This window comes from Oncorhynchus nerka, linkage group LG2 (assembly GCF_034236695.1).
Source record: "Oncorhynchus nerka isolate Pitt River linkage group LG2, Oner_Uvic_2.0, whole genome shotgun sequence".
Classification (NCBI taxonomy): Eukaryota; Metazoa; Chordata; class Actinopteri; order Salmoniformes; family Salmonidae; genus Oncorhynchus; species Oncorhynchus nerka.
The window spans coordinates 51,776,556-52,064,913 of record NC_088397.1 but is presented as its reverse complement, the minus strand read 5'-3'; the positions used below and the strand labels follow the sequence as shown (position 1 = coordinate 52,064,913).

The following is a 288,358-nucleotide window of genomic DNA, read 5'->3' as shown; positions in this document are numbered from 1 at the left end:
TCTTTGAAATCCAAGTTAACAAACAGATCACCGACCATTTCGAATCCCACCGTACCTTCTCCACTATGCAATCTGGTTTACGAACTGGTCATGGTTGCCCCTCAGCTATGCTCAATGTCCTAAACGATATTATAACCGCCATCGATAAAAGACAGTACTGTGGAGCCGTCTTCATCGACCTGGCCAAGGCTTTCGACTCTGTCAATCACCGTATTCTTATCGGCAGACTCAACAGCCTTGGTTCACCAACTACTTCGCAGACAGAGTTCAGTGTGTCAAATCAGAGGGCCTGTTGTCCGGACCTCTGGCAGTCTCTATGGGGGTGCCACAGGGTTCAATTTTCGGGCCAACTAATTTCTCTGTATATATCAATGATGTCGCTCTTGCTGCTGGTGATTCTCTGATCCACCTCTACGCAGACAACACCATTCTGTATACATCTGGCCCTTCTTTGGACACTGTGAACAAACCTCCAAATGAGCTTCAATGCCATACAACACTCCTTCTGTGGCCTCCAAGTGCATTTAAATGCTAGTGAAACTAAATGCTTGCTCTTCAACCGATTGCTGCCCCCACCCGCCAGCATCACTACTCTGGACAGTTCTGACTTAGAATATGTGGACAACTACAAATACCTAGGTGTCTAGTTAGACTGTAAACTCTCCTTCCAGACTCACATTAAGCATCTCCAATCCAAAATTAAATCTAGAATCGGCTTCCTATTTCGCAACAAAGCCTCCTTCACTCATACTGCCAAACATACCCTCATAAAACTGACTATCCTACCGATCCTTGAATTTGGCGATGCCATTTACAAAATAGCCCTCTACTCAGCCAACTGGATGTAATCTATCACAGTACCATCCATTTTGTCACCAAAGCTCCATATACTACCCGCCACTGCGACCTGTATGCTCTCGTTGGCTGGCCCTCACTACATATTCTTCCGCAAACCCACTGGCTCCAGGTCATCTATAAGTCTTTGCTAGGTAAAGCCCCGCCTTATCTCAGCTTACTGTTCCTCATAGCAACACCCATCTGTAGCACGCGCTCCAGCAGTTATATTTCAGTGGTCCTCCCCAAAGCCAACACCTACTTTGGACGCCTGTCCTTCCAGTTTTCTGCTGCCAATGACTGGAACGAATTGCAAAAATCACTGAAGCTGGAGACTTATTTCTCCCCCTCGAACTTTAAGCATCAGCTGTCAGAGCAGCTTACCGATCACTATACCTGTACACAGCCAATCTGTAAATAGCACACCCAACTACCTCAACCCCTTATTGTTATTTATCTTCTTGCTCTTTTGCACCCCAGTATCTCTACTTGCACATCATCGTCTGCACATCTATCACTCCAGTGTTAATGCTTAATTGTCATTATTTTGCCTCTATGGTCTATTTATTGCCATACCTCCCTACTCTTCTACATTTGCACACACTGTACATATGTTTCTATTGTTATTGACTGTATGTTTCTTTATGCGTAACTCTGTGTTTTTGTCGCACTGCTTTGCTTTATCTTGGCCAGGTCGCAGTTGTAAATGAGAACTTGTTCTCAACTGGCGTACCTGGTTAAATAAAGGTGAAATTGAAAAAAGTATTTTACCCGTCTCCTTCCCTTCATCTACAGTGATTGAAGTGGATTTAACAAGTGACATCAATAAGGGATCAGAGTTTTCACCTGGATTCATCTGGTCAGTCCATGTCATGGAAAGAGTAGGTGTTCTTAATGTTTTTGTACACTCAGTGTATATACCTTTACAAAAATATTAAATATAAATAATAATTTCAAGAGAGGAAATATATTCATAACAACAACAAAAAAATAGAACAATTATAATAATAAGTCAGGCTGGTATTAAACACCCACAAAGCAGTAAAGTGGAGTTAGAGGGAAAATAACGGCTGCCACATTCGGCAGAATTTGTCAAAGGAAACCTGTACGTAGGGTTGTCTGTGTGTCCAGCGAGTGTGGTGGAGGATTTTACATCTGCAAATAGAACAGGAGTGAACACAGTACAGAAAACCTTTCCATGCGTCATTAGTAAACTCATCAACTAGATATTTCTTCCAATAAAGTTTGAATAGATGTTAATGAACGATTGTGAAGAGAGTAGGTTTTATCATAGTTATAAGAAATAATACCTTTTTATATTTGGGGATCGTGTTAAAAATGCATCAGTGGAAGGGCCCACAGGAAGACTGGGGAATTGAGAGGTCATGTCACGGACAAAGCTGCTCACCTGTAAATAAATAAATTACTATTTGGAAGGTGAAATTTTGCTGAGAATTGTTGAAACAATGCAAATGTGCCGTCACAATGCATCAAATCATTCAATGATTTGTAAAGGTTAAACCACATGGAGAAGGCTCCATCTACCACGGAAAATGTGATTCTGAATTCTGAGTAGTGGGGTCCTTAATGAAGAGGTTTGTAAATCCAAAGTTTACATCTAAACTGGTTCCAGCTCTTAAAGGTGGTTTTTACTTAAATGTTTTTGGCTCTGTTATAACCTGAAGTAGCAGAGTTAATAGAGGAGTGGCCAAAGCCGCCAGTGAGGATTGGCACACAGGAGGAAGCATCTACAGTTGAAGTCGGAAGTTTACATACACCTTAGCCAAATACATTTAAACTCAGTTTCACAATTCCTGACCATTAATCATAGTACAAATTCCCTGTCTTAGGTCAGTTAGGATCACCACTTTATTTTAAGCATTTTCAGAATAATAGTAGAGAGAATGATGTATTTCTGCTTTTTATTTCTTTTATCACATTCCCAGTGGGTCAGAAGTTTACATACAATCAAATAGTTTTTGGTAGCATTGCCTTTAAATTGTTTAACTTGGGTCAAATGTTTCGGGTAGCCTTCCACAAGCTTCCCACAATAAGTTGGGTGAATTTTGGCCCATTCCTCCTGACAGAGCTGGTGTAACTGAGTCAGATTTGTAGGCCTCCTTGCTTGGATCACACTTTTTAGTTCTGCCCACAAATTATCTATGGGATTGAGGTCAGGGCTTTGTGATTGCCACTCCAATACCTTGACTTTGTTGTCCTTAAGCCATTTTGCCACAACTTTGGAAGTATGCTTGGGTCATTTTCCATTTGGAAGACCCATTTGTGACCAAGCTTTAACTTCCTGACTGATGTCTTGAGATGTTGCTTCAATATATCCACTTCATTTTCCATCCTCATGAAGCCATCTAGTTTGTGAAGTGCACCAGTCCCTCCTGCAGCAAAGCACCTCCACAACATGATTCTGCCACCCCTGTGCTTAACGGTCGGGATGGTGTCCTTCGGCTTGCAAGCCTCCCCCTTTTTCCTCCTAACATAACGATGGTCATTATGGCCGAACAGTTCTATTTTTGTTTCATCAGACCAGAGGACATTTCTCCAAAAGGAAAACTTTGTCCCCATGTGCAGTTGCAAACCGTAGTCAGGCTTTTATATGGCGGTTTTGGAGCAGTGGCTTCTTCCTTGCTGAGCGGTCTTTCAGGTTATGTTGATATAGGACTCGTTTAACTGTGGATATAGATACCTTTGTACCTGTTTCATCCAGCATCTTCACAAAGTCCTTTGCTGTTGTTCTGGGATTGCTTTGCACTTTTCACACCAAAGTACATTCATCTTTAGTAGACAGAACACGTCTCCTTCCTGAGCGTTATGATGGCTGCGTGGACCCATGGTGTTTATATTTGCGTACTATTGTTTGTACAGATGAATGTGGTACCTTCAGGCATTTGGAAATTGCTCCCAAGGATGAACCAGACTTGTGGAGGTCTACAATTTATATTGAGGTCTTGGATAATTTCTCTTGATTTTCCCATGATGTCAGGCAAAGAGTCAATGAGTTTGAAGATTGGCCTTGAAATACATCCACAGGTACACCTACAATTGACTCAAATGATGTCAATTAGCCTATTAGAAGCTTCTAAAGCCATGACATAATTTTCTGGAATTTTCCAACTGTTTAAAGGCACAGTCAACGTAGTTTATGTAAGCTTCTTACACACTGGAATTGTGATACAGTGAAATAATATGTTTGTAAACAATTGTTGGAAAAATTACTTGTGTCATGCACCAAGTAGATGTCCTAACCGACTTGCCAAAACTATAGTTTGTTAACAAGAAATTTGTGGAGTGGTTGAAAAATGAGTTTTAATGACTCCAACCTAACTGTATGTAAACTTCCGACTTCAACTGTACTTCAGCCAATCATGTTGCAGCAGTCTGTTGTTTACCCTTGGTTGAACACTGTACGCAATGTTAGAAAGTAGCAGTAGCCACCGTAGTATGGTGGTTAAAAATTGTGTTTAAAAAGAAAGTATTCATATCCCCCCAACCCCCCCCCCCCCCTCACCATTAAATCAAGGTAAGGAGGAATTTGACAACTTTGCAGCCTGAATGGAGAATGTTTTATGTACGAACGGGTCCACGGGGGACTGCGAGTATATAGATGGCTCCATGCATTCCCTTTCGATTGAAAAATAAAATTACTCAATATCACCATTTACCAGCCCTTTGGCTACAAGTACACCTTGCGGATCCTTGAATTTTGTTTATTCCAAGGGAACCCTGAGATAATCCCATCTAGCTTTTTTATACATTGAAAAAAAGTAGGAGAATTTCGGAAGGGTATTCATTTTTACAGAGTTAATTCAACCAGCTAATGATAGGGGGAGTCGTGGTAATTATATAGTTTAGGTGACATCAGATAACTTGGAAACTCTCCCACTCTGTCCCCTCTCATATGTCTCCCCGCTTTCTCATACCACTGTCTATTCTTATAAAACAAGACAAATTACAAAAGTGGAATTTCACTCTCCTGGACGGCAGGTAGCCTTGCGGTTAGTGAGACAAGCCAGCAACCGGAGGGTTGCCTGTTTGAATCCCAGGTCTGACTGAAAAAAATCTGATGAGAATTTAGCTGGCAACGGGAGTGTTGCTGGTATCAAATCCTAGATGACATTGCCTGTCGGTGAGCCATTGAGCAAGGCACTAAACCCCTCACAACAACTGCTCCACATGCACCCAGTGTGGCAGCCCACTGCTCCAACCTCTGCGACCTGCATGTGTGTCTTTCGGAGCGTTTAGGATGAAGTGAAAGTAACATTTTGGTTGGACCTTCAGTGTACAACTGACGAATATAGTGATCTTAATCTCTTAATCTTAAAAAAAGACAGCCTGAGGTCATTGTGGTAATGTTTTTCCTTCATTAAAATGCTTTTGTTCCCACCTTCTGAAAGAAAAGCGATTTACTTGAATAAGTATTGAAATCAAAAGGCTTAACAGGTTAAAGCATTATCTTCATGCCTCCTTTACAGTAATAAGCAATTGGCAAAGTCTGCACCGTAATTACACTTAGTCCTTAATTACTTAATTAGTCCGTAACAGCTCTATCCTTAATTCAACTATGCAGCCACAGGTGCGTACAGAAGCGTGCCCCCTCAGATGTATCCTGTTTAAAAAATACAGTATATATACAAAAGTACAGTATAAATACAAAAGTATGTGGACATCGCTTCAAATGAGTGGATTCCGCTATTTCAACCACCCCATTGCTGACCGGTGAATAAAATAAAGCACACAGCCACGCAGTCTCCATAGACAAACATTGGCAGTAAAATGGCCTCACTGTAGAGCTCAGTGACTTTCACTGTGATGGTGTCATGTCCCAACAAGTAAGTTCATCAAATACCCTGCTAGAGCTGGCCCGGTCAACTGTAAATGTTGTTATTTTGAAGTGGAAATGTCTAGGAGCAATAGCGGCTCAGCCATGAAGTGGTAAGCCACACAAGCTCACAGAATGGGACCGCTGAGTGTGGAAGTGTGTAGCGCGTCTGTCCTTGGTTGCAACAATCACTACGGCTAATAAATAAGGATATTTAAATTATATTATGATGAAATAAATGATACATTTTTTTAAAACCTACCTGGTTTTCCCCATGTACTGTAGGCTACTGCAAAATCTGTCAAAGAATTTAGCCTGGAAAAATATTGATTGTAATGGAGGATATTTCTTCCAGAACAACACAATTCTTCCAGAGCAACAGCAAAAACAACAACACAATTATTATCAATAAGTATTCACACATTATTAATAAAGTAATATGCTAAATAAAACAATACTAACAAATTAGTAATACCACCAATAGTAGGCTAATAATAATAATTAAAAAAATAATGTGGTAGTATTGTTACTATTAGTATTATAATAAAAATAACGAAGTAATATGATTGAAATTAAATCATGAAATGATGTAAAACGAACACAAGGCCACACAAATACAATTTGCAACCCATGTTCAGATCACACCATGTTTACATGATTAAAAGTCCATTCCATCCCAATATATCCCTGTAGACCTACATTAGTCTTTCATAAACAACAAAGACAATACCAAAATCCCAATTTACACAAGAGCGTTATTTTCGCCTCTGGTCAGATTTCTTGAAGAAAGTCGGGGGCAAATCCGAGTTCTGCTAGTAGTGAACTTTTACCAATCACGAATAGTTCAGAACTAGCGGAATTCCAGACTTACCCTCGAAGCGATGCAACATCTTATGGAGGAGCTCGATGAGGAGATGGCAGGTAGGCTTTACAAGAAGTTCCTTAAATTTAATGGTTTAGTTGTGCTATAGTTGTGCCCCCCCCCCAAAAAAAAACTATGGCGTAACAGGATAAAGGAGCATTTGTCAATCGTAACACAGCCAAACAGCTAAGAATAGTGAAAGTAGGACAAAAGAAAGCACAGAGGTAACACTTTAACAGACTGTTCTTGCGCGTCATCGTGTTTGCTGCTTCCATCCTCTCCCATTCTTGGAGGTCTTCTGAAGTCTGTTAGTTAAACGTCTCATTTAACAACTCTAGAAAACGGAAAACGATACCAGGAGTTAAATAAAACCCTTAACCATGCGTGTGTTCTACCGCCAGGGACTAAATCTGTCTCCATTCTGGGTTTTGGATAAACTCGGCCTCGACAAAATGAATCATCAATCAGGAGAGATTAAGACGTTTCTAACTGGACTCCTGTCAATACTAATTAGACTTTAATTGGTAGGCTAAATCCTGCAGAACCCCATTTGTCCAAATAAGCTGCTTTAGTCTGTAGACAAATCCCTCCATGCTTACATCTGTCTAACCCACATACAGTGCCTTCAGAAAGTATTCATACCTCTTGACTTTTTTCACATTTTGTTGTTACAGCCTGAATTCAAAATGGATAAATATATATTTTTTCTCTCACCCATCTACACACAATACCCCATAATAACAAAGTGAAAACATGTTTTTAGAACTTGTTGCTAATTGGTTGAAAATGAAATGAACAGAAAATCTAATTTGCATAAGTATTCACACACCTTAAGCTATGACATTCCAAATTAAACTATACCATGAAGTCCAAGGAACTCCATAGATTTCTGAGATATAATTGTGATGAGGCATATGGGGAAGGGGTCTCTGGGGAAGGGTATAAAACAATTTCGAGATTGTTGAAAGTATCCAAAAGTACAGTGGTCTTCATCGTTGGGAAACTGTAAAAATATAGAACTACCTAGACTCTACCTAGAGCTGTCTGTCCGACCAAACTGTACAACTGGGCAAGAAGGACCTTGGCCAGGTAGGTGACCAAGAACCCAATGACCACTCTGATAGAACTACAGAGTTTCTTGGCTGAGATGGGAGAACCTGCCAGAAGGACAATGGTCTCTACAGCACTTCACTAATCTGGGCTTTATGGAAGAGTGGCCAGACAGAAGCCACTCCTGAGAAAAAGGCAAACGAAAGCACGCCTGGAGTTTGCAAAGGCACAGCTCAACACCTGTCTTTTTCAGCGGGAGGGACTGGGAGACTGGTAGAGGGAACAATGAATGGAGCCAAATATAGGCAAATCCTTGATGAGAACCTGTTTCAGGGTGCAAACGACCTTAGACCGAGGTAAAGATTTCCGTTCCAACAGGACAATGACCCAAAGCATACAGCCAAAGCAACGCTGGAATGGCTTCATAACAAGAATGTGAAAGTATTTGGTTGGCCTTTCAAAGCCATTAATTGAATCCTATTGAAAATATGTGGAAATACTTGAATATTGCTGTTCACAGCTGCTCCCCATCTAGTTTTCCCAGAAAAAAATCTGCAGAGGAAAAATGGGAGAAAGTGCCCAAATCCAGATGTGCAAAGCTGATACAGACATACTCAGTAGTGTAAACTACTTAAGTAAAAATACTTTCAAGTATTAAGTCATTTTTGGGGGGCATCTGTACTTAGCTATACATTGTTTTGACTACTTTAAATTTTTCTCCATACATTTTCACTGACACCCAAAAGTACTCATTACATTTTGAATGCTTAGCAGGACAGGAAATTGGTTCAATTCACATACTCATCAAGAGAACACATGGTCATCCCTACTGCCTCTGATCTGGCGGACTCACTCTGAGTGTTGGAGTGTGCCCGGGGCTAGCAATACATTTTTTAATAATAAAATGGTGTCGTCTGCTTTGCTTAACATAAGGAATTGGAAGTGATTTATACTTTCACTTTCGATACTTAAGTGTATTTCAGCAATTACATTTACTGTTGAAACTTAAGTATATTTAGAACCAAATACTTACAGTAGTATTTTACTGGGTGACTTTAACTTTTACTTGAGTAACTTTCTGTTAAGGTATCAATACTTTAAGTATCACAATTTGGTACATTTTCACCACTGGACATACTGTACCTACCCAAGACGACTCAAAGCTGTAATCGCTGCCAAAGGTGTTTCTACAAAGTATCGACTCAGATGTGTGAATACTTAAACTACCGGTCTTAAGTTTTAGAACACCTACTCATTCAAGGGTTTTTCTTTATTTGTACTATTTCTACATTGCAGAATAACAGTGAAGACATCAAAACTATTGAATAACCACAAATGGAATCATGTTGTAACCAAATAAGTCTTAAACAAATCAAAATATATTTTATATAACAGATTCTTCAAATAGCTACCTTTTGACTTGATGACAGCTTTGCACACTCTGGCATTCTCTCATCCAGCTTCATGTGGTAGTCACCTGGAATGCATTTAAATTAGCAGGTGTGTCTTCTTAAAAGTACATTTGTGATATTTCTTTCCTTCTTTATGCATTGAGCCAATCAGTTGTGTTGTGACAAGATAGGGGTGGTATACAGAAGATAGCCCTATTTGGTAAAAGACCAAGTCCATATTATGGCAAGAAAAGCTGAAATAAGAAAAGAGAAACGACAGTCCATCATTACTTTAAGACATGGAGGTCAGTCAATGCGGAAAATGTCAAGAACTTTGAAAGTTTCTTCAAGTACAGTCACAAAAACCATCAAGCACTATGATGAAACTAGCTCTCATGAGGATCGCCACAGGAATGGAAGACCCAGAGTTACCTCTGCTGTAGAGGATACGTTCATTAGAGTTAATAGCCTCAGAAATTGCAGCCCAAAGAAATGCTTCTCAGAGTTCAAGTAACAGACGCATCTCAACATCAACTGTTCAGAGGAGAATGTGTGAATCAGGCCTTCATTGTCGAATTTCTGCAAAGAAACCACTACTAAAGGACACCAATAAGAAGAGACTTGCTTGGGCCAAGAAACACAAGCAATGGACTTTAAGACATTTTACATTTACATTTAAGTCATTTAGCAGACGCTCTTATCCAGAGCGATTTACAAATTGGTGCGTTCACCTTATGACATCCAGTGGAACAGCCACTTTTACAATAGTGCATCTAAATCTTTTAAGGGGGGGGGGGGTGAGAAGGATTACTTTATCCTATCCTAGGTATTCCTTGAAGAGGTGGGGTTTCAGGTGTCTCCGGAAGGTGGTGATTGACTCCGCTGTCCTGGCGTCGTGAGGGAGTTTGTTCCACCATTGGGGGGCCAGAGCAGCGAACAGTTTTGACTGGGCTGAGCGGGAACTGTACTTCCTCAGTGGTAGGGAGGCGAGCAGGCCAGAGGTGGATGAACGCAGTGCCCTTGTTTGGGTGTAGGGCCTGATCAGAGCCTGGAGGTACTGAGGTGCCGTTCCCCTCACAGCTCCGTAGGCAAGCACCATGGTCTTGTAGCGGATGCGAGCTTCAACTGGAAGCCAGTGGAGGGAGCGGAGGAGCGGGGTGACGTGAGAGAACTTGGGAAGGTTGAACACCAGACGGGCTGCGGCGTTCTGGATGAGTTGTAGGGGTTTAATGGCACAGGCAGGGAGCCCAGCCAACAGCGAGTTGCAGTAATCCTGCGGAAATGTGTCCTTTGGTCTGGAGTCCAAATTGGAGATTTTTGATTCCTACCGCCGTTTCTTTGTGAGACATGGTGTGGGGGAACGGATGATCTCCGCATGTGTATTTCCCACCGTAAAGCATGGAGGAGGAGGTGTTATGGTATGGGGGGTGCTTTACTGGTGACACTGTCTGTGCTGTATTTAGAATTCAAGGCACACTTAAACAGCATGGCTACCACAGCATTCTTCAGCGATACAGTCCCACTAAGCCTAATCCAGATGGGATGGTATCATTTGTTTTTCAACAGGACAATGACTCAACACACCTCCAGGCTGTGTAAGGTCTATTTGACCAAGAAGTGATGAGAGTGATGGAGTGGTGCATCAGACCTGGCCTCCACAATCCCCCAATCTCAACCAAATTGAGATGGTTTGGGATGAGTCGGACTGCAGAGTGAAGGAAAAGTATCCCTTAAGTGCTCAGCATATGTGGGAACACCTTCAAGACTGTTGGAAAAGCACTCCAGGTGAAGCTGGTTGAGAGAATGCCAAGAGTGTGCAAAGCTGTCATCAAGGCAAAGGGTGGCTATTTGAAGAATCTCAAATATAAAATACAATGTAAAAAATAGTAAAAATAAAGAAAAACCCTTGAATGAGTAGGTGTTCTAAAACCTTTGACCTGTAGTGTATGTAAATGAGATATTTCTGAATTTAATTTTCGTTAAATTAGAAAACCTTTCTAAAAACATGTTTCCATTTTGTCATTATGGGCTATTGTGTGTGTGTATGGGTGCAAAAACATCTATTTAATCCATTTTTTATTCAGACTGTAACCGCAACTGTCTATATAAGGTCCCACAGTTGACAGTGCATGTCAGAGCAACAACCAAGCCATGAGGTTGAAGGTATTGTCCGTAGCGCTTCGAGACAGGATTGTGTCGAGGCACGGATCTGGGAAAGGGTACCAAACATGTCTGCAGTATTGAAGAACCCAAGAACACAGTGACCTTCGTCATTAATAAATGGAAGAAGTTTGGAATCACCAAGAATCACGTCTGGAGGAAACCTGGCACCATCCCTACTGTGAAGCATGGTGGTGGCAGCATCATGCTGTGTGGATGTTTTTCAGCGGCAGGGACTGGGAGATTAGTCAGGATGGAGGGAAAGATGAACAGAGCAAAGTACAGAGAGATCCTTGATGAAAACCTGCTCCAGAGTGCTCATTAACACAGACTGGGGAAAAGGTTCACTTTCCAACAGGACAACGACCCTAAGCACACAGCCAAAACGATGCAGGAGTGGCTTCGGGACAAGTCTCTGAATGTATTTTAGTTGCCCAGCCAGAGCCCGGACTTGAACCCGATCGAATATCTCTTGGAGAGACCTGAAAATAGCTGTGCAGCAACGCTCCCCATCCAACCTGACAGAGCTTGAGAGGATCTGCAAAGTAGAATGGGAGAAACTCCTCAAATACAGGTGTGCCAAGCTTGTAGCGTCATACCCAAGAAGTCTCGAGGCTGTAATCGCTGCCAAATGTGCTTCAACAAAGTACTGATTTAAAGGGTCTGAATACTTATGTAAATGTGATATTTCAGTTTTGCAGGTCTTGCACAGGTCAGTACAGTGCCAGCACTGTTATTGCAATGTGCAGGGGTACTGGAGAGATTGTACATGTAAACAGCGGTAAAAGTACATGTAAACAGGGGTAAATGTGTCTGGTAGCAGGATAAATACTAATGATAATAATAATCGTAATAAACAATATAGTAGCAATGAATGGTAATATTAATCACTATAATAAATACATTTATTTTGGCAGTAGGGTATGTGGTGTGTGTATGGTAATGAGTGAGTGTGAGTTTATATCAATGGAGGCTCCTCAGAGGAGGAATAGGAGGATCATCCTCCTCAGTGAATTTCAGAAAAATAAAAATAGTAAAACATTGAAAAAGTTCTACTTTTTATCTTAAACTGAACTAAATATATTCACATCACCAAATAATAGATTAAAATGCAATGAAGTTCTACAGTAGCCTCAACAGCACTCTGTAGGGTAGCACCATGGTGTAGCCGGAGGACAGTTAGCTTCCATCCTCCTCTTGGTACATTGACTTCAGTACAAAACCTAGGAGGCTCTTGGTTTTCACCCACTTCCATAGACTTACACAGTAATTATGACAACTTCCGGAGGACGTCCTTCAACCTATCAGAGCTCTCGCAGCATGAACTGACAAGTTGTCAACCCGATCAGAGAATTAATCTAGTACTGACAGCATAAGCTACAGCTAGCTAGCACTGCAGTCCATAAAATGTGGTAAGTAGTTGACTCAAAGAGAGAGAAAGACAATAGTTGAACAGTTTTCAAGAAATTTGTTTCTTCAAAAATGAAGAAGAATCGAGTAAGAGACAGAGAGAGAAAGATTTTGTCTTCTTTTTTTCACTTGCTAGGAAATGCAGCTGGCTAGTTACTTAAACACACTGCTCAAACAGAGCGATGCTATGTTAGCTAGCTGGCTATGACTATCCAACACAGCACTGGAACTCTTCCAAGTCAAGGTAAGCTTTTGGTTTTATTAATTTATTGCCACTGAGGCCCGCCGGTGTAACTGCTTACTGACTATACACTGTAACGTTACTGCAAGATTATAGCGGGTTTACTAACGCATTAGTTGTATTAGTTATGTTGATTAGGATGTTACTTTAGCTAATATGGGGATAACAATGTAGTCTGTGTGTAGCGGTCATGACAAGGTTTGGCTTGGAAAGCTTTTTTTCACCTGGTCACACAGCTGATGTGTTGTTCATTGAAGTCCATAAACAAAGGGAAAATGTGAGAGGAGAGTGCATAGAGGCGGGAAGGAATAAAATGAAAGTGAACTGTGTTTATGTGTGATTATGAGCCGATTCTATTTGAAAACTGCTTCTTAAACGGAAGCAAACGAAACGGGGATAACAATACCTGAATTTGTCCAATGGAAACTCTCGTTTGCAACTGTTGGACTAATGATTATACCCTAGATAAGCTAGATGCATACAAGAGTGCGCAATGCGTTATTGAACGTGTTAATGTCTGTCCATGTGTCACTGTCTGTCATCTCAAATTTTTGTCTCGACCTGTCAAATCAAATAAAATCAAATCAAATTTTATTTGTCACATACACATGGTTAGCAGATGTTAATGCGAGTGTAGCGAAATGCTTGTGCTTCTAGTTCCGACAATGCAGTGATAACCAACAAGTAATCTAACTAACAATTCCAAAACTACTGTCTTATACACAGTGTAAGGGGATAAGGAATATGTACATAAGGATATATGAATGAGTGATGGTACAGAGCAGCATACAGTAGATGGTATCGAGTACAGTATATACATATGAGATGAGTATGTAGACAAAGTAAACAAAGTGGCATAGTTAAAGTGGCTAGTGACATAAGAATGCAGTCGATGATCTAGAGTACAGTATATACATATGCATATGAGATGAATAATGTAGGGTAAGTAACATTATATAAGGTAGCATTGTTTAAAGTGGCTAGTGATATATTTACATCATTTCCCATCAATTCCCATTATTAAAGTGGCTGGAGTTGGGTCAGTGTCAATGACAGTGTGTTGGCAGCAGCCACTCAATGTTAGTGGTGGCTGTTTAACAGTCTGATGGCCTTGAGATAGAAGCTGTTTTTCAGTCTCTCGGTCCCAGCTTTGATGCACCTGTACTGACCTCGCCTTCTGGATGATAGCGGGGTGAACAGGCAGTGGTTCGGGTGGTTGATGTCCTTGATGATCTTTATGGCCTTCCTGTAACATCGGGTGGTGTAGGTGTCCTGGAGGGCAGGTAGTTTGCCCCCGGTGATGCGTTGTGCAGACCTCACTACCCTCTGGAGAGCCTTACGGTTGAGGGCGGAGCAGTTGCCGTACCAGGCGGTGATACAGCCCGCCAGGATGCTCTCGATTGTGCATCTGTAGAAGTTTGTGAGTGCTTTTGGTGACAAGCCGAATTTCTTCAGCCTCCTGAGGTTGAAGAGGCACTGCTGCGCCTTCTTCACGACGCTGTCAGTGTGAGTGGACCAATTCAGTTTGTCTGTGATGTGTATGCCGAGGAACTTAAAACTTGCTACCCTCTCCACTACTGATCCATCGATGTGGATAGGGGGTGTTCCCTCTGCTGTTTCCTGAAGTCCACAATCATCTCCTTAGTTTTGTTGACGTTGAGTGTGAGGTTATTTTCCTGACACCACACTCCGAGGGCCCTCACCTCCTCCCTGTAGGCCGTCTCGTCGTTGTTGGTAATCAAGCCTACCACTGTTGTGTCGTCCGCAAACTTGATGATTGAGTTGAGGCGTGCATGGCCACGCAGTCGTGGGTGAACAGGGAGTACAGGAGAGGGCTCAGAACGCACCCTTGTGGGGCCCCGTGTTGAGGATCAGCGGGGAGGAGATGTTGTTGCCTACCCTCACCACCTGGGGGCGGCCCGTCAGGAAGTCCAGTACCCAGTTGCACAGGGCGGGGTCGAGACCCAGGGTCTCGAGCTTGATGACGAGCTTGGAGGGTACTATGGTGTTGAATGCCGAGCTGTAGTCGATGAACAGCATTCTCACATAGGTATTCCTCTTGTCCAGGTGGGTTAGGGCAGTGTGCAGTGTGGTTGAGATTGCATCGTCTGTGGACCTATTTGGGCGGTAAGCAAATTGGAGTGGGTCTAGGGTGTCAGGTAGGGTGGAGGTGATATGGTCCTTGACTAGTCTCTCAAAGCACTTCATGATGACGGAAGTGAGTGCTACGGGCGGTAGTCGTTTAGCTCAGTTACCTTAGCTTTCTTGGGAACAGGAACAATGGTGGCCCTCTTGAAGCATGTGGGAACAGCAGACTGGTATAGGGATTGATTGAATATGTCCGTAAACACACCGGCCAGCTGGTCTGCGCATGCTCTGAGGGCGCGGCTGGGGATGCCGTCTGGGCCTGCAGCCTTGCGAGGGTTAACACGTTTAAATGTATTACTCACCTCGGCTGCAGTGAAGGAGAGACCGCATGTTTTCGTTGCAGGCCGTGTCAGTGGCACTGTATTGTCCTCAAAGCGGGCAAAAAGTTATTTAGTCTGCCTGGGAGCAAGACATCCTGGTCCGTGACTGGGCTGGGTTTCTTCTTGTAGTCCGTGATTGACTGTAGACCCTGCCACATGCCTCTTGTGTCTGAGCCATTGAATTGAGATTCCACTTTGTCTCTGTACTGACGCTTAGCTTGTTTAATAGCCTTGCGGAGGAATAGCTGCATTGTTTATATTCGGACATATTACCAGACACCTTGCCCTGATTAAAAGCAGTGGTTCGCGCTTTCAGTTTCACGCGAATGCTGCCATCAATCCACGGTTTCTGGTTTGGGAATGTTTTTATCGTTGCTATGGGAACGACATCTTCGACGCACGTTCTAATGAACTCGCACACCGAATCAGCGTATTCGTCAATATTTCCATCTGACGCAATACGAAACATGTCCCAGTCCACGTGATGGAAGCAGTCTTGGAGTGTGGAGTCAGCTTGGTCTGAACAGCGTTGGACAGACCTCAGCGTGGGAGCCTCTTGTTTTAGTTTCTGCCTGTAGGCAGGGATCAGCAAAATGGAGTCGTGGTCAGCTTTTCCGAAAGGGGGCGGGGCAGGGCCTTATATGCGTCGCGGAAGTTAGAGTAACAATGATCCAAGGTTTTACCACCCCTGGTTGCGCAATCGATATGCTGGTAAAATTTAGGGAGTCTTGTTTTCAGATTAGCTTTGTTAAAATCCCCAGCTACAATGAATGCAGCCTCCGGATAAATGGTTTCCAGTTTGCAAAGAGTTAAATAAAGTTCGTTCAGAGCCATCGATGTGTCTGCTTGGGGGATATTGTCTGCTTGGGGGATATATACGGCTGTGATTATAATCGAGGAGAATTCTCTTGGAAGATAATGCGGTCTACATTTGATTGTGAGGAATTCTAAATCAGGTGAACAGAAGGATTTGAGTTCCTGTATGTTTCCTTCATCACACCATGTCTCGTTAGTCATGAGGCATACGCCCCGCCACTCTTCTTACCAGAAAGATGTTTGTTTCTGTCGGCGCGATGCGTGGAGAAACCCGTTGGCTGCACCGCATCGGATAGCGTCTTCCCAGTAAGCCATGTTTCTGTGAAGCAGAGAACGTTGCAGTCTCTGATGTCCCTCTGGAATGCTACCCTTGCTCGGATTTCGTCAACCTTGTTGTCAAGAGACTGGACATTGGCAAGAAGAATGCTGGGGAGTGGTGCGCGATGTGCCCTTTTTCGGAGTCTGACCAGAACACGGCCTCGTTTCCCTCTTTTTCGGAGTCGTTTCCTTGGGTCGCTGCATGCGATCCATTCCGTTGTCCTGTTTGTAAGGCAGAACACCGGATCCGCGTCGCGGAAAACATATTCTTGGTCGTACTGATGGTGAGTTGGCGCTGATCTTATATTCAGTAGTTCTTCTCGACTGTATGTAATGAAACCTAAGATGACCTGGGGTACTAATGTAAGAAATAACACGTGAAAAAACAAAAAACTGCATAGTTTCCTAGGAACGCGAAGCGAGGCGGCCATCTCAGTCGGCGCTGGACTCTGTGTCTGCACCTACGTTGTGAACTTCATTCATAGGCGAGGTTGTAGCAACCCCATGATGGGTATAGGGAACATTTGAGTATCATGTAGTATCCTAAACCTATCGATGTTACATTGAACTGGGTGAACGGAATATGAATGACAGTCATCCAACATGCTGTAATAGAAATAAGGCCATGCTCATGAAGAAAGAAATTGTCCTCCCTCATCATAAACGGCAATGTCCACCACTGGTGTATATGTAAGGTGTCAATAGTGAGTGTGTGAGAATGATTGAATGTAAAGAGTGTCAATGTAGGTGTGTGTGGTTGAGAGGTAGAGACCTGAGGATGGGCATAGGGTTCGTGCAGATCGTCTGTGGGACAGAGGGAGGACATGGGTAGTTAGCTATTCAACAGTTTTATGCTATTCAACGGTCTTATGGCCTGGGGAAATAAGCTCTTTCGGAGCCTGCCGGACAGGAGAAGAGAGAACAGTCCATGGTTCGGGTGGCAGGAGTCCTTTGCAGTTTTTCGGGCTTTTCTCAGACACTGCCATGCATGAATGTCTTGGATGGCTGGGAGGTCGCCCACTTTTGCAGTGTTTAAAGTACATTTGCTGCAATTCTACACATTTTGTCATGGGGTGTAGAGAAAGTGTTGCAGTTTTAAAGCACATTTTCTGTCATTTCTTCACATTTTGCCATTGGGTGGAGAAATATTTTCAGTTTAAAGCTAATTTCCTGCAATTCTTCACATTTTTCCATGAACTGGCAAGAAACTTTGGTAGTTTAAAAGCGAATTTCCTGCCATTCTTGACATTTTGCCATAGCTTGTACCATGTTCATACAGTGGCTATTTTACCATGTGAGTCTTGGTGCTGAAAAAAAAAGTGTGATGCATGCTAGCAATGCCACTATACAACACAACAATAAACAATACATGAATTGCTCTATAACGGTGACAAACGGTGCCCACAAACTGTTAGAGCCTACATAAAGCTGTCCCAACAGGAGAGTTCCAACAGCAGTCCCAACACCTGACCACAGCTACACATGGCTATCACTGGAACCTTGTCTGGCAGCGAAACAGTTCATTCAGCCTCATTTACAGCCTTTAAAAAAAACATAGCTGAATATGGCCGACTTGCTGAAACAAATGTGGTTTCTACTGAGATGTACAAACTACGGCATAAGGGGAAGACAAGCGAATAAGAGGCAATCCGTAATTGAGATTAAGACATTAATGAGTGAGCTAGGACGGACGTAGCCAATATAACTATTTGTTCAGCACTTTTGAAATGTACAGCGACAGAATTCAGAACAGCCGTTCTTACAGTGTTCTCTCTGTACACCAAGTCAGAACTGTAGGATAAATAAAGGGGGCATATAAGCAGCCAATGAAAGCTCTTACAATATTCAATGATTACATTTCTCAAAATCAGGTTATAGGCTACATGTGCACCACCAAGTCAGAACAGTAGGCAAAATTAAGAGGTGAACATATACCAAATTATTAGGGTGAGGCAAATGGGCTACTAACAGCTTACTACACAACATAAACTTAATATTACTTTCTTAGCTGCAGTATACATATCCCCCTGGCATATTACATAATTTATGCAGCAGCATACAAGACATTTTTGGACTCACCTTATCGTGCGAATAGCAGGCTAATGATTGCTTGCAATACTTGCAGTTAGCCACTGATTCCTTCCAAACCACTCATTGTTGAATTTGCGATTTCAAACTTGTTGTGTAATGTTTATGTCCAATGGCCGATGAGCACCGATATCTGTAATTTCTCTTCATTATTTATCTTCATATAATAAGGATTAACAAGGATTTGCCAGTAGATTGTCGACTTGATTCATGATGATGACTACTAGCTAAGATTTTGAAAGTATGATGTTGACATGATCAGTCCAATCAAAGCTACTGTAGATATAACGTGATTTGATGTCATTTTATCTGTGGCCAATGACCTTGAGCCTTCTTGAATGGGCACTTCTAATGTAAATCTATGGCAGCACCCAAGGGGCTTGAATTTTCAAGCTCTACCCTTAGACTTGGAGGTGACGTAGTGTCCCCATGAATGACAGAACACTGAGCCAATCACAATGCAATGCTTCGTATTTTCTGCTGGCTTGCCCCACCACCACCGCAGAAAGCACTGAGCTAGGCTGAAACACCTGCATTTTGGAGCTCCCTTACTCAAGAAAACAAAAAAGAGACCATGTTTGTATGCAGCTTTATTAACTCAATTATATATATATTGTTTTACCCCTGTTTGCAAACTGATATGTGACACGTGTTAATGGCAAAATAACATGCAAAACATGAAAGCCCATTTGCTAAAATTGTGGGGCTCTGCACCAGCGACTCTGAATGACTGTTGGCCACTGTGTTCATATGATATATATGTGAGAGTGACTAACAAAATCAATGGGGGCCTCCTGGAGGTCAGGTCCCCTGAGCACATGCCCTGCATGCCCGGTTGGTAATTTGCTAATGACAAGATTTAGATAGCTGGCTAGACTACCTTACCAAGCAATCAACAAAAATAATTGCTGACATGAGCTAATTTAGTGACTGACATAGCAAGTGGAAAATGTTAAGAAAAGACAATCAAGTCCATGCGATTGCACAAATTATTACATGGCCCCTGTGCCAACTCTGCCCTAATTCCTCCAATGCCATAATCCTTTCAAAAGACCCAAAGGATGGTATATAAGCCCTAGGGTAGTTGAGAAGAATGGATAGGACTTCAGCAGTCAACTTCAGGAACTCCTGTTATCCAGTCCAGGAAGGCAGAGCTAGGAGTGTTTGTTGCCAGGGGGCACGGTGATACAATGAGAGAATCAGGCTCCGCCTACACTAACAGCAATCACACCGAAGGTACAGTACATTTTGTACAGTTTAGTGCCTTGGTTGATATCATTTGGTAGTATTGAAAGAGCCTAATTATGTGCATTCCCCAAAATATTGTAGTTATTGTAGATTTACAGAGGGTAATGGTCAGAGGTGGGACCAAGTCATTGTTTACAAGTCTCAAGTCTTAGCACTCAAGTCCCAAGTCAAGACAGGCAAGCCCGAGTCAAGTCTCAAGTCAAGACCAACAAGTTTCAAGTCAAGTCTCAAGTCCTAAACTTTGAGTTTTGAGTCCTAAACAAGTCATAATGTGCTCTTCACCAAATGTAATAACATTTCATATTTTTAACAAGAGTAATAGTTAGTATATTACAGTTACGCAAATCATGAATGCTTTTAATATATACAGTGGGGCAAAAAAGTATTTAGTCAGCCACCAATTGTGCATGTTCTCCCACTTAAAAATATGAGAGAGGCCTGTAATTTTCATCATAGGTACACTTCAACTATGACATACAAAATGAGAAAAGATTATTGGTGTAAAATAAGTATTTGGTCACCTACAAACAAGCAAGATTTCTGGCTCTCACAGACCTGTAACTGCCTCTTTAAGAGGCTCCTCTGTCCTTCACTCGTTACCTATATTAATGGCACCTGTTTGAACTTGTTATAAGTATAAAAGACACCTGTCCACAACCTCAAACAGTCACACTCCAAACTCCACTATGGCCAAGCCCAAAGAGCTGTCAAAGGACACCAGAAACAAAAGACCTGCACCAGGCTGGGAAGACTGAATCTGTCCACCTGGCCATGCTGCTGCTCCAGTTTCAACTTCCACCTGACTGTGCTGCTGCTCCAGTTTCAACTGTTCTGCCTTATTATTATTCGACCATGCTGGTCATTTATGAACATTTGAACATCTTGCCCATGTTCTGTTATAATCTCCACCCGGCACAGCCAGAAGAGGACTGGCCACCCCACATAGCCTGGTTCCTCTCTAGGTTTCTTCCTAGGTTTTGGCCTTTCTAGGGAGTTTTTCCTAGCCACCGTGCTTCTACACCTGCATTGCTTGCTGTTTGGGGTTTTAGGCTGGGTTTCTGTACAGCATTTTGAGATATCAGCTGATGTACGAAGGGCTATATAAATACATTTGATTTGATTTGAATAGGTAAGCAGCTTGGTTTGAAGAAATCAACTGTTGGAGCAATTATTAGGAAATGGAAGACATACAAGACCACTGATAATCTCCCTCGATCTGGGGCTCCACGCAAGATCTCACCCCGTGGGGTCAAATTGATCACAAGAACAGTGAGCAAAAATCCCAGAACCACACGGGGGGACCTAGTGAATGACCTGCAGAGAGCTGGGACCAAAGTAACAAAGCCTACCATCAGTAACACACTATGCCGCCAGGGACTCAAATCCTGCAGTGCCAGGCGTGTCCCCCTGCTTAAGCCAGTACATGTCCAGGCCCATCTGAAGTTTGCTAGAGAGCATTTGGATGATCCAGAAGAAGATTGGGAGAATGTCATATGGTCAGATGAAACCAAAATATAACTTTTTGGTAAAAACTCAACTTGTCGTGTTTGGAGGACAAAGAATGCTGAGTTGCATGCAAAGAACACCATACCTACTGTGAAGCATGGGGGGTGGAAACATCATGCTTTGGGGCTGTTTTTCTGCAAAGGGACCAGTACGACTGATCCGTGTAAAGGAAAGAATGAATGGGGCCATGTATCGTGAGATTTTGAGTGAAAACCTCCTTCCATCAGCAAGGGCATTGAAGATGAAACGTGGCTGGTTCTTTCAGCATGACAATGACCCCTAATACACCGCCCGGGCAACGAAGGAGTGGCTTCGTAAGAAGCATTTCAAGGTCCTGGAGTGGCCTAGTCAGTCTCCAGATTTCAACCCCATAGAAAATCTTTGGAGGGAGTTGAAAGTCTGTGTTGCCAGCAACAGCCCCAAAACATCACTGCTCTAGAGGAGATCTGCATGGAGGAATGGGCCAAAATACCAGCAACAGTGTGTGAAAACCTTGTGAAGACATACAGAAAACGTTTGACCTCTGTCATTGCCAACAAAGGGTATATAACAAAGTTTTGAGATAAACTTTTGTTATTGACCAAATACTTATTTTCCACCATAATTTGCAAATAAATTAATTAAAAATCCTACAATGTGATTTTCTGGATTTTCTTTCTCACTTTGTCTGTCATAGTTGAAGTGTACCTATGATGACAATTACAGGCCTCTCTCATCTTTTTAAGTGGGAGATATTGCACAATTGGTGGGTGACTAAATACTTTTTTGCCCCACTGTATATATATTTATAACTTATATTTCCATGGAAATACATGGGTAGCAATGAGAAAGACCCTGTCGGCTATATTAGCCACGACTTACCGTTCTTTGTGCAGCTTCAAATGTCGAACAAAGTTGGAAGTTGTTGCGCCTCCATCTGCCATTTTCTTCACGCATGTTTTGCAAGTTGCAGTCTTGCAGTCAAGTTGTAGTCTTTATATCTGAAAATAATAATATTGGGTATCATCTTTCCAAGGGCTCCATCTGAATTCACCCGCTGACATTCCTCTGCACTGCCACGCCTAACTTTTTCTCAGCTGGCACAATTTGATTGGCTGCTGCCCAATTCAAACTGTAATCCCTTAAATGAAGAGTTAATGCGCTACACACCTTTGGCCTTGGGGAGGGTATCAAGTCAGTTCGAGTCAAAAGGCTCAAGTCCAAGTTAAGTCACGAGTCATTGGCGTTAAAGTCAAAGTCGAGTTGCGAGTCATCATATTTGTGAGTCTGACTCGAGTCCAAGTCATGTGACTCGAGTCCACACCTCTGGTAATGGTTTTAAACTAAATTGATGTTGCTAAAGGTCTTTTGTTGCAGTGTAGTCTTGTATAAGTTATTTCACAAACAGCAGACCTGCCATTTGTAACTGGCACTGGCAGTACGCACAATACATTTTGTTGTATAATATTTCAAGACTTTGAATGATCTTCGTGGTCATTGCCTCAGCCTGGAGACAAGTCCTACATGATTACTCTCATGATTACATGCTGCTTCCTCCTCCTGGCCATGGTCATTTTCTGCTACATTTTTGTGTGGCTGTCCATCTGTGATATTTAAAATATGCTATACTGTAGCAAGCAACTATGCTGTTCAATACAGTAATGGTCAAGTGTACCTTTTGGAAATGCATATTACAGGGATAAATCAAACCATTTGGTATTCCTTCTGAATGGCCACAGGTTACCACACAGCAGAAAGGCTGAAAATTAAAAATGAAGTGTCCAGGATGGTTGTTGTCATGATTATCACTTTCTGTGTATGCTGGGGACCTTATACCTGCTTTGCTGCGGCTAACCCTGGGTATGCTTTCCACCCTCTGGTTGCCACAATCCCTGCCTACTTTGCCAAGAGCACCACCATCTACAATCAAGGTATATATACAGTGCCTTGCAAAAGTATTCGGCCCCCTTGAACTTTGCGACCTTTTGCCACATTTCAGGCTTCAAACATAAAGATATAAAACTGTATTTTTTTGTGAAGAATCAACAACAAGTGGGACACAATCATGAAGTGGAACGACATTTATTGGATATTTCAAACTTTTTTAACAAATCAAAAACTGAAAAATTGGGCGTGCAAAATTATTTGGAAGGCATTCCCTTCACTCTTCAGTGGCTAAACTAGACAGCATCACTGCTAAGGAGAACTGAAATGAACTGCCATTGGAAATCTGATCATTTCAAAACTATGTGAACAATTTATGGTTTCAAAACCTCTCACTTTCAAAGTAACTTGTGAGGTAAACATTTTGTAGCCCTCTTGCAAAAACAAACAAAAAAAGAATACATGTAAATAGATAACTGTGTATATATACAATGTATTTAACAATGTTTTTTTCTGCTTAAAATAAACGTCATGCATGCAGCAAAATGAAAATACCTTCTGATCTCACTTTCTATGTTTTTCAACTGTTTATTCAATGTTTATTCACTGCTACCTGTTATGAATGATTGTTTAAAGACCAAACTCACATGACACACCCCATATGAACTCTCTTGTAAAGCGGATAGGATAGAGATTATCTCTCCAATCAGCCTAAATACCCAAAGTGATCCACTTTCCTCATTATTGGTTTGTATTTACAGCATGAAAAGCTTGAGCATGGAATTGTATTACTGTATTGTCAAAATACATTTTCTCTAAGAATAATTGTTAAGTCAACAATTTTCTTGCATGAAAAGGATAAGCAATTTCGCCTGAATGCTGAGGAACGCGACACCAAAAGCACTTCTTATCCAAGAAGGATTAACCTTAAATTCAAACCTTGGTCTTCAGTTCTTCCGGGTCAGCATACAGTAATTGAACTTTGTGTGTGTGTGTGTGTGTGTGTGTGTAACCATTTCTGATTTAGATCTTAATCTCGATGAGGACGTAGCTGGTATAAAACCCCACAGATTGGGGTACACCATTTTGTTGGTTGCTAACACCACAACAGGTGAAGAGCAAGAGAAGCAAACCAGAAGACAGAAAAAGCTGGCAACAGTTAAAGGCCAAAAAATGTGGCAACAAACAACTGGCAAGGCGAAAATGTTAGAACAATTTAATGACTGAAAGGGATATAATATATTGTCTTCTTGATTTGCATATTCTTCAGATTCCTTCTCAGAAATGGCAGAGGGTTGGGGAAATGCAGCTTATGCAGCCAGGCGACATAATGAAGAGACAACAAGAGAATCGTCCTTCACCTACACCAATAGCAATAACACCAAAGGTGGGAGAGAACAAGCAACTGCTTCTGCCTTGATTGCAACTTCCAATTCATATATTTTATTTGATTTAAATCATGAGGTTATGTTTCCTGTATGTATTGATGATATATACAACATGGATGGCATAAGTGAACTTGTGCTTCATACATAATAATTTTAATGAATTAATATTATTGTTGTAATTTGCATTGCTTTTGCATCTTCACTGATCATTTAAAAGCATGTAGCTCATCTAACCAGGCACTTGCACCTGTCATTTTCTTCTTCTGACAAAATTATTTTCAATTTTTTTCTCTCAGATCCCTTTGAGGGCCCCAACTATCACATTGCTCCAAGATGGGTGTACAATGTTTCAACACTTTGGATGATCATAGTGGTCATCCTCTCAGTCTTCACCAATGGCCTGGTACTGGTGGCCACTGCAAAATTCAAGAAGCTCCAACACCCTCTCAACTGGATCTTGGTCAACCTTGCTATTGCTGACATTGGGGAGACACTTTTGGCTAGCACCATCAGCGTTATCAACCAGGTTTTTGGCTACTTCATTCTGGGACACCCAATGTGTGTCTTTGAGGGATTCACTGTCTCCGCTTGTGGTAAAATGCAGTTTTACATGGACAACAATTTGATCTAATATTTAACAAGGAAATTCTACATTTCTACATAGTGCTGGGAAATAGTATTTGGCAGTTGCTAGAGCACCATAACAATAATCAGAATGTCTCTTTTGTATAATGTATATGTAAATCTTATACAGGTATTGCTGCTCTATGGTCTCTGGCTGTCATCTCCTGGGAGAGATGGGTGGTGGTGTGTAAGCCCTTTGGAAGTGTCAAGTTTAATGCCAAATGGGCCATGGGAGGCATTATCTTCTCCTGGGTCTGGGCTGCTTTCTGGTGTTCTCCGCCCCATCTTTGGCTGGAGCAGGTGGGGATTTCTCTTCTTATTGCACAGAGGATTCAAGTTCAAAACATGTAATTATTTAACCAATTTCTCTATCTCTCTCTCCCTCCACCAGGTACTGGCCTCATGGCCTGAAGACTTCATGTGGACCTGATGTCTTCGGAGGCAATGAGGATCCTGGAGTCAAGTCCTACATGATTGTTCTCATGATTACATGCTGCTTCTTCCCCCTGTTCGTGATCATCTTCTGCTACATCTTCGTTTGGCTCGCCATCCGTGCTGTAAGTGATATTTTAAATATACTATAATGTAGCAAGCAGCAATGTTGGTAAATACAGTAATGGTCAAGTGTACCTTTTGAAAAGGCATATCAGAGGGATAAATCTAACCATTTGATATTCCTTCTGAATGACCACAGGTTGCTGCACAGCAGAAAGACTCTGAGTCAACACAGAAAGCTGAGAAGGAAGTGTCCAGGATGGTGGTTGTCATGATTATAGCTTACTGTGTATGCTGGGGACCTTATACCTGCTTTGCCTGCTTTGCTGCGGCTAACCCTGGGTATGCTTTCCACCCTCTGGCTGCCGCAATGCCTGTCTACTTTGCCAAGAGCGTCACCATCTACAATCCAGTTATATATGTCTTCATGAACAAACAGGTAAATCGTAATAAGATTCTCAAATCTCTTACCGATTTCATGTTACAAAGCTCTAACAACACACATTTTTCTAAATGTTTCACAAATGCATTTCTTGTGTACATTTATTTTATTTGAAAAAGCATCAGATGACGATGTGTTCGCTCACTTTGTAGATAGACATTCCATTTCAAAATCTTCTTATGTTTAATTATCCCTCTCTCTCCAGTTCCGTACTTGCATCATGCAACTCTTCGGCAAGGCAGAAGATGATGGCATTGAAGTGTCTACATCCAGAACAGAGGTTTCCTCTGTTGCACCCACATAAACTTTCCATATTCATCAAACTGATCTGGAAACAGACATGTAGGAAAGGAAACAAAAAGGAAGTTCTCTACATTGAACTTGTATGTATGTTTTGCTGCCATGTGTTTAATCTATTTCCAAAAGCTAGTACAGGCTCAAAACATCATTTGAATCAATGTTGATCTGGGGAGAATTGTACATATTTTAATTTGAAGATTATTTATACCACACTGAGAATTGAGCATGCATAAATTTGTTTGTTCATTTATAAAATTTCTGCCATGAAGCAAACCTTCAATTTTAGACAGACTTGCAAATACACAACATTTATAAAAAATATATATTTGTATGTCATGTTTTCATTTGACTGTTTTATGATGAAAATAAAATATGCAGCAAACTGGAAATGACCATTTAGTTTTATGTCGTTTATATTACAATACGATAACCAAGGATAACCCCCATCTGCTACCTTCTCATTGTAAGCCCCTGGAAACTATATCATATATGCAGTATACAGTATATAGGATTTTTATTTACATCAAAAACATAAATGTGAACGAGAGACGGACTCTGGTACAATTATGATCATTTCAAATCTCACAAACAAGCCCACTTCATTTTTCAATTCAATATCAACACTGAGATGGTACAAGATGAGTTAGAATTGAAAGTGAATGCGTGATTTCTAAATAACTGATTTGGTATGGAGTCTGTAAATGTAAAGGATTATACAGCGACATTGGATTGGTCATACCAATTGAAGTGGCCGTAATCTTGACCTTAGAAACTAAAGTGGATGGAAAGGTGACCCGTACTGGCCGGTTAAGTCACACCTTATGCACACCTCATTATTACTTCCGGGTTGGAGCGAGCGGTCGCATCCGCGCTTCGGTCTGCTTCGGTCTGCAGGTTGTATAACTTTTCATTACATTTCATTATAGTACAACGGTTTGATTTGTCTAATCTTAGCAATTTCTTCTTAGCTAGCTACATAGCCGTCTTTGTATCAAAGATAATTGCGTAATTATCGTATTTCGTCGTCCTCCTATCTGCCCAGCAGCTAGCCAGCTAGCTAACGTTCACCGTCTACCGTAGCACTGTAGTAACTATCACACTCAACTGAACGACTTGATTAGTGTAGTGTTAGCTAGCTACATAGTTGTCTTTGCTGTCTTCGTATCCAAGATAATTGTGTAGTTTAGAGTGTGTAGTCTTAGAGCGATTATCTTAATTTACCGAGGTTAGCTAGCCAGCTATTTGTCGTCCTTAACGTAGGAGTCACTCCTAGCTAGCCAACAGCTAGCCAACGTCTACTGAATAGAACTTTCGCATTCGGTCGCATTCCGCTTCGCTCCACAGGTAGTATCACATTTTCATTTCATTTCATTACAGTCCCAACGGTGTGATTTGTTTGATCGTAGCTAGCTACATAGCTAGCTACATAGCCGTCTTTGTTTCAAAGATAATTGTGTAGTCTAGAGCGATTTTCTAGGTTAGCTAGCCAGCTATTGTCGTTCTTTTAACGCAACGTAACGTAATCAACAATGCTAGCTAGCCAGCTAGCCCCCGAATAGCAGCATTGTAGAAACTTTACACTCAACGGAACGACTTGATTAGTGTAGTGTCAACAACGCAGCCACTGCCAGCTAGCCTACAAAGTCAACAACGCAGCCACTGCCAGCTAGCCTACCTCAGCAGTACTGTATCATTTTAATCATTTTAGTCAATTAGATTCTTGCTACGTAAGCTTAACTTTCTGAACATTCGAGACGTGTAGTCCACTTGTCATTCCAATCTCCTTTGCATTAGCGTAGCCTCTTCTCTAGCCTGTCAACTATGTGTCTGTCTATCCCTGTTCTCTCCTCTCTGCACAGACCATACAAACGCTCCACACCGCAAGGCCGCGGCCACCCTAATCTGGTGGTCCCAGCGCGCACGACCCACGTGGAGTTCCAGGTCTCCGGTAGCCTCTGGAACTGCCGATCTGCGGCCAACAAGGCAGAGTTCATCTCAGCCTATGCCTCCCTCCAGTCCCTCGACTTCTTGGCACTGACGGAAACATGGATCACCACAGACAACACCGCTACTCCTACTGCTCTCTCTTCGTCCGCCCACGTGTTCTCGCACACCCCGAGAGCTTCTGGTCAGCGGGGTGGTGGCACCGGGATCCTCATCTCTCCCAAGTGTGGTCATTCTCTCTTTCTCCCCTTACCCATCTGTCTATCGCCTCCTTTGAATTCCATGCTGTCACAGTTACCAGCCCTTTCAAGCTTAACATCCTTATCATTTATCGCCCTCCAGGTTCCCTCGGAGAGTTCATCAATGAGCTTGATGCCTTGATAAGCTCCTTTCCTGAGGACGGCTCACCTCTCACAGTTCTGGGCGACTTTAACCTCCCCACGTCTACCTTTGACTCATTCCTCTCTGCCTCCTTCTTTCCACTCCTCTCCTCTTTTGACCTCACCCTCTCACCTTCCCCCCCTACTCACAAGGCAGGCAATACGCTCGACCTCATCTTTACTAGATGCTGTTCTTCCACTAACCTCATTGCAACTCCCCTCCAAGTCTCCGACCACTACCTTGTATCCTTTTCCCTCTCGCTCTCACCCAACACTTCCCACACTGCCCCTACTCGGATGGTATCGCGCCGTCCCAACCTTCGCTCTCTCTCCCCCGCTACTCTCTCCTCTTCCATCCTATCATCTCTTCCCTCTGCTCAAACCTTCTCCAACCTATCTCCTGATTCTGCCTCCTCTCCTCCCTTTCTGCATCCTTTGACTCTCTATGTCCCCTATCCTCCAGGCCGGCTCGGTCCTCCCCTCCCGCTCCGTGGCTCGACGACTCATTGCGAGCTCACAGAACAGGGCTCCGGGCAGCCGAGCGGAAATGGAGGAAAACTCGCCTCCCTGCGGACCTGGCATCCTTTCACTCCCTCCTCTCTACATTTTCCTCCTCTGTCTCTGCTGCTAAAGCCACTTTCTACCACTCTAAATTCCAAGCATCTGCCTCTAACCCTAGGAAGCTCTTTGCCACCTTCTCCTCCCTCCTGAATCCTCCTCCCCTCCCCCTCCTCCCTCTCTGCAGATGACTTCGTCAACCAATTTGAAAAGAAGGTCGACGACATCCGATCCTCGTTTGCTAAGTCAAACGACACCGCTGGTTCTGCTCACACTGCCCTACCCTGTGCTCTGACCTCTTTCTCCCTCTCTCTCCAGATGACATCTCGCGTCTTGTGACGGCCGGCCGCCCAACAACCTGCCCGCTTGACCCTATCCCCTCCTCTCTTCTCCAGACCATTTCCGGTGACCTTCTCCCTTACCTCACCTCGCTCATCAACTCATCCCTGACCGCTGGCTACGTCCCTCCCGTCTTCAAGAGAGCGAGAGTTGCACCCCTTCTGAAAAAAAACCTACACTCGATCCCACCGATGTCAACAACTACAGACCAGTATCCCTTCTTTCTTTTCTCTCCAAAACTCTTGAACGTGCCGTCCTTGGCCAGCTCTCCCGCTATCTCTCTCAGAATGACCTTCTTGATCCAAATCAGTCAGGTTTCAAGACTAGTCATTCAACTGAGACTGCTCTTCTCTGTATCACGGAGGCACTCCGCACTGCTAAAGCTAACTCTCTCTCCTCTGCTCTCATCCTTCTAGACCTATCGGCTGCCTTCGATACTGTGAACCATCAGATCCTCCTCTCCACCCTCTCCGGGAGTTGGGCATCTCCGGCGCGGCCCACGCTTGATTGCGTCCTACCTGACAGGTCGCTCCTACCAGGTGGCGTGGCGAGAATCTGTCTCCTCACCACGCGCTCTCACCACTGGTGTCCCCAGGGCTCTGTTCTAGGCCCTCTCCTATTCTCGCTTATACACCAAGTCACTTGGCTCTGTCATAACCTCACATGGTCTCTCCTATCATTGCTATGCAGACGACACACAATTAATCTTCTCCTTTCCCCTCTGATGACCAGGTGGTGAATCGCATCTCTGCATGTCTGGCAGACATATCAGTGTGGATGACGGATCACCACCTCAAGCTGAACCTCGGCAAGACAGAGCTGCTCTTCCTCCGGGAAGGACTGCCCGTTCCATGATCTCGCCATCACGGTTGACAACTCCATTGTGTCCTCCTCCCAGAGCGCTAAGAACCTTGGCGTGATCCTGACAACACCCTGTCGTTCTCAACTAACATCAAGGCGGTGGCCCGTTCCTGTAGGTTCATGCTCTACAACATCCGCAGAGTACGACCCTGCCTCACACAGGAAGCGGCGCAGGTCCTAATCCAGGCACTTGTCATCTCCCGTCTGGATTACTGCAACTCGCTGTTGGCTGGGCTCCCTGCCTGTGCCATTAAACCCCTACAACTCATCCAGAACGCCGCAGCCCGTCTGGTGTTCAACCTTCCCAAGTTCTCTCACGTCACCCCGCTCCTCCGCTCTCTCCACTGGCTTCCAGTTGAAGCTCGCATCCGCTACAAGACCATGGTGCTTGCCTACGGAGCTGTGAGGGGAACGGCACCTCAGTACCTCCAGGCTCTGATCAGGCCCTACACCCAAACAAGGGCACTGCGTTCATCCACCTCTGGCCTGCTCGCCTCCCTACCACTGAGGAAGTACAGTTCCCGCTCAGCCCAGTCAAAACTGTTCGCTGCTCTGGCCCCCCAATGGTGGAACAAACTCCCTCACGACGCCAGGACAGCGGAGTCAATCACCACCTTCCGGAGACACCTGAAACCCCACCTCTTTAAGGAATACCTAGGATAGGATAAAGTAATCCTTCTCACCCCCCCTTAAAAGATTTAGATGCACTATTGTAAAGTGGCTGTTCCACTGGATGTCATAAGGTGAAAGCACCAATTTGTAAGTCGCTCTGGATAAGAGCGTCTGCTAAATGACTTAAATGTAAATGTTAAATGTAAATGCAAGTATGCTTGATCTGAAAAGTCATTAGTCATTCCCTTTTCGGACACGTGTGCCCTCAAGATTTTGACAAAAAATGGTCTGGTCTGTTTACCAGGCAGTGATCATCCTAACTCTCCTCAACAGCTGCAAGACCTTGACCATCTACAGTCCCCACATCCATAGCCGCGGGAAGTAGAGGGGCTGAGTTGAGGCACTCACCTGAAAACCCTGGATAAAAAATAAAATAAATGTTTTTCACAAAAGTAGTGTACTGGGCCTTTAATAGTCATTTTCTTTGTATGGCCGACTGCACCGCGGCCACTGCTCTACAAAGGGCTACAATGATTAAATAAAGACTGTAATGAAAAAGTACAGTATTAACCCTACTCAGATGGAGGACACAAGTAGCAGTCAGATGTCTTTGTCTTGTCTTGTCCTGTCCCAGGTATATATCGTTTTTCTTCGTGTATATATTTGTAAGATTTTAAAAAAAAAAATATATATATATATATATATATATATATATATATATATATATATATATATTTACCCCTTTTTTCTCCCCAATTTCGTTGTATCCAATTGTTTAGTAGCTACTATCTTGTCTCATCGTTACAATTCCCGTACGGGCTCGGGAGAGACGAAGGTTGAAAGTCATGCGTCCTCCAATACACAACCCAACCAAGCCGCACTGCTTCTTAACACAGCGTGCATCCAACCCAGAAGCCAGCTGCACCAGTGTGTCGGAGGAAACACCGTGCACCTGGCAACCTTGGTTAGTGTGCACTGCGCCCGGCCTGCCACAGGAGTCGCTGGTGCGCAATGAGACAAGGACATCCCTACCGGCTAACTAGCTACTAGCTAGTAGTCAGTTAGCCACTGCTAGTGGTCATCACCGTTAACTCGGACATCAGCCAGCCTCAGCACGGTCAATTCCTGCCAGTCTGCACAGCGCGATATCAACCCAGAGCATATCGGACTGATTTTTCTCTACCACATCTCCGGATTCCTACCTCAAGCTCTGAACCTTTACACCGGATCATCGCAGTTAGCTTGCTGCTATCCGAGTGGCTACTCATGGCTAACGTCTCTGTCCCAAAGCAAGCACCAGTTAGCCTGGAGCTAGCCTGGGGCTAGGCCAATCTCCCGGCTAGCCGAAGAGATCCATCAGACAATTCCTGGGCTTCAATACCTCTTTGCCAATTGGCATGGACCCTTTGCTGCTGACACAGAGCCCTGCTTATCCATCACGACTGGTCTGCCGACGAAACCGTTCGAGGGGGTTTCAACAGGCTCTTCCGTTGCGACGTCCCCCTGAGTTCCATCCTCTAGCCTGCTAGCCCCGGCCTGCTAGCTGTCTGAATCGCCGTGTCTCCAGCTCCCTAGCTACTCACTGGACCATATGATCACTCATATATCACACATGCCTCTCCCTAACGTCAATATGCATTGTCTATTGCTGTTTTGGTTAGTGATTATTGTCTTATTTCACTGTAGAGCCTCCAGCTCTGCTCAATATGCCTTAGCTATCCCTTTTGTTCCACCCCCCACACATGCGGTGAACTCACCTGGCTTAAATAGTGCCTCTAGAGACAAAACATTTCTCATCATCACTCAATGCCTAGGTTTACCCCCACTGTACTCACATCCTGTTACGGAGTATAGTTGATAGGTATTCGACTAGCCGGACTGTTCCCCGGACTCCATATGTAGGGATTTGTACAATGAACAAACAAGGCTATTGAACTTGACATTGGTGTCAGTCTTTATTCCTTTATCCAACATATCATACTGAAACATATCCTACCATACCCTTGTCTGTACATTATGCCTTGAATCTATTATTCCGCGCCCAGAAATCTGCTCCTTTTACTCTCTGTTCCAAATGCACTAGACAGCCAGTTCTTATAGCCTTTAGCAGTACCATTATCTAACTCCTCCTCTGTTCCTCTAGTGATGTAGAGGTTAGCCCAGGCCCTGCAGCCTCCAGCACCACTCCCCTTCCCCAGGCACTCTCATTTGTTGACTTCTGTAACCGTGAAAGCCTTAGTTTCATGCATGTTGACATTAGAAGCCTCCTAGTTTTTTTTATTCACTGCTTTAGCACACTCCGCCAACCCAGATGTCCCAGCCATGTCTGAATCCTGGTTTAGGAAGGTGACCAAAAATCCTGAAATTTCCACCCCCAACTACAACATTTTCCGACAAGATAGAACTGCCAAAGAGGGCAGAGTTGCAATCTACTGCAGAGACATCCTGCAAAGTTCTCTCATATTATCCAGGTCTGTGCCCAAACAATTTGAGTTTCTACTTTTAAAAATCCACCTTCCCAGAAACAAGTCTCTCACCTTTGCCACTTGTTATAGACCCCCCTCAGCCCCCAGCTGTGCCCTGGACACTATATGTGTTAGGTGCTGTTAATATGCTGTTAAGTGTTTAGAGTTGGCTATAACTAATTTATTGATGTAATTATGATATGCTTTAGGTCAGGCCCTATTGTACCCTATTCAGATGGGATTAGTTTTACTGGGTCAGGTCGGGTAATGCAATTATGTACACGAGCACAAAAGCTCACATCTGTAATTTTAGTCCCGTCCTCTGATAATACTGTGAATCGACATCCCTGTGTTTTGAGGGAACGAGTTTGACAGGTGATTCGCTGGACGTAAGCTATATGAATGGCCGACATGTAGCCTGTCAATGTCACGCGGGACTAGGTGGGTGAAGGAATCAGACGCAGATAGTTCCACTGGGGTAAAGTGCTCTTTACTACGGCACACAAAATGATAAGCCCAACAATACAGGGCGCGGACATACAACGTGACAACCCAAAAAAAACACAGGGTGTCAAGTTCAGAAAATAAATCCACCTCTACCTAAACTGCACACATGTAACATAAAGACAATCCCACACAAAACAAGGGCGGGTCTACCTACTAAATATAGGGAAGCTCATTAAACCAAACAACAGAAACACAGGTGAAACTAATAAGACAAAACAAACAGACAAACGAAAAAGGGATCGGTGGCGGCTAGTAGGACGGTGACGACGACCGCCGAGCACCGCCCGAACAGGCAGGGGAGCCAACTTCTATTAAAGTGAATGCTTTTGTGTATATGTTTTCTGCATATGAATTGAATATTGCCAAATGCATCAGTAAAAAATATTGAGCATATTTAATGCAACCCTTGCTGTTAATAGATTGCAATCCACATACAACTGAAATAATGGAAATTATAAATTTACTTTCTCATCCATAGACTTAACGTGTCTCAAGTGCAATGTTTATCATCTGAAGATTGGAGGGCATTTAAGGACGCACTGCAGATCACTAAAATATACTAATGATTATGATCACACTTCCTCAATTCAAATATTATGGCGACACTAGACCAAAGATGGTTTGGTATGGTTTAGAAACTTGGGAACCAAGCTCGAGTTATCACCTGTACATGTTGAAATACTGTATCTTCAAGACTATAATAAAAACCTCCAGGATTCTATCAAAACTGTCAATTTATATATATATTTAAGAAATAAGGGGGCAGTTTGGAGAAAGCTGATCCCATCCGAATTGTCCTCTGGAATAACGGGAATTCTGGAATAATAATTATGTACCCAAAGTTCTCTAGTAATACTAGTCCCGCGCAAATAGGTATTTGGTCACGCGTATGCGATACGTACATGTATCACGTAAAGAGAGCAAGGGTTGAGGGAATATGGAGGGATTTCGATAACAGAACTTTTGAGTCAGAAATGGCTGTAATTTATGTTGCGTGAAAAACAATTTGATGTTCTGTGGTGGTTGCTGCAGTAGGGAGGTGAGCGAGAACGGGTGCTAGTTAGTCACTCGCTGTAAAAAAACAAACATTTCTTATCATTTTTTTACATTTCTTTCATGTATTGTTTCATTTTTACAGTAGTATTATGACTTGGGCTGTGGCCCACTTCAAAGTCCTTTGATGAATTGAATCTTAATATATGTTTATTTTTCTGTCACACAAGTTCAGGGGCCTGTTGCACAAAAGTAGAATTAAGACATCCGGGATAAATGACTCAGCTGAGCTCAATGAAGCCAAAACATGTGCGTCCAGGCTTAATTGGTTGCACAAAGACCAAGCCAGGATGAGCAGACACGGATTCATTAAGCCAGGTGAAACCAATCCTGGATAGGTGCGCGCTCACGGCTCACTCAAATAGACCCCGCCACAGATCACAGATTAACTGATTTACCATGGCAACTAGAGCCGCGTACTTTTCCCCGTCGGAAGCACAAATCCTCATGGAGGCATACGAGGAGGTAAAATATATAATTAAGAAGAAAGGCAACACCGCCACAGTGATAAAGCAAAGAGAAAAAGCGTGGCAAAGTATTGCAGACCGCCTGAATGCGTAAGTAGTGCACAATTACACACTCACCGCTCCGCTGAAACATCACAATTACAATTCAAATATTTAATTCACATCTCCAAAAATGCAGTTGTACTGTAATTATGAAACGGTTAAATTTTTAATTGAAATGCACTGCAGATATGAGTGAAATTGTGTAAAGTAACTCCATCACACTGTATAAAGCTATGATACATTTTTTGATATTTTTACTGAAAACAAGACAAAAATACCAAGTAATTTTTGCAGTGTGACTCCATTAAATGTGTGTGTGTGTGTAGATTAAACATGAACGGGCCAAAACGGACATGGCAGCAGGTCAAAATCAAATACAAGAACATTCTGCAGAATGGTATGGTCCCTGACTAATATTTAACAAAGCACAAGCATATATTGTACCCAGAAGGTGCCTGCTCACACATTGTCTGTACTGTTTTAGCAGTGAAAAAGAATACCCACAGACAAGGCACGGGTGGTGGGTCACCAAAGGCTGACCTTACACCAGCAGAGGACATGGCCTTGGAGCTAAATAAAGGCAGGCCCGTCTTAGAGGGGATCCCTGGGGGGAAAGAGACGAGCATAGGTTCCTCCCAAGATGCCACCCGCTTCATTCAAGGTATGTCCTTCCATCTCTACATGGGATACAACCACATTCATATTGAATCAATTTGGACTGTCTGACTTTGGTTTACCTATTGCCTTGCAGTGCCTGGCAGCACTGTGTTCCTGTTAGAGCCACCAGCACAAGCACCAGACAATGCTGATCCAGTGAGTACTCCATCAAAGGCATACTGTAGGCCTGGCATGTCTTGTCTACTAGCTTCAATATGAATCCGATTAAATGTGATAGGGTGAAGGCCCCAGTGCAGCAGCAACAGCACATGATGGAGACGATGATGAGGAGGAGACCATCTCTGGATTCCAGAAGGCATGAGGTATCATGTTAAGACTGTGAAAGTACTATTTACTCTACAATGGTGAGGAGTCCTCATCAAAATCAAAAAATCTAATTTCTTTTACAGGACCCAGATGCTATACAGTGGGAAAACCAGCCTGGCAACATAGTGCGTATTAATAAAAGGACACCACATCCTGCCAAATTCCAGCTGCGCTAATTGTATTGTGTTCACAGAGCTCACAAGCTATCAGAAAGTTGTATGGCAACCACCTCCGGCGCCAAATAGAACTGGCAGACATAGACATTCAGTACAAGAAGAAAAAGATGGAAAATCTTGCACTGGAGTCCGAAATAAAAAAGAGGACAATTAGGAAACTGGACCTTGAAATAAAAAAACTTGAGAGGGAGGTGAGATATGCCTTCAATGTACACTGTATGCTAACTGTAACACAAATGCATTATTCATTATTTTTCTTTCCTCCCCCAGCTCCAAGAAGATGACACAGCTCAAAATAAAAATTAGGTATATTCTCGTAAAGTCAAGTGAGCCATGACATATGAGCTCTTATTGTGAGCACACAGGACGGTGGCATCTTTCTAAGGTTTTTTTTATTTTCCCAGCAATCAGTACAACCAAGTCATCGTTATAAGGCATCGCCCTCTTTTGCCCACCCCCCCAGCACCAGGTGTGGCCACTAGCCTATATGAAGGCCCAAAATTGTGTGTTCCTTTCTGCTCTGACAATGGCATGCCCATTCGTGCGAGATGTGGTGGATGAAGAAGCACTTGTGCTGAGGAGAGCCTTCAGGCGAGAAAGGGTCTTCAGGGACCGGTTGGACCCACTGGCCTTCCCTGATGACCATCTATATGAAAGATACAGGTTTTCTGCAGATGGCATCAGGTATCTATGCAGACTACTGGGTCCCAGGATTAAGCACCGCACTGCACGGAGCCATGCACTGAGTGTGGAGCAAATGGTTTGTGTGGCCTTGCGCTTTTTGCTAGTGGAGCCTTCCTGTACTCAGTGGGGGATGCAGAACAGCTGAACAAGGCCACAATTTGCCGCACAATAAGGAGTGTGTGTCTGGCTATCAAAGCATTAGCAGATGTCTTCATCTCCTTCCCTGGCCACAGAAGACTCTGTGACATCAAAGAGGAGTTCTATAGGATTGCAGGTAAGAGGATCTACAAATTACAGGACAACTGTTAACACATAGTAGGATACTCATTACTTTGTGTGACAGGTTTCCCCAATGTCATTGGTGCAGTGGACTGCACACACATAAGGATAAAAGCTCCCTCAGGTGCCCATGAGGCCGATTTTGTGAATAGGAAATCCTTTCACAGCATTAATGTTCAGGTGAACATAACTTTTTGATATTGTCCATTGACGAACACTCTGCATTGCCAGTGATGTGCATTGATTGGTGTAATATTCCTCATCTTATGATTTCAGATGGTCTGCAATGCTGACTGTGTGATCAGCAATGTTGTGGCAAAATGGCCTGGCTCAGTCCATGACTCCAGAATCTTTCGGGCCTCTGAAATCTATGCCTACAAGGTAAGCCACACAACCCCTATTTATAACCATCATGGCTGTGTCAAGAATATCACTGTGTTTATGAGGTAGTAATGATGAGATTTTGTGTTGACAGGTGAATTCTCTGGTGTGTTGCTGGGAGACAGGGGTATGGCTGCCAGCCTTTTCTCCTGACACCTTTCACAGACCCCCAGGAAGCACAGCAGGCCTACAACCATGCCCATGCCAGGACCAGGGCCAGAGTTGAAATGACCTTTGGCCTCCTGAAGGCACGCTTTCACTGCCTTCACAAATTAAGGGTCAGCCCTGTTAGGGCATGTGATATTACTGTGGCTTGTGCTGTCCTCCACAATGTGGCCTGCCTGAGGAAGGAGAGGGCCCCCAGAGTGCCACCAGCCATGGACTGGGACAATCCGGCAATCTTCCTGATGACGACAGTGGTCGGCTGCTGAGGGACCAATATGTGTTGAATTATTTTAGTTAGTATGTGTGCTTTCAATTTTGGTTAAATATGTCCTGCGGTGGCAGAGGAATTTGGGTTTTTTTTGGGTTTGTTTTTTGACGAATTTGGCCTCTTATGATGTTTGTGCGGTATACTGTGTGTAATACAAGGCTGCAGGGAGGCTACTGCATCCATTCATTTGTCTGTTCAGTTGATGTGTATGGATTTGTCCTGCATTTATTTTAGTGTGCAGACATGCAGGGTGTGTTATATACAGACCTTTGAATGTGTATGTATCATTTTGTATAATATGCTTGGATTCTGTGCTTTCCATCTTGTAGAGTCAGTGTGACTTCAGTTTCGAAAGGAGCTGATGGTTTACCTGCTTTGTTTTGTCCTTATTCAATAAAGGAACATAATGTTACACATTGTGTTTTTATATTCATATGGAATGTGTATTTGTTTATATGACAGAGTACTAGGGCCACACTGAAGAAAAAGGATAGTCATAAATTTATGAGGCTGGTTCTTTCTGCAGAAAAGCTACATATTGTTTTGATACTTATGACAATGTGATACTTAATATTCTGGCACATCAGCATGTCTTTGTTTATGAAACCATACTGAAGTACAATTTCACGAAATGCCCCACATCTGTCATTTTAACAACTACTGTCCTTTAAAACAACTGGTTACAATATTATGACTTGTGTTTTTTTTCCCCTCTGTGGCCCTAATATTCTATCATTTTATATATAGCCTTATAGTCTATGGGAAACTGTAAATTATCTAATGATAGCAACATCTAAAAATCATTTTTTTATCCAAAATCATTGAAATTAATGATCACAAACGTTTAAATAATAACAGTGGGTCTAGTTATATGTGATAACAATGTATAGTGAGCAGTGAAATAACTATTGGTTTCCATTTGTGGTGACTGCTGACTGACATTAGGGATGAGATTAAATAGATCCTGGAATTTAGCCTGGTCTGGAGCAGGCTAGCTCCACAGAATAAATCTCCATGGTAATTTATACCATAACATATCCTCCTGCCCCCTATCCATCTTTAGTGCAACCGGATTACGGATCAATTGAGCCAGGATCACCAAGATATCCTGGCTTAATCCCTTATCCTAGTTTTGTGCAACAGGCCCCTGATCTATGACTGTGGAGATAAAAGTGGAAAGGGCAAAGACGGGTGGTTCAGCTGATGCTGCTGCCCCCAGGGCCGTGGATTTAAAGGATATTTTGAACGTTATATTTTGCCTTACCTCTCTTATCCTACCTCATTTGCACATGCGGTATATAATTTTTTTCTACTGTATTATTGATTGTATGTTTGTTTATTCCATGTGTAACTCTGTGTTGTTGTATGTGTCGAACTGCTTTGCTTTATCTTGGCCAGGTCACAGTTACAAATGAGAACTTGTTCTCAACTAGCCTAATGGTTGAATAAAGGTTAAATAAAATAAATAAAACAATTCAGCAGGGCCAAGCACTCATGGTTGCTGGGAAGAAAAGGAAAAAACAGCAGAAAAGAGCTGGTATGTCTTATGTTCTAACATTTTGTTGGGTAAATTCTTGGTTTGTAGATCACATGACAATCCTATTTTGTTACTTTGAAGTTAGTTTTTTTGTTTGTTATTCTACCGTTAGTACTGTAATTGATAGGTTCATCTGTGAGTTTATCCAATTTCCCATTTCTCACCATTTTTTTTCAGACAAAATTGCTACCGAACTCTGACAGCCTGACAGCCTGACAACAGCAATGAACTTTGCATTTTCAGATGGATGAAAAATAAAAGGTAATCTAAGACAGAGTGTTTAAAAATATATATAATAATAATGATATCGGTTCAGTCGATATTGTTATACCATTTTCACAACATCCCCTAGTGGTAGCATGACGTGCAATTCAGTCAACATTTTACATTTCAAAACTTGAGTACAGATAAAGACTTGTTGGTTTATCAAAGGCAGAAATGACATTAGTAGCCATGTGAACTTGAACCTCACCGGCATATCTAAAGCGTGTGTCTGAGGTCGTGCATACGGAATATATGATCCTAATATTTTTGACCAACCTTTACTTGGCGATACTTAATTCACTCTCGATTTGGAAGGAACCTGTGTCAAACAAACTGTTTCTTACAGGTGGAACTCGGATAACTACAGAAATTACAGGCTAAGACTGGACAGAGAGAGAGGCCTATGCATTAATCTTATATTTCTCCAATGCCAAATCAGGAAGAGTGCCCACATTTTGTCTTGTCATCGTGGTCCGAGTTCCATTGATTTATTTACAAAGGTCAATGTGAGTGATTAATTTGTGCACCCAATGATTACAGTAGAACAAGCTAATCAATTCCAGTCTTGAGTGACCACCTGTTAAATATTGGCACGTGAGCAGTTTACCAATACATAAAAAGACCTTGATGTGCCACCACACCTTCGAGGAGTCGCCACAGGATGCAGTTAGCAAACCTTAGAGCTATGAAGGACCAGAGCTTTCCCTATTGTTGTCAGTCTTTGTGGCCTGCGGTTAATACTGAATCTACAGAGGACTCAAATGTTGGTGAAACAAAGGGGCCAACAAACAAACGTAAATAAGGGATGTTTTTGGGAAACGAACTTGTGTGAGAAAACATATTAGACAAAAAGAAATGTCTACCATGTCATTATTGTACTTTTGGAATGGTTTTAGATTTATTTTCTGAACAGTATTATGCTCCTGAAGGTTTTCACTCCAAATGAGCAGACCTACATGAGGGTAAATATCCAGGAAGATGTATGGAATACCTTGGTGTAAATAGTTTATCAAGTCATTCCGATTACACAAATCAGGTAAATTAAAGGTTAATTGTGAGAAACAAGTGTCGTGACTTTCATTAATCTGATGACTATTTATTTAATCCACTAACTATGTTTAATTGTTACCTGATTTAAATGAATCATGTAAAAATGTACTCATTAGGATTTGGGGCACCAAGGAAGAGGTTGTTTAGAGTTAACATCTCCCGAATTAAACACCATAACGTGTATATATCTATTTAATCAATAAACAGTCATCTTATTAATCACTATCTCTTATCATATCATCATTCTGACCAGTCGTAACCTTCTTGGATCTGCGAAAACCCCAGCCTTGCTCATGATTCAGAACTACACCAATTGATTTAATGATTTATTTACTAGCAAACTAAATAATAACACAGAATAAACATACACCCTTTACATGAGACAAAGGTCCCTAATTTTCCTGACATGATACTGTGGGGCAAAAAAGTATTTAGTCAGCCACCAATTGTGCAAGTTCTCCCACTTAAAAAGATGAGAGAGGCCTGTAATTTTCATCAAAGGTACACTTCAACTATGACAGACAAAATGAGAAAAAAAATCCAGAAAATCACATTGTAGGATTTTTAATGAATTTATTTGCAAATTATGGTGAAAAATAAGTATTTGGTCAATAACAAAAGTTTATCTCAATACTTTGTTATATACCCTTTGTTGGCAATGACAGAGGTCAAACGTTTTCTGTAAGTCTTCACAAGGTTTTCACACACTGTTGCTGGTATTTTGGCCCATTCCTCCATGCAGATCTCCTCTAGAGCAGTGATGTTTTGGGGCTGTTGCTGGGCAACACGGATTTTCAACTCCCTCCAAAGATTTTCTATGGGGTTGAGATCTGTAGACTGGCTAGGCCACTCCAGGACCTTGAAATGCTTCTTACGAAGCCACTCCTTCGTTGCCCGAACGGTGTGTTTGGGATCATTGTCATGCTGAAAGACCCAGCCACGTTTCATCTTCAATGCCCCTTCATTCCGTCCTGGTCCCTTTGCAGGAAAAACAGCCCCAAAGCATGATGTTTCCACCCCCATGCTTCACAGTAGGTATGGTGTTCTTTGGATGCAACTCAGCATTCTTTGTCCTCCAAACACGACGAATTGATATTTTACCAAAAATATATATTTTGGTGTCATCTGACCATTTGACATTCTCCCAATCTTCTTCTGGATCATCCAAATGCTCTCTAGCAAACTTCAGATGGGCCTGGACATGTACTGGCTTAAGCAGGGGGACATGTCTGGCACTGCAGGATTTGAGTCCCTGGCGGCGTAGTGTGTTACTGATGGTAGGCTTTGTTACTTTGGTCCCAGCGCTCTGCAGGTCTTTCACTAGGTCCCCCGTGTGGTTCTGGGATTTTTGCTCACCATTCTTGTGATCATTTTGACCCCACGGGGTGAGATCTTGCGTGGAGCCCCAGATCGAGGGAGATTTTCAGTGGTCTTGTATGTCTTCCATGTCCTAATAATTGCTCCCACAGTTGATTTCTTCAAACCAAGCTGCTTACCTATTGCAGATTCAGTCTTCCCAGCCTGGTGCAGGTCTACAATTTTGTTTCTGGTGTCCTTTGACAGCTCTTTGGTCTTGGCCATAGTGGAGTTTGGAGTGTGACTGTTTGAGGTTGTGGACAGGTGTCTTTTATACTGATAACAAGTTCAAACAGGTGCCATTAATACAGGTAATGAGTGGAGGACAGAGGAGCCTCTTAAAGAAGAAGTTACAGGTCTGTGAGAGCCAGAAATCTTGCTTGTTTGTAGGTGACCAAATACTTATTTTCCACCATAATTTGCAAATAAATTCATTAAAAATCCTACAATGTGATTTTCTGGATTTTTTTTCTCATTTTGTCTGTCATAGTTGAAGTGTACCTATGATGAAAATTACAGGCCTCTCTCATCTTTTTAAGTGGGAGAACTTGCACAATTGCCCCACTGTATGTCTTGCTCCCCCGAGATTGAGAGGGAAAAAAAGAGAGACAGAGTAAAGGGGACACTTAACGTGGACAAATTCTATAACTATTCTGCCACCCGTTTGGAATAAGAAAAAATGAATGTACAGTTGAAGTCGGAAGTTTACATACACTTCGGTTGGAGTCATTAAAACTAGTTTTTCAACCACTCCACTAATGTCATGTTAATTAAGAAACTATAGTTTTGGTAAGTCGGTTAGGACATCTACTTTGTGCATGACATAAGTCATTTTTCCAACAATTGTTTACAGGCAGCTTATTTCACTTATAATTCACTGTATCACAATTCCAGTGGGTCAGATATTTACATACACTAAGTTGACTGTACCTTTAAACAGCTTGAAAACTCCAGAACATTATGTCATGGCTTTAGAAGCTTCTGATAGGCTAATTGACATCCTTTGAGTCAATTTCAGGTGTACCTGTGGATGTATTTCAAGGTCTACCTTCAAAGCCAGTGCCTCTTTGCTTAACATCATGGGGAAATCAAAAGTCTGATTCATCCTTGGGAGCAATTTCCAAACGCCTGAAGGTACCACATTCATCTGTACAAACAATAGTATGCAAGTATAAACACCATGGGACCGAAAAGTGCAAATCAATCCAAGAACAACAGCAAAGGACCTTGTGAAGATGCTGGAGGGAACAGGTACAAAAGTATCTATATACACAGTAAAACGAGTCCTATATCGACATAACCTGAAAGGCCGCTCAGCAAGGAAGAAGCCACTACTCCAAAACAGCCATAAAAAAGCCAGACTATGGTTTGCAACTGCTCATGGGGACACAGATGGTACTTTTTGGAGAAATGTCCTCCGGTCTGATGAAACAAAAATAGAACTGTTAGGTCATATTGACCATTGTTATGTTTGGAAGAAAAAGGGGGAGGCTTGCAAGCCAACGAACACCATCCCAACCGTGAAGCACAGGGGTGGCAGCATCATGTTGTGAGGGTGCTTTGCTGCAGGAGAGACTGGTGCACTTCACAAAATAGATGGCATTATGAGGATGGAAAATTATGTGGATATATTGAAGCAACATCTCAAGACATCAGTCAGGAAGTTAAAGCTGGGTCTTCAATTTGGACAATGACCCCAAGCATACTTCCAAAGTTGTGGCAGAAAAGGACAACAAAGTCAAGGTATTGGAGGGGCCATCACAAAGTCCTGACCTCAATCCTATAGAAAATGTGTGGGCAGAACTGAAAAAGCATGTGCAGGCAAGGAGGCCTACAAACCTGACTCAGTTACACCAGCTCTGTCAGGAGGAATGGGCCAAAATCCACCCAATTTATTGTGGGAAGCTTGTGGAAGGCTACCCAAAACGTTTGACCCAGTTAATCAATTTAAAGGCAATGCTACCAAGTACTAATTGAGTGTATGTAAACTTCTGACCCACTTTGAATGTGATGAAAGAAATAAAAGCTGAAATAAATAATTCTCTCTGCTATTATTCTGACATTTCACATTCTTAAAATAAAGTGGTGATCCTAACTGACGTAAGACAAGGAATTTGTACTAGATTTAAATGTCAGGAATTGTGAAAAAATAAGTTTAAATGTAGTTGGCTAATGTATATGTAAACTTCTGACTTCAACTGTATTTACGTATGGGTGTCTTTGTCCTAAACAGAAATAGAGAGTTCACTCTTCCATTCCCTTCTGAAGCTGCTTATTTGAAGATAAGCCAGCCGTGCCGATGGTTCCAGTGGGTTGATTTGAGACTCGTAGTAGGATGGGATGGGATGGTTTGAAGAGTTCAAGATATTTGACTCAGGACAGCTAATCAGCTGTACCAGTGATTGTCTGAAAGGGGAGTTTGTCCTCTCTCCCTCGTTGATTATTCAGGGTTAAGGATTCAGACCACTATAGACATGAGCTGAAGCTCTTCGTCTCTCTGGTCTAAAGGAAGGTGAGTTTATTTCTTCACCTTGTGTTGAGGTTCAAAGTTTCAACCATTTCAAACATGTAGCTAATGCCTCGTTTCCTGGTGTAATGTTAGCTCTCCGGCCTCACTCAGGCCGTGGCTACAGTTTTTATATGAAAGAGTTTCTCTTATACCTCCTATAATCACATCTGATCTTAACAAAAATACTTTCATAATTTTTCATATGCAGAATGTACCAATGCGCCAGAGGAAACACTGTGCACCTGGCCACCTTGGCTAGCGCACACTGCGCCCAGCCCGCCACAGGAGTCGCTGGTGCGCGATGAGACAAGGACACCCCTACCGACCAAGCCCTCCCTAACCCGCTAGGCCAATTGCCCCACGCGGCCGGTTACAACAGAGCCTGGGACTCTGATGGCACAGCTGGCGCTGCAGTACAGTGCCCTTAACCACTGCGCCACCCGGGAGGCCCCTAGTTACTGTATTTCATCCATACAGTGTTTAATGACATCACAATATGAAAACCAATATTACATTATTATTATTTAGTTCCCCATTGACCATATCCCACATTATGTTAGAAATATTGTTCCAGTATTCACTTCCTCCACCAAACTTTTCAGTTGGTACTATGCATTGGGGCAGGTAGAGTCCACACTCCAGTCGATGGTTGCCATTGCGCATGTTGATCTTAGGCTTCTCTGCGGCTGCTCGGCCATGGAAACCCATTTCAATAAGCTCCTAACAGGTATTATGTATTGTGTGGCCTACCGCTTCATGGCTGAGCTGTTGTTGCTCCTAGACATTTCCACTTCACAATAACAGCACTTACAGTTGACTAGAGCAGATTTAGCAGGGCAGAAATTTCACGAACTGACTTGTTGGAAGGGTGGCATCCTACACTATATTAAACTGATGCATTTGGCAATGTTCAACTTCAATTCACTGGCACTATGAAGAATAGCTTAACCGTAGTTATTGATAACCTATTATACTTTAGTTGAATTTACAAGGCATTGCTAGATTACCAGACTACCAAGATATAGCCTATGCGCACGGTTCTGATCCCTCGCCTGCTCCTCGCTATAAAAAACGCCAGTGTGTGTTTGGTCTGTTGTGTGTCGAATAGCTCAGCCTACTCATTGATAACCCCTACTTTACTTTAGTGAACTTGCTCAAGACATTGTAGGCTAAATGTAGCATTGCTATATAGCTTACATCTGTTGATTACTGATGCACAGTTCTGACTGTCTACCTAGCCATCACTAGCACATTAGAGGCTGCTGCCTATAGGCTACCTATAGGCATAGACTAAGAATCACTGATCACTTTAAGGAATGGAACACTAGTCACTTTATAATAACGTTTACATATCTGGTATTACTCATCTCATATGCACATACTGTATTCTATACTATTCTATGGTATCTTAGTCCGTTATGCTCTGATATTGCTTGTCCTTATGTGTATATAGTCTTAATTAATTCCTACTTACATTTGTGTGTATTGGGTATATGTAGTGTAATTTGTTAGATATTACTGCATTGTCGTAGCTAGAAGCATAAGCATTTCGCTACACCCGCAATAACATCTGCCAATAACGTGTATGTGATCAATTCTATTTTTATTAGTGTCCAACATCCCAGGCTGTGCCCCTCCCATCTCTCTTTCTTTGCTGTGAAAGATGCGAGACCTTGTGTTTTCGAAGGAGATTACGGAAAATAGTTTAGTCGTTGCAAAAATACTGAATCGTAGGAGTTGATTGAAGCTTGACACCGGGAAATGGGAAGAGACGGGCAAGGACTCGAGGAATCGATTGTTTTTGAAGCGACACCCCACCACGACTCGTTGCTGGCATTTTCCGCAATTGGCACATTATTAGTTAGATACTGTATCTAGCTCGACAGAATTTGAAATTCCACGCTAAATGCAGACATGACATGGAACACGAATTCTCCAGTTGTTATTTTGACAAACTAATTGTCAAGTTTGACAACTTCCTGCCCCCCCTCCAAAAAAAACTCCCTGCTAACGTTGGCTAATGCTGCTCACACACAGGTGCCTCATTCTGAATTATTTGAACTGAAGTAAAGGTATGTTTTTGTCTTGTTTATAAAAGTGTTGAAGTGGTAACACTGTTGTATTATAGTGGCCACACTGACCAACTTGTATTGTTTGTTGTCCAACACTTTGGAAGCGTAGCTGTTTTCTCCGTAACGTTAGCAGTTAGCTAACTAGCTAATATGTCCACACATCTTTACGTAAGTCGTCATTATTGTGTAACTTTAGCTAGCTAGCCAGCCAGCCAGCCAGCCAACGTCGTTATGGTCTAGCAATCCACTGCCTTTAATAGAAAAGGAGTAAGCAAACTGAAATGTACAGGCTTTAATCTGATTAACAGTTTGGGTGAATTCCATTTGAATTCAGTCAATGCAAGAGCTTAACAATACAGATAGTTAAATTCTTGAACTGGACTCCACATGTTGGTAAACAGCAGAGGGGAAGCGAGAGGCCCAACTCGTCGGAAAATCGGTCTCCCTCCTGTCGCCAACCAAGGAAGTTGTTTTTGCATGGAGGTCAATGAGTGTCGAATTTGGTCAACACAAAATAAATGGCTTATTTGCTACGTGAGGTTTATTTGATCGAATAAAAGTTTTGTAATGTTTAAGTTGTTACGAGTGTGCTGATATAAGCAACTTTGAGGAAAAAAACGTTTTTCGCAGATGGCGAGGCATATTGATGTCATGAGGATAGTAGCATAGTGTCTTCTCTCGCCCTTGAATTACAGGCGGTTGACGCCAACAACCCTCATCGAATATATATATTTTTAAAGTATTACAATGAGATGTATCCACCAATTTTAAGAAATGATATGCGGGAACTAGACAGCCCACCGCGCAGCTGTGTGGACAACGTTTCCCATTGTTAGGGCGGAGAGACGTGTATCTTGTCAGTATATCCATACTCTAAGTTATTGGCATGGCTGTTTTGACCTTTTGCTTCTGGGGCAGTACTATTAAAGTCGTGGTCGCAGAGGGGACGTAAAATATATATTTTTTTGGATGATTTAATGGGACAATATACAAACGTTTTTGAGAAAGATAATTTGAAAAATAAAATGTTATTGAGTAAATGTATTTATTGGTTTCTTTGATGAACATGTAATTAATTGAAGGTTATTTGTTGATGTGTCATTAGATTTGGGGTGGAAAAAATGCTGTCCCCAGAAACTCTGACTGGGAAAAAAAATGGGGTCCCCACTGAACAAGTTTGAATACCATAGCTCTGGGGACATGTATCTGCAGCCAAAAAGGGTTGATGGAAGTAAGGCCCATAGGTTAAGTCATTGGTCAGGAAGAACTAGAGTAAGCGAACTAACCATATGAGACCCTGCACCAATGACTGCATTACCTACACAGAGGGGTAGTTATACCACAAAGCAGGATAAATGAAAGGAGCCCAGCAAGTGAGAATGTTGAACAAAATCCCATTTCAATTTATTCTGCTGGTTCATCTGGGTGTTGGAAATATAATCTTGTTCAGGAGTCTGACTTCCAGAGCTTGCTATCTGAGGATGAGGTAGACCTATACAGCCAAGCCATATAAAAGCCAGAGCATATTGTACATGTATATATTCTTACCTCTCTCTTCCCTCTCCTGTTTGAATGGAGGCATACAACCCAACCGAGCTATGTCGTCGCGTGTGCTGCTTCGGCAGCAGCTGATGCGGGAACAAGCCCAGGAACAAGAGAGACGGGAGGCCCAGCAGCAGAACTCTGTGGCTCAGCTCAGGGCAACTGACTCCACCCCTGCCATCTATGTCACTCTGCCCCCAATGGCTGCTCGCAAGCCACCCGCACAGGTGCCCGTGGAGGTGTTGAAGGTGAGACTCCACTTCAAATAGCTTCTCTCCAGGGAACTACACTTGCATGGCATGCCACATCATGAAATGGTAGCTTACAACCTCCATATTAAATTGGCATGTTACAAGTTGCCTTCTTAGTTGGCTGTTTGACTGACATGTTTTTTAAATGTGTTAGGTGCAGAGCCATCTGGAGAACCCCACCAAGTATCACATCCAGCAGTCTCAGAGGCAGCAGGTGAAGGAGTATCTCTCCACCACCCTCGGCAATAAGGTGGCACCTCAAATCCTCGGTGTATCTCCCTTGCCACTGTCTAGCTCTGCCCCTGAGATGACTCCCACGGCCCTCAGTGCTCCAAACAGCCCAATGGCTTTACTCAATCTGGGATCCAAGAAAGAGGAGGTATGTGGGATGACTGAAGACCGCATTACACTGCAATACACCACTCACATTGGCTTGATGTCTTAAGTGGGATGGTATCATGCTACTGTTTGTATGGATGGACCTACTGCCTTTTGCGGCAGGCATCAGATTTGTAACTAATTTGAACTCTCACAATTTATAGACGTTTTGTTTAGTCTAAGTGGAATAAAGCTATGCGAAGTCCATGGATAAAGCTCACAATTGAACGGCTTCTCATTGTCTCAGACATATTTTCAATGAAAGTTTGGGTTGAAGGCCTAACCTACTGATCACGTAATTACTTTTTTGTTTGTTCTGTAATGCCTCTTGTCATGTTGCCATTGTTGGCTTAGTTGCACAGTTTGCTGTTAAATACTACACTGGCAGCTTAATGATATCTGCACCTCTCTTAGACACATGCCTTTTCTTTTGAAATCATTCTTCATTAGGGCAAGATAAGTACTTACTTTGTGTCATTGTACCTTCCATATATATATACAGTGGGGCAAAAAAGTATTTAGTCAGCCACCAATTGTGCAAGTTCTCCCACTTAAAAAGATGAGCGAGGCCTTTAATTTTCATCATAGGTACACTTCAACTATGACAGACAAAATGAGAAAAAAAAATCCAGAAAATCACATTGTAGGATTTTTAATTAATTTATTTGCAAATTATGGTGGAAAATAAGTATTTGGTCACCTACAAACAAGCAAGATTTCTGGCTCTCACAGACCTTCTTTAAGAGGCTCTTCTGTCCTCCACTCGTTACCTGTATTAATGGAACCTGTTTGAACTTGTTATCAGTATAAAATACACCTGTCCACAACCTCAAACAGTCAAACTCCACTATGGCCAAGACCAAAGAGCTGTCAAAGGACACCAGAAACAAAATTGTAGACCTGCACCCGGCTGGGAAGACTGAATATGTAATAGGTAAGCAGCTTGGTTTGAAGAAATCAACTGTGGGAGCAATTATCAACTTGTCGTGTTTGGAGGACAAAGAATGCTGAGTTGCATCCAAAGAACACCATACCTACTGTGAAGCATGGGGGTGGAAACATCATGCTTTGGGGCTGTTTTTCTGCAAAGGGACCAGGACGACTGATCCGTGTAAAGGAAAGAATGAATGGGGCCATGTATCGTGAGATTTTGAGTGAAAACCTCCTTCCATCAGCAAGGGCATTGAAGATGAAACGTGGCTGGGTCTTTCAGCATGACAATTATCCCAAACACACCGCCCGGGCAACGAAAGAGTGGCTTCGTAAGAAGCGTTTCAAGGTTCTGGAGTGGCCTAGCCAGTCTCCAGATCTCAACCCCATAGAAAATCTTTGGAGGGAGTTGAAAGTCCGTGTTGCCCAGCAACAGCCCCAAAACATCACTGCTCTAGAGGAGATCTGCATGGAGGAATGGGCCAAAATACCAGCAACAGTGTGTGAAAACCTTGTGAAGACTTACAGAAAACGTTTGACCTCTGTCATTGCCAACAAAGGGTATATAACAAAGTATTGAGATAAACTTTTGTTATTGACCAAATACTTATTTTCCACCATCATTTGCAAATAAATTCATTAAAAATCCTACAATGTGATTTTCTGGATTTTTTTCCCCCTCATTTTGTCTGTCATAGTTGAAGTGTACCTATGATGAAAATTACAGGCCTCTCTCATCCTTTTAAGTGGGAGAACTTGCACAATTGGTGGCTGACTAAATGCTTTTTTGCCCCACTGTATGTATATATATATATATATATATATATTTACACATTTCATGTAAGTAATGTAATACAGTTTAATTCAAGCTGTCCTTTAACTTTCCACATAAAAAAATATATATTTTATTGGCTGTTCTATTATGTCTGTGTGTCTTTCCAGATAGATGGCGTAATTGACGACATCATCAGCCTTGAATCAAGTTTCAATGATGACTTCATGACGTTAATTGACTTGGGTCTACAGCTGCCTAGTACAGTATGTGGAAATGTGTATTTGTCAATTGCAATTGGGCTAATATGAAAACACAAGTATGGACAAATGTGTGGATCTGTCAAATTAGTGACAATTATGCAGTGAAATTCAATTAACAACTAGCCTATCATTTTTGGAAATATCTTGCTATATCTGCTTTGTCTTGGTTGAATTTCTCAAACTGGAATTCAGTGGTGCTGTAGGAGTAAACATTTACATTTAAGTCATTTAGCAGACGCTCTTATCCAGAGCGACTTACAAATTGGTGCGTTCACCTTAAGACATCCAGTGGAACAGCCACTTTACAATAGTGCATCTAAATCTTTTAAGGGGGGTGAGAAGGATTACTTTATCCTATCCTAGGTATTCCTGAAAGAGGTGGGGTTTCAGGTGTCTCCGGAAGGTGGTGATTGACTCCGCTGTCCTGGCGTCGTGAGGGAGTTTGTTCCACCATTGGGGGGCCAGAGCAGCGAACAGTTTTGACTGGGCTGCGCAGGAACTGTACTTCCTCAGTGGTAGGGAGGCGAGCAGGCCAGAGGTGGATGAACGCAGTGCCCTTGTTTGGGTGTAGGGCCTGATCAGAGCCTGGAGGTACTGAGGTGCCGTTCCCCTCACAGCTCCGTAGGCAAGCACCATGGTCTTGTAGCGGATGCGAGCTTCAACTGGAAGCCAGTGGAGAGAGCGGAGGAGCGGGGTGACGTGAGAGAACTTGGGAAGGTTGAACACCAGACGGGCTGCGGCGTTCTGGATGAGTTGTAGGGGTTTAATGGCACAGGCAGGAGCCCAGCCAACAGCGAGTTGCAGTAATCCAGACGGGAGATGACAAGTGCCTGGATTAGGACCTGCGCTGCTTCCTGTGTGAGGCAGGGTCGTACTCTGCGGATGTTGTAGAGCATGAACCTACAAGAACGGGCCACCGCCTTGATGTTAGTTGAGAACGACAGGGTGTTGTCCAGGATCACGCCAAGGTTCTTAGCGCTCTGGGAGGAGGACACAATGGAGTTGTCAACCGTGATGGCGAGATCATGGAACGGGCAGTCCTTCCCCGGGAGGAAGAGCAGCTCCGTCTTGCCGAGGTTCAGCTTGAGGTGGTGATCCGTCATCCACACTGATATGTCTGCCAGACATGCAGAGATGCGATTCGCCACCTGGTCATCAGAAGGGGGAAAGGAGAAGATTAATTGTGTGTCGTCTGCATAGCAATGATAGGAGAGACCATGTGAGGTTATGACAGAGCCAAGTGACTTGGTGTATAGCGAGAATAGGAGAGGGCCTAGAACAGAGCCCTGGGGGACGCCAGTGGTGAGAGCGCGTGGTGAGGAGACAGATTCTCGCCACGCCACCTGGTAGGAGCGACCTGTCAGGTAGGACGCAATCCAAGCGTGGGCCGCGCCGGAGATGCCCAACTCGGAGAGGGTGGAGAGGAGGATCTGATGGTTCACAGTATCGAAGGCAGCCGATAGGTCTAGAAGGATGAGAGCAGAGGAGAGAGAGTTAGCTTTAGCAGTGCGGAGGGCCTCCGTGATACAGAGAAGAGCAGTCTCAGTTGAATGACTAGTCTTGAAACCTGACTGATTTGGATCAAGAAGGTCATTCTGAGAGAGATAGCGGGAGAGCTGGCCAAGGACGGCACGTTCAAGAGTTTTGGAGAGAAAAGAAAGAAGGGATACTGGTCTGTAGTTGTTGACATCGGAGGGATCGAGTGTAGGTTTTTTCAGAAGGGGTGCAACTCTCGCTCTCTTGAAGACAAAAGGGACGTAGCCAGCGGTCAGGGATGAGTTGATGAGCGAGGTGAGGTAAGGGAGAAGGTCTCCGGAAATGGTCTGGAGAAGAGAGGAGGGAATAGGGTCAAGCGGGCAGGTTGTTGGGCGGCCGGCCGTCACAAGACGCGAGATTTCATCTGGAGAGAGAGGGGAGAAAGAGGTCAGAGCACAGGGTAGGGCAGTGTGAGCAGAACCAGCGGTGTCATTTGACTTAGCAAACGAGGATCGGATGTCGTCGACCTTCTTTTCAAAATGGTTGACGAAGTCATCTGCAGAGAGGGAGGAGGGGGAGGGGGAGGAGGATTCAGGAGGGAGGAGAAGGTGGCAAAGAGCTTCCTAGGGTTAGAGGCAGATGCTTGGACTTTAGAGTGGTAGAAAGTGGCTTTAGCAGCAGAGACAGAAGAGGAAAATGTAGAGAGGAGGGAGTGAAAGGATGCCAGGTCCGCAGGGAGGCGAGTTTTCCTCCATTTCCGCTCGGCTGCCCGGAGCCCTGTTCTGTGAGCTCGCAATGAGTCGTCGAGCCACGGAGCAGGAGGGGAGGACCGAGCCGGCCTGGAGGATAGGGGACATAGAGAATCAAGGGATGCAGAAAGGGAGGAGAGGAGGGTTGAGGAGGCAGAATCAGGAGATAGGTTGGAGAAGGTTTGAGCAGAGGGAAGAGATGATAGGATGGAAGAGGAGAGAGTAGCGGGGGAGAGAGAGCGAAGATTGGGACGGCGCGATACCATCCGAGTAGGGGCAGTGTGGGAAGTGTTGGATGAGAGCAAGAGGGAAAAGGATACAAGGTAGTGGTCGGAGACTTGGAGGGGAGTTGCAGTGAGGTTAGTGGAAGAACAGCATCTAGTTTTTTAAACATACTCTTCTGGCACTTATCTAAGACTCGTCAGGCCAGTGTTGTCTGGGTGGGGTAGCAACCAGGGGAAACGGGAGAGGAGGAAAATTCATGCAGGGCATGGCAGTATGTGAAGTTGGAATGGTGGACAATTCAGAGGGTGCTCAAAATACGTTTTTAACAGTTGAGTTGTTAGATGGAAAGAGATTGAAGAGATTACTTCCCGCATCAGAACATTGGGATTTGGGTTTTGCTTCAGGAGCATGAAAAGAAAGAACATTGAGGTAAATCAATTGGGTTGTTTGGCAGCACATGGCAGAGTGGCCTTGTTAAAATGTCTTCAGGATTGGTGGGTCCCCTGTAGAACGGTTGCGCTAATGTAGGCTAAAGCAATTAGCATGCGGTTGTAAGTAACAAGAACATTTCCCAGGACATAGACATATCTGATATTGGCAGAAAGCTTAACTTTTTGTTAATTTAACGGCACTGTGCAATTTACAGTAGCTATTACAGTGAAATAATACAATGCTATTGTTTTAGGAGAGTGCACTGTTTTGAACATGAAAAGTTATTAATAAACAAATTAGGCACATTTGGGCAGTCTTGATACAACATTTTAAAGAGAAATGCAATGGTTCCTTGGATCAGTCTAATAGTATGCACATGCACTGCTGCCATCTAGTGGGCAAAATCTAAATTGCACCTGTGCTGGAATAATACATTCTCTTGCATTTCAAGATGATGGTACATCAGATGATGGTATTATCTTTTACCAGATCTAATGTGTATATTCTCCTACATTCCTTTCACATTTCCACAAACTTCAAAGTGTTTCCTTTCAAATGGTACCTAGAATATGCATATCCTTGCTTCATGGCCAGCGCTACAGGCAGTTAGATTTGGCTATGTCATTTTAGGTGGGAAAAAAAGGGGTGGGTGGGGAATAGACATTTAGCAATATTTCTCACATTTATAAGGATTTATAGCCTACCGCAACACATGTCAGATTTGTTTCAAATGCGTTAATGCTTTTGGATAACTTTTCCATAATTGAAGGTTCAACAAGGTATTAGGCTTATAATAAATTGTGATGACTTGCTTGAAATTATATTCCATATAAACCAGCCAACCTGTCGTATGGTAATTTAGTATCCTTGTGTACAATCATTGAAGGTCAAATATAATACAGTACTACAATGTAGCTTATCTTAAAAATGTTCTACTTCTACCAGGTTAGATATACAAATTTGAGTTATTGGAAATATAGGATGTTGGATTCCCATTATCAAATTGTATTTGTCACATACACAGTTTACAGCAGGTATAAAATGTGCAGTGAAATGCTTATGTGCTAACTCCCTCAACAAGGCTGTACATTAGTCAATAACAATAATAACAACGGGTCAAGTCAAAAATGACAAGTAATAAGGAGGGATAGTATGCATAGTAATAATGGACTGTATTACACTGCATTTACAAATATAAAGTGGGTATTGACTTGGATCCACACAGTGGAATAAATAGTATATAGGTAGCCTAGCGGTTAAGAGTGTTGGCCCAGTGACCGAAAGGTCGCTGGTTTGGATTTCCAAGACGACTAAGGGAAAAATCTGTCTGTGCCCTTGAGCAAGGCAGTTACCCAGAGCAACTTACAGGAGCAATTATGGTTAAGAGCATCTGTTAATTGTCTAAAATGTAACAATAGAACGGCAGCGTTGAGTGTGTGCTTGTGGGTGTTTGTGTGGGTAGTCAGTGCAAATAGTTTCTAAGATGCAGGTCTCTGTAGGGAGACCACTAGAGTTAGCTGTTCAGCAGTCTCGGAGCCTGCTCCTGTACTCCCTGTACACGACTGTGTGGCCACGTACGACTCCAACACCATCATAAAGTTTGCAGACGACACAATGGTGGTGGGCCTGATTGCCGACGGCTATGACACAGCCTGTTTTGAAAGTTATGACAGTTAAATGAGTATTCTGATACATGTAGAACAAGAAAACGTATGACAATAGAAAATATATTGAGTTGAATTTTTATGTTTCATTAGTTTCTCCTGGAAGCTTGTCCAGGTTGTCAGTGTTAAACTTTGTTTGCTTTGATGTTAATGCAGTGGTTTCCCTTGCCTCTTACAGCTCCCTGGGAACCTCCTGGATGTATACCATAGTCCTGGAATGGCAGCACCTACCCTCACCGTCAGCAACTCCTGCCCTGCGGATCTGACCAATATTAAAAGGGAATACTCTGGTATGGCCTTGTTCCTTTCCCTGTACTAGGTCCATGATCCTCACTGTCCAGTTCCTCCATATTTTCTATAGCTCTGGAGATAAGAATGTTTTTGGGGGGGATTATAAACTTCTTATGTTATGTCCTATGTAACTTTCCATTTTGTTAAATTGTAAATTGTTAGAATGGATTTTTAGATTGCACAGCAGCACCTCTAAAGTATATGTTATGTTCAATATGCAGATACCAAAGCGCTGGTGAAAGAGAGACAGAAGAAGGACAACCATAACCTCAGTGAGTCATACCTTCTTTTTTTTTTACTCACTTCTGTATTGTTCTTTACCCTCTATGATGCTAGACAGCTCTTGTTCCTCTTGGAGTGGCAGTGAGTTTCATTTCTTAATCTCTTTCCCCATTGTTTCTCTTGACAGTTGAGAGGAGGCGGAGGTTTAACATCAATGACCGCATAACGGAGCTTGGGGCCATAATACCCAAGTCAAGTGACCCGTGAGTTTGTCGTTATTGTTCTCTTATTCAGGACATTTACTTTGGATGACTTGATCAGTGGTGGTATTGATACAAATAAATCTCAAATCAGATTTTACATTTTGTGAATGAAAAGCAATATTAAAAATTAAAATAATTATTGATGCAATGCATATCCAACCCGGAAGCCAGCCGCACCAATGTGTCGGAGGAAACTCTGTACACCTGGCGACCTGGTCTGCCACAGGAGTCGCTAGTGCGCGATGAGACAACGATATCCCTGCCGGCCAAACCCTCCCTAACCCGGACGACGCTGGGCCAATTGTGCGTCGCCCCATGGACCTCCCAGTCGCGGCCCGCGGCGACAGAGCCTGGGCTCGAACCCAGAGTCTCTGGTGGCACAGCTAGCACTGCGATGCAGTGCCTTAGACCAATGTGCCACCCGGGAGGCCACTGAAAAGCAATATTCAATTTGTATCAGATTTGATATTCCTCTCTAACAACCTTCTCTCTTTTTCTCATGGCTGTAGGGAGATGCGCTGGAATAAGGGCACCATTCTGAAGGCCTCGGTGGACTACATCAGGAAGCTGCAGAAGGAGCAGCAGAGAGCCAAGGAGGTAGAGATGCGTCAGAAGAAGCTGGAACATGCTAACCACAGCTTGATGCTGCGCATCCAGGTCAGTTATTGGACATACAGTGCCTTCAGAAAGTATTCACACCTCTTGACTTTTCCACATTTTGTTGTTACAGCCTGAATTTAAAATGGATTACATTTAGATTTTTTTGTCACTGGCCTACACACAATACCCCATAATGTCAAAGTGGAATTATGTTTTTCAAAATTAACTAATTAATTAAAAATGAAAAGCTGAAATGTCTTGAGTCAATAATTATTCAACCCCTTTGTTATGGCAACAAATTTGCTAAACAAATCACAAAATAAGTTGCATGGACTCACTCTGTGCAATAATAGTGTTTGACATGATTTCTGAATTACTACCTCATCTCTGTACCCCACACATACAATTATCTGTAAGGTCCCTCAGTCGAGCAATGTATTTCAAACACAAAGACCAGGGAGGTTTTCCAATGCCTCAAAAAGGGCACCTATTGGTGGATGGGTAAAAATAAAAAAGCAGACATTGATTATCCCTTTTAGCATGGTGAAGTTATTAATTACACTTTGGATGGTGTATCAATACACCCAGTCACTACAAAGATACAGATGTCCTTCCTAACTCAGTTGCTGGAGAGGAAGGAAATCGCTCAGGAGTTTCACCATGAAGCCAATGGTGACTTTAAAACCATTACAGAGTTTAATGGCTGTGATAGAACTGAGGATGGATCAACAACGTTGTTACTCCACAATACTAACCTAATTGACAGAGTGAAAAGAAGAATAAAAATGTACAGAATAAAAATATTCCAAAACAAGCATCCTGTTTGCAATAAGGCTCTAAAATAAATTAACTTTATGTCCTGAATATAAAGCGTTATGTTTGGGGCAAATCCAACACAATAAATCACATAGAACCACTCTTCATATTTTCAAGCATGGTGGTGGCAGCATCGTGTTATGGGTATGCTTGTCATCGGCAAGGAAGTTTGTTAGAATAAGAAGAAATGGAATAAAGCTAAGCACAGGCAAAATCCTAGAGGAAAACCTGGTTCAGTCTGCTTTCCAACAGACACTGGGAGACATTCACCAAATCTACACTGGAGTTGCTTACCAAGACAACATTGAATGGCCTATTTACAGTTTTGACTAAAAGCGGCTTGAAAATCTATGGCATGACTTGAAAATAGCTGTTAAGCAGCAATGATCAACAACCAATTTGACAGAGCTTAAAGAATTTTAAAAAGGATAATTGGCAAATATTGCGCAATCCAGTTGTGCAAAGCTCTTAGACTTACCCAGAAAGACTCACATCTGTAATCACTGCCAAAGGTGATTCTTAAAAAAAAATATTTTAATCACACTTTTTTTCAATCCACACCATACACAAAAATGGATCTCTTCTTGTGAGTCAAGTGGCCTTGGCTTGCCATATAAAGCAGGCAGACAGGCATCAAGCATTCAGTTACTGTTCGATTGATTGATTGATTAGAATGGGCAAAACTAGTGATCTAAGCGACTTTGAGCGTGGTGCGACAAACAAAAAAACATCCAGTCAGCGGCAGTCCTGTGGGAGAAAACAATCTTGATGAGAGAGGTTGGAGAACAATGACAAGAATCGTGCAAGCCAACAGGTGTGCCACAAACAGACAAAATAACGGCGCAGTATAACAGTGGTGTGCAGAACGCATCTTGGAACGCACAACTCGTTGATCGTTGTCACGGATGGGCTATTGCAGCAGACGACCACACCGGATTACACTTCTATCAGCTAAAAACAACAAGCTGCTCCAGTGGGCATGCAATCACCAACACTGGACAATTGAGGAGTGGAAAACATTGCCTGGTCCGACGAATCCCGGTTCCTGTTCCCTCATGCTGATAGTCAGGATTTGGCCTCAACAGTATGAGTCCATGGACCCATCCTGCCTGGGGTCAACTGGACAGGCTTGTGGTGGTGGTGTACTGGTGTGGGGAATGTTTTTCTGGCACACTTCAGGTCCCTTGATACCAATTGAGCAACGATTGAATGTCATGCCCTGAAGAATTCAGGCTGTTCTGGAGGCAAAGGGTCCAACTTGGTACTAGATGGGTGTACCTAATAAACTGGTCACTGAGTTTATATATTTTTATTTTTACACATGTAAAAATGTTTCCACTTTGACAGAGTATTTTGTAGATCGTTGGCAAAATAATTGAATTAAATCCAACTTTGTAACAACAAAATATGGAAAAAGTCAAAAGGGGTGTGAATACTTTCTGAAGTTACTATAGTTCTCATGAATATAAGGAGAAATAAATCTAGAAATGTTATCATACAATATATTTAGAGATTATTATTTTTTGTTCTTATGTGAAGGAGTTGGAGATACAGGCTCAGCTCCATGGCCTCTCCAGTCCGATGTCCCATGGCCTGAGTTCAGACCCCTCCCTCCTTCAGCAGCAGCACCTTCAGCAGGGAGACCATAAACTGGGGCCCAGCGCTGGAGAGGCCTGCTCCCAAACCTTTCTCAGCCTGGGGGCAGCAGCCATGGCACAGCCTGTCCTTACCTCCTCCCCACCTTCCTCTGACTCCCCTGTGGTTGTGACCATAAGCAACCCCCTGGACCTGGGCAGTGTGAGCTTCACCGAGCTGGATGACCCCTCCAATGCTGGGCTGTACCTAGACGTGGGGCTGGGGGACATCATCATGGACGAGGGGTACACACTGTCCCCAGAGAGGGTGGACCCACTGTTTTTCGTGTCACCAGGTGCCTCAAAGACCAGCAGTCGTGGGAGCAGCTTCAGTATGGAGGAGGACTTGTAGCAGGGACATACTGGGGTCAAACTGGTAGAGCGAGACCAGGGAGTTGGGTAATGAGAGGGTTGGGGAAAGGAGGAGGAGCACTGGAAAATAAGAGCTAGAACACTGCATATGGCACTGGACTCTGCTTTAAAACAAACAGCCAACGGTTTCACAAAAAATGACTTTGATCTGAATCATGCATTAGTCCAAAGTAAATGGCTATCCTTTCCTCCCTTACCAAGTTAATATTGGTCCCTGAATTTAGAACCCCCCCCCCCTTTTTTTCCCAGCACACCATCAATGATAAATGCAATCATTTTCAAATGGAACATAGTAAAATTAGGATATGGACATTTGATTTTTTAAAATCTTTTTCTTGCAAGCCTCAACTCAACCAAGATTTCCCTGCACAGACATTAAAGAGGAAATAGAGTGGTGATTTAGTTAAGTACAGTATATTATTGCTTCATTGTAGAGTATATACTTTGTGCACTTTAACTTTTGTGGGAAGGTTCTTGTCTATTTAGTGAAATTGGCATGAACTACATAACGGGTGCTTTATTGAATTTAGGTATTTTTTTTAACGGAGTTGAAAATCAGGATTTCTATAGCTTAAAGTACACAAGTGAATGCATTTTACAGATCTCATGTTTGTCTAACAAAAATGTACCAAAGGGATATTTTATTAAATATATAAGGCACATAGTTTGTGATGTAAAAAAATGATTTGATAACCTCTAAAAACCAAAAATATATATTTACTGTATCTTACATTTCTAAAATATTTGTGAACTTTCAAAACATGTTTGTTGCACCTTTTCCTGTTGTCTATGCATTTTTTAAAAGCTTTTGTCTGTTGAATGGCTATACAGCCGGTATGTAACTGAACTTACAATGAACAAAATAAATATACAAGAAAAGCAAAAGCTGCTGCAGCTAGTCAGACAACGCAGGCCACCTTTCACAGAATGATCATAGATTTAAGTCTTTATACGGGTGCATTATATATATTTTTTTCATAGTCAATGGAAGTATAGCTTTAACATTTGGCACTAATCTCTGAAACACTGCGTGCTGTGTGTGTTGCAGAAACGTACTGGGCTATGCAGTATATTTCTTAGATGATCATATGGTAATTTGTGATGATAATACTAATATGATTATGTTGACTAAGATTTCTATAGCGATTTTTCCAAGGCCTTGTCACATAGACTTGACTTCTAGCTCTAGACATACAGTTACCTTTTTCTGAGTCATCTAATCTGAAAATGTGTAACATTCCACATGTTTTTCCAAGAGACTGAAATCCGTGCATGGTTAGTGTGTATTACTCCTCTAGCCCTCAGTCTCAGTCTTTCTTTCATTTGTATTGACAAGCTTTTCAAAGAAAAGTATGTTCATTAGCAGTATATGTTAGGGGTCTGTTTACACGTCTGGAACTCTGTTTTTCTATGTATTGTCAATTGATGCTTCCCAGATGCTGTTGAAACATTTGTGCCTTTCCTCCATGTCAAGGAAGATGGATGCAGAGTCTACTCTCCTAACAGGCTTTTATTAAAAAAAAAACATAAAAAGAGATGTTTGACACGTGAACTCAAAAAACAATGCAATATGTCTGATTATTTGAATGTTTTTTTAAAAAATGCAGTTTAGTGTTACTTGAACTGCGGCTGTGGTTTGATATGAGATCCTCTATTTTGAATCATTTCGAAAAATATATATTGCTGTTCTGATTTTCACTTATGGTTCTGCGTTTACTGGAACAGAAACCTTTAACAGCTTTAAAGGGAATATATTGTTGGCCACTTTGAATTATATTTGAAAGTGTATTGAATTACTTGCTTTTTCTATACTCAGCAATATTAAGCAATCTTTCACTCTACTGTTTTCTGGTATAACCAAAATAAAAATTTAGAAAACCTTCAAATTTAAATTCCATGCTTTGTCTTGTTGATCATGATATTTCACAATGGACAAAGTAAAGGGTTTTCAGAGTGCAATGTGTCTCAATGGTTGGGCTTAATTGTTCCAAACACCCTTTCCTTGCATACCCACTGCTTTCTCAGATTGGTATTTGATATTTTATTAGGATCCCCATTAGCTATTGCTAAAGCAGCAGCTACTCTTCCTGGGGTCAACACAAAACATTTTATTTTATTTCACCTTTATTTAACCAGGTAGGCTAACTGAGAACAAGTTCTCATTTGCAACTGCGACCTGGCCAAGATAAAGCAAAGCAGTGTGACACAGACAACAACACAGAGTTACACATGGAGTAAACAATAAACAAGCCAATAACACAAACAAGTCAATGACACAGTAGAGAAAAGAAAGTCTATATACTGTGTGTGCAAAAGGCATGAGGAGGTAGGCAATAAATAGGCCATAGGAGCGAATAATTACAATTTCACAGATTAACACTGGAGTGATAAATGAGCAGATTATGATGTGCAAGTAGAGATACTGGTGTGCAAAAGAGCAGAAAAGTAAATAAAATAAAAACAGTATGGGGATGAGGTAGGTAGATTGGATGGGCTATTTACAGATGGACTTTGTACAGCTGCAGTGATCGGTTAGCTGCTCAGATAGTTGATGTTTAAAGTTGGTGAGGGAAATAAAAGTCTCCAACTTCAGTGATTTTTGCAATTCGTTCCAATAACTGGCAGCAGAGAACTGGAAGGAAAGGCGGCCAAATGAGGTGTTGGCTTTGGGGATGATCAGTGAAATATACCTGCTGGAACGTGTGCTACGGGTGGGTGTTATCGTGACCAGTGAACTGAGATAAGGCGGAGCTTTACCTAGCATGGACTTATAGATGACCTGGAGCCAGTGGGTCTGGCGAGGAATATGTAGCAAAGTCCAGCCGACTAGAGCATACAGGTTGCAGTGTTGGGTGGTATAAGGTGATTTGGTAACAAAACGGATGGCACTGTGATAGACTGCATCCAGTTTGCTGAGTAGAGTGATGGAAGCTATTTTGTAGATGACATCGCCGAAGTCGAGGATCGGTAGGATAGTCAGTTTTACTAGGGTAAGTTTGGCGGCGTGAGTGAAGGAGACTTTGTTGCGAAATAGAAAGCCGATTCTAAATTTGATTTTGGATTGGAGGCCGGATTGCACAGCGGATTCGAAATGGTCAGTGATTTGTTTATTAACTTGGCTTTCGAAGACTTTAGATAGGCAGGGCAGGATGGATATAGGTCTGTAACAGTTTGGGTCTAGGGTGTCACCCCCTTTGAAGAGGGGGATGACCGCGGCAGCTTTCCAATCTTTAGGGATCTCGGACGATACGAAAGAGAGGTTGAACAGGCTGGTAATAGGGGTTGCAACAATGGCGGCGGATAGTTTTAGAAAGAGAGGGTCCAGATTGTCTAGCCCAGCTGATTTGTACAGCACTTTGAGATATCAGCTGATGTACGAAGGGCTATATAAAAATATAAATAAAAATACATTTGAGATTTGATTTGATTTGTACTGGTCCAGGTTTTGCAGCTCTTTCAGAACATCTGCTGTCTGGATATGGGTGAAGGAGAAGCTGGGGAGGCTTGGGCGAGTAGCTGTGATGGGGGGGTGTTGGCCGGGGTTGGAGTAGCCAGGAGGAAGGCATGGCCAGCCTTGGAGAAATGCTTATTGAAATTTTTGATTATCATGGTTTTATCAGTGTTACCTAGCCTAGTGTCCCAAAACCGTTTGGAGTTAGAGCTGCAGGATGTGAATTTCTGCTTGAAAAATTGGTTCCTGACTTCCCCGAACAGTTGCATATCGTGGGGACTATTCGATGCTATGGCAGTCCGCCACAGGATGTTTTTGTGCTGGTCAAGGGCAGTCAGGTCTGGAGTGAACCAAGGGCTATATCTGTTCTTAGTTCTACATTTTTTGAACGGGGCATGCTTATCTAAGATGGTGAGGAAATTACTTTTAAAGAATGACCAGGCATCCTCGACTGACGGGATGAGGTCAATATCCTTCCAGGATACCCGGGCCAGGTCAATTAGAAAGGCCTGCTTGCAGAAGTGTTTTAGGGAGCGTTTGACAGTGATGAGGGGTGGTCGTTTGACTGCGGACCCATAGCGGATACAGTTAATGAGGCAGTGATCGCTGAGATCCTGATTGAAAACAGCGGAGGTGTATTTGGAGGGCAAGTTGGTCAGGATCATGTCTATGAGGGTGCCCATGTTTCCGGATTTAGGGTTGTACCTGGTGGGTTCCTTGATGATTTGTGTGAGATTGAGGGCATCTAGGTTAGATTGTAGGACTGACTGTTAAGCATATCCCAGTTTAGGTCACCTAATAGAACGAACTCTGAAGCTAGATGGGGATCATTTCACAAATGGTGTCCAGGGCACATCTGGGAGCGGAGGGGGGTCGATAGCAGACGGCAACAGTGAGAGACTTATTTCTGGAGAGGTTCATTTTTAAAATTAGAAGTTCAAACTGTTTGGGTATAGACCTGGAAAGTATGACAGAACTTTGCAGGCTCTCTCTGCAGTAGATTGCAACTCCTCCCCCTTTGGCAGTTCTATCTTGACGGAAAATGTTGTAGCTGGGTATGGAAATCTCAGAATTGTTGGTGGCCTACCTAAGCCAGGATTCAGACACGGCAAGGACATCAGTGTTGGCGGAGTGTGCTAAAGCAGTGAGTAAAACAAGCTTAGGGAGGAGGCTTCTGATGTTGACATGCATGAAACCAACGGTTTTTTGATCACAGAAGTCAACAAATGAGGGTGCCTGGGGACACGCGGTTTACCTCCACATCACCCGAGGAACAGAGGAGGAGTAGGATGAGGGTACGGCTAAAGGCTATCAAAACTGGTCGCCTAGAGCGTTGGGGACAAAGAATAAAAGGAGAAGATTTCTGGGCGTGGTAGAATAGATTCAGGGCATAATGTGCAGACAGGGGTATGGTGGGGTGCGGGTACAGCGGGAGTAAGCCCAGGCACTGAGTGATGATAAGAGAGGTTGTATCTCTGGATAAGCTGGTTATAATGGGTGAGGTCACCGCATGTTTGGGAGGTGGGACAAAGGAGGTATCAGAGGTATAATGAGCGGAACTAGGGGCTCCATTATCAACTAAAACAATAACTATCCTAAACAACAGTATACAAGGCATATTGACATACAGTAAGGCATAAAGTAATCACGTGTTGATTTGGAGAGCTGGCTAAGACAACAACAACAGCTAATCACCTAAAACAACAACAACAGGTAAAATGGCGATGAATGGGCAGAGGGTCGGTTAACTACACACAGAGCCTGAGTTCACGGCTGAGGCCGGCAGATAAACAAAAAAATTAATAAAAAAATATATAAACAGAATGGAGTACTGTGATTAATGGACAGTCCAGAGGGCATCAGCTATGTAGCCAAGTGATCATAGGGTCCAGGGGGCAGCAATAGAAGGAACAGGGGAACCGCAGAGTAGTAGTTACTATGCTAGCACATGGGCGACGCAGCGTTTAAAGTTAGTAGCCCGGGGCTAGTAGAAGCGTCTGCTCCGACGGAGGCCTGTTGAAGGCACAGCGGATGGAGTATTCGTCGGCAGACCTGTCGTGGTGGTGCAGCGGGGCGCCGTGTCGACTAAGGATCCAAGCCAGGTGGCGAAAGAGGTATTGTAGTTGTAGTAATTTAGTTTTCTATCCGGGAGATGCGCCTGGCTCACGGCTAACTGGTGCTAGCTTCGGGGCAGAGGCATTAGCCACTATAGCCACTTGGTAGCAGTGGTAATCCAGTGCCAAGGTCCAGAGCTTACGGCAAAGATCCGGTGGAGTAGTGTGTTCTAGCCGTGTTTGGGTGGAGTCCGGGTGAACAACTGAGTAGGCCGGGAGGTGGGCCTCAGGGATAGCTTCGGTACTGGGTAACTCGGTGGGTGCTAGCTAGCTGTGAAGATCAGGAGAATGGTCCAGGGATTACGGCAGGAATCCGGCGTTGTAGTGGAGAGACGGTCCGTTACTGGTAGGCTGGCGAGTATTATCCAGGCAAAAAAAAAAGGGCTGGTACCTGTGAAGGTAAAGGCCGCTAGCAGTGGCTAACAATGACTAAATAGCTTGTAGCTAAATTAGCTGGTTAGCTTCTGATGGCTGTGGTTCTTGCTATAAGGTCTAAAACTGACAAATAGTAGCGGTTCCGTATCACATTGGGTGAGGCAGGTTACCGGAAGGTATAAATGAACTAAAATGAAGAAGAGATTGAAAATACAATTGAAATATATACAAAAAAATACAAAAAAATACAAAAGTACACCAGAGGATGAACAAAACACGTCTGCACTGCTACGCCATCTTGGGTATAAAACATGAGGTAATGCATAACATTAACAGACAAGTACATCACAAGGACAATATATTTGAAAATGTCTACATTGTTCAGTCCAAAATGTCTTTTAAATTCTATCATGGAAATGATTGTACAGTTGAAGTTGGAAGTTTACATACACTTAAGTTGGAGTCATTAAACCCATTTTTCAACCACTCCACAAATGTCATGTTAACAAACTATAGTTGTGGCATGTTGGTTAGGACATCTACTTTGTGCATGACACAAGTAATTTTTCCAACAATTGTTTACAGACCGATTATTTCACTTATAATTCACTGTATCACATTTCGAGTGGGTCAGACGTTTACATATACTAAGTTGACTGTGTCTTTAAACAGCTTGGAAAATTCCAGAAAATGATGTCATGGCTTTAGAAGCTTCTGATAGGCTAATTGACATCATTTGAGTCAATTGGAGGTGTACCTGTGGATGTATTTCAAGGCCTACCTTCAAAGTCAGTGCCTCTTTGCTTAACATCATGGGGAAAGGAAACTGGTACAAAAGTATCAATATACACAGTAAAACGAGTCCTATATCAACATAACCTGAAAGGCCGCTCAGCAAGGAAGAAGCCACTGCTCCAGAACCGCCATAAAAAAGCCAGACTATGTTTTGCAACTGCACATGAGGACAAAGATCGTACTTTTGGGAGAAATGTCCTCCAGTCTGATTAAACAAAAATAGAACGTTAGGCCATAATGGCCATCGTTATCCCGACCGTGAAGCACGGGGGTGGCAGCATCATGTTGTGGGGGTGCTTTGCTGCAGGAGGGACTGTGATGCACTTCACAAAATAGATGGCATCATGAGGAGGGAAAATGATGTGGGTATTAAAGCTTGGTCGCAAATGGGGTCATTGTCATTATCATTTTTACCCTGTAAAGATTTTGATTGGCTTATTCCAAGATAGTGATTTATTTTTCATGTTAAACTCAGATTTAACTTTAGCTGAGTATTATATATTCATTCCTCTAATGTACGCCTTAAAAACATCCCAAATGATGTCAGAGGTCAGCTATTCTCTGTTCTCTATGTCTACATTTGTAGATTGCATGAGAGCAAGGAGGTTTACAGCTTTATTTTCCCAAACTACTGTAATTAAATTGCTGAAGTGTCGGAAGTTATTGTGTCAAGATGGAGAGTATACTTAGTGTAATCTCCAAAAATACAGATATTCAATACATGAGTGCAATTGTCTAGAGATACTGTTTCTGTGTAAGTGGGTTCATTTTAATAACTTTAATTCCATTATAAATATTTTTCTTGAATACTAAGACTAATTTTCTATAAATGTATACAGTGTAGCTAAGAAACTTCTGAATATCCAGCCATACTGAAAATGTGCCCTATATTACCAATATATTACATTTGTAGAATTCATACTCTTTATTGTCAATAATAATATTACCATGCTGTTGTTAACTTTTCATTCTCAATTGTCTTTCTAAATGCTGATGCCTTCCTTGCAGTTAAGAATTCCAGATAATTTACCCCACCCCACCCCCACCTCACTCACCACTTAGGGCCACTTTGCTCTGAATTAAATGTACATTTGTATATGAGCAGATTTATGATTTAGTTCATCACTAATCTCAATAAATTTAAAGTGGAGTGGTACCCTACCCTCTCAATAGTCACTCTCACTTCCTATCCTTTCTCTCTGCTGCCAATATCAAGACAGCTTATAAACAGCAATAAAATGATCACAGAGTTATCTGTATGTGGTTACAGTGAGCTCTCTTTTACATTGTGGGTCACCTTGAGTCATTGGTTAGAAAATCCGGTTGCCAGTGCAGACTTAGAAATACAAAGAACCAAGTAGACGTTGTCAGTTACCCCAAGATCTAGATGCAACACCACAGGAGGTTGGTGACAACTTAATTGGGGAGAACGGGCTCGTGGCAAGGATTTGAGATTGGAACGAAATCAGTGGAATGGTATCAAACACATGGTTTCCAGGTGTTTGATGCCATTCCATTAGCGCCGTTCCGGACATTATTGTGAGCCTCCACTGTACAACACCTACATTTGTTAAAGGATTTAGCCGATTCATTATTGTCCTTTGAGTTTGGCCCACACAATCTCTACAATATCCGACTCTTCACAGTGTTCACATTCATTTGACACTGATCTGGTTAGTGGAAGAGCATTTGTGAGATCTCCATGCCTAGATCCAGACACTCTGTGGCATGTATGCATGTAGCACAGACACAGCACTCAAATCCTGGACCTCCACACAGGCAACAGTGGGCATCCAGACACCCACCGCAGCCACAGTGATGGGACGTGTCCAACAGAGGCTCCAGGGAATCCGGCTCACAGCAGCACACTGTGGAGCATAGGGAAGAGCACAGGGACGAGGCACAGACATGGCATCCTTTCCCCGTGGCCAGTAAACAGTCCCAAGGCTGGCAGAACAGACATGCCAAGAGGATTGAGGCACACAGGCCTAAAGGTGTGATAAGACAGGAAGCAGGGAAACATGGATTGATTGGAAGGGCAGAGGCATTTGGAAAGTACAACACTATAAATAAAAAACTAGATTTATACTATCTAAATCTATAAGCAATTAATTGCATCACATTCAGAATAGGCTCTCACCATCTCCTTCCACTTGGTGGATCTGTGCAGCAGAAGTTTTGTGGCTGCTCTTGCTGATTGAACTGGATGGCTGTCTCATTTGGCATGGTGGGTAATGCTTTGTGGGGGTCAACTGTGGGGAAGTAAGCTGTGGTTGGTATTTTGCCACCGACCATTGTTGTGCGTCACTCATGTCGTCTGCTGGTAAGGTTATATGGATGTTCTGGTGATGAAATTCAGAATTCTCACCAATAGGAGTTTCTGAATGTGACAGACCTGATATAAAATGAGATCAAGACATAAGTGGTGGTCTGTTACGTTTTCAGCTAATGCAATGTACAGATTGTTTCAATCTTCATTCAAAGTGATACCTAATCTTTTTGTTGGTAATACAGTATAAATAGGTAGCAGGTAGGAGATCTCATTGGCAGAGACTTCAGTCAAAGATAGTTGACTGTCATTGTGCACCTGGTCTGACAAAGTCAAAGATTGTTTGATTGGGAAGAAATGACCACATACAACATGCAATATTTGTTTCCTGGGTGAGGGGAAGAAAACATAACACATAGCTATGAAATTACAATACACCCAGAAATACTGAACTTTCACTTTGAAAGGCTAGCAATCTGTACACATGAAGCGCATGAAGTACCTGTGTGGTCCAATCCATTAGGAGCATGTTGTGCACTTAGGTCGTCTATTACATAGCACAACTCTGATCTCTTTTTATTCACATCTCCAGACTCAAGGTTCCCATCCATGGCATCAGTCATGAAACATTTTCTGTCTCTAAAGCAGCTCAATCCATTTGAAATCTAAAAGGCATGAAAGAGACAAAGGATATTTCAGGTATTCACTAAATTGGTTGGAGGCAGCAGTTTCAGGTACTTTAATTTACAATCAGGACCTGGTGGAAATGCACAGATATGCAACAAATAGCATAGTTAATATATTATTAATCTACATTTTGAAAAAGACTTCTGGATACTGGCCAGGATGAGGAAATGCTGACATCCTAATGAAAGTATAAGAGCACACAATTTGCCTTTGCTAGTAATCAGCAAGGGTTTGAGAGTTCTGTAAGTGTAAGAATTGACCGTCACATCAGCACAACCCCCTTCCCTGGCCAAGAGTCTCTTTTGAGGTACGAGTATTGACCACAGGCCCCATATATGGCCCCGATCAGCCAGCAAACGTAATCTGTGCATGTCATTGATAAATAAAAAACATGTATTCATTGTAGTCAAAGCAAAATGAATTTGTTTTGACTTCAGTGAACGATAGAGTAGAATCCACATCACATTCAGAAGCAATTCTATTTTCATCTTTTTAAAGACATAATCCCAAAGTACACTAAATGAAATATTAAAAAGCATATTGGTTTTATCAAATGCATAGCAAATATATTTTACTTATTGTGAATCTATTTCTAAATAGATTGAGAATTATTATTTTTTGTACGGGACAGCAGTATCACACACGGCAATGAATTTTACTAATAGATTAATAAAAACTTTGCAATGCAACCACTGTAATTACATATTCTGCAATAACAAAATGTACCTACATTAGAAGCCTTGGCATGGATAGAAGCTCTCTGGCATTGTAGTTGAAAGTGGATACAGCCTACTGTACTAACAACCTAAACAACACTGAGGACTACCTCTCCCCTCCCTCCCATGCTTCTCTCCCTGGTGTTTGTTTGTGTGTGTGTGTGTATGTGTGTGTGTGTGTGTGTGTGTGTGTGTGTGTGTGTGTGTGTGTGTGTGTGCAAGAGAGAGAAGTGACTGATGAGATTAAATAACATAAAGTGGGATTAGAGACTAATATTTCTAGATACTGGATTCAGAAACAATATATGGGGTGTAATGCTGCTATCTTGAATGTTACACAGCCAAACAAGGTAAAATGTTTTACATTTGAATGCACCTGATTAAGTGACACATTGATGAATCACCGTAGGAGATGGACTTGACTGCACAGGTGTTCTGTTTGAAACTGACAGCATGTCGGTTGAAGATTCTTACAAAGAATGAGAATGGGTGGGCTACAGTGGTGAAAAAGAAAGTAAACAAGAGAAGTAAAGTTGCGCTGGAAATGAGGAAATCCAAGTCTAGTCTAGATGTGTTTTTAGTCGGAGTGAGGGTTCTAGACAAGTGTTATCTGGGAGCAGTGTGCCTATCAAGGAGGTTAGCGCATGAAATGCATGCAGATTAAATACATGAGGAAGTAGGTGACCCGTCATTTGACCCATATGGTGGATGGACTGAATAAATTCACTTCATCCATACTTTTGTTCTTTGATGAAGAGTCTCCCATCTCATTTAAAAATAGGGGTTATGAGATACCCTTAAAGAGTGACTGCCTTTAAAAAGCAACGAATCCCTTTGAAAACAGCCTATGTGTGTCAAGTCCTGACCTTAGTTCCTTTTTTATGTCTCTATTTTGGTTTGGTCAGGGCGTGAGTTGGGGTGGACAGTCTTATGTTTTACATTCTAGGTTTTGTTCTTCTATGTGTTTGGCCAGGTATGGTTCCCAATCAGAGGCAGCTGTCAATCGTTGTCTCTGATTGAGAACCATACTTAGGTAGCCTTTTCCCACATGTGTTTTGTGGGTAATTATTTTTCTGTGTGTGTGTGTGTGTGTGTGTGTGTGTGTGTGTGTGTGTGTGTGTGTGTGTGTGTGTGTGTGTGTGTGTGTGTGTGTGTGTGTGTGTGTGTGTGTGTGTGTGTGTGTGTGTGTGTGTGTGTGTGTGTGTGTGTGTGTGTGTGCGCGTGCGCTTCGGTTGTGTCACGTTCTTTGCTGTTTACCTGTTTGTTTTTTGGTTGTTTCAGTTTCATTAAAAGATGTGGAACTACATACACGCTGCGCCTTGGCCGATTTATGACAGGGAGTTTGAGGATAGCGAGCGTGACAACGTGGCATCAATATTTATTTCTCTCTCTCAGAGGACCTGAGCCCTAGGACCATGCCCCAGGACTACCTGACATGATGACTCCTTGCTGTCCCCAGTCCACCTGGCCGTGCTGCTGCTCCAGTTTCAACTGTTCTGCCTTATTATTATTCGACCATGCTGGTCATTTATGAACATTTGAACATCTTGGCCATGTTCTGTTATCTCCACCCGGCACAGCCAGAAGAGGACTGGCCACCCCACATAGCCTGGTTCCTCTCTAGGTTTCTTCCTAGGTTTTGGCCTTTCTAGGGAGTTTTTCCTAGCCACCGTGCTTCTACACCTGCATTGCTTGCTGTTTGGGGTTTTAGGCTGTGTTTCTGTACAGCACTTTGAGATATCAGCTGATGTACGAAGGGCTATATAAATAAATTATTCTAGTGTCAAAATTTACTACAACGTGTTTTCTTATAAAGTCAGTATCGTCTAAAACGACGTTTGGAACATCCGTGTGTCACAACGGGTAAATGAAGGTTTGGTTTTGACTTGACGATGTCCATTTGACCACCAACATGAGGTGAACAGCTGTGCTGATTGCTCTCTATGCATAGATAGTGAGACAGACCTGCCCAGAAGCTCTGACTTTGTTTACTTAAGACAACACATTGCATTTTTTTTTTAACTTGAGAAATACTGCACCAAACACCTTAATTAGATGCAAAATTGTGCAACTAAAACATTCTTGGCAAAAACTTCAACATTAATTACAGATTTCTTGAGTTACCTTAGATTCATTCTAGGGATTTTAAAGAAGGGAAATAGGCTTCTGCATCTAGTGTCTCATGGGAAACAAACATCATTAACCAAATGCAGAATCGGTCAGGAAACACACATCCAAGACTGAAATGTCATTTTTCTGATGAGCAACAGAAAAGCACATGTGCTAGTCGGTGTGTTCAGTGGCTTTTTAAGAGCTTTTGTGCATAAACCCTTTCAGTGTCATAAATGCAAAAGATTTGGTAATGTGGCAAGTGCATGCATACGGGAAGAGTATTGAGTGCCAGCGGAGGTTATACTGTATGTTGCAATTGTGGTGACGAACATGCACCCGAATTTCCTGATTGCCCTGTTAGGCTGAAGTAGAAAGATGTCACAAGAGTAAGGGCTGGCCAGCGTGTCTCCTATCTGGAAGCGAAGAAAATAGTTGAAGGAGTGAGTAATGTTGAGGATGCAATGGTAGTAGAGCCTGCACCAGTGAATGTTTCTAGGCATCTGAGGGATGCTAATATAATCCACGTTAAAAAGGTGGACTTTGTGTCATTTATTGCAATGGTCATAAAATGATCAGCGTAAATAGAGAAGAAATCAGAGAAAATTGGTATCAGCTGAATGTTTTTTAGGACTAAATGTTTTACAACTGAGGCCTTGCAAGGAATCCTGTTGAAGAATGTTCCACCCTCACAGGTCCCTGAGCCTGTTGGGATGTGATTCGAGTTGGACTGTGACTGAAGGAGAGGGATGATTTTTTTTGAATGTGTCTATTTTTCTATTTTGCATGATGTCTCCAGCCCCCCCCCCCTTTCCCTTTCGTGCAAATAATTGTTTTCTATAGTTTACTACACCATACAGTAGGTGCCGGCAATAGACCGAATCGTTGTAGTCAGCCAATAGACCTCAAAGAAGAAGAAGAACCAACTAATGGCTGGAGGAAAAAAGGAAGCGTGATTGTTGGTTTGATGAAGTTGGATGAAAATGGAGGCGAGTAGTGTGGACGAAATGGAGGAAATGGAGCAAAGGTTGGAGAACAAAGAGCTGTGCTGGATTGTGAACAATATGGGTGTCAGTTCTGATGGTATGGAGTGGGAGGATGAGGGTTGAGGACCGGAACTGCCGGTAGTGGAAAGACATATGAAGAAAAGAGATCATGATACAGAAAGCAGTGGAGTGGGGGGGGGGGGGGCATAGTGCAGAATTTGGTTGATGTCAGGTGCAGAGAGAATCTAGAGCGGCACAGCGATATAGAATCAGTCATGATGTATCATATGCAAAGGCTGTAAGACAGAATGGTGGAACTACAGTGCAGGCTGATGGAGCTTCCATGACTGCTCCTGTACTAAGTGGACCTAATGTGGTAGCTGGTGCTTATGCTGGGCCTGGCATGGTTTCAAGACTTGTTCAGAAATCTTGTGCTCATGAATGTGCTGTGTCAAAGGACACTTTGATAGTGAAATAAAGTTAACTTCATAGCTTTCATTTAATTTTATCAACATGCCTCAGGTTGTGGAGAGCAGAAATAGAAGGTTATTGTGGATAAGGCAAAATAGTTATTCAGGGTAACAGATGCTACTGCCGAAATGGTTGTTGACATGCTGAATAATCCTTAGGGGGATTGTTTCAGCATAATATCAAGTCCAATGGTTGGGGGCTTGGGAATTGTTTTGTTTGGGGGGGGGTATAAATTAGTAGGGATTTATCTGGTTTTTACATTTTATTTTCTTAGTAGTACAGAATTAGGCACGCCATGATTGATCGCACACTCCAGCACAGTAGGCGGGGGCATGCACATTCAACGTTTGTTTGCGGACCGCCACCGCAATGACATCATAGAAGAAGAAGACCCAACCAATGGTTGGCCAGCTATATACCGAATCCATCCGAGTTCAGCCGATGATTTCCGGCGTCGTCGAACCAGATTTTGACCCGGAGCAGTTGTTTACTATCGTTGAAATTTGATCGAGGATTGCAAAGACATCACAAATGGTAATGTTGGTTAACTAAATGAATAAAGAGAGGCGTTTTATTTTATGTGAATTTCACGGTTAGTTGCCTAGCATTGAGGTAGATTCGTGCTAGTCCCTGGCTAAGGTAGGTAGTTAACTAGCCAGTAATTTTGGGTATTAAGCAAAGATGGTGGATAAAGAAATATAGTTCACCCTGGCCGTTTACCATTGAAAAAAAAGGTAAGTTCCGGTCTACTTAACTGGGTGTGTCTCCCATAGGCACAAATGAAATAATGAACCAGAAAAAAACAGTGAGTGGGTTGTCTCGCTTCCTTTTTCGTCTGTGGTATCATCAAGAGCCATATTTACTAGCGAATTTGCCATCTGGAACGCGGCAGAATTCGTTTGTAAACAAATGTCTCATTGCGCAGACCAGTACGACTCGATGTAGAGTGTAAGTAAAATAGTAGATATGACACAATTTAAAATGTTTATGTTGTGTTTGCCATCAGGGTAGTTGTTTTTAAAAATTATGATTAGCCGATCAGACCGAAACTCCAGCGGTATAGATATATATTTTACCTTTATAGGCAAGTCAGTTAAGAACAAATTCTTATTTTCAATGACGGCCTAGGAAGAGTGGGCAGAACGACAGATTAGTCAACTCGGGGGTTTGAACTTGCAACCTTCCGGTTCCTAGTCCAACTCTCTAACCATTAGGCTACCCTGCCAGACAGCTTTGCCCTACCCAACGATAGTATATTCTGACCCGGGATGTTTTGTTAAGAGCCCAGTTAAGAACAAATTCTTATTTTCAATGACGGCCTAGGAACAGTGGGCAGAACGACAGATTAGTCAACTCGGGGGTTTGAACTTGCAACCTTCCGGTTCCTAGTCCGGAAGTCCGGTTCCTAGTCCAACTCTCTAACCATTAGGCTACCCTGCCAGACAGCTTTGCCCTACCCAACGATAGTATATTCTGACCCGGGATGTTTTGTTAAGAGCCCAGATGCTTGGTCTAATCCAGGCCCAGGGATGGGCAAATGGCCCACGGACCAATTAAAAATAAATAAGTAAAAACCTAGTGTCGTAATTGTAGTGTACATGGAGCCAAACGTGGGTGAATTTAATGGCTGAAAACTTTGCCCCAGTATCTGTGCTAAAAGTTGGTATTCACTGTGATCAATTAGAGGTTAAAGAAATGAGAGTAAGGAACTCAGAGATAGCCTATGGCCAATGCAGCAGTAGGCTGCGTCATCTAATTGAAATACATGGACCTGAAGTCGACAAAATAAAAAACAGTAGAAAATATCCTGGTGAAAATTTGTGTTAATTCAATTACATTCATCTCTCTACTGCGTCTGTCTGCCTCTCTTTCAATCTGTCTTGATTTGAGCTATTGCTAGTGAAGTGCAACATATCAAATTATCACTGAGTTGGGCCTGTTGCTAGCTAAATTGCAACATTGTATTAACTAGCGTATTCAGGGCCCTCAGAGTTTGATGTGCCAGTGAGCTCGGGACAGCCACTGGATATGTGGGATCGTCAGATCATGATATTTTTCTTTTTCACACCGAGGCTTGTTTGATTTATCGAGGCCGGCAGTGTTGGAAATATTTTTCAAATACTGAGGAACTATCATTCTCAATGGATGTTAAAAAATACTATTTACTTGTGTGAGGTGAAGAGAAAATGACTGAGAAGCTCAATTTATTAGTGGTGTATGTGTGTAAATGTCACTTTCCTACATATGCATGCATTCTGGAGAGACACACCATATCTTTGACACACACCCATCCATCTTCTTGATGCAAAATTTTAAATGACACTCAACACACATCTTTACACACATACTGAGCAAAAATATAGATGCAACATGTAAAGTGTTGGTTCCATTTTTCATTAGCTGAAATAAAAGATCCCAGAAATGTTCCATACTCACAAAAAGCTTACTTCTCTCAAATTTTGTGCTGAAATTTGTTTACAAAGCTCTTAGTGAGAGTTTCTCATTTGCCAAGATAATCCATCCACCTGACAGATGTGGCATATCAAGAAGTTGCAAACAACATGATCATTACACTGGTGCACCTTGTGCTGGGCACAATAAAAGGCTGCTCTAAAATGTGCAGTTTTGTCAAACAACACAATGCCACAGATGTCAAAAGTTTTGGGGGAGCATGCAATTGGCATGCTGACTGCAGGAATGTCCACCAGAGCTGTTGCCAGAACATTTCATGTTCATTGCTCTACCATAATCTGCGTCTAACGTTGTTTTAGAGAATTTGTCAGTACGTCCAACCAGCTTCACAACCACAGACTATGTGTATGGTGTCGTGTGGGCTTGCTGTTTTCTTATGTCAACGTTTGAACTCAGTAAAAGTACCCCATGGTGGTCGTGGGGTTATGGTATGGGCAGGTATAAGGTACGGACAACAAACACAATTGCATTTTATTGATGGTATTTTGAATGCACAAAGATACCGTGATAAGACCCTCAGGCTCATTGTCGTACCATTAATCTGCCGCCATCACCTCCTGTTCCAGCATGAAAATGCACGGCTCCATGTCGCAAGGATCTGTACACACTTCCTAGCCGTTTCACATCCGTTACATATGACAGCGTATTCCACTTAGCACAGCCATTAGGAGTGGGACAACATTCCACAGGCCACAATCAACAGCTGGATTAACTCTATGTGAAGGAGATGTTGCATTGCATGATGGTCACACCAGATACTGACTGATTTTATGATCCACGCCCTTTAAAAAAAAAAGAAGCTATCTGTAATCCCAGTCATGTGAAATGCATAGATTGGGGCCTAATGAATATTTCAATTTACTGATTTCCTTATGTGAACTAACTCAGTAAAATCTTTGAAATTGTTGCATGTTGCGTTTATATTTTACGTAAGTAGTCCGACCCTTTGCTATGAGACTCGAAATTGAGCTCTGGTGCATCCTGTTTCCATTTATATTCTTAGACTTTTCTACAACTTGATTGGAGTCCACCTGTGGTAAATGTAATTGATTGGACATGATTTGGAAAAGGACACAACTGTCTATAAAAAGGTAAAACATTTGACAGTGCACGTCACAGCGAAAACCAAGCCATGAGGTCGAGGAATTGTCCGTAGAGCTCCGAGACAGGATTGTGTCTGGGTAAGGGTACCAAAACATTTCTGCAGCATTGAAGGTCCCCAAGAACACAGTGACCACCATTATTCTTAAATGTAAGAAGTTTGACCGAGCTCTAGAGTTCCTCTGTGGAGATGGAAGAACCTTGCAGAAGCACAACATTCTCTGCAGCAGTCCACCAATCAGGCCTTTATGGTAGTGGCCAGACGGAAGCCACTCCTCAGTAAAAGACACATGACAGCCTGTTTGGAGTTTGCCCAAAGGCACCTAAAGACTCAGACCATGAGAAACAAGATTTTCTGGTCTGATGAAACCAAGATTGGCCTGAATGCCAAGTGTCACATCTGGAAGAGACCTGGCACCATCCCTATGGTGAAGCATGGTGGTGGTGGCAGCATCATGCTGTGGGGATGTTTTTCAGCGGCAGGGACTGGGAGACTAGTCAGGCTTGAGGCAAAGATGAACAGAGCAAAGTACAGAAATCATTGATTTAAAACCTGCTCCAAAGCGCTCAGGACCTCAGACTGGGGGCAAAGGTTCACCTTTCAGCAGGACTATGACCCTAAGCACACAGCCAAGACAACGCACAAGTGGCTTCAGGAAAAGTCTCTGAATGTCCTTGAGTGGCCCAGCTAGAGCCCGGACTTGAACCCAATCGAAACATCTCTGGAGAGACCTGAAAATAGCTGTGCAGCAACACTCTCCATCCAACCTGCCCGAGCTTGAGAGGATCTGCAGAAAAGAAGGGGAGAAACTCTCCAAATACAGGTGTGCAAAGCTTGTAGCATCATACCCAAGTAGACTTGAGGCTGTAGTCGCTGCCAAAGGTTCTTCAACAAAGTACTTACTGAGTAAAGGGTCTGAATACTTCTGTAAATGTGATATCAGTTTTTTATTTTATTATAAATTAGCAGTATTGTGTGTAGAATGATGAGGGAAAAACTATTTCAGCAATTTTAGAATAAGGCTGTAACGTAACAAAATGTAGAGAAAGTCAAGGGGTCTGAATACTTTTCGAAGTCACTGTATATCACCAGAAAAGCATGCAAACGAGTGAAATTTCAAGAACTTTTTAAAGTTTATTCAAGTGCAGTCGCAAAAACCATCAAGTGCTATGATGAAACTGGCTCATGAGAACCGTCACAGGAAAGGAAGACCCAGAATAACCACCTCAGATTGCAGCCCAAATGTTTCAATTTCAATATATGTTTCTCAATATCAACTGTTCAGAGGAGACTGCGTGAATCAGGCCTTTGTGGTAGAATTGCTGAAAATAAACTACTATTAAAGGGCACCATTAAGAAGAGGAGACTTGCTTGGGGCAAGAAACATGAGCAATGGACATTAGACCGGTGGAATTCTGTCCTTTGGTCTGATGAGTCCAAATTTGAGGTTCATGGTTCCAACCGCAGTGTCTTTGTGAGACGCAGAGTAGGTGAACGGATGATCTCCACATGTGTGGTTCCCACCGTGAAGCATGGAGGAGGAGGTTTGATTGTGGCGGGGGTGATTTTGCTGGTGACACTGTCTGTGATTTATTTAGAATTCAAGGCACACTTAACCAGCATGGCTACCACAGCATTCTGCAGTGATACGCCATCCCCTCTCGTTTGCTCTTAGCGGCACTATCATTTGTTTTTTAACAGAACAATGACCCGAACCACACCTCCAGACTGTGTAAGAGCTATTTGACCAATAAGGGCAGTGATGGAGAGCTGCATCAGATGACCTAGCCTCCACAATCACCCAACCTCAACCCAATTGAGAGTGAAGGAAAAGCAGCCAACAAGTGCTCAGCATATGTGGAAACTCCTTCAAGACTGTTGGAAAAGCATTCCAGGTGAAGCTGGTTGAGAGAATGACCAGCGTGTGCAAAGCTGTCAAGGCAAAGGGTGGCTACTTTGTTGAATCTGAAATATATTTTGATTTGTTCAACACTTTTTTTGGTTACTACATGATTCCATGTGTTATTTAATAGTTTGTCTTCACTATTATTCTACAATGTAGAAAATAGTAAAAAAAAGAAAGAAAAGCCCTGAGTAGGTGTGTCCAAACTTTTGACTGGCACTGTATATATTACCTCAATGACCTTGTCTAACCTGTAGCCCCGTACATTGACTCGGTACCGTATATAGCTGTATATAGCTTTTAGGTTTTTTATTTTGCAATTATTTTCTTACTTAAAAAATATATATATTTCCTTTAAAAATTCTGCATTATTGGGGAAGGGCTTGTAAAGTAAGCATTTCACATTAAGGTCTACACCTCTTGTGTTCGATTCATGTGACAAATACAATTTGATTTCACACTGAATAGCCTAGGCTACTATTCTACTTTGCCGGGATAGGAGGGTGGACATTTTTTTAGCCTCGTCTAGGGCTGCAAATCGGCTAGGACCGGGCCTGATCAGCGTTGATTAGTCTAAGTTAAGAAAAAAATCTGTATCAAATTATAACATGCCAGGTTAGAGAGGATTGGCGAATTGTCCATTTGACACAACATAAGCACATTTTAGGCCTCAGAGCCAGAACAACCTTTTTGACTGCTGTTGTCTTGACTATTCATTAATTATTCATGTACAACCCTTTTATCTATATATATATATATATATATATATACACACTATCAAGCAATGAAAACATGCATTGTATCAAAGAAAGTCCACACAATATTTTTTTTACTGAAGTTGCCATAGCCTATAGCGCTCTGCATCTAGTGATTTAGCTGCTCTAGCATCAAAGGAAAGTTGGTAAGAGGAGGAGATGTAGAAAGTTTAACAGACAGGTTAGTTGTATTTGTTTGCTTATAATTAGTAAACATTCCAGCTATTAGGTCAAGTTTATCTACATGAAAATAAAGTTAATACAAATATATCGTAACATTTAATGTAGGCCTATTTAAATGGTTTGACGGTTATTTTATTTTCATGACCGTCTTCATCCATAACCTTCAGTTACACGGTTATTCAATTACTGTCACAGTTCAAGCAACTGAAAAAAATGCCTATTTGACACCTTCAATGTAAATCACCAATTACTGCCACGCACAGGTTCGGAAGTCTACTACAACAGCTCAATACATTGGAGGTGCCAAAGTATTTTTTGGGGGGGTGGGGTTGCCTGTAAATTATTATTTTGACCTTTTTTGGAAGTAAATACCAGCCGTAAATGTAACGGGAGTAAATTAATATAGTTGCTCAGTGTCCTGGAAACACGTCATACCCATCGCACAGATACTAAGATACGCACAAGCTAACGTAAGTTAATGTGATTAGCACAAGGTTGTAAGTAACAAGACAATTTCAGAGGATATAGACATATCTGATATGGGCAGAAAGCTTAAATTATTGTTAATCTAACTGCACTGTCCAATTTACAGTAGCTATTACCGTGAAAGAATACCATGCTATTGTTTGAAGAGTGCACAGTTATGAACTTGAAAATGTATTCATTAACCAATTAGGCACATTTGGGCAGTCTTGATACAACATTTTGAACAGAAATGCAATGGTTCATTGAATCACTCTTAAACTGTGCACATACGCTGCTGCCATCTAGTGGCCGAAATATAAATTGCACCTAAACTGAATATTACATTTGGACCTTTCTCTTGCATTTCAAAGATGATGGTACAAAAACCAGAACAAAATGCATGCTTTTCTTTGTATTATCTTTTTCCAGGTCTAATGTGGTTTATGCTCCTACATTAATTTCACATCTCCACACATTTCTAAGTATTTCCTTTCAAATGGTTTCAAGAATATGCATATCCTTGCTTCAGCACCTGAGCTACAGGCAGTTAGATTTGGGTATGTCATTTTAGGCGAAAATTGAAAAAAGGGGTCCGATCCTTAAGTAAGAGGTTTAAATATTACCCTCTATTGAATGGGCTAGTTTAGCTATGAGGTTTGATCTGATTGGCAAGATGATTATGATCTTCTGATGTTTATCTCTTCCAGGACAGTGAAGTGTCAGACTTCGAGCCTGCACCGGGGCTTGTGAGCACTATGGAGGGGGAGAAGGCGCCGGTGTACTGCATTTGTCGAAAACCTGACATCAATTGCTTCATGATGTGAGTTTATTCAGATGATCATACAAGGAAACATGAAATGACTTTAAAACATTAACCTTGGTTTCATAGGGCTCACATCTGTTTTCCTTGTAGTGGTTGTGACAATTGCAATGAGTGGTTTCATGGTAACTGCATCAATCTCACAGAGAAGATGGCCAAAGCTATCAGGCAGTGGTACTGCCTGCGATGCCAAGGTGAGGTTTTAATGGTTTACCATTCACTATCATTCACATTGGGTACTCACATGTGCTTTCTAACCTTACACAATGTCTGTTGATTTTGATTAGACGACAACCCATCATTGGAGATAAAATACCGTCCAAAGAAGAGCCGTGAAAAGGAGGCAGAGAGCCAGAGAGAGTCAGAGAGAAATTTTGAAAGACAGAACAGCACTCCAGATTATAAATCTGAAAAGTGCCGTGGATCAAATGTTAGTTATTTTACATCTAAACGTTATGTCCCCACTTTCTTTCAATGTATCTTTGGAGCTACTCTGTTGGCAAACATACAGTGCTTTCAGAAAGTATTCATACCCCTTGACTTATTCCACATTTTGTTGTGTTACAGCCCGAATTCAAAATGGATCAAATAAAATGTTTCTCTCACCCATCTACACACAATATCCCATAATGACAAAGTGAAAACATGTTTTTAGACATTTGTGCACATTTATTGAAAATTAAATACAGTTATCTAATCTACATAAGTTTTCACACTCCTTTGATCTTTCTGGGTAAGTCTCTAATAGCTTCCCACAGCTGGATTGTGCAACATTTTCCCATTATTAATTTTAAAAAATGTTCCAGCTCTGTCAAGTTGGTTGTTGATCATTGCTAGACCAACATTTTCAGGTCTTGCCATAGATTTTCAAGTAGATGTAAGTCTGTAACTGTAAATCAGCTACTCAGGAACATTCACTGTCTTCTTTGTAAGCAACTCCAGTGTAGATTTGGTGTTGTGTTTGGGGTAATTGTCCTGCTGAAAGGTGAATTCCTCTCCTAGTGTCTGGTGGAAAGCAGTCAACCAGGTTTTCCTCTAGGATTTTGATTGTGCTTAGCTCCATTCCATTTATTTTTTATCCTGAAAAACTCCCCAGTCCTTAATGATAACAAGCTTACCCATAACATGATGCAGCCACCACTCTTCTTCAAAATATGGAGAGTGGTTCTCAGTAATGTATTGGATTGAATTTGTCCCAAACACAACACTTTGTATTCAGGACAAAAATCTTTGCCACATTTTTTGCAGTATTACTTTAGATCCTTGTTGCAAACAGGATGCATGTTTTGGAATATTTTTATTCTGTACAGGCTTCCTTTTCACTCTGTCATTTAGGTTAGTATTGTGGAGTAACTACAATGTTGTTGATCCATCCTCAGGTTTCTCCTATCACAGCCATTAAACTCTAACTGTTTTAAAGTCACCATTGGCCTCATGGTGAAATCTCTGAGCAGTTTCCTTCCTCTCCGGCAACAAAGTTAGGAAGGATGCCTGTATCTTTGTTGCGACTGGGTGTATTGATACACCATCGAAAGTTTAGTGAATAACTTCATCATGCTCAAAGGGATAACACTATTATTGTTGAACACTATTATTGCACACAGAGTGAGTCCATGCAACTTATGTGACTTTTTAAGCAAATATTCATGCCTGAACTTATTTAGGCTTGCCTTAACAAAGGGATTGAATACTTATTGACTCAAGACATTTCAGCTTTTCATTATTTTTGTTAAAATTTTGAAAAGCATAATTCCACTTTGACATTATGGGGTATTATGTGTATGCCAGTGACACAAATATTCATCAATTTTAAATTCAGTCTAACACAACAAAATGTGGAAAAAGTCCAGGGGTGTGAATATTTTCTGAAGGCACTGTATCTTTGTCTCTTTTGTGTTTCTCAGGTTAAGCGCTCCGCTCGTATGTGTGGGGAGTGCGAGCCCTGCTTGAGGACTGAGGACTGTGCCACATGCGACTTCTGCAAGGATATGAAGAAATTTGGTGGTCCCAACAAAATAAGACAGAAGTGTCGATTTAGGCAGTGTGATGTCCGAGCCAGGGTTAGTTTCCTAATGATGAGACTATGCCATCAATCTTATTTTTCCTCCTAACATATTTTCAACTGGTCAATAAACAGTTGTAGTCTTGCAAACTATGTGACATAATGTCTCTAAATTCTCTGCAGAAAATGTTGCGTGTGAAGGATGAAGAGTTTAATTTGCGTGAAAGGAGGGATAATTCCTACCACCGGCGAAGACGATATTCAGATGACTACGATAGTGAGGCAGAACTCTACGAAAAGTACAAGGCGGCAGGATACGACGAAAACATGGTATTACAATATAATTTTCATCCTAGTTTCTCATTTATCTAACAACAACAAATTGAAATGCATTCAAAATACACACAGATCATCTTTAGCTTGGGCAGCACTTTCAAGTATTTTGAATGTGGGTTCATCTATCGTTTTTTTTTTTAACCCAGCCATGGCTCAGTAATGAGGAGGACGGCCCTCCCTTCAGCCCTGTCCGGCGAAAGAAAGCTGTTAAGGTCAAGCATGTGAAGAGACGCGAAAATAAATTTGACAAGAAAGTAAGCTAATTTTATTTTTAGATCTAGCAAACACACAAAGATTATTGTTACTTGTATCCATGCAGTTGCCGTCCACATCTACCAAATATTTGAATATTTCAGCTTTTGTTTTTTATTGCATCATGGGAATATTACTGTTGTGACAAAATACATAGAAGTGGAATGATTTTACATGACAATATAATATGTGTACAATGGGATTTGTTTTTGTGAATTTACATCAGAAAGAGTCACGGCGGCACAAACAGAAGCAGAAGCACAAGGACAAACTTCGGCACAACAATAAGGGCGATGCCAGAGATGGAGGAGGACAGCGGCAGTGCCTCGGGCCCAGCTGTGTTGAGGCAGCATGCGCCAACTCCAAATACTGCTCAGAGGAATGTGGCATAAAGCTGGCTGCCAAGTAAGAACACAAATTACAACACTGACACAATGCAACAGTAAGAAAATGTGTCAACAGTAAATACTTTCTATTTCTGTCTGCAGCCGGATCTTTGAGATTCTCCCTCAGCGTATCCAGCAGTGGCAGCAGAGCCCCTGCGTCGCTGAGGAGCAGGGCAAGAAGCAACTGGAGCGGATCCGGAGGGATCAGCAGAACGCCCGCATACGCCTCACCGACATGGAGAAACGCTTCCACGAGCTGGAGGGCATCATTGCCAAGGCCAAGCAGCAGGTGGTCCAGCAGGATGAGGAGGTGAGCGCCTTCAGTATAAGAACTTTTGTTGTTGCCCACTGCAGTATTTATCCAATAAGGTCGAAGCTCCTCAACTAGAGATATGTTTTTCCCGTTTGGGTTCAAATCTTTCTTTTGTTAATCTTTTGGTTCCTGTTTCAGGGGAATGAAGGGGATAATGAAGAAACAGATCTGCTGATTTTCTGTGTGTCCTGCAGTCACCCTATCAACCCAAAAGTGGCATTGCGACACATGGAGAGATGTTATGCTAAGGTGAGTCTGTAGATCATCATAATATATGCGCTAACGTTTTTGACTGGGAAACATGCGACAGGCTTCAGACAGAGACGTCCTGTTTAGTTTCTCTGATCTTGGTTCTGACAGTTTGTGGTATACATCCAGACTGCAGTGCACTTGCCTGAGTGTTTGCTTGCAGTTGCTGCAACATCCTATATGGGGAGAAGATGAAACGTACAGAATGAACACTTAATATAGAGTACTAACAATACGAATATATAAGTTGCAAATATGCACTCCTACCAAAAGGACCAAGGAAATGTGTACTCTTTACTGTATAAACTGATAACATTCTGTATTTCGCTCTCTTTTGCGTTGACAGTATGAGAGCCAGACTTCTTTTGGTTCCATGTACCCAACTAAGATCGAAGGGTAAGAGAGTCCAGCACTTTGAATGGGTTTGCTAGAAGTGGACTTTGTTTCACCAAGGTATTCTATGTGCTTTTTGTTTTCTCAGAGCAACAAGACTGTTCTGTGATGTGTACAATCCCCAGAGCAAGACCTACTGCAAGAGGCTTCAGGTCTTGTGCCCAGAGCATTCCAGGGACCCAAAGGTCAGTGATGATTGGCAAGTCAAATCCAAAGAACTTTGTCATAAAGCACACTAATTGTCCTGCTGTTTGCCTCATGATTTGTACCTTGGCTTCTCTTGCCCTTTTCATGTTTTGTGGGTAGGTCCCAGGGGATGAGGTGTGCGGCTGTCCTCTGGTCCGTAATGTGTTTGAGGTGACGGGAGAGCACTGCAGGGTTTCTAAGCGCAAATGTAATAAGCACTACAACTGGGAGAAGCTCAGAAGAGCCGAGGTGGACCTGGAGCGTGTCCGAGTGGTTAGTAGTGGAATGCACCACATCAATCTCTTATTTTAGGCCACTTCATCCAGGTTGGGGTCAATTCCATTAGAATTCCTTTAGATTAGAATCAGAAAGATCCCAGAATTCTAGTTCATCTTTTGATTTCTAGCTAACTTGAATTGGAATTGACTAAGACCCTGGTTATAACAAACTATAACAAACCCTGGTTATAACAAAAATATAATTGACCTTCATAAGTAGTAATTGATGTGAAAGTGAATTTTAAACATTTGATTTCAAAGACAGTTTTCAAAAATGATTTTAGTATTTTAATCATTACACCTTGCTTTTCTCCCAAAATGTATTTGTGAACAGTGGTACAAACTAGACGAGCTCTTTGAGCAGGAGCGCAACTTGAGGACTGCTATGACCAACAGGGCAGGTCTACTTGCTCTCATGCTGCACCAAACCATTCAGCACGACCCACTGACAACGGATCTCCGTTGCAACAAGGACAGATAGACAGCCACATCTGCATCTTCATGTTATTTCTGAGTGGCATTTTTGTACATTTGTCAGATTTATAGTATATCTTAGAATATAATCCTTTCCATCTTTTTAGACTTCGGCTATTTTTATTAAGGATTTTATGACTTTTGTGCTGAAATTGATTAACTGAAATATTTGAATGTTAAATTAATATATTTTTCCTTGTGTCCAGTACTATTGCTGCACTGTCACTGCTGGTATCTTTCTAGTAAAGAAAATAAAGGATATGTGTACAACACAAGAAGTTGATAATTTTCTGTTGCATTTATATTTGTGTTGAGTATTTTGCTTTGTATCTTTGTTTGATGTTTGTCTCACCATGTGTAATGTCATTCTGTTATCGCACCCACTAAGAAACAGGTACACCAGTGGTTTCAAACCCCTTTAGCTGCACTATACCACAGTCAACTGTTAAGTTGTCATGAGATGGAATATTCCACACATTCACACCACAAGTTAGTTTAGTAGTCGTTAGCTAGATACTTTTTTATTAAGAAATATAAAATATACAGTCATACTTTACAACACCAGTATACAAACAAAAAAAGAGACGCGCGCTAGCTACTAAAAGCAGGCATTTCACGTGAGCGAGAAAGGACACGTCTAAACGGTATCATTGGGACGTCCCAACTCTGACGTCACCACACTGAAGTTCGGTTAAGTGAAGCGAGAGGTTTTACTCCGCCCAAAATCTGGCAACGAAAATAAGTCCACGAAGTGAAGAATTTTTGTCAGTGTCGAATTTGGTCAAAAATACATTGAATTACAATTTTTTTACTTTTTTTTTTGCCCTCTTATTGGCTAGAATGGTCCCACCTGATTTCACCTTCTCCCGCCTGCCTTCCATCTTTGAGGACAGGAATTTCCATTGTTGTAGCGGTCACGCGAATGTCTTGTCAATGTAATATGCACTGTCTAAGGTTAAGGTAAATTTGGGGTAAACTAACGTAGCAGTAGAAATAGTAAGGGGTAGAGGGTAGGGACGACCCAAGCATCCATGTTTGCGTTTCATTTGTGTTTCCTGTTATGTTGCATGTAATTTCCGGTTCTTAACCGTCGATGGTAAGTTTTCGATATTAGATGCTGTTTTGAAAATATTTATGCTGTTTTGTTTTGGAGATGCGTCCATTTTTCACATGTATGTTTCTCATCGTAAGTGACGGGTGTGCTCGTTAGCTCTGTCCAATAAACAGTCAACGACGTTTTTGCTAGCTAATGTGGCTAACTGATCTAGCTATACTTCCGCTTACACTGATTATATGAATAGGTAACGTTATCTATCTAACGTTAGCCCTAATATGTTTTATATATTTGTCTGTGATCTCTCGGTAGCTGTTTCGCGGTTTTGGTTTCAATATGTGATTGTGTTTGAAATGACTCGTTTTTTTGCCATGGTGGTCGTGAATTGTCGTTTGCTTGTTAACGTTAGCTGCTATGTTAACAAGCTAGCTATCTAGCTAACGTTAGTTAACAATCAAAAGGCGACGAAGTATGGTAGTATTAGCTAGCTAACGTTAACTATCTTATCTGTATGATGCTACTATGTCCACTTATGTCGTTCTTACCAAATACCTGTTAACGCCGTCACTAAAATAATCAGTACATAGAGTACAGGAGCATTAGCTAACCGTTACAATGTTAGAGTTATTGATTAACGTTGGTTTGATTATTGTAGCTAACGTTACAGTAGATAGGAATTGACATGTCTGAATATATTTGACATTGTGGAGGATGCAATGTCTTGAATGATGCTCCATCTCGTTTCAAGTGTAAAAAAGTAGAAGTAGAAACAATAATATGGCAAATACTGTCAAATAATAATAATTTAAAAAAAAAACTTAACAACAAAATGAAGTTGTTGTATAACTACTAAAAGCAATACAACTAATAAAAACCACTAATACAACTAAGTACCTATTATTTTCATATATACGTGATGTTTCTAATTGTTAACAAAACTTACCTACTTTCAACTACCGGACAGCTGACTGTCAAGTTAGAAATATATTATGAGTAGCAGTCTCTGGCAATAGCAGACTGGTTTGATTAGGCTGAAACTTCTTGAACAGCTCAGCTGACTGTATTGGGATGGTGTTATGATGTGGATGCATTGGTTCAGGGTATACCCATGTGAAATTCTGCTTACAGCCAATGCTGTTATTTCTCAACTTTATCTTTTCAGGTCCTATACATCAATGGGAAGACCGAAGGTTTTGGGAAGCCCTGCGGGGATGCAAGCACATATACAGAGAAGCAAAGTTTATGCTTGAGTTACTCTAGGACCCCACTGGATGTGAGCACTCCTCTGTATTGTTATGCAAGGTCTTGGATGTGTGAACCTTGGAAGTCGTTGTTCAAGAACATTTTGGAGAATATTTAGACCTGTGGCTTCATGAGTGTATAGAGCCACAGAAATGAATGAAGGACTGGTGGATAACCGAGGTTCCGAGAGAGGGCCAGGGGAGGAAGACATGGAGATAAACGGAGAGGTACTAAAACCTACAAATGATCTACTTCTAGAAAGGGAGGAGAGGACTGAGTTTGGGGACAATGGGCTGGAGAGGACCTCTCAGGTCCTATCGCCACTGGAGGCCCTGGCTCCCTCGGACAGCCTTGACATTCAGGACCATGCCACCTCTGTTCCTGTGATGACAGGCAATGGGCAGACAGAGAAGATCCCAGGGGGAGTTGCTGAGGAACAACCTGTAGACTGGTTTGAGCCTCTGGAAGATGACAATTATGAAGATGACACACAGGGTTGGAACTTGGGACTTGCGATGGGGGAGCGACGCGTGAATGGAAAAGGGGATGCCGAAGAGGAGAGTGTTGCAGGGAGCGAAAGGAGCGGTAGCGTGGCAGGCCTTGAGAAGAAAATCAACAGCAACAACCTGTATGTAGACTGAGATGTGACACTTGATTTGACTAGCTTTGGCTGCTGTTGTATCAATGTTATTAAAACATGTCAGGGTTTCTAGGGCCCATAAATCAATACAGAAGTTGGCTAATTTACTCCCCAACATAAAAGTACCCAACTTTTTTAAAGAAGGATTTATCTGGGGCAGTGAATTGGGGCAGTTGAGTGTTTTTTGTTGTTGTTGTCATGAATCTTGTCCTGGAGGTTAGCTGGCGCAGCCACAAAGTCATCCAATCAAATTTTAACATTAATTTAAGACTTAAAGCACATCTTTATTTTCATATTTTTTGCAATATAGACAATTTTGTCTTTGCAGCTGGCCTATCAAACAGTTCTGCCTCCAGGGCAAGATTCATCACAATTAACGTCAACTTGCTGTAATGGACCCCAAATGTTCTTTCTTGTAGCAAATATGTAGACAGTCAAACTATATAGACTAGCCAGTCGATGTTGCTGCTGTTATGTTTTATGCTCTTATGCTGATATACTTTGCTGACATGTGTTTTTATTTTATGCCAGGTTTTCTGTTTATAGACGGAAGAAAAAAGTAACAGTTGAAGAGGGCTGGGAGGACTGGCCGGCACTTGGAAAGGGGTGGAAGCGCAAAGCGGTTGTTCGTCGTTCAGGTTCTAGTGTTGGCCAGAGTGACGTTTATTACATGAGGTAAAAACATTCTGGCAAAACTCTATTCATTTTTAGACCATGGGCCAGTCTAGATTTTTAACCATTGGTATTGTCTCATGACATGAGGTTCATTGTTATTTACGAGAGCTCACTTGCTATACCTGTTTGAATAAGCCGTTGGTTTGAAATAAAAACGTGGTAAAACCAATTTCTTAATAATACAGAGGCCCACAGCGCATTCATTTCATTGTCAGTATTATATGCTTTAAGGTAACTTTTTATAAATCATTGATGCCACTAATGGATCACACTATCTTTATTCCCTTCTCTGTGAACCTGAAGTCCGAGTAATGAGCGTGTGAGAAGTAGGGTTGAGCTTTCCAAAGTCCTGGCAGATACTCTGGACATGACAATGTTTGATTACAAAGCAGGGGTGTTCAGGGGTGCTGGACAACCCAAGCCCTTGCGTGCGAGAAAGACGGTAATAATAAAATAAAAAGCTCCCAGTATTTACTTGAAATTATACCTTTTCTTTCACTTCACTAATTTGAATGTATTTTCTAACAACTACCATCTTGTCTATTCCAACCCATGGTCTGTTAGAACATACAGAAGGATCCTCCTCCCTTAGTGGACTGTGGATTTTCCTCAGAGTCCAGCTTGAAGGACAGAGGGGACCGGGCAGACAGTCCTGACTCCCATCACAGACTGACCCCTCTGAGTCGCAGCTCTATGGGCACGCCAAGCAAAGATCTCCAACATACCACTCCCCCAAGACCGAACTCGTCTCTTGCAAAGATTAGTTCAGCTTCTGTCGCTCGTGATGTGGAAGATGTGAAGCAAAATGCAACTAAACTGCCCTTGAGCCCTGCATCATCACTTTCAGTCTCCATCAATGGGAAGGCTGGTTCAGAGCCCTTCTTTGGGTGAGTCAAATGCTTCTATGTTATCCTATAATTTTATCTCTGAGAATTTAAGTTTACAAATTCCTCATACATAATCATGGTTTAGGCTATATATACACTGAACAAAAATATAAACGCAACATGTAACGTGTTGGTCCCATGTTTCATGAGCTGAAACCAGACATTTTTCCTTAAGCACAAAAAGCTTCTTTCAAAGTTTGTGCACAAATTTGTTTATATCCCAGTTAGTGAGCATTTCTTCTTCGGCTAAGATAATCCATTCACCTGACAGGTGTTGTATATCAAGAAGCTGATTAAACATCATGATGCACAAGGGACAATGAAAGGCCACTCTAAAATGTGCAGTTTTGTCTCGCAATACAATGCTACAGATGTCTCAAGTTTTGAGGTAGTGTGAAATTGGCATGTGGACTGCAGAAATGTCCACCAGAGCTGTTGCCAGAGAATTGAATGGACTGCAGAAATGTCCACCAGAGCTGTTGCCAGAGAATTGAATGTTAATTTCTCTACCTGAAGCCGCCTCCAACGTCATTTTAGAGAATTTGGCAGTACGTCCAACTAGCCTCAAGACTACATGAAACCACGCCAGCCCAGGACCTCCACATCTGGTTTCTTCACCTGCAGGATCGTCTGAGACCAGCCACCCGGACAGCTGATGAAACTGAGGAGTGTTTCTGTGTGTAAAAAAAGCACCTTTGGGGAAAAATCATTCTGATTGGCTGTCCCCCCCCCCATGGCCCCTGAGGCCCACCCATGGCTGTGCCCCTGCCCAGTCATGTGAAATCCATAGATTAGGAACTAATGAATTTATTTAAATTGACAGATTTACTGTATCTCAGTAAAATCATTGAAATTGTTGCATGTTGCGTTAATATTTTTGTTCAGTACATATTTGTTAATTTGCTTATATTTCCCCTATTATACGCATGTGTGAATTGGAAATGTTTTTTTGCATGTCTGCTTGAGTGTTTCCCCTGAGATACAGCTTTCTTAAATGTAAAATAAGCAAAGAATACATGGGAGTGATTGAAGGGGTTGATGTTAATATCTTGAGGATGATTGTGATATTATGCACTTGGTACCTTAGGTAACTTGCTTCGATACTCTTTATTTCAGCATCTGTGCCATTTGTGGTAATTCATATACAGGCTTAGAGTATGAAAGGCAGATGAAGAGTCCCTGTTGCACCATATGCAGGGGTATGTCAACTCTTTAGTGTCAATTAAAGGAAAAACATTTTTACAAATTTACAAAGAGGAACAGAATTGACATTTTTAAGTTTAAAAACATTGTAAATGTGCCTGTTTTTACTGTTTTATGAAGTATACATTTAATATTGTGTTAACAGTATCCCTCTTTGCTTTTAGCCAACAATCCAACTATAGCCAAGATTCAACTTCATCAAAGATTCAGAAAGGTAAACAGGTGTTCCTCAACTAACGAGTCTACTACTCCCATTTCTGTTTTTAACATGCGTGCATGCTCCTCGACTTCCCGTTTTGTATTTTTGACTCTTTAATTATTTCAGTTTTACGGAGTTAAACAAGGATTTATCAACATAGGTCTAAATGGATAGGAATACTCTAACTCCAGAATTCTTGTTGTCTGTTTTAGTGGATTCCTTGTGGTCACTGTAGGGCTTGCCTTACCACAGAAGATTGTGGTAGTTGTGCCAACTGCAAAAAAACACTGAACCCTGACACCAGAAAACTTGTCCGCTGTCGGAAACGCAAATGCAAATGTCCTATCCTCAAGGTACAGACTGACCAAAGAACAGACAGAGATTGAAGAAATCCAAGTGGTGATTTAGTTTGATTGTTTATGTATGTGTATTTCAGTATAAACCCGATGGTCCCCAAATGTTGGATCCCTATCCCATGACGAATTTTCAGGTAATTTTCTAGAACCCCATTACCTAGGATATCTTAGTTTGCATGTATATGACAACTGCAGAAGGCTATTGTCTATTAATATCTATTATGCTTACTCAATATAGAGCAGTATGTCCCACAAGTCCACATATGAACATTGGCAGTGAATTTGGAATATTCTCTTCACTTCTCCATGTAAAGCTCCCATAACTGAATGTAAAGCATTTGTTTTGCAGATTGACAGCAGAGAATTGCAGGTAACAATACCCAGCCCTCTCTAATAATACTCATCTAATCCTTAGTAATCATTTAATATGCAAAGGAAACTGAATGTAATTTAATAATAATGGGGCTTTTTTTTCGCGTTGTTTGTAACTTATATTGTACATAATGTTGCTGCTACCCTCTCATGACCGAAAAGAGCTTCTTTAATGAGTCTGACGCGAAGGATATACTGCTTCCACAAGACCAGGCCCAAATCCCCATCATTCGCGTGAAGATGGAAATACAGGGAGCCGAGGATGGGATGCCATGCTAGAATTCATTGGCGAGTGGGTAAACCGCCTCTACCATCTATTCTATTGGCAAACGTGCAATAATTGGAAAGTTAACTGGATGATCTATGATCGAGACTATCCTACCAACGGGACATTAACTTCTTATGGCTGAGATCCCGTTAAACAGGATCGACTTGACAATAGCCAGTGGAAGTGCAGGGCGCCAAATTCAAACAACAGAAATCTCATAATTAAAATTCCTCAAACATACAGGTATTATACACCATTTTAAAGATAAACTTGTTGTTACATGTGCAACCAGAGGGAAACTCAAGACCACCTGTACTCCACACACAGAGACGCATACAAAGCTCTCCCTCGCCCTCCATTTGGCAAATCTGACCATAATTCTATCTACAAGCAAAAACTAAAGCAGGAAGTTCCAGTGACTCGCTTCATACGGATGTGGTGAGATGACGCGGAAGCTAGGCTACAGGACTGTTTTGCTAGCACAGATATGTTCCGGGATTCATTCAATGGTATTGAGGAGTATATCACCGCAGTCGGCGGCTTCATCAATAAGTGCATCGATGGCATGGTCCGCACAGTGACCGTACGTACATATCCCAACCCAAAGCCATGGATTACAGACAACATCTGCACTGAGCTAAAGGCTAGAGCTGCTGCTTTCAAGGAGCGGGACACTAATCCAGACTCTTATAAGAAATCCCGCTATGCCCTCACAAACCATCAAACGGGCATAGGTTCAATACAGGACAAAGATTGAATCCTACTACACCGGCTCTGACGCTCGTCGGATGTGGCAGGGATCACAAACTATTATGGACTACAAAGGGAAACCCAGCTGCGAGCTGCCCAGTGACGCAAGCCTACCAGACGAGCTAAATGCCTTCTATGCTTGCGTCGAGGCAAGCAAGACTGAAGCATGCATGAGAGAACCAGCTCTTCCGGATGACTGTGATCACGCTCTCCGTAGTCGATGTGAGCAAGACCTTTAAACAGGTCAACATTCACAAGGCCGCGGGGCCAGACAGATTACCAGGATGTGAACTCGGAGCATGCGCGGGACCCCCTGCCAAGTGTCTTCACTGACACTTTCAACCTCTCCCTGACCGAGTCTGTAATACCTACATGTTTCAAGCAGACCACCATCGTCCCGGTTGGTTCCCAAGACCGCGAAGGAAACCTGACTAAATGACTACTGCCCCTGTAGCACTCACGTTGGTAGCCATGAAGTGCATTGAAAGGCTGGTCATGGCTCACATCAACACCATCATCCCGGAAACACTAGACCCACTTCAATTCGCATACCGCCCCAACAGATTTGCAATCTCAATTGCACTCCACATTGCCCTCTCCCACCTGGACAAAAGGAACACCTATGTGAGAATGCTGTTTATTGACTACAGCTCAGCGTTCAACACCATAGTGCCCACAAAGCGCAGGACTAAGCTAATGACCCTCGGACTAACCACCTCCCTCTGCAACTGGATTCTGTACTTCCTGACGGGCTGCCCCTAGGTGGTAAGGGTAGGCAACAACAGATCTGCCACACTGATCCTCAACACTGGGGCCCCTCATGGGTGTGTGCTTAGTCCCCTCCTGTACTCCCTGTTCACCCACGTCTGCGTGGCCAAGCACAACTCCAACACCATCATTAAGTTTGCTGACACCACAGTGGTAGGCCTGATCACCGACAACGATGAGACAGCCAATAGGAAGGAAGTCAAGAGACCTGGCAGGTGTATTGCCAGGACAACAACCTCTCCCTCAATGTGACAACAACCTCTCCCTCAATTGTGTGGTATCCAGTTAGAAGTTAGTCTTGTCTCATCGCTGCAACTTCCATACGGACTCGGGAGTGGCAAACGTTGAGAGCTGTGCATCTTCCGATACACAACCCAACCAAGACGCACTGCTTCTTGACACAATACCCACTTAACCCGGAAGCCAGCCGCACCAATGTGTTGGAGGAAACACTGTACACCTGGCGACCGTGTCAGCATGCACTGCGCCCAGCACGCCACGGGTCGATAGTGCGCAATGGGACTAGAACATACCTGCCGGCCAAACCCTCCCCTAACCCGGACGACGCTCGGTCAATTGTGAGCCCCCCCATGGGTTTCCCATTCGCTGCCGGCTGTGACAGAGCCTGGACTCGCACCCAGAATCTCTAGTGGCACAGCTACCCTTTTGTTTTTACTCTGCTGCTACTCGCTGTTTATTATCTATGCATTGTCACTTTAACCCTACCTACATAGTCAAATTAACTCGACTAACCTGTACCCCCGCACATTGACTCGGTACTGGCACCCCCTGTATATAGCCTTGTTATTTTTACTTTTTGTTTTAGTAAATATTTTCTTAAATAAAATTCAAAATAACTCTATTTCTTTAACTGCATTGTTGGTTAAGGGCTTGTATGTAAGCATTTCACAGTAAGGTCTACACCTGTTGTATTTGGCACATGTGACAAATAAAATCAGATTTGGTATTGAATAAAGAGGAAAGGGCAGAATAGATAAATCTCATTATTCCCACAGAACTCCACTTCTCAATACAGTGACCCTGAGGACTTCTCTGTGAATGTCGATATAGAAGATGACGATGAAGAGTTTGATGGTGATGATGCTGACTATGAGGTGAGCTCTGCTTCAAGATATCTTACCCCACTTCTATCGAGGAGTGCCCTCTGCTGGCCAATTACAACCTCTCACATTAAAACCCTGCTCTTCCTAGTGAGGTCTCCATCTGAATTTGGTCACAGTTTGGGCCAACAAAGCTACCTTATATCGGTCCACTGAATATCTAGACAGTGACATGTACTTGTTTGATTTTTAATTATTATTTTTTTTACATTTAACGATAGTAGTACAAATAATGATTTGTATTTTTTTTAAACATTTTAATTATCATTCTGGCTTTCAGGCTTGGGTGAGGAAACGTAAGCGGCGCTCCTGTGGGAAGTGTGAAGCCTGTAATAGTAGGACAGACTGTGGCACTTGTGATTTCTGCATAGACAAACCCAAGTTTGGAGGCAGCAATAAGAAGAGACAGAAGTGCCGTCTACGGCAGTGCCAGAGACAAGCCATGGTAAGGGTTGATTACTCACCTATGTTGAAATAATTGTCAGTTGTATGAGCATTTTGAGGGTGACAATATTTTTTGAAAGTACCGTTTGAATTGGTCCTTGTTTGGAATTAAGCAATGGCCGTACTCATTGTTATGCCATGAATGGACTCCTAACAACGCTTTCAATGGTGCTCTTATGTGTATGTATGTGTTTGACAGAGACACTTGTTGCCCTTTCAGTTGGGCCAGACTGATTTTGGGTCCCAAGAGGGGTGGGTGCAGCTTGGCAGGCCTAGGCCTCACTTTACATACAGTCGCAAGACAACCTCAAAGAAAAGAAAAACACCGCATCTGCAAGTGGACATGGAGTTCACTGATGATGACGACGAGCCACTGCAGCAAGAAGAGGATTATCGCTACATGGAAACAGTGAGTACTGCTATGTGGAGATGGCACAATGGGGAAAGGCAATGTTTATTGTTGTCCCATCTTAACGTCGCATTGTCTTGAGTACAGGATTCCATGCAAATACTGATATGTGCATTAATTGTGTCTTATTGTTGTAGGCACATTGGCGCCCTATGCTTCCCAGCAAACGCCGGGATGAGAATTTCAGAAACCACATACCGACAGTCCAGGTTGGAATCAATTTGGATTCAAACTTAAAGAGAACATCAACTCAAACCTATCTTTTGGTATTTTTTTCATTTTTTTTTCATTAGTCCACTGTTAATCCCAAAAAATGTTTTGCATGTCAGCAGTCAGGTTTTCAAGATCTAGAAGTGTCACTGGCCACATCATGATGGTGCAAAATGCAATGGTTTTTCCCTTTTAAGCTTCTGTTTAGGTTTACTTTTGTGGCATTTGCCTTTTGGCATTTTATATTGGTTAAAAATGCTCTTATCTTTCAAATGCACAATATTTTCAACAGATGTTTCATATTTTACAGGCTCACAAAGAGACTGTGGAAATTGTCAAAAATAATTCACTTCTGGAGCATGTCCCAGATATCCTCAACCTTATAAGTTCTCCAGCAGTGAGTCACCCTTCTCTACCTTATTGAAATTATCTTAAGCATGTAATGTTTTACAGTATAATAAAATCCCATGACTCGTGTGCTCTTCAGTGTTTACCTTTTTTAATATTTAGACTGGAGTATGGTGTAATGGTGTATTTCTTTCTTATTGCCCAGTATTGCACACTGTTCAAACCGGCAGACCCCGCGGTGAAATATGTTGGACCCCCAGTTGAGAATACATCCTCAGCAGCTCCGGACAGACAGAGTGGAATGAATGGAGGAGGGCCAAGTGTGGACATGGATGTAGAAACGCCGTCTGTGGAGCCAGAAGTGGAGGAGGTCACACCTATGGTAAGTGACCACTTCCTGCTTTGGTGCATAAGTACACTTTACAACATTGTAACTGATATTTAAGGCCAATAATTACCTTTCAATTTCAAACTACAGGAAGTTAGGGATTACATTGGATTGCTTGGATTTTAAAATATTCTATAGGAGATGCATGTGAAAGTAAATCTGTAATTGACTCGGAATTGATTCCAACTGTATTTTGTTACCCCTATTATGTTCTGTTTAGATCACTCAGATCTTCAGTCTTGCTGACAGTGCAGGAACAAGTGGGATCGACCAAGAACATGAGCTGTTAAAGCTACTTAAGTCCATTCACAGCTCTGCACTCCCCACACTCTGGTTTGCCATAATGGTGGAGGGCCCGACACTACAGCTACTGCAGTGCTCTAAGCTCTCCCACATGGTGGACACAACCGTGCAGATTGACCCAAGCTTCTACTATCAGATCTGTGTACAGGGCCAGCCGCTGCTCCTCACCCACCCGCTGTATGGAGCTCACCCATCCTGCTTGACATCTGTGCCCCAGGTGGCGAACCTGCTCCTGGATCTGGAGAAGTACAACGTGTGCCAGGGGGTCCCGACCAAGGAACAGCCATTCAGCCAGGCTCCAATTATCATTGAGCGGGCATCAACCTGTGACTTTCTGGTACTTAAAGAAACCGAGCAATGTGTGAGGTGTAAGGCCTTATCCTGCAGCTATTAAGGCCAGACACCACACCGTAATAGGGATTCCCCCCCTTAATCATATCACAATCAACTTTCTACAGTTGAATGTAGGCACAAATAATATTTTTTTGTATTACAATTTCAGATTTAAAAAAAATTGAAATATATAAACTAGGTGACATCTCAATTAAATATTTGCATATCCCACACACAAAAAAAGTCTGGACACTGGATTAAGTCAGCCTAAATATTTTTGGTTTCATGTTGTTAAGACACTCCAGGACCGGACTTACTCAGTGCGTTGTGGACAAATACTTGAAAAATATTTTTAATCTGTAAAATACTAAAGACATGAAAGTAAGATGCATTTTGGCACATTAAAAAACAAACATATTTAGGCAAGTATGAGAATATATCTATTTGCTTCTGAAGCTGGGGGAAATTAGTTGGCGTGTGGGAAGAGTCTTGACTTTTCGGAATTGGCAGTTAGACAAGTACACTGAATTTAGACTAACAAACACCTATTTAGACCCAATCACCATCTCTTCCAAGTAAGTTACTACATATAGTTCAGTTTTTTACATTTTCTATGAAATGGGCTTGTAAATTGTGTAATCCAATGTAGTGGGCTTTGAAATTGTGGATGTTTGTCCATTTTAAAGTGTTTAAAATTAATGACATTTTGATGACTGTAGTATGATAAACTAATGAAAATATGCACTATCAAGATTGTCATTTTTGTTTACTTTTTGAAAATACTAATGTTAATGGACCAAAATACCAACAAATCTAAAAATTGATAGGTAGATGCTGTGATGTCATTTCAGCCTGTGGTGCCTGGCCTTAAAAACATTTGGTGCCGCAGGGTTAAGAGTCACCAGCACTTAGCAGTGTCACAGTACAGAGCATCACAGCTCTGCCCTTAAAGAACATTTCAAGTCTGCTGGCAATGGACAACCAGGACTGTAGTATTTTATGCTTTTACCACTAGACTTTGCAATTATATTTAAGAAATTGAGGAAAGTGTTTTTTATAGCCCATTTTGTTAGTCTGTCTTACAAATAAATGTACAAATCATGAGGGTTTAAAGCCTGCTTTTTTCCAATAGGTGTTCATGTTGATTGGAGAACTAGTACAACATACAGATATAGCTTTCAGCTGCTCTCTGACATCCAATGTGAGCCGTGTGTCCTGTTTATTTTTCTTCTGTTTAGTGCTCAAGGTGGAAGGTCGGTGTGTCCACATTTCCTCGTGTAGATAAACCACTGATTATCTTGGGAAAGTAAGAAACCTTCAAGTTATTGACCATTAGCACATGAGTATTGTTGGATTAGATCATTGATTTGCAAATCAATATGTGAAACCAATGCCATAAATGAAGACCAACATGGATGGGATTCACAGGAGGCTGCAGAGGGGAGGACGGTGTATAATAATGGCCGGAATGGAGCAAATGGACTGGCATCAAAACCTGTATTTGGTACCATTTCCCTGAATCCTTTCCAGCCATTAGCACAAGCCCATCCTCCAATTAAGGTACCACCAACCTCCTGTGATGGGATTATCACATTGTCAACCATTTAACACAATGTTGTTTTGAGAGAAGGGCTTCCAGAACCTCTTCTAGAGGGTGACAGACAGTGTGATAATTCTCAAGCATTATCTTCCTATTGCCACTGTCAATCATCATCTGAAGAGAACCACAACCAAATGGCTTGCTTGATTTGAATTAAGCATGTTATGCTGTATCTTTGACAGTGCTCATGGAAACGTTTCTACATAACTACAGTCAGGTCTCTGTTGAAGATGTACTCTTCAGATATACATCTGAAAAATACAGATGTGCTAAAATTGAAGCACTATTTCGTTTTCTGTACAGCTATTTTATTTTATATAAGTAATATTTGTATTTAAAAATATTAAAAAATTAACCCCGAAATTATTCTATCATGATTGAAAAAAAATCCCTCTTATTGCCCCTTGTTTGAAGCATGTGAATTATATTCCTATGGGGCTGGTCAGTGTTTTTTTCTTTTCTACTTCAGTTATTCGATATGGTTTCTTTGTAACTGTTGGTATCGTGGAGAAATCTGCATCTGTAAAGTGGGAAATTCTGGTGATATAATAAAGCCAATTAAAAAAATAAAAGTGGTGGTTTATGATGAAAATATAAGTATTTTGGCCGTTAGTTTTGTGGCTGTGATTCATTATACGAATTTATATAGTATTTAGGGCAAATACATTTTTTTTTATCAGGATAGGATTCATTGTAAAATGTCAGTTAGGCTACAACAGGAGGCAGTGAAGGACCGTATGAAAATAAAAACGTGCTATTCTAGCTACAAGCCTATTTGCTTCTTTATCAAGGGTTGAGCACGCTACTAATTTACATACAAGGTGTGGTGACCATGGTTTGTGAATTTAGCAAACAGTATAGGCTATAATGTAGGACGACACGGAGCGCGCCACGGATTGGAAATGTAGGCAAAACGCAGGTATTTATTTAATTCTGAAACATGACTGATAGTGAAATTATACTAATAGGTCTGTGTGATAGGAAACCTGCTATTCAAAACGTTATATATCTTGTCCGTTGCACTATGTAGGACAACCTTTACCGTGAAGACAGATTTCACGTTTGAGATGCGGAAGGCGTCGACGCAAGGGAGAATGGGGGTTTTAGACGCGCGAGAAAGGGGCAGCTGATGCATTTCAATTGGAATATGGAGCCACATTGGATAAGCAGAAGAAGAATATCGTGAAATTGTAGCGAATGGTCCATTGATTGCTACACTAACATTTTAGTCAAAGAACATAACCTCGAGCGCTTTGATCGGGCCGTCTCCCGTGGTATTACCACATTGAACCGCACCATGGAGACCTCCGCACACACCGGTCATACTCCCAGTGATGGGGATTCTATAGGCTCTAATGTGTCCTCTTCGTTGTAACAGTATAGGCAAGTGTACATCATGGAAAATATTAGCCTATAGCCAATAATATACTCAAGCCATGAGTTCATGGCACGTCTTAATTCATTTGAGATTCAAATCTTCGTCATCACGGGGTTCCCTTTCAGGCAAGTAAAACCTTCAGCAATATCATTTTGTAGAATTACTTTACAACAAAAACGTGCATTCAAAGCCTTTCCTGACGCAATGCAATTAAGAAATGCAATATGAGATGCCTTCATCAACCCACAGCTGTTTTTGATTAGGCTGTACCAGTCTAATGTGTCCATCTGCAGCATCTATGCAGATGTAGGGTAGGCTCCTGCTCTTTTAGCCTATTAAGATGGGCTTAATTGAATGGGGAGGTGGCATGCTCTTTTTTCAATATAATTTTTATAATTATATATCTTCTATTCAACAACCTCACCACTGCTACTGTAATATTTGTGTAGTCTTTCCACTGTGTTCCTGTCACATGAAAAACCAAAACATCTGTCTATTTTTGGTTGTGATTTCTTTTAGTTGTACCTTACATTTTGACGTTTCATCATGACACATTGATGAATTCCCATATGTTGGACACATACTAAATTTCAAAAAGATATCAAGATTTTATTCTGAATACTACGAAACTCTATGTTTGTAGGATTTACTGAGGCACATGTATGATGGGGGGGCTTTAATGTCCTCGAGCTGTTGCTGCATATGATGATGATATGGAACATACATACATACATACATACATACATACACTGGGCCCATCAATAGTTTATACAGTTACTACCTAGAGCCTTGTTGTTCTCAAAAGCAATTTTCATGTAATCTGTCCCTGTTATTGTCTGACTATCCAACATAATTAAATATTTATTTATTTTCTCAACCTTTAAGATGGTTAATTATGTTATCTATATTTAGGATAAATATTTTTTATATTTTCTCAACCTTTAAGATGGTTATATTATGTTACTTATATTTATCATTTCAGCTTTAACAGTGGAGATGTTAGACACGAGGTCTGTAGGTTGTGCATGTTCCCACACTCATTGACCGGCACTGTCATTAACACTATTATAGAAACATTCATGAACAAGGATATCCAGATTTGCCAGGATCTGAGGTACTTGTCCAAATCTGTTCACCCGGACAGCGCCTCGGGGTAATTCACTGCTGCTGCCGCTTTGGTCTGTCTGGGAAACACTGCAGTGTTCTCAGAAAAGGATTTTCTATATTGTTGCAAAATGCAGTGATGCTTGGCACTGATCACTTTAGAAGTGATCCTTTTCACGTGGTCTTTGAGTTCATTGAGCACACGGCCATTAGAGGATGGTCACAGTACGTCCATGAAGTTAAAGAATGGTCTGGAAATCAGTGGGCGGCAGACAGTAAACCTTTTTGAATGCTTGTCTAGGAGTATCGTTTGTGCACACTGTTTTCTTGTAGCCAAAGTTAACTAGAGCTGCAGGTTGGTTTGGCCTTCTTCCCCTCATCATGTCATTGTTTCATATAAATCAAGTATATCAAGTATAATTATTATTCTACTTTTCTATAAAGCATGCTCTGAACTTGTGTACAGTTTTCAGACTCAGGTGAACACAAACATAATTGGCTGTTGCGCCAAGGAGACACCATGTCCATGCCATTTATTGGATGTTGAACTGGAACGGACTGACAGGATTTGAGAAGCTGGTTTGATGTTCCATGAATGTAGTTATCAGCTACCAGATATACACTGAGTGTACAAAACACGAAGGACACCTTCCTAATAGGGATGCACAATATATTGGTGAAGATATCGGAGTTGGCCGATATTAGCTTAAAATGCCAACATCGACATCGGCCCGATATCTAGTTTAACGGCGATGTGCAAAACCGATGTCAAAGCTGACGTGCATACCTATATAACGTAGGTACATGGCTTAATGACGCCACATAAGATTTAGTGCTACATATGCAACACCGCATTCCTAACATAGCCAACAATGTCTGCTGTGTACAGTAGATCAAGCAGTCAACAAGTCGAGCAGTCATTTGAATGAGTAAGAACATTTCAGCCAGACAACTCAAAAGGCAAAATCCATTAACGCCAAGATAATGGAATTCATTGCCCTTGACAATCAACCGTTCTCTGTCGTGGGTGATGTTGGCTCGCCGAGTGGTCGAGCACCGGCACACACTAAGTTCCCAAGTGCGTTATTTGTCAGATGTTGCCCTACCGGAGTTACACAGTAATAGCGTCACTGCTATTAGCTTCATGATTGACATTTGGACCAGCGATATCAGCTCCATGAGCATGCTGAGTCTGACAGCACAGTGGGTCACCGAGGATTTCGTACTGAGGAAAGTCGTATTTCATGCTCATGAATGTGCTGGTTGTCATACCGCTGCTGCCATTTCAATGCATTTGAGAACATGTTTGAAACTTGGAATCATGAACACACTAGCTAGCTCCATTCGAACAACTGACTCTAGAAATAAGCTCATCAACTGCGCCTGCAGCAGACGTGATACCCTCTGTCATGGCATTGAAACACCTGCTCAACAAAACTGGCGACAGGCTGTGAACAAGCGATTCGGTGGCATTCTCTCTTCACTGTGTCGCCACCATGCTCGATGCTATGTACAAGGACCGCTGCTTCGATGGGGACAAGAAATTTATAGTATTTATTTATTTTTGCCAAGGAAAATATCGGATATCGGTATCGGCCAAACAATGTTATATCGGTGCACCACTTTTGCCCTCAGAACAGCCTCAATTCTTCAGGGTGTGGACTCTACAAGGTGTCGAAAGCGTTTCACAGGGATGCTGGCCAATGTTGACTCCAATGCTTCCCACAGTTATGTCAAGTTGCCTGGATGTCCTTTGGGTGGTGGACCATTTTTGATACAAACGGGAAACTGTTGAGCGTGAAAAACCTAGAAGCATTGCAGTTCTTGACACAAACTGGTGCACCTGGCACATACTACCATACCCCGTTCAAAGGCACTTAAATCGTTTGTCTTGCCCATTCACCCTCTGAATGGCACACATAGTGCCTTCGGAAAGTATTCAGACGCTTTTTGATAGTTATAGCCTTATTCTAAAATTGATTCAATCGTTTTTTCCCCTCATCAATCTACACACAATACCCCATAATGACAAAGCAAAAACAGGTTTTTAGAAATTGTTGCTAATGTATAAAGTATTTAGACCCTTTACTCTTTACTTTGCAGCGATTGCAGCATCAAGTCTTCTTGGGTATGACGCTACAAGCTTTGCACACCTGTATTTGGGGAGTTTCTCCCATTCTTCTCTGCAGATCCTCTCAAGCCTGGACAGGTTGGATGGGGAGCGTTGCTGCACAGTTATTTTCAGGCCTCTCCAGAGTTGTTTGATTGGGTTCAAGTCTGGGTTCTGGCTGGGCCACTCAAGGATATTCAGAGACTTGTCCCGAAGCCACTCCTCTGCGTTGTCTTGGCTGTGTGCTTAGGGTTGTTGTCCAGTCTGAGATCCTGAGCGCTCTGTACTTTGCTCCGTTCATCTTTCCCTCAAACCTGACTCGTCTCCCAGTCCCTGCCGCTGAAAAAAATCCTCACAGCATGATGCTGCTACCATCATGCTACACTGTAGGGGTGGTGCTAGTTTTCCTCCAGACGTGACGCTTGGCATTCTGGACAGAGTTTGGTCATCAGACCAAAGAATCTTTTTTATCATGGTCTGAGAGTCTATAGGTGCCTTTTGGCAGACACCAAGCGGGCTGTTATGTGCCTTTTACTGAGGATTGGCTTCTGTCTGGCCACTCTACCATAAAGACCTGATTAGTGGAGTGCTGCAGAGATGGTTGTCCTTCTGGAAGGTTCTCCCATCTCCAAAGAGGAACTCTAGAGCTCTGTCTAAGTGACCATCGGGTTCTTTGTCACCTCCCTGACCAAGGCCCTTCTCCCCCGATTGCTCAGTTTGGCCGTGCGGCCAGCTGTGGGAAGAGTCTTGGTGGTTTCAAACTTCTTCCATTTAAGAATGATGGAGGCCACTGTGTTCTTGGTGACCTTCAATGCTGGAGATATTTTTTGGTACCCTTCCCCCTGATATGTGTCTCGACACAATCCTGTCTCGGAGCTCTACTTATAATTCCTTTCACCTGATGGCTTGTTTTTGCTCTGAAATGCACTGTGGAACCTTGTATAAACAGGTGTGTGCCTTTCCAAATCATGTCCAATCAATTGAATTTACCCCAGGTGGACTCCAATCAAGTTGTAGAAACATCTCAAGAATGATCAATGGAAACAGGATGCACCTGAGCTCAATTTCGAGTCTCATAGCAAAGGGTCTGAATACTTACGTAAATAAGGTATTTCGGTTTTATTTTTTATAAATGTGCAAACATTTCTAAACATGTTTGCACTTTGTCATGATGGGCTAGTGTGTGTGTGTGGATTGAGGAAACATTTATTTAATCCAGTTTAGAATAAGGCTGTAATGTAACAATGTGGAAAGGTTCTAGGAGTCAGAATACTTTCTGTTATGCACTGTACCTTAAAGAAAATGGGCCGTAGATCATAACCACCATTTTTGCCATGCAGCCTGACACATCTCCTTTGCATAGAGTTGATCAGGATGCTGATTGTGTTTTGTGGAATGTTTTCACACTCTTCAATGGCTGTGCGAAGCTGCTGGATATTGGCGGAAACCTGAACACGCTGTTGTACACGTCAATCCAGAGCATTTGTCATTATGGGGTATTGTGTGTAGATGGCTGAGTACATGTTTTTATTCTTTCAGAATACTTTCCGAAGGCACGGTACACAATCCATGTCTCAATAGTCTAAAGGCTTAGCAATCTTTATTTTAACCTGTCTCCTCCCTTTTATCTACACTGATAGAAGTGGATTTAACAAGTGACATCAATAAGGGATCATAGCTTTCACCTGGATTCAACTGGTCAGTCTATGTCATGGAAAGAGCAGGTGTCCTTAATGTTTTGTACACTCTGTCTAAAGTAGCCTATACAATAACATTTTTTGGGTCCCACCCACACACTGACCCAGACTCAGCTGGATAGGTGAAAGTGCCGAAAGTGTTACCTTGTATCGTACACATTGTGATGTGTCAATGAGACTCTGTGTCATCCAACAGCGAGGATTTGAACCAGTATAAAGGGCTTGGGGATTAGGACAAAACATTTTCACTGCAAGGATTTGGAATAGATACAGAGATCCCTTCATGTGGGAAAACAGTATAGTAATAATCTCTATTGACAAAGGGCCACATTCCATTTTTTATTACATTCTGTTCTACCTTGAACCTACCAGAAATCTAGTAGTAGGAGGACACACCAGATTGCTTTCACCTATACTGTTGTTTCAGATCTGCGTAGGGTAGCGAGCCATCAAGGGCAGAGGGGAGGGAGTAGGATTTCAAAATGGGAATACTGCGCTAGCCATAGGATTGGCCACCATGTGCAAAGCTGCTCTGGGTCTTGCTGATAAGCATGTTATAATCAGTAGTTCAGGGAGGCACAGAGAGTGAGACGATATCATATTGGAAGGTCACCTGACCCTCCATAATCTCTCCACAGGGTCCAGCTGGTGGCTGGCTGTTCAGGTGCAGCTTGTTGAATGAGAGACAGAATGACTGTAATAAATCCTGAAGACTGTATTTACATTTTTTTTTTTTTTAATCGAAGCCTCACTCACCCACCAACGAAATGGCTTCCCTCCCTCTGCCTACAGTTGTGGCCAAAAGTTTTGAGAATGACACAAATATTAATTTTCACAAAGTCTGCTGCTTCAGTGTCTTTAGGTATTTTTGTCAGATGTTACTATGGAATGCTGAAGTGTAATTACAAGCATGTCATAAGTGTCAAAGGCTTTTATTGAAATTACATTAAGTTGATGCAAAGAGTCAATATTTGCAGTGTTGACCCTTCTTTTTCAAGACCTCTGCAATCCGCCCTGGCATACTGTCAATTAACATCTGGGCCACATCCTGACTAATTCTTGCCTTACAAAATACTTTTAAACTGGAAGAACTTGTCCCGATTGGTATTTTAAATCACTGATGAATGATCTTGAGACTGATTCACTGACCCGTCAATGTTTTTAATTAGCTGTTTTTGATTTGGTTATACTCTTGTGAATTCTGTGGTTTTTACTAGATTACTTGTAGTTTTTCACGTTGTTTGTCTGTCATTTTTGTAATGACTTTTTGTAATGGCATTGTTCGCCAACAAACTGTACCTGGAGGGTTGGGAGAAGTTGCTCTCGGAGGATGTGTTGGTACCATTCTTTATTCACAGCTGTGTTCTTAGGCAAAATTGTGAGTGAGCCCACTCCCTTGGCTGAGAAGCAACCCCACACATGAATGGTCTCAGGATGTTTTACTGTTTGCATGACACAGGACTGATGGTAGCGCTCACCTTGTCTTCTCCGGACAAGCTTTGTTCCGGATGCCCCAAACAATCGGAAAGGGGATTCATCAGAGATGACTTTACCCCAGTCCTCAGCAGTCCAATCCCTGTACCTTTTGCAGAATATCAGTCTGTCCCTGATGTTTTTCCTGGAGAGAAGTGGCTTCTTTGCTGCCCTTCTTGACACCAGGCCATCCTCCAAAAGTCTTCGCCTCACTGTGCGTGCAGATGCACTCACACCTGCCTGCTGCCATTCCTGAGCAAGCTCTGTACTGGTGGTGCCCCGATCCCGCAGCTGAATCAACTTTAGCAGATGGTGCTTGCTGGTGCTTGCTGGACTTTCTTGGGCACCCTGAAGCCATCTTCACAACAATTGAACCGCTCTCCTTGAAGTTCTTGATGATCTGATAAATGGTTGATTTAGGTGCAATCTTACTGGCAGCGATATCCTTGTCTGTGAAGCCCTTTTTGTGCAAAGCAATGATGATGGCACTTGTTTCCTTGCAGGTAACCATGGTTGACAGAGGAAGAACAATGATTCCAAGCACCACCCTCCTTTTTAAGCTTCCAGTCTGTTATTCGAACTCAATCAGCATGACAGAGTGATCTCCAGCCTTGTCCTCGTCAACACTCACACCTGTGTTAACGAGAGAAACACTGACATGATGTCAGCTGGTCCGTTTGTGGCAGGGCTGAAATGCAGTGGAAATGTTTTTGGGGGTTTCAGTTCATTTGCATGGCAAATAGGGACTTTGCAATTAATTGCAATTCATCTGATCACTCTTCATAACTTTCAGGAGTATATGCAAATTGCCATCATACAAACTGAGGCAGCAGACTTTGTGAAAATTAATATTTGTGTCATTCTCAAAACTTTAGGCCACGACTGCACACTCTTAAAAAAAAGTGCCATCTAGAACCTAAAATGGTTCTACCTGGAACCAAAAATGGTTCTACCTGGAACCAAAAAGGATTATCCTATGCCATGGGGACAGCCGAAGAACCCCTTTGGAAACCTTTTTTTCTAAGAGTGTACTTAAAACATTACGAGTTTTAGTGCACCAATGTAGCACACAGCCATGCAATCTCCTTAAATAAACAAACATTGTCATTAGAATGGCCTTACTGAAGATCTCAGTGACTTTCAACGTGGCACCTTCATAGGATTCCATCTTTCCAACAAATGTCTGCCCTGCTAGAGCTGCCCCGGTCAACTGTAAGTGCTGTTATTGTGAAGTGGAAATGTCTAGGAGCAACAATGGCTCAGACGCGAAGTGGTTGGCCACACAAGCTCACAGAATGGGACTGGCGCGTGCTGAAGAACATAGCGTATAAAAATTGTCTGTCCTCAGTTGCAACACTCACTCCTGAGTTCCAAACTGCCTCCGGAAGCAATGTTAGCAATAACTGTTCCTCAGGAGCGTCATGAAATGGGTTTCCATGGCCAAGCAGCCGCACACAAGCCTAAGATCACCATGAGCAATACCAAGCGTCGGCTGGAATGGTGTAGAGCTTGCCACCATTGGACTCTCGAGCAGTGGAAACGCGTTCTCTGGAGGGAAGCTTCAACATCTGGCAATCCGACGGACGAATCTGGGTTCTGCAGATGCCAGGAAAACTCTACCTGCCCCAATGCATAGTGCCAACTGTAAAGTTTGGCGGTGGAGGAATAATGTCCCGGGGCTGTTATTCATGGTTTGGGCTAGGCCCCTTAGTTCCAGTGAAGGGAAATCTTAACGCTACAGCATACAGTGACTTTCTAGACGATTCTGTGCTCCCAACTTTGTGGCAACAGTTTCGGGAAGGCCCCTACCTGTTTCAGCATGCCAATGCCCTCTTGCATAAAGCGAAGTCAATACAGAAATGGTTTGTCGAGATCGGTGTGGAAGAACTGGCCTGCACAGAGGCCCGACTTCAACCCTATCGAACACCTTTGGGATGAATTGGAACACTGACTGCAAGCCAGGCCTAAACGCCAAACATCAGTTCCCGACCTCACTAATGCTCGTGGCTGATTGGAAGCAAGTCCCCGCAGCAATGTTCCAACATCTATTGGAAAGCCTTCCCAGAAGAGTGTAGGCTGTTATGCCAGTAAAGGGGGTACCAACTCCAAATTAATGCCCATGATTTTGGAATGAGATGTTCGACAAGCAGGTGTCCACATACTTTTGGTAGTGTATCTCTTGCAAAAGCAACAGGAGTCAGGGACCTTTAGAGGGGTACGCAAATGAAAATGACAATAAAATGAACTAAACGGAAAACATATTTTCGGCCAAAATGCATATGGTAAGATATACATTTCAAACTCTGCATTTTCAATTGAAGTTCCTTCCCAGGTGTGGACATTTCCTCTGTTATATTGTTAACTTTCTATCCCCCACCCCCTGTCTTATGCTAAAGGTTTCGTCTCCATAACTGTCCTCCAGGAATACTGCATACTTACTATACTATTATTATTATCTGAGGTCAAGTCAGGAAAGTTACACAAATGAACATAGAGAAAATGTGCCAGAGCTACAGAAGAGAGCAGGTAAAATCTGTTTGATACAGCAATGCTTACTTATGAGAGAGATCTCTTCTAAAAAAGAAAAAGAATGCTTGTCCTTTTAAAAAAAAACAATTCTGATGCTGAGTATATATATTTATAGTATGTCTGTTGAGGTGAGTTTGTGTGTCATTTGACAATTCATGACAGGAGCAGGCAGCAGCTGTGTAAACAATGGTTGTAGCCACCACCAGGATTGAGTGTGCCACTGTAGCATCACCGATGGTCTATCTGCACTGGAGCCGAGGACACATTTCAGCTGCTCTTCTTTGCGTCTCTGCTAGTAGCATCAACATCATAATGGTATCAAAGCATTGGGTACCTATAAATAAGAAACTATTTCCATTTGGCAAAGATATAGTAGCCTACATTACAGTATTCAAAGTAGTATGCACAAAAATATGCAAATTAATACGTATTTGGACTAGCCGTGCTACAGAAGAAAACCATTTTAGGATCTTTAAATGGGCTGGAATGACGCATTGTTTACTGAGCCGTGATGGATTTTTGCCTGCCCTGCAGTGGTGGGGCTATACGGCCTGTGAATATTATCATATAATAGGCTAAGCTTGTAAAGATGTGTGGACATAGTAGAAGAGAAAGAGAGGCCTGCCCTGCAGCATTGACTATGTGGCCCCCCTGGACTTGAATATTAAACTCCTGGCTGATTTGCATTTTGCATGCGTGTGATGCGAGCTGCACACGGGGCTGCCTGCCTGCGCTCAAAGCTCATGTTTTAATCAGCGTGTTTCTCTCCACAGCTCATCTGTATCACGATAACCATCGTCAGCATATTTCGGCTGGGTCTCCCAAGTGTCCATCTCGTTCTTATACTGTCAATAGTCACTCCGTCTTGTTTCTCTGATCATCCCACTCATCTCACTGTCTCTTACCTCATTTGGTCTGACTGGTGATTTTCCTCTAAACCTTCTTTCTTTCCCGTAGGATTCACTCAGGAATGTGAGTTTAGTGCTGAGTTATTGTACCTGTGTCTCTGAACACATCTGCCCTCCAGATGTGCCAGTACGGTAGTTACCTCTGACTCACACCATGGGATCAGCAGTCCTTTCAGGTGTGTTTTATTTGGTTCTAGGTTCAAAAGGCAGTAAATCCAGAACAGTAAGGTAGGAGTCCTGTTGTATTTGACCAGCTCCCCCGCTCCTCATCCCTCTCATGCCATGTTTCCCTTGATTATTTATGAACGTACCTTCATTATTTATGAACTTTCTAAATTGATTGTGGAAAGTAGAGATCTAGCTGCTCACACTGCCTTTCTGTGCTGTGTGTATTACTTGGTTTGTGTGGAAGAAAACCTTCCTAGATGACGTGCCGGCCTTATGGCTCCAGGCATCAACTCACCACACTTCCGTCCAAGTGGACACCCAACTGTTCCTGTCTGTCTCGCCATTTTTCCTATCAATCTCTCAGTCTTGCCCCTTTCCCCCCATGTTTTTAGACTGTTGAATGGCACATTTATTAATAATTTTGGTCGAAGTTTGGTACACCACCTCCCTCTGGTCAATAACATGATGTCCTCTTCAGTGTACATTAAGTTAAATGAAGAATAATCGATTGACTAGGACTGCAGTGGATTCATGCGATGGGTTGGGTCAGACTATCAGTGTCAATGGACAGTGAATCATTACCGTGTCAGTTGTTTGTTTAAGACAAACAACTGAATCTGTTTGCTTCTGTTTAAGAAACGGTGTCTATCAATGGGAAGTCACACAAGGGGAATTTCACACTAGTACGTGCAAACTGGACCGTCTCAACTCCAGGACTGGAACCCATGTTAAATGTGTGAGGTATTTGAAGCATGAATCTCCCATATGGTATGAATGAGGTGGTAGATACATGTTTTTTTATTTTTACGATGATATTATGGTGCCGTTCTCTGTACACATCTTAAAAATGTTCCAACCTTACTCTTAGCTCTTGAGGCATTCTGTGTTGTTGATGGTGTTTTGCTTAGGAAAGAAGGATGTGGTTATTTAGTAAACTGCAAGGAGCTGCCTGTTCTTTATGATTAAGATTCTGGAGTGAGAGATGCTCTGGCACTGAAGATAATCACTATTGTTTGTTCTCAATGCAGCATGAGGGAATAAGGCCTGATTTGGAACAAGCTTGCATGGAATTCTGAATAATACCATAAATAAAAATGATAGGCTACCCCTGACTTTAGACTGAGATGAGCAACCTCCTGCTTTGGCCATTGCTGGCAGGCTTTAAAGTCCAGGCAGTAGATAATGAACCTTATCTGATGTTTATTTAGTTGGTGCTGTATATGAACTAATATACAGTGGGGCAAAAAAGTATTTAGTCAGCCACCAATTGTGCAAGTTCTCCCACTTAAAAAGATGAGAGAGGCCTGTAATTTTCATCATAGGTACACTTCAACTATTATAAGTTTATCTCAATACTTTGTTATATACACTTTGTTGGCAATGACAAGAGGTCAAACGTTTTCTGTAAGTCTTCACAAGGTTTTCACACACTGTTGCTGGTATTTTGGCCCATTCCTCCATGCAGATCTCCTCTAGATCAGTGATGTTTTGGGGCTGTTGCTGGGCAACACGGACTTTCAACTCCCTCCAAAGATTTTTTATGGGGTTGAGATCTGGAGACTGGCTAGGCCAGTCACTTTTGTTATCGACCAAATATTTATTTTCCACCATAATTTGCAAATAAATTCATTAAACATCCTACAATGTGATTTTCTGGATTTTTTTCTCATTTTGTCTGTCATAGTTGAAGTGTACCTATGATGAAAATTACAGGCCTCTCATCTTTTTAAGTGGCAGAACTTACATTTACATTTACATTTAAGTCATTTAGCAGACGCTCTTATCCAGAGCGACTTACAAATTGGTGCGTTCACCTTAAGACATCCAGTGGAACAGCCACTTTACAATAGTGCATCTAAATCTTTTAAGGGGGGTGAGAAGGATTACTTTATCCTATCCTAGGTATTCCTGAAAGAGGTGGGGTTTCAGGTGTCTCCGGAAGGTGGTGATTGACTCCGCTGTCCTGGCGTCGTGAGGGAGTTTGTTCCACCATTGGGGGGCCAGAGCAGCGAACAGTTTTGACTGGGCTGCGCGGGAACTGTACTTCCTCAGTGGTAGGGAGGCGAGCAGGCCAGAGGTGGATGAACGCAGTGCCCTTGTTTGGGTGTAGGGCCTGATCAGAGCCTGGAGGTACTGAGGTGCCGTTCCCCTCACAGCTCCGTAGAGGCAAGCACCATGGTCTTGTAGCGGATGCAAGCTTCAACTGGAAGCCAGTGGAGAGAGCGGAGGAGCGGGGGTGACGTGAGAGAACTTGGGAAGGTTGAACACCAGACGGACTGCGGCGTTCTGGATGAGTTGTAGGGGTTTAATGGCACAGGCAGGGAGCCCAGCCAACAGCGAGTTGCAGTAATCCAGACGGGAGATAACAAGTGCCTGGATTAGGACCTGCGCTGCTTCCTGTGTGAGGCAGGGTCGTACTCTGCGGATGTTGTAGAGCATGAACCTACAAGAACGGGCCACCGCCTTGATGTTAGTTGAGAACGACAGGGTGTTGTCCAGGATCACGCCAAGGTTCTTAGCGCTCTGGGAGGAGGACACAATGGAGTTGTCAACCGTGATGGCGAGATCATGGAACGGGCAGTCCTTCCCCGGGAGGAAGAGCAGCTCCGTCTTGCCGAGGTTCAGCTTGAGGTGGTGATCCGTCATCCACACTGATATGTCTGCCAGACATGCAGAGATGCGATTCGCCACCTGGTCATCAGAAGGGGGAAAGGAGAAGATTAATTGTGTGTCGTCTGCATAGCAATGATAGGAGAGACCATGTGAGGTTATGACAGAGCCAAGTGACTTGGTGTATAGCGAGAATAGGAGAGGGCCTAGAACAGAGCCCTGGGGGACGCCAGTGGTGAGAGCGCGTGGTGAGGAGACAGATTCTCGCCACGCCACCTGGTAGGAGCGACCTGTCAGGTAGGATGCAATCCAAGCGTGGGCCGCGCCGGAGATGCCCAACTCGGAGAGGGTGGAGAGGAGGATCTGATGGTTCACAGTATCGAAGGCAGCCGATAGGTCTAGAAGGATGAGAGCAGAGGAGAGAGAGTTAGCTTTAGCAGTGCGGAGGGCCTCCGTGATACAGAGAAGAGCAGTCTCAGTTGAATGAATACTTTTTTGCCCCACTGTATATCATTCCTTCTAGCATCGATTTACTCGCTATCCTCCTCTCACCTTTTTCCTTCGCTTGTGGACTTCAGTGCCCAACACATCAGCTGTCTGTGACCTGGTGAAACAACTTTTCCAAGCCAAACCTTCATATCATGGCCACTAACCGCTACACAGCCTACATCGTTGTCACGTCATAGTCAACATAGCTACTAGAACTAACGCGTTACTAAACCCGCTACAATCATGAAGTACTGTGTACAGTCAGCAGCAAGCAGTTAAGCAGTTACACCGGCAGGCCCCAGTGGCAATAAATTAATAAAACCAAAAGCTTACCTTGACTTGGAAGAGTTCCAGTGTTGGATAGCCATAGCCAGCTAACTAACATGTCACCCATCTCTGTTTGAGCCAGCTATTTGTGTAGGCTAAACTAGCTAGCTAAGTAAGTGAAAGTTAAAACAAATATATATACTATGAAATATAGCTAGCTCTCTCTCTCTTGCTTCTCCTTAATTTGTTCAAAACTTTTCAACTATTGTCTTTCTCTCTCTTTGAGTCAATTACTCACCACATGTTATGCACTACAGTGCTAGCTAGCTGTATCTTATGCTTTCAATAATAGATTAATTATCTGATCCTTTGATTAGGTGGACAACATGTCAATTCATTCTGCAAGAGCTCTGATAGGTTGGAGGATGTCCTCTGGAAGTTGTCATAATTACTGTGTAAGTCTATGGAAGGGGGTGAGAACCATGAGTCTCCTAGGTATTGTATTGAAGTCAATGTACCCAGAGGAGGAAGGAAACTAGCTGTCCTCTAGCTAAAACATGGTGCTACCCTACAGAGTGCGGCTGAGGCTACTGTAGATCTTCATTGCAAAACAGTGTGTTTTAATCAATTATTTGGTGACGTGAATATATTTAGTAGTCTTATCTAAAAAGGATACCTTTAATGTTTTACTATTTTTATTTTTCACTGAGGAGGATGGTCTCCACTCATATATACAGAACAAAAATATAAATGCAACATGCAACATTTTTTTACAGTTACAGTTCATACAAGGAAATCAATCAATTGAAATAAATGCATTAGACCCAAATCTATGGATTTCACATGATTGGGCAGGGGCACAGCCATGGGTGGACTTGGGAAGGTAGGTAGTCCCGCCCACTTGGGAGCCAGTTTTTCCACACAAAAGGGCATTATTACAGAAAGAAATACTCCTCAGTTTCATCAGCTGTCTGGGTGGCTGGTCTCAGATTAACCCGCAGGGGAAGAAGCCGGATGTGGAGGTCTTGGGCTGGCGTGGTTACACGTGGTCTGCGGTTGTGAGGCCGGTTGGACGTACTGCCAAATTCTCTAAAACTGTGTTGGAAGCAGATTATGGTAGAAAATGAACATTAAATTCTATGGCAACAGCTCTAGTGGACATTCCTGCAGTCAACATGCCAATTGCATGCTCCCTCAAAACTTGAGACATCTGTGGCATTGTGTTGTGTGTCAAAATTGCACATTTTAGAGTGGCATTTTATTTTCTATTTCACCTTTAACCAGGTAGGCTAGTTGAGAAAATTTGTTTGTTTACAACTGCGACCTGGCCAAGATAAAGCAAAGCAATGTGACACAAACAACACAGAGTTACACATGGGATAAACAAACGTACAGTCAATAACACAATAGAAAAGTCTATATACAGTGTGTGCAAATGTAGTAAGATTAGGGAGGTAAGGCAATAAATAGGCCATAGTGGCAAAATAATTAAAATTTTACAATAAACACTGGAGTGGTAGATGTGCAGAAGATGAATGTGCAAGTAGAGCTACTGGGGTGCAAAGGAGCTGAAGCTTAAAGTTAGTGAGGGAGATATAAGACTCCAGCTTCAGTGATTTTTGCAATTCGTTGCAGTCATTGGCAACAGAGAACTGGAAGGAAAGGCGGCCAAAGTAGGAGTTGGCTTTGGGGATGACCAGTGAAATATACCTGCTGGAGAGCGTGCTATGGGTGGGTGCTGCTATGGTGACTAGTGAGCTGAGATTAGGCGGAGTGAGCTTTACCTAGCAAAGACTTATAGATGATCTGGAGCCAGTGGGTTTGACGACGAATATGAAGCGAGGGCCAGTCAACAAGAGCATACAGGTCTCAGTGGTGGGTAGTATATGGGGCTTTGGTGACAAAACGAATGGCACTGTTATAGACTACATCCAAATTGCTGAGTGGAGTGTTGGAGGCTATTTTGTAAATTACATCGCCCAAGTCAAGGATCGGCAGGATAGTCAGTTTTACAAGGGTATGTTTGGCAGCATGATTGAAGGATGCTTTGTTTCGAAATAGGAAGCTGATTCTAGATTTAATTTTGGACTGGAGATCTGGAAGGAGAGTTTACAGTCTAACCAAACACCTAGGTATTTGTAGTTGTCCACATATTCTAAGTCAAAACCGTCCAGAGTAGTGATGCTAGACGGGCGGGCAGGTGCGGGCAATGATCGGTTGAAGAGCATGCATTTAGTTTTACTTGCATTTAAGAGCAGTTGGAGGCCACGGAAGGAGTGTTGTATGGCATTGAAGCTCATCTTTAGGTTTGTTAACACAGTGTCCAAAGAAGAGCCAGATGTATACTGAATTATTGCCCCCCAGCACAAGGTGCACCTGTGTAATGATCATGCTTTTTATTAAACTTCTTGATATGCCACACTTGTCAGGTGGATGGATTATCTTGGCAAGGAAGAAATGCTCACTAACTGGGATGTAACCAAATTTGTGGACAGAATTTGAGAGAATTTAGCTTTTTGTGAGTTTTTGTGATCTGGGATCTACATGTTGCGTTTAAAGTTTGTTCAGTATACATGGGTTCTAACTTGAAAATTATTTGTTAGTTTACAAATTGTACAATTTATGCTCCCCACATACAAAAACCATGTAGACTGCCGGAAAACCCAGAACGCAAGATTGTAATTTCTCAAACGGTGGAGGAACATGTTGCCTGTAAGCTGGGGCGCACCAAGTGGAACTTCATATTTTGTATGTAAAATGGCTCTGAGGATTTTCAACAATATTCACAACATATTGATACAATTACAATCTTTATAGAATAAAAATATAATTTCAATAATTAAATGTGTAAAAACAGATTTGAGTGAACACCAGAAAGCCAGCTGCAGATGAAACAGAAAGTGAATTCTCTCCTCCCTCTATCCAAAGGTTTAGCTTGCAGCTATCACTGTTTAACTGGCTAGGTTTAGGATATTTACTAGCCCATACCAGTGATAAACTTTGCTATGTTATCGACATATGGTAGTACACAAACAAAATCTAGCCAAAAAGTCATATAGAAATGGAGTAAGAGGATAGCAAACTAATGTTATCTGCTGTCTCTTCAACAAGAAACAACTGTGACTACATTGATCCTAAGATCCAAAAATAAACTTTCCCATGGACCAAAATCCACCCCTCAAAAGAAAACATGGCTCCGGGGCTTATCTGAAGTGACACCCGATCCGCGGTCTGAGCCATGGCCAAAGCATAGCATTTCAGTTTAGCCCGCACTCAGCAGGCCATATAGAAAACTCCCCTATAGCCACAGAGTGACAAATTACCGCAACACGCAGCCCCCCAAAAGACCTTGAAAACTATTTCCCATAGTACAAGCCTATCTAGGACAGCATCAGCAGTTAGATGATAGATGTGTTTACATGTGCATAGTTTTATCAGTGTTATTTAGATAAAAGACGTCAGCTAAATGTGGTAGCTCTACAGCTAGCTAACGTTAGCATAGAGGTAGCATGCTAGCTTGCTCTTTCAATTACCTGGTTCACTTCCATGCCAGTGATCATACTTGCGGTCTCTGCTGGTGTTGCTAGCTGTCTGAGATGCTTAAGAAGCAACATTAATGGTAGGTGCAGCATCCACTTTGAGAAGCACATTTTTGCTGAAGCCCTCCATCCATTGTTGATTGCCATGGAAGTACTCGGATGAAATGTGCCCGCATAAATACTGGAGGCTGAGACAGGAGGGGTCAGGAGACACTGTGGCCCCATCCGATGATACCCCGGACAGGGCCAAACAGGAAGGATATAACCCCACCCACTTTGCCAAGCACAGCCCCCACACTAGAGGGATATCTCCAACCACCAACTTACCATCCTGAGATGAGGCAGAGTATAGCCCACAAAGATCTCTGCCACGGCACAACCCAAGGGGGGAGGGGGGGGGGAGATCACGTCAGTGACTCAACACACTCAAGTGATGCACCCCTCCTAGGGACGGCATGAAAGAGCACCAGTAAGCCAGTGACTCAGCCCCTGTAATGGGGTTAGAGGCAGAGAATCCCAGTGGAGAGAGGGGAACCAGCCAGGCAGAAACAGCAAGGGTGGTTCGTTGCTCCAGAGCCTTTCCGTTCACCTTCACACTCCTGGGCCAGACAACACTCAATCATATGACCTTCTGAAGAGATGAGCCTTCAGCAAAGACTTAAAGGTTGAGACCGAGTCTGCGTCTCTCACATGGGTAGGCAGACCATTCCATTAAAATGGAGCTCTATAGGAGAAAGCCCTGCCTCCAGCTGTTTGCTTAGAAATTCTAGGGACAATTAGGAGGCCTGTGTCTTGTGACTGTAGCGTACGTGTAGGTATGTACGGCAGGACCAAATCAGAAAGATAGGTAGGAGCAAGCCCATATAATTCTTTGTAGGTTAGCAGTACATCCTTGAAATCAGCCCTTGCCTTAACAGGAAGCCAGTGTAGGGAGGCTAGCACTGGAGTAATATGATTAAATTGTTTGGTTCTAGTCAGGATTCTAGCAGCCGTATTTAGCACTAACTGAAGTTTATTTAGTGCTTTATCCGGGTAGCCGGAACGTAAAACATTGCTGTAGTTTAACCTAACAATAGCATGGATTAATTTCTCTGCATCATTTTTGGACAGACAATTTCTGATTTTTGCAATGTTACGTAGATGGAAAAAAGCTGTCCTTGAAACAGTCTTGATATGTTCATCAAAAGAGAGATTAGGGTCCAGAGTAACGCAGAGGTCCTTCACAGTTTTATTTAAGACGACTGTACAACCATCAAGATTAATTGTCAGATTCAACAGAAGATCTCTTTGTTTCTTGGAACCTAAAACAAGCCTCTCTGTTTTGTCTCAGTTTAAAAGTAGAACGTTTGCAGCCATCCACTTCCTTATGACTGAAACACAGGCTTCTAGCGAGGGAAATTTTGGGGCTTCACCATGTTTCAAATGTACAGCTGTGTGTCATCCGCATAGCAGTGAAAGTTAACAGTATGTTTTCTAATGACATCCCCAAGAGGTAAAATATATAGTGAAAACAATAGTGGTCCTAAAACGGAACCTTAAGGAACACCGACATTTACATTTGATTTGTCAGAGGACAAACCTTTCACAGAGACAAACTGATATCGTTCTGACAGATAAGATATAAACCAGGCCAGAACTTGTCAGTGTAGACCAATTTGGGTTTCCAATCTCTCCAAAATAATGTGGTGATCGATGGTATCAAAAGCAGCACTAAGGTCTAGGAGCACGAGGACAGATGCCATTAAAAGGTCATTTACCACCTTCACAAGTGCAGTCTCAGTGCTATGATTGGGTCTAAAACCAGACTGAAGCATTTCGTATACATTGTTTGTCTTCGGGAAGGCAGTGAGTTGCTGCGCACCAGCTTTTTCTACAATTTTTGAGAGGAATGGAAGATTCGATATAGGCCGATATTTTTTAATATTTTCTGGGTCAAGGTTTGGCTTTTTCAAGAGAGGCTTTATTACTGCCACTTTTTTAGTGAGTTTGGTACACATCCGGTGGATAGAGAGCCGTTTATTATGTTCAACATAGGAGGGCCAAGCACAGGAAGCAGCTCTTTCAGTAGTTTAGTTGGAATAGGGTCCAGTATGCAGCTTGAAAGTTTAGAGGCCATGATTATTTTCATCATTGTGTCAAGAGATATAGTACTAAAACACTTGAGTGTCTCTCTTGATCCTAGGTCCTGGCAGAGTTGTGCAGACTCAGGACAACTGAGCTTTGGAGGAATACGCAGATTTAAAGAGGAGTACGTAATTAGCTTTCTAATGATCATGATCTTTTCCTCAAAAAAGTTCATGAATTTAGTTCATGAATTTATTACTGCTGAAGTGAAAGCCATCCTCACTTGGGGAATGCTGGTGTAAGTTGTCTTCCCTGAATGTGTGCAACTGGACATAAACAGAGCAGGTTGTGTCTTACTTTCAGTGAAAAGTTATTGCTGTTACTTTTGGTACTACTTTTGGTATTATTTTATTTTGTGTTGGTTACCTTTGGAAATTGAGACATGAAACACAGTTTAGGTTTCTCTCCATCTGTTCTTCTCCATACGTTATTAATTCTGTTTCACTCTCACTCCTCTTCGAAGACATGATTGTCAGAGCTAAGAGATGCAGGCAGGCAGGCAGGCAGGCCATGCCCTCGTACAATTGCTTTAATATTATTTATTATGTTGGCACAGTCTACACTATCATGTTAAATACTTATGTTATTTAATTTTTGAATCACTCTATTAAGCACACGTTTGAATTATCCTGTTAACATGAAGCCATCCTATGCCACCAAGCATACATTTTATATAATGCACATACGATGGACATAGACAGGCTAGGCCTGATAGTCTATCATTGAAACAACACACACGGTTCTTATTCTATATTAACTGTAGGCCAATTTGTTTTTAGTCACATTACCAAAAATTTAAACTCTGCCTCTCTGTTACAGGATTTAGCATTAGAGACCTGAAAAGAATCAGAGGCTCCCCCCACTGGCGGTGGCTGGGATCACTTTATTGTTTTTGACTAGTGGAAGACACATTCTTACTGGTTTAACAAAAATAGATGGCTAATCAAACTACTGGAGAACACATGCTTGAAGTTGCTAGGTAAGATGAATGTATTTAAACCAACCTGTGCTCTAGGCCCACATTATTTGTTCCATTTCTATTAGGTAATCACAGTGCTCTCTCTCAACAGGTGAGGTTTTGATTGGCTGAGGTTTGAGAAGCACGACCTCACAAATCAGACCACATGGAGGTCAAAGGGCGCCTCATCACATCCATGAGTGTTGGGGCTCCAGGTGAGTTTTACACCTCCACAGAGAGATTTGGGGTTACTTACTAATTTCTTGTGGACAGACGCATGTAACATAAGATGGTATCGTAGCATCTGTCAACAGCCTGTGGGATGTAACGACTAACAACTAACTTTGTTCCGGTGCACAGATTTTTCCGTCACTGATCCTTCAGACAAATCCCAATTTCGCAGGTGTTCACATCTTTCGGGGAGGGGACATTTGGCCCATAGACTTGCCTGGAACTTGCAGAGACAGGGGGGTGGAACTACCGCCCTGCTTCCGCTTCTCGTTCTAGTATCTTTTCTAACACATCTGCCCCCAGAATTTAATTGATAATCTGATGCAATTACACAATATTTTAAGTGCTCAGTAATACTGTAATTACCTAGTAACACCATTGTTGCAACAAAGTAATTGTATAAATGGTTGTTGTCTCAGCTGCATGTGTTGATGTGTGTGTTGGTGTGCAGATCAGGACAGCAAGCTGCAAGCTGAACGCATCTCCGCACTGCAGGAGAGAAAGCAACTCCTGGAAGACCTCCTCACCAGCCGAGTGGGAGAGCTGAGACAAGTGTGTCTGCTGGAGGCGGTCAGTTCCTCTTTCCTACCTTTGAACCATTGTAGGTCTCAGGTCAGTTCCTCTTTCCTACCTTTGAACCATTGTAGGTCTCAGGTCAGTTCCTCTTTCCTACCTTTGAACCATTGTAGGTCTCAGGTCAGTTCCTCTTTCCTACCTTTGAACCATTGTAGGTCTCAGGTCAGGTTAGAGGGAATGGCTCCATTCACCCACCCAAGCCATGATATAGAGACGTGTGCTTTATCAGATTATTGAAAAGCATAAACCAACTTTGGGTTTGTTTTCTGTATCTGACTCAGTACGGAGCAGCTCTAAACCCCTGTAAACCTCAACCACCTGAAATTGTAAATCAGGCTCACTGAGTTTGGCTACAGATGAAAGAACAACATTTGGCAACTTTTGTTACATAGCGAAGTTTAAAGCTTTCCCCTTCCAGAGCTGCATGAGTCAAGAATATGTAGCGACAGCGTATCAATGTTAGCCTGATTTTCTCCAGAGGCAGAGCCAGACATACCAGGCAGCAGCTCCAGCTTTTCACTCACAGCTGTTTCACACATCCCCCTGCTTTTGGTTTGAAATTGAACACAGATGTGTCTCAGCTTCTCTCTAGAATAAGATTATTAATGCCTGGGAAACGCTCTCTATATACTCTCTATATGCAGTACTTTTGATTCGGTGGTCGGATGTACCACCATTCAAATGATACTGTTCTTGAACAACATAGTTTAATCTTCATTGGACTATTATCACATTAGTTCTAGCACATGTATTCAAGCGCAACAATCAACTATTTTAAGATACAAAGACTGGAGACTAACAGGATATGTATCAGTGTTTATTACATTTGTTTCTATTGCTCAATTATATAACTATATTATATAACAGACAGTATGACATTTGACTTGGCATTGGCTGTATGAAAACAGTGTTCACTTGTTAATCTAACTAGGCTAATTCTGTGGCATGTATTTTGTCTGCAGGAGCTGACCGGGAAGGTCCCACATGTTTTCCCCCTGGAGACAGGAGAGAGAGCTCCCGTTGTACAGCGCAGGGCTGGCCTGCCACATAACAACACCAGGGGAGAGGTCAGAGGACTTTCTCAAATACTATGACACTGGTCACAGAGGTCCTGAATGTCTGTTAATACTGGTTATCAACACATCACTGACTAAGCTATTGCTTTGTGCAGGATGAGACAGGTCAGCGAAGGCAGATGAAAACAATCTTCAGTGGTGCTCTGTACAGGCACTCAGAGTCAGACAGGAATGTCCCCAACAGCAGGAGGACCGTTCACCGGGGATGCCACACAGGTAAGGCAGTGCTGTCTACAGCAGAGTTCAAAGACGTGTTCACAGCTATACATACATATCTTGATAAATGTTTCCATGATATCTATCTAGGCCAAACAACTGGGTACTGGGTAGCCCTTTCCTGCAGTCACATTACCTAGTGGCTTCATTGGTGGAATGTTATTCATATTTTTCATAATTTGATAATTAATCAAATAAATACAAATTTACTGCTGGAAGTCCGGTGATTCTATGTCAATTCTTTGTTATACTTCAATCTTCTGTGATGTATATAAAGTGTAATATTGGGATGCAAACTCAAAATGTAATACATTTCAACTCTATATCCGACATGGTACAGGTGTCTTCTTGTTTTAAAGCCTATAACCATGTGTGTCAGGTGTATTTGTTTAAGACTACCAAGAAACTCTCTGTGTGACCCTGATTTAGCCCACTGCAGTGAAAGGTTAACCTCACAGAAGTTCACTTTGATATGAGCCAGTTTCCTCTCCTGTCCCCTCCAATGATGTGATGGTACAGTATGTGTATATGGTCTCTACTCCCTGTGATATAAAGAGGTTGTGTTTGTTTTTCTTGCAGAGGACACGGTGATGTCAGAGAGCACTAGCTCCATGTCAGATTCAACATCCCATGACAACGGTGAGCTAGCCAGAGCTGCAAAAACAATCATAACAACCAAATCTGTTAATGCTAGTGGGTAAAAATGATTGAGCAGTTATCTTTGTCTGTTTCACCCAAACACTGAAGTCTTGCAAAATATTATCCAAACGTCTAGACAGAGTTTGTTTTCATTGCGTTATTCGGTGAGGCTACATGAAAAGAGAGATTGGATGATTGGTACTGTGCATACTCAGTTTACAATCAGTTACTAGATGACAGATCACATTTCAGTACCTATCGTAAAAATGAGAAGAGCGAAGACTTACATTTGTCTTCCTTAAATTCAGAATTACACGGCTGCTGTCTGATTATGTTCATGAAAGAGAATGTTCTGTTTACTGTATTTGCGTGTCGATTGTGAGTTAGGGTGACTCAAGTTGACCAAACCTCATCTTCTCCCTCCCTTAGAGGAGTCCTCTCCCAGTGTGGCAGCAGACTACCGCTCCATGTCCCAGCCCCGTCTGTCCCTGGGCAGCCCAGACCACCAGGTCTGTAGGAAACTGTCCCCAGTGGAGATATACTATGAAATGAGGACGCGCCGTAACTCTGTGACCAGCTCCATCAGGTATTGTCAGTGTGTGTGTGTGTGTGTGTGTGTGTGTGTACACGTGTAACGCTCTCCTTCTTCTTGGGTCTAAAGCTATGAACTCATGTTTTTTTCCTAGCCCTAGTCATTCTCTACCAAGGAGTACATCTAATGTTGAAGGCAGAAGTGTTCCTGCTACCCCCCTCATCGCCCGGACTGCCCCAATCAGTGTTCATGTCAGGTAATATTCCTCTTCTGGTCCAGTGCTTCTGCTTAATGCAGCACATCCACTGCTACCCACCCACTATGATGACAGAGAGGCTGACAGAATAACAGATGAGTGCAGCAGGTAATTAGACTACAGAACATGCCAGCCATGGTAAACATTGCATCAACATTTGCATCAACATTTTATCATCAAAGCTCTCAAGATGATTTATTTTGTGAGAAGTCAGATGCTTAGTGCCATAGATACTTATATCATGCTCCCGTTGATATCACACATTCAATCAATGGAATATGAAATGTAAAGATACTGTGTTTACATTAGGACTAACCTATTACAATAAGCTCCTTGCTCTCTTTCTCTCCTTCAGATCGGATGGCTCTGGTGGGATTGCACTAAAGCAGTGGTCTGGCAGCCTGGATGTACCTCATATGGTGCCCTTAACCCAGGAAGGCTCCTCCTCGGAGCGCAGAGGCTGCCCGTACAGCTCCCGTGCCCGGCGGAGCAACAGTTCTGAGGCCTTGCTTGACCGCTCCAGTCTCCCCGAGGACCCAGGCCCCAGGAACGGGATGCCCGCCAAAGGAGGGCCTTACAAAAGCTCTGAGACCCTCACTGATGGCAAGCTGAGGCACATCCACCTGGGCAGTCCTGAGAGACACTTGGACGGCTCTGTGGAGCAGGGCAACAGGCTGTCCATGGGTGGGAGAGGAGAAGCAGGGGGAGGGGGTTACAACGAGCTCCTAATGGATTACATCTGGGGGAAGCAACAGAGGATTCAAGTGCAACACCAGCTGTACCAATCAACAGGTAGAATCTGGCAGGACATTTCCTCTCCTCGATCGTCCACTGCTGCAGTGCCTCCTCAAGCCAACGGCTTCTCCCTATCCCAGGTGCATCTACCCAGTGCTGCCCCACCCTACAGCCCCATGGTGATCCGTGGCTCCCAGGCTGAGCCTCACAGAGTCAAAGTCACGCGGACCAAGTCCTGTGGACCCTTCATCCCCCTGCAGCATGACACCATCCTGCTCTCTGCCTATGAGTCTCCCCACCCTGCCCCAAGCTCCACTACCTCCTCCATTCCCAACCTGCACCCCTACCAGACTGAGCTGTCCGGCCCCTCATTCAATCACAGGCCTCCCCAGTTCTCTCGCCCAACCCCGGAGGACTCGACGAGGAGTCTACATAAAGCTCTGGCGCTGGAGGGTCTCAGAGACTGGTACCTGAGGAACGCCCTTGGCTACCCTACTACCACATCAAAGGGGCATGATTCAGGGGTCTCCCGCCTCTCACACCCCCACCCTTTGGTGCACCAGGCTCAGTCTATACAAGGTGATCCACTCCATAGGTCCCAGATGTCTCAGTCAGCCAGCTTCCATGGCCACCCACTGCATGGAAGGTGAGTATTTCTGTACTTTGTAATGATTGTTGGTAACATTCACACAGGTGCAGATTCCGGTACTTTTGAGTGCTGTGATGATTTGTGCTCTCTCTATGGCAGGTCAATGGAGTTCTCACTCTATCAAGAGCCCGTTCATCCTCAGATGCAAGACATGACTCCGAAGGAGCCCAGCGCTGACCCTGGCACGTTGGTCTAATGTAGCTGAATCATTTTTTAAACACATACTTGCACACACACACACACACGCACACGCACACGCACACACACACACACACACACACAGACAGAGAGATCCAGACAAGGTGAAAGGAGCTGATATAAGGTGACCTCACAAGCTAAAAAAAACACATTACAACCCCAGCAGAAAAAGACTGTAAAGCCGTTCTGAATGCCCTGTTATTCTGTAGCTACCGTATACTGTATTGTATTCTATCGTTGGTCAGACCCAAGCCACATGTAACAAACATCCTCCTTGTTTAACCTAACAAATCTCCCAAGATATAATTTTTTTACAGAATATAGTATATGTATTCTAAATAACTATTTTGTATCTTATGAGGTATAAAGAATAGATATAGAACAGGTCATTTATTGCTCATTAGTCTTGTGATTTACAAACATATGTAATGAACTCATATGATCTAAAAAGTATTTAGACACCAGTGAATGTGTAAATGTACATGTTTGTAAAGATGAATATATTACATCTGTCTTATCTTTTCATCTGTCCATCAAACATGCATTGGCTTGCTATTTCTCATTTTTGTTAAATGAATGGGGACTTACATTGCAATATCGTAGACTGAGGAACAGGAGCTGTTGCTCTGTGTTTAAAACAGAACCCTACCTTTTGTAAAAACGTTAGTGCTTTCTAATAATCTGCAATGCTAACACTAATCCTTTCAAAGCTTGGTCTTCAATCAACAAATGAAAGTAATGCCTGTTGTTGCCAAATTGAGTTGTTTCATGCAATCTCATTTTTCTGCATTTTTTGAGTCCAGCTGCTGAAAGTCATAATAGTAAAGTTCAGAGGGCTTTTACTGGTCTAGGACAGTCGTTTAATGAACTTTCTAGTCATTTTTATTCATTCAGTTGCGTAGCATGTTTTCCTTCAGAGCACTTTATGAATGTCAAAAGCCTTAACCCCTCAAAAGCAAGTAGAACAGTGGGATGGGACATTTTCCCCAAGAGAGAACACTTGAAAACCAGAAAATGGTTGACAGGGTATCAAGTTTGAGCAAATAAGAAAATGTGTGGCCCAATTGGACATTCAAGATCAACAATAAACCACATATTTGGATCTGTATATATCATGATAATAAGAAAGATTTGACAATAAATTCCTTTTAAAAGGATCTAACAAGAACAGGGCTAGGGATGGCACTGCTGAATGATGGCATGAGCAGGCCTTATGTCAGAACTGTGCTAGTAGGAGATTCCATTTCCAATGTATCATGTTGTCATACGCTACTACTAGTGTTGGCACAATGTTATCATAATGATAAAAATATTTTAAGTCATTAATGCCACCACAATTCAAGAACGACCCTTTTATAAGCTTCCCATGATGTGCTACGTGACCAAAACTATGTGGACACCTGCTAATCGAATGTCTCATTCCAAAATCATGGGCATTAATATGGAGTTGGTCCCCCCTTTGTTGCTATAACAGCCTCCACTCTTCTGGGAAGCCCTTCCAATAGATGTTGGAACATTGCTACAGGGACTTTCTCCCATTCAGCCACAAGTGCATTAGTGAGGTCGGGCACTGATGTTGGGCGATTAGACCTGGCTCGCAGTCAGCGTTCCAAAGGTGAGCGATGGGGTTGAGGTCAGGCCTCTGTGCAGGCCAGTGAAGTTCTTCCACACCAATCTCCACAAACCCTTTCTGTATGGACCTCGCCTTGTACACGAGGGAATTGTCCTGCTGAAACAGGAATGGGCTTTCCCCAAACTGTTGTCACAGAATTGGATGCACAGAATTGTCTAGAATGTCATTGTATGCTGTAGCGTTAAGACTTCCCTTCACTGGTACTAAGGGGCCTAGCCCAAACCGTGAAAAACAGCCCCAGACCATTATTCCTCCTCCACCAACTTTACAGTTGGCACTATGCATTGGGGCAGGTAGCATTCTCCTGGCATCCTCTAAAACCCAGATTTGTCCGTTGGACTGCCAGATGGTGAAGCGTGATTCATCACTCCAGAGAACGAGTTTCCACTGCTCCAGAGTCCAATGATGGCGAGCTTTACACCACCCTAGCCGAAGCTTGGCATTGCGCGTGGTGATCTTAGGCTTGTCTGTGGCTGCTCGGCCATGGAAACCCATTTAATGAAGCTCCAGACTAACACTTATTGTGCTGACTTTGCTTCCAGAGGCAGTTTGGAACTCGGTAGTGAGTGTTGCAACCAAGAACAGATGATTTTTATGCACTACGCGCTTTAGCACTCAGCGGTCCCGTTCTGTGAGCTTGTGTGGCCTACCACTTAGCTGCTGAGCCGTTGTTGCTCCTAGACGTTTCCACTTCACAATAACAGCACTTACAGTTGACCGGGGCAGCTCTAGCAGGGCAGAAATCTGATTAACTGACTTGTTGGGAAGGTGGCATCCTATGACGGTGCCTCATTAAAAGTCACTGAGCTCTTCAGAAAAGGCCATTCTACTGCCAATGTTTGTCAATGGAGATTGCATTACTGTGTGCTCGATTTTATACACCTGTCCATAATGGTTGTGGCTGAAATAGCAGAATCCGCTAATTTGAAGGGGTGTCCACATACTTTTGTATTTATAGTGTATGTGCTTGTCTGTTCTTGTGTATCATAGGCTCATGATTATACCATTATAAAAGTGCATCATTAACTAAATTAATGGTAGGAAAGGAATATCTCTGGAATAATATTGAAAGTGTAAGTGTATTTCTTCATTGATCATTATGGTGCAAAACTGTCATCTGAAAACAAAAAAAGTATGTACGTAGCTAATAATGATCTTTCATTTTTACTGAGGATAATAGACTCATGAATGCCATGGCTTTTCATCTATTGACATGTTTTACAGCTAAAAATGTTCCTTTCTTCTCAAGTACCTTTAGTGGAATGTTATATGGTTTTAAATGTTGCTGTTTTCCCATTCAGTAGTTAGTGTGTGAAATTCTTCCAGCTAGTCTAAACCTGAAACTGATGACCAAACTGCTGTGCATTGGGGGTCGTAAATGTATTTTTCAGGTGATGTAACTTATGTCTGTAAAACATAAATGAATATACACTCAGCTCAAAGCAAATTTATCCAGAATATATATTGTATATTTATGAACTTATAATATTTTGTATCTTTTTGTGAAATACACTTCTGTCATAAAGCCCATACAATTCTCAGCACCAGCAAGATAAGTGTGGTGTTAATTGACATTTACAAATGTATTCGTTTTTCGATTTTTGGAGTAATGCCACAAATGAGTTATATTGATTGACTGGAATGAGTTGAGACATGTTTTTTTTCATCCCATTACACGATGACCATATTTCAAAGGGGTGAGACATACTGTACATTTTCTGTGGGAGGAGGATGGGGTGCATTCATTGATCTTTTTTTAATAAAGTGTAATCATGATTAATTAAACATGTTGAAATGGAATCATTCAAAAAGAAAACTACAGTATATTGATTTTCATGTATTTACAATGTAATGACTGTGAGTGATTTGCCTCAGTTAAATAAAATAAGTATCATAGGACATTTCATCAGTTCATCCTTATTAGCCTAATTCTAATGGCTTTGGCTTTGCTTGAAGAATGACACAATTTGACAGATTACTTTTTTACAGAGGTGCAAAGTAACTAATTGCAAATACTCTTGTTACTAAAATTGAATAGATTTTCGGAGTAATTTTACTTCTACTTGAGTAAAATGTTATTAAAGTCACAGTACTTGAATATGATATTTCAGTACTCTTTCCACCCCTGAAGGGAGTTTGTGAGTGAGGGAAAGAGTGCATGAGTGAGTTAAAATGTTAAACCTAACCTTAAACCCTAACTTTTAACACACTGCTAACCTTATGCCTAACCCTAACCTTAAATTTAGACCAAAAAGCATGAATCTTTATAATATAGCCAATTTGACTTTGGCTGTGTTATCTAGTGCAATGGTCTTTAAAAAAAAGTATTGCCCAGGGACCCCCTCCCAGGCAAACCAGTGACCCAATCATGTTTTCTCATCAGGTGAATGATAATGGGACGGAGAAGTAATCAACATTTTAAAATGAATAGATTTGGTAGACAGTTTTTCATTCTTTTAACCACCCCACATTATAATTGGAAGCGGAATTGTACACTAACATAGCCTATTAGCTAGAAAGATAACTCCCAAACACATTTTCACTAGGAGCAGCTGTTTAGCTGGTTAAACAAAGGTTAGCCATGTGTTGGCAAAAATGTATGTCCAAGTTAAGAAACCTTACCAGCAGGCAGCGGCACATACACTTGTAGGTTTGAAATTCCAAATGAACGTATTCTGTTGTTTCTAGCAATATTCATAAAAACATTGAAACCCCTTACAGCGGGCCGCTGTGATTCTAGTGGAAAGTGGAAACCAGTGTCCTGCCAGCCACCAGCACAGCTCAGCTCACGTCATTTTCAGAACATATGCTGTGCTTATGGGCAAGCAGGCAGGCGCGCAGAGCAAACATTGACGAGGGAAGAACAGTCCCTCAGCTGCCAGAGAAATCGGAGGACACCGTTTTTCACTATTATATGTAAGTATTTGGGTAAATATTTTAAAAATAATTTCACAGTTACAGAGTGTAATAAAGTTTAGAACCAATTATTATTTAATATGTCACCATGTAATAACTCCATGAACTTGAAGTTGTTCGCTGATATCAGCTTCAAAACAATGACAAACTGCAACATATAAACAACTTTTGTCGAGAACAGACTCCGGCTACCTAACGACTATTATTAGCACTCTACTTTCTGTTTTGCCTTAGATAGTTACTTTTATAAATCAGTTACACAAATGTAAATCATCTGTTACATTTTTTTAACATTTGTTTTATTTAGAGGACAGGTTTGCTGTACTTGGCAGTGCTGAGGTCTTACCAAACAACTCAAACTGGAGGTTGTGTTTGACACCTTCGTGACTTGACTGAGAGAATGACTTGACAGACGGCCCCATCTAGCTATAGTTGTGACATGTTTACAAGAAGGACTCTGCTAGAGAGCATATGCACCCAGTCAATAGTTACAGGCCAGCTTTGAAGAGCTATTTAAGTTGACAAGCCATTCATCGAAACCCAGCTAAAAATAAACTCTTGCACATTCACTGGATCCTGAAAATGTAATTGCAGACAGTATCTAGAATGATAAGATTGACTAAATTTAGAATTTGAATAGGCTTTACTCTTTTGTAGATACAAGTAAGTGCCATAATAAAGGAAAATACTTCAGTAAATGAGGAATACGAAGTACAGTGCCTTCAGAAAGTATTCACACCCCTTGACTTACTCCAAATTGTGTTATACAGCCTGAATTCAAAATGAATCAAATCAAAATCTCACCCATCTATACACAATACCTCGTAATTACAAAGTGAAAACATGTTTTGCAGATTTATTGAAAATCAAAAGTAAATACCTCATTTACATAAGTATTCACACCTAGGGCTTTTGTGGTGACCCTATTACCGCCACACCGTGTGCCACCAGTCATGAAGGCAGTCAAATTCCACGTGACCTTTCAGTCACTGTTATTGGGCTTCTCCAATAACAGTGCCATTCTAAATCAGAGCGTATTTCACACATATATTATTTATTATATGCCAAGACGAGATTTTTGTGTGACTGTTTCGAATCAGAGTCGGACACCTCATGTAGCCTAACCCATAGGCCTATATGTTTTGATAAGGTTTGTAATCACAACTAAAGTGGCCAAAAACTTCTTAAAATGAAGTACATTAATCCTCTTTACAAGGGGTGCAGAGCCTAACGGGCATATATGCAGCGCGTGAGTTTCAAGTTTGGGAAAGATAATTTTCACCATAAAAATGCATCTTTATAATAAATGCATTACATGCATAATCGCATTCATGGTCACTTTTGATAATGTTGTTTTCCCGCTAATGGAACATTTGCGCTTATAACCTACTGCTGTGTGTGCATTACTGTACTTATAATGGGAAGATATAGCCGAATAGTTTATCAACATTTTTAGCTAAATGTTCTGATCTGTTGCGTCAGCCTCATTGCGTAAAAAAATATATTAATTTGGGATCTATCGCATCTTACAACTGTCCCAGAATATGTTTGGAATATGTATTTATCCCACAGAGTAGAATTTGTACTATGGGGGATAGTAGATTGACATAGGCTAGTGCTTTTGCAGTTCGTTAAGCCTATTCATCTTGTTGGCTATATCTTCAATATGCACCTCGGAATTGGATAAGGACGCGCAAAGTTGTGTCCCGGGTGCTTCTGATTTTAGGGTGCATTATCGCCACACAAAGGGGAGGCCGCCGGGAAATTCGAGGCATAATCAAGTGCTTCTCAATTTGTAATTTAGAGACTGACAAAGAGTGTACAGACTTCGCAAAAAAAACATAGCAGAGCTCATGTCTTTCAAGCAACTTAAAAAAAAATCATCATTAGAGTCGCATCATTCAGCCTTACAATGTATTAACAAATCCAAACATATAGCCCAGTTTTTGTAGAACAACTAAAGTTACATTAATAACTATCAATAAGCATATAGGAGTACATATTTCTTTGTTAACCGCTCAACAGAATAGCCACGTGTGCACTCCCTCAAATCAGTTGGAGAAAATATCCTGTCTATTTTATTCAGCTTTGTTCAATTGTATTCTTCATACTACAAAATAATATGAAATAATGCCACGGAATTCTAAGCAAGTCTTGTCTGTTAAATTAACTAGTGTAGCCCACAGCCATTTGGCATAGCCATATCAGGAACTAATTAAGGACAACTCAAAGTATGCTATTCATTCTTCTGAAATAGGCTACATTTTCTTCATATCATGTTTCTTTAGACCTGTCTAAAATAAATAATGGATTCATTGTGAAGGTGTAGGATATATTACATGGATTTTATTAGACTTTTTAAAATGTAGATGTTCCAAAGGTCTGCATCAGTGGCTTAGGGTCATGTATGAAAATGCCCATTTCCCATTGTTTTGACTACCATGGCTAGAAGAGATCTCACGACTTTAAAAGAGGGGTTTGTGGTGGCCAAACACCCTATTAAGACACTTTATGCTGGTGTTTCCTTTATTGTTTCCTTTATTTTGGCAGTTACCTGTACATTGGCCATTTAACCTCATATATCCTATGTATGAATGCTTAGGATGTCAATGTATAATAGTGTGAAAGTGTTTAATGAAAAGTGTGTCTGTTTTTCTTTTTGCCGTAGACCTTCTGCGTGTACCATCTTCATCTCCATTTCCTTCAACCCTACACTTGCATGACCTGTGCTGTCTAGGCTAGAAGGCGTCGGCTCCCTGTTCTATTGTGTGTCCTTTGACAATGTCCAATGTGCCTTCATCTAGATATGCTGCTGCAATATCAGCCCTTTCCCTCAGTTTACCTGCTGTTAACCCCAACCCACCGCTTACCCCCAAATCATCCCTTACCCCCAAATCCCTGACCCCTAAACCACTAGTTGACCCTACCCCCAAACCACCTCTTACCATCAAACTATCATCATATTCGCCTTCACCTGAGATTTTCGGATCCGATGATGAGGAACAGGAGAATCCATCTGATTACTGTATAGGTACTTCACCAGTGTGCCAAATATCACCAAACAACAATACAATATTGTGTGGTAGGAGTTTTTATACAGTTTATTGTTGATCGGAAAGAGGCTTCAATGTTCATTGTAGGTGGCTACTACCCAGTGGAAATTGGAGCAATATTCATTGACCGTTACCAGGTGGTGAAGAAGTTGGGATGGGGCCACTTCTCCACTGTGTGGCTAGGCTGGGACATTGAGTAAGTATAATAGTTATACTGATAACATTGTTTTTGTTATTGATTGACCTTCGGTTTCATATTGTGATTATGACAGTTGAAGCAAGTGATTCACATTTTGTATTTGTATGAGCAGGAAGAGGCGTTTTGTGGCTCTGAAGGTGGTAAAGAGTGCTCCAACCTTCACAGAGACTGGTTTGGATGAGATCAAGCTTCTGAAATGTGTTAGTATTGTATACCCATGTTCAACCTTTTATTCTCTGCTACATAGGCTTAATCAGTCTAATACCTTGCTTGTTCATCAACCAGAGCCAAGCTTATTAGGAAATATTGCCTTTTATTAGTTGCACAATGGTGATAATGAAAAGTCACATGTTTACTCCCCAGTTATGTCCTGTTATCAATTGCATTTAGGTAAGGGACAGTGACCCATCTGACCCTAAACGAGACACTGTTGTGCAACTTATCGATGACTTCAAGGTCTCTGGAGTCAATGGGGAGCGTATCCTTTTAAAAGTCCTCCACGTGTTATCATTTTACCCGTGATCTATTTCTCATACAGTATGTGTCGTATGTTAACTTGCACATCTGAGTGAAATGGTTTCTCCTTAATTCAGCTATGTGTCAGATGTATGCATGGTTCTTGAAGTGCTGGGTCACCAACTGCTGAAGTGGATCATCAAATCCAACTACACTGGCCTTCCCCTGCCCTGCGTTAAGAGCATCCTCAGACAGGTGGTGTCTTTCCCCTGTGATCTCTAAATCCTGCCTCTACCGTTTTATCATCCAGAGCAGCTTTTGTGAAAGGATGATCTCCTTTGTGTGTTCCCTGGTGTCATGTAGCCATAGTATATCACCATTGTTGTCTCATATCACAGGTTTTCCAGGGCTTAGATTACTTGCACACTAAATGCAAGATTATCCACACAGACATCAAGCCAGAGAACATCCTTTTGAGAGTGGATGATGTTTACGTCCAGGAGCTGGCAGCCGACACCAACCTACAGGAGCTGCCAGTTTCTCCTGCTCCCACAAGCTGTTCAGGTTAGGATTGCTCTCTATTCGAAGTTGGCATACATGTGTCATTAAGTACAATTCCCTCTTGTCTTTTTTAAACGTATTTTATTTTTTAGATGGAGGGAAATGTTAAATATTTGTTACAGAGAGATGGAGATGCAATAACAATGTTGAATATTAGGAGTCAAAGTTTAATATTACCTAATGTTATTATTTTTGTTCTCTATGATTTGATTTCATGCTCTCTTGTGCCTTGCTGATCTCTTCATCTACTACTGATGCCAGAAAATACCAGTCTAAGAGAGAAGCAGGTATGGCAATCAACTCTTTGTCTTGTCTCAAATCATGAACCAACCATATTGCTACAAAGGGGGAAACATAGTTTCTGGTAATCTTTTGATGACCTCATCTTTCACCTATGTCTTTCTGACCCCTCCTATCATAATTTTGGTATTAGATTGTGTCAAACTTTTTGGGGAAGTTGACTGTGGCTTTCCAGAATCTTGGGGTTTGGGTAAGATGGCCTTGGCATTGTGAGTGTGTGCTGATTCACTGCATCTTGGCCCTATTAGGGTTATTCTGGAGGAAAGCATTGATCTGTGAATCTGGCTGTTGTCAATAGTTACAGTATTGTTTCAGGTGTTCTACTCATTCAACCTTTAAAACAGCAGTGGTGTGTGTGCTATAACAAATGTGCAATAACTTGCACATGAACAGCATTTCTGAATGAAGATGCACAGTTGACTAATTGCTATTTGTATTCATTCAGTATGTATAACTATACTTTTGTGTTTGTAGTGAAATTGTTCACCTTGATCAATTCATTGAAAATTAGCATGCACTGCATGCAAAAGGGATTTGTGGTACTAATATTTAAAGAAATGTACCTTATTTGCAGAGATTGGTTTAAAATATATTTAACATTCTGCAAAATGAGAGATGTCTCATTTTAAGTTTCCCATCAAAGTCCTGTGACTGTGCTCATAGACCGGGAAGGTTTCCAGGATCCCGAGGGCCAGGTTGTCGAGGAAGGAGAACAAACATCAACAGCCGCAACAGGGCGAGGACACTTTAGTTGACCGTCAGAAGAGGGCAAAACCTCATGTGTCATTCTCCAATATCACCACTCCCTGTAGCACTCCCAGTTCCACCTCTCCCCCTAAGCCTTCAGGTCCTGTGCGTACTACTTGGAGACGGAACCTGCTGCATGAAGAAGCAATGGGCTCTGACAGCAAGGAGTCAGTCTCATCACTGATAGAAGATGCACCATCATTGACTACAATGTCTCACTGTTCTAGACAATCTACAGTGTTGCATCCTTCTACCCAGAGAGACAACCAGCCCTCATCACCATCACATGGTCAGTCTTGATCTGGAGCCCCCTGTATAGAGTATATTATCACAGCATATTTCCGTGTAGTATATGTCAGAATACCTGTCCAGTGTTTCAATTGAACTTTCATGATTTGCATTACAGTATTTCATGCATATGCTGATGATTAAGTTACACTAAGTGTACAAAACATTAGGAACACCTTCCTAATATTGAGTTGCAACGCCTTTTGCCCTCATAACAGCCTTAATTAGTTGGGGCATGGACTCTACGAGGTGTCAAGCATTCCACAGGGATGCTGGCCCATGTTGACTCCAATGCTTCCCACAGTTGCGTCAAATTGGCTGGCTGTCCTTTGGGTGGTGGACCATTCTTGATACACAGGGAAACTTGAGCGTGTTTTTTCCCATTCACCCACCGAATGGCACACAAACACAATCCATGTCTCAATTGTCTCAATGATTATAAATCCTTCTTTAATTGAACCTCTCTCCTCCCCTTCATCTACACTGATTGAAGTAGATTTCACAAATTACATTAATATGGGATCATAGCTTTCATTTCATATCTATGTCATGGAAAGAGCAGGTGTTCCTAATGTTTTGTATGCTCAGTGTATATGAATGATATTTATGTTGTAATACATGATACATAGCATCCATTTTACACCAGAGCACTCACGGCACATCCATCTACCATAATATCTATCTGCACCATCTGTCTTGTATTTTGTTTCAGGGTTCAGTGAAACAGATATGTTGGTGAATCTTCTGAAGCCACAGAATGCTGATGAAATCCGCATCAAGATTGCAGATCTGGGCAATGCCTGCTGGGTGGTGAGTTACTATCTGACAGACATTATGTATATGAATGAATACAGTACCAGTCAAAAGTTTGGACACCTACTCATTCCAGGGTTTTTCTTAATTTCTTTTACTTTTTTCTACATTGTAGAATAATAGTGAAGACATCAAAACTATGAAATAACACATATGGAATCATGTATTAACCAAAAAAGTATTAAATAATTCAAAATCTAAATATATTTTATACTTGAGATTCTTCAAAGTAGCCACCCTTTGCCTTAATGACAGCTTTGCACACTCTTGGCATTATCTCAACCAGCTTCACCTGGAATGCTTTTCCAACAGTCTTGAAGGAGTTCCCACATATGCTGAGCACTTGTTGGCTGCTTTTCCTTCACTCTGCGGTCCAACTCATCCCAAACCATCTCAATTGGGTTGAGGCCGGGTGATCGTGGAGGCCAGGTCATCTGATGCAGCACTCCACCACTCTCCTTATTGGTCAAATAGCCCTTACACAGCCTGGAGGTGTGTTGGGTCATTGTCCTGTTGAAAAACAAATGACAGTCCCACGAAGCGCAAACCAGATGGGATGGCGTATTGCTGCAGAGTGCTGTGGTAGCCATGCTAGTTAAGTGTGCCTTGAATTCAAAATAAATCACAGACAGTGTCACCAGCAAAGCACCCCCACACCATCACAATAAATCACTGACAGTTTCACCAGCAAAGCAACCCCACACCATAACACCTCCTCCTCCATGCTTCACGGTGGGAACCACACATGCAGAGATAATCCGTTCACCTACTCTGTGTCTCACAAAGACTAGAACCAAAATCTCCAATTTGGACTCATCAGACCAAAGGACAGATTTCCACTGGTCTAATGTCCGTTGCTCATTTTTCTTGGCCCAAGCAAGTCTCTTATTGTTATTGGTGTCCTTTACTAGTCGTTTCTTTGCAGCAATTCGACCACGAAGGCCTGATTCACGCAGTCTCCTCTGAACAGTTGATATTGAGATGTGTCTGTTACTTGAACTCTGTGAAGCATTTATTTGGGCTGCAATTCCTGAAGCTGGTAACTCTAAATCTAATGAACTTATCCTCTGCAGTAGAGGTAACTTTGGGTCTTCCTTTCTTGTAGAGGTCTTCATGAGAGCCAGTTTCATCATAGCGCTTGATGGTTTTTGTGACTGCACTTGAAGAAACTTTCAAAGTTCTTGACGTTTTCCAAATTGACTGACCTTCATGCCTTAAAGTAATGATGGACCATCATTTCTCTTTGCTTATTTGAGCTGTTCTTGCCATAAAATGGACTTGGTCATTCACCAAATAGGGCTATCTTCTATATACCAACCCTACCTTGTCACAACACCCTTAAGTGGCTCAAACGCACTAAGAAGGAAAGAAATTCCACAAATGAACTTTTAACTTTTAAGGCACACCTGTTGATTGAAATGCATTCCAGGTGACTACCTCATGAAGCTGTTTGACAGAATGCCAAGAGTGTGCAAAGCTGTCATCAAGGCAAAGGGTGGCTACTTTGAATATTCTCAAATATAAAATATATTTGTTTAACACTTTTTTTGGTTACTACATGATTCCATATGTGTTATTTCATTGTTTTCATGTCTTCACTTTTATTCTACAATGTAGAAAATAGTCAAAATTAAGAAAAACCCTGTAATGAGAAGGTGTGTCCAAACTTTGGACTGGTACTGTATAGGTATTAAATATGGTACCTTAGATGACAAAATACATGAATATAACATTCAACAGGCTAATATCAAGTAATTGCTCATAGTATGGAGGGCTAATTCTTCACGTCTGCTCACCAGTACAAACACTTCACAGAGGACATCCAGACCTGTCAGTACCGTTCTGTGGAGGTCCTGATTGGGGCTGGCTATGGCACTCCTGCAGACATCTGGAGCACAGCCTGCATGGTGAGAACCCAGGAGCACCACATCCACCCTAATGACTGTCCATAATATCTATTACTAAGAACTCTTAACATTTCCATACAGGCATTTGAGCTGGCCACTGGAGAATATCTGTTTGAACCCCATTCAGGGGACAACTTCTCTCGAGAAGAAGGTAAAGCCTTGTCCTTTCTCCTCTCTGTCCTGTGTTTTTCCTGGTGATTGGTCTTGCTCATAAAAAAAAGGAAATAAAATAAATGCTATAATATTTATTTCACCAGCATAGTCCAATGTCTCCTTTCAGATCACATTGCTCACATAATTGAGTTGCTGGGACCCCTTCCATCCCAGTTTGCCCTCTCAGGGAGAAACTCCAGGCGATATTTCAATCACAAAGGTATATCTATTCACAATGACTTGTGAACTGTTGTTTCCACAAAGGGTTTCTTGTAGCATCTGATTCACATTTATGTGAATCACCCTTGTTTTAATTTCACCCACACAATGACTATCAAATTCATTTGACATATTCTGTTCAGTCAATACTAAGACTCTTTCCCTTGTTTGCTAACAGGGCATCTGCGGCGCATCTCAAGGCTGAAGCCGTGGAGTTTGTGTGAGATCCTGCTGGATAAATACGAGTGGCCACGGGAGCAGGCAGTCCAGTTCAGTGCCTTCCTCCTCACCATGCTGGAGCCCCTCCCAGAGAAGAGAGCTACCGCTTCCCAGTGTTTAAAACATCCCTGGATCTCCTCATAGACATCATACTGTTACCTAGTGTCTGAACCCCTCTGGATCTCCTCATGGACACAGAGTCGCCACCACTGCCCAGTGTCTGAACCACCCTGGATTACATCATAGACACAGCCGTCTCACCGAGGCCACAGAGGTTACAGAGGTGAAGTCCCTTAATATGATGATGATTTCAAGGGCAATTCCACCCATTTTAAACCTCATGTCATTATCTCAAGCACAATACCAGTGTCTACATATGAAATTTGCGTATTTCTACTTTTTGTAGAACAAAATATAAATGTAAAAAGTTAAACCCGATGGATGACATCAACAGTTGAAACATAAAAAAAATATGATTTTCTAACACTGTGAGATACGCGGCAATGTGGGGAGCAAGGGGGGGGGGTTTGTGGGTCACGTATGAAATTCAGCAAGTGTTATTTTTTTCAGATGATTTTCTGCATGTGCTATTTTTCTGTTTGCTCTGCGAGAGCAATCAATTATCACTATATTTTGTCGGGTGATTTGAAGCGTTTGATGTGGAGAAAATAACTTTTGGTATGGAGAGATGGACATGAGAAACAAATCCAGTTGATGTAAAACTGTCACTGTTTAATTTTACAGCTCTCTTTAGATATTCATTTGATATTCCAGATTATTTCTGATGTGATGGCCTGTGTTCAGAGTATTCAAATTGAAGCACATCAATGACCAAAATCATAAAGAAGGCAAGACTTACTGGAATACTGCCGTTTCAAAAGGACACTGGGAACATTACTTTTGTTGTTGTCTTTCATTGAATAAATGCTCTTTGTTTATACAAGGCTTTCATTATCTACCACGTTTCTTAAAACAATTCATAGAAATCGGGTTAGAATTAGACGTTGTGTTAATTTAGCCAATTCATGCATGAATTCATAATACTCTGATTCACCTGACTCCTGTGATGAGATCTCGTGGAATGACAGAGGAGGAGTGGCTTCAAAGGGGATTAGGATACTGATGAGTAGGGTTCAAAACTGCAACCCGGTCACCCAGTCCATGCAAGGTAAGCCATACCTCCTCTCTTTTCGTTGCTTCCTTCTGTGTTGTCCCTTCTGATCCAACGTATGCGTGAGGTGGGCTTTGAGTATGTTGATGACTGAAAGTGGGCTTTCTCTAGTGAGACCTCCACATCCCACTGGGCATGCACTGGTCGATTCAACGTTGTTGTTTCCACATTTCAACGAAGTTATGTCGATCCAATGTGGACCAGATGTTAAATTGACGTTCGTGCCCAGTGGGATTCCTCTCTGTTCACACTAAGGGTTAGCTATTATTCAGCAGCGGAAAGTGAGGGGGAGGGTTGGCAAGTAGGGAGGGGTTAGTCTCGTGAAAATGTGCGTGCGCTGGTGTGTGAGATGAACTGTGCTGGAAGGTGTGGAACAGTTTTATGGCGAGAGAGGTGGCATCAAGAAGGAGAAGTGTAAGTGAAGAAAAGGAAGAATATCTCCATCCTGATTGGAGACTGACAAGCTTCAGATGTAAGTATAGCCATGTTATTATGCCATTGACATGTCTTTAATCTACCTTTGCATGCTGAAATAGTATAGGAAATAGCTGCTACTTTTTGCATGCTTACATTGTTGGTTTCAACTGTGGTTTCATGATAACAGTGCAGTAAATTGTCTTCTCCCTTTTTAAAAAGCTTAAGATGTTGCGGAGCATTCTGATGTTTGACTGACTGAATTGTGTAGATTTCATTGGACCTGTTTAGATTCCATAATTACATCAGAGGGGATTGGGTTAAATATGTGTGGCATGTGTTTTCTATCATCTGATTCGCATGCCCCTCTTCACCTCATGATGTCCTGGAACGATCTTCAGAGTTGTTTTATTGAGCTCTCTCTCTGTACACTGCAGTTTATAATTATTTAGTGTAAGCGGATGTTAATATTTTGTCTTTATACGTTTTATACATCTCAAGCACCTTGAGGGTGCAAGGCCCACTGGAATATGGTACAGTTAATCTGCTTCATCAAAACAATTTGCTGTATATTTGCCATCTAATGAAGGCACTCTCTCAAAGCGCCTGACTACATTTCCAGAAGCTTTTATGTGTGTAGCTACAGTACACGTACATGTAAGAAAGCCTAAGTAAAGATGGTCTCAGCCCAAGTGCCATGGGTTTTGTCTCACAGCTTGACCTGTTCTGCCCGTTGCTATGCAACGCAAAGCCCATCTCGAGGCATTACCTCCGCTCAGCCTCTCCTGGGCTTATAGACATGAGTTGCATTCTCTATGAAAGGTTCAAGAGTCCACCCTCCCACCCCCCGCCTCCATACGTGCAAATCATTTGTTTTGTAATGGATTTAGGCTTTGTTCTTATCCCTTTTTGCACTTTTCTCAACTTAACCACCATGTTTCAGAGGTGTTTTTGATTTTCAATATGAGCACTAGGTTGTTGACTTTTCTTCACGAATAGACACTTGTTGTGTTTGTTGTTACTTTGTCATAGTCCAGTGTGATTTAGTTAGTATTATTTTGAAACACATGGACACATGAATGTATTTGTTAAAAATATTAATATAAAGTGCCAATCATGAAATACGTTTCCCCTTGATGAGTGATGGTGAGAGTGATGGAGAGTAATGAGTGGATATGACAACAGTGGTTGAATGATAATGAGAGGAGGACATGTTTGAGTGTCATCTGCTGCATAGTAAATACCCATTTCATTAGCCTAGTACAAAAGGAGGAATGAAAGGAGAGATACAAGATCTGATGGACGTGGGCATTGATTTCCATCAGTATTCATTTCATTATGATCACACAGATTTCTTGTTGTTTATAAGAGGACATACTGTATTGCAAAATCTTTTAAAATGGGTACAGTGTGTCTATGGTTATTTATCTGTTTTTCCGTCTTCATAACTAAATTAGAAATAGTTTATATTACAGTGAATTCATTTTTATGACAGCCATCTTTGTGTGTCCTAGGATGTTGCTGAGCCTTCTTTCTGGTTTGATCATGGGAGCGGCTGTCCTCTTTGTTCTTTACCACTGGGTGATCCCCATGGCTGTGCAGTATCATGGAGGACTGGCACTACTGTGGCATGATGTCATCGTGGAGCGTGCTCTGGACACCTTGACCCGGACTTCACGTCCTCAAGTGAGCTCTCTGAACAGATGTATAGTTCAGTCTTTGGTGTTCACCATTGTTACTATAGTATTGTGGTTCTTCCAAGAGACCTGTCATGAAAGGTATAATGACAGCGTTTCCCTTTGAGAGTTTTCAGAGTGAAATGACAGGGTGTGTGCCATCCCTTAAATGCAAACAATGCAATTATCACAACATATTAGTTGTAATATGTTTTTTTTTTTTTAAATAGGGGGGGGGGGCTTGGCTTCCACAGAGATTTTACCAATGCACCGCTACTGATTTTTGCATGAGTTAATATTAAAACTATGTGAGAGGTTATAGACCTACAGTACCAGTCAAAAGTTTGCATACGCCTAGTCATTCAATCGGTTTTATTTTTACTATTTTCCACATTTTAGAATAATAGTGAAATAACACATAAGGAATCATGTAGTAACCAAAAAAAGTATTAAACAAATGAAAATATATTTTAGATTTTAGTTTCTTCAAAGTAGCCACCTTTTGCCTTGAAGACAGCTTTGCACACTCTTAGCATTCTCTCAACCAGCTTCATGAGGTATTCACCTATAATGAATTTCAATTAACAGGTGTGACTTGTTAAAAGTTTATTTGTGGAATTTCTTTCCTACATGCATTTGAACTAATCAGTTGTGCTGTGACAAGGTAGGGGTAGTAGACAGAAGATGGACATATTTGGCAAAAGACCATGTCCGTATTATGGCAAGAACAGCTCAAATAAGCAAAGAGAAACGACAGTCCATCATTACTTTAAGACATGAAGGTCAGTCAATCCAGAACATTTCAAGAACTTTGAACATTTCTTGAAGTGTAGTCGCAAAACCATCAAGTGCTATGATGAAACTGGCTCTCATGAAGACCGCCACAGGAAAGGAAGACCCAGAGTTACCTCTGCTGCAGAGGATAAGTTGATTAGAGTTACCAGCCCAAATAAATGCTTCACAAAGTTCAAGTAACTGACACATCAACTGTTCAGAGGAGACTGCGTGAATCAGGCCTTCATGGTTGAATTGCTGAAAAGAAACCACTACTAAAGGACACCAATAAGAAGAATAGACTTGCTTGGGCCAAGAAACACGAGCAATGGACATTAGACCAGTGGAAATCTGTCCTTTGGTCTGATGAGTCCAAATTTGAGATATTTGGTTCCAACCACTGTGTCTTTGTGAGATGCAGGGTAGCTGAACAGATGATCTCTGCATGTGTGGTTCCCACCGTGAAGCATGGAGGAGGAGGTGTGATGGTGTGGGGGTGCTTTGCTGGTGACACTGTTGTGATTGATTTAGAATTCAAGGAACACTTAACTAGCATGCCAAGAGTGTGCAAAGCTGTCTTCAAGGCTAAGGGTGGCTACTTTGAAGAAACTAAAATCTAAAATATATTTGAATATGTTTAACACTTTTTTGGTTACTAACACATGATATAGTAAAAATAAAGAAAAACCCTTGAATGAGCAGGTGTATCCAAACTTCTGACTGGTACTGTATATATATATATATATATATATATATATATATATATATATATATATGGTCAAGTGTCGCAAAGAAGGACATAGGCAAATTACAGTTGGCCCAGAACAGAGCAGCACAGCTGGCCCTTAAATGTACACGGAGGGCTGATATCAAGAACATGCATGTCAATCTCTCCTGGCTCAAAGTAGAGGAGAAATTGACTGCATCACTACTTTTCTTTGTCAGAAGTATTTGACGTGTGGAAAGCACCCAACTGTCTGTTCAAACATCTAACAAACAGCTCAGACACCCATACATGCCCTATAAGACATGCCACCTGGGGTCTCTTCACAGTCCCTAAGTCCAGAACAGAGGCTGGGAAACTTACTGTACTATAGAGCCATAATTACATGGCACTCTCTTCCACATCAGGTTACTGAAGCTAGCAGTAAATTCAGATTAAAAAAAAAGATAAAACATAGCTGTCACGATCGTTATAAGGATAGGACCAAGGCACAGCTTGGTATTCGTACATTCTTTATTATTATAAGAATGAACACTGAACAAACTAACCAAAATAACAAAACAACACGTGAAGCTATACAAATGTGTGCTGACAGGCAACTACACATAGACAAGAATCAACGAACACAAAAGGGAAAACGGCTACCTAAATATGATCCCCAATCAGAGACAACGATAAACAGCTGCCTCTGATTGGGAACCATATCAGGCCACCATAGACATAAATATTACCTAGACCTACAAAACCCCTAGACATACAAAACCCTAAACAATACAAAAACTAGCATACCCACCCTCATCACACCCTGACCTAACCAAAATATAAAGAAAACAGAGATATGTAAGGTCAGAGCGTGACAATAGTGGACTGTGAAGAGACACGCACACACACCCATTGCCACGCATGCATGCACGTACACACACACACACATTGTATTTGTGATATTGTATTGGTGTAATGTTGTACATGTTATATTGTACATTTGTTATGGTGGACCAGTGTAAATGTGTATAGTGCACAATGTATTGTGTGATGTGTTGTTTTATTTATGATGTAGAGTAGACTATTGTTTTGTTGTGATGTGTCGCTTTATTCTTGTTTGGACGCCAGGAAGAGAAGCAGCTGCCTTGGCAGCAGCTCATTTGGATCCTAATAAAATAGTAAATACTAAATGTAATGTAGGCATCATCGTAGGTACGATTACCATCTGTAATTTTTCCCTCTGAAATATCTAGCGTATTCTGAAGGCAGTGCAGACGAAAGCCACTGTAGGAGACCCCCAGAGTGTGATCACAGCCATCGACCACTTCTGCAGACATAGAGAATGGGCCATGAATGTGGGGGATGAGAAAGGTACTCTACATGTGCTTTGAATGGGTTATTAATAATAATAACAAATGCCATTTAGCAGACGCTTTTATCCAAAGCGACTTAGCCATGTGTGCATACATTTTATAATCAGGTGGCCTCAGATAACCAGCTAAATGAGAATAAAAGTCTTTAATTGATCTTTACCCTATCATCAGTCTGCCTGGTATTTAAAACCTAAATAATATATAAATATATATACATATATATATATATACATATATATATATATACACAAACACAGTATATAGTAAATATTTTGTATGTTTATTGGATAGATAGAGGTGAAAGGTAGGGGAGAGTGCTGAAAGAGCAGTCGGATTGAATTAACCCATGTTGCAGCCGTATATACAGGATGTGTTCTTAGACCTCTAGACCACCCCAGGCCACATGTCTGCCTGGTCTTGACTGTGTCCAATTCTTCGTGTGTGTGTCTATATATTGTGACTTCATTACAGGCTCCATTCTGGACTCGGTGGTCAATGAAGTGAGTCCAGTCACTGTCTTGGAGTTAGGCACTTACTGTGGCTACTCAACAGTACGCATAGCCCGCCTATTACCCCCTGGAGCCTGTGTCATTACCTTGGAGTTCAACCCAGATTATGCTGCCATTGCTCGTCAAGTCATCAAATGGTCAGGACTGGAAGATAAGGTAAAAGGAGATTAGGATAGATGAATATAATTACATCTGATGATGAACGTGATGTACATTCATGTAAATATGGGTGGGTAGTAGATGTTAAAAGATACGAGTCAGTTGTAAACTCAGAAGCTTAGATGAGATCTCATTACTGTTGTCCAGGTGCAGCTAGTGGAGGGAGCCTCAGGAGACTGGATCCCTTGGATGAAGGAGCATTTCGGGGTCCAGGCGTTTGACTTAGTTTTCCTGGACCACTGGAAAGAGCGCTACCTTCCTGACACAAAACTGCTGGAGGTAAGTAAGATAACTAGTCTGATCATCCTGTGATGATAGTGAAGCATTGATAGTCCTACACTCTTACCCCGATATGAATAAACAAAACACATGTCATTCTCTCTTTTCTCCCTCTTTCTCCCATTCCCCTAACTATATGTCTTCCCATCTCCCTCTCTTTCTCCCATCTCCCTAACTATATGTCTTCCCATCTCCCTCTCTTTCTCCCATTCCCCCAACTATATCTCTTCCTATATCCCTCTCTCTCTAGGAGTGTGGTCTCATACAGAAAGGCACAGTGCTGCTGGCAGACAATGTAATCTGTCCAGGAACCCCTGACTATCTGGAGTACGTCCGCAACAGCCCTCACTACAACAGCCAGTACTACAAATCCCACCTGGAGTACACTAAAGCAGAGGACGGCTTGGAGAAGTCTGTGTTCTTAGGGTACTAGCCAAACATTGAACCTCTTGTTTTAAAACACTGTAACTCTCTTTGTAATGTATTTTTTTGTTTGTTTCAATTTTAAGCGCTGCCTTACATCTGAGTTATGACATACTGTAACTTACTGTGCTAAGCATTTCTTTCCCTGTATATTTATCTAGAGTAAACCAATATGTCTTTGAAAAGTATTTCTGTGTGTTTTGACTTTGTCACAATGCTATCTAGCTATGCAAATTGTTAAAATGTCAGGTCTTGACAGTTACATTTAGTGCTGTCAGTTTTACCGCTGCCGGATTACGGTAGTGTGATGTCAAACATGGATCTAATACACTAGGTGGCAGTAGTGTGCCTTTTTAGAGATTCCAATCAAACAACTGAAAAGCAGCTTGCAAAGTGGCCCCATCATATCTTCATAGCATGTATAGTGTTCTTTCAGCTACAGGCAGACAGAAAACAGACTAAAATCTCACACTATATCTAGCAACTGGAAATAATTATGTTTTGTTATGAATCTGTATCAGGTCTCCATTTAGTTATTAAATAGTATGTGTGAAAGGTCTGTTGCACCAAAATCGTTGATTTGATCAAATCCAATGGGTATCGAACAGATCACTAAAATATCAATTTAAGCCGTGGATTAACAGTACTATTTAATGTGACTGATCCTGGGGATGCTATAGAAAATGATTTTGTCTATACAGCAGAGAAACAGATGCATCTTTTTTAATTTCCATGTGATTGTGTGAATCACTATTGTTTTAGTTGAACATGTTTCAGTAGTTAGAACATGATATTCTACAGGTGTGTATGAGAATGTATTCTCATGTCGCTGCCTTTCTAATCTCCCCTGCAAAGTGAGGGAGTTCCATCATAAAAGGGGGAGGGTACTACATATAGTACAGCTGCATACAAATATAAAGGCTAGTCCACCTAGGGATTTCTTCACAGACGGCCGCATGATAATCTCAATCCGTGCCCATTAGTGCACTGAGAGAGAAGAGGGTTCAACAGAGAGAGCGAGGCAGAGACATAAACAGAGAGCAAGTGGGAGAGAACTTTAAAGGGATTTGGCAGTGATTTGTAGAATCTCAGTGGCATAATATGGTGTTTTTTTCTACTTTTCCGTGATTCAGACAATGCTATACACTAAAGCCTCGAAAGCCAAAATGTTCGATCTTTTTTTGCTAACTAAAAAAAATGTTATGTTATTGAAGGATTTGAGTCCATTCCAGTTATTTTTTAGAAAATACATATACTATCTGAGATGTTAATGGATTTACTTTTTGCTAAAACAATGAAGAATCTGGCACTGAACATCATCACATATTGAATATGGGAATAGACCTGTTTGGGAGTGTTGGAGTGATGGATGAAATCAAGACTGGTCCAAATGGAATGTTCAGGTAAGCAGTCAATTCTTATATGTATTACACCCATAAACCTCTTTTCAGATTTCAAGTACCTAGGTCACATTTGACTCTTTTATTATATGTGTCATATACATGTTAAGCTTGCAACCCATACTGTGTATTGAACATTTAATCTCTGTGAGGCATATCTCTATTTCAATGCATTGCATCATTTGTGTAAACTTCATGCCAGTATCCAATGCAGTTTTTTCATTGTTTGCACAATATTGATATGTTGCATCAAATGATAGAATATAATGTTTGGTTGGATGCTAATCATACAACTAAGATTAAACTCTGTTTTGCAAAAAAACGTGAACAGATACAACTTTAATTAAACTTACTCGGTGGAACATCATATTTGTCATTTCAATATCTTTAGTCAGATTTGTCTTAAACCAAATCTTTTACATCATATGCCATTTTTCAATACTGTCATAACTTAATTGGATGACACAGTGAAATTGGAAGGAAAGTAAGCTGGATAGGCAGTCAAACTGAGCTATAAATATTTCAGTATATATTTATATTCTTAGCTTCATATCAGGATGAAATTAATCAGGATAAGACTAGATCTTTGCGTAACACATATTTGTATCTTGATCAAGCCCCTTAATTCTATTTCTCACCCCAATGTTTCCCTTATGTTTCCTTAAACATAAATAGTATTACAGAACATGAAAAACATTCATAAAACACATATCTGTCCATGTTAGCTTTTGTGCAATATTTATGAGATGTTATCACTATGCTCTTTGCTGCTCTCTTGGCTGTGTTTTACTTGTCCAACCATGCAGATACCCTTTACTTAGAAGACTCTTTGCTGTGGGGTTTGAGTGTGACTATGTTTAAGTCTAGAAGCAGTAGATCTTCTCTTCCACAGACACATATTTTTATTCCCATTTTGAGATTGTGGTGAAGAACTGAAATGGCATGTCCTATATTGTCCGATTGAATGATAATGTTTGGTAATATGCCATTGATGCCAAGACATACTGTATAGTAATTTCTGATGTCATGGTAAGAGCGCTTGCAGATCCATTTGTATGATTAACAGTTATTTTATTCTCTCAGTGTTAGTCTAAAATTGATGTAACAAAAGCTATAACTGAACTTAAACCAAAGACCAACATGTCCTCATTACTGTTCACAGGTATCACATGTAGAGGGAGAAGCCTGGTACTTTAACACTGGATACAGGAACCTTTGGTGGCCAGAATCATGATATCACAGTGCCACACATCACAGTTCTGCTGTCAATTTGGTCCACTGTTTGGATGCCATGTAACTACATTGCTCAGGTTACTGTGGATGCTGTATCTGGGTCTAAGTCCATATGCATGGGCTCAGCAGGGCACACAACCACACTCCATCAAGATCAAGGGGGACATCACCCTGGGTGGCCTGTTTCCAGTGCACTCCCGTGGGCCAGCCGGTGTGCCCTGTGGGGAGATCAAGAGGGAGAAGGGGATCCACCGAATGGAGGCCATGCTGTATGCGCTGGATCAGATCAACAGTGACCCTGACCTCCTTCCTAACATCACCCTGGGGGCCATGGTCCTGGACACCTGCTCCAGAGACACCTACGCTCTGGAGCAGTCACTCACCTTCGTCCAGGCCCTCATCCAGAAGGATAACTCAGACGTGCGTTGCTCCAACAATGAGCCACCCATTATTCGCAAACCAGAGAGGGTGGTGGGAGTAATCGGGGCATCAGGCAGCTCTGTGTCCATCATGGTGGCCAACGTGCTGAGACTCTTTGCGGTGAGACTCCTTCCTGTACTGTGCATTTTTAGCCCTCCCTATACTATAATCCCATGCTGAATTCTCATCCTCACACACATTTTCTTCATCAGAGTTCATATACAGTACCAGTCAAAAGTTTGGACACACCTACTTATTCAAGGGTTTTTCTTAATTTGTACAATTTTTTACACTGTAAAATAGTAGTGAAGACATCAAAACTATGTCGTAACCAAAAAGTGTTAAACAGAATATCAAAATATATTTCAGATTTTTCAAAGTAGCCACCCTTTTCCTTGATGACAGCTTTGCATACTCTCAACCAGCTTCATGAGGTAGTTACCTGGAATGCATTTCAATGCACAGGTGTGTCTTAAAAGTTAAAAGTTCACCATTGTTACTATGGTATTGTGATTCTTCCAGAGGCCTGCCATGAAAGGTATTACGACAGCGTTTCCCTTTGAGAGTTTTCAGAGTGCAATGACAGTGTGTGTCATTCCTTTAATGCAAACAACGCAATTATCACAACATGTAAGTTGTAATATGTTTTTTTTTGGGGGGGGGGGGGGGGCTTGACTTCCACAGTGATTTTACCAATGCACAGCTACTGATTTTTGCATGAGTTAATATTTAAAATATATGAGAGGTTATAGACTTACAGTACCAGTCAAAAGTTTGCAGACGACTACTCATTCAAGGGTTTGTCTTTATTTTTACTATTTTCTACATTGTAGGATAATAGTGAAGACATCAAAACTATGAAATAACACATAAGGAATCATGTAGTAACCAAAAAAGTGTTAAACAAATGAAAATATATTTTAGATTTTAGTTTCTTCAAAGTAGCCACCCTTTGCCTTGAAGACAGCTTTGCACACTCTTAGCATTCTCTCAACCAGCTACCTGTAATGAATTTCAATTAACAGGGGTCACTTGTTTAAAGTTTATTTGTGGAATTTCTATCCTTCATGCATTTGAACCAATCAGTTGTGCTGTGACAAGGTAGGGGTAGTATACAGAAGATAGACATATTTGGTAAAAGACCAAGTCCGTATTATGGCAAGAACAGCTCAAATAAGCAAAGTGAAACGACAGTCCATCATTACTTTAATGCAGGCTTTGGCAACTCCAGTTCTCGAGGGCCTGATTGGTGTCACACTTTTTCTCCATCCCCCACAGCTGATTAATCAAATTGCATTCTAAACTGATGATCATGATTAGGTGATTATTGAAGTCAGGTGTGTTAGCTGGGTCTGGGGCAAAACTGTGACACCATTCAGGCCCTTGAGGACTGGAATTGCCCACCCCTGCTTTAAGGCATGAATGTCAGTCAATCTGGAAAATTTCAAGAACTTTGAAAGTTTCTTCAATTGCAGTCGCAAAAACCATCAAGCGCAATGATAAAACTGCCACTCATGAGGACCGCCACAGGAAAGGAAGACCCAGAGTTACCTCTGCTGCAGAGTTCATTAGATTTACCAGCCTCAGAAATCGGCAATTAACTGCACCTCAATGCTGTCATCATGGCAAAGGGTGGCTACTTTGAAGAATCTCAAATATAAAATATATTTTTAATTGTTTAAAACTTTTTTGGATACTACATGATTCCATATGTGTTATTTCATAGTTTTTATGTCTTTACTATTATTCAACAATGTAGAAAATAGTAAAAAAAAAAAAACACTTGGATGAGTAGGGGTGTCCAAACTTTTGACTGGTCCTGTAGTTTAGAGAACATTAAGAAAAAACATTAAGAAACATTAAGAAACAACAGTACTTCAGAATTTCAGTACTTCAGCATAACGTTTCCTCATGATTCTATTTAAAGTCATGTTCTCATTGTTCCAAGAATGTTAAGAAATAATGTTCTTCTGTGGGAATTTCAGTACTTCAGCATAACGTTCCCTACAGGTTTCTTCATTGTTCTATTTTAAAGTCATGTTCTCAAATTGTTCAGAGAACGTTAAGAAAACTATCCATAAAAAAACACAATAAAACTTTAATTACGTTCAGAGAACGTTCTAAGAATGTTATATAAAAATATATACATTCCTTTCTCAGCATCAACAAAACTCTGTCTATCCTCTAATTTGAAACAACTAAAATAAACAGCTTTGCACACTTAAGAAAACATGGCATGGTAGCTCTATTCTGGTGGTGCAGTGGTCTAATTCCACAGATAGAGACCAGAAGATTATAGGTGTGAATCTCAATTATGCTGTTTCACAATAAAAAAGAAATGTGTTTGCAGGAAACGTATGATTTTGTTCCCCCAACCAATGTGAAACCAAAAACATATGTTCCCATATCTTCCAAAGAACCAAATGTGCTAAAACAATATTGTGGAAAAAAAATAATATGTGGCTTTCGGACACAAGTGATAAATGACACGTAAAAAAACCCACAATATATTGTTATATCTTTCACATGAGTCAGACACGTGGTTTTAGGACATGTGAAGTTCCACATGGATTTTCACATGCAATCAAGTTAATCGTAGGATTTGCTGTGATTAATTAAGATTAATAGAAATTTCAGAGTTTGCTCATTGTGCTGTAATTTTAAGATTTAGTTTTTATATTTAAAGCATTAAACAATACTGATGTTTTTGTCCAGAGTAACGGTTAGCAAAATTAGGTAAATTGATATAGTACACGTTCTTAACCTCAATGTCAATGCCATTGTTGTTTTTAGCTGTATAGATTATGTAAAAGTATATATTTACATTCAGTCCAATAGCAAACATTTTCACATATTTTCACATACACTGAACAAAAATATAAATTCAACATGTAAAGTGTTGGTCCCGTGTTTCATGATCTGAAATAAAAGAACCCAGACATTTTTCATACACACAAAAAGCTAATTTCTTTAAAACGTTGTACACAAATTTGTTTACATCCCTGTTAGTGACCATTTCTCCTTTACCAAGATAATCCATCCACCTGGCAGGTATGGCATATCAAGAAGCTGAAGCATGATCATTACACAGGTGCACCTTGAGCTGGGGACAATAAAAGCCACTCTATTATGTGCAATTTTGTCACACAACACAATGCCACAGATGTCTCAAGTTTTGAGGGAGCGTGCAATTGGCATACTGACTGTCAACCATAGCTGTTGCCAGATAATTGCATGTTCATTTCTCTATCATAAGCCACCTCCAAAGTCGTCTTAGAGAATTTGGTAGTACGTCCAACCGGTCTCACAACAGCAGACCACGTGTAACTATGCCAGCCCAGGACATCCACATTCAGCTTCTTCACCTGTGGGATCATCTGAGACCAGCCACCTGGACAGCTGAAGAAACTGTGGGTTTGCACAACAAACTGTCAAAAAACGTCTCAGGAAAGCTCATCTGCGTGCTTGTCATTGTCACCAGGGTCTTTACCTGACTGCAGTTTGATATCATAACCGACTTCAGTGGGCAAATGCTCACCTTCGATGCCCTGGAGAAGTAGGCTCTTCTCGGATGTATCCCGGTTTCAACTGTACTGGGCAGATGGCTGACAGAATGTGTGGTGTCGTTTGGGCGAGAGGTTTGCTGATGTCAACGTTGTGAACAGAGTGCCCCATGGTGGTGGATTGGGTTGTGGTATGGGCAGGCATAAGCTACAGACAACAAACACAATTGCATTTTATTAATGGCAATTTGAATGCACAGAGATACTGTGACGAGATCCTGAGACCCATTGTCGTCCCGCCATCACCTCATGTTTCATCATGATAATGTATGGCCCCATGTTGCAAGGATCTGTACACAATTGGCGCAAGTAAGATGGAGCCGGAGAGGATGGCTGCCGTTTCATGGGCTCTTAACCAACCGTGCAATTTTGTTAGTTTTTTTCACATTTTTTGTAACTTATTTTGTACATAATGTTGCTGCTACCGTCTATGACCAAAAAGAGCTTCTGGAAATCAGAACAGCTATTTCTCACTTTGAACTGGACAAATAATTTATTTTTAATGAGTCGAACGAGAGGGATTTACTCCAGACACTCGAACAGACCCTCATCCCCGTTATTCGCAGGAGAAAGAGACGGAAAAGATATCGCAGAAAGAGATTGAGTGGCTAATCTGCCCTTGCCATCCGTACTACTGCCAACGCACAATCGCTGGATACTAAATTGGATGAGCTAAAGGCACATATATCCTACCAACGGGTCATAAAAAACTGTAATATCTTATGTTTCACCAAGTCATGGCTGAACAACGACATGATTAACATACAGCTGGTAGGTTATACACTGCATTGGCAGGATAGAACAGCAGCCTCTGGTAAGACAAGGGGTGTGGTCTATGTATATTTGTAAACAACAGCTGGTGCACGATATCTAAGGAAGTCTCAAGGTTTTGCTCGCCTGAGGTAGAGTATCTCATGATAAGCTGTAGACCACACTATCTGTATTTTTCGTAGCTGTCTACATACCACCACCACAGACCGATGCTTTCACTAAGACCGCACTCAATGAGCTGTATACCACTATAACCAAACAGGAAAATACTCATCCAGAGGCAGCGTTCCTAGTGGCTGGGGACTTTAATGCAGGGAAACTTTAATCTGTTTTACCTAATTTCTATCAGCATGTTAAATGTGCAACCTGAAGGAAAAAAAACTCTAGACCACCTTTACTCCACACACAGAGACGCGTACAAAGCTCTCCCTCGCCCTCCATTTGGCAAATCTGACCATAATTATTTTCTCCTGATTCCTGCTTACAAGCTAAAATTATAGCAGGAAGCACCAGTGACTCTGTCAATAAAAAAGGGTCAGATAAAGCAGATGCTAAGCTACAGGACTGTTTTGCTAGCACAGACTAGAATATGTTCCGGGATTCTTCCAATGGCATTGAGGAGCACATCACATCAGTCACTGGCTCCATCAATAAGTGGATCGATGATGTCGTCCCCACAGTGACTGTACGTACATACCCCAACCAGAAGCCATAGATCACAGGCACTGAGCTAAAAGGGTAGAGCTGTCGCTTTCAAGGAGCGGGACTCTAACACGGAAGCTTATAAGAAATCCCGCTATGCCCTCCGACAAACCGTCAAACAGGCAATGTGTCAATACAGCTGTTACGTCCGTTGTTGGAATGAGACCAAGGCGCAGCGTGGTCAGCGTACATATTTCTTTATTTTTATGAACACCAAAAAAAAAAAAAAAAAATAGATAAATGAACATAACGTTCTGCAGGCTACACAATAACTGTACTAAAACAAGATCCAACAAAATAGGGTGGAAAACAGGCTGCCTAAGTATGATTCCCAATCAGAGACAACGACAGACTGCACAACGACAGACTGCTGCCTCTGATTGGGAACCATACCTGGCCAACAAAGAAATAGAAAACTATAATGCCCACCCAAATCACACCCTGACCTACCCAAAGAGAGAAATAAAAAGTCTCTCTAAGGTCAGGGCGTGACAGCAGGACTAAGTTCGAATCATCAAATCAAATTTTATTGGTCACATACACGTGATTAGCAGATGTTATTGTGGGTGTAGCGAAATGCTTGTGCTTCTAGCTCCGACAGTGCAGTAATATCTAACAAGTAATATCTAACAAATTACACAACATATACTCAATTCACACAAATCTAAGTAGGAATGAATTAAGACTATATACATATGGATGAGCGATGTCAGAGCGGAATAGACTAAGATACAGTAGAATAGTATAGAAAACAGCAGTATATACATATGAGATGAGTAATGCAAGATATGTAAACGGTATTAAAGTGACTAGTGTTCCATTCCTTAAAGTGGCCAGTGATTCCTAGTCTATGCCTATAGGCAGCAGCCTCTAATGTGCTAGTGATGGCTGTTTAAGAGTCTGATGGCCTTGAGATAGAAGCTGTTTTTCAGTCTCTCGGTCACAGCTTTGATGCACCTGTACTGACCTCGCCACTGTCTGTGTGGGTGGTCCATTTCAGTTTGTCAGTGATGTGTACGCCAAGGAACCTGAAGCTTTTCACCTTCTCCACTGCGGTCCCGTAGATATAGATAGGGGGGGCACCCTCTGCTGTTTCCCGAAGTCCACTATTATCTCCTTTGTTTTGTTGACATTGAGTGAGAGGGTGTTTTCCTGGCACCACACTCCCAGAGCCCTCACCTCCTCCCTGTAGGCTGTCTTGTCATTGTTGGTAATCAAGCCTACTACTGTTGTGTCGTCTGCAGACTTGATGATTGAGATGGAGGCGTGCTTGGCCACGCAGTCATGGGTGAACAGGGAGTACAGGAGGGGGCTAAGCACGCACCTTTGAGGGGCCCCAGTGTTGAGGATCAGCGGAGTGGAGGTGATGTTTCCTACCTTCACCACCTGTCGGTGGCCCGTCAGGAACTCCAGGACCCTGTTGCACAGGATGGGGTTCAGACACAGGGCCTCTTAATGATGAGCTTGGAGGGTACTATGGTGTTGAACGCTGAGCTATAGCCAATAAACAGCATTCTTACGTAGGTATTCCTCTTGTCCAGGTGGGATAGGGCAGTGTGCAGAGTGACAGAGATTGGATAGTCTGTGGATCTATTGGGGCAGTAAGCAAATTGAAGTGAGTCTCGGGTGGCAGGTAAAGTAGAGGTGATATGATCCTTGACTAGTCTCTCAAAGCACTTCATGATGACAGAGGTGAGTGCTACGGGGCGATAGTCATTAAGTTAATTCACCTTTGCCTTCTTGGGCACATGGTGGCCATATTGAAGCATGTGGGGACAGCAGATTGGGATAGGGAGAGATTGAATATGCCCGTAAACCCACAAACCAGCTGGTCTGCTCATGCTCTGAGGACGCGGCTAGGGATACTGTCAAGGCCGGCAGCCTTGCAAGGGTTAATAAATCTTCTTCTGGATTGGTGTCCTTTCCATGGGACGGTTGAGCTAACATAGGCTAATATGATTAGCATGTGGTTGTAAGTAACAAGAACATTTCCCAGGACATAGACATATCTAATATTGGCAGAAAGCTTAAATTATTGTTAATATAACTGCACTGTCCAATTTACAGTAGCTATTACAGTGAAAGAATACCATGCTATTGTTTGAGGAGAGTGCACAATTTTGAACATGAAAAGTTATTAATAATCAAATTAGGCACATTTGGGCAGTCTTACATTTTTTTGAACATAAATGCAATGGTTCATTGGATCAGTCTAAAACTTTGCACATACACTGATGCCATCTAGTGGCCAAAATCTAAATTGCACCTGGGCTGGAATAATACATTATGTCCTTTCTCTTGCATTTCAAAGATGAAATACAAAAAAAATACAAAAGAACGGTTGGTTTTTTATTCATTTGATCTTTTACCAGATCGATTGTGTTATATTCTACTACATTCCATTCACATGTCCATAAACTTCAAAGTGTTTCCTTTCAAATGTTACCAGTAATAGAGAGCCCACAGTCCTTGGTAGTGGGCCGCGTCGAAGGCACTGTGTTATCCTCAAAGTGTGCGAAGAATGTGTTTAGCCTGTCCGGAAGCAAGACGTTGGTCTCTGCGATGTGGCTGATTTTGCTTTTGTAGTCCGTGATTGTCTGTAGTCCCTGCCTCATAGGTCTCGTGTCTGAGTCGTTGAATTGCGACTCCATTTTATCTCTATACTGACGTTTAGCTTGTTTGATTACCTTGCGTAGTGAATAACTATACTGTTATATTCTGCCATATTACCAGTCACCTTGACATGGTTAAATGTGGTGGTTCGCGCTTTCAGATTCGCATGAATGTTACCATCTATCCACGGTTTCTGGTTAGGGTAGGTTTTAATGGTCACAGTGGGTACTACATCTCCTATACACTTTCTTATGAACTCAGTCACCGTATCTGTGTATGCGTCTAGATGATTTTCGCAAGCTACCTTGGACATATCCCAGTCCACGTGATCAAAACAATCCTGAAGAGTGGATTCCGATTGTTCAGGCCAGGGTTGAATAGTACGAAGCACGGGCACTTCCTGTAAGTTACTGTCTATAGAACGGGAGGAGCAAGATGGAGTCGTGGTCAGATTTTCCAAAGGGAGTGCGTGGGTGGGCCTTGTAAGCATTCCGGAAGTTTGAATAGCAATGGTCGAGAGTCTTAGTAGCGCGAGAAAGACAGTCAAAATTTTGATAGAGCTTCGGCAGCCTAGTCCTCAGATTTGCTTTGTTAAAATCCCCTGCTACAATAAATTGAGCCTCAGGATATGTGGGTTCCATTTTGCATAAAGTCCAGGGAAGTTCTTTGAGGGCCATCAAAGTTTCGGCTTGAGGTACGATGTAAACGGCCGTGGCGATGATGGGGGAGAATTCTCTTGGGAGATAATAAGGTCGGCATTTAATTGTGCGATATTCTAGGTCGGGTGGACAAAATGACTTGTTCCTGTATGTTCCTAGAATTACACCATGAGTCGTTAATCATGAAACACACCCGCCCACCCTTCTGCTTCCCGGATAAATATTTATTCCTGTCTGAGCGATGTACTGAGAATCCTGCTGGCTTTACCGACTCCGACACAAAGTATGTTACAGGCCCCGATGTCTCTCTGGAAGAAATCCTTGCTCTAAGCTCATCAACTTCGTTATCCAAAGACTGAACATTGGCGAGTAATATACTCGGAAGCGATGGGTGGTATGCGTGTACCAGTAGACCGCCTTGAGTGCCTCTCCACTGCCAGTGATGTTTTGGGTTGGCCTCTGGAATAAGTTAAATTGCTCTGGGGAGAGTAAACAAAGAATCTTCTCCATGGAAGTTGTCTTCCTGGACATAATGCTGGTAGTTCTGGTGAGTTACCGCCGCTCTAATATCCAATAGTTCTTCCCAACTGTACATAAAGACACAAAACATTTCCTGAGCTAATAATGTAAAAAATAGTACAAAAAAAATAAAAATACTGCAAAGTTTTCTAAGAGCTAGTCGCTATGCTGCCATCTCAGTCTGCACTGTCATACTACACCAGCTCCGATGCTCGTCAGAGGTTTCAGGGTTTACAAACAATTACAGACTACAAAGGGAAGCACAGAAGCACTGCCCAGTGACAGGAGCCTACCAGACGAGCGAAATTACTTTTATGTTTGCTTCGAGGCAAGTAACGCTGAAACATGCATGAGAGCACCAGCTGTTCTGGACGACTGTCTGATCACTCTCTCCACAGCCAATGTGAGTGAGACCTTTAAACAGGTCAACATTCACAAGGCCGCAGGGCCAGACGAATTACCAGGACGTGTACTATGAGCATGCACTGACCAACTGGAAAGTGTCTTCTCTGACATTTTCAACCTTTCCCTGTCTGAGTCAGTAATATCAACATGTTTCAAGCAGACCACCATAGTCGCTGTGCCCAAGAATACTAAAGTAACCTGCCTAAATGACTCCCGACCCGTAGCACTCATATCTGTAGCCATGAAGTGCTATGAAAAGCTGGGCATGGCTCAAATCAACACCATTATCCCAGAAACCCTAAACCCACTCCAATTTGCACACCACCACACTCCACACTGCCCTTTCACACCTGGACAAAAGGAACACCTATGTGAGAATGCTATTCATTGACTACAGCTCAGCATTCAGCACCATAGTGCCCTCAAAGCTCATCACTAAGCTAAGGACCCTGGGACTAACCACCTCCCTCTGCAACTGGATCCTGGATGGGCTGCCCCCAGGTGGTAAGGGTAGGTAAATTCACATCCGCCATGCTGATCCTTAACACTGGTGCCCCTCAGGGGTGCATGCTCAGTTCCCTCCTGTACTCACTGTACTTTGAAGAGTTTGAAGAATTTTAGATTCTTCAAAGTAGCCACCCTTTGCCTTGATGAAAGCTTTGCACACTCTTGGCATTCTCTCAACCAGCTTCACCTGGAATGCTTTTCCAACAGTCTTGAAGGAGTTCCCACATATGCTTTGCACTCGTTGGTTACTTTTCCTTCACTCTGCGGTCTAACTCATCCCAAACCATCTCAATTGGGTTGAGGTCGGGGGATTTTGGAGGCCAGGTCATCTGATGCGCGCTCCATCACTATCCTTATTTGTCAAATAGCCCTTTCACAGCCTGGAGGTGTGTTTTGGGTCATTGTCCTGTTGAAAAACAAATGATAGTCTCACTAAGCGCAAACCAGATGGGATGGCGTATCACTGCAGAATGCTGTGGGGTCCATGCTGGTTAAGTGGGCCTTTATTCTAAATAAATCACTGACAGTGTCACCAGCAAAGCACTCCAGCACCACCACACCTCCCCCTCCATGCTTCATGGTGGGAACCACACATGCGGAGATCATCCATTCATCTACTCTGCGTCTCACAAACACACAGCGGTTGGAATCAAAAATCTCACATTTCCACCAGTCTAATGTCCATTGCTCGTTTTTCTTGGACCAAGCAAATCTCTTCTTCTTAGCAAGATGGCGCCGACAGAGAGGGTCACCTCACTTCAAGTCCTTAGGAAACTATGCAGTATTTTGTTTTTTTATTTATTATTTCTTCATTGTTAGCCCAGACAATCTGAAGTATTATTACATATAGCCGGGAAGAACTATTGGATATCAGAGCAACATCAACTTACCAGCACTACGACCAGCAATATGACTTTCCTGAAGCGGATCTTTTGTTCAAACCACCTAAGGCATTCAAAATGTTTCCAGAGGCTGACCCAAAACAACGTCGCCGCAGGAGACGTAGACGGAGCGGCCTTCTAGTCAGACTTCGGAGGTGCGCACACCACCTACCGCTTCCGAGTATCTAACTCCCTAATGTTCAGATTCTTGATAACAAGTTAGACTAAATTAGGGCTAGGGTTGCTTTCCAGAGAGACATCCGGGACTGTAACATACTCTGTTTCATGGAAACATGGCTCTTTGGGGACATGCTGTCGGAATCGGTACAGCCACCGGGATTCTTTGTGCGTCGCGACGAGAGGAATAAACATCAGGGGTGGGGGTGTATGTTTCATGATTAACAACTCATGGTGTAATTGTAACAACATACAGTACAGGAACTCAAATCGTTCTGTTTACTGGACCTAGAATTCCTCACAATCAAATGCCGTCCGTATTATCTCCCAAGAGAATTCTCATCGGTTATTGTCACTGCGGTGTATATCCCCTCCCAAGCAGACACCACGACGGCCCTCAAGGAACTCAACTGGACTCTATGCAAACTGGAAACCATATATCCGGAGGTTGCTTTTATTGTAGCTGGGGATTTTAACAAAGCAAATTTGAGAACAAGCTTACCTAAATTCTATCAGCATATCGATTGTAGTACCCGGGCTGGCAAAACACTGGATCACTGCTACTCTAACTTCCACGATGCATACAAGGCCCTCCCTTGCCCTCCGTTCGCCAAATCCGACCACGACTCCATTTTGCTTCTCGCCTCCTATAGGCAGAAACTCAAACAGGATGTACCCGCGACTAGGACCATTCAACGCTGGTCTGACCAATCGGAATCCACATTTCAAGATTGTTTTGATCACGCAGACTGGGACATGTTCCAGATAGCCTCAGAAAATAATATAGGTTTATACGCTGATTCAGTGAGGGAGATTATAAGGAAGTGCATAGGAGATGTTGTTTCCTCTGTGACTATTAAAACCTACCCTAACCAGAAACCGTGGCTAGATGGCGGCATTCACGCAAAACTGAAAGCGTGTCCAACCACGTTAAACCATAGAAAGATAACCGGGAATATGTCAGAATACAAACAGTATAGTTAATCCCTCCACAAGGCAATCAAACAAGCGAAAAGTCAGAATAGGGACAAAGTGGAGTCGCAATTCAACGACTCAGACACGAGACCTATGTGGCAGGGTCTACAGGCAATCACGGACTGCAAAAAGAAAACCACCACGTCACGGACACCGACATCTTGCTTCTAGCAAAACTAAACACCTTCTTTGCCTGCCTTGAGGATAATACAATGCCACTGACGTGGCCCGCTATCAAGGACTGTGCACTCCCCCTCTCCTTCTCCATGGCCAACGTGAGTAAGACATTTAAATGTGTTAACCCTCGCAAGGCTGCGGCCCAGATGGCATTCCTAGCCTCGTCCTCAGAGAATGCGCAGACCAGCTCACTGGTGTGTTTATGGACATATTCAATCTCTCCCTATCCCAGTCTGCTGTCCCCATATGCTTCAAGATGGCCACCATTGTTCATGTACCCAAGAAGGCAAAGGTAACTGGACTGTCATCATGAAGTGCCTTGAGAGACTATTCAAGGATCATATCACCTCTTACCTGTCACCCTAGACCCACTGCAATTTGCATACCACCCCAATAGGTCCAAAGACGATGCAATCGCCATCACACTGCACACTACCCTATCCCATCTAGACAAGAGGAATATCTATGTAAGAATGCTGTTCATTGACTACAGCTCAGCATTCAACACTATAGTACCCTCCAAGGTCATCATTAATCTTGAGGCCCTGGGTCCCAACCCCGCCCTGTGCGATTTGGTCCTGGACTTCCTGATGGGCCACCCCCAAGTGGGGAAGGTAGGAAACAACATCTCCACTTCGCTGATCCAACACTGGGGCCCCACATGGGTGCGTTCTCAGACCCCTCCTGTACTCCCTGTTCACCTGTGACTGCGTGGCCATTCAACTCGATCATCAAGTTTGCAGACAACACAACAGTAGTAGGCTTGATCACCAACAACGATGAGACAGCCTATAGGTAGGAGGTGAGGGAACTCGGAGTGTGGTGTCAGGAAAACAACCTCTCACTCAACGTCAACAAAGGAAGGAGATGATCGTGGACTTCAGGAACAGCAGAGGGAGCACCCCCCTATCCACATCGATGGGACAGCAGTGGAGAAGGTGGAAAGTTTCAAGTTTCTCCACTGCTGTCCCCTTCAACCTCAGGAGGCTGAAGAAATTTGGCTTGTCACCTAAAACCCTCACAAACTTCTACAGAAGCACAATTGAGAGCATCCTGTCGGGCTGTATCATCGCCTGGTATGGCAACTGCACCGCCCACAACCAACAGGGCTCTCCAGAGGGTGGTGCAGGTCTGCCCAACGCATCACTGGGGGCAAACTACCTGCCCTCCAAGACACCTACAGCACCCAATGTCACAGGAAGGTCAAAAAGATCATCAAGGACATCATCCACCCGAGCCACTGCCTGTTCACTCCGTTACCAACCAGAAGGCGAGGTCAGTGCAGGTGCAACAAAGCTGGGACCGAGAGAATGAAAAATAGTTTCTATCTCATGACCATCAGACTGTTAACAGCCATCACTAACACAGAAAGGCTGCTGCCTACATACAGACTTGAAATCATTGGCCACTCTAACAAATGGATCACCCGTCACTTTATTAATGTCACTTTAATAATGTTTACATATCTTCCACTACTCATCCCAGATGTTTCTACTGATTTTATACCAGCTGTTGCATCTTGTCTATGCCGGTCAGTCATGGCCCATCCATATATTTATATGTACATATTCTTATTCCATCCCTTTACTGAGATTTGTGTGCATTAGGTTGTTGTTGTGGAATTGTTAGATTACTCGTTAGATATTGCTGCATTGTTGGAACTAGAAGCACAAGGATTTCCCTACACTCGCAATAACATCTGCTAATCATGTGTATGTGACCAATACAATTTATTTTATTTTATTTATTGTTTTCCTTTAGTAGTGGGTTCTTTGCAGCAATTCGATCATGAAGGCCTGATTCACACAGTCTCCTCTGAACAGTTGATATTGAGATGTCTGTTAATTGTACATTTTTATTTAACCTTGATTTAACTAGGCGAGTCAGTTAAGAACTGATTCTTATTTACAATGACTGCCTACCAAAAGGCAAAAGGCCTCTTGTGGAGTTGTGGGCTCCGATTCAAAATAAAAATAAATTAAATAAAAAATATGACTCACTACATGACAAGAGAGACAACACAACACTACATAAAGAGAGACCTAAGACAACAACATAGCATGGCAGCAACACATGACAACACAGCATGGTAGCAACACAACATGACAACAACATGATAGCAACACAACATGGCAGCAGCACAACATGGTAGCAACACAAACCACGCTAAAAACATTATTGGGCACAGACGACAGCACAAAGGGAAAGAAGGTAGAGACAACAATACATCATGCAAAGCCACAACTGTCAATAAGAGTGTCCACGATTGAGTCTGAATGAAGAGATTGAGATAAAACTTTCCAGTTTGAGTATTTGTTGCAGCTTGTTCCAGTCACTAGCTGCAGCGATCTGAAAAGACAAGTGACCCAAGGATGTGTGTGCTTTAGGGACCTTTAACAGAATGTGACTGGCAGAACAGGTGTCACCCGATATGGATGAAAATACCCTCAAATTAAAGCTGACAGTCTGAACTTTAACCTCATAGTCATCATATAAATTCTAATCCAATGTACTGGGGTACAGACCAAAAACAACAAACAAATGTGTCATTGTCCCAGTACTTTTGAGGCTCACTGTTCATAAACACAATGTGATCCTGTTAACCCAACTCTTTTGCTCATGTTAGCCCAATTTACAGTATATTAGGTTGCCTTGGACCAGAAAGGACGCATTTACGTCTGCATCAATGTCATATCGCTGACTCTACCTTTAAAAGTAACATTAAAATAAACAAATTCCAGAAAGTTATTTCAGTCTTAGCCTCTTCCCTGGGTGAAACAGTGGGAGTTCCCATCAGATCTAAGAAACTGTATTGTACTGTATTACTAGGCAGAGCTCTACATGCTCTCGTTTAAACCTGGGGTGGCATCGGTAGTCAACACACTTATCCCTCTACAGCTAAATATATACATTCACTTGACAGTTTATTGGCCACACCCATCTAGTAGCGGGTCAGACCTCCAGAACAGCCTGAATTCAGAACAGCCTGAATAGCCTGTCCCGTTGACACCAGGCAGGATGGGGCCATGGACTCATACTGCTTATACCAAATCCTGACTCTGTCATCAGCATGACACAACAGGAACCGGGATTCGTTGGACCAGGCAATGTTTTTCCACTCCTCAATTGTCCAGTGTTGGTGATCGCGTGCCCACTGGAGCTACTTCTTCTTGATTTTAGCTGATAGGAGTGGAACCCAGTGTGGTCTTCTGCTGCAATAGCCCAACCATGACAAGGACCAAGAAGTTGTTCTTTCCGAAATGCCGTTCTGCAGACCACTGTTGTACTGCATCGTTATTTGCATGTTTGTGGCCCGCCTGTTGGCTTGCACGATTCTTGCCATTCTACTTCGACCTCTCTCACCCGCAAGCTGTTTTTTCCCAAAGGACTGCCGCTGACTGGATGTTTTTTGTTTGTCGCCACATTCTTGGTAAACCCAAGACACCGTCCGTTTCTGAGATACTGGAACCGGCACGCCTGGCACCAATGATCATATCATGCACAAAGTCTCTTAGGTCACTCGTTTTGACCATTCAATCGAACAGTAATGGAATGCATCGATGCCCGTCTGCCTGCTTTATATAGCAAGTCACAGGGACGGTGTACTTAATGAACTGGCCAAATTCAATAAAATACCACAGAGAACATATAGTTCAGACCTGGCAGAGTACACAATTTATGATGTTGGAACTGGCACTGAGATCAAAATCAATGAAAGAAAATGTATAAATATATTTGTAATTCTTGCCATTTTGACCAACTGTCAACACAGGAATAACAATACAACATAGCTCACACAGATGTTTATGTAAATGATTAATGAGATACACAGAATGAAACAGCATGGGAATGGCGATGTTTTTGGGGCGGTATTAGCAATACATTCAGCTACAAGTGCCATATAATACTAACCTAGAGACATCAGTCAGGATTTATTAAATGGAATCAGGAAAGGGTAACACAACATGTAGGCAACATGTAATTAATGAATCATTAGTTTATGATAAAACAGTTTCAATAAATGTACTTTTTTCACAATTTTTAGTCGACCTTGTGAGGGATTGTTCTGGTGGTTTCCTTTTGATAAACACATTGTCAAACAGACAGCCCCTTATGTAATTGTGTCATTTGAAGCATTTGGGTCTGGCAAGCTTCTTCACAGCAGTACGTGTGTTTTTCTGTCAGTGTGGAGACAGTCCTAGACACAACATGGTCCAAAGCTGCAGCCACCTCTTTCCGTTCAGCTTGAGTTAGTGGTGTGGCATCCACCAGGCTCACCCATGCAAAATAGTAACATAATAAAGCAGTATGTGTAAACACAGTGATAATGAGAGCATCAACATGTTGTGGGTCTACCTAAAAGTTGGCAACAATAGTTAGACAAATGTAAAATGATCAACATGGTAACTGGGTGATTCTGCAACTTCGGGCACTTTGGCCCTGCAAGATTTCAGAAATTGAAACTTATTGAAACACCATTTTACCAGTATTATGATTGTCTTTGATTTGTCTAGAAACAATATCTGATAATGGCTACGATCGTACTATTCAGGAATTTATATATTTTTGTCATTTTCCCCAGCCATGGACAAATGTCAATTCCATCACGTCATTAAAAATCCATTTTAGTTGAAAATGAAATATCATACCATTTATTTAGAACACATTTCTTATACATTTGTACATGAACTTGTATTGAATATTATTTTAAGTGACGTTTAAGGTTTTCCTAATACTAATAATTCAATAAATTTGCCTTTGAGACAGGTGAAAAGGTTTATTTATCCTGAAAAATAAAATATTTCCACCCAAACTTTTTGTGAGATTATGATATCAACCACCTATCTAAATCAAACCAACCAATGTAAATGATATATACTATACTAATTTACCCAGAAAATATGGGTGTGGTGGAAATGACATCTACAGTATGTTAAAACAAAACATATGAAAACAATATTTTATTGCAAACATTTTGAACAACAACCATTGTTAAACATTGAATTAATATAAGACAAAGTAAGATTCCAAAAGTAGCCGATGGGCAGAGCTCAAGGAAGTAGGCCAGTGTTTCTAAGTGATGGGTCCAGATAGCTGAGGGGTCATGCTGCATAGCAGAGCTCAGTGAGCAAAGTGAAACTGTATGGTTTGTGGTATATCCAACACAGGTGTGGAGGGTCACCTGCTTGTGAGAATCACCAACGTGAACTGCCTGGATTTCACTGGTGTATTTACAGAAGTGGTTCTCTGCAAAGTCAATATGCACAATGATTTTTTAAATTTTTATTTCACCTTTATTTAACCAGGTAGGCTAGTTGAGAACAAGTTCTCATTTGCAACTGCGACCTGGCCAAGATAAAGCATAGCAGTGTGAACAGACAACACAGAGTTACACATGGAGTAAACAATTAACAAGTCAATAACACAGTAGAAAATAGAAAAAAAGAGTCTATATACATTGTGTACAAAAGGCATGAGGAGGTAGGCGAATAATTACAATTTTACAGTGATAAATGATCAGATGGTCATGTACAGGAAGAGATATTGGTGTGCAAAAGAGCAGAAAAGTAAATAAATAAAAACAGTATGGGATGAGGTAGGTAAAAATGGGTGGGCTATTTACTGATAGACTATGTACAGCTGCAGCGATCGGTTAGCTGCTCAGATAGCAGATGTTTGAAGTTGGTGAGGGAGATAAACTTCAGCGATTTTTGCAATTCGTTCCAGTCACAGGCAGCAGAGAACTGGAACGAAAGGCGGCCAAATGAGGTGTTGGCTTTAGGGATGATCAGTGAGATACGCCTGCTGGAGCGCGTGCTACGGGTGGGTGTTGCCATCGTGACCAGTGAACTGAGATAAGGCGGAGCTTTACCTAGCATGGACTTGTAGATGACCTGGAGCCAGTGGGTCTGGCGAAGAATATGTAGCGAGGGCCAGCCGACTAGAGCATACAGGTCGCAGTGGTGGGTGGTATAAGGTGCTTTAGTGACAAAACGGATGGCACTGTGATAAACTGCATCCAGTTTGCTGAGTAGAGTGTTGGAAGCTATTTTGTAGATAACATCGCCGAAGTCGAGGATCGGTAGGATAGTCAGTTTTACTAGGGTAAGTTTGGCGGCGTGAGTGAAGGAGGCTTTGTTGCGGAATAGAAAGCCGACTCTAGATTTGATTTTCGATTGGAGATGTTTGATATGAGTCTGGAAGGAGAGTTTACAGTCTAGCCAGACACCTAGGTACTTATAGATGTCCACATATTCAAGGTCGGAACCATCCAGGGTGGTGATGCTAGTCGGGCGTGCGGGTGCAGGCAGCGAACGGTTGAAAAGCATGCATTTGGTTTTACTAGCGTTTAAGAGCAGTCGGAGGCCACGGAAGGAGTGTTGTATGGCATTGAAGCTCATTTGGAGGTTAGATAGCACAGTGTCCAAGGACGGGCCGGAAGTATACAGAATGGTGTCGTCTGCGTAGAGGTGGATCAGGGAATCGCCCGCAGCAAGAGCAACATCATTGATATATACAGAGAAAAGAGTCGGCCCGAGAATTGAACCCAGTGGCACCCCCATAGAGACTGCCAGAGGACCGGACAGCATGCCCTCCGATTTGACACACTGAACTCTGTCTGCAAAGTAGTTGGTGAACCAGGCAAGGCAGTCATCAGAAAAACCGAGGCTACTGAGTCTGCCGATAAGAATATGGTGATTGACAGAGTCGAAAGCCTTGGCAAGGTCGATGAAGACAGCTGCACAGTACTGTCTTTATTGATGTCGAATATTGTACACGTGTTTCCCAAAGTTCTCTTTCATTCCTTTGGAGAAGTCCTCCAGTAGAGTCTGTACTGTGCTGCACACATTTTATTTTAGTGTCAAATGTACCGTGAACTTCTCCATGGTTCCCTCTTTGTTTGTCTTCTCTCTGTCTCTTCAGCTTTGTTTTTCCACCTAAACCAGCATGTCTGCTCACCAGCATCAAAGTCAGATGTTTAAGCTCTTTTGCTTGGCAAAGGGAGCACTCTGTGTACATGCACTCTTTCTTTAGGTCCTCATAGCAGAAAGAGTCAATAAGGTTCTCAATGTTGTTGCAGCTGATCACATTGTGATACTGTCGTTTGTCCACCATGAACTGGAGGTTGACGTGGATTTTGCAGAGGCATGTGTCCCTATCCTGGACTGTTGGCTTGACAACCCAAATTCTTCTTTTGAAGAATTCATAGTAGGACATTTTAATCTCTGAATATTCCCTCTTAAACTTATGATAAAGGTTCTGAATTGTATCATTCAAGAAGCATATATTTTTCTTCTTGTTCCTCGTTAGTGTGTCCTTTTTCCCGGTTGTTGCTCTGTTGTCATCACGTTCATAGAATCTAGTGATTTTGTCTCCTGTGGCTGTAATAAATCTGTTTTTAATGGAGTATTGAAGACTTGTTGGCCTGTTTCCCTTTTCCCTCATTCTCTGTTTGTGGCTTTGACCAGGCCATACCTTCTCAGGATGTAGCCTCTGAGCATTTTTGAAGCCACTTGTTTGTCCTTGGCACTGAACATGTTTTGATACTTTTGCTTTAACTCGGCAATGATGGAATCTTGAAACAATTAAATCCTTTTCAAGTCATTCAGAGTTCCCTTCATTTGCTGTTTTGTCTTTGTCTTTGGGGAATACCTTTTTTGTATTTCTCAGCTTTCCTGTAAAGCATTATGAAGTTTGACATTTGTCATGCAAAGATCTCTGTATGTTTTTGAGCGACCTCTTCCAACCTTTTACCTTCCTGCGAGTATTCAACTTTTCATTCCTCTTGCAGACAATGAGGAAGGGGTATCAGGGCATGCATCGGGGTAGGTAAGTTAGGGGCAGTTATGTTGACCTCTGGCTGCAAGTCATCTGGTGACTGAGGTGGTGTGTTGCCTGATAGGTAGGTCTCCATTGCAACTTTTATCTTTAAAGCCTGTCTTCTATTCCATTGGTTGCATTTCTGTATTCTTCGCTTGCTTCTTTGTTCTCGCTTTGTAAATTCAGAGATAGATTTCACTTCTCCCTTCTCTTTTTTCTTCCAGTATCTCTCCCTGTCTGTTTGCAGATGTTCCTGGTATCGTACAGGATCCTTTTTTATTTTGTTTCTATGTCTGTGCTGTTTTATGTGGCATCTTCTAATTAATTTAAAACATGATTAAATAAACCTAAAGTAAAAAAACATAATGGATCATTTGCACCACGTGCTATCATTTCCAACACAGTTAAGTTTGTAACGGAAATGACTGTGGTGAAATTATGCTTAATACAGTTTTTGGAGAAAAATGACAGACTGTTTAATATGCTTTGGCTAGTATTACAACTAGTTTACAATAAATACATTAAAATATACAAAATTCTACCACAAATTAAAGAAATTATAGCCTGTTAAGAAATGTCTGACAAAAAGAAAATTCTCTACACAAGCAAACTTCTGGAACAAATGTCCGCTGCAGCCATCTGCTTCAGTGTCACATTAAGTTTCCATGGTAACATTCTCTTGAAAAAAGTTTATCAATTAGTTATTTGTCCTCAGTGGTGGAAATGACACCACTACCAAAGGACAGGTATATTTTGTGTGAAAAAATATATAAAGGGCATACTCAAAAATAATTGATATAGATTTTATGCCATTGACTCTTTCTATAGTAGATAACAATATATAATGTGTAATTATTAATGTCTTCTCATAGAAAAACATAGTAGAAGCTCAAATGTCTGGGTCAGGGACAAGAGCAAAACAGTGAAATGTAGGTATAAAATGTATCTGAAAAGTAGCTAAAATACTTGATAGAAAGGTGTTAAAAAAAGTCTGGGGTAGTGTTGTGTGAACTTAACATATACAGTACCAGTCAAAAGTTTGGACACACGTACTCATTCAAGGGATTTTCTTAATTTTTTTACTATTTTCTACATTGTAGAATAATTGTGAAGACATCACAACCATGAAATAACACATATTTGGTTAGGTCAGGGTGTGACTCGGGTGGGAGTATCTATGTTTTCTATTTCTTTGTTGTTTTTGCCTAGTGTGGTTCCCAATCAGAGGCAGCTGTCTATCGTTGTATATAAGTTGTGATTTTCCATTTGGGTTTTGTGGGGAGTTATTTTCTGTTTAGCTGTTTTGTTGCCTGACAGAACTGTGCGCTTTCGTTTTTCTGCTTTGTTATTTTGTTGCGGTGTTCAGTTTATTACAAATCATGAACGCCTACAACGCTGCACCTTGGTCTCCTTCTTTCAACCCACGAGAGCCGTTACAATATGTAATCATGTAGTAACCAAAAAACGGTTAAATAAGTCATTATACTGTATATTTTAGATTCTTCAAAGTAGCCACCCTTTGCCTTGATGACAGATTTACACACTCTTGGCATTCTGTCAATCAGCTTCATGAGGTAGTCAACTGGAATGCATTTCAATTGACAGGGGTGCCTTGTTAAAAGTTAATTTGTGGGATTTCTTTCTTCCTCAATGGGTTTGAGCCAATCAGTTGTGTTGTGACAAGGTAGGGTTGGTATACAGAAGATAGCCCTATTTGGTAAAAGACCATGTCCATATTATGGCAAGAACAGCTCAAATAAGCAAAGAGAAACCACAGTCCATTACTTTAAGACATGAAGGTCAGTCAATATGGAAAATGTCAAGAACTTTGAAAGTTTCTTTAAGTGCAGTCGCAAAACCCATCAAGCACTATGATGAAGCTGACGCTCATGAGGACCGACACAGGAAAGGAAGACCTGCCACAGGAAAGGAAGACCTTTGCTGCAGAGGATAAGTTCATTAGAGTTACCAGCCTCAGAAATTGCAAAGAAAATGCTTCACAGAGTTCAAGTAACAGACACATCTCAACTTCAACTGTTCAGAGGAGAATGCGTGAATCAGGCCTTCGTTGCTGCAAAAAAACAGCTAAAGGACACCAATAAAATAAGAAACTTGCTTGGCCAAGAAACACAAGCAATGAACTGGTGGAAATCTGTCCTTTGGTCTCCAAATTGGATATTTTTGGTTCCAACCGCCATGTCTTTGTGAAAGACAGAGTAGGTGAACAGATGATCTCTGCATGCGTGGTTCCCACCGTGAAGCATGGAGGACGAGGTTTGATTGTGTGGGGGTGCTTTTGCTGGTGACACTGTTGTGATTGATTTAGAATTCAAGGCACACTTAACCAGCATGGCTACCACAGAATTCTGCAGCGATATGCCATCCCATCTGGTTTGCTCTTAGTGAGACTGTCATTTGTTTTTCAACAGGACAATGACCAAAACACACCTCCAGGCTGTGTAAGGGCTATTTGACCAATAAGGAGAGCGATGGAGTGCTGCATCAGATGACCTGGCCTCCACAATCACCTGACCTCAATCCAATTAAGATGGTTAGGGATGAGTTGGACCGCAAAGTGAAGGAAAAGCAGCCAACAAGTGCTCAGCATATGTGGGAACTCCTTCAAGCTGGTTGAGAGAATGCCAAGAGTGTGCAAAGCTGTCATCAAAGCAAAGGGTGGCTACTTTGAAGAATCTAAAATATATATTGACTTACTTAACACTTTTTTGGTTACTACATGATTCCATATGTGTTATTTCATGGTTTTGATGTCTTCACAATTAATCTGCGATGTTGAAAACAGGAAAAATAATGAAAAACCCTTGAATGAGCAGGTGTGTCCAAACTTTTGACTGGTACTGTGTATGAAGAAAAGAATGTTGTGAAATAAAATCCTCAACATTTACCCAGAGGACATACAGTGGGGAAAAAAAACTTATTTTCCACCATAATCTGCAAATAAATTCATTAAAAATCCTACAATGTGATTTTCTGGATTTTTTTTCTCATTTTGTCTGTCATAGTTGAAGTGTACCTATGATGAAAATTACAGGCCTCTCTCATCTTTTTAAGTGGGAGAACTTGCACAATTGGTGGCTGACTAAAAACTTTTTTGCCCCACTGTAGAAGTGTCCATAGTTGCAGAATCACCCAACTAAAGTTGTGATCACTGTAAAGTTATCTCGTACACTAATATTGAAAAAATACATGCTGAATTGAATGGTAAAATGCCTCGTTGGTGGTTTATCAAATTATGTTTTGACATTGAACATTTATGAATTGGAGACATTAGAACAAATAACACATTTTCACATAGCAAAGAGCCAACTGGCTACATGGACAGACTGGAATCCAAATAACTAGGCTAGATGAGTAGGGTCTATCAGGGGTGCACGGCATGTGGGTCGCAATGTGTAGTGACGATCAACTACACTCCGTGCCCACCAAGTAGTGCCAAGCAAGAGTTGGGTTCAGTAGGGTCTGGCTCAAGCACATATGTGTACTAGCGAATGTTGTACTAGCTACATATCAAGTGTTGTATTGTGCCAGCTAGACAAATAGCTAGTGTTGCATTGTGCTAGCTAATGTGTACTAGCTAGCTAGCCCAACCCAACTAGCTAGTGCTGTATTGTGCTAGCTAGATAGCTAGTGTGTATTAGCTAACTAGCTAACCAGACCAGTATGATTGTTAGCTAGCATGCTAGCTAGCCCAACTGCTACAACCAAAACAAATGTTTGAAACAATAACAATTGTTTAAATTGTTGAACTGCATCCAGTTCAACATCCATTCGAGGGTTCCTCCTGGCGGGTCCGTCCAGTTGCTTGCTATACTGTCCATCTCGGTGCTCTATACAGTCTGTCTCCGTCCAACTCAGAGTATTAGCTGACTCTATTATTTTACATTACCCTAAACATGATGGAATTCATTGCTGAATTAACTCAGAAACCACACTTGTGTGGAAACACCTGTGGTTTCGATATACTTTCTATCCCTCATTTACTCAAGTGATTCCTTTATTTTGGCATTTCCCAGTAGGCACTTTTTTTAGAGTATGCACAGTTACTCCGTTAAGATCTGACCCTTTTTTCAAATTTGTCTAAAATCACATACCCAAATCTAACTGCCTGTAGCTCAGGACCTGAAGCAAAGATATGCATATTCATGATACCATTTGAAAGGAAACACTTTGAAGTGTGTGGAAATGCTTGTGGAAATTAATGTAGGAGAATATAACACATTCGATCTGGTAAAAGATAATACAAAGAAATAAACATGCTTTTTTTGCACTATCATCTTTGAAATGCAAGAGAAAGGCCCAGGCACAATTTAGAACTTGGCCACTAGATGGCAGCAGTTTAGACTGATCCAATGAACCATTGCATATCTGTTCAAAATGTTGCATCAAGTCTGCCCAACTGTGCCGAATTGGTTTATTATATACATTTTCAAGTTCATAATTGTGCACTCTCCTCAAATAATAGCATGGTATTCTTTCACTGTAATAGCTACTGTAAATTGGACAGTGCAGTCAGATTAAAAAGAATTTAAGCTTTCTGCCCATATCAGATATTTGAATGATTGTTCTCTTTAGTCACATTACATAATATTTTAACATGACATCTGAACTAAATGTTCTTTGTGGTATTTTATTGAATTTCAGCACAGACATTTGAATTGTGACTACACACACATTGAGATTGAATTGTAAGAGCTTCTATAGGATTCTATAAATGGAAAGTGCTAGTGCACTTACGAAACAATACTTAGCCTACTGATGCTTTGCCATCAGTAATTTCAGTATATTCTGAATGAAAATGGTTTGCACAGAAGAGGAATGTGTCATAACACCTTGAAATAACATGTCAGCTACTCTAGGTCAGTTAAGTTATGAGTGTTTTATGCCAATGATAAGGATTACAACAACATTTGAATGGAAATCTAGATAATTATGCTCTAAATGTTCCTGTCAGAAAAAGGTTAGGTTTGTCTATGGGGTTGAGGTCAGAGATCCTTGGATATGTCATGGAACTCAACACGCATGGCACTGAAATGTACATAGCAGGGCCAAAGAACCAGTTAGGGTTGCAACATAGCATAACAGTCTACAGATTAATTTTTTTATGGACTGTCTGACAGCCATAATTACTTGATTTTGAAGATAAATTATGCCATCCTTGTATATTGGATTAAAGGAGGCTTCCTTTTTGCTTTAGGAATTAGTGATTTACATTTACATTTAAGTCATTTAGCAGACGCTCTTATCCAGAGCGACTTAGTGATGGAATGTAAACATTTGAAAATGATGTTATCATTGATCACATCAATGTTTGGTGTATCGAATTTCACCCTCCCAGACAGAAGATTATGAACTAGTAGGAGCCATACCTATCACAGTAATAGATAAATGTTCTAGAGAGAAAGAGTTAAGTAAAGCAGCAAATGTAAGTTGCACGTGACCATCAGAATTAAATATATTGTATGGCTTACAGCTGAGATATGGTAACCTTGTCTCTTGATCTCTGTCTCTGTCCCTCTGTGTTCAATGTAATTAGACTAAAACCCATATAATCCTTCCAGATAATCTGTGAAATGGTTCTCTCCCTCTTCTCTTCTTCTCCCTTCACAACCCTTTGTTTGTCTACCTTTCTCTACTCCCTCTAAAGAACCTCTCATCAAGCCATGGGCGGGCATTAGTGGGATCAGAGTCAAGCCCACTCACATAAACTATGTCATTAAGGAAGTAGCACACCAGTAAATTAATCCTCTAATCCATAAATTTTTTTCAAACAAATGCTTTTACAGCAGTGAAATTTACCATCTGTATTTCACCATGACGTTGGTTTTTATGGCCGACATAGACCAGTAGTAAAGCTCTAGAAATATTACAGTGGATGATTGTCGCCATGTCCTAGTGGATTACATTGGCTGGACATGTGAGAACTATTCAGTACTCTCAATTACTGGCAACGTATCATCATAAGGTATTATTAAGTGGTTAGTTCACTAACTGTGTCTGACTTATCCCGACGAAGATTGATTTGATAATAACACATGGTGTCTGGTTCAGTAGCTGTCCAACGTCCATTAACCCTCCTTTTGAATCTAATGACTGTCTCCGGTCTCTTCTTAAAACCATGCAGCCGTTAACATCATGTAACGTATGTATCTTTCAGATCCCCCAGATTAGTTATGCGTCCACGGCTCCAGAGCTGAGTGACAAAAGTCGTTATGAGTTCTTCTCCCGCGTGGTCCCTCCTGACTCCTACCAGGCCCAGGCCATGGTGGACATCGTCAAGGCTATGGGGTGGAACTATGTATCTACACTGGCCTCAGAAGGAAACTACGGTGAGAGCGGCGTCGATGCCTTCCTCCAGATTTCACGAGAGGCAGGTTTGTACCGAATTTAGTGGGGAATTCAAATGTTCTGGTGTAGCCTAACCATGGCCAACATGGTGTTGGAACTGATGGTACTATATGGGGAGGACATGACGTCCAATGGAGGAGCAGCCTTGGTTTGGGTCTTGTCTTTCTTCTCCCTTCATTCAGGAGGTTTATGCATCGGCCAATCCATCAAAATCCCTCGAGAGCCGAAACCAGGTGGATTTGATAAGATCATCAAGAGACTAATGGAGACCTCTAATGCTCGCGGGGTCATCATCTTTGCCAATGAGGACGACATCAGGTTAGTGGCAAACTAGTTCCTTTCCCTAGGACTGTTGTCACATAACCACCATGCTACTTGTTCTCTAAGCACCACAGTACCAAGTTTCTATAGACTCAAAGCTAATGAAGGTCCAGTGTGCTAATCCATTATCACCACTTATCACAGACGTGTCTTGGAGGCAGCAAAGAGGGCTAACCTGACGGGTCACTTCCTGTTTGTGGGCTCTGACAGCTGGGGGGCCAAGAGCTCCCCCATCCTGGACCAGGAGGATGTGGCTGAGGGGGCTGTCACCATCCTCCCCAAGAGGGCCTCCATCGATGGTAAGGCAAACACATGAAAAAGATATTGCAGAGATACATTGTATTTTGGTGTTCAATATAAATGTAACTTTAGTGGGGGATGGGAAAGTCTGGGAAAGTCTTAAACATAAGGTGATAGTGATGCTCTGTTGGTCCTTTGCCCAGGGTTCGACAACTACTTCACCTCGAGATCTCTGAAAAACAACAGAAGGAACATCTGGTTTGCAGAATACTGGGAGGACGACTTCAAATGTAAACTCACTCGACCAGGTATCAAGTACGACCTTGGTAGAAGAAAATGTACAGGTAGGAAAAGAGGATATTTCTGACATATTTCAAAGGTTTATCTCAAATAAGCAGATTTACTTACAGGCTACACAGGTTTTATCCATTGTATCCCACCCTTCCTCCCTTCTTCAGGGGAAGAGAGAATCGCACAGGAATCTCAGTACGAGCAGGAAGGGAAAGTACAGTTTGTGATAGACGCGGTGTATGCCATGGCCCATGCCTTACACAGCATGCACCTGGACCTCTGTCCGGGCTCCATGGGCATCTGTGAGAAGATGGACCCAGTGGAAGGGAGTCAGCTGCTCCATTACATTCGCTCAGTCAACTTTAATGGTGAGTTGGAAATGTACAGACCAGGGATTGTTAAAAAGGGTCTTGAGAAATTTTGTTGGAGCAGCAGTTAATCAGGTCTGGGAACGTTCAATAAACTTTGTTTGGATCGAGTTTGAAATTGTATCTTCTAACCTGACTTTTCTTTTTGTTGTGGCTGTCAAGTCAGATAATACTCTTGATAATTGAAATTATATATTTTTATAATTAAAGCCCAAACAGAGGAAATGTCCTGGTTTCATGAAGCCTTTTCCACTACTGGTTCCCATCACATCCCACCAGAGAGGTTAGTCTGAGAGGTCAGTCACTCCAAAAAAGTGTGGATGGAAGTCAGTCTGAAGACATCACTGCACTCTGTGTTAACCTCTTCAATGCACTATTCTTCCACAGGGCAGCCTCTCTTCTTTCTTCATACACAAGAAACACACCTCTTTTCATCTCCATCTTTCACGAAAAATATTTTTCTTGGAGTCCAAGGAGCTTTCTATGAAAAGCAAAGCTATTTCCTTTTCCCTGTTTGTGGATGACCTTTGCTTGTGTGGAAGCCCTCTGATTGAATACTTGAAGGGAACAGAGAGTACAGAAATAGCGGCATGTATGGAAAGGAACCCTCAGCAGGAAGAATCTTATGCTCAGCTTTGCACTGGTTGCATAAGACATGAGCTTTAGGTTCACCGTAGTTTTCATTTTTCTTTGTTCAAAGGTAAAAGCATTGCACGGCCCACTAGCGGTAGCCCTGTTAAAAATCCTTGCTCCTCTATCCAACAGGCAGTGCAGGGACTGGGGTCATGTTCAATGAGAATGGAGATGCTCCTGGTCGCTATGACATCTTCCAGTTCCAACTTTCCAACACCACCAACCCCGGCTACCGGTGTATTGGCCAGTGGACAAACAATCTGCGACTCAATGTAAACATTTGTTTTGGTCTATTTTATTTTTCAATGATGATGTTCACTATATCAGTGTTGCTATTGCATTGAGGAATGTACTGCTGGTGTTTTGAGTTAACAACCTTTCAATTGAACCAAACTCATTCCAGTTATTCATGCACTTTTATTTAGCTCCATTTAGTCATTCATTCTCTTTCCCCCAGTAATGACATGATGTGACTACTTCAGGAGTTCACTTGATGTTCTTCAACATTGTCTCTGTCTCTGTTAAAGGCGGAGGAGATGCAGTGGTCGGGTGGGGACCGTGCAGTCCCTGACTCGGTGTGCAGTTTCCCCTGTGAGCTAGGAGAGAGGAAGAAGATGGTGAAGGGTGTACCCTGTTGCTGGCACTGCGAACTGTGCGACGGATATCAATACCAGCTGGATGAGCTAAACTGTGACATGTGTCCCTTCGATATGCGTCCCATGCCAAACCGAACGGGCTGCCGGTCCACACCCATCATCAAACTGGAGTGGAGTTCCCCCTGGGCCATCATCCCTGTGTTCCTGGCTGTCCTGGGCATCCTGGCCACCTCCGGATGCATCATCACCTTCATCCGCTTTAACGACACCCCCATCGTCCGAGCCTCCGGACGGGAGCTCAGCTACGTTCTCCTGACAGGCATCTTCCTCATCTACCTGATCACCTTCCTCATGATCGCAGAGCCCAGCGCCCCAGTGTGTGCATTCCGCAGGCTGCTGCTGGGCCTGGGCATGTGTATTACCTACTCAGCTATGCTCACCAAGACCAACCGCATTTACCGTATTTTTGAGCAGGGCAAGAAAGCAGTCACGCCACCTCCGTTCATCAGCCCTGCTTCTCAGCTGATCATCACCTTCATACTCATTGGAGTGCAGGTGAGTGAGTTGCTTCCTCTCTCCTATTGCATTTGATGAAAACAAGGCAGTAATACAACAGTGCTTGTTAAAGACACAGGAAATGGTATCTGGAATGGTATACAGGAGAATTAGATTGATCTGCTGAATCATGGGCCACATCAATCTTTGGATCATTCTCTGTATCTCCACAGTTACTTGGCATTTTCATCTGGTTCGGAGTGGTGCCCCCACACACCATCATAGACTATGAGGAGCAGCGTCCGCCCAACCCAGAGTTTGCACGTGGGGTCCTGAAATGTGACATGTCCGACCTGGCCCTGGTCCTCTGCTTGAGCTACAGTATCGTGCTGATGGTGACCTGCACTGTGTATGCCATCAAGAGCAGAGGGGTGCCAGAAACCTTCAACGAGGCCAAGCCCATTGGCTTCACCATGTACACCACCTGTATCATCTGGCTGGCCTTTGTGCCCATCTTCTTTGGTACAGCACAGTCTACTGAGAAGGTTTGACATTTCTATATTTGCTGGTATTTATCCATTGGCAGAGAAAGACACATTTTTATATACTTAAAAAAGCAACCCTAGAACTATCAGTATGTTTTCTAGAATAGGTTCTAGACTGTTATCAAATGCTTGTTTTTTACCTTTAATATCAGATTTCTTTCCATGAGGCACTCACAGTATGTTCAGCATCCTCTTCATTGACTTACAGCGGAACAATGGTCAGGATTTAAAATAAGGAAGTACACTATAATACAAAAGTATGTGGACGCCGCTTCAAATGAGTGGATTCGGCTATTTCAGCCACACCCTTTTCTGACAGGTCTGTAAAATCGAGCACACAGCCATGCAATCTCCATAGACAAACATTGGCAGTAGAATGGCCTTACTCAAGAGCTCAGTGACTTTCAACGTGGCACCATCATAGGATGTCATCTTTCAAACAAGTTAGTTCGTAACATTTCTGCCCTGCTAGAGCTGCCCCGGTCAACTGTAAGTGCTGTTATTGTGAAGTGGAAACGTCTAGGAGCAACAACGGCTCAGACGCAAAGTGGTAGTCAACACAAGCTCACAGAAGGGAACCACCGAGTCCTGAAGCGTGTAGCAGGTAAAAAATCGTCTGTCCTCAGTTGCAACACTCAATACCGAGTTTCAAACTGCCTCTGGAAGCAACGTCAGTGTCACGGCTGGCTGAAGGACTGGACCAAGGTGCAGCATGGTAAGCGTGCATTTTTTCTTTATTCAAAAATGCCGCCGACAAAACGAAGAACAAAAACCAAACCGTTACGCTTTGGGCTCTGAACAAAGACAAAGTTAACTTCCCAGAAAACAGGTGGGGGAAAAGGGTACCTAAGTATGGTTCTCAATCAGAGACAATGATAGACAGCTGCCTCTGATTGAGAACCACACCCGGCCAAACACATAGAAATAGAAAATCATAGAACATAGACTGCCCACCCAAATCACACCCTGACCAAACCAAAATAGAGACATAACACACTCTCTACGGTCAGGGCGTGACAGTCAGCACAATAATTGTTCATCGGGAGCTTCATGAAATGGGTTTCCATGGCCGAGCAACCACACACAAGCCTAAGATCACCATGTGCAATGCCAAGCGTCACCTGGAGTGCTGTAAAGCTCTCCACCATTGGTCTCTGGAGCAGTGAAAATGCCTTCTCTGGAGTGTTGAATCATGCTTCACCATTTGGCAGTCTGATGGACGAATCTTGGTTTGGCGGATGCCAGGAGAACGCTACCTGCCCGAATGCATAGTGCCCACTGTAAAGTTCGGTGGAGGGGGAATAATGGTCTGGGGCTGTTTTTCATGGTCTGGCTAGGTCCCTTAATTCCAGTGAAGGGAAATCTCAACACTACAGCATACAATGACATTCTAGATGATTCTGTGCTTCCAACATTGTGCCAACAGTTTGGGGAAGGCCCTTCCCTGTTTCAGCATGACAATGCCCCCGTGCACAAAGCGAGGTCCATACAGAAGTGGTTTGTTGAGATCAATGTGGCAGAACTTGACTGGCCTGCACAGAGATCTCAGATCTCAACCCCATCATACACCTTTGTGATGAATTGGAACACCAACTGCAAGCCAGGCCTAATTTCCCAACATTAGAGCCCAACCTCACTAATATTCTTGTGGATGAATGGAAGCAAGTCCCCGCAGCAATATTCCAACATCTAGTGGAAAGCCTTCCCAGATTAGTGGAGGCTGTTAAAGCAGCAAAGGGGGGACCAACTCCATATTAATGTCCATGATTTTGGAATGAGAGAGTCTACGAGCATGTGTCCACTTACTTTTGGCAATGTAGTGTATGTTCAGTTTAGTGGAGTATGTTGTTAAATCAGTCAGCCTAAATTAAGTCTTTAAAGTCTTTTCACGTCTGCAAATCGAAATGAAATGAATCAAAGAGGTCAAAAAAGAGGTCAGATAAGCTCAGTGATAAAATGGGTCTCTGAGAGACAAATAAATATCCACTACATGCTATTCAATTACACACTTACAGCTTAGAACATCTAAATATAGCATCAATAACATTTAGTTCTCAGATCGCAGTTGACATTTTTGACCAGACAGTATTACAACATTACAGTAACAGGGAAGGAGTGTTCTTAGATTGGATGCAATGTTATTGATGCATTAGACTTTGAGAGGTACTCAGAAAAGTGTAAAGAATTGCAAGTTGATCAATAGGGAAGTGTGAATGTAAGGTGTTGGCAAACTTAGGTGGTTGGCTATTTTTCTTAAATTTTTCTACTGACTTCCCTCAATGTGTGAATAATTATTTTTTATATATATGTTTTTTACATTTTTTTACTTTACCCCCTTTTTCTCCCCAATTTTGTGATATCCAATTGGTAGTTACAGTCTTGTCCCAATCCTAGACAGGATTGTGTTTGGGGAAGGGTACCAAAACATTTCTGCAGGATTGAAGGTCCCCAAAAACACAGTGGCCTCCATCATTCTTAAATGAGCAATCGGGGGAGAAGGGCCTTGGTCAGGGAGGTAACCAAGAACCCGATGGTCACTCTGACAGAACTACAGAGTTCCTCGGTGGAGATGGGAGAACCTTCCAGAAGGACAACCATCTCTGCAGCATTCCACCAATCAGGCCTTTATGTTAGAGTGGCCAGATGTAAGCCACTCCTCAGTAAAAGGCACATGGCAGCCCACTTGGAGTTTGCCAAAAGGCACCTAAAGACTCTCAGACCATGAGAAACAAGATTATCTGGTCTGATGAAACCAAGATTGAACTCTTTGTCCTGAATGCCAAGCCTCAAGTCTGGAGGAAACTTGGCACCATCCTTACATTGTAGCATGATGGTAGCAGCATCATGCTGTGAGGATTTTTTTCAGCGGCAGGGACTGGGAGCCTAGTCAGGTTTGAGGGAAAGATGAATGGAGCAAAGTGCAGAGAGATCCTTGATGAAAACCTTTTCCAGAGTTCTCAGGACCTCAGACTGGGGTGAAGGTTCACCTTCCAACAGGACAACAGCCTTAAGCGCACAGCCAAGACGACGCAAGAGTGGCTTCAGGGCAAGTCTTTGAATATCTTTGAGTGGCCCAGCCAGAGCTCGGACTTGAACCCATCTCTGGAGAGACCTGAAAAAACCTGTGCAGTGACGCTCCCCATCCAACCTGGCAGAGCTTGAGTGGATCTGCAGAGAAGAACGGGAGAAACTCCCCAAATACAGGTGTGCCAAGCTTGTAGCATCATACCCAAGAAGACTGGAGGCTGTAATCGCCTCTAAAGGTGCTTAAACAAAGTACTGAGTAAAGGGTTTACGTGTGATATTTTTTATAGATTTGCAAAAATGTCTAAAAGCCTATTTTTGCTTTGTCATTATGGGGTATTGTGTGTAGACTGATGAGGGGAAAAACACAATTCAATCCATTTTAGAATAAGGCTGTAACGTAACAAAATGGGGGAAAAGTCAAGGGGTCTGAATACTTTCCAAATGCACTTTAGGTCTTTGTTCATTAATTTTTTTATGGCATGTATTTATTCATTTATTCATGACATGTACTGCGTTTGAATTGTCAGTGCATCGGACTCAGATCACAAGTCTGTTCTCAGTATTGTTGTTGCCAGCCTGACAACAGAGGAACAACACGTGAATAGACATGTTGAAGGCCCATAAATAGAGCACCACTCCTCAGTGCTTATACTGGGATATAAATCATTCATCCCAGGCTACAAACACAACTGTCTTCTTGAGCATTCAGATGAAGAAACAACGTCTGTATACTGTGTACCTCCTATTTGACCTGCTGTCGATCAATTCTTCATACAATAATTAGGTATAATAAAGGTATGTCATGGGGATTGCCATGGAAAATATTATGTAAGACAACCTCCATACATTATTATTAATATTTATTGAATGTACAGTTTTACTGTATTCTCAGAATATTATCAGAATACTATATTCTCATTCTCAGGGTATTATCAGATGAATAGATGGAAGGATAGGCATAGGATAGAAAGGAAAATTAGGAAAATGTGTCTTTTTAATTGTGAACGCAACACAAACAATTCATTTAGTACTCAGCCAGGCAATCCAAACCCTATTGTAAAATGTCTAGGTTTATACTCAGGTATTTATTATTAACCTTCATCCTACTTTCCCTCTGCTCTAGATGTTCATCCAGACCACCACCCTGACGGTGTCCATGAGCCTGAGTGCCACTGTGTCCCTGGGCATGTTGTACGTCCCTAAGGTCTATGTCATCATCTTCCAACCGGAGCAGAACGTACAGAAACGCAAGCGCAGCTCCAAGGCTGTGGCTTCCACAGTGACCTCACAACTCTCCCAGAAAGACGACAAGCAGAACGGAGAGTCCAAAAGTAGTGCCATAGTGCCTGACCGATCACAGTGAGTAAAGCAGCGGTGGTATCCACTGATCCCTCACCTGTGCTACCTTATGTATTCACAATGATATAGAAACAGATTAGTGTTCATTTTTTCACTAAAACAATTGGTAATTGTCTCTCTCTTCAATCACTTTAGATAATCCAGCAGAAACCAGAGATGAATACGACACCTGGCACCTAACAGACGACAGCTTATAACGGTCTCCCTTCGCAAAGCACTCCCTCACATGCAGAGAGGGGGCTCCCGAGTGGCGCAGCGGTCTAAGGCATCACTACAGACCCTGGTTCGATTCCAGGCTGTATCACAACTGGCTGTGATTGGGAGTCCCATAGGGCGGCGCACAATTGGCCTAGCGTCGTCCGGGTTAGGGTTTGTCCAGGGTAGGCCGTCATTGTAAATAAGAATTTGTTCTTAACTGACTTGCCTAGTTAAATAAAGGTTAAGTAAAATTCAAATAAATAAATAAAAGGAGCCAGTTTTTGATTAGTGGTGAAGGCTACATTGTCTCATGGGTGGAATGGAAATAAAGGAAAATGGAGATGCTACCTTTTCTGTAATTTGAAATACACACTCACTGACTCGCCACAGATGCTGTGACCTGACTGTAAATGGAACAGTCGACGCATTGGATCATCCTGGATCATCCTGAATCCTGAACAGAACACAATGAACATTGTGGACAGCTTTGCTAGATTTCAGGACAAAGTCTCCTTTTACATTAGGATATGTCTAAGCGACCATGGCAATGAATTAGTTCTCTTTGATTTCTCTCAGGACAATTAGTTGGATCAATAGTGAATACATTTTTTAACCTTTTCCTGACTGGAGGACCTAAAGTAGGATCCTTTGAGAACAAGCTTTGTTGTTTACGTGATTTATCAGCACTGCATGGGTTGTGAGTTTGTGTGTACATTATACGACTGTTTCCACAGTACTGTTTGTATGGGTGTCACAACTTTGACGCGTGGTTATATTTGACTGATTACACTGGAAGGAACTAGCTTCTCTATGCACCACTTTATCCTGGAATAACTAGTGTTGGGTTCTTGAATGACATAGTGATAAAGAGAAACAACTGTAGGGAATTCTGATTACTGACATCAATACTGCCAGATCTCATGGAAGGTACCATTTTAATATTATAACATTTTCTGTTATGCTTTGGTTTAGTTTGCTGTTAATTGCTTTAGCAGTAATTACCTCTATACGATGCTACTTTCTAAATTGAGAAGCAGTGGTTCTGAACAGGATATTGTGTTCTGAGACAATTGTTGTTAGAATCACAACAACACATGGTAGACACTAGACAGCAACGTATGGCATTTCCGTAGATTGTTCCTAATTTCTTTATAGTGCTGCTGGTGTTGCGGTTGTGAGAACAGTTGATGGTAACACTTGAGTTCACTGAGAATATCACTGGTTTTAGCATCAATGATCACTTGTGTTCTTCAATATTGTGCCATTAAATCACTCTTTTGTGTTCTCAAAATGTATGTTACAAGTTTCCCTTAAAATAAAATGACTATATCATTTAAATCATGTAAACGTATTTGAAAATGAATACTTTGGCACTGTAATGGTACACAAAATGACGGTAGCCCAGTTCAGGTCACACTCCAAGCAGTCCTACATCGCATGATTGTAGCATTCACTCTGTGCCGAGCGGTATTGCGTTCTGATTTTGTCAGAACACAATGCAGTGGATGCGGCACAGTTTCCATTAAGTTATTTGCAGTAAGATTCTTTTTTTGGCTTGGCTGGGATTATGCTCAAGTTCAGGAAACAACGTTTTTAATTCAAAAAATAATAATTTTAACTTAAAAATACTGTGAAAACGAAAATATAGATAAAACCCAATAATTCCACCTTCGTACTATTGCACTTCTGTAACTGTAGCCATTGTGAGGCTGCCATCATCCTTACACTGCCCCCTGCTGGAGATTTATTAAAAATGTACAGTAAAACAGCAACGTGCTGGCAAAGAAACTTAATTAACCATTCTGTAGCATGGAGAGTGGACTGTGGGACACATTACTGGACCATGAGGTGGAGAGGACGTCTCTGCTACAGTATCATAGTGAGATGCATAGTGTGAAAAAAAACAAAAAAAACATACATTAACATACCCCACTCAAGTTAAGGAAACTATAGTTTATTATTTCACAAACATAAGAGATCTTACACAATAATCACAAGTAAAAGTATGTATGTATGTATCTAAAATAAATAGCACTAAAAGACAAGAGGATGATGTTCTGGGGAAGTGGGAAACAAATATTCAATACAGTGCTGTATTACAATATTCAGACAGTGTTAGTAAAACAATAAATGTTCAAGTGCGAAAGAGATTTTTTTTGTAATGTGCAACAGTCAAATGGCTGACATTTCACAGATGCTCATAATACAGGAAAGTTCCTAGAATAACTCTGTACCGCACACTTAATTACAATTAGATGAAACTAAAACACCTCAAAACAAGATTACTACACAATTTCATGATGAAACAAAAGAAGTCTCAATACACCAAAACAAATATTCTACACCAAACCATCTGCTGTGCCCATTCATGCCCAAAGCCTGGAGCAAGCCCTCAAGTAAGAAGTGAAAACCAAAGTAGATCATAGTCCTTTTACTGGACCGGTCATAGGTCACTCCAGATAACTGTCCAGAGTAAGACAGGTGGAGATCTTGGGAGGAGCTGGTCGGGAAACCTTTTTTCTCTTTGCCTTCATCATGAGCGGGCGAATATCTGACAAAGGAGACTGGTGTGGGTGGCCGAATTAAGGAAAATGGCATTCCATAACAAATGGCATTTTCCTGTTCCTCCCTGATTGTTTCCTATGAGATTAGTTACAGTAATGTATAACAGACATTTATCAATAGACATCATAGAGGATATAATACAGTCAAAATATGTTCTTCAACACCCGCTTCAATGAGAAATACCAGTCAGGAAACCTGAATTGTACGGTTTAAGAAAAGGATACAGGTTGGAAGAATTTGGTTCTCCCTCCAAGTCCATCATAACCACTTCTGATCTGGAATATGAGATAGTCATACATTTAGTTATTTCATTGACAGGAACAAGACAGGGAAGCAAGGGCAATTGTGGGTCATGTTTTGGAAGTCATTAGGTGGAATGCACTGTACTTCACTGTAATTGAGGGTGTGAAAATGTGGAACAGGTTCATAGTAAGCACCAGAACAATCATACAGTAACTGTAGAGTTGTGAGGGAAAGAGAATAGAGTCAGGTTACTTACAGCTCCCAGTTTACTCCTCTGGGGGTCCAGCATGCTGCCAAAGGTCTTCTTCCTGAACAGAATGGAGTTACGGAAGAATGTACCCATTGGCACCTCCTCCTCTCTGGCCTGGGAGAATTCATAAACACAGAAGCTTATGGCATGCCATGCACACTAAAGTACAACACGTCTAGCTTTAAAATGTATCCAAAGCAATGTGGTCATCGCAAAGTCAGTACATGTGGTGCATGTGTTAAGTGAACCCGTGGAAGTGGTAAAATACCTTGCTTCCAAACGAGGCGCTGTCACTGTGTTTGGTTGGCGAGGACGACAACCTGAGAAAGAAAGAACATAAGATAAATATGATCAATACTTCAGAAACGTTTAACAAATAAGTGCCAGGAGCATGTGTCCCTCGTCAATGACACACTGTAGAGGGAGACTCACGTGGCTGGATCCAGACGCATCTTTTTGGATGGGACCTGTGACGCCCTCTTATCCACCAGGTCAGGTGTGGTGATGTCAAATGTCATGTTAAGGTCAATGTCCTCACTGTTGGCAGGCTGGTGGAGACGGGGCTGTTGCAGCTGCACTGGGGCAGGGCTGAAAGACAAGGGGGAAAGACCCCAATCAGTGACTAACACCAGATCTACCAAGAAGGTATCTATATACTAAGTAGCACGCGCTGTGTAGAAAATCGATTGGTGAAGTGACAAACCTCTCAAAGACTAGTCTGCTCAATGCTTCGTTAGTGCGGGTTGGTGTGCTCAGGGTCTTTTGAAGAATCTCAACTTTTTTCTTCAGACTCTAACAGTGTTAAAAACACAAAGTAGTGGAATAGTAAACTCAAATACATTAGTATTTTTAATTACCCAAATATAACATAGCTTTGCAAATTGTATAGTGCTGATAATTTACAGAATTGAGGGCTCCTTACAGTGATCTCTTTGTCTGCGTTGGTCAAGTCATTTTGGACAGCTTTCATGTCATCATTGGTCCTGTTCATCTCCATTGTGGCTTTCTGCAACTACAGAGATATTAGAAACTGTGTCAGTCTCCGATTGGAAGTAGGTGAGACACCCCACATTATCACAGAACAATTCAATTAATGTGTTTCTAAAAATATATATATATTTTTTTGACATGTATTACCTTGTTGTTTGAAGCAAACACCTCCCTTTTGAGCTTTTCAGACATTTCATTTGAATATCTGAGGCTCCCTTTTAGGTTCTCATACTCTCTGCAAAGGATAATAGGAATGACTTGATAAATATCCTTACAAAACACTGTTGCCCTGACAATGTAAACTGAGAATGCAAACCATTAAGAACACATGCTCTTTCCATGACAGACTGACCAGGTGAAAGTTATGATCCCTTATTGATATCACTTAAATCAGTGTAGATGAAGGGGAAGAGCCCAGTTAAAGAAGGGGTTTTAAGCCTTGAGACAACTACGGCATGGATTGTGTATGTGTGCCATTCTGATGGTGAATGGACAAAACAAAACATTTAAGTGCCTTTGAACGGGGTATGGTAGCAGGTGCCAGACGCAAGAACTGCAACGCTGCTGTGTTTTTCATGCTCAACAGTTTCCTGTGTGTATGAAGAATGGTCCACCCCCCAAAGGACATCCAGCTAACTTGACACAACTATGGGAAGCATTGGAGTCAACATGGGCCAGCATCCCTGTGGAACGCTTGACACCTTGTAGAGTCCATTCCCTGATGAATTGAGGCTGTTCTGAGGGCAAGGGAGGGATGCAACTTGATATTAGGAAGGCGTTCCTAATGTTTGCTATACTCAGTGTATAATGTAAATGATTGACATTCCTTACTTCTTGAGAGAGATGCAGTAGATGGAGAGCTCCTCCATGGCAGCCTGGCCAACACCCATGTCACTGATCATGGATTCCACCTCAGCCCTCTGACCCTGTAACACCACATCCAGACTGGGAAGGACAAACACACACACACACTAGTAAAATATACAAGCCAGCACAGTATGGTTTGGGTTGGCACAAAAGTCAGAAAATTATTATTGTGCGAGTCTGTGGGCTACCTCTCATATGTTTTCATTTTGGTCCTGAGTCGTCGGGCCTCCTCCTTAGCAGCCTGAGTCTCACTCTGCTGGTTCTCCAGGTATTTCATCTGTTTCTGAATGTTCCAAAACCCTCAAAATGTTAGAGAGATGTCAGGTAGAAAGGAGCATGTAAATACATTTGGCTTCATGTTTGACAACTTAACATCTTACCCTGAGAACTGAGCAGAGCATATCTTTCTCGCCAATCTCCTTCCTAACAATGTCCAGGTCTTTCTTCTGCCTGTCAACAGTCTCCTTCAAGCCCTCTACCATCTTCAGTCTGTCCCTCCAGTCTCTCTCTGAGGATAGAAATACAAGTCAATGTTTCAGCCGTCCAAATGCCAAAAACAGTTACACCATCATAATAACACGTGGTCTCAAAGCAAGCATCAGTTGTGTTCACTGGTCTCTTACCTTTGGTACTTAAAACAGCTTTCATTCTATCGAGCTCGTTCTGCAGAAGAAAAAATTAAACACTGAATAAGCGATATCATACAATAATATCCCAAATTTACACGCCATGACAATGTTCTATTCAATGTTGCCACAACGTGAGTCAAGATGGTAGTCCTCCTGGTGTAGGCCTACCTGCAAACACTCTGGATCCGCAGAGGATCCCTCTCCTTCACCACCAATGTCAAAGAACAACTTGTTGATAATGTGTCTGGTGCTAACCTGAGGGGAGAGTCCAGACAAAGATAAAAATGTAGAAAAAGTATTTGTAGGGTTATTTTGAGATGAATGGGATTGATGTAACGTGTACAGAATGAAACACCAGTGTTCAGAAGGGGTCAGCAGTATAGCAAGTTAGTCCTACCTGTTTTCTACATTGTGGACATGTCTTGTTGGGGGCAGTCTGAAACCACTGAAGAAGACTGTAAGCAGAGGAAAGAGTGAAAAGTTACACACAACTGACATTTAACAATAGCTAGATTATTACATTTGGCTAGGCCACAAGTACTGGCTAGTCAAACTATTTCCTTAATGTAGAGACTGATTCATCTGACAGTCATTGGTACTCACCATTCATAGTGGAAGGTGTGCCCACAGTGTATGGCAGCCACATCTCTGGAGTGATCGAAGAAATCGGAACAGATGGTACAGTAGGCACGAATAGGCATTTTTGAAGACCACCCTGTCAAGAAAAAAGCAAGTTATCATGTTTGTGTTCAACATAGTCATGTTTGCTGGTTCTAATGTTGATATCAGCTACCGGTAGCTAAATTGCTAACTAGCTAGCTTTGTTATTATTGCCAATAGTTATCTAACCATTAGTTAGCAACCTAGCTAGCCGGCTAGATCGCGTTAGCCAACTAGATAGCGGTTAACCCTTATTGTCACCTACGATACAGCAGGCTGTGTTGCATACATTCGCCCGTATTTACCTTAAAGGTATTGAGTATTTGTTACATTAATACGTATATTATTCATTGCAGTTCGAATAACTATGAAATCCTGTTTACGCCTAGCTAGCACGCACAACACTCGCGCGGCGCAGTTCGAACGTAAAAGTCCCCACCCCTTGCGTGTACGTAATCATCTAAATGGTACGTTCAGATATCTTCCACAAGATTCAATGATAGCGAAACAACTGGGGCGTATTCATTACGACGATTCTGTTGCAAAACGTTTCTTGAACTGAACGAATCGGGGAGGGACATACCTGAATTTGTCGAAAATAAACTAGTTTCTGTTGCAAAACGAAACTGTGTACTAATGATTGCACCCCTGTACCTTCTCTGTCAGAAAATGATGTGCTAGCCAGCCCAAACGAATGGTATTATTTTACACAGTGACAGTCAACGTTACAACATTCAATATGCATTTTAACTCGACTCGAAGAAATTAGAGGTAGCTATGATTTAAGAATATTTTGTGTAACGTTACACGCAGGAAAATTCTTCAGCTTCTTAACTATTCTATTTACCTGCATATCTAGCAGCTAAATGATGTTCATAACTAACTCAAGATAGACCACGGCCTGTCGTTTCCAATGTGAACAAATGAGTAATAGTGGACAGAACAAGCAAGGAGAGGGGCAGAGCCAAGCAGGATCTAGCGAGATTGGAATCTAGCACTTTTTGGAAACTTTGACCGAGTAAAGTCGACAAAACGGTCCACTCTGCTCGTAACAGATTTGAATTTTGGAAACAAAACTGTATTGAGATCACATGTTTCATCAATGAGAACATTTGAAGAATGTAGCAAGGCCAAAGTCCCATCTCGTTCCTGTAATATTTGTGTGGTGGAGAAATGACCAGGCAGGAGACGGGAGTACAGTTAGTTGTCCTTTAGTCAAAAAACCCTCGTGCTCTACAGTTCGCGGCATTCCAGTGCGCATGTGCATTTCCTATTAGGTGTAGTAACGTAACACTGCCGTAATGCATTACTGCTTAGTAACAGCACTGTAACTAATATAAACAGATGTAGATCCCAGATACTACACTCCTCCCCCATAGTGTTTAACTCCCAGAGAACAAGGTAAATATGTTAGGTAACTACTAATGCAATATCTGAACAATGCATTCTTAAACATTTTTCAACTACTGGGTTGAAGCAGACTTTTCAGAGCCCAGCACAAATCCAGGGGATTATTCTGCCCCGAAGATGGAGTTTGTGTCCTAATAACTAACCCAGGTAATGTCCTTTTTCTTCCCTTTTATCTAGGACATATTAAAGTTTTTGTTTTACTGTCCGTTACATCCTTAACCAGCTCAAATCACAGGTCAAGCCTTTGAGGTGCCCTTCGCTGTCGAATAGGATATCTCCGCTCCTCCTGGGCTTCCTGTGGTGGGCCAGGTTCGGGTGGAAGGTCAGGCTCTGTCTCTTCCGTACGTCCACAGTCAGGAGAATAGTCCTGGGGGTCGTTATTGTTCTTGTTCTCTCGGCATGTCTCTGCTGGGGCGTTGGACCGTAGCAGATGATCCACATGAACGTTGACCTGGCGATGACCAATTTGGACTTGGTAAGTCAAAGGTCCTCTGCGTTGCAAGATCACACCTGAGTTCCACAGGCGCTTGGGGTGTCTGAAATCACGTACCATCACCCTCTCTTCCTCTTTGAATTCTCTGACAGTCTTTGAGTGTCTGTCATGAGCTTTCTTCTCAATTTGAGCATAATTTTTCTCACTTGGTGACAGAGTCCGTGATGCAAATGCAATAGGGTGTTCTTCACCTGACGGTAGAACATGTGAGATGACGGCTCCTACTCCGTATGGAGATGCATCACACGCGAGTCTCAGCTTCATCTCTGTGTTATAGTGGGCAAGCCACTTGCTCTTTAGCAGACGCTGTTTGCAAGTCTTGAATGCTTCTTCGCATTGTGGGGACCAATTCCACTTTGTATCGGCCTGCAGCAGTTGGTGAAGCGGATGCAACAATGTGGACAAGTTTGCCACAAACTTTCCGTAATCGTTCAGGAGCCCCAAAAATGACCTCAGCTCTGAGATATTTGTGGGTGCTGGTGCGTTTACGATTGCTTCCACCTTGCTGTTGGTTGGGTGCAGGCCTTGTGCATCAATCTTGTATCCGAGATACTCCACTGAGTCCTGGAGGAACTCACACTTGCTGCGTTTCATTCTCACTCCGTATTTCTCCAGTCTTGACATCACTTTGTCCAGCACTACAAGGTGCTCTCCAATGGTTGGTGCTGACACGAGGATGTCGTCCATGAAGCACACAACATGGTCTATACCGTCCAAGATCTGATCCATTGTTTGTTGGAATATCGCTGGAGCTGTCGAGATTCCATAGGCCAAGTGATTGAATCTGAATAGCCCCTTGTGTGTATTGATGGTCAGATACTGTTCTGACTCCGGATCCAGCTTCAGTTGCTGATAAGCGAATGCCAGGTCCAGCTTACTGAAAACCTTCCCACCAGCTAGAGTGGCAAACAGATCTTCAGCGTTTGGTAGTGGATATTCCTCTGGTAGTATGCAGCGATTTACTGTGACCTTGTAGTCACCGCACATTCTGACGGTCTTGTCTTTCTTTGGGACTACAACAATCGGAGCAGCCCAGTCACTCCTCGCTACTTTCGTTATTATGTTATTCTTCTGTAGGCGGTCCAGTTCCTTCTCTACTGCTTCCTTAAGAGCATAGGGAACTGGACGTGGTTTGTGAAAGATAGGCTTGGTTCCTTCTTGCACTCTGACTTTTGCTGTGAAGTCTTGTATTTCACCGTAGCCATCTTTGAAAAGTTCTTTGTGCTTCTCCAGCATGTTAGTGAGTGTAGCCTGACTCACTGGTTTGTCATTTCTCAGACTGAAGATTTCTCCCCAGTTCCCAACTTGATCTTTTGTAGCCAGTTTCTGCCTAGCAAGGCTGATTTTTCTCCTTTAACAATGACAAGCGGTAGCGTCCACTCCTTCCCCTCATACCGGACTGGTACCTGGATCTGCCCTAACACAGGAATAGTGTCACCAGTGTATGAAGAAAGGCGGATGGACGCGGGCTGAAGAGGGCACTCTTTCAGTTTTTCTTTGTAGAGTCTCTCTGGAACCAGGGATACAGACGCTCCGGTGTCCAGCTGCATTTTTACTGGTTTTCCCGCTAACTCCATGTTGAGATAGATTCCATCGTTGAGCTGTGTACACTGTGAACAGTTCCACTACTGTTTCAGTTGTACCTTCCTCTTCTTGTGCTGCGTCTGACACTTTGTGCGCTCTTGCTGTGCGTTTCGAGGCTTTACACACTCTCTGTAAATGTCCAACCTTTCCACAATTGTGGCACTTTTCCTTTTGGAATCGACATTCACTGTGCTGATGATTATCTCCCCCACATCTGTAGCAACTTGGCTTAGACCTTTGAGATGTGGGCTGCTTTGTTCTTGTGTAACCTTGAGGACGGGACTGAAAAAAGTGTGACTTTTGTGAGCTTTTTTCACCACGTGCATCACTGACCTTGTGAACACCTTTCTGACGTTCTGCATGTCCCGATAGCTCAATAGTATCCCTGTGGGCAAGCTCGAGTCCAAGTGCTATATCACAGGCTTTCTTAAAGGTCAGGTCCTTCTCTGACAGGAGCCTTCTGTGATATGCTTCACCTGTGAGACCACATACAAACTTGTCTCGGAGAGCATCATCAAGAAATCGTGCAAACTCACATGTACTTGCCAGCCTTTTCAAAGCAAGGATGTAGTCAGCCACGGTTTCCCCTTGACTCTGGTGACGTTGGTAAAATCTGAAACGTTCTGCAATGAGAATTGGCTTAGGCTTGAAATACCTTGAAAGAGTTTCAATCAGTTCTGCATAGTTCAACTCCACTGCTTTCATTGGTTCAATGAGACCTTTCAGCAATCCATACTCAGTTGGACCCAAAACACTGAGAAATACGTCTGCTTTCTTTCCATCTTTGATTTCATTTGCAGCCAGCCAACGCTCAAAATCCTCTTTTGTAGCCTCAAACTCTGGTACTCGACCAATGGTTGCCATTTTCACAGTTAATTGTTCAGTTTCCTTATATTCCTTAATTTTCTGAATATTCATCTACTTCTTCACTTCAGAAGTTTCTGCAATTACTTCATTCACTGCACTCATTTGTATTAATGTACACACCGTGTTACGTCCCTTCTTCCTTTTTTTTTCTTCCTTGACAATATTTCTCCACTGAGATCGCCTAATTTCAATGGGTTCAATGACAGTTTCTTTTATTTAACCACCAGAGGGCAGTGTCTCTATTCTGGACTCCAATAGTCTTGCTACTTGGCAGCTCCTGAATACTGTACTAGCAGTGCTAGCCTACTCTACTGGCGAAAGAAAATAAAAAATAACTGACGAATTACATACTTTTTTTGAGTTTCATTACTCACGCAACATTCTTCCCTTCAAGCAATGTCCGTTTATGTAGTTTAATCACCTCGTCGCCACTGTAATATTTGTGTGGTGGAGAAATGACCAGGCAGGAGACAGGAGTACAGTTAGTTGTCCTTTAGTCAAAAAACCCTCGTGCTCTACAGTTCGCGGCATTCCAGTGCGCATGTGCATTTCCTATTAGGTGTAGTAACGTAACACTGCCGTAATGCATTACTGCTTAGTAACAGCACAGTAACTAATATAAACAGATGTAGATCCCAGATACTACAGTTCCATCATTTCCCACTGCCGGCAACTGGGCTTCCTCTCACCACCATATTTGGTAGTGAGTGGAAATGCCAATCGGATGCTTCACATTTATACATCTGGTGAAATATCTGTCTCGTTGTTCTATCTGTTTTCCGTCTCAGCAGATTAGGAACAGCTCAAAGAAGTTCAGCTCAAGTTGTTAACATTGTGGTTTTACATTATTGCCATAGAGAATGATAGAGGCCTCTAGTGGCCGAAAGGCTGTCTTAGCATTGGCACCACAGCGCCATTGAGCGCTTCCACTATTTTAATGTAGTCAACAGTGTGTAACTTCCAACTTCATTGGCTGATCCCTCCTGGTGACCCTGTTGGAGTCATGTCCAACTGGGTCATCAGGAGGGATCTGCCAATCGTGAAGAAGAAAACATATTCCCTAAAATGGAGATAGGCTCAATGGCATTGCTCATGCTGTCACATACACCATAATGGCACAGGTATAATGATGAGGCAACTTTCCATCTCTATGACCATAGCCATTGACTGAAGAGTGTTGTACCAGTCATATTTCCCTTTTATTTTTATCACGATAGCAACATAGTCACACAGAAAAACCGTCAGTGTATCATACTCAAAACTGAGGCAGGATGCACAACGACACTATTGCTCATCCGGAAACTCACTGTTTTGTAAGCAAATGTTGACCTTCACCCCATCTGTGATGTTGACAGACTTGGTATCTACTATCTTGTGTTTCAGGTGGTTGTCCCTTAGTTACTTAGGTAGCAGTGATGGCTGGAGACGTCCACAACAGGGGTGTTTCATGGGAGGTCCAACAGAATGGCACCAATGGACCGTCTCTGCAAGGACAGGACTGAAAGCCCCACCACAGGCCTGGTGGAGGGCACAGAACCAGGTGGGCAAGGCAACTCTAATGGTGGCATTGTGCTCCAGCAAACAATGTCCACTTGTAGTCTACCTACTGTAGATGTCATGTTACTACAGAACAGCTCCCTTGTCGGGGATACAGAATCCAGTGGTTGTCCTGAACAATGAAAATTAATAGTTCTCTAATTGAAATATATGGCCACTTGAACATAGGCTAAATTTCCTCCAATGACAACAGGAATTAGAATAATTATTTTAATATTGGATATTTCCTTATTGGAAATAGTTTAGAATAAATACTCTACAAGCCACATTCGCAATTGATTACGGTAACGGCTCTCGCTGTGTCATGGTTTCCCAAGAGAGACAGCAGCAGTGAAAGAACTGTTGCCTCCATAGTCGCGTGAGTAAACGTTTTTTGCACCCCACTTTTTATTATTATTATTTTTTTACCAGAAAATCATAATCCATTGGGTCATTTGTCATATTCTATTATGAGTAATGTTTTGAGATAGTATGTATTAAAATAGATAATTAACAGATTGCATTTTGCACCCCGTCGCCTCAAGATGAATGGTTTTGACCACTGGAAAGTTTTGCTTCACTCCCACGCACCACTATTTTAGTTCAGTGCAATTAGAAAGCACTGGTCGCGCTGCTGGTGTATACAATGAAAAGGCACCTGCAAAATATATATATATATTTTTTTAAATATCTATTTTGTTGTGCTGTTGTTACATTTGTTTCGTTGTTTCATCATTTGAGCAGCGTGCATCATGAGCTAATTCATTGTATAATTTCCTAATTGCCTGTAGCTGTGTATTCGCGCAAATGCGTCAAATGAAAAAGCACAGGGTAATTTATACCTTGTTAAAAACTTTTAGGGATAGGGGGCAGCATTTTCACTTTGGATGAATTGCGTGCCCATAGTGAACTGCCTCCTACTCTGTCCCAGATGCTAATAGATGCATATTATTATTACTATTGGATAGAAAACACTCTGAAGTTTCTAAAACTGTTTGAACTATGTCTGTGAGTATAACAGAACTCATAGGGCAGGCAAACTTCCAAACAGGAAGTGGAAATTCTCATCATCTATTCACATAAGATATGGATCTGTTCACACTTCCTACGCCTTCCACTAGATGTCAACAGTCAGTAGAACTTGGAATGAAGCCTCTAGTGTGATGTGGGACCGGATGGCAGCTATTTGAGTCACTGGTCTGTCAGAATGCCAGTTCCTGGTTACGTGCAGTAGTCATTATATCGCCTTGCGTTCCATTACTCTGTAGACAAAAACGAATGCTCCGGTTGGAACGTTATTGGATATATATGATAATAGCATCCTGAAGATTGATTCTCTCCTTAGTTTGACCAGTTTATTTGACCTGGAATATAACTTTTTGAAGTTTTCGTCCGAGTTCGCCTGGACCAGCGCCAGCTTTTGGACATGTGAACTAAACGTGCTAGCAAAAGTAGCTAATTGGACACTAGTAATGGACATTATGGAACAAAACAACAATTTATTGTGGAACTAGGATTCCTTGCACTGCATTCTGATGAAAGATCATCAAAGGTAAGGGAATATTTATGATGTAATTTCGTATTTCTGTTGACTCCAACATGGCGGATAAATATATTTACTTCTGAGCGCCGTCTCAGATTATTGCATGGTACGCTTTTTTCATAACGTTTAAAAAAAATCTGACACAGCGGTTGCATTAATAACCAGTGTATCATTAATTATATGTTAAACATGTATCTTTCGTCAAAGTTTATGATGAGTATTTCTGTTATATGACGTGGCTCTCTGTAATTACTCCAGATATTTTGGAGGCATTTCTGAACATAGCGCCAATGTAAACTGAGATTTGTGGATATAAATATGCTTATTATCGAACAAAACATAACTGTATTGTGTAACATGATGTCATATGAGTGTCATCTGATGAAGATTATCAAAGGTTATTGATTCATTTTATCTCTAATTCTGCTTTTGTGACTATCTTTGGCAGGGAAAATGGCTGTGTTTTTTTGGATTTGGTGGTGATCTAACATAAATATATGTTGTGTTTTCGCTGTAAAACATTTTAAAAATCGGACATGATGGGTAGATTAACAAGATCTTTATCTTTCATTTGCTCTATTGGACTTGTTAATGTGTAGAAGTTAAATATTTCTAAAAAATATTTTTGAATTTCCCGCGCTGCCTTTTCAGTGGAATGTTGGGGAGTTCCGTTAGCGGAACCTGTGTCCTAGACAGGTTTTTAAAACAAACAGCGCTGCATGGCTTGGTAAGTAATATCGAAAAAAATAAACAATATCTACCCTCTTTGCATCAAATATGTATGCTACTGAGACAATTTAAAAAATGTTCATGGTGACCGTAACAGTGCTTCAAACAAAAGTGGCAAAAAAAGTACATGTTGGGGGGGGGAACAGAACGGTCAATTAATACACATTATTCCTCATACATTTCATAATGATTATTTTCCTTCACGATTTATTATCAAATACAGTATGTAGCAAACTCAATGTGGTTGATGAAAATGACAAAATACAAATAATTGATAGTAGCCTAGTCCTGTAACTGCAGGCTACAGATTCAAATGTAAAACCCATATATTTTCTCTCATTTTAAAAAGGCAAGATTCTCAAGGGAGGCTAACAGTAGAATATTTTTTGTTCAAATCAAAACGCAATTACATTATGTATGCACTACTGTTTTTTGTTTCTATTGATCAAATTAGGCCTGCACAATAACAAAATATGCAGGCTGTTTGTAGCTTGTGATTTCTGTTTTATGAACTAACCTTTATTAAATAAATGGTTGGAAACCCAGGCTGCTCTAGCCCAAACATGTCCAATATTATCGGAGCAACATTTTATAATTTATATTGCAGGTTCAGGGACGCAATTTATGGATATACAGTACCAGTCAAAAGTTTGGACACACCTACTCATTCAAGGGTTTCTTTATTTTTACTATTTTCTACATTGTAGAATAGTAGTGAAGACATCAACACTATGCAAAAAAACACATGGAATCATGTAGTAACCAAAGAAAGTGTTAAACAAATCAAAATATGAGATTCTTCAAAGTAGCCACCCTTTGCCTTGATGACAGCTTTGCACACTCTTGGCATTCTCTAAACCAGCTTCATGAGGTAGTCACCTGGAATGCATTTCAATTAACAGGTGTGCCTTAAGTTAATTTGTGGAATTTGTGGGGTTGGGGGTGTTTTGCTGGTGACACTGTCTGTGATTTATTTAGAATTCAAGGCACACTTAACCAGCATGGCTACCACAGCATTTTGCAGTGATAGGCCATCCCATCTGGTTTGCGCCTAGTGGGACTATCATTTGTTTTTCAACAGGAAAATGACCCAACACACCTCCAGGCTATGTAAGGGCTATTTTACCAATAAGGAGAGTGAAGGAGTGCTGCATCAGATGACCTGGCCTTCATCTGCTGTTGCCACTTTAACCACATAGGCTACTTACAAGAGACAGTATAGACTTCATATGGGCAAATACAATTCTATTAATAAAAAGGAAAGTTTTACATATTCTTAAGTCTGATAGTGGTTGTAACCTTCCAGACTTGGAATGGTATCAACATGCCACCCAAGGCTTCTACTTGGAACATATAGTTAAATGCACTAAAGAGGAGTAATGGGTACATATTGAAGATGCACATGCTCATCTCCAGGATCTTTTTATGTGGATAAACGATAAAGCTAAGAACATGAACAACTTCATAGTGAAGAACACTATAACAACATGGAAGAAAATGAAACGTATTCTCAAGAACCAATATAACACACTGAAAACAAAACCTTTCTGGAGCAATCCTTGGATAGCTTTTCAGAATTCCCCAATACATTGGTCCACATTGAAGACTAAAGTCATAGAATCCGTAAATGACTTGGTAACAGGAAATACATGTATTTCCATGACAGAATTAAAAAGACGTTTTGGACTGACCAATAGTTTCGAATATTGTACATGCAACTTAAAAGTTACATATCATAATATTTTGATTTGAAGTATTTTGGATAACAGAGCAACCTTGAGGGACTCTCCAGAGGAGCAATGGAACTTCCTGTACTACTCTTGGCAGGAATCCAGATTATTTTAATGATTCCCATTCCTGTGTATATGAAGATACAGTATAAGATAATGTATATTCTATATGTGATATGATTTTTAGATGGTATTTTTCATGATGTACAGTGTGATCTATTAAATGGGTCAAGATTGGCATCATACTCAAGTGCATGAAAGGCATTCAATTGAACAGTTTTTGGGTGTCATCCATTCTCTTGCTGACTCAGGGAGTAGGCTAGGTATATTAAGAATTTCGTGGTGGTGGTAAGTCTAGGATTATGTTTTCTCTTACAGTGAGTGTATGGACTTGACTAGGATGTCATACAAAACCAGGGTGTCAGAGTTTAAGGGTCTGTATTTAATCAAGCAATGGTTTGTCTCAACCTGCTCAATTTGGTTTACACAGAAGCAGAGGAGGGTTTATTTTGATTCCAACATACAATAATCACTTATCACTAAATATATGCTTTAACTGTGTTTTCATGTGCAAACGGGTATCTAGACACAGATTAATCCATTGACCACATAATGCAAGCTCCACAACATTTTTCTGGCCTGGAGATACATGTATTGCCCAGTCCAAAGCAGAGACATTATTGTGTGTTCAAGTTATTTTTCTTATCTGCTTGGGGGTAGTTGATCCCATATGCACACCTTCTTTATATCTCACATGATCCAGATTACATATCCATAAAAGGATGATTTAGGATTCATCAAAAATGATTTAGTTGTCACCTTATATTTAGCAGCAAGTCAAAAGTGTCTCTGAAATCTTATTTGAGTCAGAAAAGGATGTTCATATGACAGGGAAGATATATCAAATCTTGCAGAGAGCATATCCAACTGACAATATCTTAGAACAAATATATAAACTATTAGAACCAAGACTTAAAAAGAACTGATGTTGGCACAAGATGGAGGGAAAGTTGGAACATGTTATCCAGTATAAACTAATGTATAGAATGTATTATACAAGAGACAACATTCACAAATTATACAGCACACTAGTAGTAATGTCTTAAGTGTAAAACCAATAATGACTCAATAATCCAAGCTTTCTGGGAATGCTATAAAGTCTGGAAGTTGTGGGTGTAGCTAGAACGTTGGCTGTCAGAAGTATAACCAAAGATATTTATCGCTAACCTAAGACAGTTCACCTGTGTAATTTACTGTGGGAGAAGCATAGTGAGCAGAACAACAAGGAGGTGGGCAAAGCCAATCATGAGCTTCTGAGATCCAATTGGCGTGTTGTAGCATGAATTGCATATTTCCATTAGGGAATGCCTCCTCGGTGAAGTGTGAATGTGCACAAAAATAATTAAACCTTGCACTCCTTCTAAACAACACTTAATTATTATTATTTTTTTACTTTGGCAAAGCGTCAAGTCTATAAAACTTAGTGCACTGGGTTTGTAACAGTTTCTAGTTTTGGAAACAGAAACATTTATTGAGATCAGATGTTTCATTGATCAGAAGATTTGCAGAATGTTGGCCTAGTTTCACAAAAATCCATCCTCTCCCATTACCTGGGACTGGACTTCCTCTCACTACCATATTTGATGGTGAGAAAAAAACGTTCTTCTTCTTCTTTGGGATTGGACCCCATTCCACTATTTAGCCCTATCTAATCCTATTCAAGGCCAATGTTCTGCAAGGACAGAACACTACCACTTAACACCCCCAACAAATCTTCTGCAGTAAAACCTTGCAATCCCAAGTAATTGTCTGCAGCTGCCACCACAACCTCTATTTTCTGTGACCCTACGTTCCATTTCTGCAGTACTGTTGACAAACATAGCTATGAATGCTAAGAAACCCACCTGACCGAAGCACATATTATTCCCATCCCTCTCTATTGGTCTATGACTACTCACAGGAATCCTCTCAGGATCCCTTAACCTGTACCCATCTTCCTCTACCACTCTCTTCACTGTTTCAGCATATGACACTTTCTGTACTACTGTAACCCTGGCAACCTCAACCTGCCTTTCCCTCACCGGACACCTCTGATCTCCAGCCCCATGGGTACCCCCACAGTTTACAGACACACAACTTTCTCCACCGATGCTACACGTTCCTTAATCTCATGCCCTCCCACACACTTCTCACATCTAGTAATCTCCCACCTGCACACTGCTGCAACATGAACATAAGAATGGCACCTAAAACACTGTAGTATCTTCGGAACAAAAGCTCTCACAGGATAACGAGAAAACGTTCTAAACGGATGGTTCAGCTTTATAGCCATGTGACCCGTCTGGGTTACCCCTTCTGTCCGTGGTATTACAATGCATATTTCAAGACATGGCATTTGGGGGTGTAGTGAGATACCCAATGGGCTGGACGATTTTCTTCTCATCACACATCTTGAAAAAACTTTTACAAAAAACTTGGAAGTCAATCAATCCGCCATCATTGACACAATGGAAAATCGAATGATTTATTATTGAAATAGCATGAGTGCCCAAGGAAAAGTAATTGGTACAATTTAAGGCCAGGTGGCAAACAATAATGCAGGCACTAGTGACGGGGTGTATAGGATATATGTATGTGTATACATGATTTATTAGAAAAATAAATTAAGACACATTTCAACCACACATGTGGATACAATGTATGTAAAAACCATTGAATATAACACAAACAAAGTGTTGAAACGTATTTCCATTGTGGTCCTCTTGTTAACAAACTACATCATCCATCAATGAACAACAAATTAAACATAGAAAACGAATGGAGTTGAGGCAGTTTGGAAAAGTCAGCATGGCTTGAGCAGAGGATGCATCGATGGTAAGCCAACATTAGAGCCATGGAGCAAGTCAGTCTGTCAGATAAGCCAGGAGCTCTTCATCAGGGCCCATGGCTTTGTCCAACGTTCCCAGTTCCTTCAGCACCGCTCCTCCCTATAGGTAGCTGATCCTCCATTGCCAACAGTAGCACCCAACTGGGTGATTTATCGGCTGCAGTAAAGAACCAGAAATTCAACCACACATCAGCGGTGGTCAGGAACAGTCCCTCTGCCTCTCTAACATCTCAGACACAGCCATCTCCACCTTCCAACCAGCAGGTGTAACAAAAAAGCAACAGCTGGCTATTCAGGGCAAACAAATGGATTTAACATGAAAGTCTTTTCACTTTGACATTGAAGACCACCATATATCAAGACAGATGTTTTTTTCTCAAAAAAATAAAGTCAAAATAAAAACAAATACAACTAAGTTTGAATGGTACTGATGGTAACGTTGTTACATCTAATGCCTGTTTGCCTGAGGCTGATGCTGTGCAGGTGTTTGTACACTTGTACACATGCATATACACACACTCACGTTCAAGCGCACACACGTGCACATGCACAGCCACACATACAGTACACACATGTAAATAATGGAACTTATTCAGTTGGCCTTGCTTTTAGGGTTTTTGCAGTCCTTCATGTTTTACGTGGCTTGGGGGTCTTGGAGCTGGGTAATGGAATTCATATTTTTGGGGGGTTGGTTCAGGGGCAGCTCTCGGAAACTGTGGTGGTGTGTGTTTTTGATCTTGTGGGAGATCTGTCGACGTTCCCTTGAGCAGGACGTTGACCCTGGATGCTACTGTGGGTCGCACTGGATGGGAGTCTGTTAGATGACTGAATGTAATGTAAATGTTGAGTGGCTTCACTGCAAGTAGATTGTATGTTTTAATATTCTACAAAAAAGAGATTTAGCAACGAAAAAATTATGGATTTGAAAGTTTTACAATTGTATTTTTTACAAGAGCTCTCAGCCTAGCCCTAGGCGATCTCATGGCACCATGTCAACCACCAACGCATGTAAGCATGCGTGTCCGGCCAGATGAGATGTAGTCATTGTTTGTGTGTCTGTAAATTGTTGTTCGTTTGTATCTGGAGTGTAACAAACTATTATGTAAAATAAAAAGAGATCGTATAGATTTTGTTTCTTTTTTTGTAAGATTTTCATTATTCCAAGAACAAGACCGAAACAAAGTACAGTAGGCTTATAACCATTTATGTTCAACCAAAATGTCCGAATATATCCAACAGGAACTGGCAAAAATGACAATGACTATTTTAGAATAATGAAATTGGAAATAAATGTTTTAAGTGAAGTGGCAAACTGCATTATCTACTTCACTGTCATTTTATGCACTTGGAAGTTGGCACGCTGTATTATGCGCGAAGAGGAGGTGAATGCGTGCGCTCAGTTGAGGAGTACAGCAAACCGTCTGGTGCACTGCAGTCTATGATTCACCTTTCGCCTGGAAATAAAAACAGTTTTCATTGTTTGAAAAATAGCGTAGGCTACGCATACAGCACATTCTCCATGAAAATAAACATTGGTGAAGGGAAAACTTTTCGACGTCCGCGCGTGGTCAAGGAATTGTCAGTTATGCTGTCAAGAGGACAACTCTGAGATTCGTGACGTTCGTGCATTACCTCAAACAGGTAAGTAGCGAAAAGTTATGGTTTAGTAACATGCGTTACATAATTTTGCAGAGTTCTGAGTTTATTCGTTTTTTGTGGTTCTCACCCAAAAATCTATATTGTGATTTTTAGACATCATCGAATATATTCAACTTTATAGTGAATTAAAATGTATATTGTAAACACTGATTGATTTAATAATCTGAAACATTTCCTAACGTGTCAACTCCATTCTTTCTATTTATATGGTATTCTATATTCTGTTTATATCTACTCCACTTGCATGACAGAACATTTATTCGGTTTGTTGTTTTTGTCAGTCTTTGAATTTGATTGATAGTTGCTGAAATCCCCAAATGATATATTATCAGTTTATTGATTACGACCGTATGTGTCGACCTGGATTCATGAGTTATTGTGTACCTTATCATAACTGTTTCAATATGATATACACATGGCATTTCCTGCAAGCCAGATAAGCTCATATTGCGTTATTGCATGTTTAACAGGGTGTCTGTGGGAATTATAAACCTATTAATCACGTCTCTGTAGTTTTGAATAGCTAAAACATGTATTAGCGCTATTGGACATGTTCACAAGCTCAGACAGTAGACCAAGCTGCAGAGACAAATCATGGGTTTCTCAGAACTACTGAACTCCACTCTATTCATTGATACATATTGAAATGCTCTACTCTTCAAATGACCTTTGCAGAAAGCACCTGAATGAGGATAATGCTATTTGTGACTTTTCAATGACCAAGACCAGATTGCAATGCGTTGCATGCCTACCTGTAAATGGCAACGAATGGAAACTAAATTTCAAACCTTTGGTTTATTAACCATGAGCATGAAGAAAGTCACTCAGTCCTTGCACCCATGTCCCTGCTGCTTTTAAACACGAAACCTCTGTTTGTTTGACATGAAGTTGAAGGTGTTAAAATGTAACATGTATGCCAATGCTATTCTATGAATTATTGATATACTATATATATATATATTTATATAAATTAAGATTTCCAACTTTTCATCAAGTCTAAAGGCTAATAACTTTATAATAGGTATTTTTTCCTGTATCTTGAAGACTGTTATATAACCACATATATAATGCTTCTGTTGTTGAAATTCTACAACTCGTTTTTTGAGAAGTCCCGCTTTCCATGTGGGACTTAAGAGGCACGTATTGTATGGCCATCAGTCCGTGTGCATCTTTTTCCCAGAAAGGCATGTAGTGGTTGTGACAGGAATGCAAAGTAGAGAGGCCCAGGTTCCTGAGTGCTACCTGTGACCTGGCTGTGATATGTCCGGTTAATCATCAACCCAGGGAATGTGGCTCAATGCAAATGCACAATGTCCGGGACATGGAGTGCTCTGGTCAACTACCCGGGAAATGAAGTGCTCTGGTCAACTTCAGCAGTAGCTACATGTATGTCATGTCATGGCTCAGTATTGATTAGCAATTAGAATGTGTTTAACCCATTCATCATTCGAACGTAAAGACCTCTAGGGAAATTAAAGCTTCTAGGGAAATCGCTATTCTCTTGCATTAGAAGATGTCTGGATTATTGATCTGTATTGCACTGGAAAGACAGAGGGTTTGAATGACTTTTACCTGCTTTGTATGAGAACATGGCACAATTTGGGGTAGATGCTTCGACACTACTAGGGCTTTTACGTAATTAGGTTGTGCTTTAGCAAGGCATTTTCAAGCTCAAAGGACAGAGCATGACATTTTCAGGCACTTTGAAATACTTCAGATTGTTAATTAAAAAAAGGCTTTTGTATGTCATGATGGAAGAGGTTTCACAGACACATACTGTGTAATACCAACACAGCTCTTTTTGGCTACCGGTATCTAAACATTTCCTATTAGGCTGTTGTTTACTATGAGACAGCGGAAGCTTTTAACATTGCTTCCTTATGACCACATCTCTTCAATCACTGTCTCTCTCATACTTGTCTCGACCAGAAAGTACTATACTCTACGTTATTTTAGATAGAATCCCATTATGTTTATAGCTTAGGAATCATATTGATTGCAATCTTGTGGACAGTCAGGAACACTTTAATCATTTCTAATTTTTTATTTTCCTCAGAGATCTGCAGCTGGTCTCAATAAGGATGACATTGTCCAACAATCAGACCTGGAGGTAACGCAAGGACGTCAGTCCCCCCTTCTCTCTGCATCTGAGAGTGGAGATGGTCCACTGGGCCACACAGTGGTTGACATGTGTCTGGCTCCAGACTGTCCTGACCTCCACATTGGACACCTGCCCCTCCACAACCCCTAGCCCGGTCAACTTCTCTGTGGTCTACACCATGCCCTTCTTCCAAACAAAGAGCCCCATCCAAAACATAGTGACCAACTCAATGTACCAGGAAGTGTATGTGGCATCTCAGAATGTGATTGAGGCTGTGAACATGAGTTTGGAGAAGGTGTGGGAGCTTTCTACAGGCCCAGTGGGCGGCCCTGAGTGTAAGATTTGTGATTTGTGTGACGTTGACAAGGATCCCAACTTCCTAGAGAACACTGACAATGAGGTATTATTGTTGGATACATTCTTTATGTATTTATACTCTTGTGGGAGTTCTCAATATGGTGTATGCCATTTCCACCAACTTAAGACAGATGGACAACCACCCAATAAGAATTCATCTAAGTGTTTATTCAGAAAAGAATCTAACTCTGCTGCCTATTGCCCTGACTGCCTTGCCAGCCCGCTGGGCACCAAAGTCACCATGGTGGAGGAGGGACAGACTGTATACTTTTTTGTGGCTTCCACTGTAAATGATAGCATGACACAGAGATATGACAGGAAGTCCATATCAGTGCGCCGACCATTGGCGTCAGAAGACGGTTTTTACAATGACGTGCGGGGACTGACCGTTCTGCCTAGCCTGCGCAGGACCTACAACATTGAGTATGTCTACAGCTTCTTCACCCAGGAGTTTGTCTACTTCCTGTCCATCCAGAGAGAGAGCCCTGACCAAGAGTTCTCCCCGTTTCAGACGCGGCTGGGCCGCCTGCCGAGGAATGAGTGGGAGATGAGGAGGTACCGGGAGGTGGTTCTGGAGTGCCGGTTTGAACCCAAACGGAGGAGAAGGAACACGGTAAGCGGGAGTGAGGCCTTTAAGGATGTGGTGTACAACATGGTGCAGGCCGCCCACTTTGGGAAGGCAGGCAGTGAGCTGGCGGATGAACTTGGAGCAGAGGAAGAGGATGACATCCTGTATGGAGTGTTCGCTGTCACAGATGACAATAGGGTCACAGAGCACGACTCAGCCCTCTGTGCCTTTCCAATGGACAACGTGAACAAGGCCATCGATGACGGGGTGGATGACTGCTGTAAGTCTGGCCCAGAGCAGCTGTCCCGGGGACTTTGCCACTTCCAGGCCTGCGAGAGCTGTCCTCATGAGGTGAGCCCACCAACTCAACACTCACTCACACAGGTTGATCCAGAGAGGTGTTGGTAAATTGTGTTATATACATTATGCGTACACAGTCTGTTCAGGTTGTCTTCACAATGCATAGATAGCATGAGAGTTATTCCCTCACTTCACTGTAATATTTGTGACAGACTGGGTAAACGTTAGTTAGTTTGGCTACTTAATAGGGGTGAAACGATTCACAAAACTCATGGTTCGGTACGATACTGTACTGTGGTGTCACGGTTCGGTACGGTTTCGATACATCGACAAAATAAATGCCTGAGAAATATGTAATTTGTATTTAGATTTTCCATTTATTATAATAGTAAACATGGGTAGCTTGAATTCTCAGGAGGATATGGAAACAAAGGGACAACAAAAATCAGCAGTGCCTGCCTTATAACATGAAATAATATAGTCATTTAAAACAGAACTTCAACAAGTGTTTAGTCCAGCAGCAAATACCAAAATTAAGTCACATAGCAGTGCTTTAAACAAAATAGGACCACTTGAGACTGGTTACTTGAAAAAATAAATAATAATAATAATCAGATTTTCTAGTTTTTATTTCAGAAGATTAGTCTATCCACATTATCTGTAGTGAGCACAGATCGGCTTACTGTGACAATATCAGTCGCTGTGGAGAATACCCTCTCGCTAGGGACAGATGTCCCAGGCACAGCCAGGTAGCGCCTTGCTAACATGGTAACATGAGGGTATATTAACTCTTTGGTCTTCCACCATGTAAGTGGATCAGCATCCAGAGGAATAAGGTCCACCTCCCTGTATGAGGCCATCTCCTCCTCTACGACCTTGACCTTTGACTTGGTTCCCTGCTCCTGGGTCGTGAGCAACTCCCCAAAACGCTCAGCCATGGCAGACTTATTTTCTGGAGGAGAACCCCTGTCGTCTGTCGTCTCTGGAGAGGGGTTGGCTCCTGTGGTATCTGTGGCTTTACCCGGCAGAATTAAATTAGATGAAAATCTCTGAAGTGGCTTTAAAAATATGATTTGTTGTTAGAAATATATATATATATATCAGACGCTATTATGACAATTACAATTATTGCTTTATAATGAATTGTTAAATCACTAATTAATAAAATAAACGTCACATTAACAAAATAATTACAATACCTGTTGTATATTGGTCACAATCTCTGCTGTGAGTTCATTGTAGACTCTCAGATGAGCAGCAGCATCCAGGTGCAGCAGGGACTTGAACCGGGGGTCCAAAGCGGTGCTCTTGTGTCAGAAGTCTTGGACACCAGGGTCAGCATAATAGGCTCCAGGTTAACTCTGATAGCAGTCGTGACATCCCTTACTACGGGTTCATCTTTATCAGATGCCATCATTGATTTCCATCATTGATTTCAGGATCATTGTTTTCATAAGCAGGACCATGGAAACTGATGGAATGCACTGTTTTGAGAGGTTTGCACACTTTGATTACTTCCTCTGCTAGTCTTATGTCATTTTCAGACAAAGTCACAATATCTTTGACATTGTTCCTCACAGCTTGATCAGTCAGTGTAGAATACACCGCAACTTTCTGCTCAAGGTATCTCTCAAACATGTCATGGCTTGAATTCCATCTAGTAGGGACATCTTGGATTAGTTTCTAGTTTGGCAGCTCCAGCATCTCCTGTTTTGTCTTGAAAACATGTACAACGGTTGTGGTTTTATGAAAGAAGGATACCACCTTCCTGATCTTTGCTAAGAAGCGAGAGATTGGATTCACTGACATTGCTTTTTGAGATGCTAGATGACTAACGTGAGCAAAGCATCCTATCTGTGGCCCTAATCCAGGTAGCGCAACTGCATTTACAATATTTCTAGTGTTATCAGTGGTCACAGGAATCATTACATTATCCATCTCCAACTTCCACACTGCAACTACTTCCCTTAGCTCTTCCCCCAAGTTTACACTGGTGTGACTACTCTTAAAGGGACGTGTTTGAAGGATATGGCTTTTTATCTCCCATTCTGCCGTAATGAAATTAGCCGTTACAGGAAGGTAGCTCTAGATGTCCAACTGTCTGTGGTTAGAGCAACAACTCGCTCTCAAGTTGTTATATTTTTTGTTGTTGTGTAAGGCAGGTATTAGTGTACGGGAAGGAGTAGTGAAGTGCGGCTCGACCACTTTAAACATTTGTCTGAACCCCGCATTCTCTACCACAGAGAAGGGTTTCATATCTGCCGCTATGAATTTGCGGAGGGAGTCGAAAAGAAAACACACAGAAGAAGGCTGTTGTATAAAACACTTGTCTCCGGATGACATCTTCAAACTAAGGGCAACCATAGCATCCATGACAGAGAGGGAGAAGCGTTCATCCATGTATACGGGTAAAAAAAAGCTATATTATCAGATATTATATGTTTCTAATTTAGTCAGAAAGTTGTTTTCATTGCAAGTTAAAGCATACTGTTAGCTAGTTAGCTAACGTTAGCTTGCTGGCTCGCTAGCTAATGTTACGTGTATGATCTGTGTACTAATATTATTCGTATCTCAGAGCCATTTGCATTTCTAGTTATAGCCTAATGTTAGCTAGCTAGCTCACATTGAACCTAGCTAGTTGGTTAGCTTTAGCTACCAGTAGATTCATACAGGGTAGTAATGTTATGAGTTGGGATTATGGTTCATTGTTAAACTAGCTACATGTCTAAACAAAAGACTCCACTATGCTACTAACCATTTCACTGTACCGTTTACACCTTCTGTGTCCTGTGCATATGACAAATAAACATTGATTGTATATGATATAGTGTGTGTTTACCATAGAAGGTAATGTGAAGAACAACATGACCTGCATCAAAGTCAAATTAGGATATAACGTTAGGTCAATGAGACAGTGTCCAAGTTCTAAAATTCTCCAGTAGGATGCCCTGCTTTTATTTAGTCAGTCAACACCCTTTAAAAGTTCACTACATAAGACCGAATCTAGACGGTCGGTCACATATGGTAGGCTTACCACATAGATCGGCATTCCTAAAATACTTTTGAACGTCCTTTTTTGGTGCAGTCCGGACCTGCCTTGATTTCCACATCCACGGACGTTTCGTTCAGATTTTGTCCGTCTGGACCAGCCTTGATTTGGCCCAAACATAAATGTTTATAAACAGAGTATTTTCAGCTTTAATTGAGAACCAAAAATGAACCTGATTTCAACATCCGGAAAATACGTATTTTCAACTTTCATTCTGAACTGAAAATGAACCTGATTTCAACGTCTGGAAAACACATATTTTCACATTCATTCAGAACCTAAAGTGAACCCAACTTTGATATCTGGAAAATATGTATTTTAGATATCTTTTCAACGTCATTTTGCTTACTGGGACTATTCTAGTAGGGGCTGAAATGTATTTGTCTTGACTAGGACGGACCCGCCCTGAGCCTAGATGCGTTACGTACATGTCTGGCTGGACTGGTAAAATGGAGACTTGGATGTCTGTGGAGTCAGCGAGAGTGGGTGATCCAGTGATAAAATAAAAAAAACAACTGTACAAAAATGTGAGCTATTTTCCAACCAGGAAGAAGTGGACTCTCCAGAGGAGTAATGGAACATCCTGTACTACTCTTTCGGCAGAAAAACAGATTATTTCAATGACTCTCATTCCTGTGTATCAGTGGAGGCTGCTCAGAGGAGGAATGGGAGGACCAGGCTCCTCAGTGAATTTCATAAAAATTAAACTAGTGAAACATTAAAAAATACGTCCTTTTTAGATATCCTAAATATACTCATGTCACCAAATAATTGATTAAAACACACTGTTTTGCAATGATGGTATACAGTAGCCTCAATAGCACTCAGTAGGGTAACACCATGCTACACAGCCAGAGGACAGCTAGTTTCCATCCTCCTCTCGTGGTTCTCTCCCCCTTCCATAAACTTACACAGTAGTGATAACAACTTCCGGAGGACGTCATCAAACCTATCAGAGCTCTTGCCCACCCATGAAAGGATCAGATAATTAATATAGTACATAAAACATAAGCTACAGCCAGTTAGCACTGCAGTGCATAACATGTGGTGAGCAGTTGACTCAAAGAGAGAGAAAGACAATAGTTGAACAGTTTTGAACAAATTCATTTCTTCAAAAATTAAGGAGAAGCAAGAGAGAGAGAGAGAGAGAGAGAGAGAGAGAGAGAGCTGTATTTTGTATATTAACTTTCTTAGCTAGCAAATGCAGCTAGCTTGTTTAGCCTACTCAAACACCTGGCTCAAACAGAGAGGGATGCTATGCTACCTAGCTGGCTATGGCTATCCAACACTGGAATTCTTCCAAGTCAAGTTAAGCTTAACTTTAATGTATTGTCACTGGGGCCCGTCGATGTATTGTAACTGCTAAATTGCTTGCAAACTGTACACTGTACTGTATGATTGTAGCGGCTTTACTAACGCATTAGTTCTAGTAGCTATGTTAGCTAATATGGTGACAACGATGTAGGCTGTGTGTAGGGGTTAGAGGTTATTATATGAAGGTTTGGCTTGGAAAGTTGTTTTTGCCATGTCACAGACAGCTGATGTGTTGTGCACTGAAGTCCACAAGCGACGGGAATAGGTGAGAGGAGGAGAGCGTGTAGATGTGAGAAGGAATTATCCCAATGATAAAATGAATCATGCTATTTGTATGTGGCTGCTATGAAAGTGAACTGTGTTTGCGTGTGATCAGGGGTGTATTCACTCTGCCAATTCTGTTGGAAAAAAAGTTTCTTAAACGGAAGCAAACCGAATGAAACGGGGATAAACATACGTGAATTTGTCCAATAGAAACTCTTGTTTGCAACTGTTGGACTAATGATTACATCCTAGATCAGGTAGATGCAGGCAGGATTGTACAAGGCAGTATTGAATGTGTCAATGTCTGTCCCCTTGATTACTCAAATTTCTCTCAACCTGTGCACCTACACTGAAAACTTTAATTCATAGGCTCGTTTGTCACAATCTCATGATGGGTATCGGCAATATTTGAGTAGCATGTAGTAGCCTAAACTTATCAATGTTACATTGAACTGGGTGAATGGAGTTTGAATGACAGTCATCCAGTATGCTGTAATAGAAATAAGGCCATGCTCCCAAAAAATAATCGTCCTCCCTCATCTTAAATGACACCGACCGCCACTGTAGGCTAGGTATAGTAAGAGCCAATGGAATTTCTTGTGGGTGGTAAGTAAAGGATGATGTTTTCTCTTACAGTAAGTGCATGGACATGACAAGGCTGTTAAACAAAAGCAGGCATGTCAGAGTTTAATGGTCTGTATTTAATCACGCAATAGGTTGTCTCAACCTGCTAAATTTGGTTTACACAGGAGCAGAGGAGGGTTGAAAGGAAGGAGTTATTTTGATTCCGACAGCAATCACTAATCACAACAACAAAAAATCCTTTATCTCTATTTTCATGTGCAAACAGCTATCTAGGCACAGAGAAATCCATTGACGTCATAATGCAATTGCTCCACAAAATGTTTCTGTATTGCCCACTATAAAGCAGAGACTTTATAGTGTGTTCAAGTTTTTTTCTTCTCTGCCTTGGGTAGTCGATCCACTATGCACACATCCTCTATATCTCACATGATCCAGATGACATATCCATAAAAAGAAAACTGTGATTTAGGCTTAATCAAAATTCTTTAGTTGTCAGTTTACATGTATATTTAGCAGTAAGCCAAACAGTGTCTTTGAAATCTAATTAGGCTGTTATCCTTTTGATCAGGTTCAGGATAGACAAGGCCATGACACAGTTGTAACATGATTCCTGTAGCAACCAATAGCATTTACTGGCTCTTGACTCCTCTAGAGAGCAATCCATTTGTTTGGAAGCTTTTTTTGTGGGATGGAAAACTGCTTCATGGAAAAAGGACACAACAGGTTGCCAACAAAAGAAAACAGCCAACACAAGATAGCAACACAAATAGCTGAAAAAGAACATGATTTTGGACAGAGGCCAACGTATTTGGGAGTTAGTTAGCTTTTAAACTTGTTTCCGGATTTGCGTCTTTGAATAAATCTCTCATGGAACGGTGCCTTTGGCAATGTTTTATTGTCAGTCAAATGAATTGTATGCCTCATTTATCTGGGAATGAACATGTTTTAATACTGTGAAATTGAACTGCGTGTCTGCCATAACGACCATTTACATTTTTGACTGTTCTTTTTACATTTTATATTTACTCAGCAAATAGCTGAAAACGTGCCAGTGAGTGTTACTACTATGAGATCACATTTGACTCCCCAAATATTCCCCGACCTCTACAGACCTCTGGCTCTGAAATTCTTTAGGGGGGCTAATTTGAATCAACAGCAGATTTTGAGGGATTTTTACATCCGTACCCCAGTACGACCAACATAACCGCAGTTTCACAGTACTTGGCTGTTTCATTGTGTTTTCACAATTCAGGATAGGACAGGAGTGGCCTGCCAGCTGGAATTGACAGGAATCTGAAATCCGGGTCCCTCCCTCTCCAACATTAGCTCACAGCTGCTACCAATAACCCTGCTTCTCACAAGAACAACTACACCTCCCATGAGTGTCATTGTCTATATAATTATTAAATAATTTGAAGCCTATTTATGTGTACTTTTCTGGCTCCTGGCATTGAGTGCTTATTGTTGTCTGGTCTTTGCCACACTGTCTACCTCCAGCATGCTCAGATGTTATGAAGCCATGGAAACAAATCCTCCATCGCCAACCTTTTTCAAGGACAGTATTGTGGGAGAAAACATATACATACAGAGTGTCATAAAAATACACTGATAAGGCATATTCCATTTTGGCATCTGTATCAGTAGTACAAATTCTGATTCCCAAATAGCACCAACAGTTCTGTTGAACCTGAACTAATAATCACATACTGTTCCTTGGTTATATCCTTGTTCTTCTAGTTTTTGTGCATATTCATGACAATGACTGTTGGAACTTGAGATCTGAGACAATTGATTATGTTTTTTTTAACATGTTATTTGTACCTCTTTAGATGGAGTTTCTTTGCACCAAGTCAGTATGATAAATATAATATAGTAGCGAGAGCTATGAATCACCATGGGTCTTTGGCATCTGAGGTCAGACGCCATTGTGGTTCATTCAGGAAAGTTTCTGGTCCCATGAGGAAGGTGGGCAAAATCAGTCAATAAAGTTGCACAGTCTATAGCTGATATAATATTATCAGAGCTGTGGAGGAACTCATTGGTCAGTGTGTTCTCAAAGTGTTCCCTTCTAAAGCATTACACAAGCTAGGGTGCATTTGCTTTAAAACCTTTTCTTCGTTTTTCACTTGGCATCAGGTAAGCTGCTCACCCAGTTCCTTGTTCCGAGAACATCTGTTCACGAAACAACAGCAGTAGGCTTTAGTGCCTCAAGGCCTGATGTCAAGTACCATATATAATACCCTACATTTACTATTGCACTTTAACAGGTTGTAGATAGAGAGCTTTTGTAATATTTCTTTTTTTTCCAAAATGTGAACACATTGTACATGGATCAAGATAACACTAAATTACCAAAAGCTGAAAAAGTATTATCTAAGTATTGTGTAAGTAGTTTTGAATATGTTATTTGAATAGCACAAGTAGATTTAATAACACATGCCCCTATGAGTCCTTGGTTTGCAGCCCAGAATTATTCTGATTAATCTTGACCAGAAAAAACTCTGGGAGCTAGGGCCCAATTATTTTCCCGCTCTAGGCTCGTGACCAGAAAAAACTCCTGTCCCTACTCAGAACGTACATCTCCCTATTTACTATGCCCCATCTCCCTGTGACCAGAGCATGGAGAACAACGCCACCTGCAGGGACCACCCCACCATGGTGTCTAAGCCCTATTACAGAGTGGACCTCTTCAACAGGCAGATGAATGACATCCTGCTCACCTCCCTGCTTGTCACCACCATAGAGAACAAGACCGTGGCACACATTGGCACCTCCACTGGACGGCTCCTCCAGGTATGGAGGGGGACAGCTCACAACAGAGTGTGATCCTGATCCAAGATGATCTAATCCAATGGAGTTAAATGAAAAATGTGAACATACTATAGTTCTGCTCTTCTTCGATAGATTATTAACGATCTGCTCTGTCTTTTTGGCAGCTTGTTTTGAGAAGATCAAGCCCTATTATCTTTGCCAATTACACCTTGGTAGAGAACCAGAGGGTCTCCCCAATTGCTGCTGTGTACTCGTCAGAATCTCTACTGTTTGTGGTTGGAGACAAGGTTTGGAAAAGCCAGTTCAAAATCAGTTACAGTTAGCAAAACAGCAATCAAAGTGACTCTTTGATTGAATCAAAGTTAATCAAATCGCTCTCTTTGGCTGGCAGGTGATCCAGGTGCCTCAGAGGGGGCCAGGCTGCCAGCACTTCATGACCTGTGCCATGTGCCTGACAGCCCCTGAGTTTATGGTCTGTGGCTGGTGCTCTGGAGAGTGTTCCTGGGAGGAGGAGTGCAGTGGCCACTGGAGGAACGAGTCTTGCCCCCCTGGTATTACCGGGGTGAGAAGAACTGGGGAGAGGAATGTGTTTGTTTTGTGCAGGGAGGTTTGGATTGGAGCAATTAGCTACCCTACCTTACAATGGATCTTACTGCTGGCTAGGTTCTATGTGGAATAATGTGTTGTTGAATTCAAAGAAATGCCAAACATATCTTTATGGTTATCATAAAGATATGTTTGAGATTGTCCATAGTCACAGATTACCTGGGCATAACCATAACGTGACCATAACTTTGTATAGTATTTGTATGTTGTGATAATGATAGGTTGTGATTGAAAGTTCATATGCTGAATCTGTTTGTTCCTGTTTGGCCTAGTTCTTCCCTAAGACAGCTCCCCCTGATGGTCAATCAGAGCTGACTCTGTGTGGCTGGGAGTTTCAGTCTCCCCTGAGGCCTGCCATCAGCTCCAGAACCCACCTGGTGAGACTGGGACAGACAGCCTGCGCCGTGCTGCCACTGAAGAGCAACAACACACAGTGAGTACCACTCACAATGACAGAGGGTCGGCAACAACACATCCACCACGCTGACCCTCAACACGGGGGCCCCTCAGGGGTGCATGCTTAGTCCCCTCCTATACTCTCTGTTCACCCACGACTGCGTGGCCGCGCACATCTCCAACACTGTCCTTAAGTTTGCCGATGACACGATGGTGGTAGGCCTGATCACAGACGATGATAAGACAGCCTATAGGGAGGAGGTCAGAAACCTGGCAGTGTGGTGCCAGGACAACAACCTCTTCCTTAACGTCAGCAAGACAAAGGAGCTGATTGTAGACTACAGGAAATGGAGGGCAGAGCACGCCCCTATTCACATAGATGGGGCTGTAGTAGAGCGGTGTCCACATCACTAAGGACCGCTCATGTTCCAAACACACCAACACAGTCATGAAGAGGGTACGACAACGCCTTTCCCCCCTAAGGAGGCTGAAAAGATTTGGCATGGGCCCTCAGATTCTCAAACTTCTACAGCTGCACCATTGAGAGCATCTTGACTGGCTGCATCACCGCTTGGTATTACAACTTCTTGGCATCCGACCGTAAGGCGCTACAGAAGGCAGTTTTTACGTCCCGGTACATCACTGGGGCCAAGCTCCCTGCCATCCACAACCTCTAGACCAGGCGATGTCAGAGGAAGGCCCTAAAAATTGTCAAAGACTCCAGCAACCCAACTCATAGACTGTTCTCTCTGCTACTCCATGGCAAGTGGTACCAGAGTGCCAAGACTGCTGAATGGTTAATCAAATGACTACCCAGACTATTTGCATTGACTACCTTTTTATTTGCACTAACTCTCTTGCACCGGCTGTATGCACACTCCCCGGACTCTAACCACACACTCACACATACAACACTGAGACGCCAACACACACGCACACGCACGCACAGACACACACACACACACACACACACACACACACACACACACACACACACACACACACACACACACACACACACACACACACACACATGCATGCATATGGACACCACACACGCACTCACACATAGACACACTTTCACACTCTTAACATACGCTGCTGCTGTTTATCATCTATCCAGATTGCCTAGTGACTTTTATCCCTACCTACATGTACATATTACCTCAACTCCGCACATTGACTCAGTACCGGTGCACCTTGTATATAGTCTTGCTATTGTTATTTTATTGTGTTACTATTTCCTTTTGTTTTGGTGCACATTTTTCTTACTTTTTAACTCTGCATTGTTGGGAAAGGGAAGTAAGCGTTTCACGGTTAAGTCTACACCTGTTGTGTTCGGCGCATGTGAAGGTTTTGATTTGATTTGAGATGCACAGTGGATCATATTAGTCATATTGACATATAGGTTTATTGTATGTACAGTAGGTAGGTTTTACTCAACTAGTATGGGCCATTAAGGAAACATACTGTAGATGTTAACTCAACTGAAACGTCTCATGGTGATTTCTGCTTCATCTTTTTTGACATTTGATGTTACTTTGACACTGTTGTTGTGCCGCTCCTTAGCCTGGTGTGTAAGATCCACTCTGGGCCCATTGAGCTGTCCACATCAGTTAACATCACTGTGGAGGTGCATGAGGAGAAGATAGAGGGCTGCTACGCCATCGACGGGAAATCAGAAATGCCAGGATTTACCTTTGTGGTAATTTGAATCTACAATTGATTGCATTACCTATTTTCAGTTGGGTGACTCATTTGATTATGTCTCTGTTAATAATACGATGTATTATTGCATGTAACAGAGACACACTGTAAATATCAAAGTGAGTGTCCTCTGTTGTACATACAAAGTCACCATCACTCTTTCAGGGGTACTTTATGAATGGCTTTAGGATTAAATTGGTGACATTTTGCTCCCTTTGGCAGATTCCCAACATCACAGACATCCAGCCCAACTACGGGCCTCGTGTTGGGGGAACTCTGATTACTGTGACTGGGCCTCACCTGGACGCTGGGAAGAACAGGAGGGTCACTCTGAATGGAGATCCCTGCCCAATCACCAGGTGGATGAAGTTGGGTCATTCCACCAATTCGGTGCATTTTGAGATGTGTAACTTGATGAAAAAAAACCTGTTGATTTCAAAAATGTTTTACATTGTCATAAAGCGCATGTTCAACTGAATAACAAACAAGTTTTTCCATCTCAAGAGGTTAAATAACAAAATGACTATGGGTAACAGGGTTGACTTGTTATGCTTGGCCCACTATGTTTTCCATCACAAAACATCAGAAAATTGACAGATCAGCTCACCTGCTTTTACACTATGATTTGACTATTAAGATGTTCAATGTTTCTTTTGAAAATAATATTTAAATGGAATTGTTTAACCATATTAAAACGAGAGTTCAATTCACGTAACATGGTTGACCTTAAAAAATGGGACGAATCCCTAATCAAATGAATCATTAATCACATGAAAGAAATAATCATCTTCAGAAATGACTTTGTCAAATAAACAAAATAACTAAGGCTTTACAATTATGATTTTGGCCCGTTATTAAGTCTTTATTAAAAATAAACACATTTACCGGTAATCAATTTTCCATGTGGTCTATGTTAAAGGCCACTTAGTTGAATATAACAGGCTTTTAATTTCAATTTTGGTGCCAAAATGTCTAATTAAAATATCAAAGGATGCAAAGCCACTCATTTCGTGGAACGATCCAGTTACTGGTTATGTCATTATGGCTCTCCTGTGATGTTTTCACCCAAAGCCTGTTTCCTCTAACCTGTACTTCTAAAATACCTGCCTGTATGACATAATTTACTATCACCTATTTACCTGTGTGAGCCCCATGCTTGTCCCAGCATGTGTGTGTGTGTACAGTAATCGCAAACTGATCGCAATCTGACTGTGTACCGTTCAATTACAGGGAGTGAATGAAAAACTAGTAGTTGTGATGACTAACTCAGTGTGGTGTATCCTTTTATTTCTTTTCAAAATATACATATCTTCTAAGTAGTCATTTTCATGTTGTGGGGGTGATAAACACATAAAGCCACATGTGGAGTGAGGTGACCATAAGTCCTAGCTGTAGGAGTATACTAACCCTGGACTTCCTCCCTACTTCACCTGCCTCCAGTGTCACAGCGCCCAGAGGGAACATGTCCTCCATCATCTGTCTGTCTCAGCCCATCGCGGAGGTGAGGGACGTCCCCCTCACTGTGTTCATAGACAAGTCCCCTGTCCTCACCACCAAAGTCTTCTACTACAAAGAAAACCCAGAGGTCACAGCTGTCCTCCCAGACTGCAGTTTCGACAGGTAGGCCAAGCCTTTACAATCTGTCACCATCTCAACCAAAATAAAAGGTGGATAGATCTAAGCCCTGCTGGTGGGTTTCTGTAGAATCTGTTATTGTCACTCGCTCCACTCCATTGTTTTTCTCTGTCGACTCCAGGGGCTCAAAGATAATCATTGAAGGGAAGAACTTGGACTCTGTTTACAGGACCATCATCCGCTTTAAGCCCAATGAGGGCCACCTGAAGCCTGTCATCAGAGTACGGTCCAATAAAATATTATACAACCACATACTGTATACATGATAGAGATAAAACTTTTTTTTCTTCATGTAATCAGATGCATACAACTCTTTTATAATTCCCTCCAGGTGTGCAAAGGCAAGTCTTTGCCTACACGGATGGAGTGCATAACTCCTGCTCTCCTCCGGGAAGAAACAGAGGAAGGGGAGCTCTCCTTTGATATGGATGGAGCTGTTGGACTGTGGAATGGAGAGTTCTCCTACCACCCCTATGGCGAGCCCATACCCTTTGAAACTGAGGGCCATGTACTTAGGCTGTACCATGGGCAAGATGAAGTGTCACTGCATGTAAGTGCAACAGTGCCATAACAACACACCTTATTAATGTCTATTTGACTGCTACTTACTGTCAGAAGGAGTAGGAATATAGTTTTACATTGCTTACGTATTGTTTAAACATTTTCAAGAAGGAAAACTCAGAAGTCTCATTTTCTTCCCCATCACAGCACCAGAAACTGAACCTTGTGAGTTCCTGCATGACAATCACTATGACAGTGGGAGGAGTGGATTGTGACGCGAAAGTCCTGGACAATGAAATCACCTGCAGGATCCCCAGAAACGTAACCATCAGTGAAGGACTGCCTGTGAAGGTTTGTTGGTTACTGGACACTATGTTGTGCATTCAACATTAGAGTATGTTAACAATAAACATCCTACTATTGGTCTGTACTTGGTTGTTTTCCCTACATGTGTGGTGAAATTACAGGAAAACAAGACAGCAGTCTCTGGCAGTAGTGTGTGACCATGCCGACCATAATTTAGTTTAAAAAGAATGTCAAAAGCTGACAAAAAATATATATATATATCTGTATCTATGTGTGAATGTGTTTTTGTTAAAACTAGGAAATAAAATCAATCAATCAAGACCCACCCACTGTCTCTCCATCCCCAGATCTCCATCAATGGGCAGGTTCACAACGTTGGGGCTGTGGTCCTGGTCAGTAATCACTACATGGTGGGCATCGTACTGGGGATACTGGGGGCCCTGGTGGCGGGGGCTGTGCTGGCCTTCGTAGTCATGAAGCACCTGAGGAAGCAGAAGAAAGGTGGGGTTCCCTGTCTGTCTGGACTTTGATCAGGTCATCTTACACAACCCCATGACTGGAAATGAGGATGTCTTATGCAACTGGTTTAACGTAGGACATCTACAGCCATGCACAGTGACAGTGGTAGCTAACATTGTCTTGCTGACTTTTGATGCATTTTCCTTCTCCCGTGGTTTACGATTGAAAACTCTTGTGACATTTCCAGACTCTCAGGTGGAGACCCGTTTGGCCCAAAACCACAACAGCAGTAGTCTGGAACTGTCATCTGTAGCTGACTACAGAAGAGGTGAGACTCTAATTGGCTAATATATATTGTGTCTCGATCAGTTTCTATTCTTTGGTTTCAACAACAGTGGTTGAAGTCTACACATACTGATGTATGTGCATTATCTACACATACTAATGTATGTGCATTATCTCCACATACTGATGTATGTGCATTATCTACACATACTAATGTGTGTGCATTATCTACACATACTGATGTATGTGCATTATCTACACATACAAATGTATGTACATTATCCACACATACTGATGTGTGTGCATTATCTACACATACTGATGTGTGTGCATTATCTACACATACCGATGTGTGCGCATTATCTACACATACTGATGTATGTGCATTATCTACACATACTAATGTATGTGCATTATCTACACATACTGATGTGTGTGCATTATCTACACATACGGATGTATGTGCATTATCTACACATACTAATGTATATGCATTATCTACACATGCTGATGTATGTGCATTATCCACACATGCTGATGTATGTGCAATATCTACACATACTGATGTATGTGCCCTTTTCCACTCTAGTAGTCCTGCCTCAGAGGCCAAGTTCGGCTCTGGGAAGCCCAGTGGTGTTCCCCAGTCTGGCCTACCCTGCAGGCAGAATGGACCCCACACTCACCCCCCTCCTACCCCCTGAGAAGATCTCCATCTCCAGCTTCAGACCAGAGCTCCTGGAAGAGGTGAAGGATGTGCTGATCCCAGCAGACATGCTCATTGTCCAGCATTGCCAGATCATTGGCAAGGGTCAGTCTCATTATAGTGTGTACAGCACTATACATAGAGTTCTTTTTAATTGTGTTTTTTAGACAACAATCAAATGCACACAGGCTACTACTCCCATACCTTTTAGTCTCTGTTATTATACCATATAAATCAAATTGGCCATTTTAAATAATAGGGACTTAAACCCATCTCCTTCCAATTATAATGTTCTCTTATCTCCCTCAGGTCACTTTGGCACAGTTTATCATGGCTACTTCACAGACCACAACAACAGAGAAATCCATTGTGCTGTCAAGTCATTGAACAGTGAGTATCTCCTTCACAATGTTCTAGAGCTGAACCAGGTGGACTGAGCATTAGTCACCTGTACATGTGACCAACTGGGTAAATATGGAACAACCCTGCTCGTGTGTGGGGATAATTGAACATGCAAACTCGGTTAAATGTGGTTTGTTTATGGTTTTTAAGCTTTATCTGTAAATGTTGACTGTTCATAAGCAGTTTTTACATTAATATATGTGTGTATGCCCTGCGTACGTACATGCATGTGTGTGTGTGTCATATCAGGGATAACAGATGTAGAGGAGGTAGAGCAGTTTCTGAAGGAGGGCATCCTGATGAAGGGGTTCCATCACACCAACGTTCTCTCTCTGCTGGGCATCCTGTTGCCTCAGGAAGGGCTACCCCTGGTGGTACTACCTTATATGAAACACGGGGACCTCCGCCACTTCATACGCTGTGAGAAAAGGGTAAGGAAGTGACAAAACAATAACTACCATCTGTTCACTTTCATCAGCATACAAGGGATTCCCTTAACACCTCAATTATACAGTGTGTCTCAAGGCTTATGTGACAGACATTATTCTTGTGTGGTATTGATTCTTCCTGTAGAACCCCACAGTGAAGGACCTGATTGGCTTTGGGCTTCAGGTTGCCAAGGGGATGGAGTACTTAGCACATATGAAGTTTTTGCACAGGGACCTTGCTGCACGCAACTGCATGTAAGTCAGGGTTAAGCAATCAGTTCAGTTCTCTGTAACTGGGGCTAGTCGCCAATTTAAACTAAACATTAGACCTGACATAAGCAAACAGATGATATTTTACTTAGTAATGCTGCTGTACGATAGTTGCAGGCTTGCTTTCACAGATCACCAATCTGGGGCCCTTCTGTTTGCCCTTGTTATTGTCTGTGCAGGCTGGATGAGTCGTACACCGTGAAGGTGGCAGACTTCGGCATGGCCAGGGATGTGTTTGATAAGGAGTACTACAGCATTCAGGACCACAGGAAGGCTAAGTTACCAGTCAAGTGGATGGCCATCGAGAGCCTCCAGACACAGAAATTCACTGCCAAGTCAGACGTAGTAAGGGAAGGAATTACTTTCTGATAACAACAATAAGAATTAGGCAGCATTTGTGGAATTAGAACGGACTATGTTGTTACTTGAATAATTATAGTGTTCATACACAGTAATAAGAGCAACTTTATATTACCCCCAAATCCTTTCTCACCAAGCTAAGTTTCTCATCATGCGCCCCCTGCAGTGGTCCTTTGGGGTGTTGATGTGGGAGATGTTAACGAGAGGAGCAAGCCCCTACCCAGAGGTGGACCCCTATGACATCACACATTACCTACTGAAGGGCAGGAGACTCCCCCAACCACAGTTCTGTCCTGACCCTTTGTAAGTAGTGGTAATGATAGTCTAGTGACATTTCATTTTTTTTTTATGTATTTAAAAATGTCATTCCTCATATTAGAACTCAAAAGAAGAAGAAAAGCCCTGTTCAAAGTAAATAAATATGTATATAGTAAATATTGTTATACTGTAACAGAAAGGCTTAAAACAAATCAGACAGTTATGCAGTATGAATTTCCCACCTCTTCAGTTGCAACAAAGAGGAACAGGAAAGTCTAGCCAGTAATTAAAGGATGTTGGAAAGGTCAACCTGCAGTGTTAAACTCGTAAATGTCCACCACAGTCATATCCGAATATGGTTAAGCAATGTAGTCTGAGAGTTAATGATCACCACTATGCTTCACTTCAAAGATATCCTCACATGCGCAAGTGCACACACAAACACACACACACAAACACACACCGTGATAAATAGGAAGTGTTGAAAGACAGATTAACGATTGAGAAAAAAACTGTAGAGAAGAAGAACACAACATAATGGCTGACTTTTCCATGTGGGAACAAACATGGGTCTCAATATCTCAAATATGTAAAAGCCATAAATCACCTCCCTATCGCTTTTGCTTAATAATTTCGGTAAATGTATGTAAATTTCAATGAGTACATAGCTAGTACAATACTATTTTATTTCATTTAAGCATTTTATAGGAATTATACTCCTATTGCTATAAGAAAGCACCACATTACAGTTTTTCTCAAGACAATGTTGTTGATTTTCGTATAATCAAAAGAAACTGTATACAAAAAGATTAACTTAACCATACTTATTTCGAGTCCAAGCAGACTAAACAGAAAGTTAGTCTCTCTTTTTAAAATCCCAGTAGATCAATACTTTTTTTTTGCAGTCACTAAATCATGATGATCTCCCGAGTGGCGCAGCGGTCTAAGGCACTACATCTCAGTGCCAGAGGCGTCACTACAGACCCTGCTTCGATTCCTGGCTGTATCACAACCGGCCGTGATTGGGAGTCCCATAGGCTGGCACACAATTGCCCCAGGTTTGGCCGTCAAAAATATATTATACTGTCAAAATTGCAAATACATCAATCAAAAGAAACTGCATGCAAAAAGATGAATACAACCATATTTACCTCTTGAGTCCAAGCAGACAAAACAGAAAGTTAGTCTGTCTTTTTAAAATCCCGGTAGATCAATACATATACATATTTAAATATAAATGTATTTACTTAATAATACATGTATTTACTTACAATACATACCCGGCTCAAAGGGTATACTGAATAAAGTGAAATGTAAGAACAAATGTAGTTACATAAGATATACTTGTAATTTTCATGTACCAACCCAGGAGCTAACAACTTACAATGTAAAGTGAAACCCAGTAGGGTATAACCTTTATAATTACTATGTAGTTAGAATGAAACAACCTTTGCCGACAATAAGATTACTAGGAGAAATTAAGGGACATGAGAACATTAATTTAATCCCTTTTAGTTACATTGTACTTACAATATAACAATCTTTAACAACCAACTCTGTAATTACAATGTTGTTGCAATGGATATACACGTATTTACTAAGTACTTACCCAGTAACAAGCAATTTAATGTCAGTTGTATAGTTACATTTCAACACGGATCCAAAAATGCTTGTACGCGATTGAGTAAAACTGTAAGTGCGGTCCAAGGCACTACATTTGATTTGATTTAAGTGCTATATGTAACTCTCTCCAGGTATGCCATCATGCTGCAGTGTTGGGACCCAAACCCAGAAGTGAGGCCCAGCTTCACCACGCTGGTGTCTGCTGTCCTGACCATCCTGTCTGGCCTGGAGGGGGAGCACTACATCAACCTCAAGGTCACCTATGTCAACCTGGACCAGCCACGCCCCTATCCCGCCCTCACTGAGTCCGCAGACGAGTGTGATTCCTCAGACACTGAAGACACACGCTCAGTGTCCTGATGTCACACCAGGACAGGTACATGTAGTATGATTTGGTGCTATGAGCACAAGGACCTCAAAAAGTCTAACTAAAGGTTGTTGATGATCTTTTACTACCTAGTGTCGATAGGAAGCAGTTGCAATGCACAAAGTCTAAGGGACTTGAAAGTTCTTCCCCCATTCACATTATAGTATACTACCTGGCAAAGTTTTTTGTATTATAAGAGTGGATGTAATGTCCATATGTTTTCTCTTAATTGTTTTTGAGATAAAGTAATTATACTGTATCATTTGGATCATACTTTTACAAAACAAAATGGACCCTAACGTTTTAACAGTGACCTGTCATTGTTACTTTTATTTCATGTGTGACCTTCCTGGTCCCGTCCCTCAAGTCAGTGAGTCAACACAGGAAGGAGCAATGGATGGATAGTTCATTTATTTCCAAAGCTGCAATGATGTGACACACACAGTATGGATGAATGGTCAGTAGTCGACGGGATATAAATAGAACTCCCACAGCGATTCTTCATAAATCTGCTGTGTAATATACTAACAAAAAAAAAAACAATTGAAATGTCTATCAAAGTCATTGTGATCGTATGGTGGATTTAACAATTTCTAAAAATTCCTAATTCCTAACTATAATAAAATAAATACATTGTTTCCATTTGTAATCTCATATTTACAACATCACAATAAACTATCATCCATTTTAGTATCCAAAATATATAAACTTAACCTGAACAAATTGTCAAATTTGTGGTGAAGAAATATAATATACCTAGAATGTGCCACATCTTTTCCTAAACTAACAAAACCAGGCTATTAAACTGGCTGATGCTCATGAGTTTATAAAACATATACTTTATACATTTGTCATAAATTACCTGCAATGATGGGATACACACAGTATGGATGAATGGTCAGTAGTCTACAAGATATAAATATCACTCCTAAAGAAGATGCATTTTCGAGTTACCAACGTCAAAAGTGGGAATTTTAGCTTGCTTAAATCCCACATGGAAAACTGAGATTCCGCAAATAACAAATATAGAGTGGCTTATTTAATGCCAAGCCAACAATAGTACTTACTAATAACATAAATTGCTAATGTATGATGTAAAATCTGGATTTTATGATGTTTTTTATTTTTTATTTTTTTTATTTCACCTTTATTTAACCAGGTAAGCAAGTTGAGAACAAGTTCTCATTTACAATTGCGACCTGGCCAAGATAAAGCAAAGCAGTTCGACACATACAACGACACAGAGTTACACATGGAGTAAAACAAACATACAGTCAATAATACAGTAAAAAAACAAGTCTATATACAATGTGAGCAAATTAGGTGAGAAGGGAGGTAAAGGCAAAAAAGGCCATGGTGGCAAAGTAAATACAATATAGCAAGTAAAACACTGGAATGGTAGTTTTGCAATGGAAGAATGTGCAAAGTAGAAATAAAAATAATGGGGTGCAAAGGAGCAAAATAAATAAATAAATTAAATACAGTTGGGAAAGAGGTAGTTGTTTGGGCTAAATTATAGGTGGGCTATGTACAGGTGCAGTAATCTGTAAGATGCTCTGACAGTTGGTGCTTAAAGCTAGTGAGGGAGATAAGTGTTTCCAATTTAAGAGATTTTTGTAGTTCGTTCCAGTCATTGGCAGCAGAGAACTGGAAGGAGAGGCGGCCAAAGAAAGAATTGGTTTTGGGGTGACTAGAGAGATATACCTGCTGGAGCGTGTGCTACAGGTGGGAGATGCTATGGTGACCAGCGAGCTGAGATAAGGGGGACTTTACCTAGCAGGGTCTTGTAGATGACATGGAGCCAGTGGGTTTGGCGACGAGTATGAAGCGAGGGCCAGCCAACGAGAGCGTACAGGTCGCAATGGTGGGTAGTATATGGGGCTTTGGTGACAAAACGGATTGCACTGTGATAGACTGTATCCAATTTGTTGAGTAGGGTATTGGAGGCTATTTTGTAAATGACATCGCCAAAGTCGAGGATTGGTAGGATGGTCAATTTTACAAGGGTATGTTTGGCAGCATGAGTGAAGGATGCTTTGTTGCGAAATAGGAAGCCAATTCTAGATTTAACTTTGGATTGGAGATGTTTGATATGGGTCTGGAAGGAGAGTTTACAGTCTAACCAGACACCTAAGTATTTGTAGTTGTCCACGTATTCTAAGTCAGAGCCGTCCAGAGTAGTGATGTTGGACAGGCGGGTAGGTGCAGGTAGCGATCGGTTGAAGAGCATGCATTTAGTTTTACTTGTATTTAAGAGCAATTGGAGGCCACGGAAGGAGAGTTGTATGGCATTGAAGCTTGCCTGGAGGGTTGTTAACACAGTGTCCAAAGAAGGGCCGGAAGTATACAGAATGGTGTCGTCTGCGTAGAGGTGGATCAGAGACTCACCAGCAGCAAGAGCGACCTCATTGATGTATACAGAGAAGAGAGTCGGTCCAAGAATTGAAGCCTGTGGCACCCCCATAGAGACTGCCAGAGGTAATGTCAATTTATTACATTTCTATCCCGGGACCATTCAATTTTCAACTCACTCATAGAAATTCTCCATAAATCTACTGTGGATTAACCAGAATCCCATGCCTTTATCACTGAGTGTATTAGACAATGTAAACACACTAATCTACCAGGAGGTGGCGTAATACCCATTTTATTCAGGAATGTAACAATTGAATTGCACCTTTACACATGCACAATGTGTTTTAGATAGAGTGTAATAAATTGACATGTTTATTCTAGATTCTTCATCTGTCATTTAAGTAGTATTTATTTTTTAACATGAGCTTCTTCCCATGTGGTGGCTTCATCCATTGTTACTGTACACTTACAGTAACAGATACAAATGAGACTTGTGTAAACCATCACTGGCAAACCCTCATGAGTTGTCCATCAGGACTGTCATTGAGCAAGACTTCCACTAGAGGCCAGTGTTTTACTAGAACACTGGAGAACTATGGTGAAAACACAGCACTTTAATATGTAAATCACATTTTCTGAACACCATAAAGTAAAATGGAGACATCTCATTGAAAAACATGTATTGGTGTACTTTCCATATGAATAACATCCTTTCCTTACTCTCAAATTGCATATCTATCTATCTTTAAGACTGCACACAGTGGTCAGTAGCTCATGAGTTGTTTTTGTAATGAATAAATGGGAAGAACAACCATAAAACACTCATCCAAAGACGAGCTGACTTTCTGTGGAAAATAGCAGCAAAGTTGAAAAAGAAGTCACAATAACCCCACCTCTTGCACACAAAAATAATACAAGACAAATAAAACCAGAGGGAAATAAACATAACGTTTTTCTTTATTTCCAAGCTACCAAAGAACAAAAGTGAATTCCCAGATGGCGGAGACTTTGATTCGTTCTGAGAGAAACGCACATCGTCAAAACATGTGTCTGGGTACCGGGGAGGGCAGAACCCTGGGTTTTATAGAAGGAGGGGATGAAGAGCCTGCTCTTTCTCTCACCGCACCGCCTGCCTGCCTGCCTGCCTGCCTGTGTGCGTGCTAAGAGTTACAGTCAGTGTCAGAATGGGTAATATTAATAAATGGGTCTTAAATACATCTAAAACCAAAAGCATTGTATTTGATTCAAAGCATTCTCTTAGACTTAAACCTCAACTTGAGTTGTGCGTAAAGGGTGTAACCATTGAACATCGGATCCTAGGAGTGACATTGGATGGTCAGTTATCATGGTCAAGTCATATGGCCAAAGTTGTAGTGAAGATGGGGAGAGGTATATCTGTTATAAAAAAGACGTTCTGTGTTTTTGACACAAAGATCAACTTTGATTCAGGCTTTGATCTTGTCCAATCTTGATTACTGTCCAGTAATATGGTCAAGTGCTGCAAAGAAAGACCTAGCAAAGTTGCAGCTGCTCAAAACAAAACAGCACGCCTTTCCCTTAACTGCACACACAGAACTAACATCAACAGCATGCATAATAGTCTTTCATGGTTGAGGAGAAATGTACTTATCTTATAGTCTTTGTAGCCCGTTCCTGCAGTCAATGGCCTCATGGGTGGAATGTTATTCATATTTTTCATAGTTTCATAATTAATACAGATTATACCCCCCCAAAGAAATCTGGTGTTGATGTCAAATGGTTTTGTTATATTTCTCTTCTTCTGTGATGTATATCAAGTGTAATATTGGGGTGCAAACTCTGTCGTAGTACAGGTGTCTTCTTTTTGTTAAGCCCATAACCATGTGTGTGAGGTGCATACTTTTGTTTCAAAGTAGATTTGTTTAATCACTCTGTGTGACCCTGATTTAGCCCACTACAGTAAAAGGTTAAGAAACATTTGAGTGTTGAAAATGCCTAACTACTTGTATAATCCAATTGCATACACTTCAAACAGACATGCATACCCCACCAGACATGCCACTATGGGTTTCTTCATGGTACCCAAACCAAAAACAGATTTAATGCATCACTCAGTTATCTATAGCGCCATGCCATCGTGGAATGTTATGCCACCAGAGGTTACTCAGGAAAAAAGCAAGTTTAGCTTTAAAAAACAGATACAATCATCTTGTGTCACAGCGCCTCTCCTCTTTCTAAATACCTAATTTAACTGTACTGTATACAGTGCATTTGGAAAGTATTCAGACCCCTTGTCTTTTTCCACATTTTGTTACGTTACAGCCTTATTCTAAAATTGATTAAATAGTTTTTGTTCCTCAGCAATCTACACAATACCCCACAATGACAATGTGATAACAGGTTTTTGGAAATGTTTGCAAATGTATTACAAATAAAAAACAGAAATAGCTTAATTACATAGCTATTCAGACCCTTTGCTACGAGACTCGAAATAAATTGAGCGCAGGTGCATCCTGTTTCCATTGATCATCCTTAAGATGTTTCTACAACTTCATTTGAGTCCACCTGTGGTAAATTCAATTGATTGGACATGATTTGGAAAGGCACACACCTGTCTATATAAGGTCCAACAGTTGACAGTGCATGTCAACAAAAGAAACAAGCCAGGAGGTTGAAGGAATTGTCTGTAGTATTGAGGCACACTGGGGAAGGGTACCAAAATGTTTCTGTCACATTGAAGGTCCGCATGTACACAGTGGCCTCAATCATTCTTAAATGGAAAACGTTTGGAGCCACCAAGACCCTTCCTAGACCTGGGCAGCTGGCCAAATTGAGAAATCGGTGCAGAAGGGCCTTGGTCAGGGAGGTGACCAAGAACCCGATGGTCACTCTGACAGAGCTCCAGAGTTCCTCTGTGGAGATGGGAGAACCTTCCAGAAGGACAACCATCTTTGCAGCACTCCACCGATCAGGCCTTAGTAGTGGCCATACGAAAGACAATCCTCAGTAAAGGGCACATGACAGCCCACTTGGAGTTTGCCAAAAGACACCTAAAGACTCTCAGACCATGATAAGCAAGGTTCTCTGGTCTGATGAAACCAAGATTGAATTATTTGGCCAGAATGCCAAGCGTCAGAATGCTTCATCCCTACGGTGAAGCATGGTGGTGACGGCATCATGCTGTGGGGATGTTTTACAGCGGCAGAGACTGGGAGACTATTCCAAATACAGGTGTGTCAAGCTTGTAGCGTCATACCCAAGGAGACTTGAGGCTGTAATCTCTGCCAAAAGTGCTTCAACAAAGTACTGAGTAAAGGGTCTGAATACTTTTGTAAATGTGATATTTAAGTTTTTTATTTTTAATAAACTAGCAACAATTTCAACAAAAAAAAGTTTGCTTTGTCATTATGGCTTATTGTGTAGATTGATGAGGGAAAAAACGATTTAATACATTTTAGAATAAGGCTGTAACGTAACAAATTGGAGTCTGAATACTTTCTGAAGGCACTGTGTAAGAACATTAATATGTATACATGAATAGTGTGTAACAAGTATTTTGGATGTCTCTTGGTGTCTTTACACTATATAACTGTCTATTGTTAATTTTGAATTTAATGTAATATCTTGTGGTGTTCTTGCCTATAACTGTTCTGTACTTTGTCATGTATTTGTACATTTTATGTGGACCCCAGGAAGAGTAGCTGCTGCATGTGCAGTAGCTAATGGGGATCCTAATAAACTAAACTAAACATATTAACCCTCCTGCTGCAATCCAGTTGAATTGGACCGATTTTCGCTAAAAAAAATTGTGTTAATTTAATCTGATTGTTATGTGGTTCCATGACTTTGTCCACACAGGGCATCTGAACACACAAAATACATGATTATGATTGTCATTACATTTTGGGTGTTTTCATAACTTTTGTACACCTGTGGTGTTCCCGGTCTCACACACACACACACACACACACACACACACACACACACACACACACACACACACACACACACACACACACACACACACACACACACACATACTTACAAACAATCGCAACATTGTTTCAATGATATATAGGTAAGGCAATAAATAGGCCATAGTAGCAAAGTAATTACAATTTAGCCGATTAACACTGTGATAGATGAGCAGATGATGATGAACAGATGATGGTGTATAAGTAGTGATACTAGTGTGCAAAAGAGCAGCAAAAATAAATAAAAACAATATAGGGATGAGGTAGGTTGATTGGGTGGGCTATTTACAGATGGACTATGTACAGCTGCAGCGATCGGTTAGCTGCTCAGATAGCTGATGTTTAAGGTTAGTGAGGGAAATGTAAGTCTCCAGCTTCAGCGATTTTTTTCCAGTCACTGGCAGCAGAGAACTGTCAGGAAAGGCGGCCAAAGGAGGTGCTGGCTTTGGGGATGACCAGTGAGATACACCTGCTGGAGCGCGTGCTACGGGCGGGTGTTGTTATCGTGACCAGTGAGCTGAGATAAGGCGGAGCTTTACCTAGCATAGACTTATAGATGACCTGGAGCCAGTGGGTCTGGCGACGAATATATAGCGAGGGCCAGCCGACTAGAGCATACAGGTCGCAGTGGTGGGTGGTATAAGGCGCTTTGGTAACAAAACGGATGGCACTGTGATAGACTGCATCCAATTTGCTGAGTAGAGTATTGGAAGCTATTTTGTAGATGACATCGCCAAAGTCGAGGATCGATAGGATAGTCAGTTTTACAAGGGTAAGTTTAACGGCATGAGTGAAGGAGGCTTTGTTTCAAAATAGAAAGCCAATTCTAGTTTTGATTTTGGATTGGAGATGTTTGATATGAGTCTGGAAGGAGAGTTTACAGTCTAGCCAGACACCTAGGTATTTGTAGTTGTCCACGTATTCTTGGTCAGAACCGTCCAGAGTAGTGATGCTAGTCGGGCGGGCGGGTGCGGGCAGCGAACGGTTGAAAAGCATGCATTTGGTTTTGCTATCGTTTAAGAGCAGTTAGAGGCCACAGAAGGAGTGTTGTATGGCATTGAAGCTCGTTTGGAGGTTAGTTAACACAGTGTCCAAAGAAGTGCCAGATGTATACAGAATGTGTCGTCTGCGTAGAGGTGGATCTGGGAATCACGCAGCAAGAGCGACATCGTTGACATATACAGAGAAAAGAGGTGGCCCGAGAATTCAACCCTGTGGTACCCCCATAGAGACTGCCAGAGGTCCGGATAACAGGCCCTCCGATTTTACACACTGAACTCTGTCTGAGAAGTAGTTGGTGAACCAGGCGAGGCAGTCAATTGAGAAACCAAGGCTATTGAGTCTGCCGATAAGAATACGTTGATTGGCAGAGTCGAAAGCCTTGGCCAGGTCGATGAAGACAGCTGCACAGTACTGTCTTTTATCGATGGATAGTCAAAATAATTAATACATTACGTTTTTTTTACTCAAAAAGTAGTTGAGTTGTATGAGCTCAGGTCAATATGGCCTACAGGCCATAAATAGCCAATAGAAGTTAAAAACGTGTAATGTTCACAAGAACTTAAGTTGATAAAAAGATCTAACACAACATTAGGTGATAATATATGTATTATTATGGATTTATAATCAGCTATAATGCGACAGTAATTTTGGACCGGGAACACAGAATTAATTAACATGAAACGAACACAACAGAAGGGTTAAAGAAGTAGGTTACTTAAGACAGAAACGATAGGAGGGAGGTTGGTGAGGGAGGATGTTTGGGCGTATAAGGCTCAAATCTACAGTAGTAATCCAACCGTTGAATCACATGATCGACAACTTTAGGATTTGAGCTATTTAGCAACTTTGCAACTACATGTTAGCTAACCCTTACCCTATCATTAACCCCTAACCTTAACCCCCTGGTCTAGTTAACATTAGCCACCTAGCTAACGTGTTAGCTACAAAAAAAATGGAATGTGTTATGAAGAAAATCGTGTGGTGGACACGGAAATCGTGCACTGGACACGAATGCATTATGAAGAAAATCTTGTGCCTGTCACAAATACGTAATATGTGTCTATTTCACGACAATCTGAGCCAGTGTGTTGCAACCCACATCTCAACCTGCATGCTTCTCCTTTTCATCTTTATCTGACCAAGAACCTCTGTCGGTTCAATGTTGGGTCTCTTATTATAGAGGGATTCTTCTCGCCATGTACAGGCAATACACATTCAATACATATTCATTCAAGTGCATTCTCAGCTGAAACTATAGGTTGTACAATATCTTTAATGATTCAACAAATGCTATAGACATAGTATCACGCACTGCAGTATGATTATAGCGTAAGCTAGTGTAATCAGTGTCACTGGCAGGAATGGAGGTAAGTAAGTGCTTAGGTGCACAGGTAAAAGGTACCCTTCCACAACCCACATCTAGGAGTCAGCAGCCAGCAGCTACCCGTGATAAGTGAATAATTACGCACCGTGCGGGTGATTTGGGAGTGTTAGATGAATGCAGAGCAGTGAGGCTGAAGAGTAGCATCTGGATTTTGGCTTTGTTTATATCTTCAGTGTCAGAATGCCATCTTTTTGTTTATTTTTTCATTTTAATTTCATTTAACCTTCATTTAACTAGGCAAGTCAGTTAAGAACAAATACTCAATTACAAAACTCGGACGATGCTGGGCTAATTGTGGGAGCCGCCCTATAGGACTCCCAATCATGGCCGGTTGTGATACAGCCTGGAATCGAACCAGGGTCTGTAGTGGCGCCTCTAGCACTGAGATGCAGTGCCTTAGACGGCAGCGCCACTCGGGAGCCCAATAATTGTTTTATTGTCACCCAACTGATCATAACCTGCTTGGGTTTCCCGACTGTTGGAGTCCGGACAGAGCTGTCCCTGGACCCTGGTGAGTAAAGCTGTTGGCTAGACACATGCATCCAACACCCGGTCCCCGGACTCTTACTTTAACGTTTTAAATGCACACATTCAGATAGGTTCAGTTAGTTATGCCTAGAACCCTAGACACAGCGAGAGTAGACATTTCAGAAGGCTGGCTAGCTGATTTCGTAACAATAATTCCACATTATCAATGCGTTTGGCCAGTTCCTGGTAAATCAAGGTTAGTTTCTTGCGCACAAAGCAATGTGTCAGAATATAATTCAGTAATGTAAGAGGCATGGTGAGTGACTGACAGTGTTGATCCAGCCGTCCATCAGTAGTGTATAGGCCTCTGACAGAGCATGCCTAGTTCTGCTGATTGGGGCTTGAGCTCAACAGAGCAGATGAGAAGAATGCACACTGTTAGGACTACGTCAGTTCTTCATCTGGAAGAAGTCTTTACTCCCCAGAGAGATCCAGCCTGCATCTTTAATACAAGCCATGAATAATTGACACATTTTTTGAAAGTGGAGCAAAAAAATCTAACCTTTTCTCTCCAGACTGTGTTGACAGCAGAGAGGAGATTCATTCTGACAAGCCGATATTGGTCCAGGGTCCGGGAAGATGGGTTTGAAATATGGTGATGTTAAAAGCTATTGATTTCACAGCAACATGTCTGAATTATTTGCCGCAAGAGGTCAATAAATCTTATTGTTAATTTCTTTGGAAACACTTTGCATGGATTGAGAGAGAAGAGATGTAAAAACAATTAAGTGTAAAGAATCGGGTTAGGAATATTGTTTGGAACCTAGAGCTTTAGGAATATACATATTTTCTTTGAAATGTTGCACTCCAGGTGAAAAACCCATAAACTGTATGGTTTTGGTGAATAGAAAGACGCTGTTTGCTTAGTATTTGCATAGTTCCAAAATATATTTTGTCTCAGATTTTGAAAGTAGTTTTCATTTTCCAAATTGATTACCTCTGTTAATCCTGCTCATTACAGTTAGTGGATTAGGAAATTGGAATCCTAAAATCAGACACAGACAAATCAATGATTAATGCCGTCTCTCCCAAGTAAATGATTGCTTATGGTAATACAACTTGTCTGATGCATTCTGAAGAAGTACCATATATTTTCCTTAAACAGAAGGTCTCTCAGTGGTTCTGACCCATCTGTCCTCCAACAATACTAGTCAGAGTCTAGCATTTTCCTCCTCTTTTCAACCCTCAAATGGACTTGGCCTGGGACTTCATGGTATGTCCCAATCGAAAATGGAGGAGCAGGGCTAATGATTTCTTGCTGACATCAGTCTTTAGCAAGCTTTATCCCTGGACAGCAGAGTGTGAATAGTTATTCAGACCCATTCTCACCTCAAGTAGTAGTGTTTAAGAAAGAACATGGGTTTGTGTTTAAAACACTGCTGTGTCTGACTCACTGTAAGAGAAGGGTTTAAATCCAACCAAAGCTCATGAAGTTTTGACTGCAAGTTTCTGCAGTTGCTCTTCACCAACTTCATCCTGCTGCCATCACCTGAATTGTGGGAGGCTCTATTGTCAACCAATCATTAGGGTGTTTTTGTTTGACTCACGTGAACGTGACCAAAGACATGACTGAAACAGGAACCAATTTGCTGTGATTTGTGCACAGTTTATATATACTAATGAATGTGATATGAGGTTCTCTCACTAATTGATTCTACAAAGTGTGCACAATATTATATTGTGCTTTCGGTTTGTGAGTATGTGATATGGGGGTTAGAACAGGATTTTTTCAAAGGGGGTGCGGGACCTCCATTGTGCATAATAGTAAAGACGTCATTTAACTGTAAAAAAAATCTATTCACTTTTGGCATGAACAAAATAGGCATGATGTTTTTATCTGATTGTCAAACAAATCACTTCAAAAAGTAGGCTACCTGTGCACGTTCAATCACCTTTATATTGATTCCAGCATCTAAAACAGTGCACTGTGCATCTGCCATTCATCTTAGAACACTGAAAATGTAATGACATTCGGCAATTTCATTCATTCCATTAGGCACACTTGTATTCTGAATTGATTTATGTGTCCACTGCTGTCTGCGCGCGTCATGATCCCAAACCAAATTTTATTTGTCACATGTGGTGAATACAACTGGTGTAGACTTTACCATGAAATGCTTGCTTAGGAGCCTTTCCCAATGATGCAGAGTTTAAAATAGTAACACTAGAGGAATAAAATAGAATACACAAGAAGGGAGCTATATACAGGGAGTACCAGTACCAGATCTACAGTGGGGCAAAAAAGTATTTAGTCAGACACCAATTGTGCAAGTTCTCCCACTTAAAAAGATGAGAGAGGCCTGTAATTTTCATCATAGGTACACTTAAACTATGACAGACAAAATGAGAAAAAAATCCAGAAAATCACATTGTAGGATTTTTAATTAATTCATTTGCAAATTATGGTGGAAAATAAGTATTTGGTCACTTACAAACAAGCAAGATTTCTGGCTCTCACAGACCTGTAAATTCTTCTTTAAGAGGCTCCTTTGTCCTCCACTCGTTACCTGTATTAATGGCACCTGTTTGAACTTGTTATCAGTATAAAAGACACCTGTCCACAACTTCAAACAGTCACACTCCAAACTCCACTATGGCCAAGACCAAAGAGCTGTCAAAGGACAACAGAAACAAAATTGTAGACCTGCACCAGGCTGGGAAGACTGAATCTGCAATAGGTAAGCAGCTTGGTTTGAAGAAATCAACTGTGGGAGCAATTATTAGGAAATGGAAGACATACAAGACCACTGATAATCTCCCTCGATCTGGTGCTCCATGCAAGATCTCACCCCGTGGGGTCAAAATGATCACAAGAACGGTGAGCAAAAATCCTAGAACCACACGGGGGGACCTAGTGAATGACCTGCAGAGAGCTGGGACCAAAGTAACAAAGCCTACCATCAGTAACACACTACGCCGCCAGGGACTCAAATCCTGCAGTGCCAGACGTGTCCAGGCCTGTCTGAAGTTTGCTAGTGAGCATTTGGATGATCCAGAAGTAGATTGGGAGAATGTCATATGGTCAGATGAAACCAAAATATAACTTTTTGGTAAAAACTCAACTCGTCGTGTTTGGAGGACAAAGAATGCTGAGTTGCATCCAAAGAACACCATACCTACTGTGAAGCATGGGGGTGGAAACATCATGCTTTGGGGCTGTTTTTCCTGCAAAGGGACCAGGACGGAATGAAGGGGCATTGAAGATGAAACGTGGCTGGGTCTTTCAGCATGACAATGATCCCAAACACACCGTTCGGGCAACGAAGGAGTGGCTTCGTAAGAAGCATTTCAAGGTCCTGGAGTGGCCTAGCCAGTCTCCAGATCTCAACCCCATAGAAAATCTTTGGAGGGAGTTGAAAGTCCGTGTTGCCCAGCAACAGCCCCAAAACATCACTGCTCTAGAGGAGATCTGCATGGAGGAATGGGCCAAAATACCAGCAACAGTGTGTGAAAACCTTGTGAAGACTTACAGAAAACATTTGACCTCTGTCATTGCCAACAAAGGGTATATAACAAAGTATTGAGATCAACTTTTGTTATTGACCAAATATTTATTTTCCACCGCAATTAGGCAAATAAATTCATTAAAATTCCTACAATGTGATATTCTGGATTTTGTTTCTCATTTTGTCTGTCATAGTTGAAGTGTACCTATGATGAAAATTACAGGCCTCTCTCATCTTTTTAAGTTTGAGAACTTGCACAATTGGTTGCTGACTAAATACTTTTTTGCCCCACTGTACATTTAAACTCATTTTTTCACAATTCCTGACATTTAATCCTAGTAAAAATTCCCTGTTTTAGGTCAGTGGAAGACCCATTTGTGACCAAGCTTTAACTTCCTGACTGATGTCTTGAGATGTTGCTTCAGTATATCCACATAATTTTCCTTCCTCATACCATCTATTTTGTGAAGTGCACCAGTCCCTCCTGCAGCAAAATACCACCACAACATGATGCTGCCACCTCCGTGCTTCACGTTTGGGATGGTGTTCTTCGCCTTGCAAGGCTCCCCCTTTTTCCTCCAAACATAACGATGGTCATTATGGCCAAACAGTTCTATTTTTGTTTCATTAGACCAGAGGACATTTCTCCAAAAAGTACGATATTTGTACCCATGTGTAGTTGCAAACCGTAGTCTGTTTTTTTGGGGCGGTTTTGGAACTGTGGCTTCTTCGTTGCTGAGCGCCCTTTCAGGTTATGTCGATATATAGAAGACTTGGTGCTCCGGTACCGCTCCGGTACAACCAAGCAGATATATGTAAAAACTAACTCGACCACTCAGGTACATTCCCTGTCCTCTTGGAAGGAAACTCCAGTGGGCTTGTGTTTTAGGTTATTGTCCTGCTGAAAGGTGAATTAATTTCTCAGTGTCTGGTGGAAAGCAGACAACCAGGTTTTCCTCTAGGATTGCACTAATTCATTTTAATTAACTTCATCATCATTATGACACTCCCCTCACCATTGTCATTGGTTGCACTAATTGCACTGTTTGTCTATATAACCTGGTTCAAGTATTCATGACATTACACTGAAGAAGGCACAGTGATGTTGGTAAATACACATTAAATTGCTGGTATGGAGTGTGCGACTTTCTTTATTTTGATAGTTTATAGTTTATTCACAATTAGTCAGCGCCTCCACATGAGCAAATTTGTCTGGGTGTGCGCCAGCTCATGTTTTTTAATCTACAAGCATACCCATACATGATGCAGCCTCCACTATGCTTGAAAATATGGAGAGTGTCACTCAGTAATGTGTTGTACTGGATTTGCCCTACATAGCACTTTGTATTCAGGATAAGAAGTTAATTGCATTGCCACATTTTTTTTGCAGTATTACCTTAGTGCATTGTTGCAATCAGGATGCAAAAATCATGCTAAACACTATTATTGTACACAGAGTGAGTCCATGCAACTTATTATGTGACTTGTTAAGCTCATTTATTTCTTCTGAACTTATTTAGGCTTGCCATAATAAATGGGTTGACTAGTTATTGACTCAAGACATTTCAGCTTTTCATTTTTTATTAATTAATTATTTTTAAATCTAAAAACATAATTCCACTTTGACTTTATGTGGTATTGTGTGTAGGCCAGTGTTATCGGCCTGTGTGTAGCTGGTGTGGAGGAGTCAGGTGCAGGACAGCAGATATGAGTAATGAACGTACTTTACTCAAGAATACAAATAAATACAACACAATAAACTAGCCCACAATAACGGACCGTATATATACAAACAATCACTCACAAAAACCATGGGGGAACAGAGGGTTAAATAATCCACAAGTAATTTGGGGATTGAAACCAGGTGTGTAAAACAAAGACAAAACAAATGGAAAATGAAAAGTGGATCGGCGATGGCTAGAATGTCGGTCGACTTCGGCGGAAGTCGTGACAGCCAGTAACAAAAAAATCTAAATTGTATCCATTTTAAATTCAGGCTGTAAAACCACAAAATGTGGAAAAAAAGGTGAAGAAAAAAGTATTGAAAAAAGTATTGATCTACTGGGATTTTAAAAAGAGAGACTAACTTTCTGTTTTAGGTTGCTTGGACTCGAAATAAGTATGGTTAAGTTAATCTTTTTGTAGACAGTTTCTTTTGATTATACGAAAATCAACAACATTGTCTTGAGAAAAACTGTAATGTGGTGCTTTCTTATAGCAATAGGAGTATAATTCCTACAAAATGCTTAACTGAAATAAAATAGTATTGTACTAGCTATGTACTCATTGAAATTTACAGACATTTACCGAAATTATTAAGCAAAAGCGATAGGGAGGTGATTTATGGCTTTTACATATTTGAGATATAGAGACCCATGTTTGTTACCTCATGGAAAAGTCAGCCATTATGTTGTGTTCTTCTTCTCTACAGTTTTTTTCTCAATCGTTAATCTGTCTTTCAACACTTCCTATTTATCACGGTGTGTGTTTGTGTGTGTGTGTTTGTGTGTGCACTTGCGCATGTGAGGATATCTTTGAAGTGAAGCATAGTGGTGATCATTAACTCTCAGACTACATTGCTTAACCATATTCGGATATGACTGTGGTGGACATTTACGAGTTTAACACTGCAGGTTGACCTTTCCAACATCCTTTAATTACTGGCTAGACTTTCCTGTTCCTCTTTGTTGCAACTGAAGAGGTGGGAAATTCATACTCCATAACTGTCTGATTTGTTTTAAGCCTCTCTGTTACAGTATAACAATATTTACTATAGACATATTTATTTACTTTGAACAGGGCTTTTCTTCTTCTTTTGAGTTCTAATATGAGGAATGACATTTTTAAATACATTAAAAAAAAATGAAATGTCACTAGACTATCATTACCACTACTTACAAAGGGTCAGGACAGAACTGTGGTTGGGGGAGTCTCCTGCCCTTCAGTAGGTAATGTGTGATGTCATAGGGGTCCACCTCTGGGTAGGGGCTTGCTCCTCTCGTTAACATCTCCCACATCAACACCCCAAAGGACCACTGCAGGGGGCGCATGATGAGAAACTTAGCTTGGTGAGAAAGGATTTGGGGGTAATATAAAGTTGCTCTTATTACTGTGTATGAACACTATAATTATTCAAGTAACAACATAGTCCGTTCTAATTCCACAAATGCTGCCTAATTCTTATTGTTGTTATCAGAAAGTAATTCCTTCCCTTACTACGTCTGACTTGGCAGTGAATTTCTGTGTCTGGAGGCTCTCAATGGCCATCCACTTGACTGGTAACTTAGCCTTCCTGTGGTCCTGAATGCTGTAGTACTCCTTATCAAACACATCCCTGGCCATGCCGAAGTTTGCCACCTTCACGGTGTACGACTCATCCAGCCTGCACAGACAGAGGTGTGAATACTTTCTGGAGGCACTGTGTGTATGCATATCTAGTGTATGTTCATGTGTGTCGATTTTGTGTGGGAGTATCAATTTAGTGTGTGTGAGTGAGTGTGTATATGGTGTGTATACTCTATATAGTCTAGTGAGTGTGCGGAGGAAGTAAGGGTGTGGTTATGCGGCAGCACCCCCTGCTGCCACATACCCGCACCCCTACTTCCTTCTTCTCTGGGTAAAAAATATGTTTATAAACAATGGCAACACTGACATGTTGATCTGAGCCTTGCTGTTAGAAAACAGACTTTCGTCTGTCGCTGATGCACCTCCCCGACTTCACTCCTCGACTGTTGTCTACAGTCGGTTGCTTTGGCCTTACCACTCAAATGCTCCCAATATCTGCGGTGATGCTTGTGGCAACATCATGCTGAGTTGACATTTATTTGATCATTTAAAGGTAAATGTGCACCGCCAGATTCAAAGCTTGAAAACACCATTAGAAAAAAATACTTGAAAACAACATTACACTTTGCCCCCCAAAAACTAAAACGGAACATAATTCATGATGGTTTTCATTATATTTTTGTTTGTTTTGGAGATAATAGTTTTCAAAGATAATAGTTTCAGTGCAGTTTTAGTTTTTCAAACAGGTTTGTTAATTATTTTATTTTACTTTTTTTTTTATCATGATTCGTTTTCATTTTCAGTTTGCTATAATAACCTTGCTATACATGTGTTCGAATGGAGTCAAGGACAGGTCAAACTGACCACCTTGTTCAGTCTGCCCCTTGGTCCCAATCCATACATTCTTTATAATGTACACTGTATCTTGTTTATGATATGGCCGTGCAGCTCTTTATGTCATGAAAAGCCTGTTTTATTAATAATTACTGACACTGCTTACCGTCCATGCTAAAGTACAATAAACCCCCAAGCGAGCAGCTCAGCATGTAACTGTTTGGGGAACTGGAAGAATAATTTACAATGGCAAACACTTAGTCACTCACCATCTCATTGGCTTCCCAGTGACCTAAAGGGTGGTGTTTGTTTGTCCAACAACAGGACTGAATCACCCCAGAGTAAATCATCTCGCAATAGCACCGTGAGACGGCCTGTGCTTCACACGAACTGAGCCAGAAAACACGTAGCTAACATGTGCAAAAATGTTGTCCCTGTGCTCATCCGATTATCTTTCAATAATTTTGTTCTACAATTAACACACAGGGATTCTAAGCTCTTATATGCAAACTTGTGCACACAAGGGATGATAAGAGTTTAATAAAATGGCAGCTGAATCCAGCTACTGAACAAGCCTTATAATTACAATCCAGTTTTTGAAAATACCTGTGCAAAATTAGACTTTATCACGGTACTGTATGTGATAGGGTTCTCCTGTGATAAGTCAACCACTCCCCATCTCACAAGAAATGGTTTCAGTAGGCGAACAGATTTGCAACAACATCCACATTATCCTCACATCACCTCAGTGCCAACAAGAGTATTTGCTAATGGATTATGTTGAGTAGCAGATACTCATCTGCTCTGCTGGAGGTCAGGGTTTGTTACAGAAATTGCATGTAGACAGTCAGCCTTAGCATGAACCTCCATCTTATTACAGTGAATCAGAATGACCTCAGGGAAAAATGCAAGAATGGAATTCAAATGTATTCATCCAGTAAGACTTGATTGTTTCAGAGGCGTATGAGTATATTTGTTTGAGGCACTGGCTTGTTTTTTATCCTTTAGAGGCCTGCGCCTGTGGAAATATCTGTGGAAAAGTAAAGCCAGTCAGCACTGCTCAAGGTTTCAGATGTTTTTCTGTAATCAAAAGAACTTGTGTCTCGGCATTTCAGAGTAAGAAAGAGAGAGAGAGAGACAGAGAGAAACACCAAAAGAGTCTGCTGAATAAAAACTGTTCTCTCCTGTACACCCTTTGACGAGCTGAGGCCAGAACGTTCCTTTCCCTTCAAATTCATAGAGTGATTTAGGAAAATTACAACTGGCTCAGAACAGGGTAGCACAGCTGGTCCTTAACTGTACATGGAGAGCTAACATTAATGAGATGCATGTCAATCTCTCATGGCTCAAAGTGGAGGAGAGATTTACTGCATCACTACTTGTTTTTGTAAGAAGTGTTGACAAACTGAATGTACCGAGATGTTTGTTTAAACTACTAGCACATGCACTTTACACACACGTACATTGTAATGTTGTTGTGTGGTGGTGTCACACATTTTGTGTTTTGGATATGTGGTGGTGTGACAGTGTTACAGTGCCTTGCAAAATTATTATCCCTCTTAGCGTTTTTCCTATTTTGTTGCAATTTAAATTGTAATTTAAATGTATGTATTTTTATTTGGATTTCATGTAATGGACATACACAAAATAGTCCAAATTGGTGATGTGAAATGAAAAAAATAACTTAATAATAAAAATAATAATAATAATCAAAACGGAAAAGTGGTGCGTGCATATGTACCCTTTGCCATGAAGCCCGTAAATAAGATCTGGTGCAACCAATTACCTACAGAAGTCACATAATTAGTTAAATCAAATCCACCTGTGTGCAATCTAAGTGTCACATGATCTGTCACATGATCTCAGTACCTGTTCTGAAAGGCCCCAGAGTCTGCAACACCATCAAGCAAGGGGCACCACCATGCAAGCGGCACTATGAAGACCAAGGAGCTCTCCAAACAGGTCAGGGACAAAGTTGTGGAAAAGGTCAGATCAGGGTTGGGTTGTAAAAAAATATCAGAAACTTTGAACATCCCAGAGAGCACCATTAAATCCATAAAAAATGTAAAGAATATGGCACCACCACAAACCTGCCAAGAGAGGGCCGCCCACCAAAACTCAAGGACCAGGCAAGGAGGGTGTTAATCAGAGAGGCAACAAAGAGACCAACGATAACCCTGAAGGAGCTGCAAAGCTCTCACAGCGGAGATTGGAGTATCTGTCCATAGGACCACTTTAAGCCATACACTCCACAGAGCTGTACTTTATGGAAGAGTGGCCAGAAAAAAATAAGCAAACATGTTTGGTGTTCGCCAAAAGGCATGTGGGAGACTCCCCAAACATATGGAAGAAGGTACTCTGTTACCTTTTTGGCCATCAAGGAAAATGCAATGTCTGGCGCAAACCCAACACCTCTCCTCACCCCGAGAACAACATCCCCAGAGTCAAGCATGGTGGTGGCAGCATCATGCTGCGGGGACATTTTTCATCGGCAGGGACTGGGAAACTGGTCAGAATTGAAGGAATGATGGATGGCGCTAAATAGAGGGAAATTCTTGAGGGAAACCTGTTCCAGTCTTTCAGAGATTTGAGAATGGGGCGGAGGTTCACCTTCCAGCAGGACATTGAATACAGGACAGTGAATACTTTCGCAAGCCACTGTATATGATGTACAGTTTTAGATTTTGTTTTATGTGTAATGTAAGTGCCTTAATGTGTTTGGACCCCAGGAATAGTAGTTGCTGCCTTAGGTAATTTGGATCCCTAGTAAAATACAAAAAAAGTAGTACATTGCACCATAAAATACAGGAGATACATTATAACCATATATAGACTGGATTGATTTTGGAAGTACTGTTAAATTTCAAGCTGAGACATATATTATGGAATAAAAAAAAACATAAATCATGTGGATGTTCCCAGGGGACTGGACTGTCTCTTTAAAGGAAAGTATACTTTCTTACAACCAAATCTGTATTTTGGATGTAAATGGCATGCTACAGAAGTGTTTGCGATTTCACTTGTTTTTGAGCAATTTATCCCAACAAGCGATTGAATGTCTTACCCTCATTCTGCAGTATGAAAAATGAATAATAATACTTTTAGAAATGGACATGCTCTCAGTATAGTGATGCAGGTCTTTATATGTTGTACACAGTGGTGATTTTAGCATGTAAGTCTTGGTGGGTCAAACAAAAACATTTACATTTACATTTACATTTAAGTCATTTAGCAGACGCTCTTATCCAGAGCGACTTACAAATTGGTGCATTCACCTTATGACATCCAGTGGAACAGCCACTTTACAATAGTGCATCTAAATCTTTTAAGGGGGTGAGAAGGATTACTTTATCCTATCCTAGGTATTCCTTAAAGAGGTGGGGTTTCAGGTGTCTCCGGAAGGTGGTGATTGACTCCGCTGTCCTGGCGTCGTGAGGGAGTTTGTTCCACCATTGGGGGGCCAGAGCAGCGAACAGTTTTGACTGGGCTGAGCGGGAACTGTACTTCCTCAGTGGTAGGGAGGCGAGCAGGCCAGAGGTGGATGAACGCAGTGCCCTTGTTTGGGTGTAGGGCCTGATCAGAGCCTGGAGGTACTGAGGTGCCGTTCCCCTCACAGCTCCGTAGGCAAGCACCATGGTCTTGTAGCGGATGCGAGCTTCAACTGGAAGCCAGTGGAGAGAGCGGAGGAGCGGGGTGACGTGAGAGAACTTGGGAAGGTTGAACACCAGACGGGCTGCGGCGTTCTGGATGAGTTGTAGGGGTTTAATGGCACAGGCAGGGAGCCCAGCCAACAGCGAGTTGCAGTAATCCAGACGGGAGATGACAAGTGCCTGGATTAGAACCTGCGCCGCTTCCTGTGTGAGGCAGGGTCGTACTCTGCGGATGTTGTAGAGCATGAACCTACAGGAACGGGCCACCGCCTTGATGTTAGTTGAGAAAGACAGGGTGTTGTCCAGGATCACGCCAAGGTTCTTAGCGCTCTGGGAGGAGGACACAATGGAGTTGTCAACCGTGATGGCGAGATCATGGAACGGGCAGTCCTCCCCCGGGAGGAAGAGCAGCTCCGTCTTGCCGAGGTTCAGCTTGAGGTGGTGATCCGTCATCCACACTGATATGTCTGCCAGACATGCAGAGATGCGATTCGCCACCTGGTCATCAGAAGGGGCAAAGGAGAAGATTAATTGTGTGTCGTCTGCATAGCAATGATAGGAGAGACCATGTGAGGTTATGACAGAGCCAAGTGACTTGGTGTATAGCGAGAATAGGAGAGGGCCTAGAACAGAGCCCTGGGGACGCCAGTGGTGAGAGCGCGTGGTGAGGAGACAGATTCTCGCCACGCCACCTGGTAGGAGCGACCTGTCAGGTAGGACGCAATCCAAGCGTGGGCCGCGCCGGAGATGCCCAACTCGGAGAGGGTGGAGAGGAGGATCTGATGGTTCACAGTATCGAAGGCAGCCGATAGGTCTAGAAGGATGAGAGCAGAGGAGCGAGAGTTAGCTTTAGCAGTGCGGAGCGCCTCCGTGATACAGAGAAGAGCAGTCTCAGTTGAATGACTAGTCTTGAAACCTGACTGATTTGGATCAAGAAGGTCATTCTGAGAGAGATAGCGGGAGAGCTGGCCAAGGACGGCACGTTCAAGAGTTTTGGAGAGAAAAGAAAGAAGGGATACTGGTCTGTAGTTGTTGACATCGGAGGGATCGAGTGTAGGTTTTTTCAGAAGGGGTGCAACTCTCGCTCTCTTGAAGACGGAAGGGACGTAGCCAGCGGTCAGGGATGAGTTGATGAGCGAGGTGAGGTAAGGGAGAAGGTCTCCGGAAATGGTCTGGAGAAGAGAGGAGGGGATAGGGTCAAGCGGGCAGGTTGTTGGGCGGCCGGCCGTCACAAGACGCAAGATTTCATCTGGAGAGAGAGGGGAGAAAGAGGTCAGAGCACAGGGTAGGGCAGTGTGAGCAGAACCAGCGGTGTTGTTTGACTTAGCAAACGAGGATCGGATGTCGTCGACCTTCTTTTCAAAATGGTTGACGAAGTCATCTGCAGAGAGGGAGGGGGGAGGGGAGGAGGATTCAGGAGGGAGGAGAAGGTGGCAAAGAGCTTCCTAGGGTTAGAGGCAGATGCTTGGAATTTAGAGTGGTAGAAAGTGGCTTTAGCAGCAGAGACAGAGGAGGAAAATGTAGAGAGGAGGGAGTGAAAGGATGCCAGGTCCGCAGGGAGGCGGAGTTTTCCTCCATTTCCGCTCGGCTGCCAGGAGCCCTGTTCTGTGAGCTCGCAATGAGTCGTCGAGCCACGGAGCGGGAGGGGAGGACCGAGCCGGCCTGGAGGATAGGGGACATAGAGAGTCAAAGGATGCAGGAAGGGAGGAGAGGAGGGTTGAGGAGGCAGAATCAGGAGATAGGTTGGAGAAGGTTTGAGCAGAGGGAAGAGATGATAGGATGGAAGAGGAGAGAGTAGCGGGGGAGAGAGAGCGAAGGTTGGGACGGCGCGATACCATCCGAGTAGGGGCAGTGTGGGAAGTGTTGGATGAGAGCGAGAGGGAAAAGGATACAAGGTAGTGGTCGGAGACTTGGAGGGGAGTTGCAATGAGGTTAGTGGAAGAACTGCATCTAGTAAAGATGAGGTCGAGCGTATTGCCTGCCTTGTGAGTAGGGGGGAAGGTGAGAGGGTGAGGTCAAAAGGAGAGGAGTGGAAAGAAGGAGGCAGAGAGGAATGAGTCAAAGGTAGACGTGGGGAGGTTAAAGTCGCCCAGAACTGTGAGAGGTGAGCCATCCTCAGGAAAGGAGCTTATCAAGGCATCAAGCTCATTGATGAACTCTCAGAGGGAACCTGGAGGGCGATAAATGATAAGGATGTTAAGCTTGAAAGGGCTGGTAACTGTGACAGCATGGAATTCAAAGGAGGCGATAGACAGATGGGTAAGGGGAGAAAGAGAGAATGACCACTTGGGAGAGATGAGGATCCCGGTGCCACCACCCCGCTGACCAGAAGCTCTCGGGGTGTGCGAGAACACGTGGGCGGACGAAGAGAGAGCAGTAGGAGTAGCAGTGTTATCTGTGGTGATCCATGTTTCCGTCAGTGCCAAGAAGTCGAGGGACTGGAGGAGGCATAAGCTGAGATGAACTCTGCCTTGTTGGCCGCAGATCGGCAGTTCCAGAGGCTACCGGAGACCTGGAACTCCACGTGGGTCGTGCGTGCTGGGACCACCAGATTAGGGTGGCCACGGCCACGCGGTGTGGAGCGTTTGTATGGTCTGTGCAGAGAGGAGAGAACAGGGATAGACAGACACATAGTTGACAGGCTACAGAAGAGGCTACGCTAATGCAAAGGAGATTGGAATGACAAGTGGACTACACGTCTCGAATGTTCAGAAAGTTAAGCTTACGTAGCAAGAATCTTATTGACTAAAATTATTAAAATGATACAGTACTGCTGAAGTAGGCTAGCTGGCAGTGGCTGCGTTGTTGACTTTGTAGGCTAGCTGGCAGTGGCTGCGTTGTTGACACTACACTAATCAAGTCGTTCTGTTGGGTGTGATAGTTTCGACAGTGCTGCTATTCGGGGGCTAGCTGGCTAGCTAGCAGTGTTGATTACGTTACGTTGCGTTAAAAGAACGACAATAGCTGGCTAGCTAACCTAGAAAATCGCTCTAGACTACACAATTATCTTTGATACAAAGACGGCTATGTAGCTAGCTATGTAGCTAGCTACGATCAAACAAATCAAACCGTTGTACTGTAATGAAATGAAATGAAAATGTGATACTACCTGTGGAGCGAAGCGGACCGGGTTGTTGAGTGCGGAAGTTCTATTCGGTAGACGTTGGCTAGCTGTTGTCTAGCTAGCAGTGTCTCCTACGTTAAGGACGACAAATAGCTGGCTAGCTAACCTCGGTAAATTAAGATAATCACTCTAAAACTACACACTCTAAACTACACAATTATCTTGGATACGAAGACAGCAAAGACAACTATGTAGCTAGCTAACACTACACTAATCAAGTCGTTCAGTTGAATGTAATAGTTTCTACAGTGCTGCTATTCGGTAAACGGTGGACGTTTGCTAGCTGGCTAGCTGCTGGGCAGATAGACTAGGTTAGGACGACGAAATACGATAATTACGCAATTATCTTTGATACAATGACGGCTATGTAGCTAGCTAAGAAGAAATTGCTAAGATTAGACAAATCAAACCGTTGTACTATAATGAAATGTAATGAAATGTAATGAAAAGTTATACTACCTGCGCACCGAAATGCGGATGCGACCACTCGCTACAACCCGGAAGTTGGGGATGCATGCCATCAAAAGCACTACACAACACTAAACAATACAGTAACTGCACTATAACGGTGACAAACGGTGCCCACAAAATGTTAGGACCTACATAAAGCTGTCCCAACAGCAGTGTCCCAACAGCAGTCCCAACACCTTACCCCTGCTACACCTGGCTATCAGCAGTGTCTTGTCTTGCTTTTTTTTTAAACATAGCTGATATGGCTGACTTGCTTAAACCAATGTGGTGTCTACTGACAATTGAGACAAACTATGGCATAAGGGGAAGAAAAGCACATAAGAGGCAATCCGTAATTTCAATTCAGACATTAATGTGCGAGCTAGAACGGATGTGGTTAATATAACTATTTGTTCAGCACTTTTGAAATGTACAGCGACATAATTCAGAACATGGGCTGTTCTTACAGTGGTCTCCCTGGACACTAAATCAGAACCGTATGATAAATAATGGTGGCATACAAGCAGACAATGAATGCTCTTACAATATTCAATGATTACATTTCTTTAAAACAGGTTATAGGCAACATGTGCACCACCAAGTTAGAACAGTAGGCAACATACATTAAGTGTGGAAAAGAGACCAAATTACTAGGGTGAGGCACATGGGCTACTAACAGCTTACTACAAACATCCACTTAGTATTGCTTTCTTAGCTACAGTATACATATCTCCCTGTTATATTACATCATTTATGCAGCCACATACAAGACATTTTTGGATCCACTTTGTTGTGCTGTGCGATCCTCTGTGGGCAAATGTTGTCATCAAACTTTGTAATTAAAGTCTGGAATTATCTGGATTTATGGTGCTTTCAAGACAACTGGGAAAAAACAAGGTCAAATCATGATGACGTCAGTGATCTTCAGGTTATAGCTCTAGAAAGAGGCCTGAGTTCCCGATGTACAATTCTGAGTTTGATGACCGTTCAAAACGTATTTCCCAGACGGAGCTTGTTTTTTCCCAAGATCCCAGTTGCCTTGAACTCACTGATGCCAGATTTCCCAGTTCCGAGTTAACAGTTTTTTAAAGCGCGGCAGAAATCATGCTGGATTGACAGCATGGCCAATGTTGAATGTTTATAATTTTAAGCTTGGAATAGAGACTCTTAACCCTTGTATTGTCTTAAGGGTAAAAAAAAATATATAAATTATATTTTTTCAACTTGAAATTTGATTACTTTTCCTAGAGTGACTCCAACCTTAGAACAAGTGAAACATTGCCTTTGTTCATATTTCAATGAAAGCTGTACACCACCAGGGTACAAAGATATAAAATCATTTACACACCACAAAAACCACAAAGACACACACACACAGGAAGAGGAAGATCACCATGGTTGGCACAGTTAGAAAGAACAAGCCTGAGCTTCCCCCTGCACTCCTCACAACAAGGGGGAGAGAGGCTTCTCATCATAGTTTGCCTTCACCCTCACCACCACTTTAGTTTCTTACCTCCCAAAGAGGAACAAGAATAATGGTCCTCCTGAGCACACTGCACAAAATGGCTGAGATCAGTGATCGTGAGGACAGGAACCCAGCCATCATCCTGGACAACAACCACAACAAAGGAGGCGTGGACAACCTGGAAAATGTGATTGGAACTTTCAGCTGCAGGAGGATGACTGCCCACTAGCCCCTGGTCATCTTCCATAACATCATTGATGTGTCCTCGTACAAAGCCTTCGTGATATGGAACAAGATCAACCCTACCTGGATGCCTGATAAGTGGAACAAGAGGAGGGTGTTCCTGGAGCAGCTGGGAAAGGCTCTTTTAACCAAACACATTCAATGAAGGGAGTGCCACCCCCACACAGCAGCCTCTGCAGCACTTGTGAAAGCTGTTCAGGGGGCTGAATGTTGTCCTGATCCACCTTTGGTTGCAGCTAGGGCAGGCAAGAGGAGGCGATGCCAATTCTGCCCCCCAAAGAAGGACTGTAAAACAAATACTATGTGCTGCACATGTGAGAAATACATCTGCAAAGTTCATGCACACACACTTGCATACTGTTCCATAGGTGCTAATTAGAGTTGATTGATTTATATTCTTCACGTTTTTTTTGTTGTATCTATTATTTGTATCTTATTTTATTCTTATTTATTGTTGTTGTTTATACACCTTGTGGGTGGAGGCAATGGTTCAAAACATGGGAGAAGACGTGTATTTTGTAGTTGAATTCCTCATTGTACAGTATATAAGAATATATCGCTATGTTGCCAAAAAAGTTCAAGACTGTTATTGTTTCCCCTCAATAAAATGCATTCAAAGCTACTTTGCACATTTCTGCTACTTTCTTAGGCTATACAAGTGCTATCTCTTGCTAAAAATGTATGTTTACACCTATGTAGTACCTTAAAAAGTACCATAAAAACAATAATAAACCTCTACTTTATAAAAAATATAAAAAATGATGACAGGTGTGTTGTAATATAAATGAATGGTGTCCACTTATTAAATGCCGTCTTTCTGCATTGTGAAGAGGGAAAACCAAGATATTCACAAAGTTTGTGATGAATGACATGTTGTTTCTTCATGCAAAATAGATTTGGGGTTTAAAATTCAATTGAGCTGCTTTATTTTAAGGGTTTAGTGAAGGCGGGTCATTTTTTACAGAATATGAAGACTACTCAAGGGTTAAACCCAGACTTGGGACCACACAGCCACTCCACTGAATAGCAGGCTAGTGATTGCTTTGCAATGCTTGCAGTTAGCCACTGATTCCTTACAAACCACTCATTTGCGATTTCCAACTTGTTGTGAAATGTTTATGTCCAATGGTCGATGAGCACCGATGCGTTTTATCTATAATTTCTCTTCATTATTTCTCTTCATATGACAATGATTAAAAAGGATTTGGCAGTAGATTGTCGACTTGATTCATGATGATGACTGCTAGTTAAGATGTTGAAAGTATGATGTTGACATGATCAGTCCAATCAAAGCCAATGTAGATATAACATGATTTGACGTCATTTTATCTGTGGCCAATGCCCTTGAGCCTTCTTGGATGGTCACTTCTAATGTAACTCCATGGCAGAATCCAAGGGGCTTGAATTTTCAAGCTCTACCCTTAGATTTGGCGGTGACGTAGTGTCGTCATGAGTGAGAACACTGAGCCAATCACTGCACAATTAGAGAACATTACCAAACCCTACGCTCAGTATTTTCCTCTGGCTGCCCCACGACCACAGAAAGCACTAATCTAGGCTAAAACACCTTCATTTTGGAGCTGCCTTACTAAAAAAACTACAAAGAGACCATAGCTGTGTTCAAATACCCATACTAACATACTGTTTACTACACACTTAATGAGTATATACTTAAGCAATAAGGCCTGAGGATGTGTGGTATATGGCCAATATATCACGGCTATATTGGCTATATATCACAAACTCCTGAGGTGTTTTATTGCTATTATAAACTGGTTATCAATATATTTACAGCAGTAAAAATAAATATTTTGTCATACCCGTGATATACCACAGCTGTCAGCCAAACCACCCAATTTATAATACATACTATTAGCTAATTTTAGTATACTGTAAACAAACACTATAATTTCAGTTGAGCGTACTAGCTCTTCGCCTGTCTACCAGAAGTTGATGCTGTTGCTATGCAACCTCTTGCTAGTTAGTTAGCATAAATTACTAGTTAGACATTATACGACTTCGGGTGTGTTCTTAAATTCAATCTGGAGTGCCAGAGTGTGCTCGTAAATTCAGCACGTTGTCAGATTGTCCGTTTGTAAATTCAGAGCGTTTCGCTCTCGGAGTGCACACTGGACACTCAGGCTGAGGAGTAGGGTTGATTTGAGCTTTCTGACCTTACAACAGCAGTCAAGCACCCACGCTAACGTTGGCTAGCTTGGTAGCTACTTCCAGACACAAATGAGACCACTCTGACCATTTTACTCATCCTAGCAGAGCTGGTTAGACAGTTTTCATGTTATCCAAAGCGTTGGTGACTGTAACTGTGCTGCTGGCAACAATTTAATTATGCTTTGTTGCCAACGTTTACTGACACCGGACATATTTAACAGGTGTTGAGCTCTACAACGACTATACCATTTAGCTAAACTAAGAATGACGGGAATAATTAAGTCAATAAACATTGGGAGTTACATGTATATATATTCCAAAAAATACTGAAGAAAAAAAATACTGAAGAACGAGGATGAGAAAATCAACGCTGGGGTAAGTTTATCAAAAATAAGTCATATCGCAAAAAAACAAATGTCTGGACACTATAACTATTACATCCATTTTTAATTATGGTATCTGGTCTTGCTGTTGCTCGTGCTTGCCAAGTGCCTCAGCCCCTGTCCGAGTGTGGGCTTGCAGAGAGGGATAAGAGCTCTTACCGCTGTTATGTTGAAATAGTGTTGGAACGGCTGCCTACCTCTCCTGACACATCTGTGGAGTGTCAGAGCTATTTAGGTGACCGTTACATAAGGCATTCAAACAGTCCTCTTCTTTCACTTTATTGTTACAAGTCCTTAAAATGATGTGTGTTTACTTCAGAATGTGTACAGTATTGTTAACCAGGTTCATTCTTGATGTGTTCCCTATTAAATTGCAGTTGTTATCTTGATGATGTGTCAGTAACAGCTTTAAAGTTTTGATTGGTGTTGGGGTTAAAGTTGAGTAGAGTTGCGTGTGTGTGTATATTTGCATATTATATTATGTAAATCTATTTGACCTGGGAAAACAAATCTTTGGATGGCCCTTTATTGCAATAAATTATATTCACAACCATTAAATATGCATCTAAGAAATCAACAACTTCATAAACAAAAATAAATGGCTAAATATGCCTTCAATAAATGTTTTATCCTAAAGCTGACTTATACGAAGGGATCTTAAATAGTCACAAAACACAAAACCTCACAAAAAATGCTGTTCCTCAATTATGTTTGCCAGCGTATGATTCCATCTTTGAAAGAGAAGAAACAAAAAGAGAATGATATAGCAAGACACTGATGACAAATGATGGTTGAAAGATGACAGAATGACAGAGGTAGAATTAGACAACAACATGTCAGATATTCTGGTGGTTCTTGTGTTGCCATTGGCTCCAGAAGACCTGCTGTACTGTACGATGCCATGCTAAGTTCACTGGGTATGCTACAGTCACACCCAGAGGTTACGAACTGTCCCGGAGCAACACCTGGCAAATTACCATTCTCCCTCTGCCACACTGACTCGGAACGCGCAAGGCTAGGTCCAAAAGGCTTCAAAACAGCTTCTACCACCATGCCATAAGACTCCTGAACATCTAAACAAAGGGCTACCCAGACTATTTGCATTGCCCCCCCCAACGCATATTTTACGCCGCTGCTACTCTCTGTTATTACAGTTGTCGAAAGGTTACATACACTTAGGTTGGAGTCAATAAAACTCATTTTTCAATCACTCCACAAACTTCTTGTTAACAAACTATAGTTTTGGCAAGTCGGTTAGGACATCTACTTTGTGCACGACACAAGTCATTTTTCCAACAATTGTTAACAGACAGATTATTGCATTTATAATTCACAGATTATTTCACTTATAATTTCATTTATAATCAGAAATCCAGGGGGTCAGAAGTTTACATACACTAAATTGACAGTGTCTTTAAAAAGCTTGGAAAATTCCAGAAAATGATTTCATGGCTTTAGAAGCTTCTGATAGGCTAATTGACATCATTTGAGTCAATTAGAGGTGTACCTGTGGATGTATTTCAAGGCCTATCTTCAAACTCAGTGCCTCTTTGCTTGACATCATGGGAAAATCAAAAGAAATCAGCCAAGACCTCAGAAAAAATAGTAGACCTCCACAAATCTGGTTCATCCTTGGGAGCAATTTCCAAACACCTGAAGGTACCACGTTCACCTGTACAAACAATAGTACGCAAGTATAAATACCATGGGACCATGCAGCCGTCATACCGCTCAGGAAGGAGACGCGTTCAGTCTCCTAGAGATGAACGTACTTTGGTGCGAAAATTGCAAATCAATCCCAGAAGAACAGCAAAGGACCATGTGAAGATGCTGGAGGAAACAGGTACAAAAGTATCTATATCCACAGTAAAATGAGTCCTATCTCAACATAACCTGAAAGGCCACTCAGCAAGGAAGAAGCCACTGCTACAAAACCGCCATAAAAAAGCCAGACTACAGTTTGCAACTACACATGGGGACAAAGATCGTACTTTTTGGAGAAATGTCCTCTGGTCTGATGAAACAAAAATAGAACTGTTTGGCCATAAAGACCATTGTTATGTTTGGAGGAAAAAGGGGGAGGCTTGCAAGCCAAAGAACACCATCCCAACCGTGAAGCACAAGGGTGGCAGCATCATGTTGTGGGTATGCTTTGCTGCAGGAGGGACTGGTGCACCATACAAAATATAAGGCATCATGAGAGGAAAATTATGTGGATATACTGAAGCAACATCTGAAGACATCTCAAGTCATGACGTTAAAACTTGGTCACAAATGGGTCTTCCAAATGGACAATGACCCCAAGCATACTTCCAAAGTTGTGGCAAAATGGCCTAAGGACAACAAAGTCAAGGTATTGGAGTGGCCATCACAAAGCCCTGACCTCAATCCTATAGAACATTTTTGGGCAGAAGTCTGTCCAGCGCTGCCGGAGTCTTCTGTCCATTCGGGACCCGTGGTGTGGGTCCCCAGTCCAAGGTCGGCGGCGAGGGTTGCCACTCTAAAGAGGCCACGGAGGCGGCCTAAGAGGCACACTAAAACTATGGTGAAGTGGAGTCCACGTCCGGCGCCAGAGTCGCCACCGCGGACAGACGCCCTCCCCTATAGGTTCAGTTTTTGCGGCCGAAGTCCGCGCCTTTGGGGGGGAGGGGGGTACTGTCACGTTCTGACCTTTATTTCCTTTGTTTTGTCTTTATTTAGTATGGTCAGGGCGTGAGTTGGGGTGGGCAGTCTATGTTTGTTTTTCTATGTTTTGTGTTCAGCCTAGTATGGTTCTCAATCAGAGGCAGGTGTCGTTAGTTGTCTCTGATTTAGAATCATACTTAGGTAGCCTGGGTTTCACTGTTGGTTTGTGGGTGTTTGTTTCTGTGTGAGTGTTTGTCGCCACACGGTACTGTTTCGGTTTTCGTTTTCATCACATCGTTTGTTATGTATTTCAGTGTTCCGATCGTCATGAACACTTACCACGCTGCATCTTGGTCCGACCCTTACTCCTCTTCAGACGAAGAGGAAATATGCCGTTACATACATATTACCTCAATTACCTCGACTAACCGGTGCCCCCGCACATTGACTCTGTATTGGTACCCCCTGTATATAGTCTTGCTTTTGTTATTTTACTGCTGCTCTTTAATTACTTGTTTATTTTATTTCTTATTCTTATTCATATTTTTTTTAAACTACATTGTTGGTTAGGGGCTTGTAAGTAAGCATTTCACTGTAAGGTCTACACCTGTTGTATTCAGCGCATGTATTCAGAGCATAATAATGACTAGATTTGAATTGGCTTCCTCCCCTTAAGAAATAAGTACTTGTCCCAGCAGCTAATGAAAACCTGCAACTCCACAACCCCAGCAATGTCAATTAACATAATACTTAATTACAACATTGAAATGGCAGCAGGGGTAGGACTGCAGAGCTCACCCCTGCCAGCTAAATTCACAATGATTCAATAACATAGGAATAGCTAAGGTGGTCATTGCAATATGTACGCTACAGACACAGCTCTTGATAACACCCGATCTCATGTTCTTGTTCTCAAGTAGAATTTCCCACGAACAGAATACATGGTATGACCTTTCTCTGATTGCTGTCTGTGGTCAATGAAACAATAAGAGAAGCCAAATATAGCATGACAACTTCAGAGGGAACTGTGTATGGTCCAGTACATTACAGAGGCTGAGCTCCCTGCCGTCCAGGACCTTTATACCAGGTGGTGTCAGAGGAAGGCCCATAAAATTGCCCAAGATATGGACTGTTCTTTCTGATATCGTACTACAAGTCGTACCGGAGCATCAGGTCTCGGACCAACAGGCTCTATGACAGCTTCTGTCTGCGAGCAATAAGACTGTTAAATAGCTGGTCAATGGCTGCCTGGACAATCTGCACTGACTTTATGCACACTCACAGGTCTCTATCCACGCACTTACACTGACACTCTCACACACACACACAGACACACACCTACATACACACACACACGCTGCTACAACTTTTTGTTACTGTTATCATTATCTATCTTGATGCCTAGTCACTTTACCCCTGTCTACATTAAATATCTACCTCAACTACCTCACAACCCTGCACATTGATATGGTATTGGTACTCCTTGTATATACAGTGCCTTGCGAAAGTATTCGGCCCCCTTGAACTTTGCGACCTTTTGCCACATTTCAGGCTTCAAACATAAAGATATAAAACTGTATTTTTTTGTGAAGAATCAACAACAAGTGGGACACAATCATGAAGTGGAACGACATTTATTGGATATTTCAAACTTTTTTAACAAATCAAAAACTGAAAAATTGGGCGTGCAAAATTATTCAGCCCCTTTACTTTCAGTGCAGCAAACTCTCTCCAGAAGTTCAGTGAGGATCTCTGAATGATCCAATGTTGACCTAAATGACTAATGATGATAAATACAATCCACCTGTGTGTAATCAAGTCTCCGTATAAATGCACCTGCACTGTGATAGTCTCAGAGGTCCGTTAAAAGCGCAGAGAGCATCATGAAGAACAAGGAACACCTCAGGCAGGTCCGAGATACTGTTGTGAAGAAGTTTAAAGCTGGATTTGGATACAAAAAGATTTCCCAAGCTTTAAACATCCCAAGGAGCACTGTGCAAGCGATAATATTGAAATGGAAGGAGTATCAGACCACTGCAAATCTACCAAGACCTGGCCGTCCCTCTAAACTTTCAGCTCATACAAGGAGAAGACTGATCAGAGATGCAGCCAAGAGGCCCATGATCACTCTGGATGAACTGCAGAGATCTACAGCTGAGGTGGGAGACTCTGTCCATAGGACAACAATCAGTCGTATATTGCACAAATCTGGCCTTTATGGAAGAGTGGCAAGAAGAAAGCCATTTCTTAAAGATATACATAAAAAGTGTCGTTTAAAGTTTGCCACAAGCCACCTGGGAGACACACCAAACATGTGGAAGAAGGTGCTCTGGTCAGATGAAACCAAAATGGAACTTTTTGGCAACAATGCAAAACGTTATGTTTGGCGTAAAAGCAACACAGCTCATCACCCTGAACACACCATCCCCACTGTCAAACATGGTGGTGGCAGCATCATGGTTTGGGCCTGCTTTTCTTCAGCAGGGACAGGGAAGATGGTTAAAATTTATGGGAAGATGGATGGAGCCAAATACAGGACCATTCTGGAAGAAAACCTGATGGAGTCTGCAAAAGACCTGAGACTGGGACGGAGATTTGTCTTCCAACAAGACAATGATCCAAATCATAAAGCAAAATCTACAATGGAATGGTTCAAAAATAAACATATCCAGGTGTTAGAATGGCCAAGTCAAAGTCCAGACCTGAATCCAATCGAGAATCTGTGGAAAGAACTGAAAACTGCTGTTCACAAATGCTCTCCATCCAACCTCACTGAGCTCGAGCTGTTTTGCAAGGAGAATGGGAAAAAATGTCAGTCTCTCGATGTGCAAAACTGATAGAGACATACCCCAAGCGACTTACAGCTGTAATCGCAGCAAAAGGTGGCGCTACAAAGTATTAACTTAAGGGGGCTGAATAATTTTGCACGCCCAATTTTTCAGTTTTTGATTTGTTAAAAAAGTTTGAAATATCCAATAAATGTCGTTCCACTTCATGATTGTGTCCCACTTGTTGTTGATTCTTCACAAAAAAATACAGTTTTATATCTTTATGTTTGAAGCCTGAAATGTGGCAAAAGGTCGCAAAGTTCAAGGGGGCCGAATACTTTCGCAAGGCACTGTAGATTCATTCTTGTGTGTTTATTTCTCATGTGTTTTTATTTTCTAACTTAACTCTGCATTATTGGGAAAGAGCTTGTGCAGTAAGTAAGCTGTAAGGTTACAGTTACAGTATATTTGATTGGATTTTTTGTAATTATGGCAATGCCAGTACAGTGGGCTGAGGTTATAGTAGGGCATTGTGTCACAGTGATTTCATCAGTAGTATACTCAGGGTATGCACATTGAGGAGCTTGCCCTTTTGTTACAGTAAATAAATATTCAAACCCCTCAGAAAAGATCAATCATGTTATAATGAATAACTTGTTGAATAACTTGTTGAAATATTGTCTCCCAGTCCTGAGAAGATGTCACATTCCACTGACAGATACAGCTTGTTAAATACAGCAAGAGAGTACACGATAAGGACATGTTTGGCCATTCCAGTTAGTTGTACATTATAATGGGGTTTCTTCCAGACAAGCCACACATATTGTAACCTGACATTACCCTCTTGCCTTAACACAACTTAATTGTTATTTGATTGAGAATTCATTTATACGACATGTAATAGGTTGACGTCGGGTTCAAAACACCTCGTGAATTATAATCAATACCATATTACCACAATGGCGTGGTGAAGTATGTGACCAGGCAGTATCATCTGAGAGATGGAGAAAGATACATCATGCCAGTGGTTCTCTGTCCCTTGGGTGGTGTCTTGCTACATTGTTGTTCTAATGAGCCTCTCTTACTCTACCCTATTTCTGGACCCAGTGACACCTCTCTCCAAATGTTCTCACCTCATCTCAGACTCCTGCTAATCACACACAGGAAAAGGAGAGAGCGATTGGAGCTCAGGCATGCCGTCAGCAACTCACTGCTATCCCAGATTTTCCCTTTTTCTTTTCCTGGATTTGAGATTTGTTTTTTTTTCCTTCACTGCCCCAGATCTGAGTAAAGTGGAGTTGTGTCGATAGTTGTTGAGCATTTGTGCTGCTTGTCCTCACACTCGTTAAAGGTTTGAAACTTTTGTATTAGCAAAGTGAAGCGATTATCTGGGACTTATACACATTTTTGACAGATATTGGTTCACTGGAAATATGTGTGCTTTTGGCATGAGTTAGATAGTACTAGAATACAGTATGCTTCCTGGAAGTAAAAGTCTACTCTGAAGTGACATTTTAAACATCTTGCAGTTTTGTTTTTGTCTTAATAATGCTGACCCATTAAATGCCATAGAACCCATGGCCTGTTTACTATATTATTTTAAATAATACATTTCCTCTGTTTGGTTAAGTGCAAGCAATATTTGGGATGGAACATACTGTATAATGAGACTCAGTCATTAGGCCTTTCTGAAGGCAGCTGTTATGGAATTGATAAATAATTCTCAAAAAAGATTGTTTGGTCATATTTTCTCTATGATATCTGTGAGTTTTTGAGAGCCATTATTGACCAAAAAAAGCATTGCCATGCTACCACCTGAATAAACACCATATAATATAATGTTCACCTGAAAAGAATGAACTATTTTCTCCTCAAATTGACTAATTAATGCAAATAAAGTGTCTGCCAATATTTTTCAAGGGTGACAAAAGATACTAGCGAAGGAAAATGTTTGAGTTAAGGAGATTATAAGGAATTGTGTTATACAACATCAAACTGGTGCTAAATGTTGTATAATTGGATATTTCAACATTTCCTATTATACTTATAGATTAGAGAGACTATGAACAATGCAATGAAATCATACATCATGTATAATTCTCTACCAGTTTCTCATGTCAGATATTTCCAGACCAATGCACCTTATTCCAATAAATTGGTTTCAGATATAACACAGTTGAGTTTTACCACAATGTTGTTATGTAAAGAAATCTAAACAGTGACATTTGGGTATGCTGATGGCAATGTGGTCTTTTGAAAACCATCCAAGATGAACAGATGGAAAGCGTTGGCCAGTATTGTGTTGAAGGCTGTTTTGGACAGTGAGACTTGCCGATCATATCAGAGCACATGGAGCTATAGTAACCATCCCAGGATTTGTCTCTGTACAAAGACCAGTGGGTCCCAGGCTGTCCCTCAGGCATCTTGGGCCTGACATCACTCACAAGGTACTCTGTCTCTTCTAGTGCAACTCATCTTGCCTACTTGGATCTGTGACATACTGTATGGCTCTTGGTCATTCCTTCACATTTCACACACACCAGCAGTAGGGAATCAATGCATTTCATTTAAGCAATGTTTCTGGCAAATAGGTTGAAGTTGTTCCCATAGATTGACAGTACATGGTTGCTCTATTTATCTCTGACCCTAGAAAAGCTAGCGACTGGGCTAACACAGCTAACCTTTTAGGTCAATATTACAATTTTGTTTGCTTTATAAATTGTGAGAGAATTTGAACTACGTAGTAGCTAGCTAGTTAAACCTAGGTAGCTTAGACAAGGTTAGCTGACTTTTCTCAAACCTAACCTCATTGTGACTACTTCTTGTCCCTCATTTGGCTTTTACAGCCAAATATCACTTTAGAAACGTAAAATGTAAAATAATGATATCGCCAGCATTGTAGACCATTTCTCCCCTCTTGCTGCAGCTTTAGCTCATATCGAAATAACACAGAAATGCTGTGAAAACCAGCGTGCTGCAAACTCTAAAATGTTTTGTCACCAGTGCTTGTTTGTTTGTCCTCACGCACTGTTGCTCCTAAGACACTAATAAGGTGAGCACCTTTGGTACAACAACCCATGAGCCCCCTATCTTTCCATTTACTGTAACCAGCATCCTCACCCACTGAGCACCGACTGACACTGGATGTCCATGGACGTTGAAAAGTTGTTGAAATTTGGTACAGTACAGTACACAGTAGAGCACACTAGCGTTGAGTAGACTAAATGTACTGCACTGTACTTTGATGTCCAAACTTGTGAAACATAGACGGCTATGATCCGTTAAGAATTGGTCCTATCCGGACCAACCAAATTTGGTCTTGTTTGGTGACGGAACTCATTAAATTAGCCAGTTTGTAGAATCCCGTTATCGTGGAATTTCCCAATACAAATGTTTCAGGCCAAGATACTGTAGAATGATTTGTCTCATAGACATGTTGTAATTATGTGCTTTAAACTCAGACTGGGGAACTATAATATCATCAGGGTAGGACTAAGGCATTTGGGGCCCCGGGCCACATATCTCCATTTGCTGTTATATAATGCTATTCTACACATTTTGTCATGAGGCTGAGAGAAAATGTTGCAGTTTTAAAGTTAATTTCCTGCAATTCCACACACTTTGCCGTGGGGGAGAAAGAAAAATGTGCTGTTTTATACCTCATCTTATGCTATTCTTTGTCACGGCCATCGAAAGAAGTGGACCAAAGTGCAGCGTGGTGAGCGTACATTTTCCTTTTATTTAAAATGTCGCCAACAAAACAACAAACGAAGAAACAACCGTGAAGCTTACAGGGCTATAGTGCCACTAACAAAAGTCAACTACCCACACTGGAAGGAGGGAAAAAGGGCTACCTAAGTATGATTCCCAATCAGAGACAACAATAGACAGCTGTCCCTGATTGAGAACCATACCCGGCCAAAACATAGAAATAAAGAAACATAGAAAACAAAACATAGAATGCCCACCCCACATCACACCCTGACCTAACCAAATAGAGAAATAAAATGGCTCTCTAAGGTCAGGGCGTGACATTCTTCATATTTTGCCATGTGGATAAGAGGACATTTTGCAGTTTTAAAGCTAATGTCCTGCAATTCCACAATTTGCCATTGCATGTTCATTAGCTAGCTGGCTGACTGTGGGTTCCTGTGTAGTAAGACTGGGTGAATAAATGGAACATATCCTGTTGTGGGTTGTAGTCCTTGTGACATTTGGTGTTATTGAAATGATTCCAACTTTAAATATGAGTTGATAAAAAGCAACAGGCCAACTGGGTCACCCAGATAAGTCACATTAATCAGGGTACTCCAATATTTTATTTAACTAGGCAAGTCAGTCAAAAACAAATGTTTACTTTACAATGACGGCTTACCCCGACCAAACCCCCCTAACCTGAACGACACTGGGTTAAGACCCAGATGCAGACAGTGTTGAAGTAACAAAAGTTTATTACTAGAACAGGGGGCAGGCAAAATGACAGGTCGAGGGCAGGCAAAGGTCAGTAGTCCAGAGTCCATAAGGTACAGAACGGCAGGCAGTCAAGATCGGTGCAGGCAGAGGTCAATAATCCAGGGTGGTGTGACAAGGTACAGTACGGCAGGCAGGCTCAGGGTCAGGGCAGGCAGAATGGTCAAAACCAGGAAAACTAGAAAACAGGAACTAGAAAAAGACAGGAGCAAGGGGAAAACGCTGGTAGGCTTGACGAACAAAACAAACTGGCAATAGACAAACAGAGAACACAGGTATAAATACACCGGGAAAATGGAGAAGATGGACGACACCTGGAGGGGGGTGGAGACAAGCACAAAGATAGGCGAAACAGATCAGGGTGTGACATGGGCCAATTGTGGCCGCCCTATGGGACTTCCCATCACGGCCGGTTGTGATACAGCCCGGGATCGCAGCAGGGTCTGTAGTGACGTCTCTAGCACTGAGATGCAGTGCCTTAGACCGCTTCTCCACTCGGAGCCAATACATTTGCAGGAATAATTAGTGACAGGGTGGAATAACATAGGAGGCCTACTGTTGTTCTGAGACCATGGCAAGGCAACAAATATGTAAATGTTGCCATAATCAAGACAAAACAACAAAAATGAGGTATGAATCAACGTAGCATTCTATCGAACCGTCTCTTAAAATTGAAGGAAAGTCTAAACCAATTGTTTTCTATATTTCAGTAATTCCTCACACTCACAACAGCCAATTACACTTTGAGCAAACAGTGTAGATATAGTAGGTTAGAATGAGGCGTGACAGGATAATTGTATTTATTGTCATTGTCTTAGGCCTGTCTGTGAGCGGACTAACTCAAACCAACCCACTCCGTTGACCTGCTACGGTGTCTGAATATGTCTGGTGGGTATAATATTTTACTCATATATTATGATTTACAGCTCTTAACCAACCATTATATTATCGGCTCTTAACCAACCATGCTATTTTGCTTGTTTTTTTGCATTGTTCGTAACTTGTTTTGTACATAATGTTGCTGCTACCGTCTCTTATATCCGAAAAGAGCTTCTGGACAACAGAACTGCGATTACTCACCTCAGATTAGACAGAGTTTTTCTTCAATGAGTTGGATAGGAGGGATATACCACAGACACCTGACCAGGCCCAGATCCCCGTCATTCGCTGGAGAAGGAAACAGATTTTGAGGGAAAAGATCAGGGTGCATGGTGAGGATCAGGCGACGAGTGGCTAATCTGCCTTTGCCTTCCATCCTGCTAGCTAACGTTCAATCGCTGGAAAATAAATGGGATAAACTGAAAGCACGTATATCCTATGAAAAGGACATTGGTGCATGATATCTAAGGAAGTCTCAAAGTTTTGCTCACCTGAGGTAGAGTACCTCATGATAAACTGAAGACCACACTATCTACCTGGAGAGATTTCATCTGTATATTTCGTAGCTGTCTACATACCACAACAGACCGATGCTGACACTAAATCCGCAATCTGTGAGCTGTATACCGCCATAAGCAAACAGGAAAACGCTCATCCAGAGGGACTTTAATGCAGGGAAACTTAAATCAGTTTTACCTAATTTCTATTAGCATGTTAAATGTGCAAACAGAGTGAATATAAATTCTAGACCACCTTTACTCCACACACAGAGATGCATACAAAGCTCTCCCTCACCCTCCATTTGGCAAATCTGACCATAATTCTATCCTCCTGATTCCTGCTTACATGCTAAAATTAAAGCAGGAAGCACCAGTGACTCAGTCTATAAAGAAGTGGTCAGATGAAGCAGATGCTAAACTATAGGACTATATTGCTAGCACAGACTGGAATATGTTCCGCGATTCTTCCTATGGTATTGAGGAGTACACCACATCAGTCACTGGCTTTATCAATAAGTTCATCGAGGGCGTCGTCCCCACAGTGACTGTACGTACATACCCCAACCAGAAGCCATGGATTACAGGCAATATTCGCACTGAGCTAAACGGCAGAACTGCCACTTTCAAGGAGCGGAAATCTTACCCAGAAGCTTATAAGAAATCCTGCTATGCCCTCCGATGAACCCTCAAACAGGCAAAGCATCAATACAGGACTAAGATCGAATCGTACTACACCGGCTTTGATGCTCGTTGGATGTGGCAGGACTTGCAAACTATTACAGACTAGAAAGGGAAGCACAGACGAGAGCTGCCCAGTGACACAAGCCTACCAGACAAGCTAAATCAAATCAAATCCAAATTATTTATATAGCCCTTCGTACATCAGCTGATATCTCAAAGTGCTGTACAGAAACACAGCCTAAAACCCCAAACAGCAAGCAATGCAGGTGTAGAAGCACAGTGGCTAGGAAAAACTCCCTAGAAAGGCCAAAACCTAGGAAGAAACCAAGAGAGGAACCAGACTATGTGGGGTGGCCAGTCCTCTTCTGGCTGTACCGGGTGGAGATTATAACATAACATGGCCAAGATGTTCAAATGTTCATAAATGACCAGCATGGTCGAATAATAATAAGGCAGAACAGTTGAAACTGGATCAGCAGCATGGCCAGGTGGACTGGGGACAGCAAGGAGTCATCATGTCAGGTAGTCCTGGGGCATGGTCCTAGGGCTCAGGTCCTCCGAGAGAGAGAAAGAAAGAGAGAAAGAGAGAATTAGAGAGAGCATACTTAAATTCACACAGGACACCTGATAGGACAGGAGAAGTACTCCAGATATAACAAACTGACCTAGCCCCCTGACACATAAACTACTGCAGCATAAATACTGGAGGTTGAGACAGGAGGGGTCAGGAGACACTGTGGCCCCATCCGATGACACCCCCGGACAGGGCCAAACAGGAAGGATATTACCCCACCCACTTTGCCAAAGCACAGCCCTCACACTACTAGAGGGATATCTTCAACCACCAACTTACCATCCTGAGACAAGGCCGAGTATAGCCCACAAAGATCTCCGCCACGGCTCAACCCAAAGGGGGACGCCAACCCAGACAGGAAGATCACATCAGTGACTCAACCCACTCAAGTGACGCACCCCTCCTAGGGACGGTATGAAAGAGCCCTAGTAAGCCAGTGACTCAGGCCCTGTAATAGGCTTAGAGGCAGAGAATCCCAGTAGAAAGAGGGGAACCAGCCAGGCAGAGACAGCAAGGGCGGTTCGTTGCTCCAGAGCCTTTCTGTTCACCTTCACACTCCTGGACCAGACTACACTCAATCATATGACCCACTGAAGAGATGAGTCTTCAGTAAAGACTTAAAGGTTGAGACCGAGTTTGCGTCTCTCACATGAGTAGGCAGACCATTCCATAAAAATGGAGCTCTATAGGAGAAAGCCCTGCCTCCAGCTGTTTGCTTAGAAATTCTAGGGACAATTAGGATTCCTGCGTCTTGTGACCGTAGCGTACGTGTAGGTATGTACGGCAGGACCAAATCAGAGAGATAGGTCGGAGCAAGCCCATGTAATGCTTTGTAGGTTAGCAGTAAAACCTTGAAATCAGCCCTTGCCTTGACAGGAAGCCAGTGTAGGGAGGCTAGCACTGGAGTAATATGATCAAACTTTTTGGTTCTAGTCAGGATTCTAGCAGCCGTATTTAGCACTAACTGAAGTTTATTTAGTGCTTTATCCGGGTAGCCGGAAAGTAGAGCATTGCAGTAGTCTAACCTAGAAGTGACAAAAGCATGGATGAATTTTTCTGCATAATTTTTGGACAGAAAGTTTCTGATTTTTGCAATGTTACGTAGATGGAAAAAAGCTGTCCTTGAAACAGTCTTGATATGTTCTTCAAAAGAGAGATCAGGGTCCAGAGTAAAGCCGAGCTCCTTCACAGTTTTATTTGAGATGACTGTACAACCATTAAGATTAATTGTCAGATTCAACAGAAGATTTCTTTGTTTCTTGGGATCTAGAACAAGCATCTCTGTTTTGTCTGAGTTTAAAAGTAGAAAGTTTGCAGCCATCCACTTCCCTATGTCTGAAACACATGCTTCTAGCGAAGGCAATTTTGGGGCTTCACCATGTTTCATTGAAATGTACAGCTGTGTGTCATCCGCATAGCAGGGAAAGTTAACATTATGTTTTCGAATGACATCCCCAAGAGGTAAAATATATAGTGAAAACAATAGTGGTCCTAAAATGGAACCTTGAGGAACACCAAAATGTACAGTTGATTTGTCAGAGGACAAACCATTCACAGAGACAAACTGATATCTTTCCGACAGATAAGATCTAAACCAGGCCAGAACTTGTCCGTGTAGACCAATTTGGGTTTCCAATCTCTCCAAAATAATGTGGTGATCGATGGTATCAAAAGCAGCACTAAGGTCTAGGAGCACGAGGACAGATGCAGAGCCTCGGTCTGATGCCATTAAAAGGTCATTTACCACCTTCACAAGTGCAATCTCAGTACTATGATGGGGTCTAAAACCAGACTGAAGCATTTCGTATACATTGTTTGTCTTCAGGAAGGCTGTGAGTTTCTGCGCAACAGCCTTTTCAAAAATGTTTGAGAGGTATGGAAGATTCAATATAGGCCCATAGTTTTTTATATTTTCTGGGTCAAGGTTTGGCTTTTTCAAGAGAGGCTTTATTACTGCCACTTTTAGTGGTTTAGTTTGGTACACATCTGGTGGATAGAGAGCCGTTTATTATGTTCAACATAGGAGGGCCAAACACAGGAAGCAGCTCTTTCAGTAGTTTAGTTGGAATAGGGTCCAGTATGCAGCTTGAAGGTTTAGAGGCCATGATTATTTTCATCATTGTGTCAAGCGATATAGTACAAAAACACTTGAGTGTCTCTCTTGATCCTAGGTCCTGGCAGAGTTGTGCAGACTCAGGACAAATGAGCTTTGAAGGAATACATAGATTTAAAGAGGAGTCCATAATTTGCTTTCTAATAATCATGATCTTTTCCTCAAAGAAGTTCATGAATTTATTACTGCTGAAGTGAAAGCCATCCTCTCTTGGGGAATGCTGCTTTTTAGTTAGCTTTGCGACAGTATCAAAAAGGAAAATAACTTATATGCTTGCTTTGAGGCAAGTAACACTGAAACATACATGAGAGCATCAGCTGTTTCGGATGACAGTGTGATCACGCTTTCCGCAGCCGATGTAAGTAAGACCTTTAGACAGGTCAACATTCTCAAGGCCGCAGGGCCAGACGAATTACCAGGATGTGTACGCCGAGCATGCGCTGACCAACTGGCAAGTATCCTCACTAACATTTTCAACCTCTCCCTGTCCGATTCTGTAATACCAACATGTTTCAAGCAGACCACCATAGTCCCTGTGCCCATGAACAATAAGGTAACCTGCCTAAATGGCTACCGACCCGTAGCAGTCACGTCTGTAGCCATGAAATGCTTTGAAAGGCTGGTCATGGTTCACATCAACACCCTTATCCCAGAACCCCTAGACCCACTCCCATTTTAATACCACACCAACAGATTCACAGATGATGCAATCTCTATTACACTACACACTGCCCTTTCACACCTGGGCAAAAGGAACACCTATGTGAGAATGTTAATCATTGACTACAGCTCAGCATTCAACACCATAGTGTCCTCAAAGCTCATAACTAAGCTGAGGACCCTGGGACTTAACACCTCCCTCTGCAACTGGATCCTGGACTTCCTGACGGGCCGCCCCCAGGTGATAAAGGTAGGTAACAACACAGATCCTCAACATGGGGGCCCCTCAGGGGTGAGGTGCTCAGTACCCTCCTGTATTCTCTATTCACTCATGACTGCACGGCTAGGCACGACTCCAACACCATCATTAAGTTTGCTGATGACACAACAGTGTCACCGACAACGATGAGACAGCCTTTGGGGAGGAGATCAGAGACCTGACCGTGTGGTGCAAGGACAACTTCTCCCTCAACGTGATCAAGACAAAGAAGATGATTGTGGACTACAGGAAAAGGAGGACCGAGCACGCCCCCATTCTCATCAATGGTACTGCAGTGGAGCAGGTTGAGAGCTTCAAGTTCCTTGGTGTCCACATCACCAACAAACTAACATGGTCCATGCACACCATGACAGTTGTGAAGAAGGCACAACAAAACCTATTCTCCTCAGGAGACTGAAAAGATTTGGCATGGGTCCTCAGAATCTCAAAAGGTTTAACAGCTGCACCATCGAGACCACTTTGGCAGGTTGCATCACTGCCTGGTATGGCAACTGCTAGGCCTCCAACCGCAAGAGTGTAGTGCATAGAGCACAGAGGGTAGTGCATACGGCCCAGTACATCACTGGGGCCAAGCTTCCTGCCATCCAGGACCTCTATACCAGGCGGTGTCAGAGGAAGGCCCTACAAATGGTCAGACTCCACCCTAGTCATAGACTGTTCTCTCTGCTACCGCACGGCAAATGGTACCTGAGCGCAATCTTGGTAAAAGAGGCTTCTAAACAGCTTCTACTCCCAAGCCATAAGACTCCTGAACAGCTAATCAAATGGCTACCCAGACTATTTGCATTCCCCCACCTCTCCCTATTCTACACTGCTGCTACTCTTTTAATATCAATGCATAGTCACTTTGATAACTCTACATATTACCTCAATTACCTCGACACCGGTGCCCCCGCACATTGACTCTGTACCGGTACCCCTGTATATAGCCCCACTATTGTTATGTATATAGCCCCACTATTGTTATTTACTGCTGCTCTTTAATTATTTGGTATTCTTATCTCTTACTTTTTTGGGCTATTTTCTTAACTGCATTGTTGTTTAAGGGCTTGTAAATAAGCATTTCACTGTAAGGTATAAACCTGTTATATTCAGCGCATGTGACAAATAAAATTAGATTTGATTCAGTATTACAATATATTCAATGTTGTCTGTGTAATCCTGCTTGTTTTCCTTTAAATACACCACTTCTCTTGCACAGTGTCCCACATAAATGACTTATTTATTCCACAAGTGGCCTTTGAATGTTGTAACTTTGACTTTTCTGATCTTGAATACATGGCTGAGAAAACATATCATGGGTATGTCTTCCAACAATTCTGCATTTCATAACTGAACATCAAAATTAATGATGTAAAAACAACCAAACAAACAAACCCTGGCTCCTGCTCAGGGCAGGGACATGATAATCGAGCTCCAGATGAACTTCATCAGTGATTGAGTGTGTATGCAGACCAAATCATGTTTGCCACATTTCCCTTGCCAGAATAGCAAGGTAGGCGGTAATTCAATTTTGGATGGGTGCAGTTCCTCCAGGCGAACAGAATGTAGGTCTTAGTACAATTATCCAAGGCTGTCGCTCTGGTGCGATTCTTCTGTCATGACTTCCTTGTTAGCGGCTGTGTTTGGGCATGAGCACACATGGTGGCCCATCATACGACAGGGCCCTAATGAAGCCATCCATGCTCCAATATTCCATGAGCTGCAGTCTTGGTGTGAAGCTGAGCTGCCTGGTGTTGCTTGGCAAAAGGCCCACATGGAAAAGTCACATCTAGACAGAATCTATTCCTAACATTAATTCAGTCAAGTGACATAATGAGATGCCTCTGGAGCCTTCAGCATTACAAGCAGCAGCAATATAAAACCTCCCCCAGAGGAATCATTCTTTGTTCAGTGCCTAACTGAAATGGGCCAAGCAGTTGAAGTGTGTGAAATGTTATCAGCAGCAGTGGCTGGGTGAAATTCAGATCCAATAAGGTCAAGAGATACCGCCTGCCAACCATTTTGGCATCAACTCATCAAGCATACACCAAACATACTGTATAGACGGACTGAGGTTTTCCTCCTTCGTGAGGTACCAGAGTGCCATCTGGCACCATTTCAAACCAGGACTGAGCAACTTGACTGCTGCATGTGAGAATCCCACCTCCTCTTCAGTGATAGTAAGTGTGAGAAAAAAAGAACTGCAATGTCCATGTGACAGAATGGTCTCCATGGGTGTTGCTGTGGAGATTTCACCCAAGATCTCAGTATAAGTAGCTGTACAGTAAAATGTCCTTGATTACGTAAATCTATTACATGGATCCAGCCTCCACCTCACAGCACGATCCGTTTGTCTCCCAACATGCCCTTATTGTGGTGCGCTTGTTGCCAAGGTAACTGCTGTTTTTGTAATGAGGATGTGTAGGTTGCCAAAAGCGATGCAAGAATTTGGTTCAACATACAATATACGTCTTTATTTCTTCATTGCAACATAGTTTAGTTACATTTGGAAATAGGTATTTGTTTTCTAGTTGTAGGAAGCACTAGCTATTTTGATTGTCTTGGTGTGAAGGAATTTTCTCCCGAAAACCAGATCAAAATGCTGCTGCTCTGGCTTCTGTGAGGAATACATTTAGTGAATAATGGATTAGGTTCAGCATGAAGGGATATATTGTGTGTGCTTGGACAATCTCAAGTCAGGAATCTCAACTCCGCATTTTGCACAAGTAGAACAAATTGAAAAACAACAAAATAGTTGGAGGCACTACAAGGATATAGCATGTTCACGTTTGAAACACAACAACAGCTAGTAGGACTTGCAGCTGTGTTATGAAGATTACACAGTGTATGAGATTGATAAATCTAGCATATTGCATCTACTTATCACACTGTTATATCAGAAAATTGTACATGAAAAGTAATAATTGAATGTCAAGGAGACAAACAAATTAAAAGACCAACAAGAATGAGATGCATCTTGGATTGCTCCTGATAAATTAAAAGCAAATCACACATGACAAGTCAATGTTTTCTAATAGCGTCGCCGTTGTCTTGAGCATGGGAAGTGAGTTCCACAAACCTATTCGTGCAGTAACGTACTATGCCCTGTCACCATTGGGTCCTCCGCTGTTGGAGCCATCATTCCCACCCAGCAACACCTTTCATCAGCATTAAGAGCTGGGAATGGGAATGCCATAGGGTATGGCCTGAGGATGAAGCTAACACCAAAGTGCTCCTTACCCAGAGCGAAATTGCGTAAATGAATTATTCAGCTCATTCAAATCAAATTTTATTTGTCGCATGCGCCGAATAAAACAGGTGTAGACTTTACAGGGAAATGCTTACTAACGAGCCCTTTCCAACAATGCAGATTTAAAAAGTAAGACCAATTTTGCTCAATTAAAAAAAGGAAATAATAACACTATAAAATAACAATAATGAGGCTATATACAAGGTATACCGGTACCGAGCCAATGTGCAGGGGTACAAGGTAGTTAAGGTAATATGTAGTTAGGGGTAAAAGTCACTAGGCAATCAGGATAAATAATAAACAGAGTAGCAGCAGCGTGTGTGAAAGTGTGTCTGTGTGAGTGTGTCTGTGTGTGGCATCAATATGCATGTGTGTGTGTTTTGTGTGTGTGAGTGGGTGAGCCTATGTAGTGTGTGTGTGTTGGAGTGTCAGTGTAATAATATGTGTGAGTAGAGTCCAGTGAGTGTGCATAGAGCCAGTACAAGAGAGTCAGTGCACAAAAACAAGGGAGTCAATGCAAATAGTCCAGGTAGCCATTTGATTAACTGTTCAGCAGTCTAATGGTTTGGGGGTAGCAGCTGTTAAGGAGCCTTTTGGTTCCAGACATGGCGTAACGGTACCACTTGCCATGCGGTAGCAGAGAGAACAGTCTATGACTTGAGTCTTTGACTATTTTTAGGGCCTTCCCCAGACACCACCTGGTCTAGAGGTCCTGGACAGCAGGGAGCTCGGCCCCAGTGATGTACTGGGCCGTATGCACTACCGTCTGTAGCGCCTTACGGTCAGATGCCGAGCAGCTGCCATACCAAGCGGTGATGCAACCAGTCAAGATGCTCTCATTGGTGCAGCTGTAGAATTTTTGGAGGATCTGAGGATCATTCTTGCCAGTTTAAATGTTAATGGGGAAGTGGGAGTACCTCCCGGGAATAAGGTTGATGGGATACTCTAACTGGACAAGCCACCCTGACCTGGCATTGGAACGGCCTGCTGCAGGAAAGCTGAGGTTCAGAAAGCAACTGACTACATTACTGGTCCTCTGAACATTTGTACGGCTATTTTTAGATCTAACTCTAAATATGAAACACAAAGGCACAATTCCCAGCTGCATTTGAAATAAATATGTGTTTGCATTTATGCAGAATGTCAGAATGTGCTAATCAAATGGTTTGATTTTGATATGGAAGGACATTGAAATTAAGTTAAAACACATCAAACAATATTTTAGGTCCATCAATATCTTGTGTAAATGTGTATAGGAGTTCCATTGGGAGAAGTCTTGAGTACAGTACACATGCAGATTAAAAGGCACTCGACCCCGACCTGTGCAACTGGGTCCTGGACTTTGACGGGACGCCCCCAGGTGGTGAGGGTAGGAAACATCTCCACCCCGCTGATCCTCAACACTGGGGCCCCACAAGGGAACATTCTCAGCCCTCTCCTGTACTCCCTGTTCACCCATGCCCGCTTGGCCATGCACGTCTCCAACTCAATCATCAAGTTTGCAGACGACACTAGTGGTAGGCTTGATTACCAACAACGACGAGACGGCCTACAGGGAGGAGGTGAAGGCCCTCGGAGTGTGGTGTCAAGAAAATAACCTCACACACAACGTCAACAAAACAAAGGAGATGATCGTGGACTTCAGGAAACAGCAGAGGGAGCACCCCCCTATCCACATCGACGGGACAGTAGTGGAGAAGGTGGAAAGTTTTAAGTTCCTCGGTGTACACATCACGGACAAACTGAAATGGACCACCCACACAGACAGCGTGGTGAAGAAAGTCCAACAGCACCTCTTCAACTTCAGGAGGCTGAAGAAATTTGGCTTGTCACCAAAAACTCTCAAACTTTTACAGACGCACAATCGAGAGCATCCTGTCGGGCTGTATCACCGCCTGGTACGGCAACTTCTCCACCCACAACCGTAAGGCTCTCCAGAGGGTAGTGAGGTCTGTACAACGCATCACCGGGGGCAAACTACCTGCCCTCCAAAACACCTACACCACCCGATGTCACAGGAAGGCCAAAAAGATCATCAAGTATAACAACCACCCGAGCCACTGCCCGCTCACCCAGCTATCATCCAGAAGGCAAGGTCAGTACAGGTGCATCAAAGCTGGGACCGAGAGACAGCTTCAATCAGACTGTTAAACAGCCATCACTAACATTGAGTGGCTGCTGCCAACGTACTGACTCAAATCTCTAGCCGCTTTAATAATTAAAAGTTGGATGTAATAAATGTATCACTAGTCACTTAACAATGCCACTTTATATAATGTTTACATACCCTACATTACTCATCTCATATGTATATACTGTACTCTATACCATCTACTGCATCCTGCCTATGCCGTTTGGCCATCGCTCATCCATATATTTATATGTACATATTCTTATTCATTCCTTTGTTGTTGTGAAATTATTTGATTACTTGTTAGATATTACTGCATGGTCAGAACTAGATGTCACGACTTCCGCCGAAGTTGGTCCCTCTCCTTGTTTGGGCGGCGTTCGGCGGTCGAAGTCACCGACCTTCTAGCCATCACTGTGTAACGGTTGTCGTCGGGAGAAAGAGAGGACCAAGGTGCAGCGTGGTAAGTATTCATTGTAATTTAATAAAGAATGCATACTGAAACAAAAACAATACATGACAAACGAACAGTCCTGAACGGTGCAACAACACACAGAACAGAAAATAAACAGCCACGAAACACAGGTGGAAAAGTATGATTCTCAATCAGAGACAACTAACGACACCTGCCTCTGATTGAGAACCATACCAGGCCAAACTCAAAAACCAACATAGAAAAACGAACACAGACAACCCACCCAACTCACGCCCTGACCATACTAAAACAAAGACCTAAATAAAAGAACTAAGGTCAGAACGTGACACACTGATCTTCTTTTCATTTTCCTTTGGTTTTGTCTTGTCTTCCATCACACCTGGTTCCTATCCTATCCCATCCATTACATGTTGTGTATTTAACCCTCTGTTCCCCCTCATGTCCTTGTTGGTGATTGTTTGTACTTGTGCACGTCTGTTCTGGTGTGCGTCGGGTTATGTACACATTATTTGATTGTTCTGTTTCCCGGTGAGTTTTTTTGTTATTAAACTGTGCCGTTTGGAAACACAGTTTTTGCTCTCCTGCATCTGACTTCTCTGCCGCCAGTACGTACCCCCTTACATTTGAAGCACAAGCATTTCGCTACACTTGCATTAATATCTGCTAACCATGTGTATGTGACCAATACATTTGATTTGATTTTGGATGAGGATAAGAAAACAGGACTGCCGTATTCGAAACAACGTTGCGCAATTGATGTAGGGGAGTCCCAAATAAATATTGAAATGAGAGGAGCACCTAAGTAGGACATGTTTTCCTTGAAGAAATACGGGACTACATCTACTATGCTACTTAACGATTATAGCTCCTTGAATCTCTAAATCAATAATCAGAAGATTACTGATGGCAGGCAAAAATGTTGGCTCTAAGATGGCAACCATCTCATTCGCTCCCATTTTAACCAGTGGATACAGTTACTACTAGGCGGGTGGGAAACATGGTTTCCGGGTGGGGAGGGACGATGCTGGAGAGTGGATGGGGACTGAGGGGGGAATTGGTTGGGGTTATATTTTTATGCATTTCTTTGATTGTTTTTGTACCTGTAACCCGCCCTCTGAAAAAAGACAGAACTAAATAAAAGTTGGTCACAAATAATAAATAAATACAGGAATACACAACTCCCTGCCTAATCATAGGACCTTGACATACAGTAGGAGGTATAGTGATTTGTAAAAATATTTGCCCCCTTTCTGATACTCTATTTTTGCATATTTTTGATACAGAATGTTAGATATTCAACCAAAACTTAATATTTGATAAAGGGAACCTGAGTTTGCAAATAACAAAACAAAATGTATTCTTATTTTATTTATTTAATTAACCAAGTTATGCAACACCCAACTGTGTGGGAAAAGTCTTGCATGCAGAACTTTAACTCAGTGACATTTGTGGGTTTTCAAACGTGAAATGCTCGTTTCAAGTCCTGCCACAACATATCAATTGGGATTAGGTCTGCACTTTGACTAGGCCATTCCAAAACTTCAAATTTGTAGCTTTTTAACCATTTTCATGTAGATCTGATTGTGTGTTTTGTGGATTATTGTCTTGCTGCATGACCCAGCAGCGCTTCAGCTCACAGATGGATGACCTGACATTCTCCTGTAGAATTCTCTGATACAGAGCATAAATCATAGTTTCTTCTATTAAGGCCAGTCGCCCAGGACCTGAAGTAGCAAAGCATACCCAAACCACCACACTACCACCACCATGCTTGACCGTTTTGTATGAGGTTCTTGCTGTGGAATGCAGTGTTTGGTTTTCGCCAGACATAATGGGACCCATCTCATCCAAACAGTTGATTTAAGTTTGCCAAAAAGCACCTGGAAGCACCTGGATGATCATCAAGACTCTTGGAAGAATGTTCGACGGACTGATAAGTCGAAAGTATAACTTTTTGGACTTTTTGGGTCCCATTATGCTTATGCTTGTCGAAAACCAAACACTGTACAAGCAGCGCTGGGTTTGAGTCATTGCAGGTAAAGGCAGCACAACCAGTTATTGAGTGTAAATGGCAATTACTAATTTCATTTATTTCATAAAGTTATGCAACATCCAATGCCACTGTGTGATAAAGTATGTCATTTGTGTTATTTGTTCACTCAGTTTCTCTTTATCTAATAGCATTCAATATCAAACATATGCAAAAGTAGAGTAAATTAGAAAGGGGGCAAATACTTGTATATTAAATCAGTGTCCAGTGTAATCCCCAATCATCAATCACTACAGATTGGCATTAGCAGTATTAATGGTTGCAATTAAAAAGCAATTATCCCAGTTTGCTCATAATGAAAAAACACATTTTTTTTACAACAATTTACTCTAACTTATTTGCTGACATTAGTTATGTAAAGAGCAAATATGTATTTGTGCAACAGACAAGCTTTAGCCGCAACCTACAATTATGCCCTTGGCCCAAAAAAAAACAAGATTATCCACAAGAATGTAGTCCTACTCTACCTCTACCCAGGTATGTTGATTTGGAACTGCAGACTAGGGCTGGCTGCTATAGGACCTGAGAGCTGGTTTATGTAATAGTGTGGTCTAAACTGAGTAATCACTCTGAAGAGTGATGAAGAGCCTTTACACACCCTACCCCCACCTGACCATTATAATCATCATCCCCTCCACCTAGCATACCACGGCATTTCCCGACCCACGCCACTGTGCACTACTGACCTTACACACGTCAGCCGTTGCCAGGGCAGTGTTGATGAATTTCCTGATTGTGTGGTGTACATAAAGGGGAGTGGGATCAGGAGGGCAGTAGTCAAGTTCCCCCCCCAATCATCATCATCCTCACCATCATCTCTGCAGGCCTCACGAGGACCTAATCTGTGGTCTTGTTTTAGTGGCCACTTCATTATTTGGATTGACATAAGGGCTCTCATGAACTGAGGATGTCATCATGGAATATGGACACTTTGGGGAGCTCTATGGCAGCTGCAAACACTTGATTAGAAACACTGAGACAGCAGTCAAATTGACTATACGGAGGCCATTGAGCATTAGTGCCTTAGGTGTCTGTGGGTACAGATTGACTATGGAGACGTGTCGATAAACAGGCTTCATGAATCACAATGGAACCGTAAAACAATAAAATCACCTCATCTGGGTTGTTTACTGTGGAGTGTGAACCAACATGTCAAAAAATCCTGCTAATTTATTAACCTGCATTCTCACACATGGTAACAGAGATCTGTACATTCACACATACACCCACACAAACGTCATAAACAAAGGCTTAGGCCAAGTCTACTTTCATGCTATGTCCATTTGTTCTGTATGGCTGCCTCTCCCTTTTAATGGCAGTGTTGCATCTGTCAACCAGAGGATCAGCGGTTCATATATTTTGGAGTGGGTTGCTGAATTCTCTGTCAGATTCCACAGGAAACAATGTGCTTTTCTTTAATGCAGCATGGTTATCGGTTTTTAACAAACACCTGGAATAAAAGAGGCGTTTGACACTGGTTGGGTAGTCATGCGATGGTCAAAATGTTTCAGTGAAGAAAAGAGGTCATTTGAGTTCTTCCCTTTCCAGCAAATATACCATCTCTGCATCCAAAAACACACTGATCTTTCAATTAAGCATCCAGAACAACAAATCAACTGTTGTATTAAATTGAGCTGTGCAATTGTGAAGCCATTTTCTATTGTCTTTACACAGGCAGGTATGTTATTAGCATACTCTGCAGTACATGTGCATGGAATCGCTCTGTGCAGAAGCATTGTCTTATTCATTTATTAATAATTTCTTCATTCAGCTGTGTTTTTTCCACTGCCTTCCCATAACTATGGCAACCAGTGCAGTCTTGCAGAGTCTGGGTCTATTGTGAGATTTAAAAATATACATCAACAGATATACAGTGCCTTCAGAAAGTGTTCATACCCCTCGACTTTTTCCACATTTGATATGTTACAGCCTTATTCCAAAATGTATTAAAAACTGTTTCTTCATCAATCTATACCCAATACCCAATAATGACAAAGTGAAAACAGGCTATACATTTTTGAAAATGTATATATATATATAAAAAACTGAAATAACTTAAACATAAATATTCAGACCCATTGCTGTGAAGCTCAAAATTGAGCTCAGGTGCATCCTGTTTCCATTGATCATCCTTGAGCTGTTTCTACAACGTCATTGGAGTCCACCTGTGATAAATGAAATGTATATGATTTGGAAAGGCATACGTCTGTCTATATAAGGTACCACAGGTCACTCTGACAGAGCTCCATTCCTCTGCGGAGATGAAGAACCTTCCAGAAGGACAACCATTTCTCCAGCACTACACCAATATGGCCTTTATGGTAGAGCGGCCAGACGTAAGCCACTCCTCAGTAAAAAGCACGACAGCCTGCTTGGAGTTTGCCAAAATGGCACCTAAAGGACTCTCAGACCATGAGAAACAAGATTCTCTGGTCTGATGAAACTCTTTGGCCTGAATGCCAAGTGTCACATCTGGAGGAAATCTGGTACCATTCCCATGGTGAAGCATGGTGTTGGCAGCATCATGCTGTGGTAATGTTTTTCAGCGGCAGGGACTGGGAGAGTAGTCAGGATCAAGGGAAAGATGAACAGAGCAAAGTACAGAGAGATCCTTGATGAAAACCTTCTTCAGAGTGCTCAGAACCTCAGACTGGGGTGAAGGTTGACCTTCCAACAGGACAACAACCCTAAGCACAAGACAACACAGGAATCTCTGAATGTCCTTGAGTGGACCAGCCAGAGCTCGGACTTGAACCCAATCCAACATTTCTGGGAGACCTGAAAATTGCTGTGCAGCGATGCTCACCATCCAACCTGACAGAGCTTGAGAGGATCTGCAGAGAAGAATGGGAGAATCTCCCCAAATACAGCTGTGCCAAGCAAGTAGCGTCATAGCTAAGAAGACTAAAGGCTGTAATTACTTATGTAAATGTCATATTTCCATTTTATTTTTAATACATTTGCAAAAAATATTATCTGTTTTTGCATTGTCAGTATGGGGTTTTGTGTGTAGATTGGTGAGAAGACAAAAATGAATACTTTTTAGAATAAGACTAATGTAACAAACTAAAAAGTCAAGGGGTTTGAAAACTTTCCGAATGCACTAAGTTCTCACACCCCCGAGTCAATACTTTTTAGAAGCATATTTTGCGGTGATTACAGCTTTGAGTCATCTTGGGAATGTCTATCAGTTTTCCTCATCTGGATTTGAGGATTTTTCCCCCATTCTCAAGCTCTGTTAAGGGTCGATGAGGAACACCAATCTTTAGGTCTTTCCACAGATTTTCATTGGGATTTAATTCTGGTCATTGGCTGGGCCACTCAAGGCCTTTCACATTCTTGATCCGAAGCCAATCCAGCATTATTGTGGCTGTATACTTGGGGTCATTGTCCTGTTGGAACATCTAAGTCCATTTGCACTTTGAAGCAGGTTCTCATCAAGGATTTGTCTGCATTTGGCTACATTCATTGTTCCCTCTATCCTTATCAGTCTCCCAGTCCCTGCCGATGAAAAGCATCCACATAGCATGATGTTGCCATCACCACGCTTCACGGTAGGGATGGTGTTAGATGGGTGATTAGCTGTGCCTGGTTTTCTCCAGATATAGCATTTTGCATCCAAGTCAAAGTGTTGTCTCATCAGACCACATAATAGTTTGCCTTATGATCTCAGTCCTTCACATGCCTTTTTGCAACCTCCAGGTGTGCTGCCATGTGCCTTTTTCTCAGTAGTGGCTTCCGTCTGGTCACTCTCCCATAAATCCCAGATTGGTAAAGCGCTGTAGAGACTTGTCCTTCTGGCAGGTTCCCCCATCTCAACCAACGAACTCTGTGCGCTGTAGTTCTGTCAAAATAAACCCCCACTTCCCTCAATTCAAATAACAAACATGGAATCTTTGGACAATAAAATGGACAAGTTATTGGGAAGATTAAACTAACAATGGGACAAAAACTAACATCTTATGCTTCACTGAGTCGTGGCTGAATGAAGACAATATAAACATACAGCTGGCTGGTTATACGATGTACCGTCAGGATAGAACAGCGGCGTCTGGTAAGGGGCGGCGGTCTATATATTTTTTGTAAACAACAGCTGGTGCACGATATCTAAGGAAGTCTCGAGCTATTGCTCACCTGAGGTAGAGTTTCTCATGATAAGCTGCAGACCACATTACCTACTGAGAGTGTTTTCATCTATATTCTTTGTAGCCGTTTACATACCACCACAGTCAGAGGCTGGCACTAAGATAGCATTGAATGCATGGTAACTTAAAATCAGTTTTACCAAATTTCTATCAGCAACTAGAAGGAAAATAACTCCATACACAAAGATGCATACAAAACTCTCCTGCGCCCTCCATTTGGCAAATCTGACCATAATTCGATCCTCCTGATTACAAGCAAAAATTAAAGTAGTAAGCACCAGTGACTAGATCAATAAAAAAGTGGTCAGATGAAGCAGATGCTAAGCTACAGGACTGTTTTGCTAGCACAGACTGGACTATGTTCCGGATTCCTCCAATGGTATTGAGGAGTACACCACATCTGTCATTAGCTTCATCAATAAGTGCACCGATGACGTCGTCCCCACAGTGACCATACGTACATACACCAACCAGAAGCCATGGATTACAAGCAGCATCCGCACTGAGCTAAAGGCTAGAGCTGCCTCTTTCAAGGAGCGGGACTCTAACCCGGAAGCTTATAAGAAATCCTGCTATGCCCTCCAACGAACCATCAAACAGGCAAAGTGTCAATACAGGACTAAGACCGAGTCGTACTACACCGGCTCTGACACTCGTCGGATGTGGCAGGGACTGAAAACCATTACAGACTACAAAAGGGAAGCACAGCAGAGAGCTGCCCAGTGACACAAGCCTACCGGACGAGCTAAATAACTTCTATGCTCGCTTCGAGGCAAATAACAGAAACACGCATGAGCTGTACCAGCTGTACCGGAAGACTGTGTGAACACCCTTTCCGCAGCCGATATAAGACCTTTAGACAGGTCAACATTCACAAGGCCAGACGATTACCAGGACGTGTACTCCGCGCATGTGCTGACCAACTAGCAAGTGCCTTCACAGACATTTTCAACCTCTCCCTGTCCGAGTCTGCAATACCAACATGTTTTAAGCAGACTACCATAGCGCCTGTGCCCAAAAACACTGAGGTAACCTGCCTAAATGACTACCGACTCGTAGCACTCATGTCTGTAGCAATGAAGTGCTTTGAAAGGCTGGTCATGGATCACATCAACACCCTTATGCACTCCACACTGCCCTTCCTCAACTGGACAAAAGGACCACATATGTGAGAATTCTATTCATTGACTACAGCTCAGCGTTCTACACCATAGTGCCCTCAAAGCTCATCACTAAGCTAAGGACCCTGGGACTAAACACCTCCCTCTGCAACTGGATCCTGGATTTCCTGACGGGCCGCCCCCAGGTGGTAAGGGTATGTAACAACACATCCGCCAGGCTGATCCTCAACACAGTGGCCCCTCAGGAGTGCGTGCTTAGCCCCTTCCTGTACTCCCTGTTCACTCATGACTCCAACACCATCATTAAATTTGCCGATGACACAACAGTGGTAGGCCTGATCACCGACAACGACAAGACAGTCTTTAGGGAGGAGGTCGGAGACCAGGCCATGTGGTGCAAGGACAACAACATATCCCTCAACGTGATCAAGACAAAGGAGATGATTGTGGACTACAGGAAAAAGAGGACCGAGCACGCTGCCATTCTCATCGACAGGGCTACAGTGTAGCAGGTTGAGAGCTTCACGTTCCTTGGTGTCCACATCACCAGCAAACAAACATGGTCCAACATACCATGACAGTCGTGAAGCTGGCACGAAAAAACCTATTTCCCCTCAGGAGAAAAGATTTGGCATGGGTCCTCAGATCCTCAAAACGTTCTACAGTTGCACCATCGAGAGCATTCTGACTGGTTGCATTACTGCCTGGTATGGCAACTGCTCGGCCTCTGACCGCAAGGCACTACAGAGGGTAGTGCGAACGGCCCAGTACATCACTAGGGCCAAGCTTCCTGCCATCCAGAACCTCTATGCCAGAGAAAGGCTCTAAAAATGGTCAAAGACTCCAGCCACCCTAGCCATAGACTGTTCTCTCTGCTACCACACAGCTAGCGGTACCGGAGCGCCAAGTCTAGGTCCAAGAGGCTTCTAAACAGCTTCTAGCCCCAAGCCATAAGACTCCTGAACATCTAGTCAAAGGGCTACCCAGACTATTTGCATTGGCCCCACCCCTCCCCTCTCCACACCACTGCCACTCTCTGCTGTTATCTATGCATAGTCACTTTAACTCTACCTGCACATACATACTACCTCAACTAACCGGTGCCCCCGCACATTGACTCTGTACCGGCACCCCCTGTATGTATTGTTATTTTTTACTGCTGCTTGTTACTTTTATCTCTTATTCTTATTCATATTTTCTGAAACTGCTCTGTTGGTTAGGGGCTCGTAAGTAAGCATTTTACTGTAAGGTATTCTGTTGTATTTGGCGCATGTGACTAATACAATTTGATTTGTGTCTGGTCATTGGGTTCTTGGATACCTCTCTGACCAAGGCCTTTTTGCCCAGTTTCATCGGCCGGCCAGCTCAAGGCAGTCTGAGTAGTTCCATATTTTTTTTTATTTTTTATTTCCCAATGATGTTCCACCACACTTTCTCCCTCACCTCAAACTTTCCAAATGCCAGTTGTTTTTCGGTTACAGCTCATGAAGTATGCTTCATCACCTTCTCACCCCCGTCCCCTCGGTCTTTCCAGAGCGCACGCTGATGCTGTAACTAGCAAATTGGTTGTCTCTTCTCTCTCAGTCACGTGCTGCATTCTGTTATGTGAATGATTTTCTGAGCCTTGGATACAGCCAGCATTGCTCCAAACGCACATCACTTGTTCACTTAAAGCCAGTAGTGATCCAAAGCCCCACCCCCCCGCCCAAAAATCTCTCATCAGATCTACACAAATCACGTAAATCACCTATTTTGGATTAAAAATCGCAAAGATCGCCAAAAGGTGACTGGTTTGCAACCCTGTTCAATACATTTGCAAAATTTTCAAAAAACATGTTTTCACTTCGTCATTATGGGGTAATGTGTGTAGATCAGTGAGAGAAAACAAATCAGTTTAATCCATTTTGGCACTATCTAACAGCAGATGTTCACATCTTTTGACAGTATGAAGGCAGTCAATGGAGAGGCTCTTATCTCCTTGAAAAAAACCTACAGACAATCTACCCACTAAAAAACGTCAACGGCATCTCACCACCTACCATCTGCTCTTAATGCAGACAGTGTGTGGGGAGCAGCAAGCAGGCCACTTTAGCATCCACATGCTGATCTATTTCAACACCCTACACTCTTGTCTATTTTTTGCCGCTCAATTCATGTTGACATCCCACAACTCCTTGAGTTTTGTCTTACGCTTCAATGGTTCCATCGTGTATGTCTTCATCAGATCGTTGAGCAGTAAGATACAGTGGAAAAGGGAAAGACGTCAATGTGTGTGGTCCAATTAAAGAAGCCTTGAAGCACGTAAGCCCAGGCTTGAGTATGTCGTTGGTATTTAGAGGCCTGAAGGTGCATCCCTCCCAATGTAGCATCCCTCCCAAAGTTTTTTTATTTTTTATTTTACCATGTAAGATGACTGAGAACACATTCTCATTTACAGCAATGCCATGGGGAATAGTTACAGGGGAGAGGAAAGGGATGAATGAGCCATTTGTAAGCTGGGGATGATTAGGTGACTGTGATGGACAGCTTGGGAATTTAGCCAAGGCCACCGGGGTTAACACCCCTACTCTTACGATAAGTGCCATGGGATCTTTAGTAACCACAGAGAGTCAGGACACCTGTTTAACGTCCCATCCGAAAGACAGCACCCTACCCTGGGGCATTGGGATATTTTTTTTTTTTTTAGACCTGAGGAAAGAGTGCCTCCTTATTGGCCCTCCAACACCACTTCCAGCAGCATCGGGTCACCCATCTAGGGACTAGGGACCAGAACCAACCCTGCTTAGCTTCAGCTTTGTTTCTGTTACCTCTGAAAGCTTTGTTGTCCCGCTTAATGAAATCGGGAAGGGGACTTTGGATTGGCCAGATGGTGGCGCAATAACAAGTGATTGAAAATGCTAACTTTCAAAGGTCGCACCCTCTGACCTAAAGTCATGAAATTCAATACCTAGGTCCCTCTCCTCACAAGGAACTAATTTGCCTCATGGAACCATATCTGTCATGTCATGTCCACCATTTAGAATTTTGCGAAAAACGCTAGTCCTCTGGCACCTCATGACCGATCTGCATGAAACTTGATGTGTGGCATCTATGGACAAAGGTCTCAAAGCAATATTTTCCAGACTAGTACCTAAAACAAAATGACCAATAAACATTCATGTGGGCATGGTCTGGCACATAAATGCATATAAATCATTCACAGGTATTCGTATTGTAACAATTTGGTACATTTAACATTTACATTTAAGTCATTTAGCAGACGCTCTTATCCAGAGCGACTTACAAATTGGAATCAAATCAAGCTTTATTTGTACAGCACATTTCAGACATGAATGCAACACAATGGCTTCACAGGAAAAAAACAATGAAAATAAACAGAAATATTTAGTACACCAAAGAGAAGACAAATGAGCACCCTAAGATGGTACACATATTGCAAACACTGTCAAGACAACATATGCAAGAATATCCATTTTGACTGTTGTGTTCACTTACCATGTTCACCACAAGGTGTCACTGTTTGAAAGGTCAAGGTTAAATACTTGTAAGGCTAAAGATGTGAAACAAGGGATACGGAAAGCCACGTTAAAACGTACCTCTACGCTTGGACCTCTGTTACTGAGTAAAATCTTCAGTTACTACTACACAAGAACTGGTGACGAGATGGCTGGGCTTTCTCCTCTCCCACCTGCTTACTTACCTTGCCCTGGAGAGCCATTTACAATTTTTTTACATGGTTCAAAACGTTAGAGAATTACCTGCTTGTGATAAATGCAACAAGGTAAGCATGGCCTGAAACTCCGAAAGCGGGCTACACTACTGCGCTGCCTCAGAACTAAACACTGTCAAATACAGGTACAACATATTAGTGTCTCCAGAAATTATTCACACCCCTTAACGTTTTTCACATTTTGTTGTGTACAACCTACATGTAAAATTGCTTCAGTTGAGATTGTGTCACTGGCCTACACACAATACCCCATAATATCAACATTTAAAAAAAACTAATGAATAAAAAAAAATTAAAATTGAAACATCTTCAACCCCTTAGTTATGGCAAGCCTAACTACAATCAGTGGTAAACAATAAGTTACATGAACTCCCTTTGTGTGCAATGCTAGTGTTTAACAAGATTTTTGAATGAACACCTCATACCTACAATTATCTGTCAGGTCTCTCAGTCGAGCAGTGAATTTCAAACAGATTCAA

At 42.0% G+C, this 288,358-nt stretch overlaps 9 protein-coding genes, 1 long non-coding RNA gene and 1 pseudogene across 27 annotated transcripts; 9 read left to right on the top strand and 2 right to left on the bottom strand.

Annotated features, from left to right (window-relative positions):
* The first annotated feature begins 24,359 nt into the window (after positions 1–24,359).
* LOC115137441 (red-sensitive opsin-2-like) lies at positions 24,360–26,718 on the top strand (annotated as a pseudogene).
* A 20,144-nt stretch (positions 26,719–46,862) lies between these two features.
* Positions 46,863–62,063, top strand: LOC115137427 (transcription factor E3-like). 2 transcript variants are annotated; one of them, XM_029673757.2, is made up of 9 exons: positions 46,863–47,291; positions 48,870–49,081; positions 49,239–49,463; positions 51,335–51,430; positions 56,152–56,263; positions 56,486–56,536; positions 56,674–56,749; positions 57,259–57,406; positions 59,705–62,063. In XM_029673757.2, exons 2-9 carry the CDS (start codon positions 48,890–48,892, stop codon positions 60,149–60,151), a joined length of 1,347 nt encoding a protein of 448 aa, XP_029529617.1. In that variant the 5' UTR covers positions 46,863–47,291; positions 48,870–48,889; the 3' UTR covers positions 60,152–62,063. The 2 variants fall into 2 exon arrangements, with proteins under 2 accessions (XP_029529617.1, XP_029529609.1); XM_029673749.2 differs by lacking the exon at positions 46,863–47,291 and having other exon boundaries at positions 47,565–49,081.
* A 12,508-nt stretch (positions 62,064–74,571) lies between these two features.
* Positions 74,572–86,999, top strand: LOC115137396 (CXXC-type zinc finger protein 1-like). 3 transcript variants are annotated; one of them, XM_029673711.2, is made up of 14 exons: positions 74,572–74,678; positions 81,732–81,844; positions 81,938–82,038; positions 82,132–82,274; positions 83,749–83,904; positions 84,030–84,176; positions 84,329–84,436; positions 84,661–84,839; positions 84,923–85,130; positions 85,272–85,382; positions 85,729–85,778; positions 85,864–85,960; positions 86,082–86,234; positions 86,574–86,999. In XM_029673711.2, exons 1-14 carry the CDS (start codon positions 74,676–74,678, stop codon positions 86,718–86,720), a joined length of 1,716 nt encoding a protein of 571 aa, XP_029529571.2. In that variant the 5' UTR covers positions 74,572–74,675; the 3' UTR covers positions 86,721–86,999. The 3 variants fall into 3 exon arrangements, with proteins under 3 accessions (XP_029529571.2, XP_029529579.2, XP_029529587.2); XM_029673719.2 differs by lacking the exon at positions 74,572–74,678 and adding an exon at positions 74,966–75,092; XM_029673727.2 differs by lacking the exon at positions 74,572–74,678 and having other exon boundaries at positions 81,755–81,844; positions 81,991–82,038.
* On the bottom strand, positions 85,434–87,649 carry LOC135575207 (uncharacterized). Its single transcript, XR_010465753.1, has 2 exons — positions 87,564–87,649; positions 85,434–85,558 (listed from the first exon to the last, which is right to left on the bottom strand). It is a non-coding gene; the product is annotated as an uncharacterized LOC135575207 (long non-coding RNA).
* Positions 87,650–87,723: 74 nt separating this feature from the next.
* On the top strand, positions 87,724–99,787 carry LOC115137356 (uncharacterized). 5 transcript variants are annotated; one of them, XM_029673660.2, is made up of 17 exons: positions 87,724–87,809; positions 88,930–89,637; positions 90,181–90,324; positions 90,628–90,766; positions 90,889–91,211; positions 92,328–92,410; positions 92,579–92,628; positions 92,826–92,966; positions 93,050–93,103; positions 93,319–93,339; positions 96,144–96,242; positions 96,529–96,693; positions 96,913–97,101; positions 97,239–97,367; positions 97,622–97,708; positions 97,865–98,041; positions 98,268–99,787. In XM_029673660.2, exons 2-17 carry the CDS (start codon positions 89,162–89,164, stop codon positions 98,742–98,744), a joined length of 2,754 nt encoding a protein of 917 aa, XP_029529520.2. In that variant the 5' UTR covers positions 87,724–87,809; positions 88,930–89,161; the 3' UTR covers positions 98,745–99,787. The 5 variants fall into 5 exon arrangements, with proteins under 5 accessions (XP_029529520.2, XP_029529529.2, XP_029529504.2 ...); XM_029673669.2 differs by having other exon boundaries at positions 96,892–97,101; positions 97,239–97,310; XM_029673644.2 differs by having other exon boundaries at positions 96,892–97,101.
* Positions 99,788–101,102: 1,315 nt separating this feature from the next.
* LOC115137378 (coiled-coil domain-containing protein 120-like) lies at positions 101,103–130,275 on the top strand. 3 transcript variants are annotated; one of them, XM_065027942.1, is made up of 12 exons: positions 101,108–101,202; positions 120,738–120,803; positions 121,499–121,658; positions 121,750–121,852; positions 122,320–122,438; positions 123,407–123,511; positions 123,616–123,736; positions 124,316–124,375; positions 124,805–124,961; positions 125,062–125,163; positions 125,519–126,544; positions 126,647–130,275. In XM_065027942.1, exons 4-12 carry the CDS (start codon positions 121,804–121,806, stop codon positions 126,741–126,743), a joined length of 1,836 nt encoding a protein of 611 aa, XP_064884014.1. In that variant the 5' UTR covers positions 101,108–101,202; positions 120,738–120,803; positions 121,499–121,658; positions 121,750–121,803; the 3' UTR covers positions 126,744–130,275. The 3 variants fall into 3 exon arrangements, with proteins under 3 accessions (XP_029529540.2, XP_064884014.1, XP_029529558.2); XM_029673680.2 differs by lacking the exon at positions 120,738–120,803 and having other exon boundaries at positions 101,103–101,202; XM_029673698.2 differs by lacking the exons at positions 120,738–120,803; positions 121,499–121,658 and having other exon boundaries at positions 101,110–101,202.
* A 911-nt stretch (positions 130,276–131,186) lies between these two features.
* LOC115137340 (SRSF protein kinase 3-like) lies at positions 131,187–141,165 on the top strand. 3 transcript variants are annotated; one of them, XM_029673630.2, is made up of 15 exons: positions 131,187–131,294; positions 133,963–134,325; positions 134,435–134,543; positions 134,659–134,746; positions 134,937–135,024; positions 135,151–135,257; positions 135,401–135,566; positions 135,825–135,850; positions 135,997–136,053; positions 136,527–136,899; positions 137,611–137,708; positions 139,511–139,618; positions 139,700–139,769; positions 139,899–139,991; positions 140,169–141,165. In XM_029673630.2, exons 2-15 carry the CDS (start codon positions 134,076–134,078, stop codon positions 140,351–140,353), a joined length of 1,818 nt encoding a protein of 605 aa, XP_029529490.1. In that variant the 5' UTR covers positions 131,187–131,294; positions 133,963–134,075; the 3' UTR covers positions 140,354–141,165. The 3 variants fall into 3 exon arrangements, with proteins under 3 accessions (XP_029529490.1, XP_029529493.1, XP_064883981.1); XM_029673633.2 differs by lacking the exon at positions 135,997–136,053; XM_065027909.1 differs by lacking the exon at positions 131,187–131,294 and having other exon boundaries at positions 131,301–134,325.
* Positions 141,166–141,316: 151 nt separating this feature from the next.
* On the top strand, positions 141,317–147,881 carry LOC115137330 (catechol O-methyltransferase B-like). Of its 2 annotated transcripts, none has more exons than XM_029673618.2 (6): positions 141,317–141,377; positions 143,309–143,480; positions 146,204–146,321; positions 146,795–146,988; positions 147,139–147,270; positions 147,521–147,881. In XM_029673618.2, exons 2-6 carry the CDS (start codon positions 143,310–143,312, stop codon positions 147,701–147,703), a joined length of 798 nt encoding a protein of 265 aa, XP_029529478.1. In that variant the 5' UTR covers positions 141,317–141,377; position 143,309; the 3' UTR covers positions 147,704–147,881. The 2 variants fall into 2 exon arrangements, with proteins under 2 accessions (XP_029529478.1, XP_029529470.1); XM_029673610.2 differs by lacking the exon at positions 141,317–141,377 and adding an exon at positions 141,710–141,852.
* Positions 147,882–148,022: 141 nt separating this feature from the next.
* LOC115137322 (metabotropic glutamate receptor 6-like) lies at positions 148,023–186,291 on the top strand. The gene is made up of 12 exons (XM_029673596.2): positions 148,023–149,096; positions 150,256–150,866; positions 176,692–176,908; positions 177,065–177,200; positions 177,348–177,502; positions 177,647–177,787; positions 177,902–178,102; positions 178,868–179,007; positions 179,263–179,886; positions 180,060–180,371; positions 184,522–184,757; positions 184,893–186,291. The coding sequence occupies exons 2-12, from the start codon at positions 150,324–150,326 to the stop codon at positions 184,894–184,896; spliced, it is 2,709 nt and encodes a 902-aa protein (XP_029529456.1). The 5' UTR covers positions 148,023–149,096; positions 150,256–150,323; the 3' UTR covers positions 184,897–186,291.
* A 602-nt stretch (positions 186,292–186,893) lies between these two features.
* On the bottom strand, positions 186,894–192,311 carry LOC115145592 (TRAF-interacting protein). The gene is made up of 16 exons (XM_029687089.2): positions 191,465–192,311; positions 191,103–191,214; positions 190,897–190,954; positions 190,668–190,754; positions 190,494–190,533; positions 190,251–190,378; positions 190,059–190,153; positions 189,835–189,948; positions 189,151–189,238; positions 188,936–189,025; positions 188,717–188,805; positions 188,446–188,601; positions 188,282–188,333; positions 188,020–188,127; positions 187,745–187,795; positions 186,894–187,519 (listed from the first exon to the last, which is right to left on the bottom strand). Exons 2-16 carry the CDS (start codon positions 191,198–191,200, stop codon positions 187,406–187,408), a joined length of 1,368 nt encoding a protein of 455 aa, XP_029542949.1. The 5' UTR covers positions 191,201–191,214; positions 191,465–192,311; the 3' UTR covers positions 186,894–187,405.
* Positions 192,312–197,356: 5,045 nt separating this feature from the next.
* Positions 197,357–233,304, top strand: LOC115137294 (macrophage-stimulating protein receptor-like). 6 transcript variants are annotated; one of them, XR_003864785.2, is made up of 22 exons: positions 205,351–205,579; positions 207,654–208,974; positions 216,752–216,928; positions 217,072–217,194; positions 217,299–217,469; positions 217,786–217,946; positions 219,479–219,614; positions 219,839–219,975; positions 221,057–221,236; positions 221,373–221,472; positions 221,583–221,801; positions 221,960–222,103; positions 222,406–222,559; positions 222,765–222,845; positions 223,392–223,610; positions 223,815–223,895; positions 224,157–224,338; positions 224,481–224,590; positions 224,785–224,950; positions 225,132–225,268; positions 226,129–226,281; positions 226,978–227,064. XR_003864785.2 is itself a non-coding variant. In XM_029673565.2 (22 exons), the coding sequence occupies exons 2-21, from the start codon at positions 207,757–207,759 to the stop codon at positions 227,204–227,206; spliced, it is 4,125 nt and encodes a 1,374-aa protein (XP_029529425.2). In that variant the 5' UTR covers positions 205,351–205,579; positions 207,654–207,756; the 3' UTR covers positions 227,207–227,222; positions 230,537–233,304. The 6 variants fall into 6 exon arrangements, 5 of the variants coding, with proteins under 5 accessions (XP_029529407.2, XP_029529425.2, XP_029529415.2 ...); XM_029673565.2 differs by lacking the exon at positions 226,129–226,281 and adding an exon at positions 230,537–233,304 and having other exon boundaries at positions 226,978–227,222; XM_029673555.2 differs by lacking the exon at positions 226,129–226,281 and adding an exon at positions 227,581–227,855 and having other exon boundaries at positions 226,978–227,222.
* Positions 233,305–288,358: the final 55,054 nt, after the last annotated feature.

Coding starts and splice junctions, on each gene's coding strand:
- LOC115145592 (XM_029687089.2), bottom strand. CDS start 191,200: ATGCCTATTCGTGCCTACTGTACCATCTGTTCCGATTTCTTCGATCAC. Junction 190,755..190,896: donor GTCCACAATGTAGAAAACAG/GTAGGACTAACT, acceptor CTCTCCCCTCAG/GTTAGCACCAGACACATTAT. Junction 190,379..190,493: donor AGCTGTTTTAAGTACCAAAG/GTAAGAGACCAG, acceptor TTCTATCCTCAG/AGAGAGACTGGAGGGACAGA.
- LOC115137330 (XM_029673610.2), top strand. Junction 143,481..146,203: donor CCCGGACTTCACGTCCTCAA/GTGAGCTCTCTG, acceptor TGAAATATCTAG/CGTATTCTGAAGGCAGTGCA. Junction 146,989..147,138: donor GGTCAGGACTGGAAGATAAG/GTAAAAGGAGAT, acceptor ACTGTTGTCCAG/GTGCAGCTAGTGGAGGGAGC.
- LOC115137340 (XM_029673630.2), top strand. CDS start 134,076: ATGTCCAATGTGCCTTCATCTAGATATGCTGCTGCAATATCAGCCCTT. Junction 134,326..134,434: donor TCCATCTGATTACTGTATAG/GTACTTCACCAG, acceptor TGTTCATTGTAG/GTGGCTACTACCCAGTGGAA. Junction 134,544..134,658: donor TGGCTAGGCTGGGACATTGA/GTAAGTATAATA, acceptor TTGTATGAGCAG/GAAGAGGCGTTTTGTGGCTC.
- LOC115137427 (XM_029673749.2), top strand. CDS start 48,824: ATGTATATATTCTTACCTCTCTCTTCCCTCTCCTGTTTGAATGGAGGC. Junction 51,431..56,151: donor GTCTACAGCTGCCTAGTACA/GTATGTGGAAAT, acceptor TGCCTCTTACAG/CTCCCTGGGAACCTCCTGGA. Junction 56,750..57,258: donor ATACCCAAGTCAAGTGACCC/GTGAGTTTGTCG, acceptor TCATGGCTGTAG/GGAGATGCGCTGGAATAAGG.
- LOC115137378 (XM_029673680.2), top strand. CDS start 121,804: ATGGAGGTCAAAGGGCGCCTCATCACATCCATGAGTGTTGGGGCTCCA. Junction 123,512..123,615: donor ATAACAACACCAGGGGAGAG/GTCAGAGGACTT, acceptor TGCTTTGTGCAG/GATGAGACAGGTCAGCGAAG. Junction 124,376..124,804: donor TTCAACATCCCATGACAACG/GTGAGCTAGCCA, acceptor TCCCTCCCTTAG/AGGAGTCCTCTCCCAGTGTG.
- LOC115137396 (XM_029673711.2), top strand. Junction 84,177..84,328: donor CAGGATACGACGAAAACATG/GTATTACAATAT, acceptor TTTTTAACCCAG/CCATGGCTCAGTAATGAGGA. Junction 84,437..84,660: donor AAAATAAATTTGACAAGAAA/GTAAGCTAATTT, acceptor AATTTACATCAG/AAAGAGTCACGGCGGCACAA.
- LOC115137356 (XM_029673644.2), top strand. CDS start 89,162: ATGAATGAAGGACTGGTGGATAACCGAGGTTCCGAGAGAGGGCCAGGG. Junction 92,967..93,049: donor GCAAATGTCCTATCCTCAAG/GTACAGACTGAC, acceptor TGTGTATTTCAG/TATAAACCCGATGGTCCCCA. Junction 93,104..93,318: donor ATCCCATGACGAATTTTCAG/GTAATTTTCTAG, acceptor TTTGTTTTGCAG/ATTGACAGCAGAGAATTGCA.
- LOC115137294 (XM_029673565.2), top strand. CDS start 207,757: ATGGTCCACTGGGCCACACAGTGGTTGACATGTGTCTGGCTCCAGACT. Junction 217,195..217,298: donor TGTTTGTGGTTGGAGACAAG/GTTTGGAAAAGC, acceptor TTTGGCTGGCAG/GTGATCCAGGTGCCTCAGAG. Junction 224,951..225,131: donor TCACTGCCAAGTCAGACGTA/GTAAGGGAAGGA, acceptor CGCCCCCTGCAG/TGGTCCTTTGGGGTGTTGAT.
- LOC115137322 (XM_029673596.2), top strand. CDS start 150,324: ATGATATCACAGTGCCACACATCACAGTTCTGCTGTCAATTTGGTCCA. Junction 176,909..177,064: donor CCAGATTTCACGAGAGGCAG/GTTTGTACCGAA, acceptor CCCTTCATTCAG/GAGGTTTATGCATCGGCCAA. Junction 177,201..177,347: donor GCCAATGAGGACGACATCAG/GTTAGTGGCAAA, acceptor CACTTATCACAG/ACGTGTCTTGGAGGCAGCAA.